This window comes from Ammospiza caudacuta, chromosome 5, assembly GCF_027887145.1.
Source record: "Ammospiza caudacuta isolate bAmmCau1 chromosome 5, bAmmCau1.pri, whole genome shotgun sequence".
NCBI classification, from domain to species: domain Eukaryota; kingdom Metazoa; phylum Chordata; class Aves; order Passeriformes; family Passerellidae; genus Ammospiza; species Ammospiza caudacuta.
In genome coordinates, this window is record NC_080597.1 from 6,767,633 (window position 1) to 7,054,373 (window position 286,741).

General features: G+C 40.3%; 3 protein-coding genes and 1 long non-coding RNA gene across 7 annotated transcripts; 2 read left to right on the forward strand and 2 right to left on the reverse strand.

The window, feature by feature from the left end:
- Window positions 1–25,197: 25,197 nt before the first annotated feature.
- PHF21B (PHD finger protein 21B) lies at window positions 25,198–157,607 on the reverse strand. Its single transcript, XM_058805794.1, has 14 exons — window positions 157,554–157,607; window positions 156,986–157,018; window positions 156,627–156,692; window positions 59,783–59,875; window positions 50,424–50,774; window positions 48,454–48,576; window positions 43,552–43,603; window positions 37,741–37,817; window positions 35,253–35,307; window positions 31,057–31,079; window positions 29,554–29,712; window positions 28,797–28,872; window positions 27,589–27,692; window positions 25,198–25,422 (listed from the first exon to the last, which is right to left on the reverse strand). The coding sequence occupies exons 1-14, from the start codon at window positions 157,605–157,607 to the stop codon at window positions 25,198–25,200; spliced, it is 1,491 nt and encodes a 496-aa protein (XP_058661777.1).
- Window positions 157,608–199,194: 41,587 nt separating this feature from the next.
- NUP50 (nucleoporin 50) lies at window positions 199,195–213,412 on the forward strand. Of its 3 annotated transcripts, none has more exons than XM_058805132.1 (8): window positions 199,195–199,422; window positions 202,234–202,312; window positions 202,633–202,716; window positions 204,709–204,901; window positions 206,345–207,007; window positions 208,264–208,342; window positions 208,799–208,917; window positions 209,596–213,412. In XM_058805132.1, exons 2-8 carry the CDS (start codon window positions 202,244–202,246, stop codon window positions 209,796–209,798), a joined length of 1,410 nt encoding a protein of 469 aa, XP_058661115.1. In that variant the 5' UTR covers window positions 199,195–199,422; window positions 202,234–202,243; the 3' UTR covers window positions 209,799–213,412. The 3 variants fall into 3 exon arrangements, with proteins under 3 accessions (XP_058661115.1, XP_058661117.1, XP_058661116.1); XM_058805133.1 differs by lacking the exon at window positions 199,195–199,422 and adding an exon at window positions 199,737–199,870; XM_058805134.1 differs by lacking the exon at window positions 202,633–202,716.
- Window positions 213,413–214,689: 1,277 nt separating this feature from the next.
- On the reverse strand, window positions 214,690–267,485 carry KIAA0930 (KIAA0930 ortholog). 2 transcript variants are annotated; one of them, XM_058805473.1, is made up of 10 exons: window positions 267,229–267,485; window positions 243,805–243,953; window positions 236,005–236,109; window positions 234,635–234,712; window positions 229,718–229,819; window positions 229,154–229,294; window positions 226,916–227,110; window positions 224,157–224,319; window positions 221,386–221,541; window positions 214,690–219,768 (listed from the first exon to the last, which is right to left on the reverse strand). In XM_058805473.1, the coding sequence occupies exons 1-10, from the start codon at window positions 267,353–267,355 to the stop codon at window positions 219,728–219,730; spliced, it is 1,257 nt and encodes a 418-aa protein (XP_058661456.1). In that variant the 5' UTR covers window positions 267,356–267,485; the 3' UTR covers window positions 214,690–219,727. The 2 variants fall into 2 exon arrangements, with proteins under 2 accessions (XP_058661456.1, XP_058661454.1); XM_058805471.1 differs by having other exon boundaries at window positions 236,005–236,112.
- Window positions 267,486–269,954: 2,469 nt separating this feature from the next.
- Window positions 269,955–273,398, forward strand: LOC131558165 (uncharacterized). The gene is made up of 3 exons (XR_009274785.1): window positions 269,955–270,020; window positions 270,467–270,670; window positions 272,535–273,398. It is a non-coding gene; the product is annotated as an uncharacterized LOC131558165 (long non-coding RNA).
- Window positions 273,399–286,741: the final 13,343 nt, after the last annotated feature.

Below are 286,741 nucleotides of genomic sequence, written 5' to 3' on the forward strand. Positions count from 1 at the left end.
CCAGACAGAGCTTGGTGGGTCAGAGAAAGAATTGTATAGATGAGAAACAATAAACAACCTTGAGAACAAGAATAGAAAAGTTCTGGCTCCTTCTTTGACCGCTGGGCTGGGAAAAGAGACTTTCTAACCCACCTTGGGGTCCCTGTGAGCAGCAGAGATTGTGAGAAGCCCAGAGCATTGCATGGTACTGCCAGAGGTGTTCACTGAGTGCAGCAATGTGAACCAAGGCATCAGGGGCTCACAGTTTGGAAAGATATGCATTTTTAAATTTTTTTTTTTCCCTTGGGTTTTTGAAGATGCCAGGCTGAAGCCCAGAGCAAGGCTCTTCCAGATCCTGCCCAGCCTGGCTCAATCCCAGCCTCCCTTTCCCTGTCCCTTCTGAATTAGATTCAGATGTTGAATTCTGAGAAAAAGCTGCAGGAAAACAGGAGGCCCTGATTGCTAGGTATTTTGTGATGAAGTCACTTAAAGAATTGATTTGGTAAAGCTTTTGTAATGTCACTGCAATTCTGTTATGGTCTTGGAACAGGTAATTGACTGTAGAAAAATACTGGTTATTATATGCCTCCAAAACACTCAGTTATTTTTAAAAATACATGTTTTCTGGATGCAATGTAACAAGGAATTTACATGCTGTAAATAAAGCCCAATGCACTCTGTTTGTAACAATATCTGTTTAGGTATATTTTAATTTCAAACTCTTTAAAAAGAGTCTTGATTGACTGTCACAACTACTTTTTTCCCATTAAAATGCCACTAATACTTAAATCAGGGATCAAAACAGCATTACATTAATTGCAGTGTCAATCCTTTTTGCAAGGTACTTGCAGTCTAAGATTCACAGTATGCTGAGGGAATTAGATAAATGAAACTGGGAGCACAGGGTGAGAATTGAAGGGCTTTTCTATGCAAAGGGAAATATTCAAAGTGTTCTTCATGCTTGCAGATAGTCACAGCCCAGTAATGGCACATGGAGCTATCTGCTTTATTGAATGGAAATCACTTACACACAATTAAGAGCAATAGTTGGGGCTGGTGCAGAATAAGAAGATATCATTGAGAATAACATGAGAAATTTGAAATCTGACACAGCAAGAAATGCAGCTAGATTGCACTGCTCCATCATTGCTTTATTTGAGTCATTGAGCTGTGTAATAGGCCATCCTCTGTTCTCAATTGTAGGAGAAAGGCAATGAAAATCATCTTCAAGTATACTGTAAAGGAATGAAATCTGCTTATAAAACATGCAGTGTTATTTCAAGATGGGATACATAGTGTAGTTCTTTAAATTAATTTTAAGGGATTCAAATTAAAGGAAAATTATTCACAAACTCAGTCCCCATCATGCAAACAAGGGAAAGACAAATATATTCAAGAAGAGCAGTTTAATTAGGTGTAATGGATTTTTCAAGGATTTAGAATCTTTTAAATTGAGAGGAAAGTCCAAAACATATTCTTTATTGTTTGAAAATGCAAAATGACATTGTTTGCTTGTCTAAAAGGAAGGACAAAGACTGAGGAAAGCAAAATAAAAGTTGCTTTTAGTTAAAATGCATCTCTTAAAAATTTCTTGGCAAGCACAGTACCATACTGTATTCATATTTAAGTGATTCATGAGCACTGTAGTTTTTGTAACTAAATATTTTCTTTAAAACTTCAGGCATTGCAATGATGTGGAATTATTTGCCACTAGAGCAAGATGAACTTCTTAGACAAATATCTCGGAGCAAACATGAATTTGCAGTCACTAGCATTCTGTGCAAAAATAGCCCATTTTCTTTCCCAGTTACTGCTTCAAAAATCTCGTCCAGTAAACCATCTTAAAACCAAAGTGTTATTTGTCTCCTAAAGTATACCCTGGACCAGTATGTAGAGAGTGATTATATGGTTGTCTACTTTCCCTGTGGCTTGAAGACTCTGAGTGAAACACCTCTGAAATGGTTACAAACAGACTGCAAGGAATTTGAAGTAAATCTCTTAAAGATTTCATTTACTCTTCAGATTGTGTAATATCTATAATGAATTTCCATGAAGGAAATTGGGTGGATCTGTCCTGATCCACCCACAACTAACTCAGCTATTCAGTTCTACCATCTGTGGCATTTAACATTTTTCTAACAATTTTGTTTTCCTTTACTCAGTACAAGAAAAGTACAACATAGTACTCAAAGTTCTCTATGTTGTCCATTCAACCAACGTCATAAAAATTCTTTGGAATATCTTTAAACCTCTTATAAGGTGCTTGGCACTTCACTGAACACATTTTTCCCATTTATTTCAAGGACGGTTTGTTCTCTAATAAGTTGCTTTTTAAAAGGCTTGAAGTAAAATACGTCATTAACAGCTCAACATCCATTTAAACTGCCTTGACATGCAGCAATAGTTGCCTGCTAATTCTTACAAAACATGACTTTACAGGTATCCATTGCAAATACTTATTTTCCCTGGATCTTACTATATCTAAATGGGTTTTTTTTTGTCCTGGAAAGTGTGACACACTGGCAGTTGAAAAGTGGCTGATCCTGATACACTTAAGCATTCATATCTAGCATAAATAATTCAAACCAATGCCTGTCATCTTAAATGCATCCTCATCTTGACCTTCTGATCACCCTGTTTTCAGCACAATTTGTTGTTTCTGTTTGTGCTCAATTTCTGCCACTGTGTACCTGGACACTGGTTCTGAGTGTGATTCAGTGGCACTCCACTCTCTGTCTTATAAATCTGTGGGCAACAGCAGCAAAGCTGTTTGTGCATTTGACAAAATAATTGAAAGTGTGAGTAAACTCTGCAAAGATCCACAAGCCAGAAAGCAGGAACCAGCTGAAGCTAGGGAAAAACCCTCTTTACTGCTTAAAATGGTTTAATAGCCAGCCATGACTTTTCAGGTTGACTGTAGTTTGGGTTTGTCAAAAAAGTTTGGGTGACTAAGTGTGAAAGGGCTTATGTACAATTTGGCTAAATTATACTTTCCTTGAAGACTAAAACTTATTAATATCGTTAATTTACTAGAGTAGTAAAATTTAATCTTTTTTCATAGTACTTTTTCATTCCAGTTTAGACTAATCTTATCTTGGCAATTATTCCAGTTCACAAAAATAATGGAGAAAAATCCTCTAGACTTTCTTTTTCCTAGCTTTGCTAAATTATAGCACAGACTCATTTGTAGATAATGTTGCAAATAAAAATAGCTGATGTAAAATAGATTTCATTATTAAGAGACATGTATTTATTTTTCTATTTATTTTATTTGTCTGTTAGTACATTTGGTACCTGTTAGCACATGGCCTCAGTATTTTTACATGACAACATATTTGCTGACAACTGGACAAATGACACAGTTATTAGAATGAAGTATTTAATATACTTTTATTTGGGAGTATTTAAGAAAAGGTAAATACTTGAAATTTTTCAAGTTCCTGAAGTTGATTGATCTTGTTTCCAGTGCCAAAATAAACTAGCAAGAAGGTAATGTGTTAAGTCAAGAGCATTTTCTCCAAAGTGCAAGATAACTGTAGGAAGATCATATTTCTATGAGCTAGCAGAACCTGCTATGAAAATAAGATACATTTAGGTGGCAGTAGTGATGAGCAGCATTTATTCCTAATTGCCCACGAGTTTTTTTTACACATTGTGGGTTCTGTGACACGTCCTCTATTACCAGAGGTGGTTAGTTACAGGCTTGTGTGCTCAGCTGTGGCTTAGGAAAGATGCTGGAAGTTTGGGCTCTTTGGGATAAGGGGCACTCTGGAGAGCTCTGAAATTGTGCATGCCCAGACTGACATTCCTCATGTGTCCCAAAATTCCTGTTGGCTGAATCCAGGGCAGGGATGGTTTGTTCCATGTGCCGCTAGAGGGAGGATGTGCCCGCGGATTGGACAATCCAGGGATAAAACCATCCATGCAGAGCTTTCCCCCAGTTTTACTGTGAAAGTAAGTTGCAGCAAAGTGCACTTTTTACCATCAGAACGTACTATTTTTTTCCGACACTTCGTTACAGTCCAGATCTTTTGTGCTGTGGAAAAATAAGACATTATTTCAGATCATGTGTAAAACATGTCCCTGATCCTTGTTTGAGCACCTCGGCTCGTGTAGTCGTGTGTTCTGGCTGAAACTCAAGACCTAACTAGTGGAATTAATGGAATTAATGGAATTAACTAATTTGGAAGTCCGTTTTGCACAACTTGTAGAAAAGAAATAATATTCTTGTTGTTTCCTAGAAGATATCCAGCCCTTTTCAAAATGGGTAAAGCTGATGGTCAGCACTTCAAGGCTATGCACTATCATCAATGCTTTGAAAATTTTCCTTGTTGCTTAACTATTCTGTAGTTTATTTCCACATCCCCATTATTTTGTCTTTTTGCAGAGTGGAATACCTACATAATACAAACACGTTGTTCTGTTGGCTGGATAACATTTTCTTGAAGGTTAACAGTTCCTTTAGTGAGCTTTCTAATGCTGTGTCAAACCCAGTTTCCAGTGCCTTTTAAAGCAATGTTTTTCATATCTGTGCAAATCACAAAACATTCAGATGGAAGTCAGTTGTTTTTATTCAAATCAGACTCTCAGGCATGCACTCTGTGTGTTTGATCATATGAAATGAAATATATCTTAGGTCTCCTGCTGCTTCAATTACACTCTAATTTTGAATTGCATCAGCACTTGTGTTTTTGTAGATTTAGAAGAGAAACATTTTATAAATGTTCCTCTCACACTAATTTTTATACTACTTTGTGATTTTTTTTAAAAAAAATGTTTAGCCGCAAGTTTGGGAAAAAGATCACCTACTTGAATTATTTAGATGACCTGGGACAACATCTCAAACATGACCTGTTAAATATCCCTCAAGAAGGCATGTGGTATGTGGCAAATTTAATATACTTTGCCCCACTTTTTTCTCAGGTGTGGTTGCATCCTGATCACTGTATTCCAAGAATCTGTTTCTTGGAAACCTATAATTTACCTGTTTGTGCTGGGTTGAATTAATTCTGAAAGCTGCATTGCCATCAGAGATATACTGAAGTGCATCAGGTGTTTAGTTTTCTACTAAAAAATTTGGAAAAAGTCCATCTCTGTCATGGAGCATTTTCTTAATATAATTGCTACTTCTGTGTGAGTGTTAGCAAAACCAATCCACATGTCATTTCTGCTTATGACTATCACACAATTTTCTTGAAAAAAACTGAAATCCTGACCTCTTTCCTTACATTTTGTAACAGATTGACTTCCTTTTATGAAGAGCATTCCCAATCAGCAAAGTGTTGATTGATTTTAAACTTTATGGCTGTATCTATTGTTAGTAGGTCCATCATGTTTATGTGGAGTTTATTTGTGTGTGTTAGGGGGAAGGATTTGAGAGTGGATGGGAGATGAAAAGAGCTGCACAGGGCTGGGATAGTCAAGCACCAGGATTAGTATCAATAACTCTTTCTAACATGATGCTTTACATGGAAATGCTTTGATGTGCTGACAGAAAGTGATTTTATGTCACTGCTGAATGAAAGTAACTGGAAGCTTTGATTATGACTGTTACCGATGCCTGGTGGCTTTTTACACACCTTTTGTGTAAATATGGGATAACAGAAAATACCTTAGAGCTCTGAGGTTATAAATTGGATTGCATGGTGGCCAAAGAAAAGGGAGTTGTAATTTGAGGAGCAAAAATGTTTGGATTTTGCTGTTAAATTATAGTGTGATTCTATCTTTTGGACACATTTATTACTATGCTCCACTGGCTGAAGCAAAAAGACTCTTCTATGTCTTGCTTAAGTATTCCACCACAAATACTGCTTAAAAAATTTCTCCTGCTGAAATTCTGAAGGACAGGGTTCTGTAAGACCTGCAGCATGTACACTATTGTCAGGAGATCAGCACCATGAGCAATACTTGCAGCTGCTCACATAAACAGTCTGTCATCTGAGGTGCACAGAAATCACTGAAATCTTGGTGTTTTTGCAGACATGATGAAAATCTTTGGAGGAAACAAAAGGGAAAACTTCCACCTGTGGTTAAGGCTCCTCCACCATGGCCACCTCTGCCTACCCAGCAATTTGGAGTCAGCCTGCAATAGTAAGCTGTAAGATTCCTAAAATATGAGATTTCTGTTGCTGGTGGATGCTGACAGTCTGAAAGTATTTTGGAGGTGTTTAGATTATGGGTAGCCAACCCAAAACAGTGTCCTGTGCTGTATGTTCAGCAAGCTCTGATAAAATAAAGTAATAAAGACTTATTGCTGCACCTGACTGCCTCTCTCATCAAGGAAGGGCACAGCTGAGCTCAAATACAGCACACAGGGTTGACCTTGACTAGCTGTTTACATTAATTAAAATTAATAATAATAGTAATAATAATAGTAGTAGTAGTAGTAGTAATAATAATAATAAGATACAATATCACAATATTACAATATTATATATAATATTATAAATAATATTAATTTATAATATTATTTCACATTATTAAAATAAATAATAATAAAATATTTACTAAATAAATAATTAAATTATATTTATTAAATAATAGTATTTAATAATAATTAAATAAATAATATTGATTAAATAAAAAGAAATAATAGTAATTAATATAATAATAATAATAATAATAATAATAATAATAATAATAATAATAATATGCTGATTCATTTTAAAATCTAAAATTAAATATCTTTTGTGAGAAGACAGGAAATGTTTTCTTTTTCTATCTAATGCAGTGGATGGGGGGAAGGGATACAGAAAACATTCAAAACTTCCACAACTGTGCACCTTTTGCTTGTTAAGTTGTCATCATAAACATTTCAGTGCTTTCCTTTTGGTCATCACCTTTCTGTGTATGGATGACCAGGGAGGAGGAATGCATTCTAAATCAAACCTCCATGGGCCTCAGCAGGGAGAAAATGAAAGGGAGAGCAAAAGCAAAGAGAGATAAAGTCCTGAAATGTCATTGGGTATTCTTGGCTGATAATCTGTGTGTGGAGGCCTTGCCTGGGTCCCTGTCTGCTGTCTAGAAAGGAGCCATTGGGTGTGTAACATTCTGCTGTAGTTGATCATGTGTCAATTCAGTGAGAGGTTCTTCTCCCTGGCTCTGTGTTTGCCAGGACAGATCTCTCTGACATTGCTGTGATACAGCTGAGATCTGCGAATCATTTCCAGCAGCTGAACTGAGCACTGCAGAAATGCTCTGTTCTGGTCATCACTTAAGCAGAAAGAATAAGAAAATATCATGTTTGAAATGGCCTGGAGCACTTTGTGTTATCCATCACAAGGCACTGCAGCTCATCCCACCATCCTGGACAACATGGATTTCCTGGAGAAACGTGGATTGCTTGGCAGGATCCAAAAGAGAGGACAGAGGTGTCATTTCACTGAGTCATTTCATTGATCTTTGAGCTGATCTGATTTACATTACCTGAAGTAATATCCTGATAATTTTATATCACTTTAGGTCCAGTAAAGTGAAATCTGTGTCCCACAATGTGAAACACTCTGAAAACATAGCCCAGCTCACCACACTGCTGCACAAACACAGCAAATCCTTTGCATGTGACTGTCAGAGAATAGCCTATTCTATTTTAAAACACCTTTTTTTTTTTTTTTTTTGAGAGCCTTGTTTATTTTACTGAGAACAGAACCTTTCCTTCAAGGGAAACTGGAATTCCATTGAAAATGGCAGAAGTGCACAAACTGTACAACAGTACCGTTTTCGTTTTTTCCCCTAGAAAAAAAGAAAGTGATGTGTAAGGTTTATTATTACAAATTATAGCCCAGTTATTTGTTTTACCTCCCTGACAGATATACTAGTTCTCAACAGGAGCAAGTGCTGTAAATAATCAGCTTGCTATTTATACACTGAAGCTGGAAACACATTTATGGCTAACAATAATAATTAGAGAACATTTAAAAAAAGCTGCTGGGTTGCTGTTTGGTTCCTCTGGAGTGAGCAGCTGTAAGAAAGAAAATGCAATCAGTGCAACTTCAGAGAGGCTGAGAATGAGTTCCATGAGCTTAAATTGTCAATAATAAAGATGTAACAGCTTCCAAACACATTAAAGTCTTGATGATGCTCCCATTTAAGTGAGTTAGGCTTTTGACTAATTTTAATAAAAGCTGCTCTGAGTGTTAAGGGTTTAAGTACATGGAATAAAATCCTTTGACACACAAGGAATATGTTAGAACTCCCCTTTTAGAAAAGCCAAAATTAATGTGCAGTTTTTTTCCCCTCACCTTGATTTTCTGCAGGCTTTTCCTCACTGGCATCAGGAACTGACCTCATCTCCTACCCCCTGTTCTTCTCCAGTCCCTTACTGGGAGATTTAATTTCACTGGGGATTTCAACTTCACTTGGTGTGCAAAGAGACCCTAGAACTCCTTTCCTGGTGTGGTTTATTAGTAATATTAGTTTATTAATGGGGCTGCACTGTGTTGCTTCTCTGGGTAAGTCATGAGCTTGGTCCTGGTGGCAGAAGCTTCTCTCATGAATGAGGTTTTTTTATGGGGTACCCAAAGCCTTTGGTTTAGCTGTCAGAGGTCTGTGATAATGGGGAACACTGCAGTGGGACTTGGTCTTACAAGTCAGGCCATAAATATTTCTCCTGGCCATTACCATGTCATTATGCTGCTGCAGAGATATTCTTTCTAATAAATATTTTTTCTTCTGGCCATTATCATGTCATTATGCTGCTGCAGAGAATCATTGCTCCAGCAGGCCCTGTGCTGTTTTGTACTGAAATTAATGGTGCCTTGCCAATGTGTAAGAACAAGATGTTGGATGGCCTCATCTAAAGATTATACTTGCAAGCAGCAGCAAATAATGATAATTTCTAATGTATAAAAGACCATACTTTAGGATTATCTGAATTAAATCAATTCCTTGCTGTTAGTATTTTCTTTCCTGCAAGTGTGTTGTATACATTGCATACATTGTAGAATTTATTTGGTGAAATGTCTGGGATAGTCACATTGTGAACATGGTTTGTGAAATTTGTGTTTTTAAAGCAAAATTTCTGTGTTTGTTTACAGCAAGGAAAACTCCCCTTTTCTAAACAGTTCATGTTGCCTGTAGGTACAGTAATGTTTATGGCCATCATTATGTTGTGTTAGTGACTAATAACTAGTTATTCTTGCACTGATCTGACATAAAACCTCTGTGTCTTGCTTTTGTTCTTTCTGGGTGTTTTGCTGCACAAATTTCTCACTCTTCTCCCTCAACAATTGCTGACTCAGCTCAGATACTCACAGTTTTCTGAAGCAGCAACACCAAACGTGCAGTAGAGGGGAAAAAAACCAAACTAATCATGATGGTTATGGTTAAAAAACCTCCAGGGTTGGCTCGTCTTTGTCACTGCAGAATTTCTCCCAGATGAAATGTTTAGAGGAAATGGAAGGTTTTTCCATTCTGAAAGCAGTAATCATCCTTGAGTTTTCTCCAAGCCTTGTCCACCTTTGGCTAAAATTTCATCCATTCAGTGTAGTATCAGGAACAGCTTGGGAGGGATGGGCTCTGATAGGATGAGATTTCTTGTCCTGCTTTCTGCATCTTAAGAAATCAGTGGCACAGTAGTGCTGGCCACTCATACACACTCCAGTTCAAGCACTTCTTAGCTGAAATATCTAATTTTCTATTTTTTTTCCCCAGCTCTCAATCCTTCTGTGCCCTCAGGAAGGAGGGTCCAGGGCTCTGTTCCTGTTGTTATTTTCCAGCCAAGCCCAGGTTTGCTCAGAGCTGTGATATTCCCTATCATAAAGAGTTTTCCACAAACCAGATTTCTGCAGAGAGATTCCTTGTCAGGTACAGCATTTTTTGACATTCTCAGCCAGCTGACAGCCAAGTGCCTGTCATGCCAAGGCTGTCAAGCAGTGGGTGACAGACATGCATTTCTTTGCACTAGATTGTAGGCGTGCAGGTATCTGTTGTGCCTGCTGTCTGCTGTGATTTTAACTCTTCCTGTAAATCTGGAATATCTCAGCTGTGCCATCTCCAGCCAGTGCTGACCCCGTGGGATGCTGACAGCCCTGGGAGGGGGACTGGCAGCATTCTTTACACTGCAGACGTGGCCACAAGCACAGTGAAAGCTTCAGTTTGTCTGAAAGTGACAGAAATTCACTGTCATTGCCCTCTTTCCTTTGATTTTGGCAGGGTTTTCAGCCTTGCAGCGTCGGCAGCAAGTGGGATTTGGTTTTCACCCAAGGTGCAGTAGCTCCACTCTTTATCCACTGCTGCATTTTCACATCTGTGTGCTTGAAATCAGCTTTGGAAACTCTGAGTTAGACCACAGAAGCTTCTGCAAAAATCCTGCTTCATCAGCAGTGTTAGGAGTTCTTGAAATATCAGTGGCCCTTGGGTCCATTCTGCACCACTCAGACTTTTATTTCTTGAGCAGCTTGGACCCAGATAAATGTTTGTCTGGCATTTAAAATTTTCTGACTGTATAACTAGACTTTTCTGGCCAAGATTGCTCCCACTGGATCTCAGTAGTAAGCCCCTCAGTACTTCTACAGAGACTAAAGAATTTCCTGTTTGCAGAGATTCATCTACATTAGTTTGTAGTTTAGGAACAATAACTGTTATAGCTCATGCCTCAGACAGTATTGCAATAAACACAATGAGCTGAAGTTTCTCAATTTCTGTAATTTTCAGGTTGTTTTTTTCAAGAATGGAATAAAATATAGCCATTTCACCACTTTCATTCCAGCTTCACTTTAGAGTGAAAAATGCTTTTAATACTGAATTTTAAAGTTCCTGATTTAGGTTTTTTTAACTTCCATAGAGAAGAATTGGGTTAAAACGAGTTCTGAGTATCTGAAAAAAATCGTCAATCTCATTAAGTTCATCTTCTGCACCAAACCAGAGTAGTTCTCCTAATTTCAGACAGAAGGGTGTGGTATGATCCTGAACCCATGTGATGACTTAGGCCAAACAGGTTTACCTTGTAAAAAAAGCACATTTGTATCTTGATATTAACCAGCACACCAGAGGACATGGTTTTTTTCCTATTCACAGCATCAAAACCATAAAGTTTGTAAATGCAAGGCTTGACTTGCACTAAGTAAGATTTTTTTTGTGTGTGTACAATTGTGGGAATTTGCAGGGGTCCCAGGACGAGGGAAGAGATGAGAATGTTGACTCCATGTTTCAGAAGGCTGATTTATTATTTTATGATATATATATTATATTAAAACTATACTGAAAGAATAGAAGAAAGGATTCCTTCTATTCTTTTTCCTCAGGATTTCATCAGAAGGCTAGCAAGGAAAGGAATAGGAAGGAAAGATAACAAAAGCTCCTGACTCTCAGAGTCTGAGCCAGCTGACTGTGATTGGCCATTAATCACAAACAACCACATGAGACCAACAAAATCTGTATTTTGTTTGCAAACCCCCTCCAACATCTGAAGGTGAGCTCTCAGCTTTAGTGGGATTTTTGTTTGATTGAATACAGGTATAAACTGCGCTGTTCAGACCTGCATGAGGATGTCAAATTGGTTGCAAAAAGCAGGGATGTCACTCAAGGCTATTCCAAACATTGACACACTGTCATTTGTAGCTGCTGGTATGCAAACTTTGAAATATATTATTTTTTTTTTTACATATATAATATATAAAACTCAATGTATTATATAATAATATATATAATAGTATATATTATTATATAATATATTGGATTATATTATATATATATAATATTATATAATTATATAATAAAAATAATTAATGTATGTCATGTTTTAGGGAGTATTCTCAAAAGTACAAACAACATGCTTAAAAAAATTTAAAAGCAAAGATTATTACTAAAATTTCTAAAATTTGATAATCGAGCCATGCAAAGCCAACACATCAGGCCTTACAAATAAATGATTTGCAGAGATTCCAAGTGTAAACTGAGACCATTGATTCCTACATGCAAAGGCAGTATAGACTGTGCATTTCTAAGCTGCAAGGACACAAATACAAAGTGATGCTATTTGCTGTAAATTTATTGAAGTGAAACAAAATCTGATGGAGAATAAAGCCAGGGGTCAGATATATCATGCCTGGTTCCTTTGGTGACCACACATGATAAGAAGGTTAGATATGGTAGTTTGAAATGTCTAACTCCTCCCAGAACTGAGTGCATGGGCTAAAATGTTAATATTCAATTCAACAGGCAAGGGCAAGTACTGCTAGGAAGTAACTGGGAGCTGAATTCAGCTGAACTCCAGCCAAAGCTCTAAATCCAGTCCGTGGATGCTTTCAAACAGAGCCTGGGGTCCTTGGCAAAAGTCCCCAAAACTTGTCTATGAAAATGTATTTTGGTGGTATGTTATCAGTTCTTTCAGCGTACTGACCTTAATTCATGTGAACAATACTAGATGATGGGTTCATTAGGGAATTTTGTTATAATTTACTGATTTTTCGTGCATGAAATACATCGGAGTGAATTTGCAAGAATGACTGAGTATCCTTCATTAATGTATAACTCATTTATTCTAGAATAAAATAAAGATTCTTGATCATGCAAACAAGCCCACGTGTGCTTTAGTTGAAATATTCAAATGTTTCAGGTTCCAGTCTGGCTATTTACCTGCATGAAAAAAATAAAGGTCTATCTGGTCATATATACAAACATCCAGCAGTGCCTCCAAGGCTGGGGGTAGTCTGCCAACCTTCTCAAAACTGCAATTTTATGTTTTGTCAGAGCAGCACAAGCTAATATTTTAGATTACTCTGCTTCCAGTCGGAATGTCCAATTCAGACAACGTGTGAGTGAAATTACATTATGTGCTGGCTGTGAGGAGCAGCACAAACTGGAAAGAAGGAAAGGGAGAGGTGAATGAGAGTTTCACCAAACTGAAAAAGCAAGAAATACCACAAGCCTCAAGAAAAGCAGCAGTTCTTGGCCCCCTCCTATTCTGTATAATTGAGATTAACAACTTACCTTGAAAACTGAGGTCCAATGAGATCCTTTTTCAACATTTTTCTGTTGAAAAGTCAGATTTCAGCTGGTCCACAATGTTATAGACATTTTTCAGAAGATTAAGATAAATAATTCAGAACTGCCTCAAGACTGGAATCAGGTATTTCAAAATACCATGGACAGGCAGTGTTGAGTCCCAAAGGCTTCCAGAGAGGTGGAAGGAGCAATGATCTGCACCAAAACACCTTAAAACAGATTAATTTTAAAATTTGTTTTATAGTTGTTTAATTTTTGAATTATTTTTCAGGGCTTTTAGTAGAGGGCCTCTTCAGGAGGTCAGCAAGCACCCAGAATATCAAAGATGTGCAGAAATTCAACAATTAGGGTAAGATGTGATCACACCTCTGCCAATTGCAACGTGAGTGCTTTGTTCATCCTGGTTTTGGTGCAGCAGAAATACAATTTCTTGCAATTAATTTGTCAACATAAAATAATAAGAGCACTAGTAGAGAAACCTGAGGCATAGCAATAGGCACTTAATGCTCACTGAATACTTATGGATGCTTACTCTGGTTGTCACACCAGAGCTGTAAAAATATCTATATCAGCTAATGAGGTTTGAGTAAAAAAAAAAAATTAAAATATATTAATATTATATATATTAAAATATATATTTTAAAAATGTTAAAAATTATTGAGTCTATGCACTTTACCATAGTTACAGAGTACAGAGTCCCTGTGTTGTCTTGCCTCTGGTTATGGCAAAGAAATATAATTTTATCTAAAAATTTATGAAAGGTAGTGAAGTAATTTTGAAAGTCACTGACTGCATTGTGAAGTCATTTTATGAACTGCCTTTATGGGGAGAATCTCTTTTAGGAAAATTAATAAAACAGGAGTCACCAGCAGCAGAAGGCCAAGAGACTCAAAATGTTTTGTGAAACAGTTTTCAAGGAGCAGTTTGAAGAAAAAGGAAAACAAATCATTGAACACCCATTCTGCTTCTTCTCCTTTTAGGCAAGTCTGTTAATTTTGATGATTATCATGATTCCATATTCCTGTGAGGAATCCAGTGAGGTTATTTGCATTCAGCAGCTCTTCTTGGGCTTCTCCAGTCATGTTGGCCGTATTTTAGCCAACAGTGTATTTCAGAAGCAAGTGCATTTAATCCCTTTTTACGTCTAAATACTAACAAAAAGCAAGATTAAAGGATAAACACATTGATATAAGCAGCAGTTGCTATAATACCCACGTGTTCGTTTACTAGCTGAACTCTAAAGCTATTAAGGAAATCCTCTTGTCATTTGCCATTATTTTAGCAACTGATACCTCTCCTCAGTGTTATGGATTGTGTGACTTTGTTCCAGTAATAGATACATCATCTTAATGCACTTCTTGAGAGCTGAGCACTTGATATGTTAATGAGGTGTGCAAAAGTAGCACACAGTATTTTCTGTAATTGGGCAGCAGAATTTAGCATTCTTTTGGAGTAGGCCTTATTATGTCAAGTGATGCTAGTGCTCACATCTGCATTTTTTGCTGATCCATAGGTTTTTTTCCTTAATGTCTCAGGGAATATTTGCCTTTGGAAAGGTCAAGGGAACATGAAACATTCTCAGAGCTAGAAATTTCTATTCGTTGCAGATTGGTGTGCTGCACAAGCTTCCACAATTTATATTTAAACACTAATCCCAGTTTTTACCTGCAGGCATCAACCTCCTGCCTTAAATATAAAAGGCAATTTAATTCTTCCATGAGTTAAGTCTTGAGTAGTGCAAGAGGTACTTGTAGCAATTTCATGAAGTGGGATGAATTGTAATCACTAGAGAGAGGTTTTAAACACTCCAAGTGTGATACAGGCTTGCGGAAGAAGGTAAAAAATCCCTATTTTCTCTGCAGTCTCAACCACCCTGCTTCCTTCTAGCCAAAGAGTACTCCAGCAAGACAGCACAACTTGTGCAGAAGTGACAGACTTGAATTTCAAAAATAGGTCCAAATTCTTTAACTGTGGATTAGTAGTGATTTTGCCAGTAATGAGCCCAGTGGTGAAAGGTATAAATCAGCCATCCCATCTCTGCTTTACAGCCCACCAGCTGCTAGAGAAGGGTTTGTAGGGGCTCCTTGGAGTGGGCTGAGGTCCCATGGCAGGGATGGGCAACCAGGAGCAAGAGGGAAAACAAAGAAGTCTCCTTGCAAAGAAGATGACTTGGCAAAGCACTCTGAGGTCTACAGGCACCCAGGTCTGAAGCCAAAAATCATTTGGTAGAAAACTATAATTGTATTTTTCCATGACACTTTAAGGCTAAAGAAGCAAGAAAGTCTGTAGAGAATCTTACATTTTCCCTACCTGCTGCTGGGTTCAGTGCCTGCAGTCATGCCTGATGTGGATGGATGACTTTCCTGGAAGAACCATTGCAAGAACTTGCTGAATTCAAATTGTCAAACCTGGACCCACTAGAAAAGGGGTCTGGGGTCCATGGGCTGTGCTTTAGATCTGTCATCCTGATTATTTAAGATTTTTATAAGCCTTCTGATGTTTACATTCTTGTAATAAACTTTCTCACGCGCTTTCTGCAAACAACTTATTGTTTTGCATTCTTTTATAGAAGAAGAGAAATTTGATAGACTGTTAGTTAGTCCAGTGTCATTGGAGAGGTGGCACTTTCACCCTCCAATCCGCTGTGACTTTTAGAAAACTATGAATGTTGGAGTCAGAAAATAAATTCCCTTTTTTCACCTTGAGAGCAGCGATGTGTGCACTCGCGTTGTTTTGTGTCCTGTAGTGACACCACATCTGTAACCAAAGGAGCAAATTTAAAACCAAATGCAAGCTGTAATGAACTGCTCTGAGTTATTGTTTTGTCTCAACCACTTGTCCAATTGAAAAGTGGAATTACCTTCAGTAAAGCTTAGAGGTGGCTGGAGATGTTGGGAAGGATCAGATGATTCAGCCTCATAGAGCAGATACAGGCAGTTTGCACATCCACAAAGTAGCTGGCAGTGGGTGGTAGAAACTTAAATTTCACTCAGTTTGTGGGGGTGTTTTAATATCTAGTAATTTTCTTTTGAAAGTGTTTTGCAGAGTTCCTCTCAACATTTTAACCGAGAAACCAAAGAGATGGTGATGTTGCTATATTTTGAAAATGTAGCAGTAATTGGCTGTTTCTACCCTCTGTATTTTGCAGTTTAAGCTCATTAGGTGGTGTAGTGCCTGCTTCACTCCTGGGGCATCCATGAATCACAGAATTATCAAGGTTGGAAGAGACTTTCAGGATCAAGTCCCACCATCAACCCAGCATCACCATAATCACCCCTAAACCATGTCCAGAGAAGAGAATGGTGCTGGGGAAGGTCTGGAGTACCAGAAGCTTAAGTAGGAAACTATAACTGTATATAAATTGTCTAAAAATTGGTATATAAGTTGTCTAAGTTCTTGGAATTTTCCTCCAAATTCTTGGAATTTTAATCAGTGGAGTTTTATATATTGGTGAGTGCATAATGCAGAATACAGACTAGCTTTGAGTGCCCCCAATGTTTGGACTGCATTGCTTTTGCAGATTGAGTTGATAGAAATTTCTGATTTCTTTGGAAAGCAGTAAGAACAACAACTTGGATAATACACCAAATATTTTTACACATTGGAAGTCTATTATTAGTCCCAATGTGAATTATTAGCCAGCATAAAGGGAGAATTTTCAGTTCTCTTTCTAACTATGCTGTGAATATTGCTTGTGCTTGGTGAACTCCAACAACCTACTATTTAGGTTTAACTGTTGTTTAACAGCTTGGAAATGGCATGTATTAAACCAGTTATCATCAAATTTGCCTGTAGAGCAAAAGAAAATTAGCCAGTGTTCAAAAAGATAAGTGGCATTTTCCCTAATGCTCTGGGCTTCTGTACAGAGCAAATGAAACAGAGATTTAGATTGCAGTAGAAATAATAGTCTCAGGAGGACCTAAACACAACCACATTTATCCCACAAGTTTTAGTGAGTTGTGCTCCTGTCCTTCCTCTTGGCAGCTGGAAATTGCCAGCCCGTGTGAGGAGTGCAACAAAACCACAGAGGGTGAGGAGGATTTGTTCTTGTCTCAGGAAATAACCAAATATTCAGGGGCTGTGGAGTTCTGGCTGTGCCAGGCCTTCCTTTGCCCAGTAGGTGTCATCTGCAGCATTGGGCAGTGATTAAAATGTGAAAAACAGAGGCTTTAGAACAAGGTGGGTTAGGACCAACTTCTGATGGCACAGCTGTGTGTTTTCTATGTGTTTTCTCCTGTTCCTCAAGTGTCATAAAGACAATATGTGGATTTGAATGTCTGTAAGTAATAACCACCTATGACTCCTATTTAAATACAAAATCTGGCATATTACACAGAGAATAATTAACAAGAATTCAGGACTTTTCAGCAAAATGAGATTGCCAAGATCAAAACTATCATAGTTTTATATTACATCTGTGTGAGAACCTCCTAGTCCTCCTAGTTGTACTGAAAATCAAATATGCTTATGCTCAGCATTGCTCAGCATCTTCATTCTGTACATCAGCTCCCTGTTTTGGCAAGGGAGGAATTTGGAAGAATGTGGGAATGAACAAAACCACAGTATTTCTCCACCCTCTGACTGTGGTCAAAATACATAGGTGTTAGTTTCACTGTCTGTAAAAATAACAAGGAGAACCTGGCATTAGAAAAGTTCCTTGGGATTAAATACTGGTAAGTCCTATAAAAGGGTTGTTTCCTATTTCCTCACGTCCTTTTTTTAAAAATCCAGCCAACGCCAAATGGCATTTGTTCTGCAGGCTGTGTTGCATAATGGGAATGGGAGGCCTGGACAGCTTTAGCCCCATAACAGACCAGAGCCCTGTGGGTTGAAATCCTGAGTTCATGGAAGTCAGCTCTGCTCAAAACATCCCCAGAGGTACGTGGGGGGTCTCACATAGATTTAGTTCTCTCATTCATCCCAGGCTGGGAGACAGCAGGAATTTGCCAGCTGCAGTTGTCAGAACACAATTGTCTCTGAACCTTTACTTTTACAAAGGAAAAGTACAAGCTGCAAATATCCCTTCAGCTGATTTGCCTGTCTGTGGACTCTGGAGATTATAGTTAAAACCAGACTCCCTTTTTCAGTATTGGTCACATGATAAACACCAGGTCTCCTCCCACTGCTTTGTAAATTACAATTTCCTAGCAATTAAGATCTCCTCTCATTTAGTGACTGAAGAACAAAATGGTGCTCTCTCATGCCAAGGTACCTTTTTCCTTTAAAGAACAGATAACACGTGTTATCCCAGCCATTTCATGCTCCATAAGAAAGCCAGAGGCTCGGGTTCTGATGGCCATTGGCTGGGGTGGGGACAGAGGCATGGGGGCTCCTGCTCCCCTTTGCCTCCCAGCAGCCTGGGCACAATCAGGAATCAGGGAGGGACTCACCTCTCCCCCAGCCTTCCCCTACAAGGGAATGGATCTCAGGGGATGGACTCTCCCAAACCAAAGGCACCTGGGTACAATCCCCAGGGATGAGACCCCAGCCCTGGAGGAACTGGTGAAATCCTCCATCTGTGGCAGAACTCCCCAGTCTCCATCCTCAGTGCCAGACTTAACTGTGGCATTAAATCAGCTCACATGAATTATTCAGAAGGCTTTGCAGTGAAATTCGTGTTAGAGAATTCTCTGTTTCAAATTTCCTGACTCTAAGAGGAGTCCTGGAGGTGTCCCCTGCAGTTACTTTGATAACAGTTTCTCTTTACAAATGATAGTTGCACGATTCAAGCTTTTGTACAGTGTGGCCTTGTGAACTCTTCTCTCCTATCAAAGAACAATTTTAAGATCATTTCCATAGCAAAAAGAAAGTGATTGTGGAGATAATCTGTTGAAAACACACATGCTGGATTTCAGTTGAAAACAATAAAATGCAGCCATGAAATGAGAAATCAAGTGTTACCTAGCTGACGATATATAGAGAATAAATTGCCTGGGCATTTTAGTTTGCTGAGCTGCTAGGAATTGAAAATTGGTCCCAAGATTAGTCTGATTATCAGGACACCTCTAGCAACAAGCACCAAAAGGGAAAAGGGAATACTTTTCTACCCTGAATCTATGAAGAAACAGAAGAAGATGGAACAATGTCATTAACCAAGGGGGCCCTTTTCAGCTCTTACAAAAAACTTCCATAAATGAATATCACTTACATGTGTTTAGATTATCTGTCTGGGTGTGCTGCAATTCTTGAGCAGCATTCATCACAGAATGTCTCAGAGCCTTATAAACTTTAATATATTTAATATGAGGAGACTAATAATAGAAAAGCTCCCGATGTTTTATTGGCATGATCAATGTATACTTAGGTAGCAAGTTGAACTTCTAATGGGATTGATGGCACAATCACATATCCCTCCTTTTGTTTCCCGACTAGTTTGTATTCCCAGCTGTGGAAAATGTAGGACTGCCAGCACTCTCACTTTTAGAGAGGCCTCGGAGGAGTTGGATCATGGGGGAAGAAGGTGAGGGAGAGTTACTGCCAGCACCTGGAATTTTTGATGTGAGAAACTCACATTCAGCCAAACCTCTACTGGTCTGTAGTGTTCCTGTACATCCCCTGTCCATTTCTAAGAGGTTTTCAATTACAAAGAGAAGCTAGAAGCAAGCAGGCCCTGTTTTGAGCAGGAACACTCCATTGTAGCCAAAGGCATGACTGTGAAATGTGTGTGAATCCTATATTCCACTCACATGGCTGGGGTGTGAAAGGTGTTGTGCCCTTCCTGGGGGAGTAATTCTCATTTGCACAATCTGAAGAGTCGGATTTTTGTCTCTATCCATGCACATCCTGGAAAGCCATTTCAGTGTATGGAATGTTGCAAAGGATTCCAGTGTCCTCCAGCATCATCTGAGAGCAATGGAAGATTGCAGTGAGGGGCTACAAAAACTCTATTCTATCTTCCTTGAGAATAGACTGCCTTGAGGGTTGGTGATTTGTACAGTGAATAGGGCTGGAGACTTGTAAGGGAACTCAAACAGAACCAGGAAAAACATCCTTTTCCACAGTGGGTTGATCAGCATCTAAGAACTGTCACCCAGAATTGTCACTCTGAGGGAAAAGTCTTTTGATTTGGTACATGAGTTCTCATGTTTCTTCCTAACTAGTGTCTTAGTGCTAGGAAGGCTGTGGAAATTGTGCACAATAAGACCATAGACCTATTATTCTGGCTGTTCCTCCCTACAATAGTTGGCAAATGAAAAAACTAAAAATAAGCTGATTGAAAAATTATTTCTGCTAGAACATGACAACTCAACAAAAATTACAAGTGCTTTCTTAAAAGGCTATTTTTGTTGCAATTCTTCCAGAAATTGTGGAGCCCTTCTAGAAAGCTGCCTGTGTCCCTCTGAGCTCTGGGAAACTCAATTGATGTTTGGAGGTGTGGAATTCCCTCCTTTTCCCTGGCAATAATTGCAGCACCACGTGCAGGAGGGCGATGCCATCTCACAAGTGCATGAATGGGAAGCAGAGATGTTTGTTCCCTGGCTCTGGAGCACTGCAGATGAATTGAAACCCATCTATGTGGGTGGAATTTGGGATCTGGTTTGGGTTTTTTTCTTTATTTTCTTCAGTTGTGATGAAATGGAGGAAGGTAAGAAGAACAAAACACACAGTCAATGGCTCAGCACATATTTTTTTATGATGCAGTTTCAAACCACTAGAAAACTCTTTAGTTTTGCAAGTGCACTTTAAACCATAACATAATATCTACATCAGAATTTCATTTTTCTCAATTCACTGCTTTGTGAATTTATTTCTAATGTCACCCCTTCTTCACGATTGAAGTTTCCACCTCAGCAACTGGAAGAGTGTCAAGAAGAGTGTCAACTACAACAGGACTGCTGTGTTTCTAGCATGAATATTGAGGGGAAAGGGGATTTATTGCAGCCTTTTAAGCCCAAAGATGAAATGCAAAAGTGCATTTAAATGCATTTAAACAGCAAAGAATCATCTGCAATTTACCAGCACAAATTGCAAACAAGAACTTCAAAGGGCAGCGGTATCTCTTTTTTTTTTTGTTCTTCCTTCTCCCTGGCTAGAATGTGTTATAGCAAGCTTGTGTATGCTTTGTAGTACTTTTTCCTGTCATGAAAATTTAGGGTTTTTTTGTTTTTTAAGGGAGGGAAAAAATCCCAACTCTTGCTATAATGATCTTCACTATGGTGAACTTTAAAGTGGCTTACAGCAGGGAAGTGTGGCATTTTCTGTTTGCATCATCAGTCACTAGTGATGGACCTCAGAAGTCAGCTTTCATTTTCTAAGCAAAATAGGCTGCAGTTGGATAAACCTGATTAAGGTGAGTAGATTTTACCTGATGTGCCTATTGCCACTCATTTCAGTGTAATGGCTTTCTTTCCAACTAGGGAGGACATGCAGAACACAGAACAAAAAGTATGTGTCAGTTTATGATGCATTCTTCTTAAAGTTTAAGTGATCCTAATAGGTCATCAAACTACTAGAAAACAGCTTGGCATGTGGAATAAGCTCCTGATCAGGCTGCTGTGGTTTGTGTTGCCATCCTTCCACAGAAGTCTGCCATGAGAGAAGCTGCTTGCTGGCCCGATGTTACTGTGAAATCATCTTCCAACATCTTGCAAAAATTGCTACTCTGATTGTAAACTACATACTAAAAAAAAATGGGGTGGTCTTGACTTTGCTTCCTGACTTCTGAGTGTTTGGGTCCTAGTGGCTTCTTTGCTAAAAGTATGAAACCTGAGAAACAAAGTATGAAAAAAGTATGAAACATCTGAGATCCTGACACAAAAATTGCCCATTCTGGCATTGCTCTGTGTTACTTCCCAACAGAGAGAAATGTTCCTTTTCCTCTCATTTCTGAGGGACAGGGGACAGTGAAGAGGAAGAATAGGTGACATTACATTTGAAGAGGTGCAGATACAGAACTGACAGCCTTGGAGAAAACAAGTTTCATTCAAATGGCTATTTGCAGAGCAGGTCCTCTGCAAGATAATTTATGGCATGAAAAAGTCCTGAGCACAGAAAACAGTCTGTCATAGTAAAATAAAGAGCGCTGAAGCTGTGAAGTCTGGCATAGCTGTGAAAATAACTTTCACTTGAGAGGGGAGGCTGGGAACCCTGCAGCTCCTGGTTCTTTTCAAAAACGATGCCTGTACCACAGCAAGGAACATAGAGCCTATCATAACTCCTGCAAATCTGCACCAAAACCCCAATTTAAAATCCTACCAAAGATTAAAGGCTGCACTCTCTTTCAAGTGCATTAATTATCACGGCAGCATGCAGAGCTCTGTAAATGGCTCCTGTCTGATGGCACAGCACTGAGTTTAAAGGTTAGGGTGGTGGCAGACAGATGATGGTGACGACAACAACAACCTGTGATTTGCAGAGTTTCTGCCATGGGGGAGAGGTGTCTTCTCATCCTGGAAGCAAGGTTAGGAAAAATCTTCTAATACTTCTCATACTGGAAGCAAGGCTAGGAAAAATCAGCCTGCCTTCCATGCAGCAGGGGCTGGGAGGGAGGAGAGGGCAGCTGAGCTGTAGGGGAAGCAGGGGCACAGTGCTGAGTTCCCCTGCCTGTAGCAGCCTGAAATTAAATGGTAAAACTGCCAGGAGGTGAAGACAAGGCATCACACTGGCAGACCAAAAATACCCTTTTTCCTGCCCCTGACAAGAAAACCCCAGCCCTGTTTCTGCTCTGCATAAGCACTAGCCACTGTGGCACGCTTTATGCAGCTGTGACAGTGCTCGGCTTTAATTTGATTAATTTTATTGGGAAGAAGTCCCATCCCTCCCACCAGCCAGAAATCAGCCAAACCCTGTCAGGGCCTTCTCTCCCTGTTACTTTACTACAATTATAAAGTGATTTATAAATTACTTTACAAAATAGGGTCACCACACATTTGAAGAGCACCTGAGAGTGCAGGTGTGAAAGGAAAGCCCAGGTGGATTGGCAATTATTCCAAGAGGTGGGAAGATGATCAAGGGACTGGACAGGGTGCCTGTGCCTGGGAGACACACTGGCCTCAAGGAAGAGGCCACCTTCCTGACAGAAAGCAAGCAGAAAGTATTGTACTTGTTCTTGCAGGGTTTGAGTTTGAAAATGGGACACAGTGGTGGAGAAATTTCTTTCCCCCTCCCTACCCCAGGAGAGTCTGGCCAGGAAGGGGATCCCTCAACAGGCCCTGGGCAGCAGAGACCACCACAACAATGCCAGGAAATTCTCAGTCAAGTTTAATGCATCATAAAGAAGTAAAACTACATTGGCATATTTAAGACAAACACTTCTTTTTTTTTTTTTTTTTTTTTTTCTATGCACACTATCCACTGGACAGCCCCCTTTTCAAAATAACTACTTTTAACAGTTGAAGACAGTTTTTCAGAAATTCTTCACATATTCAACCTTCTACAATTTTCCTTTATTTTTTTATTTGTCTGAGAAGGAAAAAAAAGATTATGAAACCTGAAAACATCTACATCGCAAGCCACTCAGAATGCATAATTGCATACATTAACCAGTGTATAACAACTGTGTTTTACTTAGTTCACTCTATTCATCAATAAAAGAATATAAAAATCTTGTTCAATCGAGAGTTGTGTATTAAAATAGATTTGTTTAGTACTGCACAGTTTCTCCCGGAGTTGTGAAAATGGTTGAAGGGACCTTGTGCTTTCTGGGCAACAGAAAAAGCCAGTCCCTCGTGTTCATTTTTTTTTTTAAATTAAAAACAAAAAAGGCTATTCGGCACCACGTGATATGCTGATGTGAGGGACCAGCCTTGTGTCCTGCTCTGGTGGCTTTCCATAATTACCTGTTTGTGCTAATTGATGGAGAACTCACAGGGACAGGGACAATGGCACAGGGGGTGGGAGCTGGGAAAAGCAGGGTGTCCATCAGCACCTGCCCAGGCAGCACCTTGCAGAATCAGGAAGACCAGCTAGCAAACAGGCAGGTGCTCTGGGATTCTCTCAGGCCAATGCTTTACACCTCCCAAATATGCTAAAATCCAAAAAAATGTTAAAAAGGAATCAAGTTTCCAAAAACAAAATACTCCCAAACCTTTCTAATTTTCCATGCTCTGTCCCTCCCCCAGAAGTCTTGTGTCTGAGTCTCCAGTTTAAGAAACAACCCCTTGAGGCAGTTTTTTTTCCCTGTACCATTTCAGCAGATATTTCTACAAAAAACCCCAACCAACCAACCAACCAACAAAACTCAAAGCAACAAAAAAAAAAAAAAAAAAAAAAAAAAAACCAAAAAATTCCAAAAAAAACAACAAAAAAATCATGTTGCATATCTTTAAAAATGCAGTACATAAAGGTTATTTTTTTGGCATATTATCTGTACTGACAAGAAACAAAACCCAGAATATTTATTTGCTTTTTTTTTGTTTAAAAAAAGAATCCAAAATTAACAAAAAGACAGAAAACCACAAAATAATCACTTTAAAAAATGAAACCCAAACTGTCAAAGGTATCCACTGTTATGGTTGACCTTGCACAAAAACTCCATGAGAAAAATACACTGATAGCAAAATAAGTAAAAAGGACCTGCAAAAGGAGTTTTACAGTCGTATTTTTTAAATATTTTGGAACGCATATACAGATGCATCAGCATGAAAATACTTCAATATTTTACTAGAAATGCTAACTTCATACAGTTTCTTTATTTAAATATCTGCAATTCTCAAGTCTAATAATAAGGAAAAAAAAAAGATATTTTGTTTCCAAGGCTCTGTGAGTGTCCGTGATGCTGTTCTGGTCACAAAGACCCCGTACCCAGGTCCCCTGAATCAATGGGGCCAAACTTGTTCCTGGTCACAAAGACCCCATATCCAGGTCCCCTGAATCAATGGGGCCAAACTTGTTCCTCTGACATCCATGTCAAGGGCTAAGTAGCTCAGTTTCTGGTTATCTCACCAATTCCCCCCCACACCCACAGCTTTCAGCCCAACTACTTCTCTAATGCCTCACTAACTCCTCTCCCCTTGGAACAGAAAGCCTGTCTGCCACCACAAAAGGCTCTCCTGCCTCCTCTACCAGCCATGCTCCTCTGGTCCATCCTCAGTCATAAATACATTAAGGCCAACATAACAAAACAAAATGCGATAAGCACTGAAGGTCTTGGCAAATACAAAACTGCAGCACAACCCGCCCTGTGGGTGCCACAGTGACCTACAAACTGGGCTGCCTGCTCTGAGAGTCTCTAAGTGTATCAAAACTGAGATTGCTCCTTCTGCCCTTGGTTCCAGTCTCATCTCTCCTCTGCTGATGTGCATAAGGTTTCTCGTGGCCATTCCCACCTGCTGTCAGTTGTTGCCCTGCGATGGCTGCAGAGCTTTGTGCATGGCAGCAGAGGCAGCAGAGGGTTTGATCCAGGGGATGGAGAGCAGGGAGGTGGTGGTGGTGGTGGTCATGGTAACCTGAATCATCTGCTCGTTTTGTATCAGTCTAATGAGGGTTTTGAGACGTTCCAGTGATGACTGAGTCCCTTTCTGCTGGGCCATCAGGCTGGTTTTCAGCTCTAAGCATTTCTGTCAAATAAAGAGGAGAGGAGAGAGAAGGAAAGACTGAGAATACATTCAAAGTGGTGTCAAACATCTCTCCAAACATCCTCTGGTGCCTTGGGTGCACATTCTGCTCAAATGAACTATGTTCTCCTTTGGGGAAAGCAAAACCACAGCTTAACAAATGGAGCAATCAGCAGTGCTGCACACACTGCAGCAGCTGTCTGAGGGAACAATATCCTTCCCAGGCCAAATGCATTTGGAGGGTGTTTCTGATTCCATCCTGTAGACAGGAACACCTTCTGCACTCCACAGAGATGCCTGGCACGGGAGGGCAAGAGCTGTGTTACTGAAAATACAGAAGGCACCACTCAGGTCTCTCACTCTTACCAAAGAACCCTGATAAATGCTCACCAGGATCCATTTCATATGTGCCACACATTTCAGGGAATAGGCACTGTGAAGACACATTAATCTCACTGATATCTCAATGATATCAATATTTTTCCAGAAGAAAACTTTGCTCCAAGACACAACTGTCACACCAGAGCACTCAGAAGAAAGCTTTCATCCCTCAGGGTGGCCACATTTCTCCCCGTGATCTCTTGAAATAAAAACCTCCATGCAAATGGGCACGAGAGCAGGAGCTAAATAAAGGCATCCCAAATCCTCCATTTCTCCAAGAAGAGGTGGGAAGAATCAGTAATTCTCCCATAAATTTCTGCATCCAGCACCCCATTCTTCAGTGAGGGACAGACCCACACCCTGAGTCTGTCTCCACAATGAAAGGGGACAGTGGCCTCTAATACCTGAAACCTGTTTTCTTTCTCTCAGAGCACCCAGGATTCTGACCAGACCAATTATTTCTCTGCAGATTGCTTCCCTTTGGTAATGGTCCACATTGCCCAGGGGTGGGGATTCTCCAGTCCTGGGGAACTGGGAAATGCTCACTTGAAAATCAACCTGTTTGGAAAGCAACTGTGTGGAGCTGCTCAGAGGTTGGTTTAGGGACATGAAATTTCACATGAAAGATAAATTATGGTCTGTTTTTACCATTGCAGCTGTGGGTGTATGAGAGTGTTCTTTTTCGTACAAATCTCTGTTAAAATATCAGAATGAAATTGCTCTGTGTGGGACACCTTTAATTTATTTTCTTCTTTCAAGTGGATACATTTCCAATAAATATAATCATTGGCTGATATTACCATTTAAATAAGACAGTGTTGCCCACTGGAAGAACCTGATTCTGCTCAGGTAGAAATCTTACTGATTTTGACAGCTATGACACACACCTGATAGCTGACAGCTTTTCTTTTTCCAAATTCCTCAGCCCACTGAGCACTCTCCTACCTATTACACACATATGTGGTTCCATTAGTGCTGCACACATGTACAGGGAATATACAGTGATGTCTTTTAACAAGTTATTGCTTTTCCTTCTACTCTGTTTTACGTGATAAATATTTTAACACGCCCCCTCTGGATAACTGCAATGGTAAAACAAGCAGTGAACAGTTATTCCTGCAGCTGCCACTTGGCTTTTTCCAGGGTAAGGAAGTGACAAATATTTATTGAGGCTGCCCTGCAAACTAACAGCTGCCTCTCAGGATGGAGGTAGCCCCAGACAGTTCCTTCAGCCATGAGGGGTAGGAATTGGGCTTTGAATTCAGCTCCTCATAGCACAATATGAGTGGAAGACACCTCCAGACAATATTTAGCTTTAAAATCAGTTTGGAGAGACGAAATAGTCATGGAAAGATGCTACAACATTCAGTAAAGATGGTTATTTCTACTTAATACCAAGAGGTTTGAGCTAATGGACAAGCAGCTACCACCTGAGGACACACCCGTGACCAAACTTTTCCCCTGGAAGATGGAAGTGCCTTGAAGTCATTGGGTACCTCAGAGCTATAGATGCAACTACAAGGAAGGCAGCCATGGCTACCTGTGGAGTTTTGTTGTGTTTTGCCACAGAAATTCAAGTGATCCCTCCTCCTCTGCCTGCCAGAGTGGCTTACTCTTGTGCATAAAGAAAATGCACACGTACTTCCTCAGAGAAAAACACATTCACACTTGAAAATCTACTGCTTGGGAGCTTGAATCATTTTCTAGCCACAAAATACAATTTTTTGGGGCTTAAATTCTTGATGAGCATCTCTTCAGGAGATTGTGTGTCCCCATGAGGTGTCCTACCTTCACTGCACTGTTGAGAAGTCGATCTTTTTCTTCCAACTGTCTGTGCTCGCTCTTCAGCTCACTGCTCCTCTTTAATAACTTTCTCTTCTCCTCTTCTTTAACTGTGGAACAATAAGATTAAGGATGCAGAGGTTAAGAAAAGGATGTACTGTGCACTTGAGGACAGAAAGGTATTTTGCAGGGTGAGTTTAAGGTCTCATTAGTCTTTTATCAGCAGGTACAGCAAAAAAAATCTGGAGTTTCTGCCTGCAGGAATTTCTTCACTAAAAGGATGGTCAGGCATTGGAAGGGGCTGCCCAGGAAGGTGGTGGAGTCCTCATCCCTGGAAGTGTCCATGGAACAGCTGGACATGGCACTCAGTGCTCTGGGCTGGTTGACAAGGTGGGATCAGGTTGGACTCAATGAACTTGGAGGGCTTTTCCAGCCTCAATGGTTCTGGGATTCTGTGCATGAGTCTGTGTCAATGGTTAGCACACAGGAGGACAACCCAAAAGGTACAGGGCAACCTTAAGGTGAATTAAAATTAATCCTTAGATTTCATGTGATCCTGGAGGTCTCCTAGAAAGAGGTGAGTGGCATTTAGGAAGAGGCCAGCCCCTTGGAATGGCAATAGTTAGTGACCCTGGCAGCAAAGCACAATCATAAGTGTGCCAGACCTCCATAAAGGTCCTTACAAATATGATCTAATGCCCCAAACAGGCTGTTGTAAGAGTGCAACAGGGAATTAAAAAAAACCAATGCTCAATGCAGTGCTGTCACATATGACTCAAGTGGCTGCCATACCCCATAACACAGAAAAAATGAGAAGCTGGGGCTGCTGTGGTGTCAGGGACACTAGCCTGGCATTGTGTACACATCCAATTCCATTGCTCTGCTTAGCCTGACTCTGCCTCACAATGATTCTGCCTCAAAATCCTGTTTTCAGCACTGTTCCAGGGAAGGCACCCTTTGATGACAGCTTCCTCCAGCAGAGTGAAGTTCCTGAGAGATCACTTTCAACTTCCTTACAGAGAGAAGGCAGCAGAGGAGCAGATGAAGGGGAAGGGGACAGGAAAAGTCTGCTCTCCCCAGTCACTCATGGTCCCATGACCTACACCATCAGATCTGGCAGCATTGTAATGCTATTTGATATTTCAGCTAAGGACTCACACAGCATTGCTATCAGGAGCAGGGAATCCCTTGTCAGAGGCTGAGTTAATCCCTACCTGTTTTATGAGTAACATAGGAGTGAACAATAGCCAGAGTTCCAGTCCATGGCACATTGTCATCTTTCTTTAAAACCTATAAGCCCAGGAAACAATAAATGGTTAGGATTCCAAAAAAACATGCATTAATGTTTGCTCCAGCCTTACAGTTTGGCAGGACCAGAACTTGGGTCCTTGTCTCAGAACATAAAAGTTATCTCAAAGCTAAGCACAAGGAACTCTGTGGCACAGAACCTACACTTTAGTGTTTTAATAATTTTTTTCTTACTAGTGCAATCAGCATTATTCACAGCAACTAGACAGTTTAACATATCTCACATAACTGTGATGAACAGCTGTGTGTAACAAATGTGATTTAAAGAAAAGGAAGTTTTCTCCTCACACCTTTCAGATCCACTGGTGAACAATGTCTTCTTCTGACACTGCCTCCCTCATCTCTAAGATTTACATTCTTTTGTCTGGCTGCATGCTGGTGGTGCCACTGTAAACAATGGAGCTGAAGGAACTGAAGGGACACCTTAAGAGGACAATTCTTAGCAATTACAGGCAAGCTACAGCACTCCCTGTATGTTCTAACTCTAGGATGGTGAAAAATACCATAAATAAATACTGCAAACTGCACTAAAAGCCTCTCAGTGCTTCTTTATCTAATGTAGTCCACTGAGCTACCACCATAGGTTAGATTTGTTTAGGAGTACACAAATCTGAGGTGTCTCCCATTTTCCCTTCTTGGTACACCATGCTGCATGTAGCTTACCTTCTGTTGGCACTTTGGGCAGACCCAGAGCCCTTTGGGGGCAGTTTTGAGGGGTGGGTCCAAGCAGTTGAGGTGATATGCTCTGGGACACGTGCCACAGGGCTGCAGGTTAACGCCACGCTTGCAAGCAGTGCAGTGCTCATCGTGGTGGATCTCGTTCTGCAAGAGAAGGGTGCCCTGGGTAAAGTCAATCCATTGAGAACTTCTCTCTACACAGCATTCAAAGCCTCTACTGCAGCAGACAGGCTTCTTCAAACACGAAATCTAACTGTCAAAAGGACCCTGACAGACACAGAAGACAGAAATAATAGATATATGATAGCAACAAATACAAACAACAAATGACCCAGAAGCAAGTCATAGAAATTGAAACAGAAACATAAAACCCTACTAATTAAACACAGGAGAGAATCCACTAATACAGCCAGATTGTGATACAGGAATTATTTCACTTTTTTCTCTGCCAGTGTGTTACTACAGCACATGTATCCCCATGCATGGCTCTGTCCTGGATCAGAGTTAATGTGGGCATCACTTGTCTGTCATGCCCAAAGCAGAGGAAAGCATAAAGGAAAAGGGTTCTGGGGAAGAAGCACAGTTCCATGTTTCATTCCCATTGCCTCAAAGGGCAGCTGGGGAAACAGGAGGCTGGAGCACAGCCTTGGGCTATAAACCCTCTTTTGTCAACTCCTCTGGCCCCTTTCTCTCTGGCACTAATTGGTCTCTGCTCAGACTTGCTCTGACAATCTTTCTCCAACAAGACTGATTAGTGCTTTGTGTGAAGCAACACACAACATGAACTGAGACTCATCAACAGAGTTACAATGTCATGTAGTAGATTGCTATGCTAATCTGGTGGCAACATTAATTACTCTTTTTAATTAAGGAGACACTGATTCTGAAACTCTCATGCCTTGTGAGCCATTACAAAAAATAAAAAATTTCCTACTGCTTTTCTAGGAAGTCGAATAGTAATTTTATGTTTCTCAATTCCAAAAGTGTGCTTTCATTTTTTGGAATAGTAATTTAAAAGTTTCATGGCAGTTTTAGTCAGGTTTGTATCCTGAATTCTAAACTTGTCCTGTCAAAAAATCACTCTCCAAAATATTACTCTTCATAAACTACCTGCTCAAAGAATCCTAATTTTAACCCCAATGTAAGGAGATATTATGAAAGAAGATCTCCCAATGTAAGAAGATCTTAATCTGTATGAACTAGAATGGTTACTCATTTTTCTTACCAAATTTTCATTAAACTCATAAATCTGGACTAGCAATTTCTCAAGCAGTAGAGTCAACAAAGGGACTAAACTCAAGCCTTGCATGTTAAAGCCCAAGAGTTCATCTCTAAAATTCTAGCTTAGGGACTCAAAGATTTAGTTAAGTGGGAGAAGTGAATACTGCAATCAGGTACCTTGAGAGTGACTACAACAATCAGGGGCAAGCACTGAATATACAGTGATGAGAAAGATACCTGCTAATACACAAACTTTGCCACACATACCTTCCAGAACGAATCCTCATTTGCTAGCATGTAAAAGAAGGGCAAAAAACAGATCAATGGAAAATACTATGCTGCAGTGGTTGCTAGTTCTCAGCTGTGGGAGTAATTTTAATCAAGATGTGGCATATGAGATCAGGACATTGCCAAAATTAATGCAGGCAGTAAAGAATGTAACAGCAAGCAGTGAAGTTAGCATTTGAGATTTAAAAATGTACATTGCAGGAATCCCATGTCCAAAGGTTTGATGCTAAAAGATCATAGTATTTGGAATGTTCAGAAATTTTCATGCAGAGCTCCTCTCTACATGCCAGTAGTCAAAAAAGTCTTCCTGAAGGACAACAGGATGCTGTGTATTGAAAAGGCTGGCCCTGAACCAGCAACGCACTCAATGTGGAGTGTGAAATGGGTGCCTCCAACTAATCCTTAACACAGATTTAAATGCTGAGCTGATTCCTGGACAAAATGGTCAGCTCCTGTAGGAGTGAGCCTGAGGGGATCACCAAGTCCTTCTCATCAGACTCCTCCCACCCAGAACACCAGTGACCTCTGGATGAACTGAGTCTGCACTGATTGTATTCACAGCCTGACAGGAACAAGAACCAACAGAGCTCACTGGAAAGCAGGCCAAGCCTTCCATAAAAAAAAAAAAAAAGAAAAAGAAAAAAAAAGAAAAAAAAAAGTGGATATCAAAAAATAAAAAGCCAGAAAAAATAAAGAGCTTTATGGAAACTGCATAGTGTGCTGATTTAATAGAATCACAGAATATCCTGAGCTGGAAGGTACCATCAGGATCATTGAGTCCAGCCTCTGGCCCTGCACAGACACCCCAACAATCCCACCCAGTGCCTGAGAACATTGTCCAAAGTCTCCTGGATCTCTGGCAGCCTTGGGGCGGTGACTGGACCCAGGGGAACCTGTTCAGTGCCCCTTCACCCTCTGGGGGAAGAATCTTTCCTGATATCCAGCCTAATATGGCCCTGGAACAGATCCAGCTATTTGCTTGGGTTCTTGCAAGGGCTGCAAAACACTGTCCCAGTGAAAAACACTTCATGGACAGGGATTTCTTTGGATTAAAGTGGAGGCAACCAAACTGATACCACTCCTGCAGAGTGCAAGAACAGGGCAAACACTGAGTAAATGCAGAAGCATCCTTCCAATGCTGGCAGTTTGTGGCTTCCCTAATGCTGAGCTTGCATCTTCATTTTTATATCTAACAGCCTCTGATAGATTTTTTTTTTCTTCCATAAATTTCTCTCCCAAGAATTCTAGTATACTTTGGCAATGAGGTCCATAAATAATCACAGACTAATAAAATGTGTAGATGTTACTTCATATCTAAAAATACACACACAAAGGTCCACCAATGTATGACACCATGATTACTCAGGGGATATAAATGTTATTCAGATAAACAGAGGCTTGATAATTGATGAATCTTTTGTACAAATGATACATGTCAGGGGATGTGACCTCATTTCAGAAAAGACATTTTCATTTAAATCAATCCTGATCAATTAACATTTTGATCAAAATTTACAAGAATTGTCCTCTTCTGTATATCCAGAAATGACAGTTGCTTCCTGGACATCATGGGGATTTTTTTTTCAGTTTGTTGGTCTTTTCAGCTCACTTTTGCTACAAAGTTTTAAACTTCCTAAAACATGTCCACTTCCCTCTTTTAGTTGCTGAAAAATTAAACTGAAGACAATATTTTAAAGGAGCACTTTATAAGAGAAGGGCAGCCATCTCTGCTTTGAAGCTGGAGAACTGCATCACTGCAGAGCCAAGCAATCTGGGACAGCACCTGCCTTCTGCTCAGTGCTTGCACAGCATCCAGCAAAACAGGGCTGGTGCCAGAAATATCCTTGCAGAGGTGGGGGATTCTGCTATAAAGAAGTCCATCTCAACATTCTCAGAATATGCAGAACTCCAACAGGTGTTCTGGATTCTGGAAAAACCAAAGATACAGGACTCAATCAGGAATTGTGATTAAGGAGAGAGGGTGCTGATTTCCAGGAAGCTCTGAGACAGCTGCAACAGTAGACATCTGTCACTTGCCCACTTCCTTGCAAATAAAATGAGAAACATGTAATGAAAGGAAGGTCAGCGATATCAAAACCTAACTTAAACTCACCAAGGGGCTGAAGGCACAACTTGCTAATAATGCCATCCTGTCCTAATTTCTCACGTGTTTACATGGGGAAAACAAGTGCTATGATAAGACAAACAATATTTACAATTTTAATTTTGAGTATAAAACTAAGCCAGGAATAATATTCTTTCCAGTGGGGCTCACATGCTTCCTGCTAAGAGGCATGTCATCATAGCTGCTTACTGTAATAACCTCTCCTGTCCTCTGAGACCCAATGCATTAGAGGTAAGTAAAGTAATGCATATGGTAAGTAGGCCAAGTGTTTGTATCTGAAATGTGAAATTTTGAGGGCAGAGAGAAGCGTTGCTGCCTCTCACTTGGTGCTCCTGTGGTGCAGGAAGTCAAGGCAGGGGCAGAAAGGTGAATCTCAAACACAAAACATGACACTTGACAGTGAGATCAAGCAAATACTGAAAAACTGTCAAAACTTCATGTCTCAATTATAATTACCCCTGAAAATGTTCCTAATACTGAAATAATATTTGACTTAGATAAAGGTCTCTCTTCCCTTATCTCTATAGCTTCTCAGTAGAGAAAAAGTTATAAAAGCAAAACAAGGGCAAGGACAGATTTGAATTTCTTTACTGGCTTCTGAAACAGAAGTTTCTCACTTTCTTTCTTAAAATAGTACATGGGTCTTGTCTAAAGAATTAAACTATACGCAACATTCTCTGTGTTTCACTTCTCATTCCCAACTCTTTGTCTTCTCTGTGTTGCACATTTTTTCCTGAAATGTGCTTCTTCCCCTGAGCTAATCATCAGCATCCCGAAATGGCTCCTCTGAGTTGTTAATTCTCAAGGCATTTGCTATTAAGTTTCAGATATTAAGTTCTTATGTACAAGTCTGGAAGGCATCTTGAAGGTCATCAGGTCTAGATTTATGACTCTACCTCCTGGAATCAGAAAAACTGGCTTTCAGCCCTTGTTACTGAAGCAAAATTTGTGGAAAATTTCTGATGCTTGAGGATGGAGAGCAGTTTCTTAAAGCCAGTCGGAAGAGGCAAAAAAAGTCTAAAATAGTAATAATTTTTTAAAATGTATTTTTAAGTACTTGGGGTTGGCAACACTACTTTCTTCAATCGGTTCTCTCACTGCATGGTGCTTAAAGTGCCTGGTTTAGGTTGCAAGATGTGGCTGGTGTTGTGTAATCTATTGCCATCTGTTAGAGGTGAGGCAGTTATCTGCTGTTAATTGGGCCAACCATTAAAACCAGGAGGGCCAGTTTTCTTTATCCCCTGCACAAACAATTCTCCCTCTAATGAGCCATTGAGTCTCACTGCATAACTAATAAAAATTACACAATCCCATTATGAGATGCTCTGCCCAGGGGGAGGAGCCAAGCATTACTAACTGGATATAATCTGAGATTTGGAACACCAGAGACAGCCTTTCCCACTGGATTCCAAGAGGAGGAGGTTTCTTCTCCACTGGATTCCCAGAGGAAGACCAAACCCATCTACAGCACCACAGGACCTTCAGAAGAAAACTCCACCCTTATCCAGGATCCCTGCTCCAACAGAACCACCCCTATCACTGCAGGAGGGCTGCAGCCACCATTTAATGGGACTGCTACCAACACCCTGACCCATAGGGTGTCAGGGCCTATTCTGACTCTGTCAGTGTTGTTTTGTATTACTGCAGTACTATTTTTCTTCCCCCTAATAAAAAACTGTTATTCCTACTGTCATATCTTTGCCTGAGAGCCCCTTAATTTCAATATTATAATATTTCAGAGGGAAGAGGTTTACATTTTCCATTTCAAGGGAGGTTCCTGCCTTCCTTAGCAGACACCTGTCTTTTCAAACCAAAACAGTGCCAGAGATCAGATTTTCCACTGATTGCAGAGGTTTCGGATCCATGTCTACAAAACCCTTCCATTGTTTTTGCAGGAAAACAATTTCTTTTCACTCCATATTAAAAAATACAGTGACATTACACAAAGCAATGCCCTGTAGTATCCTAACAGTAACTCATATGAAATCCTACTAATAAATTTTCAACACATCATTAGAAGAGTAGTATATTCATTCAAAAATATGCTTACCTGTCGTTGAAAGGAACAAGGGGTTATTCAAATAATTCGATGCAAGGCGTTTCCTCTAGAAGGGAAAAGAAACCAACCTCCATGTCATTGCAGTGCTCTGGTTTTCTCTTACATTTCACACTATCAACCTCCATGGGCTTACCTCATACCTAACCAGCTCTCCAAAAGCTACTTAGAGACCACTGACACAGTCAGTCAAACAGGTGCATGATTTATCTTTCTAACAAGTTTTCCATACAGCAGTTTTTTGTTAAGAAGAGAGAAATACAAATTGTGAATGTTATTGATGGGGTTGCAGGATACATGGTATGGATTAGTAAGAGCAAGACTACAGCAAAACTAACTCCAAGCCCAACAATGTCCATAAGGGAAAATTGTTGCTGTGAGATGACATTTTTATTTGCATATATGGAAATGGTGATGGGTTTCTCACCTTCATCTATATATATGCACTGAATATATGAGATATCATTTTATTTTCATAGCCTGAATAGCCTTTTTTTTTCATAGGAAAGGGTTACATTTTGGGTTATTATACATATAAAATTAGAGGCGTTTTGCTACTGAATTTTTTATTCTGTAGTGAACAAACTATTCTCTTATAGTTGGGTGCCTGAGAGTCTGTTAATGAACTTTGAATAGATGTTTCTTTCTGCAAAAATTAACAAGCACAAAGTATAACCATTTCCTATGGAAACAAGGCTACTGAGGCTATGAAAATAAAATGGTATCTCACTTTTTTAAGGAAAAAAGCTTTGAGAAGAAAAAGCACCCCATTCAAGTGAAGACATAAGACTGTGATCATATTTTTGTAGTCAAAGTATCACCACTACAAATGCTGAGCTCCTGCCATTTTGAGGGGTGTTGGCAAATAAAAGGTCTAATTTACATGCAATTTCAATTTAAACAATAATGAATTAAAGATCATTCAGTAGACTAAATTAAACTGCACCAAAATATCTGAAATGCCACCAATACCTCAATTCCCTGATTAGCAAACCAGTCTGAGCAGCTAATTGATTAGAGAAAAAACATCTGCCTCCATTTTACTTGGATGACAATCCCCATGGTCAGTAGTTAATGACAGCTCCTAATGAGGACACAGCTGATCAGCCACAGGAGTCCTGTACAGACATTTCTTTCTCTCTGCCATCCTTCATTCAAGCATATGCTTTTGAGAATAGATATTATGAGAAATATGAACTAGGGTGCAGTAGACCTAGGCCATCTTCTCTTCCACATATCCAAGGTAGTAGAGTTTGTCACAAACACCAATCTGGCTATAGCCACAAAATTCTGCTACAAGTATTTTAATAATCAGGACAAAAACGTCTAAAGAGCCACAGATTTAATGCTAGCAAGGCTAAAGTTCCTACTGTGCTAAATACTGCTCATTTGGACATCAGTATTTGCACTGAAAAAAAATTAGTTGAGGAATTCTGAAGAACTCAAGTGCCCAGAGCTGTTCTGGAGTATAAAAATCTCCAGTGCTTTCAAAAAAAGAACAATCAAACAACTCAGCAGTTTGACTGCAGCAGTGTGTTTCTTCATAGTCTCATCTGTTTGCTATCTGCCAACAAAGACAGGAATCTGAAATACTGGCATACCAGAAATTCTGCATCACTTATGCCTAAATAAAGAATAATCACTTCTTTAGTCCTAGAGAACTCAGAACACAGAGAGGCCTTGCTTAAATGGAGAGTTGGCTACAATTAAGTTTCATCCCAGTAGAAAGTTCAGACAGTAAACCCAAATAGTGCTGAAATTTTAAACATGAAATTTTAATTAGCTGAATAAATGCATATATGCTAGTTTAGAATCAAAGAAAAAAATCTATAAAATGTTAAGCCTATTTATATGCTGCTTTTACGCCAAGTTGGCAATCCAATATTAGGCAGGACCAAATTGTGATACTTCTATAAATGCAACAGTGTAAGTGTAACAGACAACAGAGATTATCCAGAGCATGTAATTTTTAATCATGCATTATTATATTTATTATGCAGATTTCTATACCCTCTGCAGACCACAATGATTCATAAACCAACACACCCATTTTATGAATGTGACAAATTGAAAAAAGATAATAACAATAACAATAATAATAATTTGGGACATAAGAAAAGAGAATTTCTTATTTGGTAAGAAAAGAGAAATAGCAATGCACATTTGAACATAATGCAGCACTTCTGTTGTCCAGTTATGATCTCAAGGGACTGCCTTTGTAGATAAAAGTAATTAGGTCCCACACTAATTTAGTTCTCTTGGACTTTATTAAAACTAAGATGAGTTCTAGTTTGGAGCAAGTGACGTTGTGTGGTGAAAACCTATTGCTTCGCCACTGAGATATTTTCTTTGTTTTCTACATCAGGATCTCTTTACAAGTAGCTGTGGTTTTGCATTCATATATATTTTTGTAGTAAGACACACTTAGACCTTTTATTGATATGAATTAGAGCTGTGGTAAAAGAAGTGAATGATGAAGTACCTCTGTTTCCAAGAGTCCACTGTAGGCTGGATTTGCTGTGCTTCTTCTCTTTCTTTCCTGACGCTTGCTCTGGATTTCTGTAACCATGGAAAGGAACACGAACTGTGAATTTCTCATTCACAGGGAAAAATGTAGATATAACTTGTAAAGCAAAATGATCTTACCCTCAGCCCCTTGATCTTTGAGTTCTGTTTCATTTTCTAAAGTACAATTGTGTTGCATCAACATTGATATTTGCTGCAGTTCAAGGTTTGACAATAAGCTTTTCCTTGTGAGATTCACAGGCATTTTTTTATTTTTTTCTTCCTTCAAGGTAGACTTCTGCTGCCCTACAAGAATTTTATTATGATCTCTTCAGACACATATTCAGCAAGCATCATCAGAGAGCCTTCAGAGTACTCTCCTCCATGAAGGTTAGAAAAAGTATAGTTGAAATGGCACAGGTGGATTCAGTGATGATTTATCCACCCAGAACATAACTTCATAATCCTGAGCTTGCAAAATGTCATTTTGAGTCATATGTGCATGCTTGTGTCACTGCAAACACCAGCACACAGATGGCTCTTTGGATTGCAGCCCATTTTATTCCTTCCACTAAACTTCCACAACTCCCTTCCACTAAATGGTGACACCTACTGAAGATGACACATGCTGAGGGCTGTGTTTAGCAACCACCAGCCATGTGCACAACTCTGGAAACACAGAGAGATGGAGCAGATTACTCAGCCACAGAAATCTGTAGGTTTAATGTACTTTGATCTGAGCCAGGATTCCATTTACATCACATGGAATTTCTTTCTCCAGCTCTTGACGTCAGTTCAGAATGCTGAGATTATTACAAGCATGTATTTTAGAGCCTATTATTTTGATTATAAACCCCACACGCATTTTAGCAAGGAGAGCCACAGCATCCATCCCATGACATGAAGCGTGTGCTCTATTCCAAAATAGAATATTTTAAAGTAAATAAATATGTGGTAAATTGTATGTGAATATTATAAGGTAAAGTTCAGACTTTGTGCTGAGGTACTAGAGGGTATTCTAAATGCCCCCATGGTGGTAATACCTCTGCTCTGTCTTGCTCTATCTCAGAAGGAGAGGAACTGGCAGGAGCACGTTCTTCAGCCCAGAGGCCCTGGAGCCCACCCAACAGAAACTCAGGACACCATCTCATTATGCAGGAGATCTGGTGTCTCTCCTCAGCCAGCATCTGAGCTGAAGAGGTCTATCTCAGAACACACCCAGCACCAGAAATGGCCTTCAGGGTATTCAGCAAGATCCCCCACCTGTAATCCAACAGTAAGATACAGGTGAGCTTTCAGGGTGTTTATATACTTGGGAACTGGATTTCCAGCTCTTAGTTCTGGTTTCCAGCAAGTTTCAAGTGTTGATCATTCCCATATACCATTTTAAGCACAGCTCCAGTACAGGGTGTCAGTATTTTTGGTCATGTGTTGGACATAGTGTCCCTGGAGATGAGGCCAATACTTTACATGGGTTTTGTACTGGCCTAACTTCCAAGATTGGATTTAAAAACTTCCAAGAATGGATTTAAAACTTTCCATTCATGAAAGAGTATTGGCTAAGCTGCTGTGCTTGGAGTGATGGATGCATCAGAAGGAAACTGATGGACAAGAAAAACAGGAGAGTAACTACTAGCTGGGCTTTCCTATGGCAGAGGGACATGTCATCTCTCATGTTCAGAAGGTGTCTTCTCCTAGGGCACTTGAAATAGCACAATCACAAGCTGCCATGTGACTCAAGGGGCTGCACAGAATCTCACCACCAAGAAATGTGTGATCTGAAGCTGCACTAGGATGGGAGATAAGTGCCTTGGCTGTAACCACTGTAACATCACATTAACATCATTCAGGCTACGCAGACTCCAAAATTCAGGATCTTGTCTGGGAAACAATTCAATCCTAATGTGAAAATATTTCCTATGAAATGCTCATGTGCCTATGCTGAAATATCCATACTGAAGCTCCCAGGCTCTTTGAAAGCCTCTAAAGGGAATTGTGCCTCAGCAGCAGGGTGAGTGCTACACGGATCCAGTGGCTTCTCAAAGCCACAAAAGAGAAATGTTGTTCTTGATGTCAGTGCCAGTTCTTCTAAGGGAAATGCTCTCAAGACCCAAAGGTAACAGAAATTTCACAACTGAGGAACCTTGGTGCAGCCATGGCAATGCAGAGAAAAAACTGGAGTTAGGGCAGGCCTGGTCTTCCAGAAGTGGTCACAGAGATTTACAATTGGGATTTTCAGTGGCCCAAAAAAAGAAACAAAGAATTAAATGCAGCAGAGTTTTCTTGGTATGTAACTGGGGCAAGAATCTCATAAAAGGACAGTGATGGATCTGTTGCTCTTGGTCCTTCTTATTCCCAAGTTAAAGAGAAAATTTCTTTGGTATGTGCTCTCACCAAGGGAACAGAAAATATCTGGTGGGGTCTGAATCACAGAGATGGCAGATACTTGGAATGCAGCTTTTGAAGAGGCATTGCTATGGTACAGAGATAAGAGCTTGCTGGGACAAAAAGTAATAGCAGTGGGAATAGATGGAAAAGAAGAGAGAGAGAGAGAAATAAATGGAAACACCTCGAGATGTACAATACCCTATGCAGCCATCAGGGAGGGAGAGCACTTCCTTAGTGGAAACAAAAATACCATACATCTATGTACATGTGGAGTGGTTCTGTCAATAATTACACCTAGACAGAGCAAAAGCATACACTGGTGTGCTGTCTTTTGTTACTTGTTACTTCTCCTAAAAAAATATTGTGCACTTTTCAGAACATGATGCAATAAAGTTAAATTAAATTTGTCTCAATTGATGAAATCATAAACATTTCAGTAATCTAGATGGACCAACATATGCATTCTTAGAGTGACCTGAACTAAAGGTCCTTCTTTTGAAGTTTTGCTTTCTATCTTTTTTTTACAAAATTGTAATGCTAAAAGGTGTTTGTAATAGCCTAGAGAAAGAGATTCAATATGTTACAACCATGCACTGCATCACAGAATTAAGCTACCTTATTCCTTAGCTTATCAATTAAAAAAATAGAAATGAAACAGGAAAAATTAAATGGTAATACATTTGACAAAGATGAATGAATTTAAAGATAGCTTTATGTTGGAGGCCAAAGTCCAGTGAGCTGCTGCCTTCACCAATCAACACTCTGCATGGTCATCCTATGAAGCCTGTGATGGCAATTTTCCTTCAGGGAAAGCTGCACCTTGCAGACTGTCAGTTAGTGGAAGCAGCTGTGTTTATTTACTGGTAAAGATGCCTCACACTCAGGCTGTGCAGAACTGAGCTCTTTCCCCAGGCAGGGAATGCTAGTGTGGAGGTCAGGTGGAAAGGCTTCTGGGCAGATAGAGAAACACACATAGAAGTGGATCACAGCCCTTCACCAGAAAATTAATGAATAAAATTGAAAAAAACTGTAACACTGTGAATTAGAGATACTATATGAATAAGCTTTTAATGATCCAATCTTGATAAAGTTAAATTCCAAAAATGTGAAATTGAAAAAAAATTAGAAATTTTAAAAATAAACTGAACTGTATAATGACTACTGCTTCCTGATATATAGCAATGAATGATAACTGTAAACATGACACAGTAAAATAATAACCTTTAACATGTGAAAGCTATAAGGAAATCTCTGACAGTTGTAATCACCAATTCTGATGAAGAAATACCCTTTCCATAGTAAATAGCTCTTGGCTGGAACCATTTATTTAATGCTAGTAGAAATATAAAAAGTGAATTTGTCTTCAAGAATTGATTCTGCATGGTGAGTGTTGCAGCAGCTTGGTTTAAAATGAGCATCTCCACACTTGGTGTAGAACAGAGAAGAGCACTGCTGGCATTTTGAACATAAGCAATAAATCCACACAAACAATTCATTAGTTTCAATAAAATCAAAGGGTATAGAATTATTCAAAATTAGGTCTTCTCTATTGTAAGCATAATTTGTATTTCTGCATAATTTCAAGTGTTGTCCTGTTTTCCTTAGACAAAGAAAAAAAGAACCAATCATCATTTGCACTTTTTGGATTATAAATCTTCTCCCCAGATTGTTGTAGCTTTTTGATTTCCATTTCAATCCATTACCATTAAGGGATTAAAAATTATGAAGGCTTAAAATTTCTTTCAACTGCTTTCAAATTCTCAATCACTGGGACATTAAATTATTTTTTTAAATGCAGATTTAAAAAGGAAAAACACTGAAAAATAGAAACAAGACGCACAGGAAACCTGCTGCATATACTGGGGAGATACTACAATTCAGATATATTTTCTCACTAATTCACAACTTGTCTTAAAACCAAAGAACTGGAAATCTGAGTAAAAAGAAATCAAAAAAAGATAGTTACCTTGAGACAGTGAGGTAGCTAAGCATGCTCCTAAGTCTAAAGCACATAAAAGTTAAACTCAGTGCACTAGAAATTCCTAAGTGTTTTGTTTACTATGGTCCATGGGATGGGTGGTAAACATCTATTGCCATTAACACTTTTTGTGATCAAGGATCACTGCCACCTGACACAGATACTAGTTTTCTCCCCTTTTACTGGTGGAACCACACCAACTTGTTGTAGCTGAACTTGTAACTAAAACCATCAGGGTGCAATTCTTTCCTTCAAAATACCTGCATCATCTTGCCCATGAGAACTATTCTGCCACCCCAACTTGTCTCATGCCACTGGAAAATTTGCTAAACAAACTCCTTCCCCCCCCCCCCCCCCCCATCTCTAATTTCAGAGCAACAAAGCTGAGGCAAAGAAAGATACAAATCTGCTAAGTTTTGCAAGCTATTTTTGGAAGGTTGGAGAAGGAAACTGAAGAGGATGCAATGCTGATTTTAGCTTATGTGCAATATTTGTTTGAAGTCATATTCAGGAGCCTGAGAAGACATGCTAGATGCTTTCAGGCACAGGGTTTGATGGGAAGTTTGTTAAGTTTTTGGCTAAGTGGGGAAAAAGGAGGGAAGGAATTCTTTGAGAAGTAGTCTTAAGTAAGTAAAATCTTATGAAACAAATGCCAGATTTTCACCTCTGTGAAGTTCACTGTGGAACTCTAGAGGTGACAGACAATCCACCCAAAAATGAAAGTCCATCTCACATGGGAGAGAGCAGAGGGCACTTGTTGCATATCTAGGCAAACATCTCTGAACCTCATAGATCCATCAACCAGATCAGTGGCAGTCAGAGCCCTGGCAGGATTTTTGTTTCACTGTTTCTCACAGGTCTTAACATCTTTTAGAGGACCATGGTGACTGAGTGAGCCCAAACACCAGCCTGTGCCAAGCAGGGCCAGCCCTCGTACCCCTTGAGCTTTGCCATGGGGTGGGAGGCACAGCTAAGGTCACCCACTACTGTGACACTGAAAGGCACAACTGTGCAAAGGTAACCTTTCATCTGACTTTTTCATTTTCATTTTTTTCAGTTTTCATGCCCTTCAGAGTAGGAGAGAAGGAAAACTGGGAGGGAATCTTGTTGATGTGTATAAATATCTGCAGGCAGGGATCAGAGCATGGGCTGGGCTGTTCTCCTTGGTGTCCAGCAGCAGGACAAGAGGCAAAGTGCAGAAACTGATGCCCAGGAAGTTCATCCTGAACATGAGGAAGAACTTCTTTTCCAGAAGGGTAACAGAGCACTGAACAGATTGCCCAGAGAGGCTGTGGAATGTCCTTCTCTGGAGAGATTCAAAAGCCATCTGAACACAATCCTCAATAATATGCTCTGGCAGAGAAGCCAACAGAAAAGATTTCACTCAAAAACTGAACTGTAAATCAACATATGCCACCTTACCTTCCAAATGTTCTGTTGTAACCAGTCCTAGTGCTACCATGAAGGCAATTTTCTGAGGAAAAAATAAACAGGTTAGATTTTCTATTATAATGATCATGGTAAGAAAATAAATAAAATTAGCATTGTCAGAATAAACCCAGTAAAAATCTTTTAGAAATGTATCTTATTTGAATGCATAGTAATGTAAAGAACTTTAACAGAAGATTTGTTTGAGATATGCCTGGTTCTCCTTGTATGACTACATAAACTCAAGCAGTTCAAAGATGTCTGAAGCAAATGCTCAATGCCTGCTGATCATACACAGCACATGATCAATATTCAGTCAATTCAACCAGTTCAATTTCACATTGCTGGCTGGATTTTTACTCAATTCTGTAGTGATTTTGTATTATTTTTTACAATCTGGTCATGACACACTGTTTTTATTGGATATGAGCAAGCTGTATGAAGTGAAACAAGTATGAACTGTACAACACTAAACAAGACATCAGAAGCATATTGAAAGTCCCCTCCCACTAAAAAAAAAAACAAACAACAAACTAAAACCAACCAACCAAATATAAAAACTCCCAAAAATTAATCTTCCCAAGTTTTAAAAATAACATCTTGGGCATGGATTTTAAGACGTATACCGATCCAACATTTTTCCTCAATGGGGAATGAACAAACATCTCCCACTGACACTGGTGAACTAATTTTGCAGCGTGAAATCTGATCTAAAATATTATTCACAATCTTCTAAACTATACATGCACAAAACATATCTTCATACCCAAAAAATCTCCAGAACATGCTGATTCAGTGACAGGACAAGTATTTGAGCAGATTCCAAATTTTCTGTCAGTGATTTCTCACTGGAAAATGTTTCCTTACAGAAAGGTTTTCCTGAAGTTTTTATTGTATGTTTTTGATGAAAACTGAAATTACACTGTGTTGTTCCAAGCCCAAACTGAACTGAACTCCTTGGTTTTCAGTCTTTGGGGCTTTGGGGGCCTCCTCTTTCTGCTGTGCAGAACAATCTTGTTGGATTTTTATGAGGTTCAATTCCACAGGAGAGACAATCTGACTGTGAAACTCAAGCTCTTGGGAAATCCAAGCCAGCAAAGCCCACAGTCCAAGGAAGTGTACAAAGACCATAGGAAAATGTAATTATCATACCTCAAATAAAATGTATAGATTTAGGTCCAACTAAAACACAGTGTTTAAGCACTAGAACGTCAAAACATTGTTTTATTCAAAGAGTGCCAGGATAACATGTTTCAACACTTCCAAGCCAAAATTAGTCTGACCTTCCTGTTTTGTGAAAAACCTGATTTAACATTTCAGTTCAGGATAAAATCAACTAGTAAGTGACCAGAACTACAATTTCCTTTTCAATTCTGACTTTCACTTAGTGAAATTGTGAAAGCAAAAACATCCTCATTTTGTAGATGAAAAGATCTAACTATTGGATGGGTTCATCAAAATCAGAGGGTTAGGATTGGACATCTCTACCATTCATGCATCTGTGAAAATACCTTTGTCAAACAGGTGAACTAACACCCACATCAGACAGGAATACTTCTTTTCCACAACCTCAAGGGATTCATACTCTCCAGGTAGATTTAAAAATGGTGGTATAATGGCACTGGCAATTTAGATATATTCACACTGTATTTCTGCCTTCCATATCTGTGGTAATTACGCACACGTGTTCATTTGCAAGTCAGACCTTGATTTCAGTAATATTCACTCCTTACATGCCTGAAACACCAGCCAGGCACAGTGGGGGCCCCACACCTGAAGGAAAATATGAATATTTGATCCACTGTGCGGATCTGAGAAGAAAATTATTCACTGAGTAGGATTACAAGCTTCACGTCAGCCCTGTCAAAAAGTAACAGTGGCAGTTTGCTTCTCAGCACTGTGAGCAAAATAATAACAATTTTAGGGATAGAACCAGGAAGCTGGAATGGTTAATGTGTGTTTTCTCAATGGAGTGCAGAATTCTTGCATCACCCCAACATCAAAATGTGGAGAAAGCTCATATTTTCTGATGCCTGAACTGGAATTTGTGTACTGGAATTTTGCTAGACAATTTTCTCTTTTCATGCTAAAATTGTTTGAGTATGTATCTAACTAAATGCAACATACTTGCTTAAAATATGAAGAGCCATCACAAGTGGACTTGATAATTATCTCATGATTAAACACAGGAAGTGTTAGTTTTTATAGTTCCTTTTAAAGGAACTAGAAGATGCTTCCTTTTAAAAAAATCCCAGTACAAGCTGTATTCTTTTGAACAAGCATATTATATTAACAGCCTATTTGTTTTTATGGGTTTTGCTGTTTCACACCTCTGCAGCTGATTGTATTCAACTCAAAATCTGACTTCCACTGCAAAACTTTTGGTTCAAATATCACAGAGTCTATTGTTTGTCCTCTGTAGAGGAAGTTGCAAAGCCAAGACTTCATTTTCTCCAGATTTTCAATCCAGGCTTAATACTAGCATTTAGTTCGCAATGGCCATGTGTCCCTCTTGTGCTCAGGAAAAATTAGAACACCAGTAACTAAATAACCAGCATTTATGGCATTATTTTTTCTTTTAGATAAAAACATTTTAGAATGAAAGTGTTGCCAGATAGTTTCCTACTATGAATTTTTAAATTACCAAAACGGTTTTGGCAGAATTCTGTTTCTCTCTGTGTTGAACTCAGGTCTCTTCAAGAAAAAAAGAAAATATTAACCCCCCCCTAAAAAAATAAACAAAAAACCCACAAAAAATAATATCCAGGGTATTTTCTCCCCAGAGGAGCAGCTCCCTTTTGTAATTCGCCCATTTCTATACAGAAGTCATCCTGGTGGGAGAAGGCCCACCACTGGTTCCATCACCATTGTTCTCCATCCCCAGCTGTGCCCTGCTGATGAGAATGAGTGGGTGGCCTCCTCCTCCTCAGTCATGATCAGCTTCAGGGCTCACCAGCAGGATGACCAAACCAGGAGCTAAAGACAGTAATTATCTTTGCTTTTCTCAGTTTGTTCAGGTACACTCAATAACTACATGTGGGATTCCTGGTTATTCATAAGTCTGGTTATTTCTAGTTAGCTCATTTCAAATTTATTAAATCCCAGTCTCTCCCAACGAAGTTCTCTACAGAGCCATATTGGAGTTCCTGCCTCAGCTTTCTGCTTTGAAAATAAATAAAAGTGAGAAGTGCATTGAGTGCCTATTTTCTTTTTAAAAATACCATGCTGTTTTTGCTTTAAACTTAATCATCTGCTTATGAGTCGTGAGTGCTTTCAGAAATACACAGTATGTCTTTTCATGAAGCAAAACAAAGATTTTCATAAAAGCATTTCATTTTGTAATTACATGTTCTATTTATGTCAATACATGTATTTATACTAATTATGATGTTAGTTCTAATTACACTAATTGCATAAATACATGATAATCAACTAAAGTTTACTTTCAAAGAACAAAAGAAATTAACTCTAGACCTACCTATTTATGGCTGTGCCACAAATCTATGAAAGGAATTGTTATAGTTTAGGGCACAGTGTCAGCACCCTACCCAGAAAATTAAGGTTTTTGAGAGCTCCAGTAAACAGGGTAGGAACAGTGTCTGTGGTTAGAAAAAGGCTGTTGAGATATTCTAGTTTGCAATGTAATGAAAAATCTCACATTTCTGAATCCCATACCAAAAGTGTGCCCATTCCAATTGCCTCCTCCTGCATCTCTCTGGAAGGCTTTTATTAATTATTTTTTCCATGGGGAAAAGTTACAGACAAAGAAAAATGGATGTTTTTTTCTAGCATTCTGTTTCTAAGCAGGGCCTACTGGTCTTTCTGCCCATAAGGTGCTACAACATAAAGAAGTTTTTGGAAATACCTGCCTAGACAAAACAGAACTCTTCAGTCCCATCATTCTGTGGTAATGAAGATTCATGTAAAGGTCAGATTTTAAACTTGGGAGGTTTTCCCAAGCATAGTTTTGCAGAGCTTCTACATAGAGCAGTGATATTTTGGGCTAAAATATTTATCCTTAATACTGTTTTAACTTATGAACTTCCTAAAATGGTGAAAAAATTGACCACATGGATGCCTCAAGTAACATAATTTATATTGTAATAATTCTCCTAAACCTACAGATCTAAGGATGCTTTTGTGCTGCACATTTATTAGACCAGTGAGGTTTAAGATTTCACAGGAGCTGAGCATTTCCACAAAAGAAGTAGATTCAGTCTGTATAACTTCTCCAACTGCCCTAAAATTACACCTAATACAATGTAAACATATCCAGTCAAAACCCAAAATGTCTTTTAAGGAGACCCCATTTTTACAAAGAGTTGCAGTTTATACTTCCAGTTTAAATCAAATTTATAATTCCAAAAAGAGATTTAGTCTCATTACTTGTTTTCTACTCTCTTACTCAATTTAAAGGATTTTAATGTATTTCACACTAGAATCTTTGTACATATGGGACGACATATACCCAGCAAATGCAGGAAACTGTTAATACAATCTAAAATTTGCAAGATTCATTACAAAGATGTTAAAAGCTCAGCTTACAGAAGAAATGTTAATTCCACCTCATATACAGCCTCTAAATCTGATGCTATATGTTGGATAACAGAAAAGAAAATATCTTAAGTTTGTGTACACCTTTCACAAGAAATCCAGCTAAGCCATGGGGTGCCCAGATTATTACGAGACCTTTAGGTATTATGAGACCTCCAAGTCTTAGATTTTGTGACAGTGGAAGGTTTGAATGCAAACCAAATTTGTGCAAATTTGGTGCTGGCAGAACCCCAAGCACAAATAAAGGAATCACATATGCACAGAAAAGAATGTTTAGATATGGCCCCCATAACTTAACCACATTGTAGCTCATTTATTAAAAATTAAAAAAAAAGAAATCACCTCTGGATTTTCCTCCTTTTTCTTTTTGGTAGCAGGCAGTCCCTGAGCTGACTCTTCAGGAGATTTCTTTGTCTCCAGTTTACTTTCTGTCTGGGTTTGGACTTGAGGTTGAATAATGATAACCTAAAAGACAATGTACAAATAACAAAATTCACTATATGAAACTGGATTTTTCTGCCTGAAACCTTTGAGTCCTCTTTGAAGGGTTACTTGATAGCCTACAAATAAGAAATGTAAGTCACAAGCCAAAAGCATAAAACAACCGGATACCTAGGTTAAGGTCCTAAATCCATACTTAAGTTTCTAAAAATTAATTATTATTGGTGCATTATAAACCTGCTGCAGCCTAAGTCACTTGATCAGTGCCTCTGAAAATTAGGACAATTTCTATTTAGAGGACTGGTGAAGGTGGCAGAGAAGCCATGCTTTAGCATTTTTGTTAGTGATCTTAAGGTCTTTCCTTTGATTTTATTTTGTGTACAAGTAGAAAAGATGAGATAACTAAGCTTTCAAACGCAGTTTGATCTCAGTCATACCAGTGTTTTCTCAAAGTAAATAAATGGGGATAGTAAAGAAGGTATTCCTCAGGCAACTGAGATCAGACTTCAGTCCTCAGCCTTTACTCGTTAATAGCAGTGGATGTCCAGATTTCCATAAACTAAAAAAAAATTTAATTTAAATTTAATTTAGGTCTTGTTTAGAACCTACAGGAATTACAACACAAATCTCATTCACACATTTATGGTAGTATATCCAGCTGCTTATGTTTGAATTACCACATGAAGATTTACATGATGTAGGTCACATAATCCAGGAGCTATTAAATTAAAAGAAATGGATTTCTGCCCACAGAACTATACATATGATTTCATACCTATAATCAAAAGGACTGTGGAAGCTTCAAAAAGACTTCCCAAGGACTATCACCTTCTAGATAAAGATTATTAGATTTGAAAACTAGGCCTTTTCCATCTACTTCATTGCTAATTTTCAATCAATGTCATTTAAGTGTTAGATACATTATCTCAACTCAGTCACTCTAGAAGATTCAGAAGCATAAAAAAGGATGGTTTTCTGAAACAGCAGTCATTTTAAGTAAGAGAAAAATAATTTATGTCAAAGAAATGGGGAAGAGATGTCTGCCTTTATTTACCTCAAAAGTCATCCTACGTCCTATATATTTTTTTAGCACTGTATGAGAACTTGTGCTGCCAACAAGACCAAAAGTAGCAGGATCCCAGTAGTAAACTACAGTGAATGTCTGCTTGGTACATTAGCAGCCTGTATGGAATCTGACTCTGGTATAAGAGTGGCACAGTTCTTGCATTCCAATGCTGAAAAGCAGTACAAAGATGAAAGAAGTAATTCATAGCCTGAATTTTTTCTTTTTATTGATTCATCTCCTGGTCAGTTTTGAAACCCTGAGCTCTCATTTTATCTGATCTTCCCCTGAAAGAGCAGAAGGGAATCTCTGATTTTTTATGTACTCCCTGGCGTCAGTCAACAAATCGAATATCACTGTATCATTGAAGAGGGAGTCCTTAGGAAATCTGAGCCTGTACAGAATTCAGGGATTTCATTAGTGATTCCCTCCATTACTGAAGGGAATCTCTGATTATTTTATGTACTCCCTGGTGTCAATCAACAAATCAAGTATCAGTGTATCATTGAAGAGGGAGTCCATAGGAAATGTGAGCCTGTACAGAATTCAGGGATTTTTTTAGTGAGGATTGGCTTAAGGAAAGAGAAGTTCATATTAACAGAAGGTCCTGTTAATACCAGTCTACATAAAGATGTGTTTTGTTCCCAGTAAAAAACAGGCTTGTACACAGATAAAAGTCCGCCAGCTTCTATGTGTCCGCGTAAGAATTCTCCCGTTGCTTTCTGATTATTTCCTTTGAGAAGAACCACTGCCAGCACTCCCAGGGCAGTATTTGCTCAGTTCCTGTGTTTGCTGCCCGGGCACTCACCTTGCTGTCGGCACTGATGAGGAGTGGCTGCACTTTGATGCCGTCGTTGACCACCGAGACAGCGGCGCTGGTGCTGAGGGGAGCAGCATTGCTGGGGGACGTGGAGATGATGGCATAGGCCACCCCAGCACCACTCAGAGGGGACGACAGGGCTGCGGGCTCGGTGGCACTTTGGGCCGGGCTGCTGTGCGTCTGTCCATGGCTGACGGTGTTGTTGGCGGTGGGGAGGGCAGGGCTGGGGTTTTTGATGCTCACTATGGTTGCCTTCTGGAAGGTGGGAGGCTGCTTGGAAGGTTGGTCTCTGCACGGGGAGATTGGGAGGCTGTCTGGAATCAGGGTCTTTGGCCTAACCTACAAACAGAGAGTGAACAAACACTGCACACCGTGTGGAATCTCTAATTGCATTCACCATGGACCAGGAGCATCTAGAAAAACAGAATGGAGCAACTGCAAGTAGCAAACTATTCATTTATTTGTAGATATATTCCCAGTTCTTCTCAGCTGGGTCATTTTGAAGTTCTTAACTCATTGCAATGCTAAACAATAAGAAGAGAAGAAAGTCAAATCCTTATTTTGATCAGCACACATCCACACAAATGCTAGTCAAGTCACATCCAGTTCTCATTAGCGATTTGTAAGCCAAAGCCTTTGTGAAGAATGGAAAACCCAGATTCAAAAATTTCCTGTTCTGAAGGACACAACATTTTAACTATGAATTAAGGAGAGAGAGCCAAATCTTTAAGGGAGTTGTGGGAAAGCATTTACAGGGACAGTAAAGTATAAACTAAAGTATTTGCTTTTATACTGGTGGATTGGTCAATAAACATCCTCATATGTTTAAGACATGCCATGTCAAATGGAGAGGAGATCAGTCACACAATCACTTAACTCACAAAAAAATGAATAAAATAAAGAGAGGCATACAAGAAACCCATAACCACCAAACATCATATTTGGTTGCAGTAATTAAAGAGCTAACTTGCAGCTGTGGGTGGATGCAGGAGAACTTCCATGAATGGAAGAGGACACTTTGCCCTGTTTTGCAACAGCTGGAGCTCTACCCAGAGCCATGAATGATAGCAGCAATCAATTGTTTTCAGCTGATGTGATGTGTTTCCAGTGGTGTCATTAACGTTACCCAGTCAACACAGCTCTGCCTTAACAACATGTTAAGTATAGTTCCAGGACTGAAAATAAATAATTTAGAATGCTTCACATGGAGTTAGCTTCACTCCCAGCTTATTGGCTAACACAGCTGATAAAACAGTCAGTTCCCTCCGTGCTTATTTAGTCCTGTCACTTCTTGCACCTTCCATACTGTGAAACAAAATGACAAGTTCTAACAGACAAACACGGGGACAGCTGCCTGTGTCACCACACTGGAGTCTACAGCAGCCCTTCAAATGGTGCCAGCTTCAATCTTCAGCCTAAGTAAGCAATTTTTTTAAAATGCAGGGATTTACTGGTGCACAGAAAACCATCTCTTAAGGTTGGCCATCATCCCTATTGTGTCAAGAAGGAACCATACCCTTCATGTCCCCACAGCAAATATTAAGGGCAGCAACATATATGTTGCCAGCTCTCTGTCTCAGTAATTTGTCCCTTAAATATCAATAGCACCCCTGTCGACACCCACAAGCCTGCTGGGGAAAGGCATCACAACAATGATGCCCTGGAGAGAAGCATCTTATATATATAATTATCTTTTCTACTGCATGATGTAATAGCTCAGTGAATCCTACACACACCCATAATACATATCCTGCAAGTCATGGATGAACACATCTTACTTTGCTGTAAAATAAGCTCTTTCCTGCACAGATAACTAAACAAACTTAATTTTCCAAAATACTAAATTCTTTATAAAACCATACTGAAGTTATCTGATAGGATGTACCAAACTGGTACATCACAGAGCACCTGCTGGGCACTTTCTGCCACCATGGGATACAGAAGAGGGATAGCTGTTTTCATGGACTAAGCCTCTGAAAACTCCCTGCCAAGTTTACCTAACTGTGGGAGACCATATTTATTTGCAATAACAGAACAATAAAAAGGGTTGACTACAGAAACAAAAGTTTCAGGTACTCCTGAGTTAAAGTTCAAATTATTTAAAGTGAAAAAAACATTTATTTCAAGGACCAGCAAGTGTGCATCCAAAACAGAAAGCAAATGTAGAAGCCCCTTGTGCTCCAATGCCTATAAATGTTTCCCTCAGAATATAAACAAAAAGTGTAAACATTTAATAAACAGCTACATTAAATACCTTTGGCAGAGTGTCACCTAAAATTCCAAACTGCTACAGTTGTTTGTGGAGATAAATGGTATCAGCTAGGAAGAGAATAAATAAGAAGGGAAAAGGCAGTATAAATTCCTTTCCCTCATGGCAAAACTGTAGCTTAAATTTGGGAGATGAAAGGAGGACAGTGGCACTAGGAAAAGTTTGGAAGCTGGCAATCACTGAGGAAGAGGTAGAATAAAACAAGGGCAGGACAGGGAGTGCACTGTGCACACACAATACCAAAAAGTAATTTTCTACTGAAAGTAGCACAGGTTGGATTACACCAGTTCCTGTCATAGAAGTTACAGAAAAAAAAGGTACCAAAGTTGAGCAAAAGAGGAGAAAAGAGAAAGAGCATGTATGTTACCAAAAGAACATTTCAACTCTTGGCAAGTGCTGCAAGTAACAATTCTCCTGTAGGCTCAACCCTTCTTTCCCCAAGTATCTTTCATTTAACTTGTGACAGCTGTCAAAACAGAATGTGATACTAGCAGGGCTTGAAATGCAGAGGAGAGAGCTGCTTCTTGAATATAAAGATTTCCTAAACCTGTGTTGTTCTTGAGTTTCCTCCATACCCACACTAACAGAAACATTTCATTTCCTGTGGCAATGCTCAGACTGGTGCTTCTCAGATAGCTGCAGGTGAGCACATTTTTCAATGAGATATTCTCAAATCTGAGCACTCACTAGATGGCAGCTCTCTGCTTTTCAGACAGGGAAATAAGAGAGTGCTCAATCCTGTGAGATGTACAGAGTGCTCTTTTGTTCAACAACTTCTAATTTAATATATTTTAAAGAGTTTCAGATCAGGAAAGAATCAGCTCCTGTGACTAACATGACTTCTTGTATATCCCATATTATTAAGCTCCATGCAGGTGTCCCTATATGAAGCTCAAAAGGCTGGGACTGGGTTTGGGTTCTGTTTGTTGTTAGAGGCAAAGTTGTTGTTGCTGTTTGTTTGTTTTATTATATATACTAGTAAAGACCTTTATTCCTATTCCCATATCTTTGTCTGAGAGCCCCTCGATTTCACGATTTTGATAATCCAGAGGGAGGGGGTTTACATTCTCCATTCCAAGTGAGGCTTTTTCTGCCTTCCCTAGCAGACACCTGTCTTGTAAACCAAGACAATCCCAACAGGTGAGCCACTCACCTGCTGTAGAAAATTAAAATAAGGTAAGAAAGAAAACCTCTTACAAAAGAAATCCTCAAGATCCAACCTATATACAGGTATGGGGAAAAAGGAGAAGGGAGGAAAGTCACACAGTTCCTCCAATCTCTGTGGGCAAACCTATGTAGTCCTAAAGGACACGATTTAATTAGAACAGTTACATCTGTGAAGATCTGCAGGTGATATGAGAATTGTTAAGGGCATTTCTGGTAAGTGTGTTCTCCCTCAGGCCTGGGAAAGAAGGGAAGTTAATGCAGGGTATTTCAATTACAAAACCAAACGGGTTCACTGTGATTCTCCAGTTCACAGGCTGGACATATAATTTCTCCCAGAAACTGAAGACTGATTTTAAAAGAAAATACTAAAGATTTCTTAATTATGAGCTCCAGTAAATTGTTAAAATGTTTTTTTTTTTTTTTTTTTTTTTTTTTTTTTTTATGCTCGTGACTGGCATTTTATAGCAAGGTTGAATTTGCCTAACTTCAGCTTCTAGTCCCTGGATCTTGTTCTAGCTTTGTCAGCAACACTGAAGAGCCCTCCCCTTCCCCTGTATCAGATATCAGCTGGATCATGCTCAGCATCCATCAGCCCTTCACACTAGCAGGGCCCATCTGTATGAAAGTAAGTTCTTCAGCTCAACACAATATCACATTGCCTTTGAGAGAAAGACCATTATTCACACTTGATTTTCACTTCATCCTTGTACTCAGAGCTTGAAAACAAAAACTCAAAATGGATTTGGCACAATTCATATGTCACAGAGGCAAAGTGCTGGGAACAGCAGCCAGAGCTTTCATTCTTGAAAATTTTAGAGGATTACACAGAAAACATTAGCAATGGCTGATAAAATGAGTGCAATATGGGGTAATCATATCCTTCACCAGAATGAACAGATGCACACTGAGTTCAATAAAGCTGTGTCTATTTATGCCAGCTGAGGACCAACTCCCTCCCTCTTCTTTTTTGATCAGTAAAAATTAGACAAAAAAAATTTTCTCCTTGAATTCACAGCGATGACACTTCCTAAAATCCAGGTTGCCCCACTCACTCAAATACTTGAGTTCAGTTTAGTTCCTTTCCCAATAAGCTCCTATTATCTTCAGCCTGGTCTAGGACCACTGTCAAAATAAACATAGTTTATTTCTTCCCACAGGGAAGATTTCTTTCTTTTCTTCCTTCTCCTTGATAGGGCTACATAAAAAAGAAGTTACTCCTCATTGTAGAAAGCCCAGGCAAGATGACCCAGAATAAGTGAATCCCATGTTCACATACAACTTAGACCTCTCTTTAGCATATCCCTGGAATATAGCCTGTGAATATACAGAAGGACATTGTGAAATGCAGGGCAAAACCCAAGGAGCAGCTCCAGCCCACATTTTCAGTCCTGCTACTCTGGATGGAGTAGACCAGGGAAGAGACATTAGTTTGATCAAAACCAATAGCAAAACTGAGCAGACATCAGCAAGGCCAGAACTGCAACAAGCCCCTAAACAAAGCCTGGTCTCAGTTCACACACAACACAACCCAGGAGTCACACAGCAGTATTTTCACATGTGTTCCAATTGCACGCACTCAATCAGGCATCTCCCAGGTGCTGTGTACCTGCCATGATTTGGTATTTCAGTTGTTAGTCATGGACTGCCAACTTATGTGAAAAGGAGGTGACATGCAGCTAATAGAACTCCTGGACAGTTTTTTTAAGAAGGTAAAACAATCTAATTTAGTTTTCTTCTCCTTCATCTCTGCTTGATACTACAGAAATGGATGTTTTGCTGAGAAGGATGTTTGAGTGGGAATCTGCCAGCTCTGCTTTTTGTGGATGCTGGCATAAGGCAGTCAGGTGGGAGCTCTTTATTAAAAATGTTATCAATGTTTTGAATAGTGGGTTGGTTTTACATGGCTTGGATTTTTTGGTGAGGAGGGAAGAAGCCAGCCACAGAAGTAATTTTTCTGTGGGAAGCTGCTAGAATCTTCCTGCATGCCTGACAAACCAATTGCAGTCTGGCTCTGAAAACAGACATACTGCTAAGCCAATTGATACAGTTAGTGATACCTCTGTGATGACATATTTAAGAAAGAGAAAGCATGTACAATTCCTCTTTTTTCTTTTGAGGTGTAGGGAGGTGGCTGCTGGAAGGGCCATCCCAGCATTGGGGGCAGCAGACCAACTTTGCCACAGACCAACCTATTTCCTCTATAGTACACAGTGGCATCCAAAAACTTATTTCTGTCTCTAGGAGTTGTTTTCCTTCCAAGAAATCTTCCAGAAGCCCTACTACTAAGGAAGCCAGGAGCACTACCTGGGTTTGGTACACATGTGAAGAGAAGCTGCAACTACCAGTAGAAATGTGACATGAAACTATGAGAACTATGAGATGAAATTTCATGAGAGCTATGACATGGAATTTTAAAATGGGACTGTGTTTTTAACATTTGGGAACATGTGGAGACTCTGGCTGGGCTCACACGGTACCCAGTGAAGAATAAACACAAACCAAGATAACAGAGCTTGTCCCAGGGCAGACAAGTGACCACATTCAGACCCTACTGAATTAATGTTAAAGTATCAAGGTTTAAAAGGACAGGTGTCTGCTGAGGAAGGCAGGAGCCTCCCCTGAAAGGGAAAATGTAAAACCCTCTCTCCAAATTGTTATAATTTTGAAATTAAGGGGCTCTCAGCAAAGATATGGGAGCATGAATAACAGTACTTCATTAAGGAAAAAATGAAAATAAAAATAAAATAAATAATGCAATAATACAAAACAACACTGACAGTCAGAATATGACCTGACACCCTGTGGGTAGCAGCCCAAATGAAATGGCGGCTGCAGCCCTCCTCGAGTGCCTGGGGTGGTTCTGTTGGAGCAGGGATCCTGTAAAAGGGTGGAGTTTTCCTCTGAAGATCCAGTGGTGGTGTAGATGGGCCTGGTCTTCCTTAGAATCCAGTGGGAAAGAGCTGCTCCTCTGGGAACCCAGTGGAAAAAGCTGCTGTAGTCCTCCAAATTACAGATTATATCCAGGTAGGAATGCTTGGCTCCTCCCTCTGGGCGGAGCATCTCCCAATGGGATGTTGGGATTTTATCAGCCATGCAGTGGGACTCAATGGCTCATTAACAGAAGATATCTCCCAGGAGGGAGGATGGGTTGTGGAAGAGATAAAGAAAACTGACCAATTAACAGAAGATAACTGCCCCATCAGATAGGAATAGAATACAAACACCCATTTCCAACCTAAGACATAAAGTCACTGCAAAAGATAAAAACTAAGCAGTGTCTGACAGCAGAACTTGGCAGAGTTGACTGAAACACACATATTTCACCTAAGGCCCTGTGAGTACCTGTTTGTTTTCACCACTAACCTGTGTGATCCCTCCAATGCAGACACTGCTCTGCTCTAAGCAGCAGAGTCATGAGCAAAGCCATCCCAAACTGTGCCTTCAACCAGCACTGGAAAGATAGGTCAGAGAGATAGCATTGTAATTTGATTTAACTGCCATTCAAAATGTCACAGTTTCTCCATTAATTTGAATGAAGATTGCACTAGGCCCAAATTACTGACAATAAAACAGGGGATTTATTTTAATATTTTCACCTTTTCACTTAAAATCTTCCTGTTGAAGCACAGAAAATCACATTTCACATTACCTCTAGGTGGCTACAGTGCGACTTAGATTTGTCTGTAAACCAGTTTAAAATAAACAGAATATTTGCTCTGCAGCTGGATATTGGAACTGAAACCGAGAGAATGCCGCTCCCTCCTTAGAGCAGATGGTGCCATAAGGAAGAGGAATAGCTCCAGAGTACCACAGTGTTTAAGCAGAGGACTTCTAGGATTTTCTTCTTAGAGTGCAGTGGAGAGTCTGCAGTTTCAAAGCATCTTACTCAGCTGGAGACCCCAAAGACCAAAGTAAGAAGAGAAAGGCTATCTGGAATTAGCTTCTCAAACATCACAGCTCACTTATTTGATGAAAGCAAAAATACCTTCATATTAGGAAAAAAAACAAGCAGCAAAAAAATCCCAAATGAAAAAAGAAAAACCAAACCACCCCCCCACACACACAAAACAAGCCAAAGAAGCTTGTTTTGGTAAATAATGAATGCCTAAAATATTGTTTGTATTGTGCAAAGAACTTATAAGTAATGCTTGTTTGCTCACCACTTAATTAGCAGTTCTAAGCGATGGGATTTTGCTGCCATTTGTGAATGTGCAAATTTTGAAACTTCATTTCCCAGATGGAAAAGCTTCCAGGGGGTCATATCATAAAGCCATTTAAATGAACAAAACAAATGACAAGTATCTGTACTAATGTGGAAAATGAAGGAAGCTGTATGCATTATTTTATGTAACTCTTGTTAAATGCCTCGTTTTACTTGTGTGGTATGTTTTTGTTTGCATAGGGGTAAATCAAAAGAGGCTGTCAAGATGAGGAGCACAAAAGTGTTAAATATATCAAACCCCTTTAGACATGATGAGGCCTCAAAATTGATGAGTCCTCTCTTTCTGTCCAGCCAGCATGGTAATATTTATGCCTAATATTTATGCCTAAACAGAAGCCTTTGCTGCTCTGGTTTCATTATCATAACTAGACTTGTCACAACTTCACTGTCACAACTAGATTTGGCAGAGACGGACATTGAGGAAGGTTCCATCCCTTCCAGAACAATATTGAGCCATAGATAACATCTGAGTCTGGACACTGCTTTCGTTCCCTGAGAAATATTCCAAATTGTTGGTAGAAGAGTGATGAATATGGTTCTGCTCTCCCAGTAATTTGATGTTACATGGGGAAACAAAGTAAAGGTTTTAGCAGGTGCCAAAACCCAGCTGGACTCAACTTGTTGGTATGCTTAGGAGATGGGAATTTGCTTATCCAAAAGTCAGTCCTAGAATGGCAGGACTGTCCCAGTAACTCAGAGCAAGGTGTGGGGCCTTGCCTGTCACCTATGGCGACAAAAGGAGGTTAGTGACCAGCCTGGTCAGTGACCAAGTCTGATGAATAAAAGAATAAAAGCTGATGACATGGACTGTGACTGGATTTAATTCTGCATGATTTCCAGCTCCTACTGGAAGATAATATGAGCCTCTTTAATTTCCAAAATAATTTTTTATTAGGTGCTAGTTTTCACAACACTACAAGGAAGAAGATGTTTTTATCATAACACCTGTGTGGTATCACATGGCCTTGCTTCCTGGAATTTTTATATTTCCATCTGAAGTTTCCAGTTTTCCTGGACCAGTGCAGTGAGGGCCACAGTGGGAGAAATATATTTATACTTAATAATCATTAATGTGAACAGCAAACCATAGAATTGCAGCAAAATGCCTATTGAAAATGACATCCAAAATTTTTGAGAAAGAGGATTGAAATGGGGAATAAAGTGCATAGTTATAGGAACAGTGATTGGTGTTCAGAAAAGAACACATTTTGAAACATTTTAAAAAACAGTGAGTGCAACTCTCCTTTCACTCTTGCTCAGAGAATCTTTCCTCAGTCTGGCACCTGGGTTAGCTGGTTACAAAACTTTGTACTGGGATAGACCAGACAAATAAGTCAGTGAAACAGAACATGGGGTTAAATCTTGAAGAGGAAGGTTAACAATTCCACCAGTTCTTTTAATTACAGAATTGCAGATTTTCACTTCTTTGGTTTGTGATTCAACTTTAAGGCATAAATTTACATTTCACATTCATATGTATTTAGCTTTCCCACGATGAATCTGCATTACATTTTATAGCTTTTCATTGTGCCATCAGTACACACCCAGAAGAATTTTTTTTTTCATGGACTGAAGAAAAACACAACTCTGCAAAATCAGTGTGCTGATGCACCCAGGCCTGGGCAGTAGACAGAAGCAGAGAATATGTGCAAAATGACACAACCCCCTTTTCGAAGGTGTATTTTGTACCTGAGGTAGCACTGCTGGTCCTTGTCCTGCCAACCTCTGCAAGGAGCTGACCTGAGGAACCTTAATGGGCACTGCAGTGATAGTTCCCAAAGTCTGTTGGAAGAAAAACATTTGAACACAGCTTAAAACAATTGTAAAGGTTTCCCAGACAGAATCTCTCTGTTCCCTTCCAGCTCTTTTTCCCTTCCCAGCTGCCCTGGCTGGAGGCTCTCTAGGAGGCACCAAACTGTTTTCAAAATAGATCTGAAATGCACCACAGTGACGTGTATTGGTACAATGATGCATTTCATGGTAGCCAGGGTCACAAAGAGATATTTGCTGTGCCTCAGGAAGTAGTAAATACTGAATTATTAAAATGGAAAGCTGCCTATAAATCTACTACAGCACACAACATTCAGCTGACACCCATTTGGGCCAACACAGCATTTATTACTATCCATGCTTATTTTTGTTACTCACCCTTTTCTTAGTTGAACACCAAATTTATTCAAAGCTTATTTAAGATAGGATGGAACAAGCAGATAACTTATAAATTTATGATTGGGCCACATATGTAAAGAAGACAGTTAACTTTTCCCATTCAATGTCTTTCATCCCTGATTTCACTTCACCAAATCATGGACTGGCTTGGATTGGAAGGGACCTTAAAGATCACCCAATTTCACCCCCCAACATGGGCAGGGGCACTTTCCACCAGACCAGGTTGCTCCAAGCCCCATCCAATATGGCCTTGGACATTTCCAGGGATGGGGAAGACACAGCTTCTAACCAAAAGTTCTAAAAATACTTTGGTTAACTGGCCAATATTCTTAAGGCAAAGTTTTGTAACTTTCATCCAGCATTTTGTTATCACTGTTGGGATGACACAGAAATAAAAGCAAGCATATGACTGTCATTATAACAGCAAGAGACACTTAGTCACCAAACAGAAAATCTTACCAGGCTGTTAGAAATAGCTAATAAGGAGAAAAATATAGATTCAACTGAATTTCTCTAAATTTAACTGTGGATCACAGCCAGCAAGATAAAATATGCTATTATTACCTCAATCTGGTAATGAAATTTGTCAGTAGAAAAGAAACTATAACATAATCAGCTCAAGGAAAGTGAAACTGTGTCATATCCATACCGATATGTTCTCCTCAGACCTCACCCACAGAGTGGCAAAACAGTCTATTTCATTCTGTCTCCAGTGTTTGATAAGAAATAACAAGTGTATTCAGGCAGAATATTCTTAATAAACTTCTCCTACAGCATTTATATTTTTACCTCTGCTACTCCTGTCAGAGACATTTGGGGGTGTAATGCTGCATATTCGGGAAAGGTTAACATTTGAAAATTTGCCTATTAAAACAACAAGGAGAGCTGAACAGTTATAAACATGCAAGACAATTTTTCTTGAGTACTCGTGGATTACCAGTGCCCTGGATTATCCATGGAAAAATATACTCCATTAAAATTCTGTCTCAAGCCAAGAGAAGGGGGGCAGAGAGAGCAGCATTTCCATCCCTGGATGATAAAATAAGTAAATTGCACCTTCCTTTAGAAATTAGAGATCTGGCAGCAGGGAGAGGAACAGAAGGGGGTATTTCTGCCACAGTTTCCTTATAGGGTGATACAGGGACTAAAAATAAGGGGAAGGATCTGATTAAACAACTTCATTGCCCTCACACATCAGCAAGAATACCATGATGAACCACTGCAGTCTGGGGAGAAGGAGAAATTGAGCTGGCACCTGCTGCTGTGGGCATTTATTAGACTTATCACAACTTCCTGCTTAATATTGGCATAAACTGTAATCAATTCACCAGATTCAGATTTTTTAGGGTAAATACCAAAGTGAACTTTCCAACTCATGCTACAGAAAGCTTATTACAAGTAGGATCTATATTTTCCTACTGTCCCAAATGAGATTTCTTTCACCACCAGTGATGTCCAAGGTCTAATTGGAAGTACCAGGGGCATCACTACTTCTCCTGGGCTGCATAGATACCCTCTACAGAAAGTTAAACAAAAAGTTCTGCCTTCTGGAAAGTTGTACTTTAAAGGCTGCTGCCTCTGACCTTGCAAACACACATTCTGATATTCCTACAGGTACACAAGGATTTGCAAAGATTTCCAAACTGGACAACAAAATACATGGTGGTTGGCATGGTGGTGTTCAGTCCAAGGCTACACTTGATGATCTTGGATGTCTTTTCCAACCTTAATGATTCTGTGATGCCATTAAAATACAAAGAGCTGACACTGAATGAAATTGGAAATTGATTATAAAGATAAGAGTCAAATTACTGAGATGTTAAGTAAGATAGAGTTATCAATTGTTAAGATACACAGTAAACTCCATGTCTGAGCAAAAAAGCTCTTCTCTTGTATTACTTTAAATATCTCCAGGAAATAAAATCCAACCAAGTATCCAGAACAGAATGACTGTCTGTCCTGTGAGGAAGGAGGTCATGTCAGCCCCTGGGTGCCTCACTGGGCCAATTACGGTTCAGGTTTCAAAACAGTGAATGATGGAGACAAAAGAAATGAGAGAACAAACAAGAAACACCACAAAACTACTCTGCACTGTTTCCTCAGTTTCACTGGAAGGCAGAGTCAGGAGGAATCATCTGTCGGTAGCAGAGAAAGGAACTACTGTCACTTCTGTCACCTGCACTTTCAAAAATTTAATCAGATTTATTTTCCTGAAGGAGCAGTTCTGCAGCAAACACAAAAGTACAAAACCAAATAATGGCACTCTTAAGTTATGAAATTTTCAGTGACAAAGATGCAACCTTCCCTTTACAAATGATTTTATAGTAAGGATCTGTCATTGAATATTCAAGGAAACAATCTCAGTATAGAAATCATATAGCCAAGGAAAAAAATCAGAACTTCAATTTCATGTTAATATCAGCACTACAGTATGTTCAGATAGGGAGAGATGTAAGAATCTATTTTATTTTTCACTATTTACATTGTTTTGTTACTCCTTTCCAGCTTGGGCAATAAATGGCTCCAGCTACTCAAGAATTCAATGACCTCTGTACTTTTCCTGTAACACATTTCATCTCTTATGTTTGCCGAGGTCAGTATTATTGTCTCCCTTTTAGTGATTAAAAAAATCTAGATTTAGAGGTGAAATGATAATGGTCAGGGCTAGACTTTGTGCAGGTGGAAATTCCAGTGTTTAATCCATGTGACTGATTAACTTCATCTCATCCATGCATGGAGACCTCCATCCAAATGGCCTAATTTTTAGGCAGACCAGGATGTCTCCATGATGACGGGTGAAAGAAGTGAAGTATGAAACAGGGAACCCCAGTTGTGCTCTCTGCAATGAAGGAGGTGCCAGAATGGCTGGGTGGGCAGTTTGTCTCTGGGTACAATTTACACTGCTTTGTTCTTGTTCAAGTTGTACATAAACAAGGAAATAAATGGGAAATAAAAACACAAGTGTCTTTATCTGATGCCTTTGGCCACACAATGAGAGCTGTACAAATTTCCCATGGCTCAGGCTATGACATATCAAATCCTGTTCACACTCCCCTTCATACATCAGCTCAAGCTGGGCCCTCAGCTTCAGGAGGTAACTAATCAAGATATCTCCCCAACAAACAGAAAAATAAACTTTTGTTCCTCCTGTTAGCAGAGCCACCTGTTTTCATGCCCTGACTGTCCAGGCCATGGTGAGACTGATGGAGCAAAGACTTGCCACTCACTAATTCCACACTATCGTTTTTATCCATGGGGACCTTTTTCTTTTCTCCTTCTTCTTTTCCAGTTTATCCAAAGAGCAAGGTTGTGCACATTCTTATAAACTCCTAATTAACAAGCTGAAAAGACATCTTTTCTGGAAATGCTTGACCTTTAAGCATTTTGTATGGATTTATTGATACAAGCAGAAACAATAATTTAAAAGACTATTTTAGGAGTGCCGAATAGCAGCACTTTTGTAAAGATAAATGAATTTCTTATTTCTACATTTACAGCTCTAAGCATTTTAATGAAAAGGTCCATAAAAGTCAAAGATATTTCTGAATCTCTCCTTTGTCTAGGGCTTTTCTGGTGACTCCCTGAAACATCTATAATGTGAAGGGATGGGGAAGTGAAAAGCCAAATTTCACTTTGCCTCAGGTTTGATTGTATGCATTTAAATCAGACATTACTTTATACAGTTGGGGTTTTTTTTCGAATAAGAACAAATACATCCAGTGTATTTCCTACTGTCTAATTCACTAAACTTTACATCCAGAAGCATTTTGGGAGCTCATGATCTTTTGCTAACTCTTACCTGAACCTCCATCCCTGGACTGGGACAGAAAGCTCAACCACTCCATCCCTCAGCACAGAGTTACTGGATAATGAACACATGTGACTGGGACACAAGACATTTCCCAGCTCCTGTCTCCAGCCACCTCCACGGGCAGACAGGGATCTGGCATGTCAGGGACATGGTTTTATTCAGCAATCCACAGGTGCTCTCAGACAGGAATGCAGCAGGCCCACTGTGGAGGGGACCTGCAATCCCTGTTGGGTAAATGTCATCCAGCAGCACCTTCCAAAGGGTCACATTCAAATTGCAAAAAGAAGTGAAGGGACCCAAAGGAAATCATCCTTTTCACTGGCCAGTTTATTCACTAAAATAACAGGAATAACTTAAAATAGGAAAACCAGCCCAAGTCCCCAAACAAGAGGACACAGTTGCATAAAAAGAAAAATAAACAACAAAAAACAGTTCCTCCCATTAAACCAAAAGAAAATGAAAAATTTAAGAGATATTGCCAAGTGCAGTTATTAAGGATGATGACTTATCACTGCCATTTCTATTAATGCCCTGCATTGTAACTACAGGAGTAACCAACAGGAGTTGGATTCAATGATCCTTGTGGGTCCCTTTCAACTCAGAATATTCTGTGAACCTCCTATGATTCTCCTGCAATAAATCAACTCCATCCCAGGATAAAGGCTCTCAAAGACAACTGAGGTATAGAAGTGTGAGGAGAGTAGCAAGTGGAAGACATAAAAAGTGAAACAAAGAAGTATGGCATGGGCAGAGAATAAGAATTCAAAGCATGAAGTCTAGAGATGCTCGGAGGATAAAAGAATGCTGCAGTGGAAACAAAGATGAAAACTACATTATCAGTGATCAGACTAAGGGTCATACATTCAGTTTCCAGCTATTATGTTATGACTTATTTAGTCAATGCCTGAGTTTTCAAATCTAGGACCATTTGTGATTTAAACAAGCTTTTGCCTTTCAGTCCTGAATGAATACACACACACACACACATATATGTATGTATCTACATATTGTATCTCTATTGAAAAATATTTGCATTTTACTGAGTTTGGGTACCTACATTTGTGAAACCATTGCTATGGTCATTTTGAATAATAAATTGCCTTCCCCCCTCCTTTAGATGTAGTAACAAATGCTTAAGGACTTATTGCTACAATTAATTATCTGTACAAACTCATTGCAGAGCTTGTGTCCATGAGCAGTTTAAGATTACATCACAGATGTAAAGCTGTTAGGAGACATAACTGGTCTCCCACTCCAGAATTACACCAGGATAAAATCACTCCAGTCAATCACTGAAGAGAATCAGACTCAACCAGCAACAGAAGGTTAAAGACACATTCAGTTCTACAGCATGTTACCAAAATAAGAGTTTAACTCTGGAACATATGGGTTTGTTGTATCTCAGCTGAACAGTTCAATTATTTGAGCTAACTGACAGTACATTGTTGGATTATTTGCAAATTATTTTATACTGACCTCAATACTGCAGTACAAATACTGTGTTCCTGCAATGAATTATGGAAATACTAATCTTCTTCTTTTTAAAGAACATATGCATCTTTTTAAGATCTAAGTCTTCTTCGTGTTGAACCTAAGCTATTAAAAAAAAATCTTTTTGTCTGTTATGTGTTCAATATTGGCAACAACAGTTTTACAGAATGGATTTTTAATGTGCTAGTGACAGGGGAACAGATTGCTATGGCAACAGCAAAGACGAAAATTCTTAACCTGAATGGATCATTGCTGAAGTAATTGCAGGGGTTTTTTACCCATTCTACATCCATTTTACAACTGGAATGCTGCATTCAACATCAAGCTTGCTTTATATAAATGCCAAGCACTGTGTGCAGCCTCCAAGTTGATTTGACCTAAAACTTGCTGCCCCTTTCCTCACAAATCCTGGATAACTGCTGTTCTCTAGCTCACCTGAACATCTGAATATGATCATGTTTTCAGAGTCCACCAATAAAAGCAACAGGCCTTTGGACATAACTTTGATGCTCCTCTAAGACATATTCAGATACATATTTTTTCTTTCCTTCTAGACTCAACTTGCATAAAAATCAACGGAAATAATTTTTCATTCTCCAAAATCTGGTGAAATCACTTTGCATGGTATTTCCAATAAACTGATGGAATAAGGTATCAGTTTCACATTTCATGGTATTCTAAAGAGGCTGTTACTTCAGATACATATTTTGTGTAAACAGTAATTTAATTGGAATTTCATAGAAATTTAAAGGTTTACAGGTTTTAAAAGTTTTTGTTCTCCCCACTTCCTTTCCCTTTACTCAGAATTCATTAATCATGTTTGCATATGCAATTTATGATTGTTATGAAGTAGACAATTGAAAACATAGGTCCTGTTGCTTTTTCAAAACATCAATATTTTTGAAACTATCCTTTCTTTGGGCACCAAAAATACTATTTAAAACAACTTTCCTTACAGCCAATTATTAATGACTTGGACTTTTGTCCTGGAACAACTCTCCCTGCATGGGGGTAGGCACAAGCAGTAGGAGGCAAAGCATCACCTTAAATTCCACACCTGCTTTGAAAACCAAATTCTTAGTTATTGCTGAGGTTTTTGTACTCATCCCTTTCATCACCACTCATTTGCAAGGAAGCCCAAGGTGGTAACACATCTCATGTAGGTATCAGAAGAGAATATGCAGAGATGAAGCAAGCAATGTTCTGCTTTTCCTGCATTTCTCAGGCTTTCCAGAGAAGAAATAAATAAACAATATTTAATATTCAATATAATAAATAAATAAATATATTATTATATGAATTATATTAATATAACAAACCAAATTTATCTCTGCTTTTACCATGGGATTTTCAAACCACTACCTCTACTTCTTGCCACTTGCACATTGCCATCTGGGTGGACTGAAAAATACAAACTCTGAACACACTGTAGGTATGTTTTCTGGAAAAAGGAAAACACAATGAATACAGCCCACATTTTTCCCTGTTTCAGAAATCCCATTGATTACTTACACAAGGAGACATCTGTGCCAAATGCCTATTCCTAAACACAATTTGCACCATAGTATTTACTGGTCAGTAGCTTTTTTCTAATGCACCATTTTTCAATCAAAAGATTTATAAAATATTTCTAAATATATTATAAAAATATTTTTTATATATAAGTATAAATTATTTTCATTAGGATTTTTCCACAGGCATTAGACCACACTGTGAATTTCTGCATCAAAATAAAATAAAAAAGAAAAAAAGAAAGTTTGGGTGTGCTAAATGCATTAGCATGCACATACCTGTTCTGTGATTTGTAGCCTTATTCAGAAACCATATTTAACTAATTAAATCTCCACCTCCTGCACAAATGAGCATAATGCCAATGAGTTGAAACAAGACTCAGCATCTGTGATCACACCTATAGTCTCTTGCTCAGATGATTCATAAAAGGTTTTCTGTTTAACTACTCAGCTGTTCCAAGTTGATCTGGTTTTTAATGACTAATGTTTTCAAATTACTTAGTCTGCATTCACAGTTTGCAGAAATATTCCCAAGTAAAGGGAAAATGTATGAACAGTGTCACAAAAAGCAGTTTCACACCTCTCCCTCAAGTGAGCTCAGGCAGGAGTGAAAATCTCCAACAGACCCAGCAGCTACTGAAGCACCACTGTCCTACCACAGCTGCAGGATGTGAAGATTACAGTATGAAAACATCCCTTTTAAAAGAAAATATAGCAGTAATAATAACAACAACAAAAACCACTAATAGCTTGCCAAGCCTATTGTACAGTCATTAGGAAAATAGTGAAAGACATGCTAGTGATATAGATTAATTCTTCTGGTACAAATAAAGCTTCTCTAGACCTGACTTCAGTGGAGATGTTCCAAACTCACACATTTGACAACGCTCATAGAATTTGCTGAGAAATACTGTGTTATTAAGGCTTATAAACTTAAACTTACTGAAGTGTAAACACATCATGATATGCCAAATATAAATTAATTCTGCATGTAATAACTTCTAAATTCATGTAATAACTTCTAAATTCAAAACCAATTTCTGGATTCAGGCTAGAAGAATGAGAGTTAGAGCTCATATTCCTCAAGACTTGACAATTCTGAGCCATCATAGCGATGGTTCAAAGCCACTTACTCTGGCTTTGAAACCCACTCAAATCCATAAATACACCAGAAACCTGGAGCTTTTTATCTTCTCATACTGATTAGGGAGTTCGGGCTGTCCTTTTCTAGCAATAATAACAAATGCAATATCTAATTTCCCATATTACAGGAAAAGTTAAAAACTACACGTTGACAGAATATGGAGGATTGGCTTATATTGTGAAAAGTCAAGTGTGAGGGAAAATAATATAATGTTTCACCCTAAAAAAAAAGTGAAAACACCAAATTGGTTTGTGGGGTTTCATTAGAGCAAATGCTAACTAATTACCATACACAGTCATCTAAAATCATAGTATCCCCGAAGCATCTCTGTCAAATTTCTACAGTATTCTTATTACTGCTAGTCTACAATATCCTTCTTTAAAAAAATCTTAGTGTACTAAGAGATTATTCAAAAAAAATTAATATTATATTAAATTAAACAATGCTGACTTGTGGGTTTATTTCACAACCAGAAGGATAGTAAATATTTCAGGTAAAACCCTTAAATCATCATTACCAGTTCAGCAAACTACAGGAAGCACAATGTTGCTTTAGTTCTATCAAAGCTGTCATTCACATTCTGGTATTACCTATTCAGTCACTGCTATTGCAGTGATCCTGCAAATAAAAAGAAACACATCTCCAACCCAGGCAGTCTCATTGCTTGATTCAGTGAGGGATGCAACAATCAAATTGTTTGCAATATCCTACATGTGCAAATTTGATGACACAAGTCATTGAACTGGGGTTGTAATAAAATAAGAAAAAGAGGCTAAATAAATGCCTTTAATAAAGATCTCATGGAGAAAACCCCCCACAGAAACAATCATACCCATTAACAAAATGCCTTGCACAAAAGCAGAGGGGATGGTCTTGCCTTAACTTGTCAAATCTCCAAGGACAATATTTAGCCAAAGAATTAAAACAGTCAAAAGATTAAGACCCCAGCACAGAAAAGCAGGGAAATATGAACTCATACATGGATATGACTAATGTTGTTGAAGACATGTGAATTATATACATGTTAACTCAGGGTTATGCTCAAATAGAGGATAAACTTGAAATAGTTTTCTGAAATCACTGATATTGATGCCTGATTGTAAGATCAACAAAAAGAAGTTTGGTTTGTCTTACCTTGCCTGGTGCCTGCCTTATTTTAAAAGGGTTTATATTTCAGTTTTCATAATGACAAAAATCCAATTCCAATGCAAGTCTTTCTACTCAAGAGGACAAAAACACGACTCAAGACCACAGCATACCATCTGCAATAGAATTGTCTGCCCAGAAGAAACACCAAGCCCAAGAGTGATTTAAAAGCAGCCAAAGAAGAAACAGGCTCATGATAACTAAAAGTAACCAGTCTTTTCCCACCCATACACACATATATGAGTATCAAAAACACACCCTATAGCTTTTAACAGGCATCCGCCAACACTCTGTCCTTGTCACTGATGGAAACTGAAATATATCTGTCTTGCCATTCAGCTATTCTCTAAATTTAGAGATGAACAAATTTGGTTAAATTTGGATCAGGCACTTTGTGACTCACATTACCCTCCAAGTTGGCAGTCCTTCACATGTCACACAAAAAGGCCATTTAACATAGTGCACAATCCCACCCCTGAAGAGGCACTGCCCACAGTCAAAGCAAGGGATACACAAACACCCCGTGAAAAGGCAGGAAACCCATCCAAGCCACTCTTATATGAACAGCAAAACAGTGCCTGTGGGTTGAAATATGCATTCAAAGAACCAAATTTTTTAACTAGCGCAAACAGAATACATCACTTGGAGCACAACTCTCTTGTCAGGGAGGGTCTGTCCTTCTCCATAGGAATATCTCCACACACAGATTACTTCCTTCTCTCTCTCACACACACAAACACTTTTAATTGCTTATTGTGTAGCAATTTAACTTGAATTTTAATGAAATGGCTGTGATGTGAGGAACAGAGAACAACTAAACCCTAGCATCAATAAGAACTAATAAATATTAATATAACATAAACACCACTTATATTGCGAAGTGAAACAAGTTTATTATCTACTCATTAAATCCATAGATGAAATAGAATTACTGCCTTTATTACTGTCAGGAGTTACTCCTAAGATAGTTCTATTTACTACTTGAGTATCCATCAGCACTCTGTGTTTACAGCATCTACTGTCTCACTCATCCCTCTCACCAACCCCTCAACATTTATACATGAAATAGCTGAAGATCAGTATTTCCTGATACATTTTTCCAATCAATTTCAATATAGACACAAATGCACATTGTGAGATTAGCAGCAGACCAATTGCCAAATCCTGATATACTTAGAACACCAATAGGAGATCTTATCATGCCTGTATTTACAATATGAACATTGAAAGAGGAAAATACAGAATTTGCAGTCTGGTATCAAACAGATTCCTGCAAATTATTCAACTATGTCACAAACTCTGAACATAATGGGAAAACCTCACCTTTAAACTATAAATGGAACTAAGACATTTAGCAATATTCCAAAGCCTTTCATTTCCTTAAGTGGTGCCTTTTATTAAAGTAATGGCATATGTAGAATAAGTAGACCTATTTATGCATCCCGTAATTTAGAAAAATACCTAGGAGATGACTTCTCCAGCCCCAAAGCTGATCATCTTTCACTATTACAAACTGCACTTCAAGTTTGAATCACACAGCCCTCAAATTTTCTATCCATCCCCTCACATTCTTGGTCCTCCATTTTAAATAGAAATAACTTGAAAATTCTGACATTTTCAGGAATGCTTGACTGATAATTTCTGTGAAGCACAGACAGCCTCCAATTACAATGAAATAGCTACAGTGTGTTATCATTTTTAGAGCGTTCTTTGCAATTCTGAAGTGAATCAAAGCTCTCCACGGGAGCTACTCTGATTAACGTCAAAACAATCATGTGCTACAAACCCTCAGCATCAGAGTAAGGGACTCAGAATTTTGTTTGTATGGATAATATATAAAGATGTATGAAAATACCACAGAAACTTCCATAAGGGGACTGCCTATATATTCACAGAATCACAGAATTCCAGGAAGGGTTGGGTTGGAAAAGACCTTTAAAGCTCACCCCATCCTACCTCCTGCCATGGGCAGACACCTTCCACAGACCAGGCTGCTCCCAGTCCCATCCAGCCTGGCCTTGGGCACTTCCAAGGATACTGCAGCCAGAGCTCCTCTGAGCAACCTGAGCCAGTGCCTCACCCACCCTTACGGGGGAAAATTTCTTCCCAGTATCTCATCTAACCCTCTGTCAGTTTGAAGCCATTGTCCCTTGTCCTGTCACTCCACACCCCTGTCCAAACTCTGTCTTCACCTTCCTTGTTGGTTCCTTCAGACAATTAAGTCCCTGCAAAGCTTCTCTTCTCCAGGCTGAGCAATCTGGATTCTCCCTGGGTTTCATCACAGCAGAGCTGCTCCATCCTCTGATCATCTTGGTGCCTCCTCCGGACTTGCTCCAGCAGCTCCAGGTCCTTCCTGTGCTGGGTTCCTGGGCTGGAGGCAGCTCTGCAGGTGAGATCTCACCTGAGCAGGGCAGAGGGGCAGAAAAGCCCCCTCCCCTGCTGCCCATGCTTCTACATTTTTATCTTCCTAAATTTTAAGACTTTATTTTATAGGCATTTAGAATTGCTCCCAAGAAAAGGCATGGAATTGGAGCAATTGCATTTCCCTCCTTTAACCTGGTCTCTTCTGTTTGGTTCTCTATAGACAGGACAATGAAGTACTTCTGGTTATAAGGAAATACAAACGCGCTGACAGCTCCATCATTCTTCTGCAGGACCAGGAACCACTGACAAAACTAAAGCAGTTTTCAGTTAATCTCCCTCTGCTTGTGTTGCTCAGTTGAGACACTTCTCAGACACTCACAGGAAGAAAATCCATTCCACAAATACTTAGCAGCATGTCCATTCCTACACCCCACTGCACATGGATCTGCACATGGGATGTTCAGTGACACAAATGCTAAGACAACAACCATTGTCTGGTCTCCAGAAACTGGGACTCGCAATTATTCCCTTCTGGAGGCCAAAGAATCAGTGACTAAACCATCCCTCAACTTTGGAGGCCTTACAATAAACAATGCACCCCAAGGTTAGGGTGAGAAAAGCCTCTTTCCCACAAGCCTCTGCATTCTTATGTTAATTCCCTGTGAGTTGTGGTGTCCCATTGGCCCTGCCCCCTGTTCAGCCCCTATTTCCATTTTTGTATGTCTGCTCGACTGTTCTCCCTTCCCTGAATCCCCATTGGCCCTGATTTGTCACATTGCTCTGCCCAGTCAATCCCCAAAGGCTCTCCCTGTTTTTAACCACACCTTGCACCATTTTGCCCTACTCCCATTGGACCCTGATCCTCTGAACCATCCCCTCTTATCCCACATATAATCCTGGACCCTCAGCCCATCTGGGTTCTTGTCTCTAAACTGTGTTAAAAGTGGTATCCTGTTTTCAATAAATCATCATTTGGATCCCCAAACAAGAACCCATCCTGACACCATTCCTTATCAACCCCACATTCCCTGGTCATTCATTTTCTTCCAGCAGGGTGTTTGTTTGCCAGTTCCCACAGAAATAAATTTGGAAAAGTTGCTCTTAGATTTTTACAACAAAGTATCTGACAGTCAGTGTAAGTCCACTTTTACCTACCCTTTCCTGCTGAATATTCTGCTGCCTTCATTGAAAATTTTTGGCTGGGTAATGAATACTATATAGGGCCTGATGAGGTTTTATTCAGTTCCTGAATGTTGTCTTTTCAGTCTTTATTCAGTCTTTGGGTGTCTGAACCCGAATGCAGACTGAGCAGAAAAGAAATCCACATGCTTTGGATGCATTGACACATACGGGATATTTTAAAAGGAAGCCATTTATCATCAGGAAGCATAAGTGCTTATTGTGAGTCTGACATTTAAATATACCATCAACAGCAACCAGCATTGAGAAATGGTTTAATTAACCTGAAAGGATGTAATTTTATGCTATTTAGCAAGAAATACAAATTTTAAAGTGCTTTTATGCTGTATATATCAGAGTAGTAAGGCCAAATCCTGCTGTTAGATACCCACATTTAAATATGGAGTAAATTAATGAACCTCCCTTAATGAACCTGCAACTAAGAGGGTGCAGATACAAGCAGAATCTGTCACACACACTCTATAACCCATTTCCTAAAATTACCATGTTCTTTAGAACATTCTAATGGTAGAGTTAAAACTTGGGCCCCAATGGCAAGCACTGATCACTGGATGGTGAGTGGAGTGGTAAATCCTTGGAGTTCCTACTCTCTGGGTGGTTTTCTTCATTATTATTCTGTCCTGGGGTGACTTTATTATGCTTGTATCCTCATTCATCTGTTTGGCCCAGAAATAAGTTTTGCACCTTTAAGATGGTTCTGAGAGCAAGGAGGAGAGAGAAAAAGTGCAGAGTTTGTTTTCAGGAACTGCGCTCACTCCTTCCTGCTCCTGGACTGTGCTCTCTGCACACGGACAGACAGCAGGACAGGGCTCTCCTTTGCCTTTAGTTAGTTTTTGGCTAGCTGAGGCAGAGAAGTTCCCTGGACTGTGGTTTTTCTTTTCCTTGGACCTGTTTAACCCTGCTCTGCACAGAACACCCAGCAGAGCACCGGCAGCTCCAGCTGTGGGCACCGGGCCGGGCCTGGGCCGGGGCATTTCCAGCCCTGGAGGGGCTGACAGAGACTGAGTGAGCTGAGCTGCAGCCCATGGAGGGGCTTCCTGAGTTTGGCATCTCTTTGGAGCAGCAAGAGGTTTTATTGTTTAATTGTGTCCATTTTTTTTTTGTGCTGGTGAATGCTTTGCCTGTTAAATAAACAAGTTTTTTCCATTTTTCTCCAAGGAAATATTTCCCTGAACCACTTAGATGAGGGGCCACTTGAATCTGCTTTCAAGAGGAACTCTTTTGGAGGTTTTTCTCTCAAATTTGCCCTAAACCAGGACATAATTTAATTTGGCCAGGTCACCTCTCCTCTATTTTCATATATCTCCTGAAGGTACACTCTAATAGGATCATACTTCAGAATTCCTCCAGAGTTACAACTACTCTGTGCCCATGATGGCATGGTCAGTACTTACCTGTTCAAAATCTCCACATCACTGCCTTTCTGTGGAGTTTTCTCCTCTGTTGTTACTTTGAACAGAACACTGTTACCACTCCAGGTTGCTCTCATAGACCAGCAAAAGCAGAAAGCTCAGAGTCCTGATCAGGCCCCAGCAGGAAACCCAGCCTTGTTTCACATTTGAGGAAACCATAAAAACCAGAACAATATATGGAACATCAATGGGAACTGTCACCCACACAGAGCAGTCATTGCTCTGTTCCTCCAGGACAGACATCCAGAATCCAACCAGTGACCGATAAAACAAAGCTCAAGTAAGCCCCCAACAAAAACAAATCTCTTCAATATCTTGAAATTCATCAGCCATCCCTGATCAACACAGATCTAAAGAAAAATACAACTGAGCAGCAGTAGTAACACACAGTAAGAGCAGGAGCCATGGACTTCAGAAACACAACAATTTGGGCAATCACAGATAACCTGGCACGTGTCTGATGCCAGAGAGGTGCCAACATGACCAAGGCTCTCATAACTCATAGAAAAATGTCTTTATTTTTCCCCTCCCTTAGATCTGTGTGGAGCCTCTGGATTGTTCTTTTATCCTTGTGCTTAGTAGTTATTTCCACCTGCATTTCAGCACATGGAATTACATGGATAAGGAACAAAAAGTATGAGGCAGAGGTACAAAGAGCTACAGCAAAGGCTAAAGGGGGCCATGGCATGATCCAAGGACTTGTTGGACAGTTCTCATTCCCAAGGATGCCTTGTGCAGCATGGACATGTCTGAGGCATTTTCAAAGTTACCAAAAAGGCCTGTAGTGTGGCTGCCAATACAGGGATCCTGCCTAAGGCAGCCCTCGTGAGCTTCCTATGGAGAAGCACAAAGGGATCAGCATAAGTGGATCCTTTATTTTTCAGTTTTCCCACAGTAAAACACGGAATAATAATGCCTTAGTCATACTAACTCCATATTGTGAGGATAAATTAACCAGTGCCACATTTTCAGGCACTGTAGTAATATGAATTCTAAAAAAAAAAAAAAAAGCTATATATAGCCACATAACCAATACAGGTAAATACCTCTATAAATAAAACCTTTAAGTACTGCTGCAATACAAATAATAAATAACAACCAAAGAGGACTTAGTCATATGCACAGGCAGATTTACAGTTATGGAGGAAGTACTTTTACAAAGAGCATAGTGAAGCATATAAAGTAGGATGGTGAAGAGAAATGTAATAAATCATTCTACAAATACATTATTCTGAAAAATGGCCATTGTAGGTAAGAGTATGTTCCTAAAGTTCTGGGATGCATTTTTTTTTTCTGGCAAATTGAATATACAGATAACTAACAGGTATAAATGAGCATCCTCCTACATGTATAAAAGCCACATTTCCTGAAAAAATAAATGGATACCTGTGTTGTGTGCTCAGTCTAAACAGGGACACAAGTAGTTCTGTGAGCTATGGAGTTAATGAAGTATTTGTGGACAGTTTACTATCTTACCAAGAGTTTATAGCACTATAAATCCTCATATTGCATTTTGCTTTGAAAGAAGCCCTCTGTATAGAAAAGCCCTGGGACACAAGAGTACATGTGCATGGGGAAACTCCCAAATTTCCTCCAGCTGACCCAGGAAATACATGTGTGGGAAGGGAAGCACAAAGAGGGGCAGGAGGCAGGTTTGATTCTGTTTGTGGAGTCCTGAAGGACAGGGAGCCAGGGCCTTTTCTTTACAAGGCAGATTGTTCAAGCACAGAAGATGGGACTTTGTCCTTCAGCAAAGCAATTTCAGATCTTGCTTTCAGTCAGGAAATTGTGGTGAGGATAGGAAAGGGTAAATACCACATAAATATCATTGCAATAAAAATAAAATTTGAGAGGCTTATATCAAAATCTCTTTATACCAAAGTATGTTGCAGGTACAGGCATACCATTGCCTACCCAGTAGCTCCAGGCCATTCTCTCTACACAATTCTAGCAATTCTCTGAAGGCAAAGCACACCTATCATGTATACATCACATGCCAGCAAAATTCAGCTTATGCCAGCAAAATTCTGCTTTGGCCAACATAACTTGCTCCAAATGAAGGTCCAAGCTCCATCTCTTGCCGTGGGAGCAAGAGCTGCACCCATGATATCCCTGGCTGTACCCTTTCCTCAGTGCAGCTCTGTCAGTCATGTCCTCACACATGGGATTGGCACTGGAAGGCTGCCAGGGAATAGTGTGGATCACCACTGATTCCTGCAGCTCACCACTTCCAGTGCTTACACATCTCAATCCTTTTTAATCTCACAATGCATCCTGCTTCTAATAAACCATGTGATATGTATCTAAACAATCCTTTAGCATTGTTATGCATGTATTTACTTAGATACTTTTCCCCATGCAGATATGGCTTCCATTAAGCCAACAGCATTGCAAAATCACTTTAAAAATTGGCTGGGTAAACAACAGCCTAAAATGAAAGTGATGACTTACTGCTGCCCAAATGAACTTTTTGTAACAACCTTACATTTAATCCTATCTGTATTTGAAAGTTCTGTATCTAGACAGTGTTTGATGCCCTATTTTTTTCTGCTGAGTTTCATTTAGCATTTCATTCTTCTTGCTAGATACCACATGACATGACCATATATACATCCTGATCCTTTAAATACTTCCAAGCACTGTTCAGACACTCATAGCATTACATTTCATGCCCTTGCCCTTTCCCTCACTTTGCAGATGCAGAAGAAGCTACACTACACCAATAATCTCAGTTACAAATGTCAGATTGCCATTTTAGCCCAGTTTGCAGAGATCTGTTATCCTCCATCTTACAAACTACATACACTCCTCTTGAAAAAAAACCCAAACAACTTTACTGAGCAGTAATAACACTACAAAAGAACCTCAAAAGAAGGCATAGTAATGAAATTTCCATCCAACTCTACAGTGCTTGTAGCTAAGGTTTTACTACATTGATTCATTATAACATTCCAGGAACAATCAAGATACTGAGCATGAAGCAAGAACAGTTTTTTTTTTATTTTCCTAGAAAAATAAATTTTGCAAAACAAGGTTAATTTGGGTAGAGGAGGGATAAATCACACACAATCTGGCACTAAGCTTGATGACAGTTTAGGACTAATGGCCAGCTTGCATTTTTTGTTTTTGAAATTCAATATTTCTTATTGCTTCTATCCATGCTTGCTGACTATTCTCAAAAAGATAAAACTATGACAGTCCTCTGATTAGAAACCTGCCATTCCTCAGCTTCTTCCTTCATAAATTACAAACATAATCAGAGATAATTAAATCACAAAACGACAAGTTTTCAACTACAAGTTGAAAGCTTGCTATGTGAAGACATCTCTAAGTAAAAACACTAAAGCTTTCTTTCTAGCAAGACCAAGGCAAACCCCAAATGCTGGCCAACATACCCATGCCATTCCAACAGCAGCTTGAAATGAAGCTGCTCCTTGCAAGGAAAAGTTGCAATGGCAGGGCCAACACTCTTTCAGGTTTGAGAGCATCATGCTTGGCTCCAGCAGGCTCAATACAGCACTGAGCCCAGCAGGCCTGGGGACGTGCAAGGTGGGACTGGGACCCATTTGCCCTTTTGAAAGGATAAATGGGAAGGAGCATGGAAAATTCAGCACCACAGCAGCTTAGAAACTCTTCCTCCAACAGCCCTTGAAGAAGTGAAAAGTTTGCAGCCAAATGTTCTAACTCACATTGCTCTCCAGCACCTGGGACTGTTGCTTCACTATTTGGTCTAAACACATTTAATTATATTTCAAGCTTCTTCTCTCACTGCTTTGATTATTTTCTTCCAATGGCTTCTGACAGTGACAGTAAAAGACAGTCCTTCACAAAATGATAGACTGTTGTAATATTGAAACTATTATCTTTCATATTATTATCATTTATATAGTTATTTTCCGGGATTCTAAGAAATATCTACTAGGATATCATCAAGTATATTTTCAGTAAAGCATAAACAATACCTTCTAAAAAGGAAATTACCTAGCATGAGATACAAAATGGATATTCAAAAGCCAATTCCCCAGACAAATACCTCAGTGTAACAGCTAAAGAGAACACTGTTTCTCCAGAAAACCTGACAGGACAATTTGGTTTTTAAAGAGGCTGGATGTGCTTTCCATTTGTTAGTGCATGCAGTAGATGATGGTCATGCCCCGGATGTTTAGGAAGAGGCTTCCTGGGTATTAGTAGCAGTAGTAGTAGTAGTATAATCATCCTAGCTAACTTTTCTCCATAGCACCATTTAAACTCTCAGTTCTCTGTTTTTCTTAAGAGTTGTTCTTTTATATTGCTACAGAGTGGCTATTCCATCATCTGTAATAGGAATATTTTGATTATGAGCTTGCTATAGGATCTCTGGCAAGATTCTTATTTGAGATTTCTGTAGGTACTCTGAAGATGCATATGGTAAATAATAGTGTGTGCACAAAATGCTCACTTTTGAAAAAGAAAAAAACCCACTTTTATAAAGTTGCTGCATTTTGAGTAATCTTGGGAGCTTTTCTTATTATTGCCATTCAGGCAAGCTAGGTGTATGTGAAAAAAATATGCCGGTTCAAGCGTCTTTTGATACCTTTAATTATTAAGCATCTTGTCAACTAGAGTTGACATCAAAGGCACTCAATCCTGCAAGCAGTTCTGCCCATGTTTAACTTTATCCACTGACCATAACTTTGGACTCCAATGCAATTACATTTATGAACAGCCTTTGGGAAACTGCTGGACTGCTGTTAAAGCCCATAAGAGTTTTGCTGTCAACTTTGCTTGTTTAAAATATGATGTGTGTATAGAAGTGTGTGTATAAAGTGATAGACATGCTTAGTTCTTTCCAGAATCATATCTGAAAACCTTACTACTGGGCATAAAGTAGAAACCTTGTATCACAAAACTTAAGTGATTTCTAGGAAAATATATCCTGTCTTACCTTTAAATCCATCATGGACTTTAAGATTAGAAAGGCTTAGTGGAAGTATATGTGTGCTCTGGGAACTATAGTTTTTGTGTTTATATGAAATCACAAGCATATGCTTTACCAGAGATATTAGCTTTAGATTTTAATATACAGAAATTACTTCTTTTTGGTCAAAGGTTGGACTCAGTGATCTTTAAGGTCTTTTCCAACCTTATTGAATTCTAATGTTCTGTGATTCTAATGTTAGCATTACTCTAGCAATAGTGACTTTGTAGAAATTGTTTTGAGTTTTCTTCATTTTTGTCTTTGCCTTTTGTTCTCCATTATCCTGACAATCATCCCAAGGAAGCATAGGCAATTGCTCTCTATGCTGTTGTGTGTCATAGAAGTTTTGAAGAGAAAAGAGCTTTCTCTGATGAAGTGTCTTTTAAAGTTTGTTCTCAGACACGAACGTGTGGGTTACTGAATAAAAAAACTTCTCACAGAAACACTATTACTCTGATTTCATATTTTCACTTAAATTTCTAATAAGTAATATTCTTTTGGTATTAGTACAGCTTTACTTTGTTCTCAGACAGTTCAGCAACAGAAAACACCTAAGCAAATAAAAGTTCTTGACTCCAAAAGACAGAGTATCCTTGGTAGCTCAGTGGAAACAACAACAACAAATTAAGTAGAAGTAGATTATGACTTTCTTGACTAACTTCAACAGCAACTAATTACTTTTTGTCTTGTTTCAAAGGAGCAAATTAGTGGAGAAGTACAAAAGCAGCAATTCTGTAAACAAACAAAAAAAAAATTCACTATTCAAACCACCATTCATCCCTTCCTCACTTGTTCTCCCTACCAGAATTAACAGTGGGTCAGTTTTGGGTCTTTGCATGTGATGCATGTTAACATTTCTCCTAACAACCTCACAATTCTGTCTATTCATGTGCATGCCACCAAAAGAGCTAAGGAAATAAAGATTACTGCTTGTTTCAGTCTAAGTTGTGATAAATATGAAATGCTTGTAAAACTGGAAAAATTTTCATTTGAATATAGGTTTTGTGGCTTTTCTAAGTACATACAAGGAAAACATTATGTCTTTGGGAGAGGCTTGCAAAGACCAATTGTTACATCTGTTACCTCCTGAGGGTACAATGTTATACTAAGTTCATTTAAATAACTGAAAATTTTAGAAACTAAATATGGAAGTATATACAGAGGATCGGGTACTTAAAATTAGCTTCCAAAATAGAGGTTCATAAAACTGTCCATTTAGGGAAAAGCAGCAACAGCATCTCTTCTGCGTCTCTTTTGCTAATTTTCTAAAATGCACCTATCAAAACTTTAAAACAACCCCTTTAATCAAACTGTGTTAATTAAGAGATGAGTTTTTTTCATCTCTTTGTGTTTTTTTCCTTTGTAACAGCCATTTTTACATTATATGAGAAGACGTTGGTAAAGGAGTGTTGACAAGAAACAAAGATTATGATATGAGAGATTAAAATAATCCTTAACAAAACATACACCTGCTGTATTCTATTTCTGCCAGATTAATTAAAAGAATAATCTGAGTTTTTAAAGATAAATAAAATTCACATTTTGAGAATCAGTAAGCATAATATATTATCAGATGCTTTTGGAGTTATGAACAATAAAATACTAAGCAAGCTTTGGACACTGCAGCAGAAAACATGTGCTGATACAATGGAAGAGCCAAAAGAGAGGAAAAGAAAAGAAAAATAATTTTTGCTATAAATGCTGGAAAGCAGGTCTCTGCTTCTCATCCACAGCATAATAGCACACACAATACACCAATTTTGAAGCAGCATCTTTTCAATAGCAACATGACTTTCATTTTCACTGCAGGATGCCACAGGCAGTCCAGAGTTTGAAATATGTATGCTGGTCACATGCAAACATGCCACAATGTGCTGGAAATCTGCCACTTGTTTATGATTTCCCATCTTGTACGTGGCAGGATCTCAACTATTTAAAGCAGAGTTAATGTTTTTTTCCATATGTATCAAAATAACTCTGGCCGTCCTATTTATTAGTGCATGTAAGCCTTGTCCCCATCCCCTCCTTTCCAGCTAGGTCTGTGCTGTAAAGGTTTACAAGTAAGAAGGTAGCTGTCCAACAGTTTTAGCCTCAAATTTGATTACTCCAATGCTACTTCTGCTATCACAAACCACAAATCATTCTGTTTAGTGAACGAAGCAATGGAAAGAGCAAAGGGAGAAACTGTCTGCAGGTGGCTGTGCTGCTGTGACCCACACACTGTGCAGTGGGGCACATGTGTGCACACACATAGCACTGCTCCTGGTGCTGGCTTTGTCTCCTTCAGTGTCACCTTGCTGCACTTTACATCATGCCTTCAAACCCTTACTGATCTGATGTCAACATTACTTCACACATGCATCTCAAATAGGAACACGGTCATGCTCCACAAGGGAGGAATTCTCAGCTCCTGGCTGCTGTCTGCCACAGAAGTGATTTAAAACAGGCACACACCTTTCAGCTAACCTTCATGTTTTCCTAGTAAAATATGAGATCTGTTTAAAAAGGACCTAAATTCACTGTCCATCACATTTATATTTTAACACCTACACGCTGTAGATAGAACCCTCAGTCCATTAATCTTTCCAGAGTGATGCTCTGACAAAGCAGTCTGGTTGTGAAAAGCTGCAACAGTTTACAGAGCAATATCATTTTTTTTCCCTTAGTGGCCCCATGGCTATGAGAAAACATTTGGCATAACCCTGAGAGTTTACTTAGCTTGCAGAACACTGGGAATCCACTTTCAAACCAAAATTATGTCTCTGTCAATAATATAACATTCCACACTAATCTAATGCCATGCATGCAAACCAGCTGAACAGACTTCTCCAGCAATGAGAGCCATGGCCTCTCTTCATTTACCCAATAGTCACAATAAAATTATCTTAAACAACAGAATATTTAATATTCAGAGAGCGACAACACACAAACTCACCGTAAACACAGACACCAGCTATGGCACTTTAGTACATTGTCTGAGGATTTTGGTTCAATCCTATGAACTTCCATGTATTTCTCCTGTATTTCCAAATTGCTACTTATATACATGGCTGATCCTGCCCGATCTGAACCTTAGGTCATGGGCCAGCCATCCTCATAACTTCACACACTGAAACAAAGAAATGAGCAGGGCTTCAGCCAGGCACATGTGTGCGCACAGGCGCCCAGAGGAGTTTGGGCAGTGCTTATGGAGGCAGAAGGCTTCATAGTCTGTATTTTATCCCTGAAATCCCATAAAGAATGGTTCCTTTTGCATTTATGCCTTGGGCACCAAGTTACCTGTGCCCAAGGAGAAGACATTGAAACAGGTTCTCATACAAACAAAAACGAAAAGATCGCATGCAAAGATTTTATGCGCTGTTTCCAAAAATGCTGCGCTTCATGTTAAGGCGTTCAAGACGTGCAACCAAGGAGGAGGAAGAAGAGGAGGAAGAGGAGTAAAAGGAGGAAGAGGAGGTGGAGGGAAGGGTTTTAAAGAAGGTTGGGCAGTTCCTCCTGCCAATTGCTGGTAAATGACCTGTCAGCTTGATGCAAACGCTCTGCCCAGCTTGGGCGGGGGCAGGGGTGGGGAGAAAGGAGGGGAGGGGGATGGAATTTCTCGAAAGAGACATTTTTAATGACCCCCAGGGAGAGGTCACCGTGGCTGACGTGAGGTACCCGGGGGCAGGCAGCCTTCCTCCTCCTCCTCCCGCCCCCTGCCCTTTCCTAAAGGAAGCCCCCAAAAGCACGATTAATAAACAAGGAGGTAGCGACTATTCGACTAACTAACTAACACTCGAGTGTTAGTTTTTGTAAGAAGAATTAAAGAATTTAAAAAATAGCAGAAGAAAATCTGGGAGTCAATGGAAACAGCCTTTCCAGGGCTGGAGTGTCAGCCAAAGGAAGATGAGTGTTAAACACGCGCAGGAAGGTTTGTGTGTGCTGAAGTACAATCTCAGCATTAGTTTGTCGGGGGTTTTTTTACAGCTTCTTTTGTCTGTTGGTTTCATCTCCTTTCTTTTTCTTTTTCCTTTTCTTTGACAACTTCCTGCCTGCCTGTCATCAGAAGTAAGAATGTATTTCTTTGTCTCTGTCAGATCTTAGTTAATTAGCCATCACTGCGGCAGGCTCAAGGATTTAAATTCAAAGTGAAACTCATTCTAATCAAAACTGCAGCAAACTGGGGGTTTTGTTTGACTTTAACCTGAGAGTCAGTTATTGTATCACTGATGTACATATTGCATTACCAGCTGAGTGCTTTCAGCATCCCTCTATCAGTGTGAAATATTTAATCGGCACAAGGATCCAATCAGCACAGCAGAGGGGAAGCTGGTGTGTGCATTAATTTACTTCAACTGAAAAGCAGTAAAGCAGGTCAGAAACATATAACCTCCTCCCTTTCCCCCTCCTCCTTCCCCTCCCAAACAAATACACAGCACATCAGAGGAGTTTTGTCAGGGGGAGGGGGGAGGGATTGAAAGCAACCCTTTATGAATCCAGATAGGACAGTCAGACAATAAATTAGTCACTCCTGCCAAAGAATGACAGACACTGCCTGAAACAGTAGAGGGGAACAATGCACAACACCACCACCACCCCCAGACATGCCCCCCAAAATCCCTTCTCCAATTAATTACATTGTGTAATTGTTTGGTTTTTAGTCTTTGACTCTTTTAAAGCTGAATGATTACCCCTTCTGTGTATGACATTGATCAGAAGGAAAGCACATGCCAGGAAATATTGAAACAGTCTTTCTATTAAGGTGCAAAACAGCTTTTGATTTTCTAACCTGCCACATTCTCCAGGAAAGGCTTCCATTAACATTACTAGTATTAAAAATCTGGTTTAGAAGCATTCACAAGCTCTTCTGCACATCAGCAATTTTATACACGGCAGTGCACAACAGCCAAACTTTTCCCACTTCTAATTCTACCCTTGTAATTTTTTTCAAAGACAGTCAAGTTCCTTGTCTCCTTGGCATCATAATGAGAATACCAACATGCCATTTTCTTTCACAAGGGATCACATACAACCTGAATGTTACATGAACAAATTTGTTCAATCCTCCAAGCAAAACCATCGTGCAGAAATGTGACGGCAGACGATGATTAAAGTTGCATCAAAAACATCCACCCCAGCTTGTCAGTGGGAGTGACCAAGCTCTCATTGTGACTCTCTCCAGGACAGGGCAGCAATAAAGAATTAATTAACAGATTTATGCAAAAAGAGAATTTTCCAAGCTGGTAAATACTCCAACAATGGTAACCGTGGGCTTAGAAATACATATATTCAGTCAAGTGCAATTAGCCTTTAATTTCTGAACCCATTAAACATCTTGCTGACTGCAAAAACCAATGCATTTAAAATGGTATTGCTAACTGGCAATCCACTCATCAAAGCTTGGAATTAGCTGCTTAGTGATGTGTAAACAGCACTTTTTAACTAACACAGAGTAGGGAGGAAGAGGATGCTATTAAATGAGAAAAGTCAGACTGATACCATGGAACATACTGGTACTGCCTGTGCATCTTGAAGGAGAGGAGGAGGGGGAACAAGGGTTGGGTTTTTTTAATAACCTCACAAATAATCCCTCATCCTTTCTCTCTCTCAAACCATGCCAATGATCAAGGAAATGAGAACAAGGCGCTTGATTCACAGCTGACTCTTTCTTCTTGTTACATCAGATCAAGAAGGAGCAGTGTAACAGGGAGGGGGGAGCTGATTTCTGCCTAGGAAACAAATCTACAAGCTGGCATTTTGTCTCCTTCTCCTATTAATTAGACCAGTTTTCTGTCAGAAACAGAGCTTTAAAAACTTGCAACGGATTTACATGTGTGCCCACTCACACACATGCTGCATATATGCATCCAGAAAATTAAATATTATGTGTGTGGGATAAACTCCTCCCCCAAAAAAAATCTTCAAGGCAAGAGTAGTTGGTTTTCCCTTTTATTTGATAGATGGATCTGTATTATTTTCCTTAATTCCAAGTGTGAAATGTACAATGAGTTGCTAATAGTGAGACACAGCCAGTGCTGAAGCCCCAGTAATGACAGAGCCTTTAGAGAGGGGCACTGTGTTCTGCAGCAGGTCTGCAAGGCTCTGACATGCTTCTTTTAAACCCAAACTCACCACAGAGGAAAACTTTGGCTTGATCTCACTGCAAATAAAGCAGAAAGCACACAGGCATCCTCCTGGCAGGTCAGAGGAGGGCTCCCTGCTATGTAACACAGCTGTGTTCTCCCATAGCCCCAAAGCCAGAGTCCTACTTTCCATTAGCAGCTCAAAAGTTCCCCTTTTGCTGTTGCCAGCTTCAGTTTCTCATGATTTTCCTCATCCCGTGCATTCAAGAGGATTGCATTCATATGGTTTATTTGTTGGTGAAAAACAAAACCAACTCTCTACAAACAAACACACAGAAACACCCCGGGTGTAAATCATATAAACACTAATGTACTTCTAATTTAAGTTTTAAGAAAATAAAGGCAGAGTGATTAAAGGCCAGGAACATGCAGCCAGCATAAGTTCTCTAGAACAAGCTGAATGTTTCCATTGTGTGAAACTCATTCATTATAGCTATAAATGCAGGGCAGACATTTGCATTTCCAGAGTGGCATTTTGTCATTTTTAGATAAATCACGGGACACAGACCCTTTCTAAATGGCATCAAGCTCACATTTCTTGATCATTTGCCTCCCTTTCAGTACTCTACCTATTTTCTTCTCTCCATGAATGTCATTTAAGTTTGTATTATATGTGTGTAGAACTCAGGAGCTTCCTATTTTTGCTTAAAAAGGCACTGCTTCCTATGACCAAGCACTGGAAAAAGAGATGTAACTGCATGCAATCAGAAAAGTTAACAATAAATTAATTTATTGTATCCAGTTCCAATGCTGCTGCCTCCTAATTCACATTCCCTGTGCCTCATTTCTCCCACCAGTCCCAATCCAACCCCATCCCAACCTGATAATTATTTCTTTGATTACTGCCTCCTTCACCTCAGTTTAAAATCAAATTTGGAAATGCACATCTTCTTTGGAGTGCCAGGAAGAATCAGCAGTACAATAAACCAAGCCAAATCCTTTTTTCTCCCCCTTTTTTACTAGATAACAAAATCCTCCCGAAATGAACAAATGTAACTGTGAACAGATACAGACTTCCCAAGGGATCAAACCATCAGTTCCTCAGTACACACAGAAAGAAGACAGAAGTTAAATGGCTGCATTTTCCCCAAGGGAAGGCAGAACTTCAGTGCTGAAGTATTCCCATCAGAAATTCTGGATCAGTTGCCAAGAAAGGAAAAAAATTCCCTGCCTTCTCTCCAGTCCTGGTGTAGACATTTCTGCAGCAATTCTACACACACACATTTCATCCCAGGAAGCTGATTTTATCATGGAACCTGAAGAGTGTGCTTCCTTCAGAGGACAAAGATGAAGGCAACTTTATGAACAAGTTTGTTGTAAAAGCCATCAGCTGTTAGGACATTTTACTAATGAAAAATCCATGGCTTGGTAGCACAAAGAGCCAGGCTCCTTCTAGCCCAGCCTGAGTTTGCTTCTGGCTAAGCACACCAGCACTGAGCTGGAAACAGAGCTGCTTTCAGGATAAATCCCCTTGCCTCAGTTTCCCAACTTGATAACATGTTTTCCTCGTTGAGGTATTGTGAAAATGAGCTTGTTAGCATCCATTAAATACTGCTTATTTATATTTTAAGGACAAGTTAAATCATATGATTTTATCTTAACCCCACAGGATTATGACTGTCAAATCAAAGGTAGTGAACTATCACGCTGTTTTCCTGAAATATTTTCTCATGTCGTCTAAAGGAAACCTGGTGGAGATGATGAGATTTCATAAGTCCAAGCATTTTCCTCTGTGTGTGCGGGCTTGGCCTCCTAATTCATGAAAAGAACTATGAACTTCATTAATGAAAACTTTCATTCATGAAAAGAACTATGCAGATGGCAGAAACTTGATTTCATGTCTTTTCCTGTCCACATGTTACATAAAAAGCAATCTACAGACCAAAAAATGTGGGAAAGCCCATGACCAGAGATGGGAAACACACAACAGGTAACTACACCTCTAAAAAGAGGTGCTACAGGTCTGAAGAAAAGTGTTCAAAGAAGCTAGAAGGGATGGCAGGAGAGATATACAGAGACAAATTTCTCTCAACAGCACTCTTGCCATTCTGCCATCAATGGAGTGAAAACAGTTGAAGTAGAAAACCTCTGAGGGATTCTCCTCCTGCATCATAAAATAACTGTTTATTACAAACTATGGAATGACAATCATGAACTGTTGTGCAGGTGTTTGCAGAAGTAAAGGATGCAGAGGGATGAGTTGACAATGAACTTCCATCTCAAGACTTCCTACTTTCTCATAAAATGTATAGAGGATGACAATCTCAGTGATTCTCTCTGTTCCTTCCCAGGATGTCTGAGCATCTGTACATCATCCAAAGAAATTCCCATGACCCAGGAAACTCCTCCAGAGGTAGGAACTCTGAGTATACATGTGGAAGGAAGCTGCAGGAGCTAAAACTGAAATCACAGAAACACTCACATGATGTATCAAGTCAAAGCTGGAAACTGAACCTCACACCACAAGCACAAAACTTTAGTTATTGAGAGAGCACCTTCACTCCTCATTTAATTTTTCCCTCACTTGCACCACTTCATTTGCCATGTGGAGCATCACAAAACATAACTGTGAATGATCACATTGCTCTCTTTATCCAGCCTGAGGGCTGACTGTGCAGGCAGGCAGCAAAGGCACTGCTGGGGTTTTCTGCCTTTCAGGCATGTAGGTTATCAAATAATGCCTTACCAAAAATATAAGGCAGTGTCCAAAACCTGGCTGAATGACTACTGCCTGATCAAATAACACCTCCTACAGAAGAGGGAAAAACTGAAAATTGGGGGCTCCAAACCCCCATCTTTGCTCAGACCACTATTCAATATATTACTTTTTTTCTTACTGAGGGCATATAATGGCCCAGTTCCTCTAGGGACATGGGTGGTTTAGAAAGATTTAAAAAATTAACTTCCCCTTCCTAGTCCTTTCCCCCATGACAAAGAATGGTGTCTGAGTACACATATGTGAAAAATCAAAAGCCAACTTAGTTTGAGAATCCCAAGGAATACCACTTGACTAGATACAGATAATTGATCAGTGGAGGATAATTGACAAGAGGAGGATACAGCATGTAATTGATAAGGATTATAAGATAATAATTGATAATATTAAGATCATAATAATTGATAAGAGATAATTGAAAAAAGGAGTATTACAGCATGTAATATTTTTCTGTTAATGAGACTTCCAAGAATGCATGAAAAAACTATTTAGAATGACTGAACTGTACAAATACATTAGCAGATGTAGAAAATACTGTGTAAATTTAAGAAACAAGGGAATTATATGCTTTCACACTAAATTAATGGAAATGCAAATGATTAGACAATGCTTAAAGGGAAAGAAAGGTATACAGCAGAGTTGGCAAAGAATATTAAAAAGATAAAAGAGCTGCTAACGAAGGACTGTGTAGATCCTTGGAACTAAGAGAGTACACAGCCATTATTGTGGAGACCAAGGAGAGTAACAAGGAAAAAATAACAGAGATTGTGCCAATGATAGCAAATAAAATGGAATGCAGAAGAGAAAATGACATAGAACAGAAAGCACTTCAAAACAACAACAGGAGAGGAGCACAATGGCTAAGGAGGAGGCAATGACACACCACATTGCCACTGCCTTCACACATCAAAATGGAGATGCTTCTTTAAAGCATCTATAAAATGGAAATTATCTGCAAAATTTAGTCCCTAGTCTTCAGTTGTGTCTGAGCTAATTTCTAAACTACTCCCAAGAACAGTAATAGGAGAAAGAAAGACATTTGTGTGTTGAGTTTTTTGCTATTGTAGTGGTAAGCACTTCAGCCATGAGAACTCTACAGGAAGCTGCAGAGTTGCACTGATCTGTGTATATTCTCAGAAAGGGTTCAAGGACACAAAAAAGGTGAAAAGTAATCGAGAGAAGCTTCAGCAAACTTTTCCCCTAGCTTTTTTACATTTCAGAATCAGAAGAAACATTTTCTATTGAGTGCAAAACATCACAAGCAGTTAAACACCAACCTCCATCAGTCAACCAGATCCTTTGCCTGGAACATTTATCCCAGACAACAGCTTTTCTTCTGCTAAAAGTCATTTTGCAAAGATGCTGAGTACAAAAAATGACAAAGTGGTCAAAAAGACCTGGTGCTCTAGCTTTCCAGTTCTGTAGTGCACCCAATTTGTTTTACATTCCCATTTGAGTTACCTTTTTCTTCTGCAAGAGTGGAACACCCTTCAGAGCTCAAGGCAAGGGTTAAGTGGCAGGTTTGTGCAGCAGCCACCAATGAGTTGAGATCAAATACAGGACAAGGCATAAGTAGGAATGAAAAATAAAGTCCTTGTTCAAGTTCCAAAATCATCTGTTGTGTAACTCCCAATTTGGAATAAGATTGGGCTGCAATTGTGTGAACTGTAATGGCACAATTTAGGAAAAGAATGGGACAAATAAGAGGCAATATCAAGTTTGCTCATTCCAGTGGATTCCAGCTGAGCAGGAGGTGTTAACAACACTCAATGTGGAAACAGTAGCTCTCCTCACTACACACCTTCTCTGTACAGATGCTGCCCCACTCCTGCATTTCCCTGCTTTTATTTTTTTTTTTTTCTTCATAAAGGATTGAAGCCTTTAAAAGTAATTGGGAAAAATAAAGTTTAGCAATGATGGCCTCATCCAGGAGGTGAGGGAAACAGGTCATGTTTTACAGAACACAGTGAGCCAGCATGAATTCCCAGTTCTTCCAAGGGAAACCATCTCCTGGTCCCTGAATCCTCCTCCTGTGATACACAGACTAACGTGACTACACCAGCATTCAGATTGCTGTGCAATAATTAAATTTATTAATTAAAGCTAACCTGTCAAAGGAAACAAACCCTAGCTTTTAATACAGATGAATTTCCCACTTCAGATCCCACCCTTGCTGCAAAAACAACTGTACCTGAGTGGTAGAAGGAAGCACTGGGGAGGAAGAGGGAAAGAGGAGGGGGAAATGCCATTACAGGAGAGTTCTGATGGTGTTGGGGCTGCAATGGGCACAGGTTTGGTGATTTCACCTCAAACTGTGAGGAAAGTGGGAAACAGAAAGGAAGGGATTAAAGAGTAAAGGAAGGAACATGTGCATGAGGACAGTGCACTTTGGCCAAAGGAAACAAGTACAGAGCCTCTGTGCCTTTCCCTGCTAGGCCAGAAGTTTAGTAACAGCACTTCCAGCAGTGATCAACACTCACTTTTCCCACAGTTTTGTGTGGAAACATTCCATTTCCAGCAGGCTGCTGCCAATGATAATATGCAGACTCAGCAAAGAGGCTGAAGGCTGCATGGACACAATGAATAAATTACCCTCAGAAGATTATAGGTCTCTATCAAGTCATTTAGATCTAAAATCTGACCTGTCTGAAAGCATTTATAGCTTGTCAGGGAATATGTTCTGTATATTCAACAGTCATTTCAAGTAAAATAAATCCCTTTTTATAAAAATTATTATATTTTTATACTTAATAATTCTAACTAAAATTTCTTTTAACAAAAATCCTTCATCAAAAGAGCTTGTGCACTAAAAGTTCACATCTCAGCTAAACAGACACTAACATCCCCACACAGGCACATCCACCTTGCAGACACTGCTCCCAGTCTTTTGCTGACATGATGAATAAGAAATAAATCACAGGAATAGGAGTCATCAAAAAAAGCAACTCAATGGAAATTATTAAAAAATAAATTAGTCAAATGCAGAAGGATAGATGAGGCAAAGGAAAAAAAGGATATTGAGAGAAAGACATTTGAAATTTTATGTTTCTTGACAGCATTCTTTCCAAAAACCAAAAGCAGGCTGGGCTGGAATGCAGTGCTGTGGTAAAGGCAGATGCATTCAGTTTTCTTAACTAAAAGTATCAGGAAGAAGCAACTACAGCACCAGAGATGCTTTCTTAATCTGAAGGTGGACAGAACAGCAAGAGCCAAAGACTGCTGAATTCAGCAGGAGCCAAGTCTATAAATGGGCCAAGCAATCTGTAAATGGAAACTTTTCCAAGCTGGAATTAAAACAAAGCTCCTAAGTATTTCAGCAGTGAGCATGAGCATAACTGAACCCCCTGCTATTCATGTGTCATCCATTAACCTCCCTCAATGCTATCAGCATCATCCATTAACATCATTGCATTCCGGGGCTTATTAGCATTCCCACTCCACAACATGATGGAAGTTTATCAGCTGATTGGTTATCTGAGCATGGAGTGGATGAACAGAAGATATGTTGCAACAGGGCACAAATGCTCTCAGATGAGAGATTGGATTTATTGATGGGCTCTAAGACATGTGATCAATTTCCTAGAGAGTTTGCTGGTTACCATGTAGTCTGTGAGTATGACAGGACTTGCCACAATGCATGAGCTGCAGAAAACAGGGCAAGTCCAGTCTGGAGTGACTGGAACATGGAGGGGGAGGAAACACAGGCTTTTGATGCTGACACCTGCAAGAGCCTAAATGAGGGATGTGGGACTCCAGGGGTTCTCCAAAATGCAGTTTATTACATCCAAGGTGTCACAGCAGTCCAGGGTCATGGGTGACAGAGCTGTGCCCACAGCTGTCAGCTCCAGCTGCAGGCAGGCCTGGAGACCCTTTGGTTTTGGTTACAGTGCATTATATACTTTTCTTTGCTGAGCATCCTAATACAGTAGAACCAATCTATACCTTAACTATTATCTACAGCCTATAATAACTACTGTAATTACAATGTTCATGTTACTGTTCTCCAATCACTAAAAGTCAGTACATTACAGTTTAAGCTAGAAGTTGTTATTCAGTTTTCTTGCAGTAGAAAATTCTGAGACGTCTTTTCTACTTGCAACTTTGCTGCCTTGTTTGCCTGTGCCATCTTTCTGCTTGGTAAAAACATCTTGTTTGAGGTGGGTTTATCCTTTGCTCTAAGCCATAAAATCCCCTTCTAACTAACACACCCTTTGCCTTCTTGGTTATCCAGTAAGACTAGCTCAGCAATTCTTTTCTTCTATATCAAAACTTGATTCCATCTCTATTCTTTCATCAGAATCTACAGTTAAAAATCTTTCTCCTAAGCATACATATCTGTGAGACTTTCTTGTCAAACTTTCATCTTTCCCAACAGACACCTGTGGCTACAGAGCAGGCAGTGCTGTTTCCAAGAGCAACTCTGTCTGAGGAGAACAAAACCCAACCCAACTGTTCTAGACTGGCACATGTACATGTCCAGATGAGCCTTGCTGCTGCGATAAAGGGGAGTGATCAAATTTTGATAATTCTAGCCCAGAAAATTAAACTGTGAAATGTTTGGTGATGCAAGTGCACTGTTGTCTTGAAACACATGTTTGTATAAAATTGCAGTCTCAGTGGGGAGTATCCCAGTTTTAGAACAGTTGGATAAGAGTGGTGAGTGAGCTGCAGGAATTATATTCTTAAATCACAGAATGGGCTCACCTTGCCTTAGCCCAGGCCTTTATGCCTTAGACCTTGAACATCTCCTGATGTTCAGACAGAACTCCTGAATAGCTGTGAACATTTCATCTGGCTTCAAACATGTTAAGAATGTTAAGCCTGAACAACACAAGCAGGAAAATTTGTGTATTGATTTCAGGAACAGTCCATTTAAGTAGAGCCCTCACCCTCCAGTTGTTCAGGACCCAGACAGACACAGTCAGGTGGTCTTAACTTGCCATTTGACAAAATATCCTGCCATCCCTAAAGAGGATGTGCTGTCACCATCACCTGCAGCAACCATCTAACCCCTGGAGATAAGGTGCTGATAGCCAGCATTCCCCAAAGCAGGCACACATTGGCTCATCTCCCCCTTGCCAAGACTGCCAGTTATTGCTCCTGCTTTTAATTTAAAAACAGCTCCTAATATTTGCTCTCGTTAGGACACTGGCAACATGCACAGTCCTTTTGGCACAGCCTTGGACAGAAATCCTCCTGCCTTGGACAGTTCTGGCTTTCCTTGAGAGGCTGCAATGAAATGTAAGAGCAGTTTTGGCTAGGGAGGAGGCTGATGCTGCTGAGATTGCTCATGCTGAGCAATGAAGCTTGGATGTGACATTATCAACAAGGATTTTTACAACTATGCAGGAGACAAAGCAAAATGACCTGGACAAACTCATTGTCCTGGCAGACAGCACAAGAACAAGCAAAAGTTGACTCATGGCAGTAGAAATCAGCCCTCATATCATCGTTACTAAACTATAATTAGACACCTCAATTTTTTAAATTCACTCGTGATTCTTTTTAGGGCCTGGAAAAAGGAAGGAAAATTTCCTACAATTTCATACAGAAATACTTTTAAATTGACTTTTAAACCATTTTCATGTTGAAGTAAAAAAAAAAGTTCTCACAATATTGGCTTTTTTAAACTGGCCAATAACTGAAAGGACAGGAGTTGATAATATCACTAATTGATAAGACAACAGCACAATTATTCTACATTGTGTTGTATTAAAATATCAAGAGGCATGTGTCATCTCAGCCACAAGCAACCATGAAAAAGTCATTGCTTATGAAAAAGACAAGCCCTTCAAGGGCATTTACAAACTTTCCACAGCATCAGCAGGAAAAAGGATGTATTTAACCACCATGCCTGACTTCCAGCAATAGAATGCTACAAGAGCATTTGTATTTTCCTTGCTCTTTTGCTATGTTTCTTCACACATGGGCAAGAACAAATGAGGGCTGCACATCTTCACTAGCACCTTGAGGAATTGCTGTCCCTGAAAAGCAGTCACATTTACCATGGAGGCTGGCCCAAGCATTCCAAACCTGGTTCCATTTTTCTGCGGATAGGCTCCTCTGAAAAAGCATTTACAATGACTGCTAAAGCCTGTCAGGTCTGTAGGGCAGTTCCATCAGTGCCTCAAGTCACAGATGTGAATTAATTTCCAGCCCAAGCTGGAAAGCTGCGGCCAGACATACACAGTAATTGAGGTCTAGCAGAAAATCTCTGCAGGGATACCCCAAAATTCCACTGGACAGTCACTGGTTTCCATCTCAGAATGGTCAGGACATGACTGTCTGCAGAGCTAAATGTTTTAAGGCAACTTTAGGATTATGTGACTACCAGATCACATTGCACCATTCAGAAAACCCAATTCAGGAATATTTGAAGTATTGAGCATGAAGTTTATAATTTCTTCCTGGAAGCCACTCTGAAACCAAAGAGAAACCTCAATTTAAGTATCTCAAGTAATAGTAACTTACTATTTTACTAAGTTTATGCTTTCAATCTTGAACATCCTCATCTTATTTCCAGTTTAACTTCCAGCCACTTACACCTTTCTCCCAGCTACACAGAACAGCTGCCTCCTCACTCAGATGTTCCTTTCCTGAAAGACAGGGACAGTGATTCTGGTTTCATCAATACTCACAGCAGGCACTAAGTTTGGGGTAGAATATAACCCTGGTTTTTGACTTGAATTGCTCAGGAGTTTCACCTGCAGCTGTAACCAGGCCTGCAAGGGCCTCTGACATGGCCAGAAATTTTGATGGGTGCTTCTCTGTTCTAGGATTTTTGTATTTTAATGAGATTTACGGTGCCAAAGTGGGCTCAGTGTGCAGGAGCTTGTGTCATTCACGTGCAATGCAGTTGCAATCCAGTCTCTCACCTTCCCAGGTCCTAGCCATTTGCATCCTGGCAACATCTCACTTTAAGCCCCCAAATACCCCCAGCCCAACAAAGAACAAATACCAGCTTCTCTGAAGCTACAGCAGAGAAAATGGCAGCTAAAAAAATGCATAAGGCCAACTTCAAAGTTGTTGAATTCGGTGCTTGGGCTTTGAAAAACCTGTCATTTGGGAGGAAGGGTGGGAGGCTGCTTTTTCCCCCACTCCTTTTCATTAAACAGCTTTTCAGAGCTTGGGAGAGCTACAGCTCTCATTATGCATTCCTCCTTCTGGAAATAAATACCTGTGTGAGTTGTCACATTAGTCAGCAGATAGATGACAAAAACAAATTACAGCCTGGCACGGAACCATGCACTGTGTGTGGATGTGTTACAACAGAATATCTGCTCTTACAAAGGTGGTTGAGTCTCAGAGGGTGGAGACTTTTCCAGGAGCAGAAATCCAATAATGAAGGACTTCCCAAAGAAGAAGCAGAGAATCATGATTGTGTTTCATTCCTTTCCCCTCAAGGAGATATTACACACACTCCCCATATGGCTCAGTGCTACAGAGGGAAATCCTACTCCTGCAATGCTTATTCCAGCTCCTGAAGTCAAAAACAAGCTAAACAGTCCCACAGTTCACTTCAGCCTTTAAATAAGCTGGGGCTCCCCAGAGGGATGGGAACAAAAAATCTATTTCTCTTTTCAAGGTCCACAGAATTTGTCCCCTCTTTCTCTCTCGTTGTACGCGTTTCAATAATTTTTGGTGTCAGTTATGATAACTAAATCAAATTCTTTTTCCAAAATTAACAAGATTTTAAAAACATGCTCATAGTCCAATGCTCACTGTGAACAACTAGTTTTTTCAATCTCAAGAGGATCAACATCCTGGATTGGTCCTACTGCATTCCTGCTCCCATGCATGTGTGCAAATATGAGCCAGGGGAGTTATTCAACAAATAATCAAAGTTCTGCCCTAACCTGGATAAACAGATGATTGTTTTTGAGAACCTAAGGCAGAGGAGACTAAGTTGCACAATCAGATTTTTCTGGTGAGGATATTTCTGTGAGTAAATGGAGTTACTTCAATTGTTCCTGGAGCAGCTGGAAGATCTGTTCCTCCTGTGAATGCCTTCCCACTGCTGTGCTGCCATAATTCTGGAGCTGTAGTGGAAACTACACTGTGGGACCTACAACTGCATCATTCCCCACCAGAGAGGGATGAGAAAGAAACTCATAGCCTGCTTTCCATGCATGTCTCTAACCTTAAGACACCTTTGTGTTTGCCTTGTCTCTAACTTAATGATATTTTTACATACCACAGTGTAACAGCTACACATCACCATCATCAGTGATGTCATTGTTCAAATATTTCTGAACAGGTCACTGAATGCAAATGAACAAAATTTAAAAAACAATCAAACCCAAAAAACTTTTTACCATTTACATTCAGAATATTGACAAAGTAATGTATTCAAATGCTGTATCCCCAGCTAATCACAGAAACAACTTAAAAATATGGGACTTTATAAAAGCAATAAATTGTGGGGGTTTGTCTCCTTTAATAATTGTGTAGGAGTGGTGTGGTCAAACTTCCAGAAATAATCACTAGAAGTTCAATTATTTGTACAAATTCAAGTGGAGAATTTATGCAATCACATGATTTCTACAGCTAGGGCTTTAAAAATAAAGTCAAGCATTGCATGACACACAACATCCCTGCTAGGGCTGGCCTCCATTTATATGCTATAAACTCAAACTGGGCAATGAAAATACATTTTCCAGCACCATTTTACCTTGTGCTGCTGTTCAAAGCTGACATTTCAGTCCTTACTCATTCTTGGTGAGTCACAAGCTTTTCAAGCTTTCGACATTTGGGTACCAAACCAGGTCAGAACTTCAATCACTGTGAGCAGTGACAAGGCATCAACATTCCTCTGAATCATTGTGGGGACCCAGGACATTCCTCTGACTGCCCTGGGTGATTTGAGACCCTGGCAAGGGGCTCAGAGACCTTGGCATGGAGTCAAAAACACCTGTGCCTTCAATTTTAGCCCATGGAAAAAAATACCAACTTTGTGTGAAGAGTTACAAGCCACAAGAGTTTGAGTAGAATGGTAGTTAATTTGTTGCAGTGTGAAAAAGTAGAATTTTGGGGATTTAGAAAGGGGGTTCAAGAAGCAAGATGGAGGAATCTGAGTGTGTCCTGTCCTCCTTCTCCTTGTCCTCCATCTTCTGCTGGGATGGTGACACTGTTTGATTGGTTTAGGGCAGAGACAGACTGCTAACGTAGGTGATAGGTATTGGAAAATTATTGTAAATAAAGTACACATAGTTCTTACTATAAAAAGCTAACATCACCCCAAGGGCAGTCACAGTGCCACAACCCAACGTGCTGGACAGATCTCAGCAGGTCAGAGAAGGAATGTAATGGATAAGAGAAAATAAACAACCTTGAAAAGCAGAACTGACAAATCTCAACTTCTTCAGTTGCGGAGCTGGGACAAAAAGACTTTCTAACACCTGGGGGGTTATCTCAACCACAGAAACCTGAGAAATCATCATTACCACTCCCATGTTTGAAGAACTCTGCACAAGGGCTAAGGACTGGGTATAAATGTGAATATTCAGGTGAACTGAGCACACTGAAGCCAATTTTGCACCTCCTAAGGATTAATACTCACACACTACTCCTGATTTTAGAGACTCCCTTGGCAATGTTTGCCAGCCCATGCCAAGAACACGTGTTCTAGATTCACATGGCTGGCATCTGAAATGCCCTAAGTACTTTTGTGACTGGGCCCAAGTTTTCTTACAATGCTTAATACAAGCAATTAGGTGTTAGTGCTGTTATAAAATACTTGTATTATGTGATTAAAAACACCCCTCAGTTTAAATCACCTCTTTGCTATGAGACACCTACACAGTGCTGCTCAGAGCAACACAGAGGTATTTACTTGAAGGGGTTTTGCTTGCTTGTTTGAACAAAACTGCAACAATAAAAGAAAGCATAGGCAGTAATGACCTTTTCTTTACAGAGATATAATATTGCCAGATTTTATGCTTTACAGGATTTTGCAAACTGCAGCAGAGCTCAGAAATAATACCCAACAGTTTTTAAAATTCCTCTCCAAGAAGACAATAACATCCACATCTAACATCCATGACAGTGAACTTGGAAATACCAGGTAGGAAAGTATCTGGTGTGTTCCTGATTTTTGTATTTTATTTTATTTATAGCCCATTGCCATCACAAGCACACCCAAACACACATTTAACTAGTGCCCTTGATGGCAGCCATGTAGCTCTTTCTGTCTTAATGATTGGTCTGTAATGAAATATTTGAAAGCACTGGGCTGCCTCACAATACACTTTGCACATAAATGCAAATCAATAAGAAATATGAGCACTGTCTTTCAGACAGCTTCAGGTCACTGTACAGTCTCCTGTATTTTGTTTTGTTTGGTTTTTTTAACAGTAGTTAATGTTGGCTGCTTATAGCAGGCTGGAAATGATCTTCAAGCTCTCTCTTTTCTCCTCACTATATCCCTAGAATGTTGGCCAGTAGTTACTCTCAAAATCATGTGGTTTTAGCCAATATTGTCACCAACAGCCATGAAGAGACAAGTTGGCAGCATCTGCTGTGCCTATCTGATGCAGTCACATCAAGCATCAGTACATACCTGTGAGGTAAAATAACTTCCAGAAAGTGAAAGAATAGAAATTCATGGAAAAGTGTGAAAAAGTTTGCATCATGTTTCTCAGAACATCTCTCCCGGATAAAAAAGGCTTTTCTAGACTGGTAACCACTTCAGTTATCTGGGACAACTTAAATTTACATCCCTTTGTACTTACACAGGAGTACACAGGATATAACAGACACCAATAATGAAATCAAGGAGATAACTACACACACATATATATGAGGCCACACAAATTTTGAATACTTAGTTGTATGACTGTATATACATAAAAGTAAATGCTGAAAAGAACCACTTGACTGATGTGCACTATACTAGGGATTGCTTTTTTAAAGTACTTTTTTCTCTACTACATTACAAGCAATTTGTACAATGGAGCTTGACATGTTAAGTATCATTTCAGTAATTAGGTAATAACTGTGCCAGTTCCTCAGCAAATGTCTCCTCAGTTTGTTTTTGGCCAATTTTCTGATATTAATTTCTCACTCAAGCACTTTAAATAGCATTCATATCAAAGGAAACTGAAAGCAAAAAAACCCTTGGTCTTCAAATAAAAACTGTTTTTCCCCCTCGTATATTCTTCTAAAAGTACAATGTTTGGATATGTGGAATAAACCAGTGAGACTCATGGAGGAAAAGTTCATATTTCTATGTATGTCTCCACTAGAATATCACAAAAAAAATAGAGGATAAACAAACTCTTGAATTTCCTCTTTGCCAAGCTACCACTTTTTTAAAGGGCCCATTGTATGTGTTATTTCCGATTCAGATCTTAGACAGTGCTTTGAAACCAGACTGCACATTTGAATCATAATACTATTCCAATTCAGTAAAACAGCTGTCACAAAAATAGGAAATGCAGTATGCCATTACACTTCCCAGTCTTCCTTTGGATACTACTGCTGGTGTATTTAACTAAAGGGATTGATTTTAAAGAGTGACAGAGTGTCCCTCTGCTCTTTTAAATCTCTCCTTGGCCATACATTCATGTAAATGTAGCAAGAAAGGGGAGGGAAAAGGGAGAAAGTAGCTTCCAAATGCCATGCCAAGAAAAATACCAGGTTCATCAGTTTTGGAAAAAGCAGCTACAGTGTCAGGGCAGTCACACACAAGCCCTTTGCCTTCCTCCTTCAGCATCCACCCATTATTTTAAGCTTTACCCCATGAAAAGGCACAAGCCCATTTAAAAGTCCACACTGAACTTTTCTTGAGCCATGAATTCAACTATATTGCCAGTTCCAAACAGCTTTGACAGAAGTTGCATTAGTAGCAGGAGTTGTGCATGAAGCCAGCTCCTGCCCAAGTGGGACCAAATATCCTGTTTCCCTCCTGGTCTGTATTTTTAGAAAGAACAACATGTTTTACTGAAAATGTGTAGTAAGCTGAAAATCAGCTTCATATTCTAACCAAGGGTAAAAAAATATCCTTACAATGTGAAATGTAGTTAAAGATTACTTTTTCACTTTCAGTTCTCCTGAAATTAACACCTTGGTTTTCCCTCTGCCAGAATGAATTCTTTGGGCATTTTTTCCAGGGAGATTTAGAGCTGCAATGGCTGAGTCTTCCACTCTTTTCAAATACTACATAGAAATGTCATTAACAAACTTTATGAGAGAAAAAAAAAATTAAAAATTACACCACTGTGCTAGAGGTACAACCAGAGAATGCAGTAAATGATACACTGATTAAAAGATTCCTTGTTGGTTTTTTTTTAAGCTCTAGGCTTGAATCTGTTTCTTCCACTCTGGAGACCAAGACTTCCTGTGTGCATTACACACAGGAACAATAAACACACAATGTTTATTGCTTCAGAAACATGCACCTAGTGAGACGGCGTGTTTTGCAAATGATGCAATATAAAGACCTCACTTTGCAGCCTTATTTAGGCAAAAAATTAATGTAACTTCTAATTCTCTCATCTCATGCAGAACATCACTCTGCTTCTGTGCTCCAGGGCCCAGATTATGCTCACACTTAAATCTCACTATCTGATCTCCCACGGGAGAAACCTGCACTAGAGCTGGAAATTGTTTCACAATTCAAGAGTGCTGTGTTCCTCTAATGATACTATCAGAGATTATTTTAACACACTCATTTTATGCCTTTTAGCTTCACTTTGACACCAAGGAATCAAAAAAGTACATGAGATGGGGACAATACTAAATTAATGGTAACTGATCCAAACCACAGAGTGTAAAAAACTCCCTGCTGACTCTGGATCACAATTCACTCATGTATGCAAGGTAACAACAGATTGATTACTTTTTGGCCTCTTGGCACATTTGCAGTTAAATTGCTTCATTTGTAACAGAACCAATATTTCTAATTATGTAAATTATAGTATTAAAAATATAATGATTTAAAGTGGAAGTTAAACAAGAATATGACCCAGTATTCTGGATCTATTCCAGTAGAGTTTTCAGCTCAAAATGCAAATTAAAAAAAAATATATGTTTCTTTATGCAAATAAAGAAATAGAAGCACAACAATGTTGGGTCCCAGGGACCTTGGGCAGTCACCTCACTTCAGAGAACAATTAGTTCTCTTACCTGAGAACTAATTTGGGGTTTACATAGGCAGCTCTCTGAAAATAGAGATTTTCTGATCACACAACAAAGAACCTGAGCTGAAGGACAGAAAGAATGAAAAAACAAAAGAAAGAAAGGTGGAGATCATCAACAAATTTGGATTAAAAGCAGAGACTTGTCTCCATACAACACGAAATGAATGACACTCACACACTGAGATGTCTGAGGCAAAAAATGCACATTGATTTCTAGACCTCAATATTTATAGAATTCTAGAAGTGACCATGGATTGGAGGAGGAAATTGCCACATTTCCAACCACACTGGTCAAACCAACATCAATTATCTCCTCTTCCAGAAAGGAATGCAAAACAATCATTATTTACATGAAAGTGCACGAGAAACTCCATTATAAAAATGTAAACATCAGAATGCTTAGAATAACTTTAGAAGAACAAGGTAACAGAGACTAGAGTGCCACTAAAATAAATAAGACACACTCCCTATCCTCCCTCCCTACTCTTTGCCAGCCTTTGGAGTGGTCTGCATACCACCCAAGAGACACTCATACCAACTTTTAGGTGCCCCCAAATCCAACAGCCAATGAAGTCATATGGAACACAAAGCACTTTTGGAATTTGTGACAGTAAAGACTTAAGGTATGAAAGTGCACTAAAGGAAATGCAATATAATTCTGGTGCAAATCAATAGAGTCCAACTGCAGGGAGAATTTTAATGTTATTACACAGTTAATCCATGGCTAAATTTGTCTTAGTGAATTGATGTCTTTCTAAAACAAACAGGCCAGGTAATTTTGCTCCTTTTTTACCTTGGCAAGCTCCTTTCATTACATCTCCACATCTCTCTGAAAAAAGACACACCATGACTAGCTTTTAAATCTATAAAGCTAAAAACCCCTACAGTAGGGAAGAGGAACAGCAGAAAATTATACTTCACTTGAGTAAAATACAGCCTGCCAAGAGGAAAAATATTTTAATTTGTCAATGCTGGGTTGTGGATTTGGAGTGCCAAAATTAAGGTCAAAACGCTGCAGTGAGTGGCAGGTGTAGCATCTACTCAGTACAAACTCCTGCATCTCACTGATCAAAGGCAGCCTGGAGAGGGCACATAACAATGAGATCATCCTTCAAAGAGGAAAAAAGAGAACTTGTGAAAAGGGACTGGCCAGGTCCTCCATTACCAACAAGAAAGAAATTCCTGATCCTTCCATGACAGGCTACTTGAACTGGGAGGGAACCCAGAGCTTCTGCAGTGCCTTGGGAACAATGCTGCCACTTCTACTCCCCACCTGTAGAACACAGGATGACCCAGACACCTCTGGGAACAGGGAACACTGGATAAAACCACACCTAATAACTTGTGCTGACCCTACCTCAGTCCTTGCTGAAGTGCGTGGTATTTTTGGGGTCCCCCATCATTGCGAGGAATGATGAATCTGACTCCATGTTCTTAGAAGGCTAATTTATTATTATATTAAAGAATGCTATAATAAACTCTACTAAAGAATAGAGAAAGGATACAGACAGAAGGCTAAAAGATAATAATGAAAAACTCATGACTCTCTCCAGAGCCCCAACACAGCCTGTGATTGGTCATTAAATAAAAACAAATCACATGAAACCAATGAAACAATCTCCAAACCACATTCCAAAGCAGCAAAACACAGGAGAAGCAAATGAGATAATTATTGTTTTCCTTTTTCTCTGATGCTTCTCAGCTTCCCAGGAGAAGAATCCTGGACAATAGGATTTTTCCAGAAAATATGACAGTGACAGAAGTGTTTTCCAGCACTGGAACTGCACATTCAGTCCCTAAAGCAGCTTCACACAAGCCATGCCTGGAGCTTCATCCTGGACTAGCCGTGAGTGCTGCCTTAAGAACCACCAGCTGACAACCCCAGAAAGGAAGCTCAGTCCAGAAGACTAGAAAACCTGGTGAAGAAGGAAAAACTAGGGGAAAATATCCATCTGGGAAATTTCATTTGTCCTCATGCACTCTGTTAATATACAACTACTGAATGGGAGGGACAGGGTAAGGCTGTTCTGACATGCTTTAATTGGGCATCTCTGTAACCAAATAAAGCTTTAGCTATTCTTTGAGTTGACCTTGGATTTCTTGGTTTTATTGGTCTTGTTGTCTAAAAGCAATGTTGTGACTTCAAGATTACTTACGCATGCTTTCAAGATTTAAACCACTTTACTATTCCCATCTGTAAAGAAATAACAGAGGGAGAAAGTTCACACTTCAAAATTCTTGATAAAAAACCATGAGTATATATTAAAAAAAAAGTCTACTGGTGTCCTTCCTATCCCTACTCCCATCTCTTTCCTCTGCCTATACGTTCTAACATTGTCACAGGTGTATAATATAACATATTGCAGCTCATGCAAAAAAAAGGAGCACAAAGAACGCAAAGAAAAATAAGCAGAAGTTTTGAATCATTATTCACAAATAACACTAACAAATGATCTTCCAAATGAGCTTGATTTTCACTGGCACTTAGCTTACCTATTATGTCAGGTGGATTTTTGGGTTTTGGTTCTCCAGTTGTTACTCAGGAGTCACATGGACACTGTTGTTCAGCATTTACACTGCATTTACACTGCATTACACTGTTTTCCCCTAATACATTCCTCTTCCTTTTCTCTTTTCCCACTCCATATCACTCTTTGTTCTGCCTGCGCCAAGGGCCCAGGCACACAAAAACCCAGTGGGACGTGCCTGGAGGCAACAAGGATGGCAGTAAAGCAGCAGGGCTCTGTGTAACAAAGTCTGCTGCAAAGTCTGTTGCCTACCCAGGTGCCACTTGGATTGGCTCAGAGAATTCCTCTCTCATCCTTAAGAAATCTCAGTGGCTCTCAGGAAGCTCCCAAAACTCACCTGTGGCAGCTTTGGACTGAAATTGATGGAATTTGCTTTGATAAAGAAAAGGGGTTTAAACTGCATTGTAACAGTCTTTTAATAGGGTTTGAAGACCTCTTTGGTCATTTACAGAGGGGTGTAAAAGCAGCCCTTCATATGAAATAAACACCTTTTCTAAGTGCCCAATTTTAACTAACAATGCCTGCATTAACCACCACATGCTCTTAAAACATTATTTCAAAGCAACAGAGCTTTTCCTGTTTGTGCAGTCCTCACATTTCCCCATGCAACTGTGAATATCAGGACTATAAACTTGACCATAGCAATAATATGGCTTCCAATAATGTGACTTCCTGAGCCTTTTGTTGCCTCTCCCAGACTCCTCAGGTCATGCTGAAAGCCATTGATCCAGTTATATTCTTTTCCATGGAGAAGTGGAAGAACTGGTCACCAGTAATAAATGGAGTCTTAATGATGCCCATTTCCTCCTGGAATCCCAAAAAATTCCTGAACCACTAATGAATTATATCACAACTCTTCCTTTATAAAGTACCCAGCTATTAATATGATTGTTACTTATGTAGATGACACAGAGAACTAGGTTTGGGAATATCAACAGAAACCAAGCATGTAGTCATACTTGTGTTTTCCAATCTAATAGAAAAAGTTGATGTCAGAAGCAGGAACTGAGTCAAGACTACTGAGAAGTTAGTTTATATGAAATATACTATAGAAAATGGACCTGGAAAACCCATTTCCAGTGGAAAACATTATTGAACTAAGGATACTTTTGCAAGACTGTTTCACACATAGACTCTGATTTGGTACAAGTGAAGTGAATGGCTGGAGTTCAGGCTGGATATCAGGAAAGGTTCTTTCCCCAGAGGGTGCTTGGGCACTGAACAGGGTCTACAGAACAGTCACAAGGCTGCCAGAACCCCAGGAGCATTTGGACAAAGCTCTCAGGCACAGGGAAGGGTTATTGGGGTGTCCTGGGCTGGGCCAGGAGCTGGACTCAATGATTTGGATGGGTCACTTCCAGCTCAGGATATTCTGTGATTCTGTCATTTAATGAATCTCAGGTGGGATAAATTCTGCCAATGCATCTTAACTAAAGCAAAGGATCAGAAGAGGTAAACTGAAATTTGCTCCAACTTCTTTTCTAGACACTTCACAGTTATTTACCTATTGTCCTGAAAATATCATTAAATATCTGTGCTTTCCCTGCCTAAAGTCAGGAAGGCTAATGAGTGAAAGCTGATTTTTCAACTGTTATGCCAAATCAGAAATTATTTTGGACTCTAACTGGAGATACAAGTGTGAGAATTACAATAGTCCCATTCCCATGCATAACAACACAGCTCCCATTAACATCACTGGAAAGACAAATGAGCTTGGAAAAGGACTGTTTTCTTCAGCCAAAATAAGATCACATAAATCTGTGCCCATAATAGCTGTAAGCAAAGCAACACCAGTGGAGAATTTTTTACTTTAGATGTTCAAAATTACAACTGAAATAATACCTGCACAGCCATTTGACAAAGTAAGATATTTTCCATGGTTTTAAAGGTGTTTTTCCTATTTGCTCCTTGCTGCCTAAAAAGCTATACTGCCCTGTCTTTGAGAGGCTCCATGGCTACACTCACTCCTTCATGTTTGATTCCCACTGTCAGACTTTCCAAACTTAGCCATATTAATTTCTGCTAATTAAATTGGAATATTTACTAAAGCCTGAGCTAGCAGGTGTAAAAATTGTGTGCTGAGGAGGGTGAGGAGAAGCTTGTTGGTAGCTGGCATTTTATTATGAGGCATTCAAAAAGCCTGACAGGTAATGAACTTTTCTAAGACACTGTGAACTACTACATACCTTCAGAAGAAATTGTAACAGCTACTGAGGTTTGGGTTTGCTTGTACATTGTATTCTCTGCTTTCCAGGGAGATGGATGCAGCATTTGATATATTCTCTTTGTGCCATATGAATTCAGATGGTGGCTGACAGGGTAGTTTTAGAAGGAAGATTTATCTCAAAGTGTGTTTCCATGTTTACACATTCAGCATCATTTTTCATAGCCACCTTTAACCATTATTCCTTCTTGGCAGTAGAAGTCGGGTTCTTAATTATATGAAATTTTTCATTGTAATGAAAGGAAACATAAAGATCCTTGTGAACATATTCACATTTATAACTTATTTACAATGTGTTTTCAGAGTTCCAATAATTCATGGTGCTAACAGTGGAAGACTCCACACACTAGCTGTAGTATTAATACTTGGAAAAATTATTAGCCAAACTAGGAATTTTATTAGTCAGCTTTTCATGTTAGATGTGCTCTGCTGGGATTTCACTATATCAATGCTTACTTCATGTTCTGACAATTTTTCTAACTAGCCTAAGATATTCTTGTATTAGATGATGATTTACTCATTCTATTAAGCCTTGACATTAAATGCATTTAATGCTAAATTAGTTCTTTCTTAAAAGGACTTTCCTCCTGATAGAGGACTTTCCTCCTGTTCCAATTAAGAGACAAAAGATCTGAAGGAGAATATATGTATTAATTGTCCACCCTTTTCATGAAAAGAACACTTTACTTTTTTAATATGATGAAAAGCTGCTTTTGAGGAAAAAAAAAATCACAAGAGAATTTATGGATCTGTAAGTTTACCTGCCAAAGAGCATAATGTTGCAGGAAAGTCTAAGCGCCTCTTTTGGGTTTTGTTTCTAATATAAAAAGGATCAGTTGTGCTGTTAGCAAGGCCATCAGAAGTTAGAAGTAAAATTCTTCACACCCTGGGCAAGCCCATCAGGTCCATATTTGCACTGGACTAAAGACTTGTTCAAGTATCACAACAAACCAAGGCCCTAACCTGCAGAAAGTGGGGCAGAGCTCAGCTGTGGTATCAGTGATTGTGCACAGAATCCTGCCTTTCTCACAGACAAGGGCTTTAGCAAACATGGATTGAATGAAAACACTATTTCCAATCACACTACTCTTTACTTAAATTAAAAAAACTCCTGACTGCCATTGAGAACTTGCCTAGGTCTGAGTTCAGATTCATATATGTTGATTGTACTACTGCAGCCAGGTCCACTTGTGCTATGACTAAAAACATAAAGAAAATTAATTTCTGTAAAGAAATCAGTAAAAAATTGCAGTTACTTGTGAACTGTTTTCCTAAGTGACAGAAATAAGTGGCTACTTCTATTGCATTAATTGCATCACTTTCATGAGGAAAGCATTACTGGCTTCTTGTTTCAGACTATTGGCATAGCCATTCACATTTCTTCTTATCAAATAAAATATGGGTCAGTAACTTTTTAATCTTTAAAAAAAAAAAAAAACAGAGAATGCTGTGAAGTGTCTGGCAAGGTATTCATCTTCCTATGAAATTAAGGTTTGGAAAGGAGACTTTCATATCCTGCTGTATAACTTCTACTTTTGAGTGATGGTTACCCAACAGTGGATATAACATTGCTGCCAGACTGCTTGTATGATGAGATTTCATTTGAACACTGAATTTCTGAAGACCTAAGGACTCACTTCCCCTTCAGCATATTTTGGCATGAACACCTCAAAGCCAAGCACAAGAAACACAGATCCTTGTAGTTATTCTTTGCATCCTCAGATGGGACAGACACACCTGTAGCCATGACAAAGAAAGGGTGTAAGATCTGATTTGTACAAAGTCAGGCATATCAGAGAACAGAATCACATTACCAGAATTTAAGGATAATTAGAGCAGCCCCTTGCTACTGGATAAATCAGTACAACTCCACTGACATTAATTTACAGCTGTCAGTGCCCTGTTTATTCTCTTTTGATCAATTATGACACAAATTTCTCACCTATAATTCTTGCCTCTGATCCTGGTTTACCCTAACAACCATGAGAATTTTATAATGCATGCTGGCCAGATCAACAGATACTTCCAGCAATTTATGATGAATGTTAATCTGCTCTACACACAGAAACAACAACTATTTAATCTAAATCAGTTTCTAATTCAATTTAGTTAAATTGGAGCAGCTTCCAAGCAAGAACACATAGATTGGTCTAAGAATAGCTAATATCATGTTAGCTTCATTCAGTTTAAAGAATGTCTGCACAACAGGATTGCAATGAGTTTATTAAATTGATTTAGAAGCCAATTTATTCCAACCAGTGCTATTTGTGTGTAGGCCAGGCTACAGAGACAAGTGCAAAATGCAACATTAATTGTCAGTATTACTGCTCCCAGAAAGTAAAGAAGTAATTAGCTTGAATAAAGTTTTCATTTGTCAATGAACAGCGCACATGCAACAATAAAGCTAACAAACAGTGTTTTGTTTACATTATAGTTTTCCCCAGGCAGCTGTTATGCCATTAGTGATGAAATGTCATTGCTGCATTACAGTCTTAGTGTGAAAATGCTAAAATGTAAATATATTTAAACATCTTGGGAATATTGTGATTATTGCTAATTTTTACTTCTATTGCAACACAGATGGAAACGCCTTCACTTTCCTTTTACAACCTTTTTCCCCCCTTTCTTTCATTTTAGAAAGAATTTTATGCTTACTTCTGTCAATAGGCATGCTAAGACATTAGCCCTTTATTTTCAATATAAAACCTACAGATTGGTAAATTCTGTGGTGATAAAAGATTGAGATGATTCCCTTTCCATCCTAATCATCCAGCTAAAGGCATCTGAATAGTGGCTGAAGATGTGTGCAAACTGAATGACATCCAAAAGTTTCCAGTGCTAATTCCCAGGCAAAAGACAGAACTCAAGTTTCCTGACATGGATTCAGTCCCCTTAGTAAGAGTAACCTGAGTTTGAAGAGAGGGAAAATGGGTTTTGATCTGGAGGATATCAGAAAATAGCCAGATTAGATTTCTTCTCCTTTGGTCACTGGGGTGTAATCATGATGTCATCTATGAGTATGAAGACATTTCTGTGAAACACTGCTCCACTGTCCCCTGGCCTTCAAATCATTTCTTACCAGGAAATTGGAAGTGATTGCTGAAAAACTCATTTTGTACCTCTTTCTCCATAATATACACTGAACTGAACAGTGGTGATCAGAGGTCACTGGAATAGCCTGGACAGATGGGTTTTCCATGGGGAGATCAGAGCACGGCTCTGTGTCCTGGGGAGGGAGGTAGGCAGGGGTTGTGAGCACACACAGTGTCTCTGGTTCAGAGAGAAGTGGCTCTTGTTCCTTGCTCAAGGTTCTCACCTCTCCTCTGGGAACATTTTTGACTGCCAAATTCAGAAAATTTCCCAACAAGCTCTAGGACAGTCTTAGAGATGAACAGCTCTTCCCATCAGTCACAGCATTCCCTCTTTCCTTTCCACCAGCCTCTCTTATTGCTCCTCTCAGGCACTGCATATTTCCCTATATTCCTTCCTTCCAGTGCAAGACATGTCCCAGCCTGTTCCCTCCATCCCCTACACCTGCCTCGACCTGCCACTGGGGCTCTGCTGCAGCAGCAATTCAACCTGCAGTCTGCCTTTTCCCCCTGGTGCTTCCCCTGCCTCTTCATTCCTTCTAGAGCTGTCCAGCTTGAGAATTCATCCTCTAGGTTGAAGAACGATAAAATGCATGAAGGGAAGTAAAAGACAAAAAAATCTCAGCAAACAACTTTACAAGAATGTATTGGTGCAAAATTCCTCTCAATTACATTATTATTAAGGACACACTGGAAGATACTATAATAACAATTCTTTCTGAACACTTCAATAAATGAGCATGGCTTTCCTTTTCCCATTTCAGAGTGGTCTTTATTAACTTTTTAAACATTTTAATTGTTTCTAATATTTCATCTAAGGAGAATCTTATAGCGGAGAAAAACTGTTGGGCTGGATTTTCCTTGAGTAATTCTCAATGGAAATTCTCATTAGCAATCTGACCTCACATTTAAAGAGCTGCAAAGGAAAAAAAGTAGAATTAGTCACATTATTTTTCCTCCAGCGTATTTTAAATATTAGCAACTGGAGCATGAAGGAGAAGGGGGCTCATCCTGCGTCATATTCTCTGAAAAATCCCTTTGCCAGGATTTCTTCTCCTGGGAAGCTGAGAAGCCTCAGAGAAAAAGGAAAAGAATAGTATCTCATTTTCTTCTCCCTGTTTTGCTGCTTTGGAATGTGGTTGGAGATTGTTTATCCAACATGTGAATTGTTTCTACTTAATGACCAATCACAGTCCAGCTGTGTCAGACTCTGAGGAGAGAGTCACAAGTTTTTCATTATTATCTTGTTAAGCCTTCTGTAAGTATCCTTTCTCTATTCTTTAGTATAGTTTTAGTATAGCATTCTTTAATACAATATAATACAGATAATAAAATAATAAATTAGCCTTCTAAGAACATGGAGTCAGATTCATCTTTCCTACCCACAACAGGGGACCCCAAAAACACCACGCTGCAGCCCTTCCACACAACAGCTGTCACAGTAATGCCTCTGGGAATGCAGAGAGGGAGAGCAGCATCACACCCTTAAGCATAAGCCAGGCATGTGGAGGCACAGCTCAAGGCTCTTGCTGTTGTATCCCAAGCACTCCTTCACCACTGAAGTCAATGGCAACACTTGAGGCATTTTGTGGGTACCAGATTGAAAATTATCAGTGTTCTATGGTGTTGGGAGGATGAAAGTTTGACAAGAAAATGTCACAGATATGTATGCTTAGCAAAAAGATTTTTGAATGAAGAATTTGAAGAAGGAATAGAGAAGGAAGTAATTTTTGATACAGAAGAATTGCTGAGCCAGTCTTACTGGATAACCAAGAAGGCAAAGGGTAGGTTAGTTAGAAGGGGGTTTTAGGACTTGAAAAAATAAACCCACCTCAAAGAAAAAAAAAAGTTTTTACCAAGCAAAAAGATAGCACAAGCAAACAAGTCAGCAAATGTTGCAAGTAGAAAAAAGGTTTCAGAATTTTCCACTGCAAGAAAACTGAAAAACAACTTCTAGCTTAAACTGTAATGACTAACTTTTATTGATTAGAAAACAGTAACGTGAATATAGTAATTATAGTAGTTATGATAGGCTATAGATAAAAGTTCAGGTATAGATTGATTCTAGAGAACTATTTAGTACACACAAATTTAGCATTTTATTCTTCTGATATTTCACCATTCTGGTTGCTATCTCTCAAACCATGGCTAAGATTTTGATCTGAGCCTCACAACTCAGTTGTTCTGTCTGCTCACTCCTAGCTCACATGTATGGAAACACCTTCTATCCTTCAAAAATCATCAGTTTTGATATCTCCAGCTGCCATTTCAGTCTCATTGCTATTACACAGGTAGAATACAACTTCATGGCAAAAAAAAAAAAATCCCAAACAAACAACAAACCAAACACAAAAGTTTGCAACAGCGATCCACATTGAACGAAATACCCTGTGTGAAGATCATAAAAGGAAGATGAATCTAAAATCATCATTTCAGAATCTCTGATTCCAGCAATCTGCTATCAAGGAAATAAGACTGACAAAAAACAGCTGCAAACAAATATTCTAATTATCTATTTTTCTTTCCTCCCTCTGGTGAACCTGTTTTATATTTTCTTTCTTGACACTAGCAGTTTATTCACAATTTTGAAGAAACACATATTTGTTGTCTGAGATCCTATCTAGCCAATTATCAAAATGCAAAGAATAGTTACAGAATTAAGAAAAAAAATTGATTCCCTCTGAGAAACAGGAAGACATAGATGATGTTAATCAGTGTAATTCCACTCACTCAAAAAGAATTGCATAATTTACACCAAATCAGAATGTGGTTCATGTTTTTAAATTAGGATCCTGGTTATTTAATAACTTATTGCAGAGCTCCAAGACTACAAAGACAGTCTATCCTTATTTTTTTTTTCTATTTCCTGATAGGCATGTTTCCTTAAAACAACTTCAACTGTTACAATTAAAATCTTAAAACCTGCTTAGGTCTAAAGTTGTTACTTCCTGCTAAGTGTGTCTGAAAGGAGTCAGAATATTCATCTTCTTGAATAGGTCTCCTGGGAATATATAATATACATATATATTAAAATATATATATAACTATATATATATAAACTACATATATATAACCATATAAATATACATAACTATATATATATAATTTATATATATATAATATATAATTTTTCTCCTGAATAGCATGCTTGCTGTGGAATTTGATAATCTTTGGCATTTTCAGCATTTCACACAAAGCATAATTTTTAAGGGGTGTCTCATTATACCCAGCTTTAAAATGTTTGGAAAGGACCAAGAACCAATTTAAATTTTTGTAGCCACTCAATTTTCAAGGTACCATTTTCTCCACAGAAGCTGGATTATCATGTTGAAAAAAATCTAAGTTGTGGCATTGTGGTCAAGCTCAAAAGTGCAACATGCAGAAGATTCACTTAGAGCTGCTAAATACAGGGCAGGGGGACAGTCTGATCCATCTTTTCATAGATGCAGGAATTAATTATTTACCTGTTACACTTGTAAACCTTCTGTCTTTCTATTTTATTCCTGCAGTTGTCACTAAGTTCCATTTAAATTGGAGCTGTCATTTTCTAATGCCTACCTTTGCAAACATAATTAATTTACTTAGCAAACTATCTACTGGGGCTTTTCAAACATTTTTTCTCTCTAGGCTTATTAAACATTTGCCAGGAGCAACTTTACAGAAAGCACATCACATGGATGACAGCTATTTGAAGATCTCAGATTCACATTCCTGTTTCCAGAACCCACCTGGGTGAGCAAAGGCAAGGGAAGCAGAAGTACAGACTTCATTTGGCACCTTTGCTCACAGAGTGGGGTGGGATCCCCACACTGGACACTTCAGGGCACTCAGTGGAACACAGAGTTGACCACCTAGAACTGAAAATCTTACTTGCAGGAGAAAACAAATACTGCAGCCACCTTCAAAACCCAGAAGGCAGAAAATGGTTCTGTTTGCCTTTAAACAGTTCTTTCTGTGCTTGCCTGTACTTGACAGATGCTTTTTCAATTTAACCATCTTAGAGCAGACTTCATCAGAAAAAGTAAGGATGGCATTCACCTACAGAGAGCTGCTAGTTTGAATGCAGTGCTCAGAGACAATCTATGTCATGGAGAAATGTGAATGCAAGGGAGAAGAATGTCAGCATTGGGCAAACAAGAACTTTTGTCTGTTCCACACTCCAGAAATATCCATTCAAATAGAATGATAATAAGATTTTTAAAAATAAGTTCAATTAAAATTTTTTTTTAAATTCTATCTGATCTCTGGGCTTTAAACATGGCATAAGATCAAGTGTCTATGCATTGTTAAGAATGAACTTTGCTGTCCCTTAGAAATCCAATAATTCTGGAAGAGCAAAAGCTGGGAAATGATTCTTTGGATGCTAAATAGTGCTGAAGTCCTAAAATGCCACTGATTTCACTGGAAGGTAAAAGGCTTAGAGCTCCATGAGAACCAGGCTTTTCCCTTTTTAAACAAGAGATCACTTCCTGAGAAACAACAAAGATTTCTGCTAAGGAGGTGAGGGTTTCAATGGGGTTGGCAAAGTAGGAAGCCAAAAGGAAGAAGAGAAGACACTGTGTGCATACCTGAGCTGCCAAATATACCATCCCAGGGAATCCAACAGGGCCTGTTACTTTCTAAGCTCAGCTTGAGAAGATGTTCAATGGGAACTTTACCTGGCCTGGCAGAGCACAGGCTCCTGGAAAAGCACAGATTCCCTTGGCTAGCCCATACAAATATTTCTGCTGGAAAAAGTTGGGTTGGATGTCATGTAGACAGACTGTTGAGGAACCCAAATCCTGCCATAGTACCAGGGAGCAAAGCTGCAACAACAGCTGTTCCCAACAGCTTTGTTTTAAATTTATGAAGTCCTGACACAGAAACTCAAGATGAAGTCAACTCCCTCATTCTGTCAAGTGGATATTTTTCTCATTATTCAACACTTAACAGGGATGACAAGATTAAATAGTCACTCATCTTCTGTGCCATTATACCTCCTGCATGATTGCTTCAAATTAAGCCTAACAGTCAATGAAATAGTCAATATTTAATTTACTCATTGCAGGTGGTGATTTAGCTCCTGTTACGATATCATTTAGTAACAGAAATATTGGTATTTATCAGTTTTTATGACTCTTCAGAAGATAAGGGGTTCCTTCATTAGGCAAAATATCCATGCAACTTTAAGTCACATGTCACTCTCAGAGGGTGGATTTTGAGCACCAGGGGCCATTTCCTTTTCCTGCTTCCTCACTATCAGTGATGATGCACAAGACAACTGTGAGTTTCCAGAGGAACCAGTAAGGTAATTGAGACACCTTTATTCTTCTAGGATCACCCACTGCCAGCTGGTGGTGCAGAGCATTTGGATTCAGGAGAACCTGAGATGCCAGTGACACTCCAGGGCAATGAGGGTTAATTCCCTCTCCTTTGACCTTGCTGGCTTACTTACATAAAAGGCGTTACACAGGTGGGAGGGTACCCATAAATTTTGTCACCCAGAAATTTTGGTGACATTAATTTCTGCCTTTTTTACCACACAAGAGTTCATTAACTGAAGACAGATAATTTTTGCCCTGTTTCTAGAGGAGAAAACAAGCAGCAATGCTATTGCTCCCTTTTGATCATGCCACAATATTTTGCTTTTTTTACCACTTTTTGTTTGAGGTGAACAAAAATATGCACTTCAACTCCCTGATGAGAGAGACTTTACATTGAAACCCCTTCCTCCTGAAAAATGGGGCTTCTCCATATACCAGCAGTTACTGAAATACAGGAGATCTCAATACTGTCCTGCCATGGACAGCTCAGCTTTTACCTAAAGGTCACAAATTAGAAAGAAAAGGCACCACTAGGCTGAGAATTCAACTGTCTCTCATCCCCTCTCATGCTGAGATGGTGTCACTCTAGAACAAAAAATAAAATTATGTGGACATTGGAATCTCCAAGGTAAAAAGAGGGGAAGTTTAATTCTGACTCCAACAATTATAGATTTCCAAAAGTGACAGTGGATTGGAGGATGACCGTGCCACCTCTCCAATGACACTGGACAAACCAACAGTTCATCATATTTCTCTTCCTCCATAAAAGAATGCAAAACAATAAGTATTTTCAGAAAAGCGCATGAGAAAGTTCATTACAAGAATGTAAACATAGAAGGCTTAGAAAAACTCAAAAGAACACGGCAAGAAGATGGAACTGGGGGCCAAGTTTGCCTTAATCACCACACAGCTCAGAGGAATATTTGCTTGTATATAGACTGGCATTGAAGTGACTCCTCAGGAGGTGAGTGAGGAAATATTTGGAGGAGAAGGGGAGGCAAGTGAGCACCAGCTGAAAATTGGAACAGAGCATCAGCAGGTGAACACAAAGACCTATGAAAAGCTACAGAAGCTCATCTGTGATTTGGGACCAAGGCAGCTTTGTAGGAGTGTGCCTCTGCATGGCTTCTTCCACTCATTTTGCTGGGAATTTCTGCCTGCAGAAAAATGCAGCAGAGTTGTTCCTGCATTGCCCTGCTTAGGGTTCCTCCTGCACATCCCTCCTTCCTTGCTCCCTACTAAGTGCAGCCACAGCTTCCAAACACAGATGTGAGCACACAAAAAGTGTCTCCTCTACCCACCTGCATAGCCAGAAACAGCTCAGCCCCCAGGCAACAGCACAACATGTGAAATTACACAGTGGATACAGAAAGTTTTATGAAATGCACTTTGGTTTCCCATAAGTAGTTTAGTGAAAAATCTGCTTTTGGATTAATTTGGGTAACAATCTGCTTTGTTAATCATGTGTTTGCATATGCTTGTTTGGAAATCCATGTGTTGTGTATGTCATTGCAGAGCACACAGTTATCATACTTTGCTATCTGTTCATGTGTAAAGATCTGGTTGAAAAACACGCACACTTACACAAAAATATATCTGAATTTTTGTCTCCATTTTCCATCACAATCTCTTCAATCCGTAGGTCCTGTCATAGGCATTTGTGCCAAACAAAAAACTTTTCTGATCTTCATTTAGAAAATTCTCTCTGCAAATTTTTGAACCAGACCAAAAGCATTTCTAATCTTTATTAGATTGATATAGTAGAATAACAAGTACTACAAAGATTTTAAGCTTCAAAACACCAGAGAATTCTAATAGCTTTTATGGTGCATTGAATTTCCAAGGTCTAAACAGAAAACTGGGGGAGACAGTACTGCAGAATAAGAGATTTCATAGCCATATGCTTATCCTCACAAAGCTGAACAGTCAATTAATGAGTTGAGTAATTTCATATTTGTAGCCATTTGAAAATAAGGTTGTGCCCATAGTTGAAGAGCCTCCTTTCTCTGCTAAGAGATCAATTTTTATTTACCTGCACTTTGAATGAGTGCCTATAAATCCTGGGTCTGTTGTTTACATTTATGTGTGTGGTAACGGCCCCATGTGGAAACCCCAGCTCTAACAATGGAGAGCCAGATTGGATCTTTGCCCCAAGCACTGTGGATACTCCTCAGCATCCCTGTTGGAAGAGAATCAAATCTCAGCCCCTCCTTTGCTGCTGATCTATGGCAGCAGTAAATCACACTGCACCAGCCCCGCTCCGGAGCACCTCAGGTGATGAGGAAAACCAGGAAAACTCCTCCATCCATCTGGCCATGAGAAGAGGCAGGAGGAGGTGCACCACACCTGCATGGTTGCAGAGAAGCCATGTGATGATTTAGCAAGGGTTTGCTCGACATTTCTCCTGTATGCATTTTCAACCGGACCTGATGCTGTCCCACAGCTGGTCTGTATGTGGATATTCACTCTACCTCTGGCTGTTCTGTCACCTCAAACTGCTCCAAGATGCACCCATGCTTTGCAAATCCCTGGAAAATCCCTCAGCAAGCTCATGAACATTGCACAGAAGTGTAAGAGATTTGAAAATAGTTGGGCAAAAGTGTGCTTTGAGGATGGTGAGCTGTAATGTGTCAGCCAGCTCTTCCAAGCTTCCAGCAACAGATAACAAGAAAAATCCCAGTGTGAGGAGAGCACAGGTGTCCAAGCAGGAGCAGTGTGCTTTGGTTGGGAAAGCAGCAGCAGGAACCCCCTCCCCTGGTGAGGGTCAATCCCACACAGGCTTTACTTCCTCTGCCTCCAGCTCCCTCCCCTGCTCTGCCCCACTCTGCCACCCACCCTCACCACCACAACAATGTGAAGCTCATTGGAAGAGGCCAAAGAGCACAAGAAATGACTCCTGAGCATCTGCCAGGGCTCCTCAGCCTGCAAACCTACAGGCTGAGCATTCAGAAACCCCTCACTGAGGGTCTAAGGCAGATTTTTTAAAAGGTTTCACAAGTAGGCATGGAGCTGCTCAGAAAATCCAACTATTCAGCAGTGTGAGCTTGGAGTATTGAGTGCTTTGGAAAATCTGGCTGTAAATCCACAGCCTACTCCTTTTGTTTCATTAATTGGCTGTGGGGTTTAATTTCATCTCACTTTCTCCCCTCAAGTGTAATAGTGTAATGAAGGCAGCTGATACAGGTTTGTGTTTCTGGGCACTGATATGCTACCTGTGGTGATTCACACTTAGAAATATTCTGACTTATCCCTGGCCTCCAATATAAATATGCCTCCAAAATTATTTCAAGTCCAAGTAGGCAAACGATTACTGGAATTTTAAATAAAGGCATTGATAAGAACTAGTACAGAGATGTTAAAGAAAGACCTCCTCTGGCTCAGGAAGGCCCAGAGCCACAGATTGTGGGAGCTTGAGTGGAGCTCACTCCCTCCCTCCAATGCCTTTTCCCTGTACCTGTTATGGGCCACTCCACTCTCAAATTCTTATTAATAGTTATGCATTTAAGAAGTCAGCACCAGTAGGAAACGAGGATTGAAAATTTTCATCCTTAATGCTGTTTCAAGTTACCATGGCCAGAATAAAAACCACCAACTTGGCAGGGACATGATGAAAACTCTGCCAAAGTTCCCACCTGACTGGCACCAGAAAGGATGCCTAACCTTGACTTTCCAATATTTCCTAGCATCCCCAGAGCCAGAACCACTGCAGACATTACAAAGAATACTCTGGAAATTACATCTTAAAAGGAGTTTATTTCTCCAAACATCACAGGCAAAAATATCAAGCTGGATGTAATAAATTGCTATGGCAATTTGAAAATAAAAAGCTTCCCTTCATGTCTTCTCACTAACTTACTTCCACTTCAGGGAAACCTTCAGAATAGACAACATAGATGATTCTAAATTCTTTCAGGGATTTTAGAAACTTTTCTTTCCCTTCAAAAGAATCTTACACTGCTTTCAAAGGAATCATCACATGGGCTGTGAAGCACAAGCTGGTATGAAGATAGAGATCAAATTTTGAAAGGAGCTTGTCCTCTCTTTGATTTCATTGAGAGTTAAAAGCCAAAAAACCTCAGATTACAGTCCTGCAGTGGTACATAAAAAGCAACACTGGCAGCTCCAAACATTCAGAAATACAAGACCAAGCCCCTTCCCACACACAAGAACAGAAATGAGCTTGAAAACTTTAAGATGTGAGCACAATACTTACAGGATGGCTTCTGCAAAGGAACTGAGTTTTTGAGCTTCTCTCTACCACCAGATGAGCTAAAACCTTTTCTTTATTTAAAATGAAAGTTTAATGTTTGCTGACAAAAGCTAAGCCTTCATCTGAAAAGTATTCACCACTGTAAGATCTGGGATAAAACCATGATGGCTACAGCAATAAAACCCTCAGAGTCCCAGCATTTTAAACAAGGGCTTTGGTCTGGGTATGACACTTGGGTTAAATCACAAGCAGTAAAATATTTGTTTCATTCTAATCCCTGTTTGTCAACAGAGAATCACAGAATCATCACAGTTGGAAGGGACATTTAAGACCATCCAGTCTCTGGGTCCAGTCCCCAGTGATCAACCCATCACTGCCACTGTAACTCATAAATCACTAAACCATATCAACCAAAACAGTGGGACAGCTTGGAGTATCTCCCCAAGGAACTCTTGGATTTGCAATCACAGGATATCTGAGTCCACATCAAGACAGAACACTTGCTGCACATATAGCTACGTCCAAAGTAAATGTGATTTTTCCACTAATTTCACTTCAATAACCAAGAGACCTTACAATGAAAAAAAAGTAAAATAAAAAAAAAACCCCAGAAGGTCTTGTAAACTATAGTAGGAAAAGACATGTGGCAAGTACGTGAAAATGAAAGGCAGTGCTTTGTGTGTGCACAACAAGAACCCCAGCAGCACCACTGCCCAGTACTCCAGCAGCTCTGCCACAGACAGGGGGGAGGATGTGGGGGAGTCATGGGGGAACCACCCCCATGACAAACACAAGCCAAAATTTCTCCAAATGAATTTGGGATGAGCAATGAACCATGGCAGAATTTGTTCTGTTCCTAGTCCTGCCAAAAACTCAGATTAGAGATGCTTACTTCTGGAACTGACTCTGAAAGTCCAGAGAGAGGCAAAAGCTGATTCTATTTTCACCAACACCAACCTCTCACTCATGCCCCTACATCTCATCAGAATCCCCAGTAATTCTGCAACTCATGCCAATAGGAGACAGGATAATAATTCCACAGGAGTGTCTCCAAAAGCAAACCAATAAATTCAGCAGAAAGAATGACTGAACTCAATATGATTAACCAACACATTAAATTCTAATGATCAAATAGCTTGGACCAATATTTACCAGCACCTGCTGTTGAGTTTATCAGAATACAGAACTCTTTGTGCATGGAGGAGATAGTCTGTTATCACACTGCAGCTTGTCTTTCACACCACATGCACCACTTACTACACAACTGAAGCACAGCTTTGCAATTTTAGTCAGCTGGTCTGCCACAAAAAATCAATTTAAAAACGGCATTATTGTAACTTGTGGATATGGATCCCTTGTCACTTCATAGAAGCACTATTTCTTCACATTTAAGGTACAATTTTAGTAGGTGCTTTCCTTTTCTTCCCCCCACCCCCCAGCCTTCTCTCTCCTGTATTTTTTCAATCTGACTAAAGTTTTCCTATCTGCTTCTCAATACTTTTGTCATCCTTCTGGCATTCTAAGACAGGTTGTACATTTTTAAAACCTGTTCAGTCACTGGAGAGGCACATCCTTGCTTTATGTGAAGGGAAGAATGGCTCCAGGTACCATGGAAGGGGTTTAAAGGCGTTTTGTTGCTTTTTCTGATTCTCCATTACTCAACAATATAGCATGAATGCTAAATAGAAACTTCAAAAGCTGGCTTTCTAAGGTCCTCAGTTCCAGACAGATAATTTCATACCATCAGAAGGTGAGACATGAGTCTCCTTGAGCACTGAGCATCCTCTGCAGTGAGGAAGTGTTTATACCTTGCTGGATCCCTTGGTGGTTGTACCATCTTGTTACTGCCTCTGCTCCCCTGTCACCTACTCATCTACCCAATCCTTTTATGTAAGAGCTAAAGCTCAACTCCATGCTAAGGCCATTGTCAAAACTCTGCCAGCCTCTCCCTTCCAAACTCCTTTTCCAAATCTGAAAGTTCTATTTCAGCTGATTTAAAAACAGACTTAGAGCTGAAATCATGGGAAGCTTCATTGATCCTGTGATATTCCCACCAAATATTAGCCTGTTTTATATTTTGAAAAATGCACTTCAGCACAGTTCTGGCTTGTACATACACTCAGCAAGGCAGAGTCTGTGCCTTTTTCAGTTTCCAGCCAGGACAGTGACCTGAAAGCTGCTTGAACTTGCACCACAGCCTGAAAGCCAGAGAGAAGGGGAGTGTCAAAGTGACACTTTATTATGACATTTTTGTCATAATTCCTTAGCTTGATGGAAAAACAGCCGGTCTTGAGGCAGCATCTCAGAATCCTCTGATTTCATTCTGTGCTCTCAGAGACCCACAGTGCTGAGTGGAGAATAATAAAGAGGCAAGATGCTCTGATAAGGGAAGTTCTAGCAGGAAGGTTGCACAGGCTGGAGAGTTTGTGTGAGGGGCAAGACTTGATACCAGATGGAACTTAGTCCCTATTATGATGCTGTTGACATTTTTACAGGATGTGTATGAAACTAAAAGTAATGGAGTAATACAGGTATTTCTTCGTAATATAAGATTACATTTGCAAAACAAATACTGTTAACTGAAAGCTGTGTGGTTATGGGGAATGCCTCGTTCATCCTAATACACTAAGATAAGAATCCTAATAAGAAATCAATTCTAAGTCAATAATATCCATTCTTCCTACCATTTGCTTCTGTTTCACTCGGTTCAAGCACTGACAAATCAATTTCCAGTCACTGATATGCTGTCATAATGCTGCTGGACACTGGAACACAGCACTAAAGCCATGCAAAAACATGCCAATTCTGGTAGTTAGTGACACTTCAGTTCCAAAAGATCATGATATAAGAAAAAAGCCAAAGTCTTGACTCTAAACATTTGATCACTTTGAAACAATTTGAGTAATACCTACCTATGCTACTCATGCCCATTTTTGAGGACTTATACAGCTCAAGAAGGAATTCTGAGTTTGCTGACCCAAATTTTCTCCCCTAGTATTTGGCTTGCATGGGTAAAATTAGTGTTATGAACTGGAACATTCCTAATTTAATAAAATTGAAACCAGAACCATACATTCTGTTATGGTCCTAAGAAAACTGTGCTCAAGCAGTGAAGAGGTCACATATGGTGTGTGGCAAACTGCAAAAAAAGACAAAGCCAACTCCTAATTGTTAAAGGTCATGAAATCATGGTGGTATGTATTTATAATTGCTGATGCCACTGAAGAGCTCCTGAAGATCTGCACTGACATTTGATAGGTGACTCTCAAGTCTTGAAATTCCAGAAGTTATTCAGATATTAGTTATTCATAAGAACACAGCTGAACTTTTATTTGTCCAAGCACCACATCCAACACACCAACAGGTTTACCATTTGTAACATGGAGAAGTCACAGCTACCAAGTTGCCATTGTGATTACATGAGTGCCTTAACCAAAACATCTGAGTGGAGCAGCACACCTCAGCTTTGAGAGGCAGAAAATGCAGAAAACAGTAACTACTGTGACACACTGTTCAAGGGAACCCCTTTCTTCTCATATCTTTGATCTCTCAGAAACATGAATTATTGATTTCAGCACTTGGGATCCTCCTTTAAAAATGACAATGGACAGAACGATGCAGTCAAAGCCATATGTGACTTCTTGCTGAAGATTAGGAGAATGCCTTCTCCAAGAACCAGACAATGACCACAGTGCACACAAGGCTGCAGGAAGAATCCAAGATTCCTGGTTCCCACCCCATACTCTACTGCTTAAACAGCATTTTCCACAAGAAATTGAGAACAGAAGATTTAAAGCATTCCAGCCACAGCTCTGCAAGAACAAATCCTGGTTAGAGTGGAAAGTAAAATCAGTTAACAGCAAAGCACTGCACAATTGAAACTCACAGCAAAATTCTCATCTCTCAACCTCATGGTTGTAATTACTTGACATTTAAGTGGTTACTTTCATATGGGATGACTAAGGGAAATAATATTCTATGGAACAGAATTTGTAAAGTCAAGGTTATCGATCCCAAAATAGTCCCAAGCAAATCAAATAGGCTAAGTGATCACCAGCTCCTGGAATACTACAGCTCACAATGCCTGCAAGATTCCTTACAGGTTACAGAAAAGATTCCTTACAACAAAAACTCCTGCAGCAGTTGACCATCATGATAATGTACCAAGGTCTCCAGTACATCTGCTCAAGTCCTCCTACCACCAGTCTGCTTGGAATAAGATGCACAACAAGCAGTGGTAATTATTAGTGATACATGTACACAGTTGTCTTACTCCACACAATTTTCTTTCATTGAAAAAATACTCTCTTTCTTGAACTTCATTTGCATTTAATTTTCATATTTAATTATCAACAGTAGGTGAGATTAACTATTTTCTTTAAAGACAAGAAAAAAAGACATTGTATTTTTAAAAAGAAACTATCAGGTCCAAAAGACACTTTTTGAGCATAAATATTGGTTTCTGCTAAGTAAGAACTGCTTTGATCTCTTTGCTGCCGTTAATGGATACATGTCTGAGCAGGAAGGGGTGGGGGAGAGGGAGGAATCAAAACCAAAAGACAAACAGCCTGAAATTCCAACAGAGCCCTCAGAAAACCATTTATTCTTCCACATCCCATACTTCTTTCCACACTGGTCCTGAAAACAAAACCCAAATTTTCAAGGCAAAGAACACCTAGGGGGGACTTCAGAGGCAAACTATTAATCTTCTTGAAGTCCCCTTCCACAGCATTAAACCAATGTGTAATATTAAGTAAGCCATACAAATCCCCCTCCAAATCTATTCCCCTCACCAAACCACTACAAAAACCAACCTCTGTTACAGTCCACTAATCTTTATGAATGTACACAAAAAGGCTGAGTCTTGATACAAAGTTTGCTGAGATTTCCCCCATGTAAAAATTGCAGGGCTGGAGGCTCAGTTATCAGTGAAAATGCAGTTTGGAAGTTAAGAACATGCAGGTTTGGGCTCCTGGAGGGAACATGCCCCAGTAATCAGACTATAGAACTGCCAGGGCAGACAGATTGCTCTGCCAGTGAACCCATTTAGCAGTTCAACCCTAGCCTGTCTCTCCACTGAGACACTTCAGAAAAGGAAATATCTGATTTAATAATCCTAATGCTCTGGGCAGTTAAGAGGATGCATAAAAATGTTGCTCTTTAAAAAAACAGAGATTCTTTCAATTTGGCTATTAATTAATTAAAGGAGAGGAGAGTGTTAGATGGGAATGGAGCAAGCCTGTGGGGATGTGGTTGGGAAATTGGCATCTCCCATGCACCAAGTCAGTGGATGGGCCATGACCACTGGGATGCTGCAGCACTGGCCTGATTTACTCTGGCTTCTGCTTCAAGTGGTCGTCAGAGCAAGTTCGGGCATGGTACATCATTATTATTTCATCAATTAAATGCACTATGCTCAGCTGGCAGCCAGTGAAGTCAGCTGTCACAGATGCATCCAAATCCAGGTCAGAGGGGGTCTTTGTTCTTTATTAAAAAAAAAAAAAAAAAAAAAAAGGCCACTGTGGAATGAGATGTTCCATACTAATCAAAACAGAAATGGTGGAAAACCCAAAACCTTAATATCTAGCAGAAGTTGACCAAGGGGAAAAAATAGCTTGCTTTTGTCTCTCTTGTTGTTTACTAGAAACACTATCTTCTTGGATTCAAGGAAACTTCCATTAGGCAAAAATTCAATACTCAGCACCACATCAGCAAAATGCCCTTGTTGCAAAAGGCTCTGAAAAAATCCCAAGCATTTGAGGAATTTTTTTCTTCTCCAGAAATGTCATTGTTCTGTTCTGAATGCAGGAGACAAAGGAACAATGCTGCCCAGTCTCTGGAATGGCCTCTAAACCTCCAAAGCCACTGCTCCCAGCAGCTTTGCCCTCCCAGGGTGCTGATGGAGGTGCAGTGATCTCAGCAAACACAAATCACAGGGCTTTTCTGCTCTCAAACAGCCACCCACAAAATTCCTTTACAAGCCACACCACCACAACCAAAGAGTGACTTGGACTCTGCTGCTGTTTTTAAAACACATATTCCCTTTGCTCCCTAATCTGTTTGTAAACAACCTTGATCTTACAGATGTGTGGAATGCTCAGTACTGCCAGCTGTTGAAATCACAGAGACTTTTTAAAGGAGTTTTGTGTATTTTATATTTCAGTTTTGTTAGCTCATACCATGATACTCTCATTTGTTCCAGGCCATTATATGCATGGCTTTATACAACATTGATTGTAGGGGTGAGTGACAGATATGTTTCCTTTTCAGTGGTTATCAGCTGACAAATAACCATTAATCTTGGCTGCTTATCTAAGACAAAGATTTAGCCCCTTTTTTTCCCCAGAAATTTATTTTGGGAAGCAGTTCAAAAAAGAAAAGGATGCATCCCTTCTGGAATGACAGCCAATGACCTCAGATGCCATGCAGGAGGTGGAGAGCACAGCCAGCAACACTAAACTGAAAGCCCAACCCACAGAGCTGACAGGGCTCCATTTCATGAGAAGCAGAAAGACAGACTAGAGGCTCTGCTCAGCATTCCTGAGGAGTTTCCAGATTATTTTTTTCCCAAGCAGTAAGATAATTGATACTGAAAATGACAACAATCAATAATGGTTGCAAACCTACTTACAAGCCATTCTCCATTCATACTGACCTGCCAGGATTATTAATAAAAGCATAAGTGCTCTGGCTTAGCTCCCCTTTCAATCAATAGATTCCCAGCCATAACATGTTCTTCATCCTTTATGAAGAACACATCCTTTTGTATAAGAACATATATTTTTGTGTAAGAGATGGAATTGACTACCTACAAAAAAGGTGTGCCCACAAAAACTTGTGATACATGAGGAATCTCCCATGTTTAGAGGGAAAGTGGAGCATGCTGTAACAACTTGGCTTTTCTATGTAAGCATCTCAAAGCACTTGCACACTGGGCTCAGGAAAAATTTGCTTTAAAACATGCTCTTTCCACTAAGCTTATCCAGCTAGAGCTTGCAGCACACACTGACTGCAAACTGCCCAGTGGAGGGACAGGATGATAAAAAGTCACACAGCACAATTGCCAGTCATGGTTTTCAGTGCCAACCTGCTACTCCTTAAAAATAGACTCCAGAATGCTCAAGTGTAGTGGGTTGACTGTTGGCCAAACACCAGTGCACTCACAAAAATCACCTACTCATCCTCTTCTGCTCTAATTGAGCAAAGAAAGTATAAAGATCAATTAAAAATTGAGCTCGTGGGGTGAGATAAGGCTATTTTAAAGGCAACAACAGGCTTAAAAAGAAAATAAAGAAAATTTTATTAAAATAATTAAAAGAAGAATGATAAGAACGAAAATAAACCTTACACCACCTTTCCTCCCCCCAGCCCCTCTTTCTTTTCCATCAACAATGTAAAGAGGCCAAACCTGGGATTTGAGTCAGTAACCAGGTCTAAAAATAAGTCTTTCTTCAGTTCACTTAGGGAGAGGAGTCTCTCCTGCCATGCCACAGGGAACAGTTTCTTGTGGCTTTAATTTAATGGCTAAACAGTCTGCCCACTACCTGCTTGCATGTGGAAACTATCCCATGCTCTGGAATTCTTCCCACAACTACCATTTGTGGGAAATTTTGGATTATGGGGTACAATTCCTAAGGATGAGCTGTTGTAACACAGAAGCAGAATCCTCTTCTATCTCTGAAAGCAGAAGTTCTCTCTCTCTGTTCAAGTCAAGATCACAGCTTTTTTAGCATCTACATTCTCCAGTTATCATGGGCTGTGGGTGAACGCTGAATTCCCCTATAAACTTTATGAATTACAGAGAAACAGTCTGGTGTGCTACAGCCTTCACAACAGTTTGCAGAATTTCAGCTCTGGGGCCCAGAGTACCTCCTTTTCCTCCTCCCTCTCCACTGACCTTGGTGTTTCCATGTTCTCTGTTACTGTGATATTTTACGAAAAATCCCTTTGCCAGGATTTTCTTCTCCTGGGAAGATGAGAGGCCTCAGGTTCTCCATGTTTTGCTCCTCTATAATGTAGTCTGGAGATTGTTTATCCAAAAATATGAATTGTTTTTAATGAATAGCCAATCACAGCCAGCTGTGTCAGACTCTCTGGTCCATTACAGGTTTTTATTATTCATTCTTTTCTAGCCTTCTGTCTGTATCATTTCTCTTTCTATAGTACAGTTCTAGTATATAATTTCATATAATATAATAATAAATCAACCTTCTAAAAATTTGAAGCCCAATTCTCATCTCTCACCTCATCCTGAAAACCTAACACCACCACAGTTCTCCTCACAGGTCTTCACCTTTTTCTTTTTTCTGGGAGAAAATTGATGCCTGTAGGTTCATCAGCTTTCAAGCTCTATTAATGGAAAAGACTTTATAGAGTTCTGCAGTGCTGAAAAGGTAAATCTCACCTGAGCTCTGCATGGGGGAATTCCTCTTGCTGTTGGTGCTGTGATCCCTGCTGGGCCCTGGGATTGCTCCTGGTGCTGATCCCAGCCACGTATCTCAGCTCACTGGGCTCCAGCCTGGGGCTGAGCCTCCAAGGCAGGAAAAAAGGAACATCCTACAGCTTTTCCTTCTTAAATACGATTCACAGAGGTGTGTCCAGCCTTTTGATTGGGTTAGTTATTGGTTTCTCTGGGAAACCAATATTGAGTTGATCGTATGAAGGCACTTGAGACAGTAATTCATGTTTGGACTCAGGTGTTGATTATTTCTTATCAGTAAAACAGTCTCACTGCTGTGAGTTCAGCAGCACAAAATGGCCAACAATCTCTTGTTACAAGGTCTTTTAAGACCAAACTATCCAATTAAGAACTGACACCTGGATTATTTTCTCTTTTAACCCAATAACTGATCCCAAAGAACCCACAATGCAGACTTTTCTGCCCAATTACAAAATGCCATCCAAACCCAAGAAGAAGAAGGAAGAAGAAGAATGAAGAGGAAACCCAGGATGACACCCTGTGCCCTCCACCTTGCTTCCATCCACAACACACTAAAAATCCCAAAACTTAAATTTCTCACCAAATGATCACCTACACTGCTCTCTATAATCTATTTCACACTTTTGTGGATTCCAGTCTATCCTGAAGTCCAGGAAACTTTCTCCATGAATGAGGGTCAGAGTCAGTGCTCCCCTGGGGGTCAGGGCACCCCAGAGCAGACAGAGAAATATTCCCAGTGCCCTGGGTTTCCACATTAGCAGTGTGCCCATCCTCAGAGCCAACCTGCTGCTGGTCTTGCCAGGCACAGAGGAAGTTGCTAGTACTCCTCACAGAAAAATCACTTCTGTGGCTGATGTCTTCCCTCTTCACCAAAAATCAATTATTGCAAAACCAGTATACCAAGGCTTTACTGGAGTTTCAGTACTGGTGTTTCACAACTGCAAATAACACAGTTCCATTTTCTTATTTTAAATTGAAATTAATTTTATTATTCATACAAAATTTATTATTGCACTTGCCTAGAAGTCAATTCCTTCTAAAAGTATGTCATTGTATTATTTCAGACCATAATAACCCTGCATGCTGATTTTTTAATATAAATTAAGGTAACTTAGACTGTAAGATCTTGGGACTGGACACATGCTTTTTTGATCTGTATTTCTGTAAAAAGCAGGAGAAAGAATCTTGAGCTGTCACTGACATCCATAGGAATTATCACAATTCCTAGGAAGTTACAAAAAGGAAGTAGTGATTTTGTGTTCCCATTGCCACTGCCAATGCTGTCACAGCAGTTGCAGGTGGTACAACCTCTCTTATGCATTCTAGCATGGGGTGTGACAGAAAATCAGGTCACCTTTATTCTGTCCTGAACTGATAGCACAAACACAAATATAAAAATAAGAAAGGACAAAAGCCCTCCTGTGTTTTGAAACAAACTAGGTCAATCAAAACCAGAGCTGCAAACAGGAAACTAGAAATCCCAACTGGATGGCTAAGGCCAGATTTTGCTTGAGTACAAAGTTAAATGTGGCTAAATGTTGCAATTCCATATTAAGACATGCTTGATACACTTCCAAACTTTAATATTTTAACTCTATTTCTGCATATGCATAATAGCTATTTCTGGGAAAATTACAATCACCCTGTAATGCTTTAGTGATTTTGAAATAAGCACAATATTATAATATAAATGAACTTGAAGTGGAAAACACTAACATAATTAATCTGCATGGACACACTGAATTTTGTGACATTTAATAGACACCCTCAACCTCTAGCATTAGCTAAGTAGCCATGCACATGCACCCAAGATGGTAGAAGATAAAACAAGTATCTTGTCAGCTTCTCATTTGATTTCTGTCTAGAAAAAGAAATATCTACTGGCTCAGAGTTTAACTGGCTCCATGTTTTTCAAATCTCACAACAAACTATGTAAATAATAGTCTCAAATCAGAATATTCTGTCTTTTGCCAAATTATTCAAACTCCTCACATATTCTTTTTTAACATAAATGAATTGCCTAGTGCCCATTATTTTTTTCAAAAGTAAAACAAAACTGAAACTCAATATAAAAAATAACTGTTCCAAACTTTTAAAATAAGCAGACATACAATATATGGAAATTGAAATATTGCATATTAAACACAGAACTGGAATGAAAAGGCACACTAAATGTTCAACAAAATGGCTTCAAGGAAGCAACTTTTTCCCCTGGGTGAGGATACTCTGGTGACTACATTTAGTTAGGGATTCTGTGGGTTTCCTGGGCAAATAATAGGCTCCAATCCCAGTTATTCCTGATGAAAAGAGGACAAAATCATAAGATGGCATTAAAGGCACATTATCTGCCAATACAGCCTGCTCCAAATGTGATTATTACTTGTAGAACATCAGCTTTAACAAGAAATCCATTTGAAATCACTACATTTGTTTCATTAGTGTTTGGTCTGGGCTAAGTCCTATGATTCCTGCATCCATCTTGCTCTTAATTGCATCAGAAAGGCAGCTGTGGAAGAGGAGACCTGGGTGTTACAATCCCTGACAAATAGCTTGGGTGATCCATGGGGTTCCATTAATGCACGGGAAGAGCTTTCCTGAAGATGGGTCAAATTAAAGACTAATTCAAAAGTGCCTGTTACTTACCAGAGAAGTCTCTTGGCTATAAAAAGGCACTTTAAAAACAAAAAACTCAAGAGCGTACATTTATCAGTCTTCCATATACTTATATAAATACATATTTTTAGTATTTTTGTAGTTATTTACACATTTTCAGGCATATATTTAATTTTGTTTACCAAGGAGCTCTCTCTACACCTTCTGATGCCCAGCACTGCAGTCAGTCTCTCCTGTCTTACCAGACAGGAATGGGGCAGAACTGTAAAGCTGGGGCTGCTAAAACCCAAAGCTCTGCAGATCATCCTCACACCACACTGCTGGCACACCCTGAAGACAATAACACAGCCATTACAATATTTCAGCCACTGGAACATATTTAGTTTCATCTCTTTCCAAAACCCAAAGAGCCAGTAGACACCACCATGGGCTGAATGTTTCCCAGGTAAAGCACAAACCAAGGTTTTGAAGACAAAGGAAGACCTGAGAAGAGGAAGGAGCATTCAGGTGCTGACAGACTCGGCTGTAACAGTAACTGCATAAAGAAAACTTTCATTAACAAGGCATTCAGAGTCTGACAACCTAAGAGCTCTGACTAGACCACGCCACTTTGGGAAGTGGAGGATTTTGGCTCAGGTTTACTGAGTGACACCCATGGATGCAATGGCACTAACCTTGCCAGTAAATTCGAGGAGCTGCCTCTGCTCATTTGACAGCAGAAATATCCTGGGTCTTACTGACACAACTGAATTCCTAAAATAAAAGCCAGCCTGCATGGTTACATTTTGGAAAAAGACATATGGTTTGGGATGGTTGCTGTTAGTCCTCTGCTTAATTTTCACTTTAGCCAAAAGAAAAAGACAAAATATAAAATGCAGCCATGACATGACAGTATGGCTCTTACTGGCTCCCCTTTGCAGCTGGTACCAGTCAAAGAAGCAGAACAGGAGCTGAGAGCCTCTTTGCTGTCAGAAAATAAAAGCACTGCCTTTTGAGTCAATTATCCTACATCAGGACTGCATTATTTTAATGAAACAAGACTCACATAGAAATAGTCCTTAACAACTACACTCCTCCTCATGTCTCAGTGCTGTCTTAGAGCAGATGAAACTCTGAGAGAAGTTTAGAGGGTTTCACTCAGGATCCTCAAGCACTTTGTACACATTGCATCCAGCAAAGGAAGAGATGTACTCTGTGGGAAAGCTGCAGGAACGCAGGCGCCAGTGCTCCACTCCACACTGACACCAGGGTTACTGTCACTTTAACAAGCTTCTACTACAGTGCTATTATCATTCAAAGCTCCTTATCATGCCAAGTGCAAATATTATGACTAGCTGAACATCTAGAGTAATCACTGCTGTAACTGTGTACGTGTACTTGTGTTTAATATTGAGGGCTGTTGCTGTCACCAGGCTATGAAAACCAAGCTGGCATTAACATCAGCACTGAGGATTTGCATACAGCTGACAGGAGCAGAGCCTGGCACACTGCTGGGTGGGCACAAGGCAAGGGAATCTGACCACCATCTAGTGTCTGACCAACACTAGCCAGGACAGAGGGCTCCTCTGCCACTGTCACAGCCAAGGGAGCAAAGAGGGGCACAGCAAACAGGCACTGTGCAAAACACAGCGATGGCCCTTTGGATTTTGGAAAGAGATGAAACTAAATATGTTTCAGTGGCTGAAATATTGTAATAGCTGTGTTATTGTCTTCAGGTTCTGCAGCAGCATGGTGTGAGGATGATCTGCAGAGCTTTGGGTTTTAGCAGCCCCAGCTTTTGCAAAGCCAGAAAGTGTCTTGTGGCTGCCCCACTCTACAGAATCCAAGCTGAGGCTCCAACATGTCAGGTGGGAAGCAAGGAAACTTTGAGGATGGGTCCCTATGAGATGGCACTACAACTTCCAAGATCTGAGACAATACACAGCCAGCAGCTCAAAGGTGAAGTGCAGGTTTGTGTTTTCTTGGAAATACCTACCAATTGGGCTTTGGTAGATTTTCACAGCATGAAAACTTCCAAGACGTGCTTAGCCACACAGACTGACCCTGGTTCACCCTTGTGAGGTTACTCTGGACTCAAGGCAAGGGGTGCTGTGCTTGAAGCTTCATCTTCCAGAGTGGCCAAGGGTTCCCACTGATATGAGCAGGGAAAAGTGTTGGGCATTCCTGAAAAACTCTCCATTGATTTCTCAGGGCCTCAATGTGTAAAATATTAACATCTTACTGCCTGGGAGACTGCAAAGTTCAAACAAAGTGGGAAAGGAGAAGAGGTACAGTAAGTGCAGTGACCCCCAAATATTTGTGTAACAAAACCAGTGCAAAACTGTCCTAAACATGCAGAGGTCTTGTTATTACTGTTCAAATGGTGAAGTATTGCAGAGGCTTGTGTCAAATTGATGGCAGAGTTAAATGCAACAACTTAATCAGAGGCAAACCCAGTGTCATTAGGCTCTGCTCCCAAATTTCTGGATTTCAAATTTCTTACAGAACCAAGGAAGCAGAATGTTCTGTTAACTAATACTTAATAGGATCACAAAAAACTATTTAATGGGCACATGATCACTTGGGGAACACCTTCCATTACTGACAGCAGTGTGCTACTACAGCTACATGGATTTTCAGGAACTTGCTCTTTAGTAGGAAAAGGGTACACAGTGAAAGAGCTGGGCTGGAACAGGGAGGAAGGAGCATGTGCACCCTGGGTATCTGTAACAAAACATGGGCTCTGCCACAAAAACACTTGTTTTTGCTGGATTGCTTCAATCTTGCTTTTCACTGGCACCAAATTCATCAATATGAATGGACAAAGTCAAGAGCCCTCATCAGCAGCACTAATTAATTTTTTTTCAGAGATATTAAATCCTAAATCAGATTTTTCAAAATGCTACTTGGATCACTTGTGCTGGCACCAAACAATCTGAATTATTCATAACAACGGTGCTAATCAAATTCTGAAAACCCTGGTGACCTCCTGCTCTTGCCTGATAACTGGGAAGCAGTACTAGAGAGGGCAGGAGGTTGCAAGATTAAAGTTAAAGAGGTTCAGGAGGAAATTGAAGCCAGTGATGCTTTATGTGGCTACATTGTGCTAAGAAAGTAAGCCAGCAGATAGGCTCTCCTACAAAAGGAGAGGGAATTTGCAGAAGTTTTGAGTGCACAACATTTAGAAAGGAATTGCTCAGGTGTAATATATAAAAACACAGTTATATTTTGCTAACATTTTTATATAGACAAATCTTTGGGGTATGTAGTTGGATATTCACAGTGCTAAAACACAACTGCATTATTTCCAATGACTTTGGGCACATAACTCTGAGTAAAGCAGTAACAAGCTCTAAAAAACAGTTACCATTGCTATATTCCCTATCCATGAAGAGTAGCACATGTCCACTCCAAGAGGTAAGGTCAGGCACTTCTAGGGAATTTTTCATTTGCAAATGAATAGATAAAGCTGCATTTCAGTTTCCTAAAAGAGCTGCACACAGGCACCATAGAATACCTGGCTGCACCTCTTTATGTCATTTTAGTCTGCCACATCACACAGGGTGACCTAGCAAAGCACACTGGGTATCAAACAAGACGAGAAAGTGCAAGAGAAAGAAAACTGTCTCTTTTAAATACAGGTAACATTCCATTCCATCTGGAAAGGCACTTTAAATCAGAGTTTCCTAACTATAATAGTAATTGAAATTCACCAGGGCAAGTATTATATAGTGAACACCACTAAGCATGTTTTACATAAAGATTAGATCTAACAAGACACTTGTCATATATTGCACAACCACCACATGATTTTTTAAAACAGAGTTATTGAGGGTGGCCAGCTGTATAAGAGACAGTGTGACCTGTATTACTGTAGTTACAGAAACATTATCAGCTTCAAAAACCAGTGAAATTACTGTATCTGTTATGGGTACAAATGGTGACTAACTGTGATAACTAAACTACATCAGCAAAGGGAAAACTGTTCCTTTTTTAAGTGAGCTCTGCTGTATATTTGACAGCAGCTTTTGTCTAGATGGGTTGAGAGTTTTGCTTTTGATTAGCTGTCACAGGCAACAGCTATCTGGGGTAGTTATGCTCATATCCATTTACTTCCTCTTGGCAAAAGAGTTAGAAGCGTCAGTGGGAATGCAGAATAAAGTTTTTATATTTTAGAATTACATATTTTAAAATAACTCAGTTGGGGTCTCTATTTTAAGGATGTTCTGTAAGTCAGTTTCAAAGACAAAAATTTGCAGGGATGCTAAAGCTCTGTTGTGCTCATGATGAAATTATATATATATATATATATATACATATAGATTACACACCAATAGACACATATGTGTATACACAGAAGTTAATAATCAAACAAAAAAGTGCAAATTTAACTTCAGACTTTGGTTGTTAAGACACCATCCTGAGTGCTGGGGTACTGTCATTTGGCCAAGTAACTAAGAGAAGATGTAGATGTGAAGTTGGGCTCTCAGCTGATTTGGGTTCTCCAGGCTTTTTGATAGCTTCCTGCAACAAGTACAGCAGGTCATGACAGGCCCTAAATGCAGCTTTCTGATCAGTGCAAGAAAACAAGTAATGGTTTCTGAAAACACAGGTTTTAATAGCTTGGTATAAAGCTGTCCTACTTCAATTTTTAGGCATGGCTCTAATTTTTTTTTCATTAATGAAAATTCATGGTCTTAGTTTTCATAGCTTTCAAAGAAACAGTTGCCAGTGTTGGTTGCTATAAATGTACACTGTCAGCATGACACCATTATCACCTTTTCTTAAATTAATATTAGGGAGTTTACTCCATCTCTAGCATATAGCCCAAGACAATCAGTTTAATGGCCTGTGCAGGTGACCTGCCAAAAATCAAGACAAATTGAGCATGACAGCCAGAAGGTTACCTTATGTATCCTCTAAAGCCTTTTTTAAAGTTACATTTAATTCTGAAAATCCATTTTTTCCACATTCAAAGCTCTATGATTAATTTCACCTACTGTTTTTCTCCTTCACTTAAATTTCCTGTTTCAGCTGACCAATGAATTTGCCACCTTCTATAATTCCAGTCAGTAAAGGAGGATTTCTATGGACTGTTGTCATAACATTGTAGTTTACATACAAAGGCTCTGAGGAAGCCATGCATTCACAGATGGCTTTCCACTCATCATGACAACCAGCTCACTTCATAAGCTTATAAAAAGTATTTAGTTGTAAGTAAAAAGTGTGAGCTATAGAAAAGCATTGGGAACATGAATACCCCATATACTATTTAAAGAGATATTGTGCAGTTCCTTTTTCTACAGCTGCCAAACCACATGGGCATAATTATTTCAGTGAAACATCTGCTGACAAGGTAGATACCACAAAGACAGTGCCACTGTTCAGAATAAGGTCCAGATCCATAAACATATCTATAAGCTTTTGATTTCAAGGGGCTATTAGCTGCAAAAAGTCTCTGTGAGTTTGCATATGAGTAAGATGTCTTCCCACTCCTGCCACAAATGTTTATTGTGACTTTTGTCACACCACTTAAGCCCCATACTTTTCCTCACCCTTGTGTGAACAGAAGAAAAGGGGACAAACCTTCTCTACAATAAGGGCTTGGGGAGTTTGGTATTAATTTGTGCTTATTAATTGCTTGGAGAGCTGAGGAAGAGAGGGAAATGGAAAAGCAAAGTCTTTTTATTAAAGGAAGGTGGATGACAAGAAGTGGGACACCTTCTGTAATCCTGAAGGAGGACTCCCAGCTGGGAAAGGGTGTTCAGAGGGAGCAGCACCCATGGGAGGCAGAGCCATGGTGGAGCTGCCATCAGGTTTATAAGTACTTCAACCTCCTCTATTCCTGCCTTTTGCACAGTCCTCCACTCTCTCTTATGTATTCCTCAAATTCATTTCATTTGACATTCTTGCCCCAATCTCTGTGATGGTTCTCTTGACCTCTGCTCACTGCAGGCTCTGGGCTCTGTCCTGACACGTGCTGAGCTCCCTTGGGAAATGCCACACAGCCAGAAAAGCCAGAAAGCACCAACTCAGGTTGCCCAGAGTTTTGCAGAAGGGCACAATCCCACCATCAGAGAAAAAAACTCAGCAATCAAATATCTCCTAACATTTCTTCACGAGTTAGTTTAGCTGATCCTTTCCTACTTGCCATACAGTTTACCCTGATTTTGCACTGCAGGTTAACTACAATCCCTAAGAAATGTACAAGTAACACAGTGATCCCTAGGACATCAATATGTCAGACAATACAGGAAAATGACAATACAGGAAAACCCTTCAGAGCTCAGTATTATCATAGCAGTGACTAAGGATTGGTGAGCTGTCAAAAGAAACATCCAGAAATACAACCTTATTGGCAAAGGACATAATCATCTCATCTCCAGAATGATAAGACAGACTCTACATTTTACCTTTTCTATTTAAAGTTTGCCTCATAAGTTCATCCAGCTGGAAATATACAAATATTTCTAGAAGAGTTGATGGCTATGAATTGTCCACTCATGTAGTTTTAGCATCCAAGACCTTTCTTCCAGAGCTAGCTGTCTGGCAATCTTCAAATGTTTTCCATGGGCAATCCCAAATGTTTCACCTGTGGCATTTTCTGCCATACTAACAAGTAACTGTGTCACACATTTAAATGATTCCTTTTTCTTTGACTTACCATATCTGCCTAGTGATAGAAGCATTCATAGCCTGTGAACCACTATTTTAAAGCAACAAGCAAAACACATGCACAGTAACATAAGATGTATGTTTTGGAGAAAGATGGAAAACATTTGGCTTGCACAAATTCATATTTCTGGCTTCTATGTCCCCAAATAGCTCAAATACAGTGCATAGGTCTATAATGCTCTTTATTCTGGATGACTGATAATGGGATTATTGCTCATACACCAAAATCAGGACATTCAAAATTGTTTCCATTTACTCCTAAGGACCAGAATGATTGTCAGAGCCTAATGTGTTTATCAACATGAGGCTGAGCCAGTGAGGTTAGCTAGATATAGCTCCTGGACAATATGATTGTGTCAAAGGATCCACAGTCAGATCCAGAGTTCTAGAGAGTGACTGTCTATAAAAGGGACACCCAACTTGAGAAGGGATTCTCTTTGAAGCAGAACCTGAAATTTATAGGGATGTAGTGATTGAGCAGTGAATCTGAGATGGGTTATAGACCATGAACTGTAGCTCCAGAATGCTTGTTCTCCTTCCTGTTTCCTCCTCAGTCAGAAAACAGCAATTATATTTCCATGTTTCCCCACCACAGGAAGCCAGTAGAAAAGGTTGTTTCTGCCCTGTGGGATACACTCCACCCAAAGGGTTTTATTCTCCCTAATCTGATCCTAAGGAGCCTCTTTGCTACAAATCCTGACACCAGTAGTCCCCACAGACTGAGGGCTAAGCAGGCAGGGAAGCCAGATTCTTCTGTCCAGTGGAGGCATCTGATCCAAAGTCTTCTCCAGTCACAGAAGCAGTTCTTATTTCATGAAGGTTTGGATCAGGCTTGAAGGACAGGGCTGATGGGCACCATAAAGGATGATGGGCTGGCTGTGACCATTTCCATAGAGAACAAGAGGCCTTCTCTAGGACTGTCAAGCATGAGTATGAGCACATCCATCACTATTTCCCAGTTCAAACTTCACTTTCAAGAGAATATTTGTATTGCCAAGCCACAAATTGCAGCAGCCACAGTGGAGACTTCATCAGCAAACAATGACAAGGCAAAGATATCACGAGAAGGGAAGGCAAGAACCACCACAAGGGTAAAGCATGCTCCTCTTTCAGGAGCGCACCACAGAAACACATCTGTCAAACAGTGCTGAGACTGAAGTAATCAGTGCAACTAATTACCACTAATCGTAATATAGTTTCTGTCTTGCTGCTAATACATTTAGACTTGCTAATCAAATCAAACCATTCCAACTTGCTGTGCTGCTTCCAAATAAATATTTCATCAAGGATAAAAAATGAAGCTTTGTTCTTTTTGCTTTTTTTTGGTGGAGGTTTTTGTTTGTTTGTGAGTTTTTTTGTTGTTGTGGCTGTTTGGAGAGGCCAGTGGCCTTTTTTTCATTTCACACTGCAACAAAACTAGTAGAAAATGCCATCAGGAAGATTACTTAGCACTCTGAATGTTTTCATTTAAGAGCCAGAGCATGCTCACATCCCTCCCAGAAGAAGTGCAGAACCTTTACAGGATGCCCATGCAGGTAAACTGATAAACTACACATAGAAGCCCTGGCTTCAGTTTCCAGCTCTGCTACAAACTTCCCAACCTGCTAAACACCTCTGAGCCTCAGCTGCCACTCTGTGGAAGTGGAACTATAATCTCACTTTTTCTAAACTGGAAGCTCTTCAGACAGAAGTTCTCCCCACAATTCTGTGCTTGGGTTAACACCAAGAGACTCCTGAAAGGTTTCTGGAAGCTCCTTTAATAGAAAATAATTGACAAGTGGTTTCCAAAACTGTAATTACATTTGCAAATATATTATTTTCCTTCACACAGAAAAAAGAGAAAGTAATGAAACTTTTTCCTTTAAAAATTGCACCATTCTATACATTTGTAATAAGTTCCCTTCTACTGGGGACTTTCACATGTGCCAGAGATCTGGATGTTCTGGAAAGGAGTTTCACACAGGTGAACAGGCAGCTCCAGATGCTGTTGGACTGAAATGAACTTGACTATTCCACCCACAGTCCTGCACAACAGAGGAAAACTTGCTATAGGCACACACTGAACACTGACAAACGTTTATTCTCCAAATGACCAACATGGCCTTTGGAAGTTTTTGGAGTTTATTCCCCAAATTACCAATATAGCCCCTGGAAATCTTTAAGATTCCTGAAAGATCAGACTCTAAGATCCTTCCTTGTTTTTGAGGACTTTCTCCCATCCTAAACCCAACCACTTCCACTTTTGCAGCAAACCACATTCTGAGGGAAAACCAACAGCCAGTACTTTGTCTTGTGTCACAACAGAAATGAGTCCTCAAATGCTGTGAATCAGTCCTGCTCCAAAACCTTAGCCACTACTTTTACAAATTCAAATCCAGAAAAGACCACAGTTAATGTAACAATGAAACAGGATTTCAATATTTAGTGGTGCCTAAAATACAATAACCAAATTAACTTGCAGCTATCGTTAGTTGCCAACTGAGAACAAACATCTGACATTCTAAACAAAAAAGAAAGAAAATATTTTATACCAAAGAGGGCCTCAGATTTTAATTAACTTTTAGACTTTGAACTTTGCAAACAGCTACTTGTAACTGTTTGCAGTTTGCAGAGTTTACAAAGGCCATTTGTAAAACAGAGTTTACAAAGGCCATTTAAAATTGTGATGTTGATCTAGAAATCAATGTATTTTCACAAAAAGCAGCTCATTAGCAGTGAACATTCATAACTGCCAGGTTTTCCACATACAAGAAGAAGCATCTGGAGGCTACTGAAGCAAACAGTAATCACAGAGATTTAAAATTGAGACAAGATGGTCAAAATTAGCTCAATATAGTAATTTTAAAAAATCTGACCTTCTTAAGAAGACTTCAGTAGCAACTTTTTCAGTTACCATCAAGACCCATTTTTGTCAGGATGACCTTTCAGTGTATGTTGCACCAAGATTACATCACAATTGCTTTCTTTTCACTTTTTCCCTCCCATTTTCTGCACCATCCAAACTCAGAGAAGGATAGAAAGACAGACTAACTGACTGACAAAGAGATTAATCAATAGATAATTGATGAATAATGACTTTACTGCTGTCCCTTACTGGCAGAAAGAAGAAATTAGAATTAAAACACTTCATGTTGCTGCTTTTCTTTACTACAGTGTTAAACACTCTGCCCAAGATTATTAATAGCAGCTTCACAAGCTCATTCACTTTGCAGCACGCATCTGTACAAACCATGCCATCTTCTGGTGCTTCCTGGCAGCTAAAACAGAAATTCCAGTGTCAGAACTGAAACTGTCACCTCTATTTCCATACAGGGAGTGCTCTCCTTATCATCCTGTATCTGAGTGGAGCACTGTACTCTGAGAAAATGTTTCATGGCTCTTCAGGTATTTCATGGCTCTTTCACGTACCACAATCCCAATGAAAAATGAAGTGCCAGAAATAGTATGATTTACTGTGAAATAACAATTCTCTCCTACAAACTGAGCAATCTGTGCCTTGAAAGTCTCTATATTCAACTTACTATAGAAACACTCCTATGACTGATACCATAAGAACTAGAACAGAAAATAATTTTGAAATCAGTTTCTTATTAGAACAAAAGCATCTGTCCATCAAGAAGTTTATGACAGCTGGATCCAACTCCCCACGTGATATAAAATACAGATTGGATAATACAGATGTTGAGCTGCTCTTTCAATCTTTTATCTTGTTTTTCTGCAGAAATAGTTTCAAACATTATGGCCCACAAACAAGTAGCTGCTATGTGTTTTCTTCTCCTGCCAAGGCTTCTCAACATCTTTGCATGTCACAGATTCACCTTTTATTCACTGAATAATAAAAAATACTCACTTGTATTCACTGGATAATAAAAAACTGGTTGTTTGCTTCCACTTCCTCTATTGGAAAGTTGTTCCAGTGTTCCAGTGTTCTTGTCATTTTGAGACAAACACAATGTCCAGCTTTCATTTCTACTGTGGTTGCAGTAAGAGGACCAAAGCAGAATGTAACTTTACACACCTCGAACCTCACAAGTTTTAAAGAAATGTTTGTTACCCCACAAGATCCCCACTACACACTAATCCCTCAGCATCCACAGTTCTCCATTAATTCTGTGATGTGTTTCTATGCAGACTTTTTACTGTGGAGAAGGAGTGCCATGCCATTGAAAAACATGCTGACAGCAGGAAATCAGGAAAGTGTGTCAGGCAAGAATTGTATGAGACAGCTATACCTGCATTTGGTATAGGAGGAATTGCTGGGTAAAAACCAGTAACCTATCATAGAATCACAGAATGGGTTTGGGTTGGAAGGACCTCAAAGATCATCTTGTCCCACCCTCTCCCATGGGCAGGGACACCTTCCACTATCCCAGGTAGCTCCAAGCCAAATCAAACCTGGCCCATAGCACTTCCAGGGCTGGGGCAGCCAAAGCTTCTCTGGGCACCCTGTGCCAGGGCCTCACCACCCTCACAGGGAAGATTTTCCTCCTAACATCTAATCTAAACCTACTGTCTCTCAGTATTAAGCCATTTTTCCTTGTCCTGTTACACCCAGGCCCTTGCAGTCTCTCTCAATCTTTTTTGCAGGTCCCCTTCAGCTGGAAGGCCACAATTGGGTAACCCCACAGCTTCTCTTCTCTAGGCTGAGCAATCCCAATTCTCTCAGCCTTTCCTCACAGCAGAGCTGCTCCAGCCCTCTGATCATCTTGGTGCCTCCTTTGGACTTGCTCCAGCAGCTCCATGTCCCTCCTGTGCTGGGTTCCAGGGCTGGAGGCAGCTCTGCAGGTGGGGTCTCACCTGAGCAGGGCAGAGGGGCAGAAAAGCCCCCTTCCCTGCCGCTCATAGCACAAACCCTGCACCATCAGGTCACAACCCAACCTGTGCAACACAACCTGTGCTACCCAACCACCAGCTCACAACCCAACCTGCGCAACCCAACCCAGACCAGTGAGAGGAAGCACCATTGGCATTTTGGCCCCCTGCCCAGCTGCTACACAGCTCCTGGAGGTCAGCAGTGGTAAAGTTCTGGATGGAAGAATGCTACTGGTTTTTTAGAGAATGTTGGAAGACCACTCATTTGTTTCCTTGTTTTGTAACAGTCAATATTATTTAACATTGTTTTGCGGAGAAAAGAAGAAACCTCACAACTTTGTAAAAGTTGTAACACCCGGTATGCTTTTATTACAACGCGCGCTGGACGCAAGTCCCCCAACAAGGCATGCGTACCTCTGAAGACCTCGGGTCTTCTTTTATCCCCCTTCCAAATGCATATGCATACAGTTTCACAATAAGTTCATACATATTCATTCCGCGTGACATTTAGCACCAATTCTTCTTTATCAAAGGAATTTCTAAGTTGGGGGCAAATCGACCTTGTGGTCTTTTCTGTTTTTCTTTCTCTGTCTCCTTGCTGTCTCGGCATGCGAGTTTTTCCTTCAGCTTTGGCCTCACAGACTTTTCACCTTTCTTAGACACTTCACCTAATTCAGAATGGATCTTTACTCTGTCTCAACATTTTAAAATGGCACATCTCTGCTCTCTTTCAATTGTATTTGCTGACTTTTCTATAGTGAACAAAACATTCAGAGTAAACTAAGTCAAGTAAGTTTCAACTGTGTTTATGAACCTCATTGAGTTTTTGGGTCTTGTGTAATGGACAACACTACAAACATTAGGAATCTGAAAGGAGAGGCAATAATTCCTACTGAAAACAGGAAGAGGTGGCATTTTCATAAGAAATATAAGGAGTTCCAAAGTGCCCCTCTAATGTTCTGTTCAAGCAAGATATCAAAATCAATGGACATGAAGTTCTGTTAACACAGACAAATTAAGTGCAGACTGCAACCCAAAATACTGTAATGTCATGGAAGAGGCTCCAGCCTTAAGGGACCCTGTTCCCACCCATAATGGGATATAAGTTTTTCATCCAAGATAAGAAAATAAAAGCTTTAAGTAGGATAAGGTCTTCCATAAGACCTGAATTCCATAACACCTGAAGTGGCCCAGATCTTAGGGATATAAAACATTTCTAGCCCTCAGAATAAAGTGGGAAAAGATAATAGGGGTTGGTTCTTCATCCTCATTATGCAGAATAGAGAGGAAAGCACCTGATGTGCCCATGCCCACAAGCAGGGAAACTGCCTTCCTCCCTCCCCTGCCTTTCTCCCTTTCCTCCATTCAGAGCCTGGGATATCATTATAAAGACAGAAGGGCCAGAGATGAGAAGTGCTGTTTTAAGTGTCAGAGGAACCCACCAGCAAGGAACACATACTGGGTAAATCCACATTAAACACTGCTTCCAAGTCAGGAGCTCATTTCTCAAGCAGATCTTGTACTTTGTTTTACAGTGCAAAGTAATTCAGGAGTGGACCAGGTGGATTCTGTTGGGGTTAAACTCAGGAGCAGAGCACACTTGTGGAGCACACAGAAACAGCCATTCAGTCCTTGGGATCAGCCTAGGGATGAGCCCTTGGGATGGATACAGTGTCCACATTAGAAACTGATTATCTTAATTCTAAGGAAGTGACAGCATTAGATGCCACCATCTCTCGGCACTCAGTATTTTCCTCCTTTCCTAGCTAAGGTGGGTGTACCTAGCTAAACAAACAGAAAGAGAGGTTCCCTCATGTATTTTGCTATATCAGCTTTATGTTACACCTCCTGGAACACAAGTGAGGGAAGCAAAGTGATGCATCTATTCTGGGAATTAAAATATTTCAATATTGAAATTATTGAGCTTGAAATTACCACTTAGAGGTGGGACATCATCATTCTAAATTTTGTTATTCAAAACTTTAACAGTTGTCCATACACATGGACAACTGAATACAGAAATGCTAGTAATGACATTCCAGTAGAGGAAAATCAATCACACCTCCAGTTACAGCTGGTAATTAAATATAGATGTAGTATATTAGCCTTGAGATATAAAAATGCACAGCATTCTGACAACTACTGATTTGATATTGCTGATTGACATTTTGACATTACTGATTTGAATCACATTAAAACTCAGCTTCCTGCACATTTCCTAGGTACACATTCAGGAAAAACTTGTTCTATGAAAGACTGCATCAACTCCAAGCAAATAAACAAAGAGTGAAAAGTGTTCACAAGAGTGTCAATCCTCATCTTAATACCCCTTCTAGCATCAAACTTGTAGAAGAGAATTCCTGCATATCATCATTAGCTAATTAATCTTAAAATGTTCTCTCCCATTTCTCCTGGGAAACAAGGAAATGTGGGAAAAGGAGACTGCTCAGACCTCTTCCAGTTGTGAGTATCCATAAAGTCACAGTGTGCCTGCCAGCAGCTCCTCCACAGAAGCTCCACAGCCTCTGCTTTGCCAGGAATTGGGAAAGAAAATCCTCTTCCATCTCAAACTTTGACCTACCTCTCTATTTCTCATCAAAATACTGAGACCTCCCTGCTGTTTTCACAAAGAACCTGCCAGTTCAATTTTAATCCCTTTGCTCTTGATATCACCTCAAATTTGTTTTCTCAAGCTCTTTGTGTGTTTTGATCTCAGTACACATTGTACACCTCTTCCAGGAGGAGGGGATTTTTCTCTCTAAAATCTGAAGGGTGTTTGTGCCAACACCCTTGGGTTTGGCAGAATCTGGTCCTTGAAATATAAATCCCTGTGTCAACTTTGTCTTCCAAGCCATTTCCACTAAAAACATTTGGGATGCTCTCAGACAACAGTCAGTTCCCTCAGAACAACACTGGACAGCATGTAAAGCAACCAAATTATTTTTGTTTAAGGCTGATCCATTGCACATTCAGCACAGTAAATCAAATTCTCACAGAATTCCAGCATCCACTAATTCCAGTTTCAAGATTTTTTATGCTGAAAATAGTGTAATTACTTGGGAGGATCTTTAACCGGAGAAGCTAAAATTCCTTCAGTGGATAATAACTCAACAGACTACAGGACTGCTGAGTTAGTCATGTCAAGAAACTGCATTTTAATAAATGCCAGATTCTGTACATGCCCAGTCTGCTGAGAACTGTGCATTTTGAAAATTTCATGTATTTATATGATAGGTTGGAACAGGCCAGCTGATGAATACATAACTATCTGATGATCAAAAGATCTTTTTCAAGGAACAGTGAATCATTAAGTAAATATGTAGCAATTTTAAGCATTATTATTCAGACTTTGTTCTGGAATAACATTTTTAAAGCTATTTTTTGACACTGAAATTTAAAGGTTTAGCCACAGACTTTAGAGAAAGTCTACCAGCAAACCAGCAGCTGATGCTAACCTAAACTGAAGCTAGCTTAATGAAAGAGCAAGAACCTGAGAGATCCAGACAAATGTTGTATGAGTTATTGGCCAGTTTCATAGTTTTGGGATGGCAAGAAAACTTAAGTGCACCTGGGCTAGATTTTTGAGAAGTATAAACAGGCACAGTTCAACTGAACCCAAGGAAACTACAAAATCTTAACATGAAGATCTCAGATATTTTCCTTTTTTTTTTTTTATTTCAAACAGTGAAGCAAATAGAAGACTATCAGAAATTGTAATTACAGACAGAGCTGATGCACACCACTTTACCCAGCTAACACTAGTAGAACTAATAGGAGCCACACAGTAGGAAGATCTTTAGAAAATACATTAGTCCAGCTTTCAGGACATTGGATCATCTTACAAAATCATCATCATTTGACAGCACTCAGTTTAATAGGAGGCAATTTCAAACAGCAACCAGGGACTGAACTGCAAAATAACCCAACAACTCAACTTTGAGAGAACCACAGAAACACAGAATGGCTAAGGTTGGAAAGAACACCTTTCCTTAGGTTGGAAAGAACATCTTTCTTTTATTTTTCTATAAAATAGGGTAGCAAGTTCATAACAGTGGGTGAAATGGACCACCTCAGGCAGCCCAAGCCAGGAAAATGCCAGCTGACTTGCTCTGTATTTGTAACAGTTGGTAAAGTCACTCAAAGATGAGTTTTGGGGGAACTTTATTCTTCCACTGTGTATGGGAAACTGTCAGCTACTACTGCTTTCACTGTTTGCATTACCTTGTGGTCTGAACCCTGGAGGAGAATCTCATTAAGCCAAACCTAAATACACACAGGATAAAGACAGGCCCAGACCCAAAAAACTTCAGCATATTTAGGAGAATTACTTTATTAAGAAAGTGCAAGAGGAAAAAAAAGATAAAATAATCAACTATGGCCAAAGTTTTGCAACCAAAAGGCCTGAAATCCAGATATAGTCTCATTTTTAAAAAATTATCTATCTAAAGATGTGAGAAATAGGAATTCATGCTGAAGGCCTCATAAACTCTCGGACTTAAAAATACACAAATGCAAACAGCCTCCCAGCCAAGGATACAGACAGAAGCTCAGACTCTGTTGCTAAACCAGGTCTTTCACCTTTGCTCCACCTACCTCAGGCTCAGTGCTGGCCTAGATCTCAGCCCAATTTCCACTAGTTTTATGAATTTACACCATTGCTGGGAGCTGCTGACTCCCCTCTTTAATCACCAGTACCAGGCCTCTGTGTGTATGTTTGCACACACACACGGCAGGGAGAAGGGACGACTCCCCAGTGTCAAAAAAATCAGCTGCAAAAGAATGCTGCACTCCCAAACTGAGTTTGGCACACAGAAATCACAGGCTTCTCACAATCCTCAGTTATATTATTCATGCAGAATGCACTCAGCATTCTATTGTTCCTGCTCTCATTGTTTATAAATGAGTCTTTGCTTCATCTGGGGATGGAAGTTCCTTTAAGCTTCCTTTACTAAAAGTACTTTGGTAATGAGATACAGCACTAGCACTCAGAGGGTTAAAGAAGTTTCTGGAAATGTTTGTGCTTCTGGAAAAAAAAATGGTTTTTTTTCCTCTATTGAAGGAAAAATGAAACACTGGTCTTGCTGATTTATTTAGCCAATCTGACACACAGGTTCCTATTCCTTCCTAAATGTTTCAGAAAATAACGAAGTTCTTCATTTTGTTCTTTCTTACTGCAACATTTCTGAAGGAAATTTTGTCATGTGTTAAGACTCTTGTTTTAACACTTCACTTAAGCATTCCCAGCTCTATCACATTAAAATACTAACCAAAGACATCGTCTTTAAATGCTGTACCTGGCATAAATACTATTTCTCATGACAGGACATGAATTGTTCCAGGTCCCTTTTTTTAGGGATCTACAGCTACAAAAAAAGATACAAGCCTTTGTCCAGCAATATTGCAAATTTCATGATTTAGCTTGTTTGACAGTTCAGACTACCATCATGTGCAAGATTCTAGTGCATTCCCCCAGATTAGAGTTTTTTCAATCCAAATTAAGTTAATTAACAGTGGGCTGAATTGTGAAAGAAAAAGTAAGTTAATCAGATGGCAACTAAATCATCTTTGGCTGAGGATATGCTTCTGTTTTAAAACCAGTATCATCATGGTTTAAGGGGAGTGGGACTACAGCATCCTTTACCTCTCCACTGCTCACCTCTCTTACTGCTTTTAAAGTTCAAAGCACTCCTTCATGCTGCTGCTGAGGCTGAGATATTGCAGATCCAAAAGGGACAAGAGGCAGGCTGTCACCCGACATACTGAAACCTGAAAACTGGAGAGATCCATCCATCCATCCATCCATCCATCCATCCATCCATCCATCCATCCATCCATCCATATTTTGGAGTGAAAGGAAACTGGGTTTTTTGAACTAAGCACTCAAGAAATATAACAGTTTGCCAGTTAATGGAAATGCATTTATATTTCACTACTGTTAAGAAGAGAAACAATTCCATCTCTTTCAAAAGCCTTCTCCTGTCTACTTGCAAATATCAATGGACTTTATGAAATGGATAGGTTTTGTCTTTTTCATATCAACCCCTAATATATTAGCTCTTAACTGAAGTTTAATGAAGCCATCCCCAAGAGCAGCATCTTTAAGCCAACAATCTCCATCCTCTGTGGGTTCTCCCAACACTCTGGACTGCCTTCATCTACCCTCTCCCCTCCTACCTGCTTTGCTCCCTTTGGTAATATCCGGATTTTTATCACACCAGTGCAAACTTTGGGTAACTCCAGTGAACTCCAGGGAAATATATTTCCGGACTTACACCTGCCTAGCCAGCAGAAAATGTAAATTTAGCTGAATAGTATTTAGTTTGCTCATTAAAGGCATTTTTCCCCTTTAATTTATAAGAAAGAAATGAAATCTGGATTGCATTGCTCATACTCATCTTCAGTAATACCACATTCCTCAAATGATCCTATTGAAAAAAGCTACCCACTTTTTCACTCAAAACATATGAGGAGAACTTAGTCTGGAATTAGTAGAGGAGAGAACAAAAAGTATTTCTTTCAACAAAGATCAGCCCTGTAGGTCATTTGAAGGAGGGACAGTAGTGCAGAATTTCAATTGGTTTCTGAAACAGCAGCTTTTAAAAAATGTATTTGCAGTTTAAGTGCCAGGTTTTGTCAAAGAAGACAAAAAAAAAAAAGATTGCAAATACTTCTGTCACTCCTATATTCCAATTACTTTTGAAGGGGTGAAAGATGAGAAATTAAAACAATTCCATCTTACATGGGGAGTAAATAACCTCCAAATCTAGAAACTCGTTGGCGTGTGCAACCAAGGACGAGCGCTGAATGCAACACATCCATGGATAAAAGTGCTCTGGAAAAAGCTGGGGTTGTTTTCCATTTAAATCCATGCCTATTCAAAACAGTCATATCTGAATTTCTAAGAGCACGCAAAATCAGTATGCATTTACCATAATAAATGCCTTTTTCATCAACCAACAAAACAGAACAGATACAAATGAACCAATCAGGGATTTCCAGTGAGCTATCAGTGTTAGAAAAGCTACTCTGCAGATTCCAGTTGAGTCACCACAGAGGAGAAAAAAAAGGGGGGAAAGGGGGGAAATAAATTACTGTGTGCAACTCCATCTGCAAACTGCTTCTCCCGCACTGGTATGTAATAAAACGTGTTGCTAAGATACAAGCTGCTAAAGAAGTTCATTAAAGGACACTTTAAACAAAGCTGCCAGACTCTTTTCCCTTTAAAGACTGCTTATTTGGTTCTGTCCCTTGTGTTTATAATTAGATCCTCTATATGAGAGATTGTGTTCCATTCAAGCCCACTCAGCAAAGAATGTTAATAAAATAATGTAAATAAGGCACTGGTTTAGGTTGTACATATTTATGGGCTGCAGAGCTGTTGATAGAAATGCATCTGGACTCCACCTGTATTTTTAAATGCAAAATAAATGCTTTTTCAAGTAGTTTATCCCTAAGCAAGAGAGCAGAAACATTAGCTTCTGCACCCAGCACTCTGACCCAACTTTCAGAAAATACTTTCAAGCAAAGAAAACTGGCTTCTTGCCTAAAGTTTGGAGTTTATGAGGTGCCTCTCATATAGGCTTTTATATGCAAGCCTTTGTTATCTACCCTGACATAAAGGACAAAATTGTTCATGCCTTTCCCCTGGCAATCTTTCTCTTTTTCCATCTGTACACAAATTCCTAGATGTGTATTAATGATTTAGAGAATTTCCTTGATCTAATATATTCACAAGTAAATCTGTTTTGTAATATTTTACTGCCAAGAAAGATATGCTATCAGATAGGTCTTTATCTGACCTTATATAAAATACTTTTAGTCCTCCCAGTAACACTTGGATGGTAGGGGTACTCAGGCTTTTGTTTTGGTTGAAGGGAAGAGAATGGGCAAGATGTACTTTGCTTTCAGTCATTGTGGTGAAACAATGCTAAAGAAATAATTTCAGCATTTATCTGTTTGGCACTTAATAACACACAAGATGCATAAATCCCAGATGAGAGTCAGTATCAGTGATTATATAGGAAATGTTACTTGTCACTTTATAACCTGCATCTCACACTACATTCTGTGCTGCAGTCCCCAGTACGTATATATATTTTTAATTACATTTTCAGGCTCATTTACATGCGCATATTGGCTTTCTGCCTGAATGATATCAAAGAGAAAGACCTTATGCTCACACCCAACCACACACACCCACACACACACAGACACAGAAGCAAATTTATACACAGAGACACTCTGTACATTTCTGAGAATGAAAGCTTCTCTCTTCATCATTCTTAGAAAAGCTTTGACTCACCAATAAATCTTTAGGCAATCTTAGCTGATTTCAAGCACTTTAGAAAAACAGATCATTATAGAAAATGTAGGTTAATCTCTGCTGCATGTCAAAAGTATCAATGATTCTCACTTGACTCAATTATTTGAAATGTAATATACAATTTCACTTTCTGTAACCTTATAAGATTTGTCATCAATAGCTGAGTTGCACAGAAAGGCAATCCCACTCCTTCTCCCCAGATAATACAGAAGCTACATCACAAAGTACCAACAGGATCAAGCTAAATTAATGTGGAAACAAAAATAACTTATCAGCAATATAGACTTAACTTCTGTTTCAAGGCCAATGATATGCTTCTCTCAATTAAACACAAACAATCAGACCAACCTTCAGGTGAACACACTGCTCTGGCCAGAGCTTCAATACCCAGGCTCTTAAAACAGAATTACAGCTCTGAAAATAAGATTGCCTCTCAAAAGCCTAAATTAACACCACCCATCATATCTACAGAGCTCTCAAGTACTTATTGTTTTGATTTTACTGCAGCTGCACTTATGGTCAATACCCTGGTTACTTTAATTCAGTCAAAGGATTGTTTTATAATTTAAACTTGGACATATATTTAAGTTCTCCATGGGTTAAAAAAGGAAGACACATGCTCCTATTTCCTAGTTCTCTGTCTATTAAGCAGAAGGGTCTGCCTGTACATGTGCAAAAAGCCCTGTGGTACATATTAGATTTCAATAGAGCCTTACTATTGGCAGTTGCAGGTTGGAGCAGGAACTAAGCCACATCAGCAATTTCATATGACACTCTGGAAATTGCTACTGCATAACAATAAGCAGCTGATTCAAAAAAGAGAGCAGTGGGGGAGAAAACATTTTTCTTGAAGTACATTTTAACTCAAGAACAATTCCAAATAAAAAAGTAGCACCACCCTAAGTTAAAAAAAATAAAAATTATATAAAATACCTGTATATACAGACATATAAGAGAAGTGTGTGATGAGGATTGGATAGACCAAATATGAGTCTATTACACTGAAGTAACTGTCTACTTTACTGCAGAATGACAAATTTTCACTTCAATCAGTCCAATTCTGGTTCTTTTTGGCTCCTCTTTGTTCTTATATTAAACTTGCAGCCTATTTTCATACTTCCCTTACCTCCAACTCCTCTGCATGTACCAGTTTCCATCCTTGGCACTATGGCCTCACAAACACCATTTACCATGGCCTTGTCTCATTGATTTGCAAATTTCTATCCTTTATTGCCTAAAAATGTTGTTGGTGCTTCAGATTTTGTTTTGGGGGTGGAGGGGAGGAGGAGGCAGCATCATTTTATAACCAAGTACAAAAATACTGCACATAATATCCTTGATCACAAAGAGAAAGGCACAGAAGGAAAAGTTAAAAGTAACTTTGTATGAACATTTATATGCCTTCATGCTTTCAACTTGACAATCAAATCTGCAATGAGATGAAAAGGGGTTTTCTCTATTTGAGCATAGCAGAAGTGTTTAGATTGGTGCAGTATCCCATTGGAAATGTTATTTAAAACCACCATTCTAGCATCATGCCAAGGAAAGCAGACATTCCCCTTTTCTTCCACAGATCCAAGGAGTCTGTGCACCAGATCCTGAGACAAGAGGAACTGGTTCAAACATCTGCCATGACTCTGCTCTGGATGAGCCACACACAGCATGAGCAGTGGAGATTTGGTTCCATCAAACCAGAGCTCCTGACAAAGACTCCTCTAGAAGTACCACTTCACAGCTACCCAAGTGAATGCTCAAAAATTAAAACAAATTCTAACTCCAAGAGGCAGAGTTCCTACAAAGAACTAAAGTTACTTTGAAAGAGTCTCCCTACTAAAGTATTGTGCACATCTGAACAAATACCTGTTTGCTGCAAGCATAAATTAGATATTTTAGTGTGTAACAGGTAGCAAATGTCTTTAGTGTAAAACCAGAAATGAAATAAGAAGGCATTGTTGGCATAATTCCTTTTTCTAAATAGACAAAAGCATTGTAGGGAAAAAATTGCTAAATCACAGGGATAATCATCATAGCCAGCTCCTCTAATGAGGCATCATGGGATTACTGGAGTTATTATAAGAGTCATCTTATTGAAGAAATTCAAAGTTAATTGAAATCAATTGTACTGTTCTGACAGCAGGTGTTTTAAGTGGGTAAAATATCAAAGTGAACTCTTTAAAATGGTTAGAATGAATGTAACATTCTCTTTTCAGCAGTTAGCCCTGCCAAGTGATACACTGTACAAGTAGAGAAATTGTGCAGTCAAAGAAAAATGCTGGAATGAAATAGCATTTCCCATGCCAGTCCAGCTACCAAACAAAATGGGGTTCTAACCCCTCCAGCAGAAATTATTGTTACAGATGTGTGAATTCCATGAATCTTTTTAAGGGCAACCTGATGGCAGGCTGAAAGCCATATTTCCATTCCTCCATGAAAATGTCCTTTATTACCCTTTTTCTCCAATATGACATGGGACTCCCAGTATGCTGCTACTGAAAGCACAAACAGAATGCCAGGATTGTCATTATGCAAACCATATCCCTAAGTTTCTCCTCCAAGAAGCTGAAGGTAAATCCTTCCCTAGTTTTCCCTCCTCTTTGTATAGATGGCAAAACAAATAATACATTGCCACCTGATTTTGGAAAAAAAGAAAAAGAACTGGAGCTTTCTGGGAGCTGGAGCTCTCTGAATTACAATCCAGAATCTTTACTCTGATCCAGCAAGTTCATTTTATTCTGCAATTGTCCAGGATTCCCAGCAAAGTCAGCAGGACCTCATTATACAGAAGAATGGCAAAGTCAAGTTCATATTTAATGCCTGTTGTCTGTGTGTTCACAGACTCAGTGCAGTGACAGGAAAGTTTAATGCTCCACCTGGGAGCCCATCACCTGCCTGCCCTGACACCCAGAGCCAGACATGGATGCAGTTCTTGCCACAGCAACAGGGAGGGCCATGCATGCCTTGGGTCAGAGTTTGACATCAGGTCCAACTCAATCTGGAAATGCCTTTCAGATTTTACCTGAGTTTTCACTGAAGCTTATAACCCTTATTTTACCTTAATAATCTTGAAAGAACCCAGCCATAAGAAATACTGAGCTCTGGCAATATCAATAATTTACTCTTTACCTCATGTAAACAATGCTGCCATTTGCAGCACGAACTTCAACAAACCCAAAATCCACTTCCTCCTCTTCCCCAAAACAGAGACAGTATCAGCACAATGAGACATCTGGAGCTAAACCATCTCCAACAACTTGCACAAGAACTCTACTTCAATTTAAGAAGTCTAACACTTTCCACAAGCAGGTTTTGCTGGTGGTCACCACAGGCAAAATACAGTCAGTGATTTCATTTCAGGTGTACTACCCAAAAAACCCCAAATAACCAGCAATAACACAGTCTGGGAAAGTCTGCCTGAAACTGATGCTGATTTTCTGCATAGATAGTAAATTATAGTAAAGAAATGAGGCAGCACACAAGTGAACGGCATAATGTCTTTCAGCAAGGCATATTTTTATTACTGTGCTACAGGACAGGGTGTCTGAATTCATCATGGTCAAAAATATAGTGGCCCACTCATGTTCATTGTTAAAGACCTGGTTGGCCACCTAACACTTATGTCAGTAAGGAGGAATAAGAAAAAATGAACTTCCAATGGAGGTTAAAGATTTGTCTATTTTTTTAAATCTTGATCTATTAATTAATAAGAGACAATTTCCTAGAATTAAGACCCTTAACAACTCTTTAAGGACATAAAGAGCAAGAAACACATGCAGCAGAGCAACTCTGGTGTGCTATTAAGGCCAGTGCTGGCTCTTATGATGGCTCTTTTATTTCCATATAAATGCTTGTTGCTTGACAATTTAGATAAAAATGTTACTGCTGCTCTGCATGTGCTGGAGACTGAAGGTGTAAAACCACTGGACTAACTAATGGAGTTTCACACATCATGTCTTGTTAAAGAAGAGGTAACCCATCCTCAAATGTGATGACAATTAATCAAAACCACAGCATCTGAGGGATGTACTTGTGACAGAAGTCTAAGCTGTCTTTCTGAGTTGGATGCCAAATTAGGAACTGATTGAAACTATTGCTTTCCTGAAATGAAAATGATGGCTCTAAGTACTCATTTGCACATACTGAAAAATATTAAAACTATTCTAAATAAAGGAAACATCAATGACTAACCAGGGATCCTTGACTGGGATGCAACTTTAACTGCATATACAAGTCCACTTTGTAAATTTCCCTCAAAAGTTGAGTTTGTCATTCAGTTCTTTCTTGTCTTCATTTGTAAGTTTCAAGAAAAGTACACATTGCCACAAATGCCACTGTAGCCATCTACAATGGAAAGTAATGAATGGGGGCACTGGGAGATAACACTTACTCCTGCTATGTTCCTAACAGGTGTAGATGGGGGTTTTTGTTTGTTTGTTTTACTGTTTCATCATTAACATGTGCAGTTAAATTGAAAGGCAATTTTAGGGTCTTTTGTATTCAGTGTACACAAAATCAAGGGTATTCATTATTGAATTATGAATTAGTTGTGCCTAAACAAATCTTTGGTGGGATAAAGGAGGAAAGAGTGTAAATACATATGTAAAAATAACCTCCCTGCTTGAACTGCCTCTTTAAATTTACACTTGTGTTTCCGTGAAAGTGAGGGCATGAAACCACCAAAGAGCCCCACCCTGAGCCCATCTGTGGTCTCAGGGGTCTCACTGCTCCTTCTCTACACCCCCAAGGACACAGAGCTCATTTACAAGCCACTCCTAAGGAGCAGCTAATAATTATAGCAAGTCTGCAAAGTTACTCGATGGGTTTGTGACCTGGTCACGAGCTAAGACCTCCAAACTCATTTCACTTGTGACCTGAGAAGGATTTCAGTGCAGACCTCTGGAGGTGGCAGCCTGGAGCATGAGGACACCACAGCACCAGCCAGACTCTTAATTATGAGCTCTTGTTGCACAGCATGTTGAAAACAGCAAAAGAAATCCAGAGTTTTGCCTAAAAATAGGACATTTCCTGCTAGGCCAAATTTGCTGTTTAAAGAATTTAGGTATTTTATGGTTAATTATTTCATGGTCTATAGATTTATTTACAAGATTATGAGAATAGCAAGTCATAAATATACAAGATATTTTTACTAGTTAGTTTGGATTATACATAAATATGCTGTGCAAGCGTAGCAAAAACCATTTTCCCCAAGCTGAATCAGAATGTTCAAACTGAATTTTCAAATGTGTCTCTCTGCCTTATCTAAATTCCAACATGACATATAATAAATAGCTTCTCATTTACCACGATCATAAAAATTTAAACAGCCTTGAAACAGTTGCTGCAATATAGGGGGAAATGATCAAATCTATGTTCCAAACACCCACTTAGAACAGTAAAACTATTTTGATATTTAAGAAATAGTACATAAAGATGTAGGAAAGGGTTTTACCTTATTTAAAAAAAAAAAAAAAAAAAAAAAAACAACAAAAAATAAGGTTCTACCAAATATAGGAGTATTAGAGTCAACAATTTGCTGTTTTACACTGCACAACAAGGACTAACAGCCCCTACACATCATGTAGTGTCAGATTTGCTTTTTAAAAGAAACTATCTGGTTTGATTCTATACAGTGATTAAACATCTTTGTGCTCTGCTGAGTAGGGCATTCTCTCCCCTCCCCCCTCCAAAAACGGCATCAAAGCAATCAAAATGGTAATGTTCAGCATGAATGGGGCCCCATCCCCCACCGGCAAACTCCGCAGACTTTTCTCCATGTTAGGAGCAACCAACACCCCTTCCTCACAAAATGGAAGCTTCCACTACCAAACTGAGAGTGCTGACCAATTCTCATTACAATAAACCTGGGAGAAAAAGGGGTGGCGTGCAGCCGTGGCCCGCAGGCACGCCGCACGCAGGCACTTGGCAACTTTAAGCACAACTCCGGCAAAGCAAAACAAAACACAATTAAAAAAAAAAAAAAAAAAAAAGGGAAGGAAAGAAAATAAAACCAAACAAATAAAAACAAACAAAAAAGAGGGACGGGGGAGCAGCACACGCGTCGCCTCTCGCCGGGAGGGTGTGAGGGAGGCAGGGGGGAGGCAGGGGCGGCTGAGGGCGGCTGTGGGCGCTGTCCCCGGGCGCGGTGCTGAAGGCGGAGGCCGCGCTGGGCCGGCACGGAGCGGGGAGCCCAGCAGCCCAAAGGCCACCCGCAAAGTTGGACAGGGGGGAAGCTCGGGCCGGCAGCTCTCCCGCTGCTTTCCCAAGTGCCTTTCCCAAGCGCCTTTCCCGCCGGGAAGTGCCGGGAGAAGGGCCGGGAAGCCGTGAGGGCGGCGGCGCTGTCCGCGGTGCTGAGCCCCCCGGAGCCCCCGCCGCTGAACTTTCCTTGCGGGCCCCGCTCGGCCCAGGGGTCACCGGCACAAAAACAGAAACTTTGGCAAGGGCGGGAAGGGGAGGAGGCAGCGGGGAAGGTTCCCGGGTTGTTTTGTTTCTCTCCTCCGTTTTTGGTGTTTTTTTTCCTCCCCCCTCTCCCTGGCTGCTGAAGCGGGTTAATCTGGTTTTATTCGTATTTTTTTGGAAGGGGTAGGAAAAAAGTGAAAGTGCCTAAGTGAACTCGAATCAAAAGGCAACACGTCAGATCAGACCAAGGGAAGAGAAAGGCAAGTGGGGAGGGGAAATAAAAAAAAAAAATAAAAAAAAAAAAGAGAAGAAAAGAAAAGAAATAAAGTGATCAATAAAAATCAGTTTTGTAATTAAACCCAGAAATGGCTCCAAACGGGGCTCCAGCCTCCTCCTTCCCAACTCTTGCTCTGCACATTACACAGAAGTGCACAAAGTAGCCCAAGACAGGAGAATTTTCCATATTCCTAAAACATGTCGACCAACTCAAAATGGACGCCTCTTTTTTTTTTCTTACGTTTTAACTACTGCTTATCTTTTTTGCTGCTAGTCCTGAAATAATTCTTTCCCCCAGCAAGACATCAGAGAATCCGACCTCATTATCAAAACATGCATTTTCTGACTCTATGCAAAAGAAAATGGATGTTATATCCCCTGCCGCCAGTATTTTTCAGCTAACGCAGACACTTTTCGGATGTTTAGATAGTGCATCATAAAAACAAGAAGAAAAACCAAGCACAACTGAATCGATCTGTTCCTTACTTGTTTCTCATTAAGAGCTGCTATTCTTGATTGCCTTTCATGGATTTGTTTCTTAAGATCCCCGTTCTGCAAAAACGGCAACAAGACGCATATTAAAGGCAAAGTGCAAACTAACCCCGTGATGAATAAACTTGCGAGCTAGAAATTGTTCAAAGGCAAAAACCATTCCACCGAAGCCGTACAGAAGCATGCACACACAAAACACCCTCCTTAGCAAGAAAGCTCAGTGCAGACTACAAAATGAGATCTCTTACTGATAAAGTTTCTCATCCTGCTGTCCCAGCACAACTGCGCTTATTACGGCAGGGATAAAATACTGAAGAAGAGAGAAAAAAAAAAAAAAAAGGATCTGCATTTACCTGTGGATCTTGCTTCATCTGTGCAACTAGTTTGTATTAAAAAAAAAAAAATCGCCCCGCAAAAAAGGAGGAATTAGAAACTGTTTCAAGTTTAATGGATTTTTTTAAATGTATGTATGTGTGTGGACGGGGGAGGGAGGGGGGTAAGGAACAAAGAGGCAAGTAAACACTGCGAGTCAGTTTCAAGCAAAGCTCATAAATATTCAAGTCTCGTCCTAATCTCTCCAACACACACACACACACACACGCACACGCACACACGCACACGCACTCTCTCTCACACTCACGCACACTCACACGACTGCAGCGTCGACTCCGCGTCTCCACGGCACCCACACACACAAAAAACTCAGCCAAAGAAGCCGCCAAAGTACTTTGTGGGAGTGCTCGCCATTGCGGCGGGGAGCCGGGGGTCCCTCCCCGCCGCGCCCCCCGCGCCCCCTCCCCGGGCCGCTGCGGCACCGAGGCTCGCTCCGAACATGCAACCCCGCTCGGTGCTGCGAGCCCGAGCCAGGCACGGCCCGGCACGGCACGGCTCGGCCGGTGCCTCAGCATTGCATTCTGTTACCTGCTGACATGGGATTTCCACTTTTAACGCCTCCCGCAAGCTGTGTAGCTCCATCCCTGCAACTTGCCAGGCACTTTCCTGCCACTTTCAGATCCGAGTGAAGTTTGGTTTTTTTGGTTTTGTTTGGTTTGGTTTTTGGTTTGATTTTGTTTGGCCTTTTCTTTTTCCCTGCCTTTCTTTTTCTTTCTTTCTTTTTTTTTTTTTTTTTTTGGCTTTTTTGTTTTTGTTTTTTTCTCCCTCGCTTTTTGCAACAGACCGGCCAGCCAGCCACCCCTCCCTCAGCGGGAAAATGGAAGAAAATAATTTTTTTAAGTAACCAAAAAAAAAAAAAAAAAAAAAAGAAAGAAAAAAAAAGAAAAGACGGAAAAAAATTAAGTAAAATAAAAAATGAAAAACAAAAGGAGTGGCGGCACCAAGAACAACAATACGTGAGGAAAAGCGGCAGGACAGCGGGCAGACACAAGTACTCGGCGTGCACGGCAAGTTGTTCGCCTCTTTGCTGGGGACACGGACTCATCACTCACTTTCCGCCGATCTGGGGGGGCCCCTCCCCGGCCGCCCCCGCCCGCGGGCCCCCCCCGCTGGCCCCGTTGGCCCCCGCCCCGCCCCGCGCTGGCCCCGCCGCCCCCCGGGGGCCCCCTCGGGCCGCTCCGGCGGCGCCGGGCCCGCAGCCACGGCCGGCCAGGGACTATATTTCCTGGCAGAGCGCGCGCGCGCGCGCCGGGATCCGCCGCGCGGGGGGGGCAGAAAGTTGTGAAACGGCCCCGGCGCGCGCGCGCGGGTGCCCGGATGGAGCTGGGGGTGGGGGGGAGAGGCGGGGGGGGGGGGAGGGGGTGTGCGGGGGTCTCGCGGCCCCGCGCGTGCGCGGAACGGCTCCTGCGGCCACCGGGGCCGCCACAACAAAGTGGGGAGGGAGGGGCGGGGAGAGATAACGGAGTAGGGTCTGTAGATAGGGATAGGAGATAGGGATGGGGATAGGGATAGGGATAGGGATAGGGATAGGGATAGGGAGAAGGAGAGAAAGAGGGCGGAGGATAGAGACAAGGGTAGGGATTGGGATGGTTGAGAGGGATAGGAGACAGGGCCAGAAATAGGGATAGGGACAAGAACAGGGACAGGGGATACACAGAGCGATAGGGATAGGGATACGGACAGGGGTAGGGACAGGGACAAATACAGGGATCAGGATGGGGACAGGTACAGAAATAGGGACAGGCAGGCACTGGTACAGGGATAATGATAGAAATAGGGGAAGGGACAAATACAGGGATTGGGATGGGGATAGGGACAGAAATAAGCACACAGGGATAATGATAGGACTAGGGGAAGGGAAAGGGAAAGGAACAGGGGAAAAGAAAGGGACAGAGGAAAGGACAGGAGCACGGACAGCTTCCTTTCCTTTCCCTTTCCAACCCACCCGCAGTGTGTCCACTGGGGCCTGCCCTGCGGTGAGGGAGCTCAAGGGGGAGGGGATGGGAGTGTGGGACATTTGGATGTTGGATCTGAGGGATGGCAACACAGATCCTTTCACTCTGTTTAGTCAATAAATAACAGCAGTGATACTTTAAACTGGTTGACTCAAGAAGTGTTGACTCAAGAGGATGCTCCAGTTCAGCCAAATCAAGTCATGGTTGCTGACTTGACTTGCTGCATCAGTGAGGGATCTGAGTGCCACCAGGTCACCCTGCAGCACAGATGTGCTCCAGATGTGGACACAAACACATCACCTTGATGTCACATGAATATGTGACAAGGCTCCAGGTCCTACAGACAGACCCCACCTAATGCAGCATCAAGCCAGCTGCCAACTTTTTAAAAATAGATTCAAACCAGCAGCATCAATGTACATTCAGTCAGTGTTATACCATGCAGCTGCAGTATTTTCCATGCAGTAATGGGAGCTGTGCAGTTAGATTTACTGTTGTCTTGATGCATGGCTGGAGTAGGATTGGAAGCCAAAAACAATGCTCAGAATAATTTTATTGATGACAGTCAAAATTTAGGGCACCTTTTAGCAAGAACCTTTTAGCCAATGGAGTGCTTGGGACCAGAATTTGGGTGTATACATACTCCACTCCTGCACTGATTGAACACTGATATTTTATTCAGTCCGCACTGAAACACAAAGCTGAAACTCAGCCTAAATCATTAGTCAGTATTTAAAACACCACTGTGCTGTTGTACTTGGATGCCAATTTTAATAACTAATTCATCTCAAAACTATTTAAAGGCACCAATATATAGCAAAACCAGCTTACATCAACTATACTCTAATTAAAACTGGTTTGAGATATAATGTGTTGTGAATCCAAAACAATGTACCAAATTCCCAATAAACTTCTCAAACATATTCTGTTCAAGCATAGCACAACTTCTTACACTAAAATAATTTGAAGATTCATGGTGAAATATTCTTAGCCAGCCAAAATTAGGAGTACAGTCTAAACAGAAATTTTCTGTTAATGTTACAATGAAATAAATTATTTTGGAAGAGCCTTGTTTAAAATCTAAATTCTACTCACATTTGTAAAGAGAAATCAGTCAATCTTGCAGGTACTGATAAGTATGAAAATCTTTCAATATTGAAGCGATGTTACTTCTCATATGTTATGTACAAAGGTATTTTTTAGTGGTATACACAACAAAATTAGGGCTTTGCCAAGTAATTTTGTAAATTGTGAAGGTTACCTTTGTAACCTCTGGTTATAGCAGAGCAAAGCCTCTGTGAGTTCAGCCATCAACTAAAGCTGATTTAACTAGTAAAGTATGATTTCTTTATGTGTTAGTGATTAATTCACTGACATTAGGCTGGTTGATTTATTTTAATGCATAGAGCAAAGAGCCTTTTTCTTACCATTATAAAATAGTCACTTGCTGACCACAACAAAACTGGTGATTCCTGCAAGCCTGACTTCCTGCAAAGATGTCTATGGGTTCATGAAGTAGAAATTTGATTTTAACTGGCAAGGGGTGAGGATTATCATGTCATCCTCCCCACAGCACCGTGATGTCAACAGGAAAAGTTTAGAAATTTGTTTAACCTGCCTACCATTCAAATATCAGTTTATACATCTTCAATGCTACTCTGATGGGCCACAAATTTTAATATAAATATAAATTATCAGTGATAAATTATAAATTATAACCCCTAATGAAGTGCATTGCTTTTCATTTATTGATGCTGCAAATATTGTTTTCTAGTGAAGCTGTGTGAAATACATTAATCTGACAAATACATTTATGCTATAACATTATGCAATCACCTAGGAAAATGTTAACAGCTTTGTGCAATTTACTTGAGGATTATGATGGCAAAAATCATCCTGCTTGCAAGAGCTCAGGGGACTTCCCTTCCATCTATTCCTCTGCATTAGGAACAGCTACAGTTTGGCTGGGAAATGATTTCAAAGTGAATTGGGGGGTGAGTTGGATGGCTGGCAGTCTTGCAGGTGGAAGTTTATGGTCAGTGCTAAACACAAAAAGATGATTTTGAATGAAATGTCATATGTCATGTGATTAAACACATTTTTCATTATCTCCTGAAAAGATTATTCTTGCTCTAAGAACTTGTGGGGCCCCAGAGGTCCTCCAGAAGGAACTGCATCCCTTCTTTCTCCTGGAGTGGTGGAGAGACACAATTCAGAGCCTGTAAAGGGACTTTTACAAACAAAACTACTCTTCAGCACTGGAGAAAAGATGTGTGTTTAACAGCAAAATATAAACATAGCTTTTTTTGTTGCCAGAAGGTATTTTAGTTTCTATATGACATTGTTTGGATGAGAACAAAGAGGCCAATTGTCACATTCATATTTTCTGGAAAAATTCCTTCGCCCAGGATTCTCCTCCTGGGAAGCTGAGAAGCCTCAGAGAAAAAGTAAAACAACAATTATCTGATTTGCTTCTCCTGTGTTTTGCTGCTTTGAAATGTGTTTGGAGATTGTTTACCAACAGGTCATTGTTTCATTGGTTTCATGTGAATTGTTTTCACTGTTTGGCCAATCAGGGTCAAGCTGTGTCAAGGCTCTGGAAAGAGTCATGAGTTTTCATTATTTTTTATCCTTCTGTAAGTATCCTTTCTGTATTCTTTAGTATAGTTTAGTTTAATATTCTTTAATATAATATAGTATCATAAAATAATAAACTAGCCTTCTAAGAACATGGAGTCAGATTCATCATTCCTTCCTGCCACAGGGCACCCCACAAATACAGTAGTCAATTTACAAGCACTCATAAAAAGTTTAATGTGTATCACTTTTACTGTCCTTGCTAATAAAGTTACTTATGTGCTCATACATTTCTAAATCAGAACCTTTATCTGCTAAAAGTTATTGCAGAAATGCATTGACAGATTGACCTGTCTGATGAGGTTACCTAAAAAGGCATAGTACAGCATCAATAGAAGAGCAATAAATAACACTTGTAACAATATTCCCTGCATACAGAGACTCAGGACCAATTGTTGTATCAAGAACAGAAGACACACAAAACTTTTTTCTTCCCATGTATCTAATTACAGATATCCAGGAATCAGATACAGGAATCCAACATCTGGGAGTCAAATCTCACCTTTCAAGTCCCCACAAGAGCTGATGATCTTCCTCCCTTATGAGATATTATAGCTGATTCAGAACAAGACTTGCAAATTCACAGAGGAGGGCAAGGCATTAAATTATTTTTGGTAATACTGTCTTTCATTATAGTTAACTTGGAAATTCACATTCCCCCATACCATTGTGCAATATTCTCACTTTCCTACAGAAAATGCTACAAAGACATGGAGGAATTAAGTACTGAAAGGCAACGAATGAATTAATGACATTGTAAGTTCCATGTCCTGTATTCTCTGGATACCTCCATCCTGCAATATATTTCTCTCCCTTTTAGGATCATCTCTCCACCTTAACTGAGGAGATGCTTTAGAGAACAGGAAATATTTTATGGAAGTAACGTTTTCCTCTTCTCAAAAAACTTATCTGGAGAGTAGAGACAATGGTTAGTCATCTTGGTGAAACTGAGAGATGTAGCCAGCTCTTGTCTCTGGTGGAAAAACCTTTGGGAGAGGGAAAATGAGTCAGGAAATTAATTAATTCCCCATGATTATCAGAGGGAAGGGATATGAAGAACAATGAAATGCTGAAGGCTAAGGTATGCAGGAGGCTGAAACATTTGTCTAAAGATCTGATCCTCTGGATTATTTTCTGAGTCTTTGACATCTTCACTGTCTCATTACCACGAGTGTCCATATTCCCACAATTCCTTCACCAGAATTCTGAATCAGTTATTCCTCACTGGTTTATAAGGTAGGTCTTGCATGTAGTTACAAGAGGCATTGTGTTCTTTCCCTTCCTTTACTGGAGTAAGATCAGGGTCCCAGAAGCAGAATTTATTCTCCTTGGATCATTTCTACCTTGTGCACTTGAAAGCTGACACTACCCCAGCTATTAATGACACAATGCTAGGCAAAAAACCAAGAACAGACTGCATTGCAATTCTTTTGGAAATTCAGCATGGGAAAAGAGAGCTTATCCCTTCAACCATGAAAAAAATCTCTGCTGAATTTTGGCAATCTCCTCTTAACTGGAATTCTTTAAAATATTATTCCTTAAGTGCAACTATCTTCCAAATGTAAACCAACTTAAAAGAAGTTTAAGTACTGATAGGCTTTAAGGAAGTATCAAGGTTTTTCTGAACATGTTTATCTTCTTGCTTTACTTCTTCCACATCCACCAAAATGATTCACACATACTGACTTCACAGAAATATTCTTAGTACCAGTCAGGACAAACACAAGATCCTTCCTGACTTGAAGACTCTAGAGAGGTGTAAACACACTATCCTGGCCTTCTTTATGGAAAAGGATTACACTGAAAACTGTAGAAGCTGCAGTACCAATCTAACAGGAGCTAGGATGCTGTTCTAGGATATTGCCATAATGTAAAAGCAGCTACGGATTTTAAAGTGCAATCACAAGACTCACTTCAGCCTTTCTCAAAAACTTACTTCTGCAAAACTGGCATTTATAACAGAACATCTTGAGGCTTTTCTGCAGTCTTCATCCTATCATTATTAAAGGCAAATTTCCTTGTCTGTGTTCTAGCAAGGCATTCAGGATTTGCCTCACCAGACTTTTCTATCATTCTACTTTGACTAACATTAGCTGAAGCCCAGTTCTGGAGCACAGATTTCCTCAACACTGAAGGGTTGAGAGTTTTGGGACTAAATTTGTAAAGATATTTATCCCTCTGACTGGACCTCAAACAACTTTAGAGATCTGGCTGGTCCTCCAAAGCATCAATTTCTTTGATTTCAGGAGGTGTTAGGTGCCTGTTTAGGCTTACATTCTGGCTTTTCTCTGGAGGTAGGAGCTCTTCTTCTTGTCCTCTCAAATCCATTGTTTGCAATTAAATGGTTTCCTTTCCACTGTCAGCTCTGAGCATCTCTCTAATTATAACCATCTCCTTGTTCTCTCATTGTGTTATAAGAACTTTCCTGTTCTGCCTTTCATCCTGTCCTTTCCTCTCTCTATTTCCCCTGATTTTTCCCAGCTATCTCATTTTAGCCTTCTGTCTGAATCACAGAATCAGAGCCCCCTAAGCAGACTCTGAATCTCTATTCTATGCATTAAATTCTATTCTATGCATTAACAACTCCTACTGACTTCAGTGGAGAATGCCTGATTCCATCTGCTGAAAATATCTGGCCCTTTAAATGCAAAATGCTACCAGCATTTTTGTGCATTTGACAAACTTCCAGTGGGTTATGTGCCAGTGTAAACTATCAGCTGGGCTTTTGCTTTCATTTTAGACCTTGAAAAATGCCTCTCTGTGTTGTCATACCCACAGGTAAAAGAACTTCTGAAAAATGCAGACATGCCAATGCAAGGGAAAAAAGTCTGTTCATATCAAACTTTTTTGTCACATTTGCAAGCCAAGCAGCACTGCCCTCATGCTGTTTTTTTGAAAAACAGCTGCATCAGTAAGTATAATGTAGAACTTCAGGTAAAAGAGAAAAAATACATTCCACTCTAGTCAAGAGCGAATGTGAAGGATTGACTGAAGTTCTTTTACTCATCCCTCCATACCCAAACACTAGGTATACACACCTTATTTGGGGGCAAAAAAGTAAAGTCACCTCCATTCCCTACACAGTTTATTTTTATTCTAAATGCAAAACTTAGTTTTTGTGTGCTGCTGCTCACATATCACCTACTCCACAGTGTCTGGTAAAGTGAATAAACTGCTTTTTGGAAGCATGATGCATTACAGGGAGATTTTTGTGTTCAATTTCCCTGGCAAGAGTTAAAACAAAAGAGTTTTATTCTGAGTCAATTATTTTAGTTTTTAAAGAACATTTTGAATCGCTAAACACACTTTTAAATCCAAGTAAATGACAATACAAAGTACAGTCCTATTGAAAACCCAAATTCTAGTATGGTCCCCGTATGATAGAGCAGCCTGTATGGGAAGGGAGCTAAACTCTACCTAGTCTTGGATATTTGGGAAAAGCTGCTCAAAAAAATGTTTCTTTCTGGAAAAGGCTCCAGTGGAGCTCTTTCCTACTGAGAAAGAATTCCAGCACGTTACTCCAAAAGCAGGAGCTGTGCCTGGGTTGAAGCAAGTCCTGAGAGTGTTACCCTGCCCTGATTCACATTCATGATGTCACTACAGGGCAATCACCACCCGTGAGATCTAAATCAATGCACTGTGATTTCCTAAAGCTCTCATGCTGGGCTAACATCACTAATTTTGAAGTGAGGAGTAAAATTCTAATGAGATATAATAATGCTGAGCACTTCTGAAAATCCCTCTGAAGACCTTGACAATCAAGGAATATTGTTAAATTAGATCAGTAAATTCTGGATGTTTCTCTTCTCAAATTGGAAAGGGTGCTAACATTTGATTTTTTTTTTTTTTCTGGAGAATCAAGTCAATTTGAGATGTACTAGGTTACATATATGAAAACAAAGAGTAGACAAATTCCCTGTCCTTCCTTCCTTCCTTCCTTCCTTCCTTCCTTCCTTCCTTCCTTCCTTCCTTCCTTCCTTCCTTCCTTCCTTCCTTCCTTCCTTCCTTCCTTCCTTCCTTCCTTCCTTCCTTCCTTCCTTCCTTCCTTCCTTCCTTCCTTCCTTCCTTCCTTCCTTCCTTCCTTCCTTCTTTTTCTTCCTTCCTTCTCTTCCTTCCTTCTCTTCCTTTTCTTCCTTTTTTTAATTTAGGATAGAAGCATAAGAACAGGGGTATATAGGTAGTATAGCATAACATTGTGTCAAAGTGTCAAAGGTTCAGAAAATAAAAGCATAACCTCCAAGTGAATCACTCATTTGGACTTGGAATTCTTCAACCCTTCCAGGATGTATGCACTCATACTTGAGCCCCACTGAGACCTTGAAACTGCTCATCTCCTTTGAGAAAAGAACCCTATCTCAGTGCCTTCACCTCTTTTTCAGGCAGGAGGTAATGAGCCAACTCTTTCCACAGAATGCTTTCATCTCCCTGTGGCACCTGGGAAAACATGGGCAGATTGATGGATAAACCTGGCTGAAAGTCACAGTAATAGAAAAAACGTCTCATGCAAGGCCTAAGGTTTCCCAAGCTGCCAAGGAGATTTAGAAGCCTCTTTCAAACAAGAGTTATGAATTTGAATCTCTTTAGCAGTTTGGGAAATACTTTCTTTAAGCTTTTTAGTAGGGAAAGGTAGGAAAGAATAAGCAGTTTTCAGCCCAAGCCTGATTCCTAATTCAACCACACTATTATGGAAGAGGTATCTGTGCCCCTAATGTCTTCACTCCAACCTGTCATGGAGGAAATCTGTGTTTGTCCTACTACTCCAAAAACCAGGCCTGGCTCTGGCAGATGCCACAAACTTTCTGTTCTCTGTCACCTCTCCTCATGGTCAAGTGAAGAAGTAATGGTTTTGCATGGGAGACACTTATGTGTCCATGCAAAGTGATGCAAATCTTTCAGCCAATGAGTGCTGTACACACCTCTGTGAAAAACACATGTTAAAGATGAAAGAAACTTATCTCACAGCAGGAATTGATGCACTGGTGATCAGCCAGCACCAACCCACCCAGCTCTTTGGTGCGTTGGCTGGGAAATCTAGAAGTTGGTGAAATTTCTAATTGGCAAACTAAAACCATTAAACACAATTGGTGTTTCTACCTGGTTTTGAACAGAAACCACCACAGACACCAATCACCTTGGCTTCATCACAATTAACTCACTCAGCTGCCTGATGCCACATTTTGCTCTTAGACAAAGTTCATGCACATCTGTTCCCAAGCTTTTGATCTCCCATGCGGAATTTAACCCAAACCCATTCTGCTCCAAAGGAAAATATCAAATTAATTTCTGTGGCAGAAAGCAACAGGGCTTTGTAGTGCAATGAACAGAGAGTGACCCAGCAGGGAGCAAGAGGAACATTACAATGAAGCCTTCACCTCTCTTTGGCTCTATGCAAAAGTTCCCAGCAGTACTGAGACATATTTTCACAGGACAGTTAAATTTCTGCTGAATGGGATGAGGAGATGAAGCAGCCCATTTCACTGTGTTCAGCAGGCTCCTGCACATAGATGTCCTGCTTAACATTTCTGCTGAACAAAGCCCTAGGGTAGAAAATATATTGAACTCCCATAGTGGAGTCCCAGTAATGGCTTTTTGAAACTGTATCAATTGGTATAATTTGCAGAGCACAGATATTTAAAATGGTTTTAATTACTGAAGCCTCCTAGATACTGTATTTCTTTTCTCTCTTCATCCCCATCCTCTTTTTCAATTTTGTTGTTGCTGCTGTTGTCCTTCACTTCCAGCCTCACTGTCTTGCAAAGCTGATCCAGTCCCCAGAATCCTTTTATCACTCTGCTTTGAAGAGGAGAATTGAATTTCTTTTGTACATCGAGGTGAATTTGTTCATAACACTCATTCGACAAATCTTGCTCCAAGGATCACTCTGGGAATATATTCAGATCAATACGATTCCTGTTGCTATCACTGGAAAGCAACATTGCAGAGCATCACAGAGTGAGGCTGTGGGAATATCATCTTCAGAATGGGGATCTGAGAAAGTCAAATGAGAGTGTTGAGCAACAGGATATTGTTCATGCAGCCCATGCACTCATTCTCTGGAGCAGGGCAGGGTACACTAATTATCTCCTGCTATTGCAGCAGCACACACACAGGCTCCTCAGTATGACAACTGTGCTAGGAGCTGTACAAGCTGAGCTTAAAAAAATGAAATTGAAATGAAATGAAATGAAATGAAATGAAATGAAATGAAATGAAATGAAATGAAATGAAGTGAAATCATCCCTTGAAGAATTTAAAAAAAGACTGGATGTGGCACTTGCTGCCATGATCTAGCTGAACAGTTAGAACATCGGCTGGACTAGATGATCTTATAGGTCTCTTCCAGTCTTGAAAATTCTGTGATTCTGTGAAATACTTAGGAAAGAAAGTTTCCATGTTCAATGCAATTATCGGTTGTCTTACTTAAATATGCAATCATGGGGAACAGCTCCAAAGAATATTAGAGAGTACATTCTGCATTCTCAGAGCTTTCTTCTCTTCTTTAAATAAACATAGTGAGTTTCCTTAAATAGTCCTCTCTGCCCTAAGCATAAGTACAATGAAAGATGTGCAAAGAAAAAACACAACAGGCTATCAGAAAACAATGTATTAAACCCTTGCATGAGTGAGGCTTTCTCTCCTGACCACCAATATTCTAGTAAGGCATTAAAGTGTTCTCACCTTGCTTGTGAACGCTCTTCTAAAAGATGGCAAAACAAAAGATTTCTGAGGGCCTTCCAAAAGCTGCCAGGTCTGTCAAAATAAAGGAGGAAGATGGGCACTGGGTATACTAACACTGTGCTCATACCCCAGATGAACACAGAAACTTCTCAGGTGCAGAGGTGTCTCCCATGGGAGATTTGTGCCCCAGCCATGGCCACACTGCCTGGGTCAGAACAAGCAGATTGAGTGACACACAGCCCAGAAATGGTTGCTAATCTCCAAGCTGCAGCTCATGCAAGTTAGCTAAAACGTCACTGATGTCCTGATGCTTCCTGTTTTCCACACTAAATTCTCAGCCTAAATGCTTTCCCTGCTTTTTTTTCTGGGCTAAACATCAGCCTCCCTGTCCTTGCCCCAGTTAAATACTAGGTGAGTTGTGTAAGGATGCCAAGCAGTTCATCCTGCTATGTTCTGTGATGCCTGTTTTACTCTCTTTATGTCTCTGTAGAAACCTTTTTTGCACATTGGCCCATTCTTGCAGGACTAGCATTTGACTTGCTTTTCAAATGCCCTTTGCTTGGGACTTAAATCCCCTTGTAGTCCTTTTATCTATGGGGAAAAACTTGGACACATATCCTAGGCATAAAACAAAACCAGAATCCAAGGGCAAACAAGAGGAAGCCCAAATTTGCTTTGAGAACAGCCCATGATTTTTTAATTCAGTCTCATGACTAGGCAGGAACAGGCTGACTCATGAGGTTTGAGTGCCCTGGCTCAGCAATCCTGAGTTTGCTGTTGGAACGTCTCTGTCCTCTGCTCCTCACAATTCTTCATCTCACCCTTGGCAGATTTGCATTGCTGAGAAATATATGATTACAAAATTTAAAGGCCAAAAAATAATTTAAAATAACTTGGACCTAAATAACATGACTTGGAAAGGTGTCTCCTGTACTGCCTGGCTTCTATTCCTACAGGTTTTCCTCTTAATTCCCTCTTAATTTCCTCTTAATAAGTATATACTGTAAAAACATATCACAAAAATAAATGTGATCTTATTAAAAGGGCTGGTCCAGCAACTTTCACTCTGCCAAATCAGCCAGAGAAGTTGATGCAATTTACAATTTAAAATAAAACCCAATCCTATATATTGACATTATATTTCTCTCTTATCACACAGACAATTGTGTATATTGACATGATATTGATGCCTCAGGTTTTAGCTTTTATATTTTTCAGATTCTGTACTGCTTTAGTGTGTGGGTCTGGGCTTCATATCAGGGGATGGTGAGCTCTCTGTACAGGGTAGGGAGACAAAACAATTCCTCCTCTAGCTGGGGACCAGGGACAAAGGATCAAATCTCAGGCCCAAGAGCAGAAACAACGGCAGAATGAAGAGAGGAAAACAAACTTCATAACCTAAAGCTATAATTGGCCAATTAACTCCAATGTGCTAATGGACCAGAAGTTATAAAAGTGAAACACCTCGTGACCGCTCGTGCATTTTGGGACCATTTTGGCTCATCTTGGGTGCAGCCCTGGCTGGGCTCTTGTACTGCCCAAGGATCAATTGAGGCCTTTAATAAATCCCTACTTTATTCTGTAACTCTGTCCAGCTTGTTCTAGGTCAGCCTTCACAAGGCATCAATACCAACAGACAATTGTTACACACTGGATATGCAGTACTTATAAAGCTATTTATGTCTACATGCACACAGAAATACCTAGACACTCACATATATACCTAAATCCCCATGCTTGAGGGTAAGGTCTACTCCTCAGCTTGCTTTAGTCATTTAAATTCAGTTTCCAAACACATCCACACACACAGGGCAGCACTCAGTGTGAGCAGAACCATCTCTCTGAGGAGCAGAGCTTGGCATGCTTCTCCCAGAGTTCATTATAATCATCACTTCCAAGCTCTTCTTGAAAAGAAACTCTGAGGCTGGGATTATTCAGAAACCTGAGACTGATAACTCTTAATTTAAGCAAGCATTGCTTTGCTGAAATCAAAAGAATAACTAAGAGAACAGTGTTTATAGGGAGACCACTTACAACCAGCAATTCTAATTCTAATTCTAAAAGTCCTGATAAGATTTCAGCTTCCACTGTTAGCAGTAATCATTTCACACCAATGATATCAATTTAAAAAACTTCTTTATCCCTAGCATAAAAACATAGGGACTAAAAATAAATCTGTTACAGAATATGCATTTTGTTTATACATATTTACACAGACCTCAGATCTGCATATATGCAGTACCAGAAGGAAAAAGCCATCTGATGCAGAAGATCAGCAAAGCAATCTGTAGCCTCTACAGCGGCCAGAAAAAAATATTTGTATGGTGGCAAACAATATTATGCGAGGCATGCATGTGCTTTAGTTGGTGATGGAGAAAAGATTGCCTAAATTTGTGTATCCAGAGAGATTGGTCCTGCACACAAAAAAAATCTCACCTCTATTAAGATTTCAAAGCTCAGGGCTACATCCTTCCTCCTTCAGGATTTAACTGACTTCCTGCAACCTTGCACCTCGTCTTCTCAAAGCACATGATGTGTCAGCAAAGTGAGTATGGTTTTTTCATCTCACTGAGGAGGGATGAAATGGGGAAGGAAAAAGGGTAGGTAAGCCTTTCTCCCATGCTTTCCCATCTCAGCCTGCTGGGAGATGCAGTCAAGCCACAACTGCCATGGAGCAAAGGAGGAAATGAGGATCCCACAGAGAGCTCGTTCCTGCAAATCTCCTTGGCCTCATTGTTCTGGGGCATTGGCCAACTTGGTGGAAAAGCCACGTGCTGAGGGATGAACTGGGACAGGGAGCAGACATGTCACCCCTCTCTGTGCACTAGGGCTTGGGCAATGGGAATTGTGGCTCCTGGGCCTTGGAAAACTTCTGCCCTGCTTTGTGTTTGTATAGGAGGTTGTGAAACGGGAGCAGGAAAAATCCTTCCTTGGATTTGGTATTCAACTCAACATTCTTCTCAACATCTAACACATTCATTTTAATATTTCTGCATGAAAAATTAAGGGGTGTTCTTTCTCCAGTGGTGTTGACATTTTTAACCTACACCTCGATGCACAGTTACCCCCTACACCTCTACTGCTACTCCTTAGCTCTTTATTTCTGTATTTATGCACTAACTAGGGGGGAGGGGGAAGTGAAATAGGTTCTTCCTTTCAACTGTGAGAATAGAAAATGCAAATTCTTGGAAATCCTCTAGGCTTTTTTGTTCTTTTTTTTTTTTTTCGGAAGTAAATCAGATGCTCAGCCTCATGTTTCTAATAGGAGAGGGGAAGGGCTCTGGACCACACAAAGGCTTTTGCAAATGTTTGCCAGTTTTCCTGGTGATTCTTTCCAAGCTATAGCAGCACAAAGCAATAGCCTGGATCTACTTCTTTCGCTTTCTCCTTTGCCTGCGTAATTACTTTAAGTTCCAGCTCCCTCCCACAACCACTAACCTCGGATCCACAGCTCCACATGACAACTCTCCTTCCCTTCAGTACACCAGCTGTTACTTCTCATTTCACTTGTGAAACTCTTGAGCTCTTTTTCTCTTTGCATGTCCAACCTGTTTCTTTCCCCACGTGCTTCTGACTTTCCTCAAGAACTCCTCTATTATCACATTAAAGCCGCTGGGCTTGTGTATTTTAGCGGGGTGAGAGTGGGAGGAAGAGGAGGAAGGACAGCCAGAGAGGGATGCCAGGGAAGGATCCGGAGGAAGGGGAGGGATGCTCCAGCTTCTCTCCTTGCCCTGCTGCGAGATGGGGGAGCAGGACAGGGCTTCGTCCTACACCCGAGGCCGGCAAATTGCGCCCAAGTTCAGCCCCTTTACACGCCGGCAGCTCAGGAATTATGCGGCTCAAAGAAAGCGGAGAAAAGCAAGCTCCACCTCCTCGCAGGTCCGCAGGAATCTCGTACAGCGCTCGCCTCCCCACCTCCGCCAAAGCCAGCGCATCCTGCACGGCGGTGCCTGGGTTTGAGGGAGCTGCTGGGGCTTTTTTGTTTGCTTGTTTGTTTTGGGTCTGGTTTTTAAATTTTTTTTTTTAATTTTTGTAACCGGCAGAGGCTACATGACAGGACAGATCAGCAGGCACTCCTCGCAACCGCATCAGCAGCCTCATCCGGCTGGTTTGATGACTGGCCGGGGAAAACCGGCTTTGGCTGCAGAGAGAATCTGCTCGGAGGGCAGAGAGAAAGAAAGGGGAAGTGTTGGGAAAGGTGAAAGTTTGACAGGAAAGTCTCACAGATATGTATGCTTAGCAGAAAGATTTTTGAATGTGGAATCTGATGATGGAATAGAGTTGGAAGCAAGTTTTGATATTGAAGAAAAGAATTGCTGAGCCAGAATTACTGGATAACCAAGAAGGCAAAGGGTGTGTTAGTTAGAAGGGGTTTTTATGGCTTAGAGCAAAGGATTAACCCACCTCAAACAAGATGTTTTTACCAAGCAGAAAGATAGCACAGGCAAATAAGTCAGCAAATGTGGCAAGCAGAAAAAGGGTCTCAGAATTTTCCACTGCAAGAAAACTGAATAACGACTTCTAGCTTAAACTGTAATGAACTAACTTTTAGTGTTTGGAGAATAGTAACATGAATATGGTAATTATAGTAGTGATGATAGGCTATAGATAAAAGTTAAGGTATAGATTGGTTCTACTGTATTAAGATGCTCAGCAAAGAAAAGTATAAAATATTTTTTAAAGCAGATTTTTTCCTCTCCCACATTCCCATGCCTTTGAAGTGCTTACATTAACACTAGCCATGGAAAGGTGATCATCTGGGCAGCCACCAACTACAGGAAGAAATTATTTGTTTCATTGAGGATGATATTTCCCCTGTTAACGTTAAAAGAATTTTGATCTCTTTTTTGTTGGTTCCTGTTATCCAGATGTGTAAAGTTGCACATTTCCACATGCCAAGGTGCTACTGAGTGTAATGTGTATTAGCAACCTACAGTACCTCATTATACCTTATTCTAATTCTGTAGCACCTCCAAGATACAGCTGTACTTTCATGATAAAATTAAAATCTCTGAACAGTGTTCAGTACAATCATCTACAGCGTTCCAAATGGTGACAGCAAGTGCAACTTCTCAGCTGAAATAAAAAACAGATAGCTGATACTAAAAACTGATATGAAGCTGATATGATAGCTGATATGAAAAAAAGACTTCTCATGATTATAACTTAGAGTTAAGAGAAAATGAACAATATTGAATCCACTTGTCAAATGGGTTCAACAAAGAGTATCTCATATTTTTCACAGGGGCAAATCCCCATATTTTACCTAGTAGACCAGGCCCCTGCATGGTCTGGAAATAAGTGTGAATATGATAGATCTAGAAATAGATCACTGCCATGGTAATGGATGCCCAGAATAACTTGCTACCCCTTCTGCTTCTCTGCTTTCCTCTTAGTCTCCCACTTCCTGACCCCATCCAGGACTACCCTGCTTGCAGAACGGCATCCTAAAGGGTGACATACTGGCAGAGAGGCTCGACTGCCCAAATTAACTGGGTCTGAGCAGAGATCGATCAGACTGGCACAGCAGCCAAGGCACCCGGAGCTGCTCTGCTGGACGAGCACTTGGTGGCAGCAGAATTGCTGGAGCCCGGGTCAGGCTGACCAGCCCAGCCCCTCACTGCCAACAGGGCAGGACAAGGAATGTGTGCCGTGGAAATAGGGGGGAGGAAACCATGGAACAGAGCACTCCATTTCCTCCAGCAGTCCTAAAAAACATCTTCCCTATGCCAAGACAAACTTCAATGTGTAATCTTTGCATTTTCTTAAAAAAAAATCATCCAACTCCTACTTCTCTCTCTCTCTTTTAAGGATATCAGTATTTTTCAGTCATAAAAGAGTCTTTGTAATGTATTCATTTTGTGAGTCCTTTTGTTACCTCCATATAATTCTCCCAGACAATTATTAGCACAGCCATTGTTACACCATCCAGTTAAAGTAGTTCTTCTGTGCCTCTGTCTCTTTCTCCTGCTATGAAATGAAATGTTTGAATGAAGAGCTACATTCCTCAAGAAAGGAATGTAATGGAAAAAGGAAAGTAATGGAACCAAAAGGAAGGTAATGGAAAGTACATATTAATTAACAATGCTAAATTGTGGGCTGGTATTTGTATCACATTGACAGACTAGGAATGGAGAAAAAGAAAAGAGTTTATTTTCTCTGGCACAGGCTATCTTATTAGCATAAAGTAAAAATAGAAAAAAAATTCAAACTAGGAATATACGACCCCTTTCTCTGAACTTAGATCAAAATTACTAGGTGGTTATACAAAACTGGTGAGTTTTTTCTTCTTTTTTTTTTTTCCTTTTTTTTTTAATCTATTCAGCATTAAGCAAATAGCCATTACATTGTATAGAAAGTTATCTATATCAGGTCATACATATAGGTATAAAAGTTATGATTCAGGCTATATAAGGTATCAGGTTACATAGATCTATAAAAAGTGATTTAGGTTATATTGACATCAGGTTATATAGATATACCAGGATATACCGATACCTTATAACTCAAGCTATATAATCACCTTGTAACTTTGATCTAAGTTCAAAGATTCTGACATTTCTGACACACTGTTAATGATGGGTCGTTCACAGCAGCTGCCCAGTCACACCCAATCTCTCAGGCTACAGGCTGGGTGTTAAATGAGATAAGGGAGAAGAGGCAAACCTTAGCAAGTCAAAACACTTTCCCGATGATGCCTTTGAAGCCAAAGTTGCCATGTTTAGGGCACTTTTAAACGTGTTTCAGTTTCAGGTGCCAGGAGCTGTCACTAGCCATCTCAGCCTGAAGGGTTTTTGGACACTGACAATTTTGCTACCAAAGTTGTGTTAGTTTGGGATACACTTTCAGATGTTTCTTTTTATTCAAGTTTCCTCCCTAAGTTCTAAGCAAGCTAGGTTAAGACATAAGTCTATAAAATAAAAGTCTTTAGAAGTCTCAATGGCTTCTGTACCTAGCCCTTTCTTTTCAAAATTTTAGGGAACACTCATGTGCCAAAACCCTGTTTTTTCAATCATTCTTAACAAAGACGCTGTGTCAACTTTATCTTCCATTGCCATGCTGCAGCACTTTTTGCAGAGGCAGGTCTGTCATTCCAGGGCTGCTGTAGGAGGCATTCACCCTCCAAGCTCCAGAAAAAAATCCAAGTTGTTAACCCCTTTCAGAAGGCACCAGGGTGAGAATGAACACAGGGTGGTAAAAGCATCATTATCTATTTGTAAAGGTAACAATTGCAGTTTCTGCCATCAGATTCCGGGGCTGTGCCATCTAACACCTGGCAGCTCCATGGCTGCACAAGGATGCACACATGAGGGGAGCAGGAAAGTCAGAGGAGGAACTGCACTCCCAGCTGAGATGCTGTGCTGCCCTGCTAAAGAAAAAGAAGTTGAACTTAATGGGGATGTTTTCCACTGCCCAACTGGCATCACATCCCTGCTGCCATGACAGGCACAATGACAGTGCAATCCTGCTGTAACACAGGGCACAAAGCCATCCTAGGAGACAGCACTTCCAGAGACTCCTTCAGCAAAGCCATCCCTCAGCACCCCACATTGAGCAGCAGAGGTGGAAAATGTCCTGTCTGTCCCTGAACACCTGCAGGATTGGGACAACCCAGCCAGTGACTCACATCCAGCCTTCCTACTTTTAAAAAAACATAAACAACTAATCACACTTTTCCAAAATTGGCATTTTTTAAAAATATCCAAGGCAGATGCTTTGTCTGTTCTGCAGCAGTGTCACCCAGCTTATATAAGTGGGCAGAAACGGCAGAATCAGAAATTTCCAAAAAAAGGCCCTTTAGGGCCAATGTCACTCAGACATTTCCCTGTTTCCTCACAGTTTATATGGATTTGTTACATTTTCTAGTTTAATTTGGGGGAATTGCATGAAGAGGTGTGAGCCATCTTACAGTGCCATGCTCAAGTCAGTTTTGAAAGGGCCAAAGTGACCATCTGTGAAATCTGGAGAGACCAGGAGAAGCAGACTCACCTCACAATTAAGTGTCCCTTTCTGTGTGAGGAATAATAATACCTCTCAAAGCAGCCAGCTAAGGCTTAATGAACACTCACAAGGCAAAATAAACTTAATAAGCCTGAACTGATGAAGACAAAGATAATCACAAAAAAGGAAGTTCTGCTCCCGTGGTGAGATGAACCTGGGTGTGATCAGCACCAGCAGCAGGGACACCCCTCCCCAAAGCATCCCATGGGCTGGAGGAGAATCTCACAGCTCATGGGATGAGCCAAAAGCTCCCCAAAAGGGCTGAAAACAGATTGTACTTAACCAGCTCACACTTAATGCCCATCCAAGTGAGAACCAGAGCTTACCTGAGTTCACAGTTCAGGTTATAAAACTTCATGCTTCTAACAAAAGTATTCCCCAGAATGATGCCTGGGGCCCTGCCACTTGACAGTCCTCAGGTGCACACTAAATAATTTAAGGATATAAGGGAAGAAGAAAAACAGGAAATCTCTTCATAATGTTATATTTTTTAAGTGTTTCCTTATTTTAAACTGATCTGGTTCCCAAACAGGCAAGGATTAAAATGAAAGAACAAATCAACAGTACCTCAAAAACAACGGTGTGATAAGATCCCCCTGACTTGCTTTTCTGTTTGTCTTCCTGCAGCTCTGTTCAGGTCCATTTCTTTATCTTGTTATACTCTGGCAAGGTGTGGGAAGAAATAACCATGTCTTGGAGAGAGATCTTCCTCCTCAGTAATGCAAGCAAGGATCTGGTGTGAAAGTTTTAAAATCTTGGACATGGGAAAGGGAATTTCAAAGCAGTAACCAGTGGTTTGTTACATCTTTTTGCATTGAAATTTCTCTGAATGCTGCCCATATATTGCTAACAGCAAGATGGTTCCTCAAAACAAGGAGTGTTGACATGCAGAGTAACTGCAGCAATGCAAATAATTTTGTCTTGTCCTATATAAACTCTTCCACTACAAATAAATGTTTATATGTTTGCATGCTTGATTCCTTCACCTCAAACTTCTTCTCATAGCCAAAACCAAATTTTCCTTAGGGATCAAAACTTATTCTCTCTTTCAGTTCACACCAAAAATGCAGCTGACCCAGTTACCATTGAGATGCTCAGTCAGAAATCAGCTGGGGAAAGCAGGATGAATGACATTCTGGATCAAATGCATAATTAAGGCATACTAAATACAGCTGGCCATAATTTTTCAAAGGAAGAGGATTTTATACAGCTTTTTGTACATCAACATCTTTCAGTATTTTTTATGTTGTCAAAATTTTTAGGTCTTTTACTGTCTCACACATTTTGAATATAGCTATTTCTACCAAAGCAGCTTGGAACTTTTAAGGAAAAAAAAAAAAAAACAATCAAAGCAAGTTTTCAACAAGAAATTTGTTTTCAAGTACAATTTTTTTTGTGGACTGTAACTTCTCTCCCTGGAATTACAACTTCATCAAAAATGGAAGCATTGAATTTTTCTCTGAAAACTTTCACCTAAACTTATTTGCTTTTTTCCTCCTTATTTTTTAATCCTCAAAATATCTTTAAAGTAACAATTATTTTTCTGATTCGATCAATAATCTCTGCCTAACTGACATCTGCTTGCAAGGAGGTTATTTACAATTTTGAGGTGATTATCAGTACTTTCTTTTCCCCAAAACTCTGCATTTAACTCTCCTCTTCTGGTTGGAACACTCAGAAGTTTTCCTTGCCCTCCTTTATGTGTGGGTGATATTTGGTCACTTGGTTTTGCCATTTGATTGCAACATTAACAGAGTAGACTATTTTTATTAATTTTTCATTCAAGAAACAGAAGTTCACATTGACTGAAATGCTGATTACCATTAAGTTGCTTTAGAAATTCCAAACAAAACTTCCTTTAATCAGTTCAGACTGGTCGTAGAGTTTTGTTGGAAGCAAACTTAATCATGAAGACATGAAGTCACATAGAAATATTTTCTCTTGTTTTAACTTAAGTATCTCCTTTTAGATACTTTTGTCCATCTTGACATTAACATTGTTTAATTTCTTTAACTCCAAACTATTCTTTTTTTATAGCTTGCTTGCACTTTGAGAAGGAGACAAGTTATTTGCAGAGATCTAGCCTTTGTAGCATGTGTGTGTGTCTGCATGTCTGTGTGTTAATCCACCAATTTTCACCTACTCTGGGAAACTGATTTTGGACCAAATCACAGGAATGCCCATGGCAATTATGTTCTTGCTAAGCTTCAAATTACTTTAGATTGGAAAGATTCTTCCATTATTATATATATTGTGTCATAGTAAAAGAGTTGACTTGTCCCACCTGAAACAGGATGGCATTTAGATCTAAACCTCATTAATAAATTTAGTCCAGTAGGATTGAAGATATTAAATATTGAATTATCTTTATGTGTTTTATGATCTTCCACCACAGCTTTATTTTACTATGAGTTTAGAGAAATTGCTTAAACTTTACAACTTAGTTTCTTACTATTGAATATTATAAGCTACAAATTTTACTGTAGATAATTTAGGTTCTTACACTATCAGTCTTACTGCAGCCCATATTGAGAATTAGTCACATCAGAAAGAAGCAAAAGTGGGACTTACAGTCTCAGATAAATTAGGGCAAAATTGCAGGAGATTGATATTCAAACCAAACTTTTTCAGAAGACATGGAAAATCCTGCTCATTTCTGTTTTCCCCTCTCCTGGGTGCCGAATAAACAAACTTCAGCAGCTGATACAAGAGAGAATCTGTTCAGATGCTTCTTTGGTGAGCAGAAAGCAGCAGAGTCCGATGGAAATTAAAGCATTTCTCTAGTGCTACAAGATGTATTGAGAAGGAATTTGGGAAACAGAGCACTTGGAAGCAGAACAAGGGAACAGTCAGGCTAAAGAAGTTATCAAAACATGACAGTACAGTAACAAGAGGGACATACACTAAGCTGATGGAAAGCACCACAGAAATAGGAATGAAAGCTGCTTGTCAAATTTAACTACTCAGTAGGCAAGTATTTATTTGGGTGGAGATTCTCCAAACAGCAGGCATGTGCTGAGAGAGCATTTGAACTTCATTGCATGGCTGCAATCCCCAGCGCTAGCTGAGCTGGCCTGGCTCTCTGAACTGCACAGGGAGTGCAGGAATGCCAATATGAACTCTGAATTTTCTGCCTTTTGCGAGTTCCATTATTTTATCACTGTAGGTTTGCCATATTTTTTTCCACATATACACAGAGATTATGATTCTGCTCACAGAGCTACAACAAGTGAAGAGAAACCTGGCTGCCCTGGCAGTATTCCTTGATACACTTTGCGCAGCTTCTGATTGCATTCCCATCTCTCCCACAGCAGAACCCTGTGCACAAGGAGAGAAAAATACAGACAGCAGAAAAACCACTGCAAGAGCACCAAGCCTTGACCTGCCCCTTAACTGCCTGTGACACATGAGAAATAAGGAGAGGTGGGGGGTAATCTAACAGTGACTGTTTCTGGCCAGTGAATATAAATTTCATTTTATAATTAATTTGTAAATTTCAGGTTTTATTCTACAGCAAGTATTCTGTGTCCTCTGGCAGCTGGGGGAGAGCTGGAATAAGGTGCTCTGGCTAATTTGATGGAAACAAAGTGATATCTGTTTAGGAGCCTGCATGTGCTTGTTGTGGAGGCCAGTGGGCCTACACAAAATGGGTCCATTATGGTTCCTTGGAGGGACAGACCCTAAGTCAGAAAAATATCCCCCGCTCAGGGCAGCTGATCAGAACCACTCCCAGTATGCTTTGTCGTGGATGCAAATATATATCAGTTCTACCTCCCTGGTTGGCCTGTTGGCCTCTCTCCGCCCCTTTTTCCTTATATGTATATCCCCTAGAATGTTCTCCCTTCCCTGCTTACCCATTGGCCCCATTTGCCACAGTGTCCCACCCCCTTTACCCTATTGGCTGCCACTGCTTGTCCCTCCCTGAGCCCCCAGCCCATTGGCCCTGATGCTCTGCTCCACCCCCCCCGTCCCCATATTTAAACCTGGACGCTGCTCTGTGCTTTTGTCTTTGTCCATGGTTGGCTTTGCGTGTGGTTGGAATAAATCTCCTTCTCAAAATGCCACACAAAGATCCTTTCCATTTCTTTGTCAGTGATTCTACAAGAGCTCTCTGAAGTGTGTGCTTGAGTAACTGTGTGTGTGCCTGTGCCACTGAGCAGCTTTGTTGTTGGAGACCTTTCTGGAAGGTTCCAGCACCACTGCCTCTCACTCCATCACCAGCGCTTCTCCACAGCTCTGCACCTCAGTGCTTCAGGTGACCAAGTCAGGCACAAACCCAGTTTTAGCTCCTGCAGCACTGATTAAGCAAACACCCCGTGAAGCATAATCTGTGCAAGGCCACATCTAGTTTGATATCTTGTTACAGGGGTCCATGATAAGCTCCACTGCCCACAACACTCAGGATAAACCTCCAGTCTTGGCACTCGCAATGTCAGTGAAAGAAACCAGGATCAAATGGATCATCCTGTTGGATTTGCTGCAGTCTCCAGTAAGGCAGCTCTCCAGCCCCACTGAACAGGACTTTTTGGCTCAGCTGTATCACATAGAGAGTGAACTTGCAAAGAAAAGACAAAAATCCCAGACAGGTTTTCCCTGGATACCAAGAGCTGCATGATCCTGCTCCCTGCAAAACTGCTTTCCCTGAAGCCATCTAGTGGAACACAACCAGAATGTTCCCAATCAGGGAAAAATGAAGAGAGTGTTTCTGCACGCATTCAGAAGATCTCAGTATAAGTAGCAATCAAAAAGGCAGCAACCTTGCTGAAAGTCTTCCTAAAGCATCATTTTCAGCTACACAGTAGCAATTTTATTAGGCTAACTCCTCTCTTTAAGAAAAGATAACATCCCAAATATAATAGGCTGGTTTCTCTTATCAGCTTGGCTCTACTTTGGCATAACTCTGTTCTGCATTAATGAGTGTGTTTCTGATTTTATAAAGGTAAATGATGGGAATGGGGCATATTATGTGTATATTGAGGTGCTTTCCTAAGCAATCTTTTTTTCAGACCTAGAGACTGTCTATTTGAGATAAACAACTAACAGAAAAACTAACTCAGTGCTTGACAAATCCTGGGTTTGTTCCTACCATTAGCACAGCCAGAGGTGACCCCAAAGGACTGAAATTTCCCTGCAACTGTGAGTAGGTGTGTACTGATCCATTCAGGAAAATCCTTACTCACTTAGAAGGGCAAAGGAAATGCACAAAGTACTATATCAAATTAATAAGGAAACCATGAGGAACAAATTGGATATTTCTTAAGCTGACTAAAATAACTAAGTGAGGGGACAAAACAGGGTCAGGTCACACTATACCAGGCAAATATCTCTTTTTTCCCCACATACTAACAAAACAAGAATGCAGAGCTGCACTACCTTTTTCCCCAGTTCCTTTTTCACTCCAGTACTTCCATTGTAATTGCAGCTGGCTTCACCAGCAACAAGTTACTCTGAAGGACTGTGAGATACTTTATTGAAGGACAGCTGTGGCAATTGAATGTTAATTCTGCTCCTAATTTGATCCACTTTTCAGACCAGAACAATTTACACCCATGTTCCTCACACAGCTTTTCCACCTCTCAAAAAAGAAATGGCAGGATAAAAACATTAGAAGCTGGAATTCTTTTACTGTAATGTTGGTCTCATCATGTAAAGTTTGATATTACAGTGCTGTCCTGCTGAAATACTTCTCCACAAGATAAACACTAACAAGTAATCACTTCTTTGTGGCTTTGTATAGTTTATAATTGCTGTGGACTCTGATGGTTTCACAGGTCTGGGTTATGCCAAAGCATTAAATGACAAGAAAATATGGTTGAACATTTAAAAAGCCTTTTGAGGACAAAAGGCATCCATAAACTGCAAAATGGGTGTTATTGAATCTATGCAGAGCTGAACTGGAAAGGTGGAAATACCAGTCTTACTAGTACTTTCAGATCATTGAAATTAAACATTGAGTTTAAAAATCCTCATTTTAACATGATTCCTCATGTTGAAAACTATATTTCTGAATGATGCTAACAGAACAAGAGGATAACCTTATACAGGAAATGTATATCAAGGTTTTAGACTGGGAAGCAGGAGGTTCATACTGCTTTATTCTGAGTTCCCTTTTACTCCACAAAAAGCTGGGATAACTGGACAGACTTAGATTGTCTGAAGAGCAAGTTACTATCTAGGCAAACCTAGGACTGTAGAAATTGTCCTTAAGTGGGGGACTTTTATTTATACTTGGAGGTCTTTATCCCATCCAAGATTGTCCCATAATAGAACCAATTACAGATTCTCAGTTATTTGAGGCTTTTGATTGCTAGAAACACAAAGGTGTTTGGGTGTTATTTTTCTGAATTCCCAAGGTTTACTTGCACAATTCTCATTAATATTGATGTGAGTAAAATATCTTAAAAATCCCAATGCACACAAAAAAATAATAGACTCCTAAGTGAATGTCTATTATCAAATGACAAAGAGCTGTAGTCTTTGCAAAAGCCAGCAAAGAGTATTATTCTGTTTAATGTCTAATAAGTGTCCTATTATCCATTTAGTCCAATTACATTGAATGAGCCTGGTTTTTCCAAAGCCTTTCACTTTGTCACAGTGAGTATGGGAGGCTGACAATAAAGATGAGCCACTCTGAGCTCTTGGATTGTTACACTGATCTCTCCTGTACCTCAGTAAGAGCTGGATCCACTCATTAGCAGAAAGGAAACAGGCATGACAACAGCCCCCAGTAGAGCCCTCAAGGTACCAATCTGACAATGAGCCCATTGTAAACCTCTTGCCATCAAAATGTTTTTATTCTCACCCATTACTCAATCTGCAGGGACTCAGAAAACAAGGATGAAATGGCTGCCTTCTGAACTGCTCTGAGGAATATAAGACAGTGCCAAAAATTTAAGCCAAGAGCTACATGTTTTTTATATGCTGCTTAATTCTCAGAAATTGGTCTTGCTTTTTTTCCACAATAGTGCCTTTTTCTTTATGAGGCATCACTTGTCCTTTTAGGACAAGCCCTCTGTGATGCCACAGAATGGGACACAAATACACAGTGCTTTCCAGCAGAGAACATAAATTCACACTGCTCTCCATCCAGAGGTTTCTCAAGCATCAGGAACACCATCATGAGTCAGTTAATCTTTTCCTACCAAGAGGGTCAATATTTGAAAAGAAGGAATGCAAAACAAAAAATATTTCATCATATTTTAGCATTAGCTAAAAGGTGGAGTGGAGGGGCAGAGTTCTGTTTCATCACACCTAATTTTTCCTATATCATGTGCTAGCATTTCATCCAGCATGCAGAAGACCAGAACAATAGAACCATTATTACAGACATTCTGCACTGGAAGGGACTCACAAGGATCACCAAGTCCAACTTTGACCAGTAGCAGAAAACTTATATTTTTTCCATTCAGTAAATCATCCAGTTTCTTTAATTATTGAAACCCACATGTATGCAGTGGAGTGTCATTGGTCTTTAGAAGCTCCCTTAATATATTGGGTAATAGATATTAAAAATTTGCTGTCCCTTTTTTTTTTAATTATGTATACCATAACACTAACTTCTGAGACATTACAACATGTCTGGTAAACCACAAGAAACTAAAAAATTAAACACACATACATAAAGATATGGCCTACATATGTATATAAACACCTACATACCCGATATGGGTGTTTGAATTTATTGCAGGGATTGTATTAAAAGGTGCTGTCCCTACCTTACATACAGTTACTCTGACACCATCATGTCTTCTCCCAGGTACTACTGCCCTACCTTATTTGAGAAGTCACCATTTATTTTAATAGAAAGAAATATTCAATAAATTAACTTTAACTTCTGTGGAGGGACTCCCAAATGTGCAGGTTTCTTTTGCTCATTATAGCCAAGTGTTGTCCATGTGTTCTCATCCGTGGAATGTGTACTCATCTCCCTGCTCCCAGCACAAAACCCACCCCACAGCCTGCACACAGAGTCCTGCTTGATTTCTCTCATGAGAAGTGTTCACCATTCTCCTCCGCCCTCTCCACTCCCTTTAAAACCCTCTTCAATATTCAATTATTTAGACCAACTCTTGTCTTTATGCACATGATAATAATATAAAAGCTAGAGACTCCCAAAAGGTTGAAACTTTTGAAATAAATGAGTTTATCAATGAGGACTAAAACAATACACAGAAGTATAACAAGATCAAAACAAAAAAAAAAAAAAAAAACCCTCCCCAAAAGCAAAACCCAAAAAACCGTCAGCGGAATTCAAACACAATTCCCAGTCTGGATAGCTATAACACCTCAAAGACAGCAGGAAATCTGGACACCAACAAGGTGTCAGGCCAGTTTTATGAGTGAAAAAGATACTGCTGCTTAGGAGACTGAACTCACTGAATATTGAAATAAATGCAAAGATTACCACTGTAATCAATGGGAATTGTATTGATCTGAAAATTAATGGCTGTCTCACTGCTGTGTATTTAAAAGTTTATCCTTCCCAATATGTTTTGGCCATGTCAAAATATTGATTTTCAGAATAAATATTCTTACCTAGATTCATACTCCTTGTATTTTTAATCAGTGCCTACTAAAAAGAAATTACAGTTTTCTGTAACACATTCTTCACAATACTTTTAGCTGATTAAAGGAAAGAAATAGGACTTGAATAACTATATCAATAAATCAGAAGACTGAAGTCCCATGGTCATACAAGCCTGGACAAAGATTATCAAGCAATAACTGACACTAGCTAGATTGAATTTATATTTATATGTGTTTGGATTAAAACTTTGAATTTCCTTTTTTATCTTTCATCTGTATGAGTAGTGTTTATTATCAGCAAGTTGTGAACAAATTACCTGAAGTATTATATATTGAAATCAGGATTAATTTTGTTCCTTTGAAATCCCATTTTCTTCCACTCTTCCATGAAAGTTTCAATAGTCCACCAGGAGAGCAAAAGTAATCCAATACAGAGTGGACTTCTTAATACACATCAAAGAAGGCAATCAAGCATGTCAACTTTCCAGTGGTCCTTAATTTGACATGAATTTGAAAAAAGGACTCAGACAATTCTGGGTAACAAACAGGCAGAAGTAACACAACATATTTTTGAACAAAATTCTAACATACTAAAAGTAAATTACCTGCCAGAAGTATTTTTCAAAACTCTAGTTCATCTGGGGTTAGATGCAGAGAAAATTGCTCTGATAAAAGTGCAGCACATTTCCCAGCATGGCTTCAGTACATTATTTGCTGAAGGAAACAGATACACAGAAATTAAATTCCAGATCTCAAACTAGACTGAAATTAAAGACAGGCAAACAAATATGAACTGAGGAAACCTCACAGAAATAGGTGTAAACTGTTTAGAAACAGATGTAATGATTTAACACCCCTGGTACTCCCCACCAGTTTTCCAGGAGGCTTTACAGAATAAACAGAAATAAAGGCTTACTCAAACATAGTTTTTAAACAAATGCAATGCCTGACCCAATTTGCTGTTCCCTTAAAGACCATCTAAACAGCTGAAAAAGGCAGATTCAGCTAGGTTGATAGCCCATTGTTTTCTTTCCTGGGGGCTACACACTGAGTAATTATTAGAACATTCCTTATTGTCAGCATTTGAAAGGAATAACTGATTAGATAAAGAGTGTTTACGTGAGTACCATTTATTGATCAGTTGGCTTCTAAGTCATCTTTGGCAGAAGGGTCACTTCCAGTCTTTCAGTATTCAGCTGAACACAAGTTATTTTGGCAAATAACATAAAAGCCTCTCCTGGCTATGCCTGAGGAACCTGTAGGTTTCACAGCACTTTGAATTTGATTTGGAAGCTTGTATTGTTATGGTCAGAATTGTATCAAAGGTTTGATAGAATTCAGAGCTTTAACAGTCCAACTGATAGGGGCTATGATCCAGACAAAGCCTGGAGTCCCAGTCTTGTGAAAATGATATGTGTGCCATGAATGCCCAGGTTGAGATACTATATAAACTTTATGGAAAATTCTGGCTGAAGACAATAAATGTGAATTTCACCCATAAGAGAATTTCTGGCTGAACAGAATTACAAGAATTTAAGCCATATGAGAATTTCTGGATGAACAGAGGAACATGAAGGTCCTCTGGAAGGACATCTGTCCTTCTGCATCATTCTCCAGCAGACTCCAGCTTGCAATCCACTCTTGGTGCTTCCCCTTATTCTAGAACTGCAAATGCTAAAAGAAATGGGCTTGTAACTTTTCACCATTCCAGTGCAAGGATGAAAAAGGTCTCTTTCATCTCTTTCATGCATTGCTGTCTGGCTTCTTGAAGGACAAGGTTTGCATTTCAGAAATCAAACCACCTACATCGTGCTGTGGTACAGGAGTTGCCATGGGAGGTGCTTATTATAGCAAATCCTTCCACCCAAGTGCCAACAGCATAAAATTGATTTACTCTGAATATCTTACCAACTTTTTGAAAGAAATAAACTGAACCTCTCTCAAGGTAACATGAATATCACAGTATTACACAGTATTACTCAAAAGTGTAAGCAATAGGGGGAAAAAATTGAATTAGAGTAATAGGATATTTGAATCATTCTTTAAATCTGTTCCTAGAGCAGTTGTGTGAAAAGCTGCAAAAAATGGCTGTTCTTCAACCAATGAATTTGTTTTTCTTCCATTAATTAATGAAATTTAAAGTTTATTTGGGAAATTCCTTTTGTATTATTTCACAGGCAGTTACAGCACAGTTACACTGAGGATATGAAGAGACTGGTCTTTCTAAAATAAATGTACTTGGTTTTCAGACAAAGGAAAATAACTTTGCTAAGAGGCAACATAATATAATCCATAAATCTCTTCACTTTATAGGCAAAGACTCAGGTGCGAGCTAGGCTGCAGACACTTTCTATCAAAGGAATACCCAGAAAATTGGCAATCATACACTGAAAATCTTGTCTTTAAACCTTTCAGGATAGGAAAAAAAGAAAGAAAACAGCATTTCATACATTTCATGCCATGATTATATCATCACTTAATCTCTGTATAGGTACATAGATGGCCATTTTATCCTTTATTTCCTAGCAGAAAAAAATTTCAGATGATGAAATGGCCAGGACCCAGCTCAATACCTTGTGCACTGGAACATGCTCCTTAAGCTAGCCAAAAGCCAGCAGAAATGGCCCCTCTACATATGTAGCAAGTGATGAAGACATGAGCCTGTCCACTTACAGTTTTGGCCTCTAAGATGAGGGCTGAAAAGTTGTAATCAATGTGTTTTGTTCTCTGCTTCAGATCCAAGACCTGGGTCCACTTTCCTTAGTACTCTAGGTATGTTACTCCATAAGGAAAAAAAAAAAATTCTTCCAGTCATGTCACTCAGTGATGTTACTGTTTGACTCATAAAACCCTAACTATGGAAATTCTTCTTGTAATTCGACTAGTGATATTTGCATTAGTAGGAAACATGCTTCACACACAAAACTCCCTGTTGCTTTCAGACCTGTTTGTGGACTGATGAGGCAACCCCACCAGTGACACTGAAAATTTCACAATTGCCAAAAAAAGGTAACATTTTCCAGCAGTTTATTGTGGGATATTTCATTAAAGGGAAAAACAGTCATAAACAGCATTCTGTAAGAATCCTCTCACCTTGAGAGAGGATGTTTATCACAACACAATGGAAGCTCTGAGTAGTCCTTTCTCACTGGCACATGTAAGAGAGTAAGGACCAGGGTAGTCAGTAACTTTGCACTTTGCATAGGCTGCAAAGGACATAAAGTTAATTTTAAATTATTGGTTGTTGTGATACTGTATTTTATAGGTGTCCTGGTTTAGGAATGCCACTCCCCAGTTTAGTACACCCCCTCCTTGAAACTCTCCTGAACCAGGCACCACCTGCTCACCCCATCCTTCCCCTCCCTCTTCCCACTCTGGGGATGGCATTGAGAATTGCAGGCACAAAAAAATAAAAATTACGTGCTGAGATAAGAACAATTTACTGGAAGCAGAAATGAGATAAGAAAATGAACTGCAACAGCAACAATATTAATAACAAAAGATATAAGGCAAAAAAACAAATCACAGGGAAAAACCATGACAAAATAGCAACTGGCTCTTCCCCCTGACACCACTCTGGGTGGGTCACTGAAAGATCTTTGCACTTCCCTTGGATGGTGCTGCTTTCAAGGTGTAAATACATTTATTTCCTGGAAACAGTAGATTTGATGACTAGGTGATTAGTACTCACTCCTGTTCTAACTCTTCTGTACTCCTCCCAACACTGTCTTCATCAGTTTGAGAGGTTTTTGCTACTTTAGCACATCTGAGACTGCAGTCTTGCCCAGGTCTGGAGAAGGATCTAGCTGAAAATAACTCTCAGGCAGAAAGCAGTAACTACTAAAATAACATCCAGCCCTAACAGTCAAGTAATATATGTAATTATCTCTAGCCTGTGACAGACTACAAGCAAGGTTAACACTGTTGAATTTGCCAGTCTGGGAGCAAACTCATCCAAAAGAATGGCAACAGTTAAAATCTGAAGTCAGACTAAAATAATCTCCCTAAAGAAATTCCACAGAGAATAATGCACAATGATTTTACTGTGAGATCTGAAGAAGCAAAAATTCTGTTACTTTGCACCACAGGGCAGAGACCTTAAGGTAAGAAAGACAGGCATGTACCTCTTCTACTGCATCAAAACATCATTCTCTTGTGTTCTGCTCTCTTCTGGCTACAAAGATTAAATAAATTGGTTTAAGAAAGCTACTGGGCACTCCAGAACAAACTCTGGCAGGTTTCTGATCCAAAGAACTCAGAAATTATGGGAATCAGCAGGCTCTGCACTTTAACATGCAGTGCTCGACCCCAAGGATGTGTGGAGACAGCAATGTTCAGCAAAATTAACATTTTTTATGTTAATTAACATTTTTTTTGTTAAAGGTTTTGCATTAAAAACATTCAGTGTATTATGGTTAATACAGACAACTGCCCCAGCACTAATGATCCCTTCACTCAGTATTAAACTCTCCTTTTATCTTCACAAGTACACCAAAACCCCAAAGCATTTGCAATCCCAGGTGTACTGCAGTATTTTTTAGCAAGATTATTTAGGTTGCCATGCACTTAATACAGGCGTGACTGACCCAAGTGCATCAGCTGTCAGAGGCTGGTTGGGGAAATGAGGATTTCCATGGAAAGGCACAACTGGCACATCAGCCAGGACCAGCCTCTAACATACAGATCACCACTCTCATGAGGAAAAAAGCACCATCAAGAGTCCTTAAAAAACTAATATTACAGGACTGATGTAGTCATGTTAATAATGGACAACACAGCTAAGAAGAGGCTTTTTATTAAAGCCTATTATTTGGCTAAGTGAAAATAATAGCTTAACTGCTGCCAAGTCTTTTTCCTAGCTGTAAAGCATATTATTTCAAGTATTTCTAGATGTGAAATAAGGGCTTTATTATCTTGGATTATGAAAAATAAAGTAAAAGATGAGAGGAAATCACAATGTTTCCTGACAGTTTTTATACTTGAATCACAAGGACTTAGAAAATATCTTGTAGAATAGCTATCAATACCATTGTCCTGAAACATTTGATTATGACAATAGCAAACAGCAGTTTCAAACAATTCAGACATCAAATGTAGCACCCTTAAATGTTGATCTCCTTAGAGTTCTCATTTTAACATTTACTTCAAAGTTATTTTCTAAAAATGTTTCTTCGCCTTTTCTAAAGAATTCTGAAGTTTATAATTTGTCTCATTTTTGACACTTATAGGCACTGTGTTGAATCTCGAGCCAGTTTGGCTGCCAGAAGAGCATTTCTCGTCTCTGGGGAAAGGCAGTGGAATCATGTTCTATCTACAGAGCCACAGCAGTGGCCTCACCTGTGTGGATAGAGAGAGAAAGAAACAGGTGTCAGATTTTGCAGCAGACCTTGTCTTAATGTCCTAGATTGCAAGGTAAGGTGTGTGTTCTATTTGCCATCTGTTAGAGGTGGGGCAATTATCTTCTGTTAATTGGGCAGTTTTCTTTATCTCTTCCACAAACCAATCCTCCCTCCAGGACATATCTGCTGTTAATTGAGTGTGATAAAAAATTCCATCATCCCACTGGGAGATGCTCCGCCCAGGGGGAGGAGCCAAGCATTCTGTTCTGGATACAATCTGAGATTTTGGGACACCAGGACAGCCTTTTCCCACTGGATTCCCAGAGGAAGACCAAACCCTCTATACCACCACAGGACCTTCAGAGGAAAACTCCACCTTTCTACTGGATCCCTGCTCCAACAGAACCACACCTGGCACTGCAGGAGGATTGCAGCTACCATTTAATTGGACTGATACCAACACCCTGACCAACAGGGTGTCAGGGCCTATTCTGACCCTGTCAGTGGTTTTTTTGGGTTTTTTGGTGATGTTTTTCCTGGTAAAGAACTATTATTGCTAATCCCATATCTTTGCCTGAGAGTCTTATAATAATGCCCTCATTCAAGGAGAAGGTTGTGCAAGATCCCTGTTTGTCTATCAGATCAATAACCATGTAACTTACTGCAGAAAATAAAATACCACCAAGTGTTAACAGTAAGAAAAAGTGGGGCAGTGCAAGGTTGTGTTGTTCCTGGAGTACATTGTTGGTGACAAAAAGTAGGTATTGTATAATGCTGGTGCAGCCACAGCCAGTATATGAAAAATGGAAATGCTTAGATGCATTTAAAACTAAAATACATTCAGGACTGCAGCAGCACTGAGTATTGTTATCATTCATGCTTTCTACTTCCAATACAATGTCTGCATATTTCTTGTAGACAAGGCCTGGGGGAAGAGAGAATTCAAATGAGATTCACTGCAGTTTGGCTGTCTGAGTCAGTCTGATTAGACTTTCATATATTCTGGAAGATTTACAAATGGATTGTGTGCCTTTATTTTGAAAACATCCTTGTCTACATGACAACCAGCTAATCCAAAGCTGCTGCCCTTTCAAGGACACTTGTCCTGAGCATAGGAAGGTGTAAAAAATACTGACAACACAGTTCAAAATCTTCTGGCTTCTCTCAAGCTGGGAATGTAAGACAGCCTGGAGGTTTTTAAGAACTGCAGCTAAATAAATATTAAACATCTATTCTGTTTGCTTTGAAAATGGATTCAGTTATGAAAACTTAACCAGAACCAAACATTCACCTTTGCAATTTTTTTCTGTATCTCCCTCACAACACTATCTGTATCCCTACAATGTAATTCAAAGTATTTCTGCAGTGTTCACATGTCACATAACTTTACATCCCCTTCATATCAGCAGCCACTGACAAGCTCTGGGACCTTTACATCTGTCCCCAAGTGCCACAAGGAAGGCAGCAAAGACCTTCAACCACCAAGTTCCCTGCTGCCCTCTCACATCTCAGGAGCCTGGTATCAGTGAGTGCCACGAGCTGCTCTCCAGTTCTTTGTCCTGTCAGGGTCATGGTCACAGCCATGTCACCTCACTGCTGCAGCCACAAAGGTTTGCCTTGTGTTGAGCTTTCCTGTGGAAGCATTTATTCCTTGCTTCATTATAATCTTACCAGGAAATGCTGCCTTGCTCCCACTTTTCTTAATGGTTTCATGTTTTTTGTCCTTGGTTTACCTGTCCTGGCTCTGGAGACATGTCCTGGGTGCTGAGAGGTGCCCAAAGGCACACAGGGTGGCACCTGCCAGTGCACTGGGCTCTGGCTCTGGGGGCAGTGAGGGTTCCCTGGGGGGAGCAGGGCAGGCTGGGCATTGCCAGGGACAGCCTGTCTGGACACAGGGTTAATACAGGTAGCATAAGCTGCTCCTGCCTGCAATCATGTCATACTGAAATCTGTACTATCTACTGACTTTGCTTGGCTTTTTTCACTGAAATATTTTTGTATGCTTTGTGGATTATTCTACATGATGCATTCCACTAGCTTCTTCCTTCTGTAGCACAAAGAAAACTGGAATAAAAGGATTTTAGTAATGCTGAGGGAATTCCAAAGTACCCATTCCTTAATTCATGAATTTCCATAATCCACTTCCTTAATCCATTTCTCTCCACAAATCAGAATTAAAGACAATTTCTGAAATAATGCACACTAACATTACATGTGTTGTGGACAGAATCCAGGTCCATAATTAATTTACATGTACCCTCTGTTACTTGTCCAGCTGAAATCTGTGGATTCATAATTCACATTCTTATATTACTAACCAGGGTGGTCTAAACAAAAATAGCTTAAATTTAGAGCTCTATCCCAGGCTTTGTGATGCCACCCCCCAGAATTGTTTATGCAGCCAGATCAGGAAACTCACCTGAGCAGTAACCATCCTGGCAAAGAAATAAACAGGTTAGTATTAATCCAAACCAGTTCTGCAATGCCAGCTGCAAAAAACATCTCCCAGCACAGAGGAAACAACACTTGAACTGGGAATAGGCAGTAGGACTACCATTTCTCTCCTGGCAGCAGTTGAAGTGTTTATAAAACTCAGCTTTTTTTATTCAAGAAGGCTTACAATGTTAGCTGCACACAGACAAGTGGTTGAATGTCTTCTTGAAGAAGCCCACAGAAAAGAATGCCATCAGAGGAAAATCAGATAAATTATCTTATCTTTTCTCATTAATTTATGATCAAAATTTTGTATTTCTTTTGTTTTGGCTGTTTGGGGATTTTTTAAATAGAAGTTTTTAACTGCTTCCCAGTGATCTATGTGATGCAACATGAGGCTAAACCATGACTTGGCTGAAGGGACTGAAAGGAAAACTGTGTTACAGGGGATACAGCTGACAATAGTAACTTCTGCTAGAAACCTCCTTTCTGAACTCCTCCTTGCCTCCTCAGCCTGAAAGAAGCATGCAAAGAAAATGACCCTAGCTGTGGAGAGATAAACAGTGAAACCCCATTATTGAGTCATTGAACAAACCTCACAAATACCTACACTTGTTTTAATTTTAAAATGTTCTAAGTTTTCACCAATTTAGAAATACCTCCTTAATGCTCCTTTCAACTTTTCCCCATCCCATCTTAACTACATCTCCTTAAAATCACACCTCTCAGCTAGGTTTGACAACAATCCATAATGCTTAAACAAAACTGTTAAGGGTACTTTGCAGAATTTTTGGAGATTCAGTTCAACTCAGAGTGATACCAGGAAGATCTGTCAGTTTTATCAGTGATTTCTTTTAAAGGAGGATTGTGTGAAACTGCAAGATCCTCAAGTGTAAATGAGGAGCACTTAGAACAATGAGTACTGCAGGGGTGAAGAACAGTCTCTCATCAATATAAGGTAAGATTTGCCCCTAAATGTGTGTAAAGTTGCTCTCCAGGAAGTGCAACAATCTAAACACAAAATGATTGATTTACTTTATGACTAAAGAGGCACATTTTCTCTTGCTCTCTCAGGGAAAAAATAAACAAGTATTTTTCAAAAATTGGCACTTCCAGTTCCACAGCTGAAAGTTTTTTCCACTATTTATTAGGGGGAAATAGTACAGAAATCATATGGGTATCCCAAACACACACAGGGATTTAACAAACACCCAGCACATATCTTCAGTACCATGACACTCTCAGAGAGCTGTAAAAGTTTAATATCTTCCTAGGTTGAAGTACATTAAAAGTCCTCTTCCTTTATTAATCTGTTGCTCTGCTCTTCTGCCCTATTCACTGATCTCATAGTATATCATATTATAAATAAGCTACAAAACAGGACTGTATCTCAATAATGATGCTAGAGGTGCAAGCTTCCCAAGCATGGATAAAAATATTTTAAAACATTTTCTGTCCTTTTGAAAATTATTAGAAAGTATTTCCATTACAAACTTATGAATAAAATTAATTTACTCTAAAATGACCCAACAAACAACATATAAAATCTCCCCCAATTGGTAAATGAGATTTCTTCCTCTGAGTTTCCTTCCTAAAAGATGACAAAGCCAAAAAGACATTATTCATTGAAACTAAATCCAGGAAAGTTGTATGTAGTGTGATGCATTTAGATGTACTGAAATTCCTGCCTTTATATAGGTACATCATAAAACAAGTTAATAGCACAAACTTACCTTTTTCAAATGTGACATGTTCTGCCTGGACCTCCCCATCAGTGAATATTCGTACAGCCCCACAATCCAAAGTGCTTTTGAGGAAATCTACTCTGTTTGCTGAGGAAGTTCAACATCTTCCACCTGCCTTTGATCTTCATTAACACCAGCCTGTGCCAGGAACACAGAAGTAATACAGGCTCTGTGATTCACCAGGAATCTTGCTAGGGAAAGCCAAGTTGGTGGCAAGGAACAATGGTGCAGAAGATGAGAGAGCTGAAAAAGAAAACAGGTTGTTGGACTGTTAACTATGCTAAAGGTTTAGAGTTCTTGGAAATAATGGAGAGGAGACAAGATCTGCCAAACCTGTTTATTTTCTTGGGGTGTGAGACTAGCAGTGGTCAGACCTGGAGATTGCTGTGGCCAAAGGACGTTGGGAAAGGAGTGGCTAAGGAAAAGCTGGGTTAGGAACAGGACTAGCTAGGATACATAAAATTCCATTATGATGGATATTCATGGGGAACTGGACTGACAAAAGGAATCCTTGTCCTTCTTCCATCTCAGAGTTTTATGAATATGTCCAAACATGCAGCAATGTTTAATAAAAGACATAATAGTTCAACAACTTTTACTCAACCGATTGCAAAGTATTTGATGCTTCTGGAAGTTTGGACCATGAGAGCCAAGATATTTTTGTGTATTGAGAAGTCTACACTTGATTTACTAAGCATGTCTTCACCTTAATGACTATATAAAGTCTGCTTAATGTAATTTCAAAAAAACCCTTCATGAGTTCTGTGGCTAGTAACTAGGGCACAATAAAAATCACAGAAACAAATGAAGATTCCTAATTAAATGTTCATCTGCCTTGGCCAGCAGGTTAAATCACCAGCTATCCAGAGCACTTAATGCACAGTGGCATGAGTTTTTTGGCTCAGAACTGGCAGCAAACGCTGCCTAGAAAATGGAGGTTTCTGTTGATTTCCCCCCAGCTTCCTTCAGTCAACAGCAGATAGAATTTCAGTTTTCTCAAAAGACTATAGGCTTAGAATAACAACTTTTACATTTCCAAAAGAGATGATAGAAAACAAGAAAAACAATAAAAAAGCCCACACAAACATTCTGGCCATCTGGCCACTGAAAAGCAGAAATGAAGCTCTACTTCACAGAGGCTCTTGTAATGTGCTCACAGTTGTACTGTGGGAGAATCAGGTGCTGTATTTCTACCAAATATCAGCTGTAAATTACAACATAACCTGATATGCATGAAGAAATAGTTTTCTAAGAAATGCTAATAAGCCTGATGGCTTCCTAGGAGTTTATGGAGATACGGGCAAAATGATGGCATCTGTTTCTGCAATGAGAAAAAGCTTACGTGCAAAAAACAGTTCAAGTAATTAGTAGTTTTTAAATTTGCTGGAAGGAGCTGAAAACTGGGTACAAACAAATCTTTTGCTTAAAGTGTGGGAGAGGAGAATTTATATTACAGTCAGAGAATGAGAAAATCTGACAGTCCTGGCCTATTTTGGAACTAGAAAATGATTGGAATAGTACCGTAAGCACTTTTGCACTGCTGAGACACGTTACCATGACAAAATATTCCACTCTTTCAGAACAAGATTCACCTTAAAACTGTATTTGTATGTGTATTGGGTGTATTTGTAAATATTAATTAGTATTTGGTGTATTTTTAAATAAGAATTAGGGCTAATGACCCCAATTTGTAATGAGTAATTACTATTACAATGATGATAAAGTAGAATTCTAATAACATACACAAGAATCTTGAAAATGGCATCAAAGAAACCTCTTTTCACAGACATTTTTCCAACTGAGCTAGCAGAAACCAAACTGAACAGATCTATCCCTGACTTGGAACTTTAACTTGGAAAACTGTGGCTTCTTTGGACAAATCTGTGATCTCTATTTAGTGATTATATATTAGTTGAGGAATGTTTTATTTAAATTTTACCCCTTCCTCAGTGTAAGGAAGAATGCAGAAAAATGCTACATTTTCCTTTCCTTTTCCCAATTTTCTGAAAGAATTAAAACATCCCCCCTGATTATATTAGACAGCCACATTTGGTCATTGTTGTGCTGGAGATGAGCACAACACATCAGAAATGGTTTATGGCAAGGACCAACCTATTAAAAACAACAAAAATGACAGTTGTGCTTGTTCCTTCTATGAGTATTAAAAAATGGGAGTTCTGATACATTTTCCAACATCCTCCTCACCGGGGAGAACAGCTCTGTTCAAGGCATCTTGATTTTAGGAGAATTGGAAAAAAGAAATTGAAAATACAGCAAAGAGGTTTCAGGCCTAACTTTACATAAATTAATTGATTAACAACTGGAGTCAACATATTTTATAGACCACTAGGAGGCATTTTCCCCCTTTTTCACCATATTAATAAAAAGTTTATTTTTAATGCAAACTTTAATCCTTTTGTAAGAACTGCATTTACTGTTATTTCCATCAACTATCAAATTTCTAAGTCAGTTGATATTTCAAAGTGCAGCTTGTGTAAAAGATTGCCCACATGACTTCTGACTTTGCAATTGTGATTTTTGATGTTTAGGATATATTTGGTTTTGTTATTTAAGAAAAAGCTCCATTTCATTTCAACTCATGTTCTTTCCCACTGAGGACCAAGAGACAACATGGTATTTTGAGGGGCTAATTAAGAGATTGGTGATGACATTTTAGCAAATCCAATTCCCTGCTGGGAAATAGTAGCTCTCTCTTTTATTAAATTTTTGGGCAAGACCCAAAAAGCCAAGGAAACAAAGCCTTTTAAATATAGTTATTTTGAGGCTTTTAACAGTTGATAGGTAAATACTGCAAACCAGAGACAATGACAAAAGGAAAACTTCTAACAAAACTCTAACCCTAGATCAGCACTGAGTTTATCATCTGGTGTCTGCCAACAGAAATAGGTGCTGATCCCATATTACCATGCAGAGCTAAATATTTAAAATAATCAAGTTATTTTGCTTAGTGTGGACCAGGAATCCTTATACAACAGAACAGCCACGTTTCCAGTTAAAACACTTGGTAGGAATTCTTAAGAAACCTTCCCAGCAACTGCACAAACATAAAAAATATCAATGGGGAAATGCCTGGAATCCTATTAAGTGACCCTGGAAAACTCCTTATTGAAAGAACATTTTACAAATAGCCTTTCCCTTCAGCACTGGAAGTGCCCTACTTAAAATAAATAAGAGTTGACAGATAAAGCAATTTAAAAAGCTACACTTCTGGAATAACAAAATGTGCAAACAACTGAGAAAATGTTTTATTAATTAATAATGTATTTTAAAAAAGAAGACCTCTTTATTTTCCCGCTTCTTACATTTCAGTATCTGTATTTGACTTTCTTTGGTTCTTTTCAGCAAACCACAGTTAAAATGCCTCACCCTGGTGAAAGCAGACAACCTGTCACAGCCTCGTAGCTCCAGCGGCCGTGGTGATGCCATCGTGGGCAGTGACCTTTTCAGCTCAAACCGAGTGTGTCTGGGCAGGACAGCGCTGCTTTCCTCCTTCAGCTGCTCTCTGCTGCTCTCTGACCCCCACTGGGACAAAATCAGCATCTTTATTTGCAGCATTCAGGCCAGAGAGAGGTGGATAGAGCCCCCTTGCGAAAAACGCCAAATCCCTTGGTTTTAGAATTTGAAAAGTTTAATAGTAATAAAGCGGTTATAAAAATAGTAATATAATTAGAGTTATAAAAATTTGGACAATAAGGATTTAGGATAATAAGAGACAATAAAAACAAAGAGTTACAGATGTCCAGGTACCTCTTTCTGGGCAAAATAAGCCCAAAAAAGGACACACGTTAACAGAGGATTAACCCTTAAAAACAACAGCCTGTTGCATATTCATACATCTCATACATGATGCATAAATTCCATTCAAACACAGGATTCTGTCTGGTCATCGTCAATTTCTTCCTCTGAATCCTGACGGCATCTTCAGAGCTGAGCGAGGCAGGACAAAGTTCGTTTCTTCTGATAAGGGAGCAATGAATTCTTTTTTTCTGAAAGATTTAGGTGTCCTGTGGCTGCTACCTCGGTGTGAGTACTCATTAGTCTCTTTAAAATAAAAGTATCTTACATAGCATAGCTTCTATTTTAACATTATGTTATAACCTAAAACTATATTTAACACACAGCTTAAGAAAATACAGCATAACTTTCTAATGCAACACATATAATATCCACTTTAATATTTGCTAAAAACCAATTATAAAATACGCATTTTTCACACCCTGTTCCCGAAATTCAAACTAGTTGACTTTCACCTGGCTGCGAAGGTGTTTCCTTTGATCATCGGAACAAGTCACCATTTAGCATAGTGTTCTATGCTTTCCTACGGGCCTAGCACACTGCTTATAATTAATATCCTGATTAGGATTTTGATTAAATATTAATGAAGAAAACTAAGCAGCGGCAGGGAGGACTAAGCAGGATAGCTCGTGGCAATCCAGGGCACGGCCGCCCCCTCAGCCGCCCTGAGGCGCCTCCCGTGCTGAAAATGATGAATTATATAATTCAGAACAAGCGAACATTAACTTGATTACAATGCATAAACACATGAGAAAGCTTTTTTATCAGCTTCTGTGCGGAGGCCCCAATTTTTGCGGGGCAAGGCCAGTGACCGGCTGGCACTGTCAGGGGACGTTCGGGGTTTGTTTTTCCCGACGAGCTCGGGAGAACTCGCTCAGACCGCGGCTCGCGCCGGAAGTCACGTGACCCGCGGCTTGCCTTGGGCCCGCCTTTCCCTCGCAGCGGCCTTTGGGGCGCCCCCCGCGGCCGCCGGCGGTACTGCAGCCCCGGCCCCGCCCCGCCCCGCTGCCCCCGCCGGGCGCACGCGCGGTGCGGGCGGGCGCGGGACGGCGGCGGCGGCGGGCGCGGCGTTCCCGCTCTGGGCCCCACCGAGCCCCGTCTCCCGGCGGACACCGAGGAGGAGGCCGGGCCGGGCGGCATCGGGGGATTGTGAAGGCACAGCGGGGCGCGCTCAGCCTGCGAGAAGACCAGGAGACCCTGCGCGCCGCCCGCCGCAGCGTCGGCCCCGCAGCGCAGCGCGGCAGGAGAGAATCGCCCGCCCGAGCGAGTGAGTGCCGCGGGTGGGGGGCGCGAGGGGCGGCCGGGCACGAGCGGGACCCGAGCAGGGGAGCGCGGGCTGGGCATGGAGGCAGCGGGGCGGCGGCGGCGCTTTGTGGGGCTCGCACCGTTCGCAGGGTTCGCAACGCGCGGATCGGTCTGTGCGGTGCGCAGGCGACGCGCGGCGTCCCCGGGACGGGGCGAGCGCAGCCGGGAGTCCAAAGCGGAACGGCAGCGCCGCGGCCACGGGGGCGCGGGGTGGCCCCGCCGGCATCCGGCTTCCGCTTCCTCCCGCCGGGAGCCGCGGCGACCGCGCTGCGACACCGCCGGGCCCGGCACCGGCCCCGCTGCCGCCAGCACCGCCGGGCTCCGGCCCTCGGTACCCGGGCGATGCCGCCCGCAGCAAACCTCCAGGGCAGCCTCGGCTGCGCTAAATAGGGCAGCGAAGCGCTCTGTAGGTCAGCAAAGCATCTGCGTTGTGTTGTTTTTAAACAAGAAGTGTTTGTTAATCGAACAAGAGTGAGGCTGCGTATCAGGGAAAGGTTCTTCCCCCAGAGGGTGTCGGGCACTGCCCAGGCTCCCCAGGGAATGGCCACGGCCCCAAGGCTGCCAGAGCTGCGGGAGCGTTTGGACACCGCTCTCAGGGATGCACAGGGTGGGATTGTTGGGGTGTCTGTGCAGGGACTGTCGGGGTGTCTGTGCAGGGATTGTCGGGGTGTCTGTGCAGGGATTGTCGGGGTGTTTGTGCAGGGATTGTCGGGGTGTCTGTGCAGGGATTGTCGGGGTGTCTGTGCAGGGACTGTCGGGGTGTCTGTGCAGGGATTGTCGGGGTGTTTGTGCAGGGATTGTGGGGGGGGTCTCTGCAGGGATTGTCGGGGTGTCTGTGCAGGGACTGTCGGGGTGTTTGTGCAGGGATTGTCGGGGTGTCTGTGCAGGGATTGTCGGGGTGTCTGTGCAGGGACTGTCGGGGTGTCTGTGCAGGGATTGTGGGGGGGTCTCTGCAGGGATTGTTGGGGTGTCTCTGCAGGGATTGTCGGGGTGTCTGTGCAGGGATTGTCGGGGTGTTTGTGCAGGGATTGTTGGGGTGTCTGTGCAGGGATTGTCGGGGTGTCTGTGCAGGGATTGTCGGGGTGTTTGTGCAGGGATTGTTGGGGTGTCTGTGCAGGGATTGTTGGGGTGTCTGTGCAGGGACTGTCGGGGTGTCTGTGCAGGGAGTGTCGGGGTGTCTGTGCAGGGCAAGGGTTTGGAATCGATGATCCTATATTCTGCGATTCTTTGATGTGTTTCTCAAAATCATTCTCTCTCTCAGGCTGTTCAGAACATGTGCTCCAAAAACTTAGTGAAGTTTGTGAATACCAACCAGATGCAGGCTTGTGTTCGTTCCCAGGACAGAATACACTTCAGGTTCTCTGTTAGATTCATGTTAGATCCTCTACAATGCTTTTAAAGAGAAACTCTGTAAACACAGAGTACAGAGAACCTGGAGCTTAGGTCAACAAGGTTTCCCCTCTTTTGGTGGGGGACAGGCTCTGTAGTTAAGGTGCTATTTCAGTAAATCAAATATCTAATGTAATAATGAAACTAATACATTTAAATAATACTATAGTATAGTATATACTATATTAAATAATGCTATAGTATATTATATAATATATGTTATAGTATAGTATATGCTATTATATAATATTATAGTATATTATATAAAAATACTATATAGATTATATAATATATATAGCATTGTATATATTATATAATATATATTAAATACACATATATATTATTTTATACATTATTATGTATACATGTGTATATTATATCTATAATGAGTATATATATGCAGAATATATATACAGAACACTTTTATTATTAATAAATATTTAAATGTATTACATAACATAATACACTCTATATTAAAATTATGTAATAAAATAATAATAATTTATATAAAGGTGACTTTAAAATATCTTCTTATTTAGCTTTTCAATGGGTTAGATTGAAATGATCTCCCAGGGATTATCAAGCAAGGATGTCTACTTCCAGGACAGAGTGGATTAGGGCATTTAAATGTGTATACACAGGCCAATCTTTGTCCCTCTATTTCCAGAAGCTCTAGTAACTTGACCTAGTAATTTGTGATGTGTGTCAGACAAAATTCAGGACTTGGATGTGTGATCTCCAAGTGTGCTGCTGGATGTACTGTTCTAGAATGTTTCAACATATAAACAAAATATCTTGTAATAATGTATTGTTACAATGTCTGGCTCTGAAATTCAGCTATTTGAGGATTTTTAAATCTTTTTTCTGGGCAGGTCTTAATCATAAACCCAGAGGGGATTTTGGAAGAGTTTTAGTTGTTGGGCTTGCTTGAGATTTTAATTGCAACAAAACTGCATATTTCCTTTGGAAAGTTTTCATATTTAGTGTCAGAAGATATAACCATAGTTAGTAAAATACTCTTTTTTCACATAAAGTTCCAGTAGTGTGATTGCTTGCCAGGTTTTTTAGATTGACTCCAGCTACCATGTTTTCTTTCTTTGGTTTTGTACACAGCTCATAAGTTGTACTTTAGTAAAATGGGACTCAGAACAGTTACAGACATTCCTTGTGCAAAGCTGATTTTGCTCTACATCACAGAGATAACCAGAAAAATGATGATTGTTTTTGCTACATTTAGTTTTCAATTGTCATTCCAATCTTGACCTGCTTCTACATGAACTGCAGTTCCTGTTTTTTTGTTCTAAGAATACAAATTGAAGATCACTGACACTTAGAATTTATTTCTGTGCAATTCTTTCTAAGATTTTTTGTTTCTTCCCCACAGGTGGGGAAAAATGGCCAAGAGAATTGCAGAAAAGGAGCTGACTGACCGAAACTGGGACCAGGAGGATGAAGCTGAAGAGGTAAAATACACATTAGTTCCCCAGAGTGCCTCAAACTGTGGATTACTGACAGATTCCCTTCAGCACAGAGATCTTAGAGCTGCGTTTTTAAAAAGCAAAGGAAAACTTACATTATTTGTTGTAGTAAAATGGAGATAGCACAGAGAGAAATGTAGTGCAGTACCAGAGTTTTCAAAGTATCAGCTCACAACCAGTGGGCTGGTTTTTAACTTCTTCCCTTGTTTGCTTGGTAGCAGTGTTAGAGTTGTGTTCAGAACGTGATCTCAGCCATCCCTTCATGTTGAACATTCCACTAATGATTCCATAACTTCCTCTTCAAGGTGGGAACATTCTCTGTGGCAAGTGAGGAGGTCCTGAAGAACAGAGCTATTAAAAAAGCAAAGCGCCGCAACGTGGGGTCAGAGGTAATGTGGTCACTGAACAGGGGTGCTGGAGTTTTTCTCACTTACAAAACACATCAAACTCAGGTTTTTGCTTCCTTGGGTTTGTAGTGATGCTGAATAAAGTTATCTTTTCAGCTCACTAGGTCTTATGTGCACATGAACTTTGGCTTTACTGTTCCATGCTAAGAATAAGGCTAAGGCAAAAAAAGGGTAATACTAGTTTGACTGGTGAGCAGGGTGTTCTTGCATATTTCAGACACAATGTTGTTTGCAAATGGGTAAAACAGCATTTTTACTGCTCTACTTCCATTTTTTGTAGAGATGGAAGGATGGAAATGCAAAGTTATTAGTTATCCATACTGGAGGGCTGGGGGATGTCTCAGAAACTTTATTAGTAAACACCCAAATACTAAACTGCTCTAAGAATGAGAAACATGTCTTTTCTTAAGAATGCTGCTACTTTTTTTCCTCCCTCCCTGTCAAGAGCTTTAGTGCCATCTACTCTTGGCACTAACAAATTGAAAATTGAAAGGCAGTTGGCCTTTGTTACAGGTTTAGTTCCTGTGAAAGCATTATCCCAGTGCAGCCAAGTTGTTGTCCTTTCAGAAATCCTTGACAATGCTTTGTTGTATATATTTTTCCCAGACATGTTTGAAGAGGCATGCATCATGTTAGAAATAGGCCTGGAACTTAGTGTTACACAGATTGCTTTAGGACTGGATGGGACTAGGCACAGTTAGGAACTAGACAGCCTTCTCCTATGCTTTTGATTTTCCTTCTTCAGCCCAAGCACTATGAATGAGGAAGCTGTCTTAGCCCACTAAAGCCCTGAGTAGTTTTAGCCACAAATGTGGTAGAGAATACAGCTAAATGAAGGATTGTACTGGAAGGAGGTGATGCAAAACACAAATTACAACTTGATCAGGAGAGATTCAGGGACAAATGGGATAGGAAAAATAGAACAGAATGAGAAAGGAACCCAGATGGGTTGTAGAAGTAGTTAGGAGACTGGGAGCAGCTGTTAGAGCTGGTGGAAGGGCTGGTGACAACTAAGGACCATGCAGCCCCTCACTCTTCCTCCTTGTGGGATGAGGAGGAGGATCAGAAAAAAGGATAAAAGCCTGGGCTGAGATAAGAACAGTTTAATGATTGAAATACAGTGATCATGATGATAAGGGAACCAAAAAAAGAGAAAGAAACAAACCCCAAGAAAAAGCAGGGATGCACAGAAGGTTGCTCACTACCCACAGACCTCGCTCATCCCATGGCCAAGCAGCAATTAGCTGCTTCCAGCCACCCCCTCCCAGTTCCTGTGCTGGCCATGACACTGAAAGTTCACTTTGAGTAGTGAAAGTTCATTACCTCCAAAGGCCTAAAGATTGCAGTGCTTTATTTGCATGTTAATTGTACCTTGTCTTTTAGAAACACTTAAGAAACTATACCATAAAATAATATGGTTGCAAAGACAGTGATCAGAACTGGGTAATGAAAAGGTTGCAGAGATGGATATTTTGTGGTCAGGTACAGTCTGTCTTTGCATCTTCCATCAGTCACATTGGAATATTTTGGGTAAATCACAAGAGGTTTCATAGATGACTCCAGAGTGATGAGTGGATTAAAGTGTTGAGCTCTTTACTGCCATTGTAAATGCTAAAAGTTGTTGAAAATAAACCTGAAATTACATAATCCTGTGTAGTTATTTAAAGAGAAACCAGATTACAGATTACCAAAATGTCTAATAGATAAACACATCCACAGCTCTGAGCAACTTCCATGTATCCACATCCTAGACCCAGTTTGTTTTCATACCAAACATCTGAGTCTTTTAAAAACAGTAGCAGTGTGTGTCATAAGGAAGTTGTTAATTTTGTTTACATAGCTGACACAGAAATGCATGGAATGACACACTGAACTAGGGAAAAACAAACCAAGGATATCAGGAATATTAAGTGAGGATAGGATTTGTGTGGATAAGATGTTTATAACTGGTTGTCTGTTTTTTTTTCTCCCCAGTCTGAAAGTGGAGGAGCTTTTAAAGGGTTTAAAGGCTTTGTATTGCCTTCTGGAAAAGGAGGAGGTGGCTTCAGTGGATTTGGGAATGGTGCAGGAATAAAGCCTTTGGAAGGGCTGTCTAATGGAAGCAGTGTCTCTGGTACTCCTCCTTTCAGCAGTTTGAAGAGCACCTCTGAAACACAATCAGCATTTGGTAAGTTTTAAATAAGCACACATATTTATCAACACCTTCAGTCACAAAAATTTTTGAGTCATCTTAGTAGTGAAAAAAACAAATTTACACCGTCTTATAGTTGTGTTTTAAGGTTTTGAGACTTTATACCTCTTTGTAAGATTTCTTATTATTTTAGAGTGCTGGAGGGACAAGTTTTTATCTGCTTGCAATTTAAAGAGGTGGCAACTAAATTTATATTTCTAATACGGAGGTAAAAGTTTTCTAGGCACAGATGGAAATGGAAGGCACTGGCATAAGGCAGTCTGTAAAAAGTATAAAGCATCTGGTGACATGTCCCAATTCTTGGAATTTAAATTAAAAATACATGCTGCATAGCTAAAATCTTCATCTTTTTTCCTTGTACATCTGATGTTGCAGACAGTCTTACTAGAATTTATCTGTTACAGTTATACCTACATTTTAGGACATTTGAAATACTTCAGCATGTTGAGCTGTCATGCTTTGGAATTACCTGAGGAATATTAGTTCTGTCCCTTTGTGCTGGACATGCAGAAATGTGAACCCTTATTTTGGAGTCACCATGCCATAGAATAGAAATGGTGGAATTTGAACTTTGAAGTAATGTGGATTTCAGTGAGCTTGAATAAATTAAGGGAAACTGAAATATTCAATGAGACTATTTCTAGTTTGCTTCTTAGGGTTTTTTATACAGAAGTGCTCAAAAGCTTGTAAAATTATGGGCTAGTGCACTCAGGGTGGTTTAAAGTACATTTAAAGGACAAATGGCAAGAGATAAGTTGAGTTTTTCGATTTAATAAGCATTACAGCTTGCTGAAGTTGTTAGATTTTTGTAAGATTCTGAAGGTTTTGGCAATATATAAAACATGTATTTTTTTTAATGTTCTGTACAAGATGTCTTTGGATTTTTTTTTTTGTACACCAGTGTGCTCCATCTACTTTGTCTATCCCTAACTTACTTGTCTAAATGAAAACATGGGTCAGCTCACTGGCATGGGAGTACCTGGGGCACAGTGTGGTGACTCAAAAGAAGGAGATCAGCTGAGGAAGGATGACTGATTTGATAAGAAATATTGCACATGTTAGGGTTTTAAGAGAGTTGTGCTTTCTGGGTAGGAAAAAGGGTTCTAAGCCACATTTCTCACTAGGTCAGCAAAGCATCTGTGTTATTTTTTAAACCACAGCTTGTTAAGCAAATGAGTTAAGTTGGAGATCAGGGAAAGGTTCTTCCCCCAGAGGGTGCCGGGCACTGCCCAGGCTCCCCAGGGAACGGTCACGGCCCCAAGGCTGCCAGAGCTCTGGGAGTATTTGGACAATGCCCTCAGGGATGCACAGGGTGGGATTGTTGGGGTGACTGGGCAGGGCCAGGAGCTGGACTGGGTGATCCTGCCGTGTCCCTCCCAGCTCAGGATATCCTGTAACTCTGTGATTTTCCCGTGACAGGATCCCCGATGTCCAACGGCCCCAGTGCCGCTGTGTTTGCTGAGAAGAAGGCTGCCAGCCCCACAGCCAACGGCGGCAGCAGCCAGCCCTGCTCCTCGGGCAGCACCCTGGGCTCAGCAGCCGCCTCTGGCTCCTACCACAAACAGCTGGCTGCCCTCAACCGCTCCGTGCGCGACTGGATCGTGAAACACGTCAACAGCAACCCCCTGTGCGACCTCAGCCCCATCTTCAGGGACTACGAGCGCTACTTGGCCAGCATCGAGCAGCAGCACGGGGGCAGCAGTGACAGCAGCTCCGAGAACGAGGGCAGCAAGACCCCTGCCCCCCAGGCTGCTCCTGTGTTTGGGAGTTCAAAGCTCCAGCAAGGCTCCACCTTTTTGTTTAACAGCAAATCTGAGGATACCTCCGACAAAAAAGCTGAAGCTGCATCAGAAAAAAGAGACCCGTTGTTAGGAGCTACATCAACTGTCTCGTTTAATTTTGGCAAGAGTGTTGACAGTTCTGTTTTGGGTTCCCTCGGTTCAGGAACGCTTAGTAGTTTCTCATTTTCTTCTGGGAATTCAGGTTTGTTTGGAAAAGATGCAAACCAGGCCAAATCTGTCACTGCAGCACCCACCAGTTCATTGGAAGCTCAAACAGACAGTGGCAATAATGATGACAAAGGTAAATTCTACGTATTTCTATTTATAGTTATTTTAATGGTCAGCTGTGAGTGTATGTGACTTCAGAATACTAAGAAAATGCAATATTAAGTTCACTGAGATAATGGCGTGGTGTAGTGTCCAAGGAGGTTCAGGCTGGATATCAGGGAAAGGTTCTTCCCCCAGAGAGGGCTCAGGCACTGCCCAGGCTCCCCAGGGAATGCCAGAGCTCCCAAAGAGCATTTGGAAAACACTCTCAGGCACAGGGTAGGATGGTTGGGGTGTTCTGGGCAGGACCAGGAGCTGCACTCCATGATCCTGGTGGGTCCTTTCCAGCTCAGGAAATTCTGTATTCTGTGATCATCATCATTCTTCAATTTGAAAGTGCAGAATTATATAACATATATATACACACCTCTATAATATAATACAATATGATATACAATATATAATATGAGATTATGATATAATATAATATCCCCCTTATTGGGAGAACCCAGCCCTTATGTAAGCAACACCAAAAGTATGTGCTTATCAAGACTTACATAATTCTGTCAGAGCTGTACTTTATATAATATAATATACAAAATAATCCCATATCTGAGGGCAGGAATTGATGAAATTTAAAGCAGCTAGTATGTTCACCTTTCAGCCTGCTGGACTTCTCAATCCCACTGCTTTTCTTAGTAGGTTTATCAAGAGATCCCTGCAGTAAAAAGCATGAGATACAGAATAGTTCAGTCCATTTTACTTAATAGATTGTAAGGAGGCCAACAAAGTTGCATAGTACCTGACAGTTTTACTCTGGTCTTTGCCTGTGCTGAATACAATAGGCTGATAGAAATCCCAGCAGCTGAGGGGATGGAAAGGCAAAATCTGCCACTATTATCTGTCATTCTGCAATTCCCCAAATTAAACCTGGCTCTTGGAAGTATTTATTGTGCTTTACTTGAACCCATTTATGGAGCATGCTCTGCAATGTGAAACTGTTTCTGTTCAAACAGAAGCTTTTGACTTACTAAGCTTTTTATTGTTGGTGTTTGATTGTTTGGTATGGATTGGGTATTTTCATCCCATTTAAACTGAAGGTGAGGATGAAGTTGTTTAAGAGGTGAATGAAAAGCAAGTAACCCTTTTTTTGTAGCCGAAGCTGCTACAGAGTACACAGGGACTGAAAGGTGTCACTGACCAGCCACATGTCCACGTTAACCATGGTGGGCATAAGGGTGCCAAAATCTGTGCTCCCAACATTCACATATCAAAACTTTCTATTTAAAGGAGGGGAAGAGGAGGAAGAAGAGCCACCAAAAGTCATCGTCAATGAAATAAAAGAAGATGATGCTTTCTACTCAAAGAAGTAAGTGACTTTAACTTGGAAAATAAAATTAATATCTGTGTATTGCTATTCTTCACCACCTAAAATGGCTTAAAGTTTATTAGAGCCTCACTTAAAAATGTTTATAAATTGTACATTGAAGTCCTATTATAACTTCAGAATGATACAACCAGTTCTTATGGCTTTCTGAGTAGGCCCTGAGTACAAGTTGCTGTGCCTTTTACTTTGCCCTGAAAGTAATCCATTTATCATTTCAATACTGAAAGAAATAGTTCACTTTCTCTTTGATCTTCAAGTGCTGTCCATTAGCACATGAAACAAGGTCAAGAATAATAAAGATTTAGGTTACTCACAGCATGTTAAATCCTGATTACTGTTACTGTGAGTCAGATGGATACATGTACCTGGGAGATACCTTTTTATTTCATCTCTACATGGCTGCACAAACAAGGATTTGTGGGTTTTTTTTCTCCACAGGTGCAAACTGTTCTACAAAAAGGATAATGAATTTAAAGAAAAAGGTGTAGGAACATTACATTTAAAACCAGCAGGAAATGAAAAAACTCAACTCTTAGTACGAGCAGATACCAATTTAGGTAAGTACATTTATCCCAGTAACAAGTCTTAATGTCAGAATTCCTTGCTAAGAATTAGGCATTTTTTGGGTTTTTTTACACAGCATTAACAGATACAATTAGTGAAAACCTACTATTTTTTTCCTAAATCATTTAGAATACTGACAAACACTTGGGTGCCTCTAGTGAGTATTACAAAAGACAGCACATGAAGCAGTGCAAGAAGTAAAAGGCTATGGTGTATGTTTGATAATAAGTACCAGTTTTACCCTGGTTTGTCCAGATTAACATCTGTCCATATCAGAAGATTTTGCTTCTGTATATGAATTGCATCTAGTGGTCAGAATGAGGAACTTGGTATACACTAAGCACTGTGACTGGATTCCTCATTTGCTGCTTCTCCCTTGTCCCCTTTCTCCTGTGTCCCTCTGCTATCATTTGATATTCAGGTTCCTCCATTTAAAAAAGGAGGATGCAGTATTTGCAGAGATTTTCTCATTTCTAGTGAGGAAAGCAATCTGAGACCAATGGCCATGAATGGATGCTTAGGAAAGAAGAAGACAAACATACACTATGTTTGTGAATTGCCTTCCTTCCAAACACCTCCCTAAATTTCTAGTTACTATCTGTACTAACCCTGTAATGCAGTAAAAGCTAGAAAATGGCTAATGGTAATTTTTTCCCCCTCCTCAAATGCAGGAAATATCCTGTTGAATGTTCTAATTCCACCTAAGATGCCATGCACAAGAACTGGAAAAAACAATGTTCTAATAGTTTGTGTTCCTAACCCACCCATCGATGAGAAGAACCCAGCTGTTCCTGTCACTATGCTAATAAGAGTGAAAACAAGTGAGGATGCAGATGAGTTGCACAAAATCTTACTGGAGAAAAAGGAGGCTTAAATAAGTTGCAGTCCATAATTTGAGGATTTATTGCCAAACTGCTGCTGCTCTTTTTTTCTTCCGTAACTTCATTTGAACATTTAATTCTTTGCTCTGATATTAAGAACTGTTATAGGAATTCTGGAAAAATGATGTGAGGAAAAGCTAAACTAGCTAATAAAAGCTTTAATAGAACACAAGTGTTGGACTGTTCTCCCTCATTTTCAGTACTAAATGCAGGACCTCTTCTGGATAAAGCACATGGATATAATTCCAAGCAAATGTTTTTAGCACCAGTCAACCAAATGGACAGAAAGCTGAGTACAAAACCATGGTACCAGAGCTTCCTTACAGACTGTAATACAATGCAAGCACCTCCTGTTTTGGGAAGGGAGGATGTTCAAGCTTACCTGTTGCAACTGTTTCTAGACTGCAGATTTTTAATTGGTCTGTTGTATTCTGGTGAGACTGACTTCTTAGACTCAGTGACAGAACTGCACCCCACCAGTGATGATCTCCATTGTGCTGGGTCTGTACCCTTGCAGACCTGTGTGCTTTCAGGACTCAGAGACTGCAGATATTTAAAAGAGAATTTGTTTGTGTAGCCTTGTTGGCAGCAGTGGTTCCTCCAGAGGAACTGTCAGTTCTGTTCTTACTGTAGCAACAAGAGAATGATGTGCAATATGGTACAAGCAGACAACTGGAAGACAGTTTTATCTTGGACACACTGGCAGCCCCTGGCTTCTGACAGGTCAGAACAAAGGGTTGCACTTCCACATGATCCTTCCAAGGTGTTTGTCCTTAGTCCCAAAACCCAGCTGAGGCAGAGCTGGATGTGCTGCATTGCTCCTGCTGCTGGTACTTTGCTGAAGAAAGCTCTTCCCACAACAAACTTCAGGACTTTTAAAGACCTTTCTGTTGCCTGTTGCCCTTGCCAGGAGACACATGCACAAGGGTGTGTATCAGTATTTCTCCATGTGATAAAAATGCTGTGCTGCAGTGCATTAAAACAAAGCAGCAGAGGGCAGCTTTGCCAGAAGCTTTCTGTTGCATGTGGGGAGCATGGGGTATTTTGTAAACTTAGTTTTCAGCTGTGATAAAATTAACCAGGTGGCAATAATTTGGGGATCAGAGCAGTCATTCTGGTCTTGGTTTCACTCTCAACTTTGTCAGACTGTGTTTGGTGGTTTAATCCTTTTCTTTTTTCAAATGTTGCTGGAAACCTCTTCCCTGGTAACTTTTTCTACTTTGCTTCCAACTCTGGGACTTCTCCAAGAGCTTGATGATAATATGAAACTTGAACTGCTCTCAGATGTGTCACACTGACCAGCTCTGGCAAGATGGAACAAACATGCTGTTTTGCCTCTGGCTAATGTGACACAAGAGGAAAAACCCCTTTCCTTAAAAAACCTCAGTGTGACACAATTCATACAGGGGACCTGGTGGTCCAGCACAGTGGTATCCTGTGGGCAGGGAACAAGGAATTCCTTAACACCATTTGATGAGGTGCAGCACATCTCACCTGTACCCCTGCTCTGGGGGGGAGCAAATGGCTGCCTGTAGGCCTAATTCACTGCACAATTCAGGTTATGGCTTTTTTTCCCCTCTTCATTAAAAGGAGGAAAATCTTGATTTCATCTATAGCCCTGTTGACCAAAGTTCCAAAATAAAGGCCTTTGCTCACATTTCAGCCACGTTTAGGGTACAAGAATTGCATTTTTAACACTGGAGTGTGAAGGGAGCTTAGATGCCATTTGAGATATTTGAAAAATAAACTGGTGCCTTTGAGGATTCTTTTTGCATCTGGCTAAATACTTAAACCATTAAAAGTCAGTGACATTGCTTTCCTCAAAAAAGATATACTTTTTTTTAATAACAAGTCTTGCTGCTACCTAAATTGGAGGCCCAAAGCTGACAGGGTGTGTCTAAATGTGTATGAATGAAAAACAGAATGCTGCCTAAGAGTTTAGTCCAGGCTCTGGTCCAAGGGCTCAGTTAATTTTGCATTTGTCTTTTGACTGTAGTGTCTTAACCCTGTCTCTGTACAGAAAGGTTTATAGACAGAGCTCTGGTTGTACATCCCATCAAGAACAGCTCTGGCTATAAAAGCTTGGCCTTTTCTTTGCTTACTTCCAAAAGCTCATGGATTTGGAACTGTTCTTTATCCTTAGAAACATGGACCAACAAGCTGAAGTTAACACTTCTTTCCTTATGCCTGCCTCTAAAGAGGGGCAGTTGTTAGGTTTTGCACACATGGATGTGGCCCAATTCTGACAGTACACGTCTGGCCTGTTTACAAGCAGAGGGCACAGAGTGAATGGAAAAATAATAGAGGAATAATAAATTGTGTTGGAAAGAATTAAACCTTACCCTAGTCATCATAGCAAGTAACACCTGAATTCTTCTGTGCTTGTATTTAATCAGTAAAGCCAGGAGAAGGTAAAAAATTGAGATGTCACCTTCATTAGAATGTCAAATATATGCATAAACATACAATTTTGAACATTTTACATGGGGAAAATTGCCTCTGAAAGGACAGGGAAGAATTTCCCTGCAAAGCAGATTTCAATCAACATCAATTCATGGTGTCTGTACCATTATGTGAACTATGAAGCAGGAAAAGATAGTCATACACTGACAAACTTGGTGCTCAGGTATAAAGCACAGCCTTTTCCAGCACTTTAGAAATTTTTGATGATGCTTCAGTTTCTATTTAAGGAATACTAAAATACAGAAAGGCTGTAAAAGGCCAGAGATTGTTAAATAGAAATAAAGGCCTTAAATGAAAAAGCAAATTTTACAGAGACCACAGACATCAGTGTACTACTGCCTTCATAACAAACTGGCACATGCTATCCAAGGAAAGAATTTTGCTCAGAATTCCAACTCAGAGGCATTCCTGTGTCTTAGTAATGTATTTTAACAGCTGGATATCAGATACCTGATATTAAAGATGCAAGTTTCTGCCCCAATCTGCATTGATGCCTTCGTTTTTCCAAGTGTATGTAGATGTTGGAGTGTCTTATCCATTCCTCCTCCTCTGGTTTTGAAGTTTCAGCTGGAAAATAAACATCTCTGCTTCTTTTAATTATCAGAATAATTTCTAAGGGAGATATTACAGTTGGCTTGAAATTTATTTTAAAATATTAAATTGCAGTATGCAAGGTTTAATTTGGGAGGGCAACACTGTGCTCCTCTAAGCCCTTTTGGCTGATGGATGTGAAAGTTTATATTAAATTTACAGTTCAGATGAACACACTGTAGAACATAAACCAATCAAGGAGGTTTGCTGTGCTATTGAAATTGAAGTTCAGCTCCCTTTGCAGCACTGTAACATTTAAACTGTTGTTAAAGATTGACTTTCTGATGCCTTAACTTATTTGCATTTGATAAAATTTTGTAGCTGGTGCCTGTGTGCAGAATTACCTGACATTAAACAATTTAAAGTGGCATGAGCTAGTCTAAATCCAATGAAGATGCTGAATGTGATGATTTGTTAGTTGTTAGTAGATTTCAAAATGCTCTGAATTTTTCAGTGGATACTTCAGTTTTACATAACGTGTATGTTAATGTTTTCATTAGTTCTGATACACTGAGGTCATGTACAAAAATCCATGGAAAATGTGAATAAATGAATGGAAGGTTCATTTGTCTTGTGTGAATCACTTTCATTTTCAGTGTATAACATGGAGTAATAAAATTTATTGTACAATCAGTGGCTTGCAGGTGAATTCCTGCCTGGATAATTCTGCTACTAAAAGAAGGAATGTCCTGCCCTGCCCATTCCTGACTGGGAAACCTGGAGCCAGATCAGCAAAATGCTTCCTCCTTGTGAGGTCAAGGAGCTGGGGCTGCCTTGGAGGACAGAGGGAACACCTGTGCTCACACAGCAGTAGAGTGACTGACCTCTAAACCCTGCACAGGAATATTAAAGGATTTAGAAACCACATCATCTAGCTCTACCTGATGACCCCTCACTGAATTTACTTCTTGCCTAGAGGCATGAACCTAAAGTCAGGCCAAAGTGATTATTTTTTTCATTGGTTTGTGACAGTTTGCAAACACAAGAAAAACCACCATTTGGATTAAAAACTAAATCCAAAACCAGCAAACCTTTTCCTGTCCAAACTTCCTGAATGACTAACCAAGCAGGGGGAGGTTTATTACCAACACTTGTGAGGTTCTAATGCTCTTTACCTTTTGTAATGATTTAAATAATGTTTCTCCCTTATGGCTGCTTCCAAAACCTTTCAACTTGAAGCATTCAAGGAAAAAAAATCACAGTTTGTTTCAAAGCAATATTTTAGTATTTCCCAGCCAGCTAAGATTCCTGCCCAGTTGCATGAGCAGTCACAAAACAGCACTGCCAACAATCTGCTCAAACATCCATGTAAAGAACTGAGACATCCTGTTCTTCTTAAGCTCTGTGTTTTATTTCTCCCTAATATCCCACACATCTCTGAGCTTAGGATAAATGTTGTTACCTACCACATGGATTCATAAAACATCCTGGTCTCGAATTCTTGGAAATGAAATCACCAGCACATCAGCTCATGGACATAGTTGGTAACATTTGTTCAAGGAGTATATACAAAAATCCCCTGAAGGTTTCCAAAATATCAGGTGGAGAGAGAGGATTCAGAGCCTTGCATGTCTTTAAACCAAGGCAGATCCCAGCCAGTACACACAATTCAAAGCAGTGCAGATCTAAATGCAATCTCATTTTTGTGACAGTGCACAAATCTGCATTGAAATTCTTCCTGAATTAATCAGGAAGAAACCATAACAGCCATCAGTCCTCACTATTATTCACTGGACAAATATAAATATGAGTACATAACAAAGTTGAAAACAAACCATAGATCACTTTAAAACCAATTCAGGACTCCACTGACTTTTACCTTCTTCCCCCTTACCCAATGTCAAGCAGTCAGGGACTGATCACTCAGAGGTTCTGTAGCAGAAGCAGCTTTGCTCCAAGTGCAGTCAGAATGAAGAGCAATGAGGCCACTCTGCCACATGAGTTTCCATCTGGCAATGCCTACAGGAGTGCCACAAAGCCTGTCCCACCACTGGTGCCTGCCACCAGGAAGGAACACATCCAAACTCCCAACACCAGCAGGCACAGTAGAAAGAAAACACCACTAACAGACTTCATGGTCATTAAAGAGGTCTGTTTATTTGCTGCAGGGTCCAACACTTTCTTCACTGCTGCCATAAGCACAGCCAACTTTATTTTTGGTGCACAACCTTCTCCTTGCTCTTTGATCAAATGGCTCAGTACAGTGCCTGCACAATTTTCAACCCATCACCTTTTAAGCAACACCAATGATCGATGAGGCAAATAAAACCCGAACCATGCAACATGTGTTAGGCTGATAAAATTAGGCTGAGAATATTTATATATTTACATAGAGAACATTCAACATTGGAACCTGCTTGCAGACTTGTATTATCTTGACCAAGTATCCAAACAGCTACATTCTGGTGTAAAATACTCTTTTGTTTAAGGTTTTGTGTAAAAGCTACTTATTTCACAATGCCTTGAACTGGATAACTGTACCTGGTTCTGACACAGAATTTCTACACACCAGCACCACACATACCTTGCAGAATGTGTAAGGCATTTGCAGACATCTGATTGCTGTGACCACAGGAAATCCACTTTCCAGAGCTTTCAGCCATGACCTTTGGAAACCATGAGAGTCTTTCAAATACAAAGAGTGAATTCATATGAGAGACACTGTTCATCCAAGAACTATAAACTTGTCATTTCTTGACACTGCTACATACAACACAGATAGAATTTAAGACTAATAAATTATTTTCCTAAATAAAAATTTGTTCTTAAACCCCACTGAGTAACAACAGGGCTTAGGCACTTCTGAAGATTTTATCTTACATCTGTCTTTAATATGGAAGCTTTAGACTATAAAATACAGGACAAGGAATCATCTCAAAAAGGAACAATTAGTGACTGGCAAGAAACAGGTCAATAGCCTAAGAGTGTAGTCTATTTCCCTGGATTCCACATCCACACAGAATTTCAGTGATCAGATGGGATTCTGTACATGAGGGTCTGCTGGAAGAAATCTGTCTGCAGAGCCAAGGATTCACTGTCTAAATAATGAACATACTTTGGGGAAAACAAATTTCTGTGAAAAGTCACCTGTGCAAAAAATTCTCTTTTCTGGAAAGCACATCCTGCCCAGAAAAAGAAAACTATAAAAATAGTAACAGCAATCCAGAGCCAAACATACCCAAGCCTTGTAAACAATGAAGGCCAGGAGAATAAAAAGAGAAGGAACAGGGACCAACACAAACTGGATTAGCCAAGACAGCTGAAAGACTCATAGAGTTTCTAAAAGCATCTTCTTTTTAAAAGGAGATTTGGAATCCGCCTTGTCCTGGCTGGCAGGACATAAGAGAACATAATTTCACATACATGGTGGTCTCTAAGGCAGAGCAATAATCTGCTAGCACAAAATAATTGATTTAAGAGCTTTCTTAAAAAGAAAAAACAAACAACAACCCAAAAAAACCCCCAACCAACACAAAACAAAACATCCCAAGCTTTTTATACTGGTTAAATCAATAGCAGTGAAAAATTTGTTATGGATTAAAAGATTCACATCCTTGTATTTCACATCTATCAATATACAACATCTATGAGGAGCTCAAGTGGTAAACCTTGATCTCCAGAGGGAGTGAATGGGCAGAAGGATGGAAGGAGTTAACTGAGCAATGAGGTATGGTGGAATTCCAAAAAGAAAGCTGTTCTGCCAAGTTTCCCAAATGTGTTGACTGAGCTGCATCTTCAAACATCAGCATGACTAATGAAACACACTGTGCTCCAACCATCAAGACAATGACAGCCAAAAGCCTTCATGGCACTGCAGGACACACCAGCTCCATCTGCAGCAATTATTTCAATGCTGAATTATTTCAACAGGGGCTGAATCCAGTTCACTGCTTAGGAGCTACAGAATTAAACCCCTCACCCCTCTCAAATACTGTGAGAGGTTCTTAGCAACCTTCATTTTTCTTTTTTGATGTAGTGCAAGAGCATGCGAAGGGTCCAGCTGTGCCATCCTGACCCAAACAGAATTTTTTGATCAAATTCCCTGTCAATCTGTCCACACAAAAGGACAATTTTCAGGGTTTGTTTAAAAGCAGAACAAAATGTGGAATTTGATAACAAAAAGTGGGAACCACTGGCTATACATAAAAAGTCCAAGACAGTTGTTTAAAGAAGGAATAACTGAGAATCTGGAACATTTTTGCTTCCAAAAAGCACTATTGACATTCAGTAGACTTTTTGACCTCTTGTTTTCCATGGATGTCCATGAGGGCATACTTGTGGTCCTTTTCTACTAGAAAAGGTGAGTCATCAATGTACCTACAGCATATCCCACTAGCAAGATACAAGAAATTAATTCACTTTTTTTAGGCCATTACAGCCCTTCAAACACTAGACATCAAATCCAACCACATACATGTAACAAAGCAGATGATACCTCCTGAAACACAGATGTAGGATCTAAACTGTACCTTCCATAGCACTGCTTTTACACTGATGCACCAGCTTAGAATCATTCCTCATTTGCTTTGAAATCTTACACAGCAAGATTTTCTCAGTCTTTCAAAATCACACAAAGTTAAGCCACCTAAACATAATACACAACACCAAGGGAGCATTACAAATTCTTGTCCACTGAGAAGCGTTCAGGCACCCACAGCTGAGGGTCCTATGTGGATACACTTCCTTTTTACATTGTTCCTCTGGCTGCCTGCCTGAAGGTATCAATTGTCATGATTAGTACAAATGGGAACCCTCTCTCCCTTCCCTCTGCAATGAAGATTTGAAGGAAAACCAAGCACTGATTTGCCCAGTCCAGCAGTATGAAAGTACAGAGTAAGGAGCACATTGAGAGGCTTGTTTTCTAGCTGTGGTTTAACCCTCAGCATGGGCAAAGTGAGAATATTTTACTGACTGATGCCAGGCACAGTACCTGCAGGGGATATCAGACACCCAACCAGGCTGCCTGGCCAGTTCCTTGAGAGGGCACTTCAGCTGCTGTGTGAGGACTCCACCTCTCCCTGGGCTCGGGGGCAACCAGGTTAGATGGTGGAAACACCCTCACAGACCACAGGCAACATTCCAAGGCTGCAGCATGAAAAGTGGGTGTGCTGGTAGTGACAAAGGGAACATTTTCCTAACATTTTCTTGCAACACATTTGAAGCCAACTGAACAGGGTCAGCTGTCCCTGTCATACACTCATGCTGCCAGTGTAAGAAAGGCCACTGTGCTGTACTAAGGTGACAGCCAGCCTCAAATACAGACAGACCTCCTTACCATGCTGGAGTCATCAGGTTGGGCTCAAGGGCAAATTTGGCCTGCCTTTATGCTGAAGTGGAGCTACTTCCACGGAACCTAGCCTGAGGAAAAAAAGCAGTAAGTCCTATTTGAGAGGTTAAGTCATTAGGTGCTACTGTGAGAGTAACAACAAAGCACTTTGGAAAGACCAGGTACGAGGGAGACAAAGGTCCAGGCTCAGAGCACATGCCACAGCATCAGCTTTAGGTGCTCAGAGTCTGAAAAGTGACAAAAATGGCATCTTCTCTCTCCCTTTGTGCATGTACCGGAGTCTCACATGCCCCAAGGGACATGCCACCCCTCCCACTGCTGTGGGGTCCTAAATGGACCCAAGAATGTACTGGCTCTCATCAAAATAGCCAGCCAGAGCACAGTAATCTCAGTATTCTATAATTTTATTTTCAAATTTCAAGGACAGCAGTTTTGCTGTTTAGAGAGAGCTGGACTTTATGTGTAAACATAAGGCTGGTTTCCTGAGAGCTCCTGACACACCATTTTCAGACCTCCCACTATGCAATTTTTAGTCACTTTTCAGAACAGAATTATGTTTCCATCTTTTGTATTTCAAGAAAGCTCTCTGTGCTTCAGCATGTAACAACCAAAGATGGAAAATTCGGGCAGGCTGCCTCATCATAAAGCAGCTCTCACACCCTCCCTGCCTACAAAGGGTATCCCAAGGATGACTACAAACCCCCAAGTCCAGTGCATGCAGGAGGATGGGTTCCTGGTAAAGTTTTAGGCCTTTGGAGAACAATTAGAGTCTCCTGTTATTTCACTTTAGACTCAAAGTGGAATTAACTCAACTGAGAGGAAGATAAGCAGCATTAGTACTGGAGATGAACCTCAGCTTTACTATAGCAGCACATTTTAGCCTTCTTTTCACTGGCTCATTTTCTCAGCCAGCTCTTGAGGATGAAAATGTTGCTGTTCTTTGGTAGATATGGAAATCTGTCAGCAGAGTTCACCTGTCCTAACACTGACACATGAAAAATGGGAACATTTTCAGCCTCTTTGAAGCTCTGACCTGCTGCACATACCAAAACAGCAATGTATCTTTCTCCTTTTCTTCCCTTAGAAGGAAACTGCTCTCTCCCTGCTCTGATCCACACACACACAGAAGCACACACACACTCACAAATGGCTGATCAGACGAGGAGAGGGTATGGCCAGAGTCTATTAAGGGATGTCCAACAGCACATCATTATGAAATTCTTAGAATGTTTCTCCCAAAGAATATAAAGTTTAGCACATTCTGTACATATTGTTGGCTTCTTAGTTATAAAGTAAACATGGTAGCAAACTGTCCATAAAGTGTTGACTCGGTTTAAACGCAGCCCCTTCTTATTTTGTCTTGCTGAAAGTCCTCTTCCAGCCAGAAACACTCCAGTCATGTGGGCATTCGGTGTGTGACAGCAGAGGAAGGAAGAAAGAGGCACTTTTGATCGGCTGGTATTCCTGGAGTTCCCTTTTTCCTGCGGAGGTCTCTGTTCCTGACACTAGGTGGTAGTGTTAGCACGGAACCGCTGGGATAGGCACTTGGCAACAAGGCTCCAAGGCAGTGCCCGCCCTCTGCTATGTCATCAGGATTGGTTTCTGCCGCACTTCCAGGATATCTGGGCAGGGGAGACAAACAGAGAGACACAGCCGACTGAAAAGGCTCCTCAGAGCAGCCACAATACCTGGAAGCATGAAGAACTGGAGACATGAGCATGGACTGTGGCACAGCTCACCAGGAATCTAAAACGTGACAAGTCCACAGCTTTGCCTGTTAAAATCTGAGTTAACCAGGATGCAACTGGGAGGAATTGAAAGATGAAGAACTGCAAATATATCCCATCATATGGAGAGGAGAGCTGATCCACTTTAATTTATACAGGGATGAAGCAAAATACATTATTCCCTGGCGATATTTTCCAGGGAAACAAGTGTAAGTGCCATTAACAAGAGATGCCAAGGGGTTTCCCATTCTTGAAGGGACAAATGCAACATCCCCAAGTCCATTAGGGAGACTTCTCTGGGTACAAAACATTCAACTCTTTCCTTCATGCTATAGCCCAAAGCCTACATTTCTGCACTCAAAAAGCTGCCATTAAAAAAAAACCAACAAAAACATTCATCTTTTTGGCTCCTTAATTCCATATTGTCAAAGTGGGACAGAATATGAACCTTAAAAGTTCTGTTGTAATCATGGGCATCTTTCTAAATATACACAGTAAAACCAACATGGCAGGGCACTATGCAGAAACATCTGGAATCTGGGCTGTGATGTCCTTTTCTAGGCTACACAAAGAACAAGAAACATGGGAAAAGGGAGCACACAATTAAAAGGCTGATCAAATGCCTCTGCACAAAGAAGATGTGAGCAAAAATGATCCCCAGCTCCAGAAGGCTCCAGCCACACCTCTGTGAAGAATTAACACAGCGGAGGGAATGAAGGGCCACAGAGATGACTAAGGAACTGGATCTTCTGACATATGAGAAGGTGACAGAAGTGTAATTATCCAACATGGACAGAAGGGTCAGAGTGACATCTTATCAATAAACTCAAGACATTTTAAAAAGTACTTTGATCACTATCAAAGTGATAGTGGGATTTTAATATCTTAGTACAGGTTTCCTAACTACCCAAGAGAAAAGAGCACCTTTCCTACTTCACCCTGCCCCACATGTAATGCTCCTGCTACCTGGAAAGCCACTGGCACAAATACACTGATTACAAAAAAGGCCTTGGAAACAGGGCCTACACAACATGTCCATGTGAGTAGGGAAAAACTACAGATGAAAATTCTGCCTTACAGTCCAGAAATTTCATGCCCTATTTCTGTGTATCTCAATATATACTCTAAGTATGTTCAACAAATTAGGTCTCAGAAAGGATGTTCAAGCTCAAAGCCAGTATTTGAGCATAGAAGCATTTGTGCCATTTGAGCAGATATTAAATGCCAGCAGAAACAATACATCTTCTGTGAATTCCAAAACGCCTGTGGTGAGAGAGTGAGTAAGCTTGGTAACTCCAGCTAACTTGCTGTAAGACAATGATCATAAGGAATAATTATATTCTTTGCTGAAACATTGTTCAAAATCCATCCTGAATTACAAATGACCCATTTTTAACTGGAATCTAATTTCTTCTAAATTGAAATCAATTCCTATTTACAACAGCATTACAGAGAAATACTTGTACAAATACAAGTATTTGGTGGGCTGTGCACAATGGATGTCAAAATTACCTGTTAAAATTCGATGCAATGGCAAAGTGATGTATGTTAAGTGTGCATAGAGTAGAAAGTTTTCATCAGTTCTGTTCAGCTTGAGCCACGAGCCCACCAGCGAGCGTCCTGTTCCCGACAGGGAGCGCGAGCGCAGATTGGTCGCGTTGTGCAGATCTGCAAAGGCAGGGAGAGACAGCAAGCCTCAGGGGATTGTACTTCACTGGAACACTTCTGAAACTCAAAAAAAAGAGGAAAGCCTCCCATTTGTTGCTTAGAGACAAATCAGATGCAGGACACTATCATAACTGCCTTTTAAAAACCAGGCAGACCTTGCCTAGCAGGGTTCACCATTTATACTGAAGCTGAAAACAACAGAGAGGAGAGGGCTTGTGTTACCACACTGCAACAGCAGAACACTGACTCAGCCTTCCCTCATACACAAAATCATAGAATAACCCTAAAATTAAGTACTTACTCATGCAGAAATTCACCTGGGTAACAAAATGGAAATTGTTTCTTTTGAAGAAAATGGCTATCTAGCAGACATGGGGAGATTCAACATGAACACCTCAGTTTCCTGCACACCTCCATGCACACCCTGAGCCACACCTAGGACCCTTCAGGTGAACCATTGTTCTCAGAATTAGTTTAGATGTCCCCAAGCAACTTTAAAAACAAAAAGATACTGAGTCCCCTGTAGGCCAGAGGAGTTTTTTATAAGTGCAGGTCTCTCTCACAGCCACGTGCTGGATTTTTGGAGTGTTTTTAAATCTTTGTTCTATTTCCTTGTACAACTCAGTTCCACAGGGCTAAAATCAGATAGTCAATAGATTGAATCTGAACCAGAGTGATCCAAGCTCTGGGACTGAAAGCAGATTGTGATCCAAAGAGGAAAATATGTGGTGGCAGCTGCTCTAGAAAGATGCGTAGCAATGTGGGAGGAACAAAACTGTGAAAATCTTTCCCTCCTTCCCTATACATGTGTATAGCCAAGCTGTCTATTACCTCTTCCCATACATGACCACTATGCCAGGAGCTCTGTGGTGATCAAGGCAGAAGGATCTGACTCTGGAAGCTGCAATAAGCACAGCTCTCCTGGTGTACCATGGTTGCACACAGCAAAGCCACTGAAGTGGGCCTTGATGGTTTGTTCCTGCTCACCACAGGTCTGTCTGCACTGGGGCAACTCTGCAGCATCACTGGCTGTACCAGGGACACTGCTGATCTTTACACAATCCACATCTTTTCCTCCACCCACAAAGCCAAGATGCACCCAAATCTCTGCTCCTATCTCTGCATCTTCTGCATCTGCACCTGGCTTCTTCATGCCAAAAGAAGAGTTTCACCACTGCAGCTCCCAAGGAGCACTGGTAGGACACTCAGGTTTCTGAAATTTGTAAAAAAATGGCAATTTTACAAAATTTAGCAATTCTTTTTACTATTTCTCGCAGAAAACTAATTTTTGAATAAATCAATCTTCCTTAGCATAAGCTGTTAAAATATTCCTCTTTTCATTTTTCAGATGAGGATCAATAGAGTCAAAACACTTAGAAACCATTTCTTGGTGTTTTATATGAATGCTATAAAATATCTGAAAAACCTAGAATTTGTTTACATCCATAAATATATTAGAAGGAAAAGGATATTAAAATAAAAAGAATGTCCATCATTATCATTAAAGACTCTGGGATCAGACCCTGCAAGACAACCCTGAGCAGGCACTGCACAACCCATGAGGGCTGCCAGAGAAACACCTCAAACTCTGCTCTATCCTGGGCAAACTCCAAAATAAAGATACCAGAAACAGGACTACATGTGGGGAAAGCTGCCCTTCTCCCCACACCACTCTGTGTTCAGTAAAATATACTAAAACACATCTCATTTGAAATAACATATGTTTTGATTAGGCAAATTAGGGAAAAAGAGATGAGTGAAGGTTTTTTTGATAGAACCCTGAATTAGCTACCATCAGTTTAAGCTGCCACAGAATTTGCATTGAACACTGTCACTTCAGTTTGCTTTTTAATGTGCAATTCTTTATTAGCTAAGGTGGTCCAGTGCTGCTGATAGGCAATTTCTTTGCTACTTTCTTTGCTACTTGTAATCTGGAAATTACCTTTGGGTTTATCTGTTAGAATGCTAACAGACAGATTTGTTGACTGAAATGTTTTTCAACACTAGGAAAGCAATTTGGACATGGATATTTTTGAGTTTCCTGCCTCACAAGACAGTGATATGACTGGGATTTATGTACTATATTCTGAGTCAGGCTCCACCTTGCCAGTTGTTTCCTGCTGAGTAACTAGGATTTAAAGGCAGAGTTTCACAAGGCACTAAACTATGATGCAGACAAATTCATTATGTTTTCTCTATAAAGTTTAGAATTGATTCAAAGCCAGCTGAAGTAAATGCCTTTTCACCAGCTTTAACCAACTCTGGATCAAATTAGAATTCAAAGAATGTGTTCCTCAGAACATGTCCAAACCCACTACACCTGGAGAAGTGCCCCCAGAGACTGTGGCATCTGGGAAAGGGAAGGATTTCAGCTGCTCCACTTTCAAATGGATCCACACAAAATAAATTTTAATATATTCAGGACTTGTGGGCTCCAGCCTTCAAAGAGATGCTTAAGCCTATGAAAAATCTCATTTTCAGAGAGGCATTGGCTGTATGCAGAGCTCATGTTTTTCCACCCTGCAAACCTTCTTGAAAACCCTACACTGGGATCCCTTTCCACAGCTCTGTACCCTCTCCAGACAGGTCTGTTTGGCTGTCAGTACTTCTCTCACCTGCACCATCATCATCTCTGAAGAACTCCTCACTGTCATTTGCTGAATGGGACTTTTTCATCTCAGCAATTCGATTTCGGGGCACTTTTCTCTTGAGGGATGGGGAGAAGAAGGAGGGGCGGTTGTTTCTCTCTGGGGTTGGTGGTGTGCTGAAAGAAGTAACCTGAAAGGGAAATAAAAGAAATGCTGGAGAAAGTCTTGGCTTTCACTCCATGTGCCACGAGACAATCACAGGCATAAAAATCAGAATGATGACTGGTATCTAGCTCTATTTCATCACAGTGGCTACAGAATTTCAACTGAAAAATCACCTCAAGTTGCTCATCAAGGGGAAAATATTTTGATATATCACAACCCTCAACTGTTACATGAATAATGAAAAACCTCTCTCCTCAGATGATCACTTTTAACAAGGATCTACAGTCATAACGGCATAAAATTAGTAATTTAGGCACCAAGAATGTCAATCTTATTTTTGCATGTTGAAATACAGAAGACTTAAGAATATACTGTGTTGGACACACTCAAAATGTGCATCTTCATTTTTTGGCATGCACAAGGCAGCAGCTTCTCTACTGGGAAGGCTGTCCCATGGGATCCTTGTGGAAGGTCAATGTTCCTGGGGAGCAGGGCCACAAATTCCTGAGCCCAGCACACTGAGGCAGAAGTTAAGTCAATGTTCTCATTTATGTGTGTCGTGTTTCAATACTGGAAGGAGAAAGTGGAGCTGTGGTGCCTCAGAAGATTTGGTTGGTCCAAGTGATAACAGGGATGGAACTGTCTGTGGTGAAACTCAAGTTAGGGACAAAACTATGGAGACACCCTTCCTTCAGAGCAGTAGTTGCCACTGAGTAAATTACAATTAAAGCCAAGTACACCTGGTTTGGAGAGAACTGAAATGTATGCTGACGTACTGGTTTTGACTATTTTAATAGTTTTAAAATGAAAATATTTTAATAGTTTCATTTAAAAGGGAAGAAAATAGGGATAACTACTTTGTTAATGGACGTGAGTAATTTTGATCTTGTCCTTCTTTCTCACACACAGAATTTAACTATCCCATAACCTCCCTGAGCTGGTAAATGACACTGCTCATATCTGTCCAAAGAAATGAGAGACAGGTGACATGGAGTGATGATGGCAGCCAAACCAGGTTGAGTGCAAAACACAACTCACTCCATGTTGTACCTCTACCATTAATGCTAAAAAAAAAAGGACATTGTAACATCCAACTGATCCTCTTCCCAGCACATTTCATTTCTAATTTGTGCTTGTCTCTGTATTTAATTTGGGAGTCATTTCATATCAAACTGCAGGGGGAACCAGAAACAGACACATCAGCATTAAAAACATTAGCAAAAAGCAGCGGTAACACATTATCAAATCTAATTTTACATTTTCCAGCTGACACTGAAAGCCTTGGAGACAAAAAAATCATGTTGTTCCTCCAGGCCTGATGTCTTCTGGCTATGTTTCTGTGGTAAAGAGCAAGAACATCCAGTTAATGAGTTCTGTGCTGGTAGCTCATATTGCCTTTTACCAAGTCAGAAACAAAAACTTCACTGCCTGCATGGAGACCTCTAGAAGCTGTTCTGCAGATCTTTAAATGATACAGGTTAGCTGCACTACACAGAAAACCATGCTAGACTCCATCAGGTACTGACCCAGCCAGGTCTGTGCAGTTATTTTGAAGACATGTCACCTAATCCCCATTAACCAGGTAAAATGTCTCAATGGAAAATAAGGCTCAGGATTGAATAAAGGCCAAATCAGCATCTGTGGTGATGGCATCTGATTCTGTTGGCATTTTACTGCACTTGCATTAAAATTAGGCATATGTATGACATATGATGCTGGATCTGGATCCATGATCTTTGCTTTAGCATTATATAGGCTTGGTGTTGGCAGCATTCCTCAGTGGCACAACCTAAGAGCACCACTTAATATGAGGTTTAGCAAGCAACCTACGTAATACATAAATTCCACGTTTCTAGGTAAATCCCACTTTGCACAGAAGTGGAATCTACTTTTTTTTTTTCCTAGAAAACAGGCAGAATCATTGGTTTCCCTGGCATCAAGATTGCTGTTGTTTCAACAAAGCACTCCTCCAGAAGTATGAATCATCCAGTCATCTCTGTATTCAACATTTGCTCAGGAGAAACTGTGTTAAATAATCCATTCCACATAGTGAGCACAACCAAATTACACACAGGCAAACCTAAGTGCAGAACCTGGATGAGAGTTAACCCCAGCTCCAGCCTGCTGTGGCATTCACATTCTCTGAAAAACACCTTCACCCAGGGTTTTTTTCCTGGGAAGCTGAAAGGCAGCAAGAGAAGCCTCAGAGAAAAAGAAAACAATTCTTATCTGATTTGTTTGTCCTGTGTTGTGCTTGTGTGGAATGTGTTTGGAGATTGTTTACCCACAGGTAATTGTTTCATTGGACTCTGCTGTGAGTTGTTTTCACTCATTGGGCAATTGGGGCCAAGCTGTGTTGGGACTCTGGAAAGAGTCACAAGTTTCATTATTATCTTTTTAGCTTTCTATAAGTATCCTATCTGTATTCTTTAGTATAGTATAGTATTCTTTAATATGATATAGTATAATAAAGTAATGAATTAGCCTTCTGATAAGATGGGGTCAGATGCATCATTCTCTCCCCTCGTTGGTGGCCCTGCATTTCCAATAGCCTGCCCTCCTGTTTTTGGAACAAAGCATGTTCATGCTTCACCTTAAGAGTGTTTCTGTTTGCTACTTACTCTCTCATGCACTGGGGAGTCTGGATTTGAATCTTCTTCTGTCCCATATGGTGAAGTGTCACCAGTGGAAACTCTGCTCACTGCCATCTCTGCGTGTCCTTTTCCCTGTGGTCCTTTCATTCGGACAAACTCCATGTTGTTGTATTTATAAAAGCCAAAAGACATTCTCTGAGCCATCTTAGCTGCAACACTCACCTACAGTGCATGGAGACAGGAGAGAAAAACATGTAATAACAGCTCTACCACTTGAAAACAACATCCTCTGAAAGCAGCTATCTAAGAAAAAGGCAGAACCACAGTGAATAATAATTCCTAAGAAACATTTTAAGCCACAATCTGAGGCGATCTCCAAAAATAAAGTAATTTTACAGAGACAAAAACAGGTTCTGAGAAGAAACAACTCCTTCAGCAACCCAAAAGGCACAGCAAGCAGTGGCACAATAAGAGAAAAGGTTTTTATTCAGGTCCACACACTGTGGCACATGAGAGCACAGGCAGGTGTGTGCTCAACTCAATGCAGCCTGTGCTGGGGCAATCATATGAGTCCAAAAAGCAATAGACAGACACACAAGATCCCTCAAACCAGCAAAGCACACCCCACAACGGGGTCACTTCTTTGTCCCAAGTAATTTCTGGCATTTTTATGTTCCCACTGTCACGGCCAAAAAATAAGGAACCAGCCCCATGCACAACTAAGCTGCACTGCATGGCTCACCAGGACACCCTGACAGCTTTAAATCCCTTCAACAGACACAGGGGCTCAATTTCCAGTCGGCACAACTGAACTGAAAATTGAACTGAGAACTGAAAAAAGGAACAGACCAATAAGAAAACAGTCGAGGTTTTGCTAAGTGAAAATGACGCTTTAAGTTTTCAGCTTTTATCCATAAGTGTAAGTGATTTATTGCAATTTTCATTAGTTTATGAAAAGGCCAAGATGCTCATCAGCTTGCAATGTAGTGAGAATTACAGAATCCTAGAATAATTTAGGTTAGGTCATTTAATATCATCAAGTTCAGTCATCACTGCCAAGCCCACCACTAAATCATGTCCTTAAGTGTCACATCTACACATCTGTCAAATATCTCAGGGGCTGAGACTCCCCCACTTCCCTGGACAGCCTGTTCCAGTGTTTTACAACTCTTCTAGCAAAGGACTTTTTCCTAGTATTCAATCTAAGCCTTCCCTGAAACAACTAATATCAAATAATCTTCAAAAGCATAGAGATTACTCCTGTTCCGTAAAAAAAAAAGTAAAATTTCAAGTTTTGCCTCTGCCATGATGAAATATTTGAAGAGTTAACAATTTTACTTCATCTAACAAAATAATGTCAAGTAGCTGTGTGGTCAGTCAGGACATTCCTAGGCTATGGGGTGACTTTACCACATGAAATCTTATCTTTCCACTGCAGGGCTTTCTTTTTATGTTGTCTTCAGTGATTCTGCATTCCCACCTATTTTAATAACCCAGCTGCTGATGGTGTAAGGCCACAAGATGATGAAACAACTTTTGTTCCATGTTCTCTCAGAAACCTGCTGGAAGAGTGTAATGGCTCACATTTAAAACAGGGAGATGGGAAATTATTCAGGAATTCTCCTGACAAGGGTAGAAACAACGAGATTTAGAGACACAGTAGATATTGTGAGCATTTCTTTTGTTTGTTTCTAAAAACCTCTAAGGATTGTCTTCATAATAAACCATTTGAGAAGTTTATTTGCTCTTGATTTCAGCACTAAGTACTGAATTTGAAGGTGAAAAAGTGCTGGTATTTCATGTCAGTAAAAAGACAAAGAAAGTTTCTCTCAGTGGCAATGAGACTACAGGTTTTTTTTTTTAATACAGCCAAGTGCAAAATACAATGAAGAAAAATACACTTTATCACAAGGTAGTAATCAGTGTTTAAGATTTCCCATGAAGTCATACTTTCTCTAAACACAGAAATATCTATGACTTTTCAAGAAAATGAAGGGGCTCCAAGAACTGTTGTTCAGGTCCATTCCTGTGTCACACTTTTGTTTATGTATCCCTCCCTTCCCTCCTCCTGGCAAACAGCAGAGGAACCCAGTCTGAATATTCAGTTATATGAGGAAAAATCAGCAGCTTTCAGCTAACTTGCAAAGCCAAAAAAGACAGACTGTGATGTAGCTGATCTAACAGGACAAAAAGCTGACAGCCACAAAGAAAATCTAGTCAGAGCACCACTGCTGCACAGGACATTGTCTTTCAGAAGCTCCTTACCCTGTTGTCATAGACCTTCTTGAGTGCTTCATAGCGGATGGACCCCTGGAAAATCACCCCTTGGAAGGTGTTGCTTTTATCACTGGCCACCAGCTCCACACAGACCATTTCTCCTTCTCCCACAGTCATGTCACTGAAAACCTGCCAAAGATGCAAGATGAAACACTTTGATGCAAAGTTGTTCAAATCAAAATACATTCAGATTCCCATGGCTGTCCTGACACCCAAGGAAACTTCAATATAAATTGAAAAGGAGCAGAATGTTCCATTTTCAAACAACAAGACTCCAGGCAGTGCACACAAGCAAATCACTTGTTGAGATGAGCAGCTCTCACATCTACCTATCATGCTTTAGCCCATCATCAACACCAATGTCAAAATCCAGCTTTAAGATCAGATTTCAAACATTAAAGGGAGAGGAAGGTTAAATAAAAATAAAATAAGATCTAGCAGAAAATAACCCTCAACTGGCAAAAACATTTGATCAAAAGGTACAAGAAAACAGCTAATCGGGACATAAGACTAGAACAGGATAAAACTTTGCTGCTGCAACAAGGAACTCACCTCCTCAAAACTGTCAATCATGAAGAATATATTGGGGTAGCTGATCTTTGACTCCTCTCCTTTACTGTCCATTGGGTGCTTGCTTGGAGAGGCAAACACTTGCTGAGAAAGATGCAGAAGGAGATGTCACTTCTCAGTTAAATGTGCTTGGGAACAGACACACCAAACACAAGGCAAGTAATTACAAAAGTATTTTACAAGGCAAGTAATTACAAAACACTTCAGGCTGGCACTGCTCACTTACACTAGAGATGCTGGGCATCCTGCAAGCACAGCTGAGCTGGTTTCTGACTAAAGCCAGATTTGCAATAATGGAACTTGAGAAATCCTTTCACATACAAGTAATTAAAAACTCATTCCTTCACAGTAAATGTGCCTGTGTGTACCTGACCTCTCACCATACTACAGTAGACCATGGTACTTTTTCATCACCACTTTCAGGTGCCTTTAAGTTGCTGCAATGCACTGCAAAGTAAAATGCCACAGTGCAATAAAGTCACCATGAAGCAGCTGACCCAACACCTTTACATTAATCTGTTGTTGTTTACTTAGTACCACACTAAGATCAACCTCCGTCAGTCAGGGTAGTGTGGCTGTCCTGGGGAGATTCATAATGTTATTTTATTCCACATCTACCTGCACCCCAAAACTGTTACTGTATCTTTCTGACCCTACAGCTGCAGACCTTGTGTGTGGGGTGCTATCATGGGCATTTTTGAAATTGGTGTGGAGGCAGGTTCTAGGCTCTTGGCTATATAGTATTCACATCACAGGCTACTTGGTCTTTGTTCAGGCAAAGACTTTCCATTTTTCATTCTGTCTTCATTTTGATTTGGTTTTTTTTCCTTGTCTAGGGGAGACTGCAGTTAGGATACTGGGCTGTCTGGGAGCAAATTCCACAGGGGCCCAGCTGTAGCAGCCCTCGCTTCAGTCCCAGCCATGCCAGGAGAGAAGACTATGGAGAATCTCTTTGTGGCAGCTTTAGGTTTGCAACTATAGCTACTTGTAGAAATTGCATTTTGCCACAAGAAACTATTTGAAGTGAACTTTGAGAACTCTCCCTGCAGTGACAAAAAAAAAAGTGAGCGAGTTCAGGGTCCAGGCCATACTGAGCCATGCCTGGAAAGAAGACTATGGAGAATCTAATCTCTCTCTTTGTGGCAGCTTTAGGTTTGCAACTGTAGCTACTCGTAGAAATTGCATTTGCAACAAGAAACTATTTAAAGTGAACTTTGAGAACTCTCCCTGCAGTGCCAAAAAAAGCCAGCGATTTCAGGGGACCCGGCCATGCTGTGCCAGTGCCCACAGGCTGCTCCTTTCCCTCACCCCACAAGCAGCAGGAGGAAGGCAAGGGTTGTCACTGTCAAAAACGGGTTAGAAACTGTTGTAAAATAGTTAATAATTGTTAAGCACGTGCTGTTAAAAAGTTTGGTTGTTATATTGTGAAATGGTAGTTATAAGACATTTGGTATTCAACATACTGTATTGCACTACTTAAGTAAAGTGCACCACCCCATCAAGGAAAAATGAGCCAGCCTGGACAGAACTGTGAAGGACCAATCAAGCACATTAAACCTTCATGCAAATGAAGGATCCAAAAAGAAACCAATCCAAAGGGACAAAAAACAGGATAAAAAGGGGGCATCTGAGTCAGTGAGACTGTGGAACATTGGGAACATCCCTGCTCAAGAAGGGAAGAAGATCCAGCCCTGCTGCTGCAGCATCCTCACCCGTCAGGAATGCTCCTGCTTCACCCACAGGCCCTTCAACCTTTAGGCTTTATAATAAAAGCTGAAATCACTTTAGTTCCAGGAGTGTGTTCCTGTTTGTAACCCACCATCTTGTCACTTTATTCCTGGGACACACAGTCACCTGGGAGGCGCCGTCTTGGAAGGGAACAGTGTGACGCCTTCTTGCCTTGGCCACATGGCTGCCTCCTGCAGGCGCCATTTTGGGAACAGGCGTTTCTGGCATTTTGGGGCTCTCTTTGCTCCCACCAGGTTTTGAGTTGCAGCAGTTTGGTATCTAGCAGTTATTTACTTCTTCCCTCTGACTGTTGGTGTCTGTTTCATAATAAAATGCTATTTTTTCACTTAGTTTTCATTCCTTATTGGGGGAAAGGACTAGGTTGGAACCAAGGAGGAGTTTGCTCATTTCAGAGTGCCTACCTCTTTTTAGACTATCTCAAACTGTTGGAAATGACACCAAGTTTAAATTTTTTTAATATAACTTTAGTCAGGGGTTTTGTTTGTCTTTGCCCTCGGGTGAGGGGGAAGAGAATTGATTTCAGGGGACTGCTTCATCACTCAAGGCCTGATGAGCCTAACATCTCAACAGAGTGGGAAGATACACAAAAGATAACCATTAACCAACAGCAACTCCAAACATCACCCCTGGCAGGAGACACCTGGTCTGGGAAAAGAGAGAGAAGAGAATGAAGAATGAGAACCTAACTAACATCTAAGGTGAAGAGATTGATAACCAATAGGGAACCAAATACTATGAATTGTGTAATGTGTAACCAATGAACATTGAACTAATTAATTTCTATGGGTTTTGACTGTATAAGTATGTGAAAAATTGAGTAAAAATTATGTGTGATGGAATGATTTTCTCTGCACAATCCAGGCAATGTGTGGGTGAAATGATTTCTGTTGCACATCCTGGCCAGGACAACATCCTGGCCAGAATCAAGTAATGCTTTGATTCTCTAACACTAAAAAGGTTTTCGAAGAGTTTTTGCTTTTCCTGCAGTTTTGGTGACAAAGCCAAGACAATGGCTCACTTGGTTTCTCATCTGCATCTTGTGTTACTATTTATTTCCCTATCACTATGCTTCCTCTCACATGTTTCTCCCTCCCAAGGAGTTCCTGAACTCCTTTAGTGACTTTGTTTAAACAGATAAAAGCTTTAGGTTTTATTATTCCAAAAAGATTAATGAGTAGGTAAGGAGGGAGAAGGAATACATACCAAGCAGATTTCTTTGCTTTCACAATTGTTTACAAACAAAGCCTTGAATTAAAGAAACCTGTCAAATCTTAGCCCACTGTGAACATGCCAAAAGCTATGGATGTGACCAGGTTGTCAAGTTCATGACATTCTTGCTCAAACCATTGAACACAAAACATAATTAAGGATATTAGATAATTATGAGAGGGTTGCTTTTCCTTATTTGCACTTATGCAGCCTTTATGCATATTGAATAGAATTAAAAACAAAGGTTTCTGGCCTTAAACATCATTAGAAAGCAATCAGACTCCTCAAAAATGCTACCTGCACCAATGCCTGAAACAAGGACCTTTTCCAGGCATTCTTTCCCTCAAATCAGCTAATGAACAACAAAACACCCTCACAAATTCATCTCCAATCAGGCACACCTGAGGAAAATACAGTTTGTGGAGATATTATTGTTAAGCCAACAGTTTGCAAAATAAATTCAGCCTTTTTCATACTGGCTTCATGCCACAGGCACTCACTTGTGTGAGCAGAGTAAATTTGTCATCGGTCTCAAGTAGGACAGCAAATCTTAGGCCATCAACATCTGGCTGCATATGGGCAGGAGAAACATTTTGTAAAGCAAGAACCATCAGAGCAGAAATGCAGATCCAAACCAGCTGGATTTTCTTTATCCAAAACCAACAGCCTCAATAGTGGATGTGACAATGAAATGCCCAACTGAAAACATGCTTTCACAGCATATGGAATTGCCTTTGCTTCTCTATATGTCAACACACTGACGTTGAAATGTTTCTGGTATGTACTGGTAAGTTTATGTGGAAAAGGGAAGACAACAATTCCTAAGCAGTCCCACAATAGGAGAGTCCAGAAAGGAGGAACAAAAAACTTCCTCTTCATTCTAAATAATGCTTACATGCAATAAGAGCATATCCCTCATCTTCTCCTTTCTAGTTTTCAAATCTGCAAATAATATTTACAGATTTTTCTCAAAAACATTTGCAGAAGTTCACTTGTGGTGAAATTTGGACTAGCCAACTGAGAAAAAAGCAATGAGAAAGAACAGGCTTAAATCAGCAGTGCAAAGTGGCATCTCAAGAGCCTCTAAAGAAAAAGATTATGTGTAATCAATGTAAATCACAAAGACAAAATCAGCATTGCTAGTTCTGTTTGTAGGCAAAGCAAAAGTTCTTTTAAAGTGGTTAAACATAATTAAAAACCAAAGAGCATTGGACCGTTTAAGTAAAGCCACACAAGCAGCTGCATGAACTAAGGGAATGGAAAGCCTGGGAGAAACAGCCATTTAAATGCAACAGGATCCTTTTAAAAGAAGAATTTCTGCTAGCTAGCAGAAGTTGTTGCAAGGTCTACATTGCAAATTGAAATTGAGTGGGGAAGCCTCAGGTTTCTTGTTCTTATCCCCTTTATCCTTGTTATTCAGTCTCTTCCACTATGGATTAACTGCACACAAAAGATAAAAGCCTGTGGAAGGAATGAGCAGTTTGACTTAAAATCTTGTAAAATAATAAAAAACCAAACTGGTAATCAGTAAATTGCCTGCCATTTAGCAGCTCTATATTAGAAACTTACCCTGAAGGCTCCTTATATTCCAGATCTCACACAATTTCAGATTAAGTCTCAGACTGGGGAACAGTTGGGCATCATATTCCTTCCTCCCCCTGGTACCTTCCCTCTCTCTCCTAAATCCAGCAAGCAAAGATACACAGCCTGAAGCATGCAGGGGTCTTCACAATCCTTTGAGAGGGGCTATAAAGGACATTTAGATCTCAAATCTAGACAACTATCAAGAAATATCACTATACAAAGACTTGAGCTGCTTCAGGAGGATGAATCTGTCAGACCACAGCCTGAGAACCACTGCTCCAGTTTTGGAGCAGTTTTTAGGATTAGGTAATACTGGATACCCACCTCTGATCCAAAGCAAGAAAAGGGGAAGCTCACCTGAGATTTCTTTTTGTGAATATGAATATCTCCTCCATCGGAGCGTGTGCACACAGCACAGGTCACCACATAATCCAGCTGGAACAGGGCACCAGACAGAGAAATTAACATTGAGAGTTGGGAAAACAAAACATTCGTGAGCATGAAGCAGAACACATTCTGACTTCTTTTTTAGTTGTCTGTCTAAAAAGTAAGATATTTTGGTGTTGCCATTTTCTTTGCTCTCTTTACTATACTGAATCATCTCCAACTTTTTAATATTTTCATAATATATTTTTTTTTTTCACTTAAACCTATTAGAGTATTTAATTCGTTACTGGGGGAAAGGAATTGGTTGGAACCAAGGGGTTTGGAACCAATTGTTTGGAACCTGTGTTTGTTCATTAACTCAGTGACATCGACATCTCTTGTACAGCTGCTTGTTGAAATGCTCAACTGATGGGTAAGGAAAAGTCCTGCCAATATTGTTTATCACGAGCTTAATTTCAGCTGGGGGAATAAGCAGCACACACACACCCACCCCCACAAACCCCTAAGCACACTTCAGGATAGAAATGGAAAAGATTTCCTCCCTTTGAACAGGAAAAAGAGACACTAATGAACAGCAGTGACATGTTACAGAGGTCAGAAAACACTAGCACAGCCTTCCAAACAACCTGAAAAGACTTATAGGGAGCAAGTACAATAGCTCTGGACAGCAGTACCCAGCTGTAGTAACATCTCTGAATTCTGACTGTGGCAAATGTATCCTGGGTTTATTGAGCATCAAATAAAGGCAAAATCTGCTCTCTGCAGAGTTCTGCAAGGAGACTTCTGGGAGGAAGGAGAGAGAATGAAAACAATTTATTTTCAAGGATGTGTGCCTGAGCCAACAGTTTCCCATTCTGAGATCATAATGAGCAAAACCTTTAAGGGATCTCAAATGATTACAGTCATATTCAGCTCTCCTAAGCCATAATGTAACACACACAATAACCAAACAACCTATAAGTCAATTAAAGAAATAATTAGTTCTAGCTTCATGTTTCTACCCCCAAATATTTTATCAAAGTTATGTTGTGAAGAGCAGTAACCCCTCAGCATAATTTATGACACTACATTTACACTCTTCTCTCTTAGCTGCACCAGTGAACTCTAAAGGAAATGCTGCTTATCTAAGTCTCATTCATTCTCAAAAAACATTAAACTGGATGAAGCTTTCCTTTTGCAAAACATTGTTACAGAGCATAAAACTCAGCCTAGCTTCATTGCATACAGTTAGAAAGCTATTAGGACTCTTGAAAAATAATGAACATCTCAGTTTAGGCTCATTTAGATTCTGAAAGGCCAAACTGCATAAATAGTGCAAATGAGATAAGCATCCCAGTTACCTTCTGCAGGATGAGGTTCAAGTAGACACTCTCTTCCCAGTCAATGTCAGGGTCTCCCAGGCCAGGAAGCTTCTTAGAATCTCTCCTATAAACTTCAACTTCAACCTGCTAAGAAAATACCACATCTCTTTGAAAACTATTACTCAGAGGTACCTATTTCCAAACATCAAACTGGAAGCAGAAGCTGCACATCACATAGCTTCCTAGTTTTCTGTCAGGATCAGATTTTGCTGATGATGCAAGGCTTTGTGTGGAAATGTACTGGGGGAAATATTTTTTAAAAGGTTTGTAGACATAGTTCTTCTTTTGGTTTGTTTTTAGTTCTTCCAAGGTTCCCATCCATGATTTTTTATTAGCAATAGAATTACACAAACCAATTACAGTTTCTGCAAAAAACTAAAGATGTGAGCAGATGAAGGAAACAATCTTATTTAGATTCATCTCCAAAGAAAGGTAGTATTTGCAGTTCTGTGCCTAAAAGCACAGAAACACGGCAAGAACAAAATTCCAGAAATACCTTGTGAAACAACAGCCATCCTGTCTCTGAAGGAAAGAAGTGGTGAGAAAACAGGGTGAAGGCAGGACTGAGCAATGCCAGGGTAAAACCCCAGCTGTAAGTAACACCAGGGAAAGCAAAACCAAGTGCACAGCAGACACTTTTTCAGTCTCTCCTGCCTCTGCATCCACAGAGCCTTTATTTTAAGCCAAGAAGCAGTTAATCACCTCATAACACTGAGGTTCAAACCTCCCTCTGTAGAAGTCACCCACTAATTCTTTCTGCTGGTGAAATTCACTCACACATGAACAACTTCTCCCCAGCAATTACAATGCCAGTGCTCAACAACTCTTTCATGGAATGCCTTGCAAGTCCATCACAGATACTAACAGGAAAAAGGCTTTTTTAAACCATTTTTACCCTGTGCACTAATTCAGGGTAGGATTCCTTGGTGTACAACCTGTGGGTCAGGGCAGAGTGGATCTCCATGAATCACAGCTCTCCATGGACTGGAGAATATGCTGGATTTCAAACAGCTGAGTTTGAAAAGAACAAAAAGACAAAACTGCCCCAGCCAGGCATCCAGGAGACACTGGGCCTTTTCCAGGTCGGCTGCTGACTCACCTGGCCATGCCTTATCTCTGTGCTTTGTGCTTATCTTTGTGTTTACCTGGCTCTACATCAGACATGCACTCCTGCAAGCATGAAAATAGAAATAACTATGTAAATACTAACTATTTATTCCCAGTGAAATCCAAAATCCTTGCTCATTTAAATCAGTGACCCTTCTGGAGCCGAAATCCATTATGTCACCTTTGTATCAAGTTTTCAAGGGTTCCTGAGCTACAGTTGTAAAGGAGAGGGACCTCAGCCAGGCTCACCTCCCACATGCCATGGATATTTTACCAAGTTACTTCCTCAAAAACCCCAGTTAAATGACCTTTGGCTGGACAATACCTGGGAAAACACCTTGCTTTGAGAACTCATTCCAATGATTAAACAGCCTCTTGGCTCCAAGTGTGCAACTTCATTTAATTCAGCTGCTTTCCTTTTGCCAGCCTCCGGATCTCGTCATACCAATTTATGTATTTATATATATATATGAAGATCTTGAATATTCAGTTTTAGGTTTTTTGGTTTTGTGCTCAGGCTTTTGGGGTTTTTTTCTGTCATGTGTTAATCTTTGCTAATATTTTAAATAAAGCAGACAAAATACTTTTAGGACACCTCTGAGCCTTTCATTAGGCATCACCTCAGAATTTGTGCTCCTTTGCCCCTCACCTCCAGACATGGAGACACTGGTCACTCCTCCATACATGTCAACAGCATGATGCAATTAGGAAAAAAGGCTATCTCAGGAGCTGCCTGGACCCTTTGGCACAGGAAAAAAGCATCTTCTCACACTGAGAAACCCCCACAAACAGCATGTCTAATATCCCAGGACTTGTGATTCCCGTGTTTTAACAAGCTGGGAAGGCCCAGACGTGCAGAACCCCATTTGGTACCCAGCAGTGCTGCACAGCAGATGCTCAACAGGACACAGGCTGGGCTGGCCTGTTGGCCATCAAAACCCATCTGCTCATGGCATCTGTTCTCCAGTGACATCCCTAAATGCTAAATGGGAAGGAAATCAAAGGAGCCTGCTATTTTCTGGAGCCTGCAGAGAAGCCCTGTGGGAAGGGTGCACTCCCAGTCCTGTCACACAGGGAAGCTGATGTTACAAGATCCACTGGAATATTTATATCCGAGACAATATTTCAAAGGGCACAACTGTATTCAACAATGCAACAATGTCCTAAAATGAAAAAGATTCTTTCAGATGTTATATGGAGAAGCTTTCTTAGGATTATGGCTATTGACATTTTCACTGGTGGTAACAGCAGAGCACAGTGTAAAGAATGGCCTCCAAGACAAAATTCCTATTCCCTTTTTCTGGATACTATCAATTATTCAGAAGTTGCACCTGATCCTCCTGGAACACACTCTGGAGCCCACATAAAAGCAGGATAATGCCCAGTAGCTATGGCAACTCGACACCCACCACAGCTATAAAGCTGAAACAAAGCCCACTGCAATAAAGCAACTGCAAACTGCGCAAGAAGCAAAGTTCAGCTGCAGAAAAACCACTCATTTTGAAAAATTTGCTTCTGTGTTAACTGCTTGATTTCTGTGCCCACGACCCCTCTGTACAACCAAATGATCGCAAACTTTGGGAACTTTTCCTTCTGCTAGTGTCTTGGTTTAGAGAAAAGTTTAGGAGAAGAACACTCTGGAATGAGTGTTTCCACTAACAAAAAAAGGGTTCCAACAATCCCCTTCTCCCAGTGAGAGATGAACACCAGTGGATGAAAGGGAAAAAAACCAACTGGCTCTTGACAAACAGAGTGCCAATATGGGATGGGAAAACATCTCCAATTCAATTGCATATTAATTTCAACACTGAACCCAGACCTCCACATACCTCTAATAGGCAAGTTGACCAGCCTGAAACCCACAGATCAAATCCACTAAATGTTCTGATAAACCAGTGGCTTCATGTGGCTTTTGGGGAGCTCCAAGCAGACACTTTTAGCTTTTCCAGGATGCAAGTCTAGCCTAGCAGTGGCCTTCTGTCCCTCAAATCCCCAGTGACTCAGACAGATATGATGCATTTCTGATACTGAATTATTCAGCACATTTCATCAGATTAGGAAAACTGGGTCTGGGCTTCTTCCCTTCCCAGTGAAGTTGCTCTCTGTAGCAGAGAACAGAGCATCTTCTTGGCTGCCACATTTCAGTGCCATTCAAATTAAAATCACATCTGATTCTGGCTTTCTTGTCACCCTATTTGACTGCTTAAGAAGAGTTCTTCAGAGACTGGAAGCAATAGAAAGCAATTCATTAAAAATGCCCTTGCAGCCCACACTCCTTCCTAAGTCTGGAATTTTGTGACTGTGATACTGTGAAAGTATTTCAGCTGTACTTGCTCACACATTTAGACAATCAAAGTAGCACCAGAAAGCTCAGGGATTTCTGGCAAGGGGAACTGCAAAAGAAAGGTCTTTACACTGCAGTTGAGCTCCTTACAAATAAAAAATAATCAGAGTATCAATCTGATAATGCCAGGGTTTCTTTTTCATGTTTCAAAATGAAAGCATTGTGTGGATGTTGAACTCTGCAGGAGCCAGAGAAACACCTCTGCAAGTTCAGCACAATGGAAGAGCTCAGGCACAACAGCTGATTCTGTATCAACTTGGAAGTGTGGGAATAATTGTTCCCTCATACTACCCAGGAACAAGGAGAAAACCTTTTCAACAAAAAAAGATTCAATTTTTGGCTATTTGTTTTTCTCTTCAGCATTTCTTTGAGTGGTGGCGTGGGACTGCCATGAAGTGTAGCATAGAGCTCCTCTGGAGACATCCTCTTTGCTTGCAGTGCTGGAAAAAACCTTAGCACTGGAACAGAGCCAGCAATGAAAGATTCTTAAAACTTGTATTTTTATTAGATGCTGAGTTCAGGCTGTTGAATCTTCCAGGCAGGCAGGCAGTGACTTACAGATTTGGTTAGGAAAATCCTGTGATTTTCTGTGCCAGTCACGTGCCTGAAGTAATTTGACTTTGGAAACTGCCTGGTCACACCACAAGCAGTATTTGTTGAGTCACAGGTCCAGATGCACATAACTCTGCTCAGTTCTGTCTCTGAAGCTGCAGTGTCAACATCAATAGCTTGAGCTTTTTGCAGACTTAACAGGCCTAACGACTGTCTTGTGCATTTGCCAGCAACTCCACTCCTCCACATTCATAAGATGCTGAAGAAAATAGGAACTATTCCAATATCCAGGCAAGCTCAGAACATATGCCCAGGGTATCTTACATTTATACTTTTTATTGCTTTGCCCTATAGATGTGGCACCTTTTCAGGTGACAAGGCACAATGAAAAGCAGAATACAACTTGCTGGTCTGTCTCTGAAGTTTTATCTTTCTTTGCAGTGTAACACTGTATACTTGCATCTTTTGGATTCCCAGGAGAAAGTAAAGCTGCTCTCTACAGAAAGATCAGAGATACTCAATGTTGATCTAACAGCATTTTAAAATCATAATCCTAAGTCCAACCATGTTAACCTTTCAAACCTGCAGTGTCCAAGACCCTCTGGAAGTGAGGATCAGGGCTTACATCTTCCAATAGGTCACACCAGCTGGCATGAGAGGCAGCAGCAAAGCTGTTTTTGAGTCTTGACTTAATATAAAGTGACAAGTCAAAGAGATTCCACTTTACAAAACCCTGCTAAATTCCTTAACCTTGCGAAAAGCTACACTACACAGTGCCTTGGTCTGCAAAGAACCTGACACAAGACACCAAGAGAAGATGTACCTTCAAAACTTGGCAAGAAAAACTGCAAGAGTGTTACTGTGACATGCCAAGGCAAGACAGAATTAAATGTACATAGGAGTCTGTGTAGTGGATATAGCCCAGAATTCAATATGGAAGTTCTGCCCTGGCATTCACATATTAGGAGCTTAATTGCTGTTTCACCCATCTATGCTCAGTTTAGAAATTGGTGGGAAGGAAAAGAGAACCAAATGGAAAGTCACTTAGGCCAGGCAGAGTGCAAAGCAGATAATTTAAAAGGCCTTTTAAAATAAAATTTATGATGGTAGAGAAGTTTACCACCAGCACCTACTGGATATACCAAATGGTAAAATTTATTACTTCAAGCTGTTGTGACTGATCCAAAGCCCTTCTCATTCAGTTTTAAAACTGAGCAGAACATCTAATCTCAATTCTATCAGGTTTTTTTATGCGTTTTCTGTGTTACACTTCAATTGAAAACCAAATGTTATTGCCAACACTCTTCCAGCTCCAGTAAGCACAGAAAAACCCAAACTCACCAGCAGGAGCTACTTTTAATCAGACAGCTCAGGCACCAAAGCCTGGGAACCACTGGATTCATTGACACTTGTTTCCCACTGACACACACCATCACAGCAGGGCATGGAAATGACACAAGCAAAAACCACCATTGTCAGCATTCAGACAAACAGCAAGCCCCCACTCAGCCCCTTTTGTTGTTGTCATCAGCATGATGATTACAATCCTCAAAGCTGCACAAATCTTATTTTCATGAACATAAACTACAGCTAAGCACAGAGCACATAGGTAGTAGTGTTTGTGGAAGAACTACAATGACCTTGCTTCACTGCACACCCAAACTACAGAGTCATCCTCAATGTGGTCCATGAAGGAATCATCACCAGGCCATTTGGCCCAGCCTGGCATAAAGCAGGAGCCAACAGCACAGCTCCAGTTGTGGTCCTAAATGTCCCCAAACAACTCTGAACTCTCCCCTTCATTTGCCTTTTCAGTCTACCCCTGAGAGCACAGCTTGGAGGGGGGAGGAAAGCTTGCACTTCTATCCAGTTCCTACAGACACCGGTCTCCATCTCCCTCCCCTTTAACAGTATCACTTTGGCATCATTTTTCAAGGAAGAATGTCCAAAACTACAAAGTAAACTAAAAACCCATGTAGTCATAATTTGATGTGTAGGAGTAGTTGTTTGGTGCCTCACTGCACTGGGCAGGCTCAAAAATCAGATAAAAGAGGAGATAGATTTAACTTAACTGCTTTGTAGTTCTAACAGGAGGACAGCTGAACATGTACCAATGAATCACCAACTATGAAGTTTCACAAAGCAATTGAAGCACTTCAAAGTCACAGGAAAGGTTCAATTCCCAGAAGCCATGGAAAATAGAGCCAGCCACAGGAGAGTTACAAAACGCTGTGTGTGCTATAAAGGCCCACTCCCCATCCCAGCTGTTACCCCACACGATTCACTAACGCTGATTTCGTGGTAACCACCACTTATGCAGCCTCCTCAAAATAAAAATTATTTATGGTGCTTTTAAAAAAGCTTAAATAATGCTCTGAGAGAGAAAATACAAGGGTTTATGTCACTGTCACCTATCCACAAGAGCTTCAGACACTTTAAGCTAATGAATCAGTTAAACAGATTGATCATTGAATGGATTTAAGTAACTAGGCTGTCCCTGAGATTCACTTTCCTTGTTGAGAAGGATAAGAGGTTAAACAGCCCATGCTTTTATCAGGCTGCATAAAGCCATGATATCATTTGATGTGAAACAGAGATGCTTTTATAGCCACTGAAACAACTATCAGGATGGAAGTTTCCCCATAAGTCCTAAACTCCAAATACACAAGCTGAAGACTAAACCACTCATCTGATAGAGAAAGAACCATATTTTTCCATCTTCTCCTTAGTGGTTGTCATGATGGAAGTTGTGCCAGGGAGAAGAGAGAAGAAAAGTCTGTCCATTTTCTGTACTTTCATCAAAAGTGTGGGAAAACCTTCTGGAATCTTTTTCTCAAGGGAGCTGACAACTGTGGCTCTTTACACCAGCACACATGAACCCAGAGAACTCTTGTGCAGCTGGTCACAAACACTTTCACAGACACCTTGCACAAACACCTGTGATTCAACAACAGTGTCAATTATTTACATGTGTCAGGAAATCAATCCCAGTCTTTTCCTTCTCCGTTTACCTTCAATTCCCAGTAACACCATCCTACCTCTTGCTTCTGTTTCCCCCACCTAAGACGAAAACTACCATGGAATCTAAGAAGTTTCTCAGATCTCTCATGGGAAAATATCTGTGCAGCAGCACTAGGATACCTGACTGTTCTTGCAAGGAACAATAGTTCTTTATGAGGGGTACATTGACTTAAAAGTAGACTCAGAGTACAAGAGTTTCCCTGCTGTTTGTCACTGCTGTGTCCCAGCTCCAGGAGGCTGCGTGTGTTCTGCTACTGAGTGCACCCAACCGATGTTCATTCCTGATAACTCTGGTCATCTCAGCCAGTTTTCTTCTAGACATACCAGTGTCACTATCTTCTCCTTTTTTACTCTCTTCCTACAGACTTGTGCTTTGAGTTTATAAAGTATCATCACTGAGAAGCAAAACAAAAGTCAGCTTTCCAAAAAGGCAAGCAAGATTTCTCATTTTCTCAAGTCCATAACAGAGCAGCTCATTTACACTGCTGCTGATGTTACAGAATCATTAGGGTTGGAAGAGACCTCTGGAGATGACCCAGTCCAATCCCCTGCCAAGGCAGGGTCACCTGGCATTCACAACCTTAACCATGGTATTTCCTCACGGACCAATTTTGTATCACATCTTGTGGTGAGCAGAGCTGGCAATTCCTCATCCTTGCTTTGCGGTTCTTCAGATATGTCAGGTACCCCACAACACCACCAAACCCCTAAGGTACTGCCTTAGGCTTCCCAAGTTAAAACACATTGTTACTCACCTTTTTCCCCTCCGTGCTCTCCCCAGTGACGTAGGACAGTTTCCGACGCACGTAGAAGAGCATGTCATCCTGCCGGGGGGCCCACTTCTCCATGAAATAGGTTGAGAACATCCAAGTCCAGAACACAATACGGTCATCTTTGAAACACCCTAGTGGAAAGGAGATATGAGAGTTGTAAATGAGGGTGTCACTTTTGTTGTGCTTAACACACCAGAACTATAGTTATAAATCCTTCTGTGGTGCACATGACAGTAAAAGATTTTAAAACCACAGAATTCAGGGAGCTAGAAAGAAAGTTAGGCTTAGTAGGCCCTCGGAAATGTTACACCTTGTATTTGCTAGATCATGTGAAACTGCACCTGTGTAGTCAGTATACAATAAATGATATAATTGTTAGATGTGATTAGATATAATTATTGTTTAAAGAATCATGAGAAACTATGTAAGAGGTTTGAGGGGATCACAAGAAATCCATGCTTGGATGAAATCAATGTATACAATAGAACAATGCAAGTTTAATAATTAATATGTAAGCTATATAACGATAGAATATAAAAGATGTTTGGTCTGAAAGCATGTCGGAGTCAGGTTTGGGTTTGTCTATCCCTGACACCCAGAGCTCTCAATAAAAGCCCCTACATATAACCATTCCATGATTGTGTTCCTGAATGCTAACACACAGACCCAGGGCTGTCACTTGGCCTGAGCCCACAGGCTGCCTTGGGACATTGTCAAGCACATGCCAGCAACCAATCTGCCCCTCTGCCCCACAAGCAGGGCACAAGGTCAGGGCCCAGGAGCAGCCCCTGGCTTGTGGCATTCACATTCTCTGAAAAATCCCTTCACCCAGGGCTTTTCTCCTGGGAAGCTGAGAAGCCTCAGAGAAAAAGGAAAACAATAATTATCTATTTGCTTCCCCTCTGTTTTGCTCCTTTGGAATGTGTTTGGAGATTGTTGCATTGGATTCTGCTGTGAGTTGTTTTCACTCTTTGGCCAATCGATGCCAGGCTGTGTTAAGACCCTGGAGAGAGTCACGAGTTTTCACTGTTAGCTTTTTAGCACTCTGTCTGTATCCTTTCTGTATTCTTTAGTATAATATAGTATAGTATTCTGTAATATATTATAGTATCATAAACTAATAAATTAGCCTTGTGAGAAAATGGAGTCAGATTCACCATTCCTCCCTTCATCGAGGCCCCCCACAAATACAATACCTGGCTCTGCCTGTGCTGTGAAGAAGTGCAGGTCCTATGCCCTGAGGGAGAACACATCACAGCCACACTCAAGCACTTTCAAAGACATGTGGTGACAGCAAATGCTCCAGTTAATGACCTGAAGCCACAAGGTGCCTACAGGTTTCTTATGGAGTCGTGGGGATTACAGCCAGTCCTTCAGGAACTGATGCCTTCCTTAACAATACACAGAAACAAGAATGTACCTGGGACTGTAATTCACCCTCTCTCTGACAAAGGAACAAAATCCAACTCAAGGAAATTATGAGCTCACAAGCCTTGAATCCCAATTACACAAAAAAAGGTGGCAGGAGAAGGACAAAAATGGGAAGAGGAAGATGCCACGAAGTCTCACTCAAGGAGATGAATGACATCAGCAATAGCACTGCAGTTGGCCTCTCCCCAAGAAAAGGAGGCACAGCAGAGGTGACATCTCATTTTGTGAAACTCTCCAAAGCTCTTAGCTGTAATAAAACAGTCAAGGGAGCTGCACCTCTTGTATTGTTAGAGATAAGAAGAGAATGCAGTCCTGTGCCTGGTGATAGAGGAGCTGATTACAACTGTATGGAGTGACTGCGTCCCCTCCCCTAAGCCCCAAGGCTGTTATAACCAAGCTGTTTTAAACATGTGAGGAGAGAAACTCTAAAAGAAATACAAATTATATTGCTGGCAAACAACAAAAACCTGAAATAGATAGTGGGGATAATGTATGGTTATTATGTACAAGATAGCAAGACAGGTGGAGGTGTATGTACAACCCCTCCTCCAGAACATCTACCCTTCACAGGACATCCTCAGCACATTTTCCTACTTCAACCCATGTGCAGCATTTGCCAGACAAATCTTTCTTCCAATCTTTAATTACTGAGGTAGGCAGGAGATTAGACTTTCAAAATTTTAGCAGATAGATGTGTGACTGAAAGAAAAAGATTAAGTGTCCCCAAACTAAATAAAAAAGCAATATTGAAACCACAATAAAAATCCACTGATGGACCATGCACAGAATATGTAAATCAACATCAAGCAGGACAGTATTTGAAAATATGCATATAGCTGATTAAAAAAAAATAATTGAAAGGCTGAGGGAGAACAGAAAAAGGCCAAGGTAGTTAGTTACCAGTGCAGGCTAATTCCAGGCCACACTGCAATTACTTTATTTGCATGACTGCAGTGAAGTAGCTTCAATTACTTAAGGCAGCATGGAACATAATGTGCAATCCTAAATAAAATCTGCACTAAATACTTGAGTACTTAAGGTCTATCCATTTTTTTCCAGTGGACAAATGAAATCAAGTGCTGGAGAAATTAAATACAGAATCCTGAGCATCATCATCACAGGAATGTCTCCTTAGGGCACAAATGAACAGGACTGTGTACAGCAAATAGTTACACCTGAGAGCATGTAAGAGTGGAGTCCAGTATGTTCAGACTCACAAAACCAGTCTGAAAAAGGACAGGATTATCACTGGCCTGTATATTCACACAGGAATACCAAGAAGAGAAAAGGAACTCTTCAGGTTTAAGGATAAACCTCACTGACACAAGGCCAAATGTCCCTAAATGAGCCACTGACACACATGCAGGCTGGAAATTCAAAGCTGATTCCTAAGCATCCAAGCCACGAAGTTGAGGAGCAGCACCCTCAGCTGGAATAGTGAAGGCAAAAATCCCTGCAGCTGAGACAAAGCTCAGCTAGGTTAAGAAAGTTCCTGTGGTACCTGTGACAGCTGAGGACACCATGACCCAGTCCTACCTCTATATTTAGCAAAGAGCAGAAAATGGCACACATTTATAGTGACTAACTAATAGCCTCAAAGAAACTCAAAATCTCGTGGGGTTGGAGTACCTGAATTCCCAACCTTAATGAGATAGGGAGGGAGGAGGAAAGAGGATTGCCCTGAGTTCCTCTGAAGTTCTAAGAAAGACAAAGGAAAAGCTAAAAAATGAATGCACATTCTGTAAGAACCACCTATGAAAGTGCTCTAGTGTTCAGAAATACTTTGCTTTGGTTTGCTCCATAAACAAAGTAAGTCTAGGCAAGGCACTCCTAGATTTATAATGCAAAATCAAGTTATCTAAATCCAGCATTATAAAAAAGGGTTTATTGATCACTTCTAGGTTCTTACAGTACGTGCAAAACTCTGAGAAACTGTCCATGAGGTGCTGACACCATCAGGTGTGTTTTAGGCTATAAACCACGGGAATTTACTATGCTCAAATAAGTATTCAGGGGTGGTTACAGCATATATATTTAACAAATGCATTATTGGGTGGTTATACCTGCAGGAGAACAAACTGGGTAGAATACTAGGACTCTGTGTGTGCTTTTACCCTTGCTGGGGAACACAGAACAAAGGGATTCCACGGATTCAACCTTAGTCTAAACAGAAAACCTGGGGAGAAAAGTGCTGCAGCACTGAACCTATTTCAGCACTGCAGCACAATGCAGGGGAAAAAACCCTGGAAACCTTTAGAGCCACATTGGATCACTGTCAATTTCAACCCCACCTGAAGCTGATGAGATGTAAAACTCTTTTCCTTGCTTCAGAGATGCTTGCAGATTCTGCTGTAATTAAAACCAGCCTGAGGATGCTGTAACTTGCGGCTGCAGTGGCTACAGGACTCGTCTTGAAGCCAAAAAGAGCCAAACCACAGCAAAAGAGCTGCTTTTTTTCAATTCTAGTAGAAGCAGCGAGGATGTGCAACAGCACATAAGAAGAAATAGCCTTTAAAAGCTACTACTAAATTGCATTACCTTGCAAAGGAGACAAAACATTTTTATTTGTAACCAGAACTTAAAAATTGAGAGGGAGAAAATCTATTACAATTTAAAAGCCTGAAACTGTCAGATCCAGAATGTCCACTGAGGAATGCCTTCCACTATAACATCCCCACATTACAGTAATTTTGGTCATTTACAGCTTCTCACTAGAAGCCTTCCAGCTTTGCCAAGAAGAAAATTAGAAACATCTATAGTTGAGAGCATGCAGTAAGTCAGCTTCCTGAAAATGCTCCTCCCCTAGCAAATCCCACTTCTAAAGGAATAAAATGGAATTAAGAGTTCAGACTATAAATCTTAATAAATCCAAAGTAGGTTATATAATTATGAGACCTTTGTCATGAACAAATCCTAACTACAACAATTACTGTAATTATACATTTACATGTATTTTATCCTCATTAGAAGCAAAATTTATGCCAACTGGTATGCAATAAATGTCTTTCTTCTTACCTATTAGGTTTTTATACTGAGCATTCATTTCAGGGAACTGACTTCATATCCACATAGAAAATAATGAATTTATTTTTTTAATGCCTTCAAAAAAATCATTGGATAAAAGGAAGTGTCAGGTTATTATTTTGTTTCAAAAGAATAGAATAAAAGACTTCTCATTCAGTGGATAGTAATTTTTTTCAGCATGTACCACTCAGAGCTTAGAAGAACAATAATTTCAGCTACACAAGGTTGCTTTCTTGCTATGCTTTTATTCCTTTAGTCTGCCAGGAGATTCTCCTCACTGTGAAACATTATAAAACTCATTTCATCCAACACTGCCACAGTGATCATTCTGTAAAATAATTATCCTTAGATGTTTAGGAGTTAATTAAACACTAATGAAGATCTTTACAACCCCAGTATGGTGACGAAATGAGAGTTCTAAGCAACTCACACTGTATTTAATTTTCTTTCTGAGTTTAGCCAAGTATTTTGCAAGGACAATATAAGAAGAGCTTCACATATATTAAAGCTACCTTTGATGGTATAAGGTTGCAATTATGCAATTATAAAATAAGAATGGATGTTCCCTCTCTAGAGACAGTTGCCAGCTAACCAGATCATCAGAAATCTGAAGTTCAGGTTTCTTCCCAAGACTACATACAGAGACACCACTTAATCCCTTCAGCTTGACCTTACAAAAATGGGACTCCAGTGAACTTCCAAAGTTCAGTGGCAAGCAATAGTTGGAAGGCAGGTGATACAGAAGGAAAACATTTTACTGGCAGAACTTTGGCTAAAAAAGGAAGGAAACACGGTAACAGAGCAACAGGGGCAAGACAGATGTCACAGACACAACCCTCCTCCTTACCCCTGTGAGAAACAATGCTCACTTCTAAAATCTCAATGGTTTATTAAACCTTAAAATACAACAAAGGGCTGAATAAGGAAAAATTACAGTGCCAGGAGTCTCCATGACCAGCAGCCATGTGCTCTTCTGCAAAATGGGTGCTCTGCCTTCTACAGCTGAGGCCCTCCCAGGGTTTTGTCAGTCAGCTCCTCCTCTGCCATCCAGCAGTGGAGATCACTTTGCTACATCTCAATTGGAGCTCAGGTGTTGTTATGCCACACCTCCTAGTAATGAGCTGACCCTCCCCAAGTGTCCTGACTACCAAGGCAATTACAAGGGGGAGGGGAAAGAGGACTACGGGAAGACATATTACAATAATGTGAAAAATGCATATTTTATGACTGGCTTTTTGCAAATATGAAAATGAATATTATAGGTGTTGTGTTAGAAAGTTATGCTGTATTAGTTTCCTTAAGCAGTGAGTTAAATATAGTTTTAGGTTATAACAATGTTAAAATAGAAACTATGCTATGTAGGATACTTTTTTCCTAAAGAAAGGACTCCAAGATAGCAGCCACAGGACACCTAAATCTTTCAGAGAAAAAGAATTTATTGCTCTCTTATCACAAGAAACAAACTTCTTCCCGCCTCACTCAGCCAGGACGATGCCATTAGAATTAAGAGGAAGAAGCTGACACTGACCAGACAGAATCCTGTATTTGAATGGAATTTATGCATCATGTATGAGGTGTATGAATATGCAACAGGCTGTTGTTTTTAAGGGTTAATCCTCTGTTCAGGTGTGTCGTTTTTTGGGCTTATTTTGCCCAGAAAAAGGTACCCAGACATCTGTAACTGTCTGTTTTTATTGTCTCATATTATCCTAATCCAAATCGTCCAAATTATTATTACTCTAATTATATTGCTATTTTTACAACCGTTCTATTATTAAACTTTTTAAAATTTTAAAAACAAGTGATTGGCATTTTTCACAAATAACATCACTATATATCCACAAAACTTCTCTTAACATACACATAATATTCATCTCTTAATTGTGAGAGCCAACCACCACATTATTCATCTATAACACCCTAAAGTAAACTGCTTTATTGCACTAAATAGTTATTTAGACACCAAGTTATTACATTAAACTATTCTACCCCACCAAGTGTGGCATGCACACACCCATATATTCCCCACATCCATATGCACCATATATTCCAGGAATTTAAACAGACATAACTCTAGCTAGGTGTAACTACATATTATCCTGACTTCTAAAGCATGTTTTTTAATTTTTCATAATTATTCTATTTAAAAATTTATCACTAGAGAAGTATTTCCTATATCTCATCCATCTGGTGGTGTCTTTTGAGCTGCTTTGCTTTTTCCATTTAAATCATGCTTTTACCAAACTCAACAAAATTGGTCTTGCTATCCTACACCAATCTCTGAAACCCACAATCTGTTTCCCAACCTTTTCCTGCAGCTCCTACTGTTTTAACCACTCTCCCTCCTGACAGAAACTGCCTCTTCTCCATTAATCTACCCAGAATTAAAGTCAGAACACAGCAAGATTAATGAATATAATACCATGAAATCCTTTTAGGTACTGGTCATTACTGCTGTGCCTAAGAGCACAGACAGCCCTGCCAGTCAAAGTTACAAACACTTAATGCATGTCTCATGTATTTAAGGACTTTGCTTGGCCCCTGGGGTATTTATAGACTTCTGGAATGGGGAGAGCAGGCCTCAAACACAACCAGCAATTCTACAATCTACAGGAAAAGTTTAAGAAAAGGAAGGTCTCAGCTGGTTTTCAAAAGAAAATACAGGACTGGGATAAAAAAAAAAAAAAGGTGTGAGAGATGGCTCTAGCTCACCTAGGAAAGGGCTTAAGGAAGAAAAAGGCAGCCAGAAGAGGCTCTGGCCTTGCAAACCTGCCCAGCTGGAGAACACAAAGTAGAGGGCAAAGCACAGAGAGTGGGGCTTAACAACTCATCACCTGAAGGGTCTTTTTCAACATTTATTTCAGGGCCCAAAGGTTTAATTACTTCCTCAGCAACAAAGGGGAGTTGGAGGGGGTGCAAGGGGTGTGAGGCACAACAATTCTGCACACTGAAATCATCAGAGAAAGATGATTTTGCACAATTCTGCACACTGAAATCAGAGAAAGGAGTCTAATCAGGAGATAAAACAGTGAGAGCAGCCAGACAGCTCTAACCACAGCACCTGCCCATTCTGAACAAACTCTTTCACATAGTTAGACACTGAATTCAAAAAGAAGCATTCACAAATGATCCAGATTGTACAGAAGTCATGAAAGCTCAAGCCAAAAAACCACCAGAAGAGGATTGTCTGCCCCCATCACCAGCTCTTTAACTCTTTTGGTTTGAGTTAGTCACTCAGCAGCCCTGCCTGACTATTCCATGTGTCAGGATAACGCAATATTGTCATCCTGCCACAGAGAAAGATCAGTTAAATAAATAAATACCTTCCAAATATTTCATTTGTACTTAATGAGAAACATGCTTTAAGCCATTCTTTTTCAAAAATGCTCTCTGATATGTAGATTACTCTAGCATAAGCAGTGATGAGCCAAAGAGCACCCATGGAAACACAGGAAAGATACCAAGGAGCTATTTAGACACCAATTATCAATAGAAGTATCATCAAGTGTTCTGGAGTGTCCTGACAGAACACCACAGAACTGCAGTTTAACCTCTTGCTACACCATCCCCCTGCCAGCACTTTGATCTGCCTTGGTTCATTAAACAGTGACACAAAGAGCTTATTTTTCTTGTCTCTTAGGAGTTTTTTGGGATTAACACTGGGGTATTATTCTACAGCACAATGAAGTTTAATGATCAAAGTTATATATCCAGTAATTCCACAGAGTTACTAAAAGATCAGCACACATATACCACAAAGTAGCTAAATTCAGATAATCCAAAACTGCATAGCATGAAATTAAAGAAGAAATTTTTCAAATTCCCTCTGTATTACATCTCATAGAGAAACACTACTACTGGGCATCATCTCCTTGGACACACCTAGACTTTCACAACCTACAATTGTTTGTGACCATGAAAACCACAGCTTTTATCATACAGGAGCTGGTTTGGTTTGGGAGTTTTTTAGGGGCTTGGGGGTTTGTTGAGATATTGGGACACAGGAAAGATGATGGATTTTGGACCTGGTTAGCATAAGAGGTTTGATAACAAGACGCCTTGGCAAGAGCAAACAGAACTTTGAGGATTAAAAGAAGATTCAATCAGACTGGTTTACCAGAACAGTAAAATTTCATTAAACTCTGCAAGCCAGAGATGTTGTAATATGCATAAGTTTGTGTATGTGATTTTAACATAATCATTGCAGTAAACATTACCAGCCTTCCTAAAACAGTATATTAGCATTGGTAGTCCACAGTAAATTCAGATTCTGATCACTGAACCAGTTTTCCCAGTCTCTTTTTCACTAACAGGGGTTTTCTTTCCTACCAATTTCCAACTTTAAGCAATGGTTTTATTCACAGAGAGGCACAGTGAGTGATTCCTGCCTACACACTGTATTCACACCAACTACTTCACAAATATCTTGTGGCACACAGGACCTGGAGCATCCCTTTGCCAGGCTGACAAGTCCTACCCTGCTAGTGAAGTATCCCGTGTACAAAAGTCATCCCCATAGCACCTCTACTGCCCTTCTCTGAACCTTTTCAAGTCTACAATATTAAAAATGACCCAATGCCACAGAAACTTTCTGCACTTTTGATTGCACTGAACACAGGAACAATTACAGGTCCCAGAGTAGGTAATACCAGCTTGCTCTGTGAAGATGATGTTTGCTGATCGGCTAAACCCAGCCACAAAACTATCTCCTCTTTTTCCCTGCTCTTCAGACCTCATTGCAGAGCTGTAGCACAACTAAAAGGAAGAAGCCTTATGCACAGGCAGAAGAACAGTGCAGATTTCCAGTGTGCTTGTGCACAAGTGGACACATTACAGACCTAAAGGAGAGAACATGAGAGCTTTCACAACCACATGTGAAACTGCACAGCTTTGCATTAAGAAAATTCATCCCAGAGCTCCTAACTTTTAATACATCTTTATCAACAATACCTCACACAGCAAAGTTCAATATTTCATGTGCTTTAATTTTCCAAGATTAAATTTGTAAAAACCCACTGCATCAACAACAGAAACAATTCCACCCACCTGAGGAATGCTCTTAGCACTGAAGAGCAATTGACCAACACAAGTTTCTCACTTTCCTCCCTTGCCCTTAAGATCTTGTACAGATGTTTCTCAAGCCAAACAATTCTTTTCTGCTATTTTTTTTAAACTGAATTTCACCCAAGAGAGAAGGGATTCACAGAAGTAAACTTGAGTGTGGCTTTAGGCACATCTGCAATGCACAACCAAAGGAGAGCAATACACAACACAAAGGGGTTCTGTTAAGGACCAAATTGGTTTTTCAGTGGTGAATTGAGCACCTCCTTAAATAGAATACAGCTAAAGGCCAGTAGGACAACTCCCACAGAGAGCTGTTACCTTAGGAGAGAAGGTACACCATGGGTTAACAAGCATTCTCTCAGCTTTGGGGTTTTATTTTGGTTTTGGGGTTTTTCTACCTATTTTCTCACCAAACTAAGATTTTCTGCCCAGTACTCATCTCACCATTCTAGATATCTTATCTAGATAACCTATCTAGATAAGATAAGATAATAACATATCTTATCTGCATCCCCAACTGCTTTCTAAAGTACTTGTGGTCACTTTAGAAAACTTCAGTTTCTGGAACACTTTTAATTCCACTTTCTGAACTTCACCTATAATCTGCCACTTTGATTACATTTACCATGTTTGCTTTCCCTTTGTTTTCTCCCATGCAGAGGAGCACAGGATGACCTTGTGGAAGTCCAACACAAGTTCATGGATTATTTAAATTGAAGACACATTATTATTAAGTTGAAGACACATGAAGAGAACAACTCAGTTGATCCTGCAGCTCATGCTAAGGTTGACACCACAGCCATGCAGTGTCAAATATTACAGCACTGGAATGCACTTGATGCTGGCCACCAAAATGCAAAGGACACACAAATTTTTGTGTAGTACTTTGAAAGTCCACTAAAAGAGACAAAGAAAAGCATAACTGAACATGACTGAAGTTAAACACTGGTCACAAAGTCTACCTGGGGTTTCAGAGCTTCCTCAAATTTGGACTTCGATTCCTCACATCCTGGAAAAAAACCCCAGTATTGCTTATTTGTCACTTCATTTCATGCAAGTAGTGAGAATATTGAAGGGAAATAAGTGCTCACTTGCACAAAAGCATCAAAAAATCTCAGAGTTTGGACTCTGGGCATTGCAGTTTTCTGCTTTACTCTCCTTGGGATGGTTTCTATGTTACTCAGAAGTGGAAGGTGGGAAAGAGATTACTTTCTTTCATCCACATTTGTTTCAATTCTCCATTTCCATTTTTACCAGCACTTCTTCCACCACAGAAAATTGCTTCATAGCACCATTGCTGACAAGACAAACACAATCTCCTCTAGAAAAAAGATTTGTAAAATGTATTCCTAAAGCTCATACATCTTCCTACAGGTCTCTTCTTTACTATTACACCATATGCTGAGGAAACCATCTTTTCAGTTAATACTCAAAAGCCAATCAAAGCCTGCATAATTAAAAAGCATAAACAACTGTGCACCATCTACAGATTTGCACTTTGAAAAGGTAAAATTCAAATGGAACCATACTAACATGAGAAATATTTTCCAACAAGAGTAAGCCTAGAAGATAAATTTAGAGAAAAAAATCATCAAATATGACAGGTCAGTACGAAAGACCAAAAATAAAGACAGCATTTTACAGACATCTGACAGTTTACTTTGAGTACTAATTCTGGGAAGGGTCAACACAATTGAAAGGATTTGGTTACCTGCTACTGAACTGCAGTGCACAGCAATAATAAATCCATTCTCATCCAACAGTTGTCAGCTCCTTTGCTGTACCTCAGCCTCTCAAAGCATGTGGTAGTTCACTTCTCTGGAAATGGCACCCAAACTCTCAAACTATGTGCAATTCCCAAAGGGCTGCAGCATCCCTTAAATCCACAGATTTAAATTACTCAGGAGGGAAGCACCAGAGGAATCACCTTGTTATGCCTTTCCTAGAAACTGCAGAGAAGCTGCTGTGCTTCAGAGCTGGTTTAATTGGGGATTTAGTGCAGGTGTACACATTCTCCTTCAACAGAGGCAACCCCACTGGATGCAGACACTAAATCCAGTGAAAGAGGGACAAATGGTTACACATTTCCTACTGCTGCTTTCAGGATTACCCAGCAACAGTCCCAAACTTTCCAAGACCTAGATCCAAGCTGGAAAGGTCACTTGGCAACTTAAAAAGTGTGCTGGCCCTGCTGGAGTGCACAAACTTGTCTATAATAGCACAAATATGTGTTTTCACTGCTAAAATATATCCTATTTTTGTTCTCTGCCAAAGCAAAAGCAACCCCCCTGATCACAGACTGCTGCTTCTGTAAATTTATGACATCCAAGATCCCCATTTTCACACTTAATAAACACCACTGTCAAAGTCCTATCTGAGAGACTACTGTGGTAGGTCAGGTAAAACCAGCAAATTGTATTTTTAAAGTATTCCAGCCTTACAAAACTACCCAGACTGTGGTTGTTACTGATAATTTCATGTGGGTACCTCCCCCAGCACCTTATCTTTGCCCAGGCTGCAGCTTGCTGTCAAGGCAGAAGGAAGGAGCAGCTATCACACAGCAGCTGGCAGAGAAGCAGAGTTATTTCCCGGCCATACTTGCTCTCACAGACTGGCATTTTCCAAATTCAGTTTCTCTTCTGGTTGGAAACATCAGCAGCATCTTTCTGAGTGAGCACTTGGCAACCTTACAGTGGAAGCCATAATTCTCACTTACCTTCTACACCACAAACCCACTCACTTCTAGAAGCTGACAACCAACACTTTCACCTATCTTGCAGCCAAGATTTAAAAAAAAAAACTTGTTTGACACTGCCATCTCTTAGCTGAGTGCCCAACCTGATATGCACACATAAGACAACCAGTCTAAAGAAGGATGTATTTCTTAAAAAAAAAAAGCACTTTAAAAATCCCACTTAGGGTTGTTCAGGGTTGGGTTGTCCAACAAACTGAGTGTCTTTGCCAGTGCCTGGATATTTCAGCTATTTAGACAGCACTCCCTTTAGCATTGATATTACTGTTAATGCAGGTTTCTAAGACAACAAATACAAATATCTGTTTAGATAGAAATAACAGTGAACTGCCTGCCCACTCACCTCCACCCCAGTGAAATCTCCTCTTATGGCACATGCAGGCCACTCTCTTCAAACAAATCACAGTTGTGCATGGAAGAAAAATGTTTCCTCTAACAGCTGCTCACTTTGCTGTGAAACCATCAAATTGTCAGGGAAGCACAGCCAGGCTGTCCTGCAGGGCTGGAGAGCATCAATGTCCTCATCAGCACCCCAGGTTTGCATGCTGCAGGCACCTCATACACGTGAGGAAAGGGACAGTTCTTGACAGTCCCAAGCAAGGCACAAGAATTTCATTTAGTCCACAACCAAACAACTGGAAACAAGAAAAAAACTGGCTCTCTGTGGAAATGGTTATTATTGTGAGAGGAAAGGGGAGGGAATTTTATTAACAGATGTGACATACCACCTTCAGTCAGACAGAACCCACAAATTGCCCTAAAGCCAGCACCCTGCTCCTTAAGGGAGAGAGCAGCTACTGCAAAGCTGCTGTTCTAGTTCATAAACAGAGGTTTAGTCTTGCATTAATATTTCAGCTACTGAAAACATGCCATCCCTTTCCATTGGTAACCAGCATCACTGCTCCAGTTCCTCATCCAAAGGGGAGACTTGCACGGCTGCAAATCCCTGCAGAACTGGAAGGTTTTGTTCATGGGGGTATTGCAGCAACCTGGCCAAGGGAATGGAATCCTGACTAAAGAGTTAAGAGACTTTGAAGCTTTTTGCCTCCAACTACAACATGTCTATTGTTCAGCACTTCTGCTCTGCTGTTTCCGACCTCCTTCCCCTCCCACCCACCACATCACCCTCAACAGGCTAAAAAGAGTTACAAAAATGGCTTATAAACAACCAGAGAAAGTCACAACCTTTATCTCCTGAGAAATCACTTCTCCTGCCTCATGACAGTGACAAGGTCTCAAGGCAGGAACATGTGAGCTGAAGAAGAAAAGTCTTCCTTAGAAAATTCCACACACAAGCACCACAAGGTCTTTTACTGCCTCTGCCCACCAGTGGGCTTGCAAACATCCTCCCCTGAGATTTTGATCACACAGTTTATTGCCTTTTGATGTTGCAACTACTTTTTCAGAAGTAAAGAATATAAATCTTAACATTCTTCTATTCAATCATTACAGCACTGAAGCACAGATCCTGCATTTGAAGAGACACACCAAGGCTTTAGATATAACCACTGTAACTCCAAATTCTCCCTATCCTTTCATTTTCTGTAAATTTTAGGAAATGCCCTCAACCTCAGGTTGCACAGACAGTGACAAGCAAGTACAAGGTAAGCATTACATTTTTACTTGCTGCATTCTTCACAGCATTTTGCTGAAGAAACATTTGTGATTTCATTCAAAGTTTCTTACCAGAAAAGAAGACAGAGGAAGGACATGTCTACACTTTATTTTCCCTTTTTGACCCATTCAGGACAATATAAACTAAAAAATTCAAACCTCGAGTTTTCTTCATTTCTGGCAGTTGTAGAAAATAATTCAAATTTGAAAGGAACTCAGAGAATTCAAGTTTTGCTGCAAAAAAAAAATCACAGACAACTCCATGTATATGTTTTTTGTTAATAAAGCAGAATTTATGTTATTTACAGGCCAGGTGGAGCTCCTGGCCATGTCACAGGAGGGAAGAGAAGACAGAGAAGACAGCACAGTCTCCAGGAACAGGACACTGAGTGCAACTCTGCTGGCACCAGCTACAGCAGCCTCAGAGCAAAACATCAGAGTGAGCTGCAACACAGCAAGTCTAAACTTTTTGTCTCTTTATTTTGAAGATACCTAGAAATGTTACTTTAGAAATTAATTCAAGACAGCAAGATTGTAAAGGTGGCAAACAGAGTACTTGGGATCTCACACTTTGCCTGCCTTTCCACTTTTCCATTTGAGACTCACAACCACATTTTCCTTATTGGCTTCTAGGAGCAACTAGGACTTCTAGGATGCTACTCAAGCGTAGAACAAGTGCAAAAGGATCATTCTTCCATTCAGAAATACTTCTGTTGTGTCACAGGATTAATGCATCCTATTAAATATACACACACATATGACTACTTAGATATCTATCACCAAATGGGTTAGACTGACAGCTGTTGAACAGAAGAAAGGGAAAAATCTCATAGTTCTATTCTGGTCATTTTTAAAGCACCTACTGCAAACATTTAAATTGTTGTTCCTTTGAAAGAAAAGCCACTGATTAAGAACAATCTAGAATGAATCTGAAGAGTCAGAGCAAAGAACTCAGCATAATGTAATCTATGATTTTATTTTCAAAGATCAAAGAGGATGAAATCAGTTTCTCTTTAATCACATAAAACATGGGCTACTAACAATTGAAATGATGTTTTGAGTAGAGTTTAGTCACCCTTGTTATGAAAAACAAGGGTCATCTGTTCAGACCTTCATTATTTAGGCAGAATTAAACTGCTCATTAGAAACAAACAAACAAAAAAAGGTACCTCAACATTCCTACAAAGTATATAAAAAGCTGGATCGTCATGATTCAGAAAGACACCAGGGTTTACAGAGCTTTATCTCCAGGTTGTACTGCCATGAACTTGCTGCTTTCCTTCTGAGAGGATGAGATGAGGCAATCACTAAGCAGGAGTGACTCCCTGAGGCAATAAACTCATCCCAAGACTGATTATTTCTCTCATACTGCACACCCTGTGTGTTGTTATTTTATTATTTTATATTACAGAGCACTGAGTTTTATGGAAATTTGAAACCCACCTCTCAGGGTCCTTTAAGGCAGGTAAGAAAAAAATCTCTTATTGGAAATGTCACACTGCTAGACATCCAACATCTCCTGGATCTGCTCTCCAACAACACAGGGGAATAAATTTCCAGTGAAATCCTTCACAGCTCTTAGCAGAATGTTATAAATGCATTTCAAAACACTTCCCTCATTTTATTTCAACATCTCCAGGCAATCAAATCAAGCTCTTCATAGCACAAAGACAGCCAAAGCTTCACTGGCATTTTAATCCATTTCTCAAGATCCTGCTGACCACACCAAGCCCTGCAAGGTAGGACCAAGAACTCCCAACACACTTCTGCCTTCTATCCAAGCTTGAGTTAAGACATGCAAACAGAGTTTGGAGCTAAAACTCCCTATGTTACTGCCAGACACAGCAAATCAGAAAAAATCTACCTTCCACCTCCATGTGCTCAAAGGAAACCCCACCTCAGTGCTCACCCATATTCCTACAGAACACCTGACACAATGCAGCACCAACAGATTGATAAAAATGGGAGCAACACTTAAAACAATATTCCTGACACTTGAAATCACTCTGGGTGTGGTGACAGGGCAATTCCTGCCATGGGAGCTCATGAAAAGCTGGGTCACCGTTGAGCCACAAAGATTTTCAGCAAAACCAGGGGCAGCCTCAGCCTGACTCACTGAGCACATCTTGCCCAAAAAGGAGGAACAAAAAGCCCAGTGATGTCATTTTCCACAGGGAAACACCACAAAGTTCAAGAGATCAGGCCACCTCAAATGCACTTCTGCACATCCAGCACACTGCTGTACCTGGAAACAACCCAGAATACTTCAAATATGGAAGGACTGATGATTGCCTGACATCTGCTCTGCCTTCTGAGATAAGAAAGAAAATTATGCAAAAAAATACTCTGAAACACCAAATGCAGCCTCAATACCAGCAGCAGTTTCCTTACTGCTGTGGCAGGACAGAGATGGCTCCAAAATGAACTTCACATCACAGTACATCACCTGCCTGCAAAATACACATTCACCTAAAGGGACTTAACTTGTGGCCCCTAAGAAAACATGTCTAGGGAACCCCCAGAGGAGGAAGATAAAGAATATTACTGTTTTCAGGGTTTAATTTCTGCATAGTACTAGCACTGTCTATCCTAGAGACCAGGTAAACCAAAACAACAAAATCTTCAGTTTTAAAGCCCTGAGATTGCAGAAAACCCTATAAATCTTCACATAAATAATATAATCCACATATCTTTTGTCCCTTATAATTTGTGCCTTCACATAATATAATTTGCACCTTAAACAGTAAGAATTCAGGGGGAAAAAATTCCTTAGGAGTGTTGGTGCATCTGATTAACTTCAGCCAACAGAACTAGTGCTGCAGTGTGCCCAGGTGACCACAACTCCACAGCAGCAGCAGGATGCTGTATCTGCTGCTCCTGTATCCTGACTGCATTTTATTTCCTGCACAGAGAAAGGCAATCAAAGCCTTCTTTATGAGCACACACCCCCAAAAAGAGCAACCTTGCTTCCCTGAAATTCACCCCGCTTAACCCAAGGGACTGGGTTAACAAAAAAAACCAGCTTGTTTCACACACACTTTTAAAGGCTCTCTGTAAAAAGCAGCTTCACTATTCAGTGGGCTCCTGACACCATGAATTGATTTCATACAGACTTTCTCTTTCCATTTTATTGTTCACTTCCAGGTAATACTTTAAACATCAGTGAGCTGCTACGTGATCCTACTGAGCCAGTTTACAGGGATAAGCAGATGCAACAATCATCAGTCACTGTTTAACTGCAGGGGTTTGGTTTTCCAGAAATGCAGCTGGACAGGAGACACTGTATTTTTCAGCTACTGACATTGTGTATTTCAGCTGTTTCAGGTGTTGACATTGTATATTTCAGCTATTGAAAAACCTGTATCCTCTGAGCTTTCTCTGTTGATCAGCACCCTGAACTAACACTTAGAGGGGAGATCAGCACACTTCATTCTTCAGGAAATTCCAGTTTTCTTTCCTTGGAAAGAATCCAAACAGATGGAATGTTAAATCTTTGAAAGGTCCATCCTGAAACTTACAGGTAAGATGTGTCCTAATCCCTCAGACAAACCTCCCATCCATCTTAAATTCCAAAACAGAACTCAAGACTCCCAAATGGATTTAAAATTTACTAAAGATTTAGAGCACATTAACAGGACAACAAAACGAAGCAGTTAATGTTGCTAGAGCTACAGTATTACATAAATAAGAGATGGGTGATCTTATTTACCTAAAAAGATGTCTTATTTATATAAAAAGGAGGAAACGCAACAAAAAACAAGGAGGAAACGCAACAAAAAACAAGGAGGAAACGCAACAAAAAACAAGGAGGAAACGCAACAAAAAACAAGGAGGAAACGCAACAAAAAACAAGGAGGAAACGCAACAAAAAACAAGGAGGAAACGCAACAAAAAACAAGGAGGAAACGCAACAAAAAACAAGGAGGAAACGCAACAAAAAACAAGGAGGAAACGCAACAAAAAACAAGGAGGAAACGCAACAAAAAACAAGGAGGAAACGCAACAAAAAACAAGGAGGAAACGCAACAAAAAACAAGGAGGAAACGCAACAAAAAACAAGGAGGAAACGCAACAAAAAACAAGGAGGAAACGCAACAAAAAACAAGGAGGAAACGCAACAAAAAACAAGGAGGAAACGCAACAAAAAACAAGGAGGAAACGCAACAAAAAACAAGGAGGAAACGCAACAAAAAACAAGGAGGAAACGCAACAAAAAACAAGGAGGAAACGCAACAAAAAACAAGGAGGAAACGCAACAAAAAACAAGGAGGAAACGCAACAAAAAACAAGGAGGAAACGCAACAAAAAACAAGGAGGAAACGCAACAAAAAACAAGGAGGAAACGCAACAAAAAACAAGGAGGAAACGCAACAAAAAACAAGGAGGAAACAAAACAAAAAGGAGGAGATCCAGCAACTTCTGCTAGCATCCACAAATGAACAGCAGCAACATGCCATGCTCTAGAAACTTAACTGCTCATTTTGGTAAGGCAACAATGTTCTAGAAGGTATTTTGTGGGATTTTTTTTTTTTTTTTTGGGTGGTGGTGTTGGATTTTTCCTAGTTTTTAGAAAAATCTTGCCTCTCTACTTCAGCATCTCCAGTCTGAGTTTGATAATTTGAGCGTGTACACTCCTGAGCAGGACATGAGAAATCCCACAAGGTTTCATCTCTGTTAAAATGAAAGAACAAACTAATAACCCAACTGGTATAAAAAGGTGTGAAAGCTGTAATAAAAGAGAATTTGGTATATTATCCATGTGGCACGGAGTATCAGTCACACTCCAGACAGAAGCCAACCTTCAGCAGCCACATGACAAATCCCTGAATACCACCAGTGGGTGATGGAAACCTGACAGGTTATTAGTGACAGCAGCATGAACAAGGCTCTAAGGAACAATCAGAACAGAATTTTAAACAAATCCCCTTTAAAAGACAAAACCAAACAAACAACAAAAAAATAAAACCTCACAGAAATAGGTGAGCTGCAGCCCTAGAGTTTGGCCCCCGATTGCTGTTCTGCATGGCCTGACCCTACAGGGAATTCCTAAACTTGGCTGTAGAAGTGACAGGATGGGATCCCAGGACACAAAACCCTTGGAAAAGCAGAAATGCATTCCCATCCCCTGGACAAAGCCACTGGATCCAAGTTTGCTCCACCTGTGGTTTCTCCCACACAACCCCATCCAATGCTCATACACATCAAATGTCCTCTTGTATCGGATTGCAGAAATGTTTTCCAGACATTTTTCAATGCCAGGAAAAAAAAGAAAAAAGCAGTTTAAAAATAATCTATCTTTCACACTGGAATTTCTTGGCTATTTGCTCATCTTTATCCAACTACAAATCTGAGGTTCAATACCTCAGGGTATTTACCTAAGGGTAAACTGGTTGAATCACTTTGAAATCAAAGTATCTACTTTGACTCTGATTTAAATAACCTGTTCTGATCTTGCATTGTATTTGCACTTTCTAGAACTCTTCCTGAAAAGAAATACAGATTCCTCTTGGTTGAATGTTGTGGGGGGGCATTTTTGGTTTTGACTGATAAGGAAGCTCCACTATAAGAACTTTTTTATTTTACTATTTGTAAGTTTCTTACATTAGTATCTTCTTTTTCTCCTCAGTATTTGACTATGCATTTTTTAGTGAACACTCCATATTCATTAGCTGCAAAGCACTTTATAAATAGGGCAAAAGGAATTGTGTAAATAATAAAGTAAAAATAATAAAAAATGTCTTTTTAAGGTGAAAAAATTGTTCTAAATAAAACACCCTCATTGGTGAATTGGGTTGTATAAGTGCCTCAAGTTTTTTTAGGACAGATGTGATTTTCATTGACAGATCAAAAGAAGAAAAAGCTTTGCAGCTTTTGTAGTTTCTCACCTTTGACTCCACAACTCCCAGAACCACAAATGCAGAATGTTTTGTGTCTGCTGGAAAGTGACTCCTGTCAAACCAGTTCTGTGCTGCAGTGAATCCTCTGCAGGCACTTCCACCTACTCTGTGGATACACTTTCTTCAAAGTTACAGACAATTACATCCTTCTGGAATATTATAATTTAATTAAAAGTTACTACACTATGAAAGAATTAAGGCCTGAATATTTCAAATCCAAATTAATTCTCCTCCTAATTTTTCATTTTAACCTCTTTTTGTTTTCCAAAAAAAATTCTTCCCCTGTTCTTCATCCTTTTCCCCACACTGTTTCCACTACAGGGACCAGCATTTGCTGTGCGCCACCTCACCTTCCCTTCTCTCAGGAAGGATAAAGAATTCTTTCCAGGTCTTACTCATCGATGTGGCCCATGAATCACAGCACAGTTTTCTCTCACATGATGAGCCCTGAGGTTTGTGCACTGCTGCACAAACAAGCCCAGGCAACCTCTGGCTCTGAGGATGAGCCTTCCTGTTCCTGCTGCCCCTGTGCCAAGCACACTCTGCTCTGCTCCAGTCCCAGAACATCCGCAGGAAAGCAAGCAGAAGGAATTCTTCATGACAGGGAACACCACTGGGCCTCTCTGCTGGCACCTGGAACAGGTTCCTGTTGCACACCTCAGTTTTCAGCTGCTTGTTAAAGCCCCATGGGCTGCACTCACCTTCTTTCCACACTCTTTAGGACTTCTCAATTTTTCACCCACTCCATGTCCCCATTACAGACTAGCCACAGTTCAAGAGATTGTTCAGATCTACCCATTTATTTTTTCTTACTCATCCCAAATTCCAGCAGGAATAAAGCCACACTCCACCCAAACCCACTCTCCTACTCCAAAAGCAGGGCAACTTGTCGCTGAATTAAAGGAAATTAAGTATCTGGAAATATTACACATTAGTATCAGGAACCACCAAAATTAAAACACTCCCCAGTTCAGGGATTTGGCCAACAGGAAACTTCAGACCCTTAAGAAGTTAAAAAAAAAACTTTAGAGCCAGGAGCGTGTCTCCTGCAGCCTGGCTGAGGACACACAGAGCACATCCATCCTTCCCTCAGGAGGAGAAGTGTTTTGCCACAGAAGTGTTGCAACCAGCAGCATTTCAGAGGGGCCTCAGTGCACAACAAACACCAGAGCTGTCCAACTGGGTGACACCAGCAGCCAGCCAAGAGCTCCTGGAGAGACATCACCCTCCCCAGCCTGGTAAATAATGACATGAGTCATTATTTTGAAGTGCTACATTGTTTACATAAACAGGACATTACAGAAAATCCCATCACATGAGGGGATTTACCTTTCTAAACAAAGCCTGTCCAAATGTTTATGTGACATTCTTGAAACAAAGCAATTCCTCCCGCCAAACCTCAGTGTCAGCAAAAATGGCAATTTCCTCCTCATCAGCCTCACTTCCAGAAAACACAGAAAATGGGACCCAGTGAGTCCCATTTTATTGTTGGGGGAGTAGCAGCACTCAGGGAAAAGCCACTGTTGGAGTCTCTGCCAACTGATTTGAAGGGAACTGAAAACAACAGGTTTCACCTGCTGATACAGCTCAGAAGGACACGGCCACCACAAAAAACCCCACCACAAATATAAAACCAGCTGTGGGTGTGCAGCTCCCAAAGCCCCACAGGTGATGTGCTACCCAGGCACAAAAGGCAGACAGAACCTCTGTGCTGAACCCAGACAGGACTGTGACTGCTTCCATGACTTCTGAAATTGAGGAAAATCTGCTGTGCTGCCAGAGCCCAGCACAGCCCAGGCTATTCCAGCTGTGCCTTGCAACAGCTTTCATTAGTACAAGGCAGACACACACAAGTTTAAGCTCAAAATCACACCTTGGCTTCATCTACAGTTTCTCCTAAAGGTGTTTTTCCTAAAGGAGGTATTTAAACAGTTTACTGACCTGGCAGCAAATCACAGCTGAGGGGAAAGAGCTCTCATCAGCTGAGACTGATGATGTTGAGGATCAGGGAGCACACTGCAAAATGCAAATCTCCACAGCCAGGAGCAGCCCCTCAGTGCCACGAGCTAAGCAGCTCTCCTGAGGTTCTATTCTTCACCTGGTAGAAAGGAGTTCCACTGTGCTGTTCCTTGTGTGACCGTCCCCAAGCCACTCAGCATGATGGGCTGCTGTGGATGTGTGCTCAAACACAAGCAGAGAAGAAGTACCTGCATGGTCCTAGCAGCTGCCACAGTTTTTCCCTTTCCTAATTTCAGCAGAAGAAAGTGATGCTGATATTTCTCTTTATCACACATTCAAACATGAGATGGCCAAACAGGACCTGACAGAAGCTTTCCAATGAATGCTATCTCACAGGCATTTAATTATCATTTACAATTTCTTTGCCACAACATTTTACTTGCTTTATTAGGCCCTGTAACATTTCAACACTATATTACATCCCAGAGAGCCAATTCTATCAGAAAAAAAGGCATAAAGAACCAAGAATCATTTCTCTTTGTTCATACAAGAGTCCACTCTGTGGCAAAGCAAAAGGGAAGAACAGAGAGCCCATTCCTTCCAAAGGAGACCACAGCACGCACTGACAGACAAACTGATGCACAAAGGCAGAGAACCAGAGATTCCCCATGTTCATCCAAACCTCAGAGCCTGTAAAACCTGAATAAGAACTTATTCTGAGCTTTTAACAAAGACTCAGAAATGGCTGAGACTTTTGGGGCCATATAAACAAGCTGAGGAGGGAGGAGTCATTAATGAAGGCACCATGGGAGAAACAAGTGTTGTACATCACTTTTCATCATTTGAAGCACTGCCCCTGCAAGAACTTCTGGATATTCACCCCCTTAGAACAGAGGTCCAGTTCTGGCTTTACAAAAGCTTTGAATAAGGTAGACAGAAATTTTGGATGTGGAGAACAATTTCCATGATCTCTACTGCTGCATATAAAAATAAGTAATTTATATTCATTAGCCTGTCCAGAAGAGTTTCCTGATGTGAACAATTTTGGTTAATGAGCTGCCACACCATTCTGTTGCCTAAAGTCGACCGAAATTCCACCTGAAACTTCTGTTTTGCAGCGCATAAGCTTCGCCAAAACCTAAAGACACGCTGGGTGAAATTTACATCAGTCGAGATGGAAACAAACAAGACAGAAAGCTCAAGAAATCCTCCACGGTTTAAGAAATTACCCGACCTGCAAGAGCCACAACATCCTGTGCTTACTAGAGCGCGGCGAGCAGAGTGAAGTCATTTAAACAGAGCAGGGAGGCGCCAGCCTCGCAATCTCCAGAGAGCCGCACAACAGCGAGCGCTGCCCAGAGGCGCCCAAAATCGCTTGTTTCCATCCCAAAACACACGATACGCTTAAGAAATACAACACGGCGTGATGTGCGCGGTGCTGCCTGAGCGTTTTTCCCCACAAGGGCATTTCAGACAATGGAGCGGGGATGATCCCCAGGGCTGGGGCGGGCAGCAGGGGCCGTGCCCGTGGAACACAACAGGTGCTGCTGCTGCTGTGGGCGTTGTTGTGAGGCGGGCGCGGTGCCGGCCCGGGGCTGAGGGTGCTGCTGCTGCCTCCGGGCTCTCCCGGCCCGGCTCGGTTCCCGCCCGCCCCGCCCGACTCACCGAGGCCGCCGAGGCCGTCGTGCCGGAGCCCGGCGCGGCTCCGCTCCTCCGCTATGGCCCGCAGCATGTGCCGCAGGGAGCGGTCGGGCTCGCCGTCCGCCTCGCCGTCCCTCCGGGCACAGGCCATGCTGCCGGCGCCGAGCTCATGTCAGGCCGCCGGCAGGCGGCACCGGGCCCGGCACGGCAGGAGCAGGCGCCTCCCGGCCCCGCTGCCCGGCCGGTTCCCCCGGGATGGTCCCGCCGGCCCTCACGGGACACGGCGGCCGCTGCTGCCCCCGATCGCTGCCCGGCCGCGCTCGCCGCTTCCTCCTCCTCCCGCTGCTGCTGCGGCCGGGCGGCACCGGCAGGGCCGGCACCAGCCCCGGCACGCCCACGGGGCGGGCCCGCCGCGACCGTCATCCCCGGCAAGCCATCCTGCGTCCCCGACAGCGACCGGCTTCCTGGGAAACCCGTCCTGTGTCCCTGACAATCCATCCTGCATCCTGGGAAAGCCATCCTGCATCCCCGACAGCGACCGGCATCCTGGGAAAGCCATCCTGCGTCCTGGGAAACCCGTCCTGCCTCCCTGACAATTCATCCAGCATCCTAGGAAAGCCGTCCTGCATCCCTGACAGCAACCGGCATTCTGGGATCAGCCAGCATCCTAGGAAACCCATCCTGCATCCCTGACAATCTATCCTGCATCCCGGGAAACCCCTCCTGCATCCCTGACAGTCCATCCTGCAAAACCCATCCTGCATCCCTGACAGCAACCAGCATCCTGGGAAGCCCATCCTGCATGCCTGACATCAGCTAATATCCAGGACTACTCACATAGTCCTGTGTTGTCATTACAGTGCAACAGTTCTATTGTTGTTATGTTGCAAGGGTTCCATATTGCCAGAGTTTCATACCTCCTTGATGTTTCTTGTAGGCAGCTCCTCCAGGCACTGACTCTTCCTTGTCCTCACAGCAGCCAACTGACTCCAGTTCCCACCAATCCACTCTTTTATAACATTCTTCTTATTGGCTACATGTGTGGCCTGTTAACATCAGGCCTGCTCCTAATCCTTAATAATTAACCCAGCTACAACTCTTTAAGGGCTAAGATTACTTTCTATACTACCTTTATTTACTTATGTTCTATCCCCCTACAGCTTCCTTCTTGCTCTCCTGTTCCTCTGTGGGGACAACACCCAACCAAAGGTGTCTGCTGAAGTCTCTGCCAAGATCTGTCACCTCTTCCTGAGCATTAGCACCTCTTGTGAAAATCACTAATTGATCTCAGGGAATAACCCAGCTTGTGCTGCGGAGATTGGATCCCACGTCCTCCTGCAGCTGGGGGTGCTTGTCCACAGCAGATTCCAACAATGGCCAAAACTTCCTCAGAAATTTACCATTTTCTAAGCCACCATTGGAGAGCAATATCACCACCTTCTCAGTTCTTCTGCTAACAATTTGTTCAACATTTTCTATTTACAATATTTCTTTAGCCTCTCCTTAGTTCCTAAAAATACTGTAAAGGCTTAGGCAGAATGTTCTTCTCTCTGAGTCCTATTTGAAATTTGGCAGGCCTTGCAAGTGGTGGTGGGGCGAAGCAAATGGATCAGAGGACTTCAAGCCTGAGTTGACAGCATTTGAGAGTTGGGCTTTTTGCCACAGCACAATAAGAAAGAAAAATTATCAAATACTGCATGTCCATTCTCTGCCATGACATACATTTAGCCCATTCACTTTCATGTCAGCTTTTGACACCAGTAAGTTAACAATCAGACACCTGATGAATGCATGTCTTGGTTTGAAAAACAGGTGTCTGCTAAGGAAGGCAGGAGCCTCCCTTGAAATAGAGAATGTAAACCCTCTCCTTCTGAATTATTATTATTTTGAAATTAAGGGGCTCCCAGGCAAAGATATGGGAGCAGGAATAGCAATTGCTTTTTAGGGAAAAAATAAAAATAAAATAAAAATGCAGTTATACAAAGCAACAGTGACAGAATATGACCTGACACCCTGTGGGTCAGGGTGGTTGCACAGTCCCGTTAAATGGTGGCTCAGCCCTCCTGCAGTGATAGAGGTGGTTCTGGTGGAGCAGGGATCCTGTAGAAGGGTGGAGTTTTCCTCTGAATATCTGGTGGTGCTGTAGATGGGCCTGGTCTTTTGGAAATCTAGTGGAAAATAAAGCTGTTTCTCTGGGAATTCAGTGGGAAAGGCTGTTACTGGTGTTTCAAATCTCTAATTATATCCAGGTAGGAATGTTTTGGTTCCTCCCCCTGGGCGGAGCATCTCACAATAGGATGATGGAATTTTATCAGCCATGCAGTGACACTCACTGGCCCATTAACAAAAGATAGATATCTCCTGGAGGGGGGATTGGTTGTGGAAGAGATAAAGAAAGCTGCCCCACCTGGTTTTAACAGGCAGACAGGTGGTCTAATTAACAGCAGATAACTGCCCCATGTCCAACAGATGGCAATAGAACACACACCCCCAGCCACATCTTGCATTTCCAGCCTAAGACAATGCAACTTACAGTCATGAACTCATTTCCCATGACACCAACATGTAGTGGGATAGAATATAAGAAAATAAAGGTAGGGTAGAAAGTAATGTTACCCCTAAGGAGTTGCAGCTGGGCCAATTATCAAAGATTAGGAACAGGCCTGAGTTTAACAGGCCACAGCTGTAAGCAATGAGAAGAAGATGCTATAAAAGAGTGGGGTGGCCCTTTGGGAAAGCAACTGGAGTCAGTGGCTGCTGTGTGAAGAAGAAACAGGCTGTGCCCTGAGGACCTGCCCATGAGGAACACCAAGAAGGTATGGAACTCTTGTGGTAAGGAGACAACAGTATGGAACCCCTGCAATAAGATGACAACACCAACACAGATGAGTATTTTCTGTGGAAGGAAGGCCCTTCTGCTGAATCAGATAGATGGAGGGAAATTTGAAGTTGATGTACCAATTTTCTAGTAAAATATCTAGTTCTTTTATAAAGCAATAGAAAATGGGGACATACAGTCTCAGGATTTAAGCACCTCTTTCCTGGTTAAATCTGATAGCTCTTTTCCTTGGAGAGAATGAAGTTTGCAGTTACATGTTAGCCCTGTAAATGAGTTATTAGAGTTATTTATCCCATGGGGAAGAGCAGCAGAAGACTGTCCTGTACTGTTACCCTCCAAGCTGCTTCTGACATTGCCAGAAGGAAAGACTCTCTCTGCTGTTGGAGGAGCGACAGGATTGGCTTGGATATCTTTTTCCTGCAGATTGCTTCTGGATCCTAACAGCAGTGTCATGTTGGGGGCACACAGGAACACTTGTGTCACCAGCCTTACAGCAGTGTCACTCCAGGAGTTCAGCCCCTCTGCTGTGCTCTGAAAGCTATCTGTAAAGTTCCAGCCACCTTGGTTTAAAGAAACAGTCAAGAAAACCTGCTGCTGCCCTGTCGAGGCCTTTTATAAAATGAAAAGGTATTCCTGCCCCTTCTCAGCTTCCCACCCTACCTTCTACTTTCTCTGGTTTCTATCAAAACACATCCATGGCAAAAAGTGCAGCTGTTTTCCTTCCTTTAGGATTCCATAGCCAAATATACCTCCTAGCAGATCACAGCACTTGATCAGAAAACACAGGAATAAAGTTTGTTTTCTTAAAGGGACTATTAATTAAGTACCCTTAAGATAAGTTAGAAACCTGTTAGAATGCTAATTGCTTTTGGCTTTTAAAGATCTCACGGTACACTGTAAAACAAGAAACCACTCTGTCTACCCAAAATCTTTACAGAGAGGGGGCTTTGTATCTAATCTTTATATTTTGGTCCTAAAGAACTTCTTCATCAACACTTAACACTATATCACTATAATAACTATATAATTGTATAGTGATAACTATAGTTATCACTGTAATGGGCACCAGTAGCACTGTCTGACCATACAGGCTCTCACCCAACTCAATTATACACAAAACTCACTGCCTTACAAAGGGGTAATGATTGTTATAGCCCTAATCACTCTTACCTGGGCTCCCCTTCCCCAGCTGGGTTCTCTATTTAACAATGGATTCCTGTGCTTTCTTATGTAATAGTGCACTTCATTTCCTGATGTAAAATATGTATATTGATCAACAAGATGGATAGGCTTTGGGGCAGAGTCTGGGCTGAATTATTTTTTGTACCTTAGAATGCATGTTCTATACAGGAGAAAGGTAAATACAAAGGCTTTAGGTTTATTAAAAATATCTATATAATAAAATAATGTTGTGTGGTGTGCCTTTGGCACCAGTCAATAGCAGTCACCTTTGCTATGTGAAAGTCATGCAAGTTATTTGTATGAGGCTGTATTTTTTTTTCTATATTTATTTTAGTAGTAGCTGATAGAGGTAGCCTGCAGTGTGAGCTAATAGGACCACATGGGGTGTGAATATCTAATGGTGAAAATGAGTTTGCAAGTTGGAAAATATGAGCTTACTGAATGCATTTGAGTTTAATGGCTGAGTCCTAGATTACACACACCTGACAGTCCTGACCCTGGCAAACCTGTGTGGCCTCTTCCAGCCTGTCAGAGCACTTGAGCTCTGCATTTCTTGAGCACTTCAAGCTCTCTGTGTGCATAAACTATTGCAGGAGCAGATTTTGTAACTCTGAAGCTTTGGAAGTTCTATTCAACCAACTATAAACATGTAAAGTACCTCCATTTTTCTCATGTGCTCTTTACTGATAATAAGAAACTGAGATCAATAGCAGCTGTATGTAGCAAATTAATGTTACATCTAGCTTGAAGACATGGTGCATGAAATGCTTTTTTTTTGAGGAAGAGATTAGGCAATTTAAAAATTGAAATCCTATTTTAATCTCAAATTGGAGTATTGCCATCTTTGGTAGTCTGCTGCTCTGCTGAGGGCTTGCCTATGGGTCAGTGGCCATCCAGGCAGTTTATATGCAAAGAAGAATTCTCAATCTCTACTTAATTGCTTTTCTAACTGCATCAAAGCATTCTGACTTAGGACGTGGCAGTTTGGGGCCTCCTATTATAAACTGTGTTAAGTTGGCCAGCTTGAAAGATAACTTGAAAGAAGAGTTACTTCTAGAACTTCAGCACAGGCCTGACTTTGCTTCCAAGATTAAATATACAAGTTACTGAAAGTTTTATGTACAGAATGTTACATGATCTTTTTCAGCTAAAATAACTCTTTGAAGGTAATCTCTGAATGCACAGCAGAATACTTAAGGTCATGCAATTTTGAAGTTAAAGGTGTTCTATGTTTTTAGTTTTCTTTTGCTCTTCCCCCTTTCTTTGTCTTGTTACCTCTGCTAGCACTTTAATCTGTTAATTGCTGCAGGTTATACTGAATGGAGGCCAGAAAGGCTCAGCCCAGCACTGCAGGAGTAGGAACACATCTGAACTTGTATGTAGAGCTTTGAGCCCAGACTGATCCCTCTTCTCTTCAGCCAAAACCACTGAGCCTTCTGCATCTGAGCCTTTTATCCCAAGTTGTTCCTGAAAGGATAATTATCTCAACAGGAGTGACATATGAACCACGGCTTTTGTGATAACAGACTTCTGAGATTAATAAGCCACTTACACAGAATCCATGTCTCATTGTTTTATTTGAGCTATACTTTTACCCAGAAATCTTTCATCACTTGTGAACCAACCTCAAGCTCTTGACCAGCCCACCAAGTCTGGAATCCATGTAGGAACTATTTTTTCACACTGCTAAGCTCTTGGATAAGAGGAAGTGGGGAAGTCCCTGGACAAATTCAATTTCCTTTCAGGAAAGGAGCCCCTGCCAGGCTAGGTAGGGCTTTTCATTCAGGGCATGGGATTCTGCTGAAAAAACTGAACTGGCTGGAAGCCACCTCAGAGAGCAGAGGTAATCAGGACTCAGGTAATCAGCACAGGCCAGGTATCTGCTGACAGGTCTGTCCCAGAGAGTGACACAGCATTTCTTTCCACAGGACTCTTACTTGCTGCCAGTCTATTGCTAAATTCCTTGTGATGTTACCTTACCTGTGTCTCACCTTTACATGCCTGTGCTCTTGAGCCTCTGTGTGTTACAGGCTTTGAGTTCATGGGCAGCAGCTGATAAATAAGTGTTCAGCACCTCTTGGACACAGGATTTCAGAAGTGTGAATGTGTAACTCTGGCTAAGTGTTGCCTGTGTCCTTTGAGAGGACAAAACACAGGTGGGTGCTGGGGCCACAGGGGCTCAGTGAGGTGTGCCAGGGCTGCCCTTGTGTCACACTGAGCTGTGGCTGCCAGGAAAGCACAGGAAAGTGTTTGCCATCCACTTCAGGAGGTGCTCAAGGTTTGTGCAAGACCTGTTTGTAACCACACAGAACAGGTTTCAGCCTGCTTTAAAGAGAAAATTCCCCAAATGGTGCTTTAGGTGAACTGTGTGTGTCAGAAGTAAGTTTCTGTACTGCTTACAGAGAAGCTTACTCTGTGCTGTAAGGCATTTTTGTCTCACCAGGAGGAAAAAGTAAGACATTTGAAGGCTTGAGGTGTTCAGTGCTCCTCCTGTCAGTGGCAGGCATTTCCCTGGCCAGTTGCACCCTCCCACACTGTCCTGGGGAATGTTGATCACACTGGTGCAGGCAGAGCAGGAGGAGATGGAGTCGAGCCAGCCAGCGTCTGGGTGTCCCCAAGCACAGCACTCCTTCATGTAGTGCTGTTCTTCCTTAGCCAAATATTTTATAGATTATAAAAAGTGCTCCCCAGATGAGCCTAAAAAGTATCTGTTAGATTTAGGGAGCTTATGAAGTGCTTGTTTCAGGCAGGAGGCTGTGAGATTTCCTTTCCTCAAGCAATTTGATGAAGAAGAGGCAGCTAAGGAGCAGCTAAGGAGGTGGGATGTGTCTTTCCACTGAAGAAAGGCTGTTTTTAGCATGTTTGAGAAAAATAAGCTGAAGAACATAAATTTGAATTTCACAGCTCTAATGGCTTAGAGAACACAGAGGATTACTTGATTTCATGAATTTAGGCAGAAAGAACACAGAGGATTACTTGATTTCATGAATTTAGGCAGAAACTCTTCACTCTTGAAACACAAATTTGGTTGCTAAGGCCAAACGAAATGCTGTATGGCAAAAATCTCTTCTGTCTTCACACCTGTCTCTGTCAGCACACCCGAAGCGTGGCTGTCAGGAAAATCCTTTCTCTGTCAGTGTTGCATGTCAGGAGGGCAGGGGGTGCTGCATTGCCTGCTCTGAGCCGAACTGCACCCCAACACACACACAATCCTGCCTGCTTACAACTACTGGGGAAGCTTTATGCACATCGGGTGCCAAATTCTCAGAATTATTTCCTGCATCTTACCAACTCTTTGTGGAAACATTAAGGGAGAAAAGCCATCTCCTGTCAGGAAGATCTAAAGTCTCTACATGCAAGCACCAAGTCCCTGCAGAGCAGGGGTTTCACACGCTGCATCTCTGGGCCTGGCACAATCAAGAAAATGGGAAGGTTTGGGAATTAATTGGTGAGTGCAACCCTGTCTGTCCATGGATGTCTGGCTGTGTGCTAGCCCTGACAAGTGTTTTCATTCAATTTGCAAATATTAACCTTATTTTTTTTCATACTGCCCAAAAAAGAATATGGTTTTCTGAGCATATGACACTACTGACAGTGTCATGAACAGCTGCCAATTTCCCTTGATGAGCCAGGTTGATGTCATGCTTTGTTTCAAAAGCCTTCATGTCCAGGGGAAATACACCTGTAAGGCTTTGCAGAGGGTGGAAAGGGACAACTCCACTTGTGAAAATCATATTCTTTTGTTGGGCAGTATGAAAAAAGACAAGGCTAATGTTTTCAAATTAAACTCAAGGAAAATGTCATGCATTTAGTTCTGAATGCTACAGTATCACACACATGCAATATCTAGAGGCTCTAAATTATGCTAGGTCTAATTACTGTGCAGGGACAAAAGAAGAGATTAAACACACAAGTTATTGCTTATGAACAAAGGGTGAGAAATTAGATGTCAGAAGTCTTTCAAAAATCACATATGGCAGCAGTCAGATAAGAAATTATTATAACAAAGGCATCCTGAACTGTCAGGTCTTTTCTTTAACTTGGATGTCACCCAACATTTCATCATCATAAAAATCTGCTTTCTCTTTAGCTGGTTGCAAGTCTCCTTCCTTATTTTGTTTATTTTTTCTCTTTTTTCCCCATCCTCCAACCTTTCTTCAAACCTAGATGATGGGAATGCCAGCTCTTCCTTGCTCTCCAGCTTCCAGATGTGGCTGCCTTCCAGGGATGGCTCAGCACTTGCCTCACATCTCTGCAGGGTGTTCTGAGCCTGTGGGCAGCACAGGAAATGCCTTTTCCTGCTCTGCTATTCCTCTTATGATAAGCAGCAGCAGCAGTGTGCCTCCTGACAGGCACAGGGCACTCCAAGCATGGCTGGAAAGGAATTTCAGCACAGGGCTCTGCAGCAGCTCAGCTGCCACAATTAAGGCAGAAAACCAGTCCTGATGGCCTTTGGGTTTGTGTTGTTTCTTTTAATTTCTGTGTGGGCAACAAAATAAGCCTTAACAAACAAGCCAGAGCTTTTAATTTTAGAGGTATTACACTTTTTCAGTGGTGAGACCTTCTTGTTATTGATGTTTGGTTTAAGTCAGCTTCTTAGCTGGGCAGCAAAAAATGCAACGCTACCATGTATTTGAAATTATTTCTTCAAAGTTATAATGTACTTGTAGAGTGACTGGTGTTTAGGAAAAGTCAGTGAAAAGATACAAAAATCTTCTAAACTTTCAGACATATGCATGCACACTCATGCCTTATTATTCAGGTGATTTAGGATTGTGTAGAGAACTAAATTGAAAGAATATCTCTAGTTTAGAAACTAGATGTCCCTGGTTTAGAAACCTCTTCCAGGAGAAAAACTCAGCTGAAACAACTCTCAATATTTTGTCTGCCTGGACAAATGACAGAAAATACAATAGATGTGAAAAATACATAATTCTTGCTTTATTACACAGATATTCCAGAGGACTGTAATTTTTTAGTGAGACCTTCTATGCCTCAGCCTTTTAACAATCAAATGAGTAAAGGTTTTGAAGGCTGCGTTCCCAGCTGGGGTGTATTGGCTATGTACCAGTGGAGCTGTGCAAGCCTAAAGCTGTGCAAGCTAAGGATATGGCCATGTTTTAGTAAATATCATAAATCTTTAATATAACTACCTTGTACAGATATATCAGAGTCATACACTACCTGCTTTTCATGGCATGCAGTGCACTTGGGTTTTGGCTGTTAATGAAGGTGGAGTGAAATTTCACAGCTGAATTTCTAAGAGGCTTATGAAAGTGAAACCTGAAAGGACAGCTATTTCACATTATTTCTGAAATGAAATCCACATTCTACTGTAATCGCAGTTTTCATTCTGTGGTTCTCTGATTTATGTCAATCCTAGCGAGACCCACTACACTGTAACACAGACAGGTCTGTCTGTACCACAGTAAAACTCAGCAAATACGTTAATAAATCAAAATAACATCAGCTGTGGGCTTCGCATCTGTGCACACACACAGAGGTTTCAAAAAACAGGTGAGCTCATTTCTCCCAGCTACTTCCATGCTTTACATTTTCCCTAAAAGATGCTGCAGGACTTGGCACTTTCCCAGGTGTGTGTGATTCTGCCTCCCCACAGGCTGCTGCACTCTGTGTGGGATGCTCTCAGCTCCATGCTGAGCAGAGGGCCAGGACAGCCAGGTCTCCAGGGCAGCTTGTCCCTGGTTATTCATTCCCAGGGCACAGCTGAATGGACACAGGAATGGGGCCCATAGGCAGGGAGAAGTTTGGGCCTGAAATGAATAATGACCAGGGAGATGCACAGATTCCTTCTGGTCCGTGTGAGGTCCTAGCACACATCCTGGTGCTGTGCTCTCTTGTTGTTACAGCCCTAGCTCATTAATGGCCAAGCTTCCTTATAGTTGTCACCCTAAGTGGCTCTTTGTGGCTCAGGGAACCTGTGACAAAGACTCCACAGCAGTGCTTCATCTTCTCACCCTTTACTCCATGAGTAAAAACTTTCAGGGCTTCAACACACCTCACTCCTCACCCCCCTTCAGTCCTGCTTACACCAAGTGTTAAAATTCTCTTTGAACCCTGATCTTTGAACTGGCATGGGGAGCACAAGGCTCCAGTGAACAGACTGCTGACCTGAACTCTGGCCAGCACTGAAGGAACGTGGTCAAATAATTTCACCCTCTCTGAGTTTCTCCTCTGCTAGACAAAGCTACAGTGTGTGAAACCAGTCAAACTTCAAAACATATCCAGTGCTTGCATGAAACTACTAAGCCTTTTCTAAAACTGGGAAACACAAGGAGAGCTGATTTTAGTGAGACTTATGTAAGCAGAGCAAGGTACAGAACAGTCAGAACAAAGTGATGTTCACTCAGTTTGCACAATGTGTGGTTAAATGTAGGCACTGCATTGATTTATGGGTGTACCTGCTGGACTCTAAATTTAGAGTATGTTCTTGGGGTTTTATAGGGGGCAAACCATGGCTGCAGACATGTCCTGTGATGGTGTCATCACTCCTGCAGGAATCCTGGTCTGGCCTCTGTTCAACCCAGGAATGATTCAGTCTGCATGTCTGTCTCTCTGTCTGTGTGTGCAGGAGTTTGTGTGTGCTAGCATGGGGGCAAGGTCTATTTTATGAACATGTACACTCCTTCTCTTCAGTGCCTCTATGATACTGCACAGTATTAGGACAGGATGATTTTTTTTTTAATGTGAGATTTATTGCTTTATCTTTAAAAATATTGATTGCTCTATCACTGCATCAGCTTGCTCCTGTCTAGATGAGATTCAAAGTGCTACAATGATTTCTCATCACATCCAGTGGAAAATGAATGATCTGGTTTTCACTTTCACAACTGTAAAGATGGATTTAAATGGCTGGAGAAGTAATAACATAAAGCCAGTCAAATCCCCCAGTTCTCCCCAAGAAATGAAAGCAGTGTCTAAGAGTCATATTTTGAGATAAGAGCTGGCTGAGTATGTGCTCCCTTTTTATTTGGAAAGAAATTCCCAGATAGTGCTGTTTTTATGCAGCTTGGGAAACGTGCTCAGCCTACTGCTGTGCAGCTCTCGGATGACTTCAGTTTCTATAAAAAGGAGGTGATCTCATCTTCACTGCTTAAAGATGCATCACCCTATCTTTTCCCCTTTGCCCAGCACAAAGGGGAATTTGAATTTATGAAGCCTAAAGTGGCTATTAAAGGATTGACCTGACTGACAAAGGCATTAGTATTAACCCCTTCAGTTCCAGGCTGTCCAGGCTTGTGCCCTGGCACGGACAGCAGCTGGGAATTGAGATCCATGCAGGGAATGTGTGGTGCATTCCCTGTGAGCTCAGGAATCACTACCTGGGGGCAGACAGTGTGTGCATGCTCAGCTCCAGGAAAAGAGATGGGGACAGACCACCCCATGCATTCCCTGGCTAGACTGGGAGAGAACTGGCAGCCCCACAGAAGGGAGAAATGCTATATTACAGGCATTTACCAGCATATTTGCCATTAGCAAAGTAGGGTTTGAGCCCTGAAGTTACATTTTGGCATGTCCACTAGGATTTGATTTTCAATGACATGTTTAAGTCTGTGAGAAATGCTTCAGGTCAAGCTATATATTTGAGGCCAAATACAAAAATCTAGTTAGGCTTCAGAAAATTCTTGTAGCTAAATTTAATTTGAGGATTTCAGAATTAAACCCAAAGCATTTGTCCTGAGGTTCTTTTGCTTTGTCTATGTCTATGTAACAAGGCAGATTGGTGATAATCTGTTTCACCTTAGCTACTGCTTGCATTTTCATAACACAACAGTGCTTTTTTGCAAAGTCATTTAGTAAACCTAGTCTAATCCCAAAGAAATTTTTTAAAACTGTAGAAGGGACACATACTGTGTTGAGAAAAAAAATTTGTGCAGAATGCTGCATTTGATGTATTGGTCTTTGTGTATTCTACAGAGATTTTTCATTAAACCAAAGCCTAAGAGGAGGTGGACTGGAATGCAGAAATGGTCAACAGTGCTGTACTTAGAGCATTTCATAGCAAAATATGCAGCTCTTTCTATCTTACCACTACTTTGTTCCAGACAGCACACACCTCAATGCAATCCAGTCCTGTATTTACATTTCAATCCCTTCTATTGCATTTCTTCTTAAGAAACTCCTTAAATTCATCCAGTGGTTTTAAAATAGGCTATAACAGATGACAAGTTACTGAACACAATAGGTGTCCTAACAAGAAAGGAAGGTTTCAAAATCCTTCCAGTGCCTTGTAGAATGGTATTACAGAATTGCTTGCATTGGAAGGGACCTTAAAGTTCATCTAGTTTCAAACCTCAGTCATGGCAGGGGGCAGGGACAGTCTTCTTTTTTTTTTTTTCCTTTGGTTTTGTTGGTTTTGTTTTGTTGGGGTTTTTTTTTAAGCATGAATCTTTCAGACTGATTCTTGGAGAAAAAAAGTGGAAAAAACTGTTTATTTAACAGGTAAAGCACTCACCAGCACAAAAAAAAAAAAAAGAGTACAATATTGAACAATAAACTCTTGCCAATCTGAAGAGATGCCAAACTCAGGAAGCCCCTCCATGGGCTGCAGCTCAGCTCACTCAGTCTCTGTCAGCCCCTCCAGGGCTGGAAATGCCCCGGCCCAGGCCCGGCCCGGTGCCCACAGCTGGAGCTGCCGGTGCTCTGCTGGGTGTTCTGTGCAGAGCAGGGTTAAACAGGCCCAAGGAAAAGAAAAACCACAGTCCAGGGAACTTCTCTGCCTCAGGCAGCCAAAAACTAACTAAAGGCAAAGGAGAGCCCTGTCCTGCTGTCTGTCCGTGCTGCTCAGTGCCCAGCAGAGGCCAGGGGCCCACTCTGAAATACAAGAGGGTCCCTCTGAACATTAGGAAATGCTTTTCTGCTCTGTGGGTGGCTGAGCAGTGGGCACAGGTTGCCCAGAGGAGCTGTGGAATCTCCATCCTGGGAGACATTAAAAAAACCCCAAATGGGTACAGTCCTGGGTAACCAGCTCCAGGTGAGCAGAGGGACTGGAAAAGATGATTTCCAGAGGTCCCTGCCACTTCAACCATATTCTGAGTCTGGTTTAGTGTTGAAGATAAAGCTTTAAAATGTATACTTCTGGATTTCCAGCTCCCTGACTGATAGCGATTGATCAGTTCCATGAATCCCACAAAACTGATTCCCTCTTCATGACCTGGCTGGCTTCATCTTGGATGGCAAGCAGGATTAGAAGAAGTCATTCTGAGTTTGTATTCCAGGGAGAAACAAGGGGTTAACCCTTATTGAGAGATGAAATCAAGTCTTTTGCTTACTTTCTACCACTGCAAAACTGAAGTCTACACTCATCACGTAGTGATGCTGACCTAAAAAAAATACTAATCCACATTCATTGTGTGTTAAAATCAGAAGTGGGGAGTACCATGAGTCTGACACTTAAATGTGAGGCCCAAAGCTGTACTTAATCCAACTCTCCTGTCACCCATACTGTTTGCAAGGAGGAGTCCAAGGATGTTTAGCTCCTCCTGGGGGTTTAGTCTCTCCTCATAGTCTCAACAGTTGTGTTTGTAAGTACATGGAAATATCAAGGGAACAGCTAACATCTTGTTTATAATGTACATTGTAGACTTACCTATGGCAGTGTGTATAGAAGGCATTATTAAGCAAGAAAATAATATTTGCTCACCAAATTAAAGGACATTCCTAAGGTAATCAGGTGCAAAAACTACCTTGCTGCCCAGGTCTTCCTCTAGCCCTTTCTCAGTTACATTTAACTCAGATTATTTAATCAGAAATGGAATGTGTTTCTCAAGCCTGTAATAATTATTTCTCTATGATGAATATAAAATACAAGTTCATCACTCAGGACACAATGTACATATCCCAAGTGTTGCCCAGGGATTAACAGGGTTTATGAGCAGATAGAGCTCTGACTGGATGCAGCCTTTAATACGCCTGCAAGTCCAAGCAGTGATAAACTGCAAGTGTTTAAGCTGGGGAAAGCTCTTGTTGGGCTGCCTAATTAAACCTCTTCTGGTATCACCTTTTTTACTCTTGATATCTTGTAGACAATTAGAACTGCAAATTGGAGAGTTCTGCCTTGATTTTGGTAATTGCTAACTATTAAAGCTTTTTTGGTTCATATTGGAGAAGGTGTTTGAGTATCATCAGCAAAATACAAATCATTCTTGCTGTTGTTAAGCTATCTGGTGCTACATAAGCCAAATGATAAATACTTTCTCATATAATTCTCATTATCCCCTCTCATAATGAAGCAGGCAGTGACATAAAGGTGAAAAAAGACTTTTTCATTTGACACTCAGTTCTGTTAAAATGTTCCTTGAAGCTATGCTTACCTAAAATATGAAACTATGCCTTGCTAGAAGAGTTTTCATGTCTATTATTTTTCTTGGATTTAATAAAACTTCAAGATGACATTGATACTAAAGCCTGTCAAAAACTTTCTTTAAATATGAGAAGTTTGGTGGCTTTTGCTATTCAATTATCTCTTTGATGACTATTCTTAGGATAAAAATCGGGTGGGGCCTTCGTTTTCTGGAAAGGACCATATCTTGATCTTTCTTTACTTTCATCTTAATTCATTAATCCTTTTAAAGTAATTTCTGTCTTTGGAGAAGACTGAAGGAACCCCAAAGCCTTCACAGTTTGTGCAAATGCTTAGGTCATCCTTAGCATTTTGAATGAAGTGCTGCTTTCAGGCTGATGAGAAACCTTCCCTGTCTCATAGAGTTTTCAACCTCACGGGGTTGGTGATTTTAGTGATAACCTCGCCAATTCCAGCTTTTTCTGACTGCTTTTTTTTTTTTTTTTTAAGAGATTTTCCTCTTTGCCTGAAACTACAGTGGTTTTGCATTGTATAAAGCTGTTTCACAGCTGTTTGTGATGTGAAATGATTTGGGCTTTGACTACAACTGCTGACTGACAGCAATCACTGCTTTTCCATGCTGCTTGCCACTGCTCCATCTCTTAGGCATGATTTGTCCATAGATTTTTTTCCCTATTTCTAAATTTTTCTTCTGTTTATTTTTAACAGGTTATCAAGTTGATATAAACTTGTCACTCAGAATTTTGCTTTTCTCAATTAAGTGATTTTCATTGTGGCTTTCAGCAGCCATTTCAGTTTCTGTGATAGTGCGGATTCATGTATTTGCTTTTTTCTCTCAATTTTTTCCCCAATATGGAAAATGAATCCCCTGCTTGGCTTTGCTTGTGTGCATGGCTTTTGCTTTTCAAATGCAAACAAAAGTTACCTTTTAACTACAAAACTACATTTGCCACACTATTAAAATGTTAATACAGCACTAGTGATCAATACAACATAATACAAATAGTAAATATCTGCATAGAGGCGTATAATATGCACTTTTCACAAAACTCATCATTGCTCTTGTCCTTGCATGTGAGAATCAAGTGAGGAGGGCAGAGTCTGTGTCAGGAACACCTCCCAGCAATGACAGAAATCTTCATCACCCACTTCAGAGAGGATAGGACAGAAACAGCCTGGCAAGGCACACACACAGAACAGCTACCAAATGCTGACTCAGGCATGAAAACAAGGCCAAAAAAAAAATCCCTGAATTATTTCAGAGAAGCTGACAGAAAGTGGCTTTTTAAAGCAACAGCTCAGTCATCCAGCTGTGCCAGAAATGCGTGTCTCCACAACAAGACACTGAAGGGCTGGGATATTCCATTACTGGAGATTCCAATTAGCTGAAACGGGGACAAAATTGGTTAATACTTAAGCTGATTCAATCAACAGTCTTTAAATTTAAATGCCACACTAGTAATCATTTCAAGCATGTTCTCAGCTATGCACTTGTGACAGCCTGAGGATGAGCCAATTCAGAAGATGCATCCAGTGAAGATCTGGTTGACACACATAATTTAATTTCTATTTTTGCTTCTCTCTTTTTTTGTCAATCACTCATGTGTTGAGAATTCACAGCAATTTACCCATCAATGCCAAGACTAACTACAGTTAACACACATAAAGATATTCCTTACATACCAGTGGCAAAATCTTTTCATTTACATTTTTCTAGAAATCTAGGCATGTGACCTCTCTGCTAGTTTTTGTAGCTAGCTAACTGTGGTTATGAACTCACATAGCTGGAATTGTCCACTCAGTTCACTCCATGAGTCACCTTAGTTATTTAGTCTGGCTTTACTGGATGAGCCTGAAAGAACTGGGAAAAAATTACATTGAAAAAATTACAAAAAAATCTGTCAACTGTAAGACTTTCTCTAAGTACATGTTCTCATGTTTTGGGGAATATTTGAACCTCAAGATTTGTTAATCCACAGACAGCTCACTTGCTCCTCTGTGATTAAAGCGGATTGTAACAGCTGGGAACAAATTCTTCACTAAACCCTTGATTTGTTTCCCAAACATGAAATGTTCTCTTCTGTCAGTTTTACTCATGCCTTGCCTTCTTTGCCCACAGCCAGAGAAAACTCTGCAGCTGCCACCTCAGCTCCTCTGTCATCCCCTCTTCTGCACAGTCATGCTTTACACATCACTTGCTATTACCACATCCTCCTCCTTCAGCACAGCAACAGATCTGATTTCATAATCATATGAAATCCTGAGTGAGCTCCAAAACTAAGCTCAGGGAGGAACCTTTTCCATCTGCTGTGGCAAACATAAATAAAACAAAAACATCCCAAAACCTTGCTTGTAGCAACATAAAATTTATATACATACGGAGAAGACATTAAAATGCAATAATCGCTATTAATAAAACTTGACATTATTTAACATCTTAACAATACTGATGAAGATTCTTAACATCATGCTGACAAACTTAAGTTAGAGTACACAGCCATCCCTCTGAGACCTTCTCAGTATTGGAAAAATAATTCTTGCTTTAGAAAAAGTAACATTTCATTTACATAAATATGCAGTAACATTTCCTTTACAAGAAATATGGTGGTAGCAAATAAAAGTGCCATTTCTATCCATTTTATTAAAGAAATAATCTCTACTATTCAGACTTTACCACCAAAACAAGTTTAATGCTTGTCAAGTATCAGTGGTTAAATAAAATAATATTAGGAACAGCTACTAATTTCTGAAGCAGAATTTTCTTGTTGTAGTCACAGACCTTTGAGATTGTACAAACACAGCAGAATAAGACATCTACAAAATTCACCTTTAACTTAGCAAGAGCCTTACTATGAATTGCAAAAGAAGTTGGAAGTGTTTCAGGCCAGGCTGGACAGGGTTGGAGCAATCTGATCTAGCTGGTGTCCCTGCCCATGGCTGTAGGTGGGCTGGATGAGCTTTACATTTCTTTCAACCCAAACCATTCTGGGATTCTACACCACAGAAAATTTTCAATCAGCAATTGCCATCTTTTGCAGAATCCACTCCTAAATGTTGCACTAGAAATGTGGACGTTGTGGAGTCGTCAGTGCCCTGATCAGAAGCAGAAAGTGGTACCAGGAGCTAAAATGGTAAATGTTCTTTGCAACCTTTGTTTAAACTCACAGAAGCTGGAAATGGTCAGGGCCTGAGAATGTCCTTGTTCTTCCTAGTTTTCCTAGTGGAGACTTCTATCACTTTCTGTGCTGTGTTCCTGTAGTGTTCAGGTAGCTTGTGCTTTCCCTCAGAATTTAATTCCATTACCAGCACTAACATACTAACACCAATTTTTAATATTACAACATGGATTACCACAGTACTGCACTGATGAAATTCAAAGAAGTGGGATCTGAAATGACCTATGGTTCTTATATAATAAGACAACAAAGATGAGCACCTAAATTCTCATAGCCTGCTTTAGACCTCCATCAGAGTCACTTTTATAATGCTTATCTTTAAGCATTTTTTTTTAAGTTAAAAAATTGGCATATGAACTTCTTTTCTACTTGGGGACAGATCCTGCTAGATAATAGCGGAATCAGATTGTTTTTAATATCTGCTTTCCCCAGTTACACAGCACTTCTTCCTGCATGACACACTGCTTCAGCATTTGAAACAGAAAACAGTGTCTGCTTTTATGATTACTGTTTTCAGATCTAATTTCGGTTGATCATTAAATCTGTTATAATTTATCTCCACTTGTTCACATTGCTCTTTCTTCCTGTTCTTAAAAACCCACAAGAATTAGTTTTGACTCTACCACATATAGTCTCAATTTTCAGTTCCTTTTTTTCTTTTTCCATCCAAGAGAGGATAATGTGTAGGCATGATTCTGGGATTTGGCATTTGTGGCCACCCTAGCAATGTTTTTCAGATTATACATTAAAACTGACTCTCCATTTTAGCTTGTATGACTGAGAGAAATAGGTAAAATACCATTGTGAATGTCAAATGGCATTATCTCACCATTCAATTTTTATATCCCACTTTCCATTTAAAACTGATATAAAACCAAGGTACCAGAATAGCCATCATTATAAATTTTACTTATCAACATGACCTGTAAAACTGATAATAATGGAAAAAATTCTATTTTGAAACCTGTGATATCAGAATGAAATATTTTTCCAGGTGACTGCAAGCATGTATAAAAAATTCTTGTTATTTCACACCACCAAGATTCTTTCATGTGAGTGTCAGATGGCAAAAAATAAAAACTTTAGTACTGGTATGTGCTTGACCTTCATATTAATAAAACCTAATTTCCTTTCGTAAAATTCCACTGACAAAGGCAGAAGACTATATCAATCCAACATAACCATTGCAAAAAATTCCAGTATTCATTAAAGAGTGTGTTAAATACCATCCAAGCCCATAGGATATAGAGGCAACTATCAGAGCTAGTTAGATATGCTTCTTTTAAAATAATAAAGGATGACAGCAGAGTAGAGCCTTCCACTGTGGAAGGACTTGCTCAGTATCTCCACCATAACACACAATGTTTAGATTTTCTTTGTGCAAGAAATGCCTGAAGGATCTAAGGGAATGTGTAAAATCAATGTTCCACCATGAATGCTTCTCTCCCAACCATTAAATTTCCACAAATTATACTATATAACCCATCAAACATCAGATTTGTTTAAACACCTTCTGCAATTCTTTGATGCTGTATATAATGAATTTGCAGAATATCAGTGCAGTTACTCATGTTTGTGTTTTCAGGCTACTTGGAATGCAAAAGATCTATGTAAATCTCTCCTCCAGCTGCACCAGATGTAAAAAAAGAAAAAAATTATAAGGAAGATAAGAAACTTGGCTTTGATGATTTCTCATTAGAAGTTTTGCTTACTAAATGGGCATGTCTCACCATCCTCCTGGTCTTGTTGGTGGTGTGGGATACAGAATGCTGACTCAGGTGGATGTGCCCCAGATTCTCATGGCACTCCTTACTGCCTTTTTCCTTCCATCTCATTCTTGCTTTGCTGCCATCCCAGAGCTCCCAGTGTTACTCAGCACCTCTCTCACGGTGTGACAAAAATGCTGAAGCAATATGAAGAACAGGAATTCACAGCACAGCAAGCCCTTAGGTGCACTAGGCTGAGCAAGGCAGAGCCAGCACCACTCCTCATCCCTGCTGCTCTGGTGCCCTCTGC

What these genes read in the sequence shown, in the direction of transcription:
- PHF21B (XM_058805794.1), bottom strand. Translation starts at nt 157,607, where the DNA reads ATGGAGCTACACAGCTTGCGGGAGGCGTTAAAAGTGGAAATCCCATGT. An exon ending in TCATCAGTGCCGACAGCAAG is followed by an intron (nt 48,577 to 50,423) that starts GTGAGTGCCCGG and finishes ATTGTCTTTTAG; the next exon opens with GTTATCATTATTCAACCTCA. An exon ending in CTTGTTCCTTTCAACGACAG is followed by an intron (nt 31,080 to 35,252) that starts GTAAGCATATTT and finishes TTTACATGCTAG; the next exon opens with CAAATGAGGATTCGTTCTGG.
- NUP50 (XM_058805132.1), top strand. Translation starts at nt 202,244, where the DNA reads ATGGCCAAGAGAATTGCAGAAAAGGAGCTGACTGACCGAAACTGGGAC. An exon ending in GATGCTTTCTACTCAAAGAA is followed by an intron (nt 208,343 to 208,798) that starts GTAAGTGACTTT and finishes TTTTCTCCACAG; the next exon opens with GTGCAAACTGTTCTACAAAA. An exon ending in ACGAGCAGATACCAATTTAG is followed by an intron (nt 208,918 to 209,595) that starts GTAAGTACATTT and finishes CCTCAAATGCAG; the next exon opens with GAAATATCCTGTTGAATGTT.
- KIAA0930 (XM_058805471.1), bottom strand. Translation starts at nt 267,355, where the DNA reads ATGGCCTGTGCCCGGAGGGACGGCGAGGCGGACGGCGAGCCCGACCGC. An exon ending in AGAGCACGGAGGGGAAAAAG is followed by an intron (nt 236,113 to 243,804) that starts GTGAGTAACAAT and finishes GTATTTTCTTAG; the next exon opens with CAGGTTGAAGTTGAAGTTTA. An exon ending in TGAACCTCATCCTGCAGAAG is followed by an intron (nt 234,713 to 236,004) that starts GTAACTGGGATG and finishes GCCCTGTTCCAG; the next exon opens with CTGGATTATGTGGTGACCTG.